Source organism: Nipponia nippon, unplaced genomic scaffold (genome assembly GCF_047370975.1).
Source record: "Nipponia nippon isolate SJK-2023a ecotype South Korea unplaced genomic scaffold, ASM4737097v1 scaffold_8, whole genome shotgun sequence".
Classification (NCBI taxonomy): Eukaryota; Metazoa; Chordata; class Aves; order Pelecaniformes; family Threskiornithidae; genus Nipponia; species Nipponia nippon.
In genome coordinates, this window is record NW_028262402.1 from 15,888,009 (window position 1) to 16,176,366 (window position 288,358).

At 38.9% G+C, this 288,358-nt stretch overlaps 1 protein-coding gene across 3 annotated transcripts; it reads left to right on the top strand.

Annotated features, from left to right (window-relative positions):
• Window positions 1–3,387: 3,387 nt before the first annotated feature.
• EFNA5 (ephrin A5) lies at window positions 3,388–215,533 on the top strand. Of its 3 annotated transcripts, XM_087742524.1 has the most exons (6): window positions 3,388–3,508; window positions 4,007–5,329; window positions 177,032–177,324; window positions 205,104–205,169; window positions 205,558–205,638; window positions 211,350–215,533. In XM_087742524.1, the coding sequence occupies exons 2-6, from the start codon at window positions 5,205–5,207 to the stop codon at window positions 211,469–211,471; spliced, it is 687 nt and encodes a 228-aa protein (XP_087598650.1). In that variant the 5' UTR covers window positions 3,388–3,508; window positions 4,007–5,204; the 3' UTR covers window positions 211,472–215,533. The 3 variants fall into 3 exon arrangements, with proteins under 3 accessions (XP_087598650.1, XP_087598649.1, XP_087598651.1); XM_087742523.1 differs by lacking the exon at window positions 3,388–3,508 and having other exon boundaries at window positions 3,770–5,329; XM_087742525.1 differs by lacking the exons at window positions 3,388–3,508; window positions 205,558–205,638 and having other exon boundaries at window positions 3,770–5,329.
• Window positions 215,534–288,358: the final 72,825 nt, after the last annotated feature.

Below are 288,358 nucleotides of genomic sequence, written 5' to 3' on the forward strand. Positions count from 1 at the left end.
TCATTTTTCAGCAACATATTTATGGGATCAGAGTGTGATTAAAAATATAAGAAAGTGTGATGCTTTCAGGTCCTGAAAAACACATTTCTAGGGATACCACCGATAAACAAAAAAGCTGTATTTTTATACAGTCCTTTTAAGAAAACATCAAAGATAAACTAAACACAGACCAACCAGAGGATTATATATTTTTCTGCCCAGCTACCTTTAACCAAATTCTACTGAAATGTTAACACACGATTTAAAGATACACATTTTCACAAAATTTAGAACAAAAAGTTTTGAAATGCAGCTATATACTTCACTGATTTGGAGTACGCATCGATTTTTCCAGAAAGGTCTTTCCTTAATTCTCTGGGTTTTAGCAAAAGGAAAAAAAACATGGGATTTACTTGTTTAACTCACTTAAAGCCACTTGAGTTAACATCAGGAAAAGCTGGATTGGGCCCTACTAGTTAGTTTTACTTCTGAAGCACTACTCAAATTTATAAAAGATGAAAATCATACACACAAGCTATAGGAAAAATGTAGGGATATCTTTGTTATTTTCTGTGCTTCATGGGTGCTAAAGTATCTTTGAATGGCAAAGCAAATTAGTTAAATTATTTTAACAATACTACCTACCTTTTAATGCCAGAAGTCATTTGTATCTGTTTAAGATACTCAGTACAATGATAGAAATACTACGTGTATTTTTAAGGGAAATCAACAAAGAAAGAAAATCTACAGATTTATCACTTTTCCCTGAGAGAAAGTCTTAAGCTGTGCTTAGTTTAATTATTTTGAGGTATGTCATCAATTAGCGTAGTAACTGCAGCACAGCATATCAATACACTGAAAGTCTGTGCAGCTATCAAGAAAGTACACGCTGTACAGCATATGTTAAGGACTCGTTTGTGCTGTGAAGCTGGAGATCCAGGGGCAGCTACAGAGGCTTGTCAGAGGCAGTTTCAGACACTTACTCTGCATACATACATACAATTTTTTCTAAGCACTGTATTCAAAATAGTTCAACCGATGCTGAATCACTTGTTAACAGTCTACCTTTTTGCCAAATGAAGGCTAATGCCAGAGGCCATTGGTATACAGACACAGTTTACAACTATGATATCAATAATTGTTTAATCATGTAATCACAAAAATGGAGAGTGAACTAGAAGTTGGCATGCTTCTGGGTATTGGGCATTAGACGGGTTCATATGAATTTGTTCTAATGTAACAAAAGCTCACTTTCTGTTCATTAAGGTATTATTTTTTTAGTCACAGAATTAATTTACTACTTATTTTGAGTCCGAAGGATTTATGTCTTTGTATTGTTTATAAACTAATAAGATACAGCCACCTGCAGCTTGCTTGCTAAGTAAAGTAGGGAAAAAAATGTATCTTCTTGCTATAGTTAGTCTTTTTTGGAGTTTTTTTTTCAGTTATTAATAGTTTGACTCCTTTTCACAGCTTTATATGTGTTAAAGAAAAACCCAAGTACCATAGTCCTGCAAGGATATTTTATATAGTAGATTAAGCTCCGATTCTGCTATTAAAAGGTGTTTTAAGTTGTACAAACTGACCCTGCACTCTTTCCCTGTGATGCTTCTCACAAGGCATGAACAAAGAGAAAAAGAAAAATCATTACGCTTTCCTTACAAATGTGGCTGAGGAGATTCTTTGGAAAAAAAGTGTTATTTATTCTGCTTGCTGTAATGGCGGTGATTTCCCCATGTCTGTCTGTGCTGGAGAAAAAAAGGCTAATGAAACATTGGATATGCCCATACCTATTCAAAGAACTCGGTTCAAAGAAAGCAAAAAAATCGAAATGCTGGGGTTTTTTTAAATGAAAAGGAATAAAAAAAGTTTGGTTTTATAGTGCCTGTTATACCTGGAGTATTCGGCTGATGTACTTCGTATCCTACTACGACTAATCTACAGACGTCAACATATTAATCACAAGGCTGAGGGAGACGATAGGGAGACAAAATTTAGACAACTTTTTAGACTTTTGATAATAAATACTTGAAAATTTTACAGATCATTTGGTAAAAAAAAAAAAAAAAAGAAGAAAAAAATCACGGGATTCGAGTGTCTCTTTTTAACTTCAGTCTGTGCTCCCTCGCTTCAATCACTTCCGAGGGGAGGGCAAAGAGCAGAAATCCCACCGTCCTCCGGCACACGGCCGGACAGATCCGGCGGTGCGGCCGGTGCAGATCAACCTGGAACCTCTTCCCACGCTGAGAAAAACTGTACCAAAGGGGAAAAAAAAAAAAAAAAAAAAAAAAAAATGAAGGGGAAGCCGAGCCATCCCGGCCCCGCACGCACCACGCCGCCGGAGCGAAGGACGCGGGCCCGGTCCGCTCTGCCCGGGCGGCGCCGGCCGCCGGCCGCCCCCCGCCTCCTCGCCCTGCGGCGCCGGCCTCCGCCGCTGGGGGGCGTCGGGGCGCTTCCGAACGGCGGCGAGGCGGGCGGCGCGCCCCGGCCCAGCCCCGCGGGCCCCGGTCGGCGGGGGCGCCGCGCAGGCCGCCGTCACCCCGGCAACGCCGGCGGGGCGGGGGCGGTGGGAGCGCCCTCCCGCCGGAGGAGGCCCCGCCCGCCGCCCCGCCCCGCCAGGCCGCGCCCCTCCAGGCCCCGCCCCTCCCGCGGGAGCCGCTCACCTGCCCGCGCCGCGCGGCCTCGCGGTTGGGGGTCGGCGGGCGGAGCCGGTGCTGTTCGGCGGCGAAGCGGCGGCCCCGGCGTGCCTCCAGCCGCCTTCCCCCGCCGGCGGTGGCAGCCGTGCGGGCGGAGGCGGCGCGGCCGCTGCCGGCGCGGTTGCTGCAGCAGGGGGTGAAGGGCGAAGCAGAGCAGAGCGGGGTCTCCTCCCCGGCCGCGGGGCCGCCGCCCGGGTTTCGCTGGCTCACGCAACGCCTGAGCGTGCGGTTGCGGGTTGCCAAGCGATGCGGCCGGTCCCGCCGCGCAGCCGGTGCCACGCATCACCCGGGGCGTGCGAGCCGAGCCCCGCCGCGGGGGAAAGTGGGGAAGGAGTTCTCTTTTGCGGCTGAATTACTCGGCGTAGCGTTTTCCGTGGCAGACGGAAACTCATCCGTACACAGCCCGCGTAAACCCTGTCACAGCGTCCGGCGTGGAAATGGTTACATTTCGCAGTTAGGCTGCACAGGAACCACTCCGACGTCTTAGTAATTCAATTAGTCAGGTTTCCAGAAGGTGGGGTTGGGTATTTTTTTGGCACGAAGGAGGAGAAGCCTGGGACGACGCCTCCATTCTCGTGTTGCAAGCCAATCAGGTCGAGGTGTTAAAAAAAAAAAAAAAAAAAAAAAAAAGGCAATCTGTAAGCAAACAGCAGGCTGTGCCCTGACTGGCTGCGCCGGCAAATCCCCCCCTTTCCCAAGTAAACTGCATGCAAAAATCCCACATGATCAAGCAGCAGCGCCCGTGCTCCGAGCTGGCTGCTTGCACCTCCTCCTCGCCTTCATCCCTCACGAACACCGGCGCCAGATCCCGCCTCGGACACACGCGTGTGCATGTATGTATGCGTGTGTACCTCTATATACCGCGTATAGATCTCTGCGGCTGCCTATCTCACACACGCATGCACAGAGACAACCCGGCACGCCAGGCTCCTAGCTTTTCCAGGCTGCTGATGTCGGATTTACACGCAGTGAAGGGACCGGTCATTGCAAAAGGGGGCGTGACTGTTTAAAGATTTTTTTTTTTTTCCTCCCATAAAGCAATTTTTTTTTTTTCAAAACTGACTTTTGCCCCTCCAATCCTCGTCGCTCTTTACGATCCCTCCCTGCCTGCCGCTGCATTCAAGTTTATTTATTTGCCTGCTGGCGTGGTATATTTTTCCTTGCTGCTCTTGCTGCTGCTTCAGAGGGAAAAGGGGAGCAGCTGTTGGGCAGGACCAAGAAGAACTGGGTTTTTTTTTTTTTTTTCGATCTCCTTATGTAGTCATCTGAGGGGTGGATTCTTTTTCTCTCACCCCCTCCCTGCTCTTTCAAACTGTTTTGTCCTTCCGCAGAAGTTGATGTTCCCGGGACTGGACCCTGCTTTATCAGAGAGAGGCTCCGGGAGGCTGAAGCCGGAGATTTCTGCACCTCGCCGTATCGCTCCCTTCGTCCCCCGAGCAGGAGAGGCCAGCCAAGACCAGCATCATCAGAGGAGTTTGCAGGCTTGATTTTCCACTTCTCCGAGGTTTTGCTTTTTTCCACGCCCTCTCATAAAACAATTCTTTATTTCCATCTCCTTGGTTTCCACGCCGCAATATTTCTTGGATTGGCCGTTCTTTTTTTTTCTGCCTTCCCCCCCCCCCCCTTTTTTTTTTCCGCCTGTGCTGTTGCTCAGTCCTTGGTGCATCCACCGCCCAGGAACAGGAAGGACAAGAAAACCACTCCACAAAGTCTCCTTCAAGACACTCTCGGTGCTGCAGAACAGGCTCCCCAACTCCATCAGCTCAGCAAACAAACTCCTCAGGGCTTTTGCGTTGCCCCCCCTTTTTTTTCTTTTCTTCCTTTTTTTTTTTTTCTCTTTTTTGTTTGTTTTTCATTTGCGGGCGGCGGAGGGCCGGGAAGGAAGACGCAAACTTTGTACTTTGAGATCTGCTGATACTTCTCGCGCCTCTCCCAGCCGGCGGCCTTTAATATACTGCCAGGACCCCCCGTGGGCTTCCAGAGGGAAGATCTCCCTCCCCGCCTCCCCTCTCTTCGCCCCCCTCTCCCGCTCGCTCCCTCCATCCCCGCGTCCCCCGGCCGCCCCCGAGCCGCGGGGCCGCGCCGCCAGCGCCGCCGGGGCCGCTCGCAGGGGGCGGAGGAGCGGCGCCCCTCGCCCGCCGCGCCGGCGGGCCGGTGTATGTCGTGCCGTGGGCTCCGTACGGGACTCCCGGTGAATGAGCACCGCTCGCCGCTTGCCGCCGCCGCCCGCCTCGGCCTCCACCTCCCCCTGCCGGGGTGAGGCTCCCTGAGGGACCGCGGATCGCGCCTCCCTGCCGGCTGCCCGACTGCGGCGGCAGGCGCCCTCCGCTCGCTGCGGCGCGGCACGCCGCGGAGCCCACCCGCCTCTGCGCCTCGCTCTTTATTTATTTACTCCCCACCTCCCGCGCCCCGGCTCGGTCCCGTCTGCCCCCCGCCCCCCCCGCCTCTTGTTTTTTTGTTTGTTTTTTTTTCTTCCCCCTTTCTTAATTTTTTCCGCATCCCGTCTCGCCGCGCCGCCGGCCGGGCGCGATGCCGCACGTGGAGATGCTGCTGCTGGCGGCCGCGGCGCTGTGGGTGTGCGTGCGCGGGCAGGAGCCCGGCGCCAAGGCGGTGGCCGACCGCTACGCCGTCTACTGGAACAGCACCAACCCCAGGTACGCGGGGCGGCCGCGGCCGCGCACCGGGCACCGGCGGGCGGGGGGGAGGCGGGCGGGGAGCGGCGCCCCAGCGCTGGCGGCTCTTGCCCAGCGCCCGCAGAAGCCACCGCGGCTGCAAGATGGGGTGGAAAACTTTCGGAGGGTTAAGGCTACAGGCAGCGACGGTGGGGCGGGTGGTGGTGGTGTTTTTCTCCTCTTCCCCCGCCGCCCCCGCGCTGTACCAGGCTAGCCGCTTCCCCGGGCTCGGCCGCCGCCGGTCCGCGGGCGCTGGGCTGACGCGCCCCCGCTGCGGCGTGGGCGCCCCTCGCAGCGGGGCAAGCCCGCGCCTGCGGCCGAGCCTGCTGCAGGAGTCCGGGTGGGACGAGGGGGCGCAGGTAGCGGCCCCCCGCTTGTGCCTCGGCGGGCTCCTGCGGCAGGCGCGGCGCGGCCCAGAGCCGGCCCCGGGCAGGGAGGCAGGGGTCTCCCTCCCCGGCGGGACGGAGCAGGGTGGCCGGTCCCGGCTTCGCGGCAGCCCCGGGCGGGACCGCTGTCAGGGGCGGCAGCCGCGGCGGAGGGGTGGCTTTCCCCCTGCCCTGCCCTGCCCTGCCCGCCCGGCGGGGGGCTCTCCCGGGCAGGCCAGAGGTAACCGTGAGGCAGCGAGGTAGGTACGCCGTCCCGGGCCGGGGCGATGCCGGTGCCGCCGGGGACAGGACGGCGCAGCGCGGTGTCCCTGTCGGGGCTGAGCGGCGCTGACGGAGCCTCCCCGCGCCCAGGCGCGCCGGAGGGTTTCGGCACCCGGCTTCGTGTGGCGCTCAGCGAGCCGTCTGCTGGAAAGGGAGGTTTCATTTAATTTTTCTGGAGTTTTCCCTCATGTTGCGCATCAGAAAATTGCAGTCCTGCTCCAAATGGTATCCATGTGTTGGAGTAAAAAGGCACCTGGGTATTAAATTTTTTTGCCTTGTTAAAGTGCATGTGAGCAGACTTACTTTTTTTTTTTTTTAAACCTGCCAAGCTGGTCCAAGCAAATTTGGGGACATTTTATCTTAGGTTGTCTCTTTTTTATGCTTCTGATACTGCTGTTTGGTTTGAGATTAGCACATTGATTTTTGTTACAGGTCATGTTTTTTAATAGATCTGTGTTGCCTGCAGAAAACTCTACTCGGTATTCCAGAGTGGCTTCAAAATAGGTGATACAGAAGTTAACAGGCAGAATTTTCAAGTGCCCAGTTCGCTAGTCTGTCCAGGACTTTAATGCTGTTATAAGTATAACATTTAATAATGTTCCTGGTAACAACGCCTCAGCAATATATAGTTGGCACAAAAAGCTTGAGACAAAGAGGATTTATCCGAAGTAACAATCACGCTTGGAAATGATGAACATCTATAATTTTAAATGCCTATCTGTACATTTTCCTCTTTTTACTTTTATTACTTGAAAAAAAATTGCTCAGAGTAAATAAGACAAAAAGTTATGTCGCACATCAACATTCATCCCCAAAAAATCACTTGTCTCTCAAACACAGAGTTTTTTCTGTTGTTAGGCAAAATGAAATCTAACTGCTGGAAAAAAATAAAGTAATAGTTGCAAATCCCACTGGACAGAAGGAGGATTGTTGAAAGAAATAGGTTTGACTAAATGCACGCGTTGCTGGCATAACAGCTAAAATACTTCAAAAATAACCTTGCATTCAAGATTTTTCACTTCTGCTCTCTTGTGTGTGATGAGCTTACACAATACCTGCACATATGTTAAAGATAGTTGAAGGTACAAGCAACCCTTACCTAGTTGGTAGGTATTACACATTGAATGGATTTGTAAGGATTCTAGTAAGTTTAATTGCATTGTATTACTGTTAATGAAATCTTTTGTTAGTCCAACATTAAACATCAGTAGACTGCAAAGAAAACTTAGTTTTATTATTCTTCCAAACACTAGAGGAAGAGCTAATGGCAAGATGTTTCTAAACCTTTCCTTTTAAAAACAAACATTTCTTCTTCTCTTAAAATGTTCACTGCGCTCTCACAATGGAAGTATCTATTTGGACATGTCATGTTTATCTGTGAGTTAAAAATATGAGAAAGTGCAGGGTGCAGATGTATTTCTCCTTTGTTTTACACAGTGTGCCAGTTTTTGTGTGCTTTCCAAGTTACACGATCATTACAGAAAAACAGGCAAACACCTGAATGATAGGTGTAAGAGACTCAAAGAAAAGAAAACACTTCTGTTTTGAATTCGTTTTTTCAGAATCTAAGCTGAAGGCGAAATTCACTTTGGTTATCAAAATTTTTAGAGCTGTTAACAATGTTGCAGGAATAACTTCACAGTGATTTATCTGCTTCCAGAGACAGATTCAGGAGATGGACAATCTGCTTTTTATACATGTAGAAGTAAGTAGGGATGCTTGCTTGCTGATAACCATTTGAAATTAGAAGACAGAATATACTGTCATTCTTTAAACACAAATGCCACCATTGTGCTTTAGCTTACTTCTTTATTGTGTTTATTAAGAATTAACAAGCTGCTGTAGAACTAATTAATTCACTTTAAAAATGAACTGTTGATCATTTTGATGGTGATTAAAGGCACTCTAAGGTTTCATCAGAACTTTGAAGAATTTAATAATGCTTGTACTTCCCTCAGATACGATGGTGTTCAGGTTTTTAGTATGAAACTCCAGCAATTTATTGAAATTCACAGAGATCTCATCCTTATTAAAACACACATTAGTAAATGGATGAGTGGCCCACTTGATAAGTGCTCCTGGTGTGAACAATATTTGGTAAATAAAAAATCCTGAGAGTCTATTAGCAAAATTCATACTACATTTCTTGGTTAGTTGCCAAAGTTCTGCTAGAACAATTAAAAAAATGTTTTGTGATCATTATTGTTATCATGTATGTTTAAAAAAGTTGTATATTCTTACAGAGCCAAAGTCTGTTCTTAGAAATGTTTTAAGTATTCTCGTGCCTTATTTTTCTTATATATTTCATTATTGACATACATGAAGTACCATAAATGCTGTAGTCCAATTCCAGATGAGAATATGTTTAAGTATTAAGATTTCAAAATGTAATAAAATAAGGTTTTTAATCCTTTTTTTGTGGATTGGAAATTAATCCTCAAGTAAGCTTGAAAATATGTTCTAATATTTTTGTTATTTATGTAGGCTTAGAATTAAGTGTACGTAAATTCTAATTATCACGTCAAAGTGCATTAGTCTTTCAGCACTGTTTGCATATGTGTTCTTATATGGGACAGCAAAATACTATTGTCAAAGAACATTATTCTGAATCCAACACTTAAAATAGTTTGGGGAGTTTGTTTTGTAATGGAGCGTATTCATTTAATGCTGATTACTGGTGTCCTTCTAATTAAAATTCAGCCAAAATGTCATGTACCTGGGCCAAATTTTGAAGCAGTCTAGTTGCTTAGTGCTTGCTGCTGCTTTTAATCTTGTCAGAGTTCAAGCTGAACTACTTGTTGTTATTATTGCTGCATTCTTCTGCTTGCAGGATTGTGCTTCAAGATTGTAGTTTCTATTTAGGTATTTCCCTATAAGTTGTTTCAGTGGCAGGTTATGTAGCTTCATAAATTGTTGCTAGTTTCAAGGTGGTTAAGAATACTTGCATTTCAGGTCTAGTTTCTGGTCATATATAGAGGCCAAACCTTGTAGTCTCATGAAAGCAAACATTTTTTTTAGGAATATTATTGAATTGGCTGTATCTTATACAAGAGAATTGTGTATAAAGTTACATCCACAAGAGAACTATTATAAAGACATAGGATGCTGATATATTTTCTGTTTGTGTATTTATGTGGGTAATAAAATCAAGAAATCAGACGGTAATTAGAGAATTTAGATACTGAAAAATCATTTCAGCTTCAACTGGTGAGTTCCCATAATTAAGCTGGATACCACAATTTGATCAATCTTGCTAGAGGGTTTTTTTTAAAGATAGTTACTTGGGAGCAGTGAGCAGAAAAATCAGTGGATACTTCTGAAAATACTATGCATAGATCAGAATTTCACAACCTAGATGTCTAATCTTCGGTGAATTTTGTAGCTGAGTATTTAGGCACTGATTCAGAAAAGCAGCTGACTTCCCTGAAGTGCGTACTGACACACTTAAGTTCTGTTGCAGTTGTATGGATGAATGGATGTGTACTTAAGTGCCTCCCTGAACCAGCCAAATGCATAGACTTAATTTTGAGATGCTCTGACCATGGCTGCTCATGTACGCCTGGCACTTCTCGGGAGTACGCTGGCTGGATGGATGTCTGAGTATCTTACCATCCATTAATATGTGTTTGCAGATTTCACCATGGCATGTTGGTTGTATATGCTGAGGTCATATGGCTGTTTTTTTTGTTTGGTTTCGCTTGTTTGTTTTCCATTTAGAAATAGTTCTGTCTATGTACAGAGATTAGGGAAACCATACAGAAATGGTTGGAATAGGAAGAAGGCAGTTACGTGTGTTAAGAACAGCTAAGAAGTTGGGGACGAAGAAGGGCAAAATCAAGGCATTTGCTTTGTTTTTGGTATTCTGTATAATTTTTATATGTCAAGGGAAGCATAAGAGCTTAAGTACTTGGGATACACAGACACACACACACACACACACATATACATATATATAACTATTTTGAAACAGCCTAGCTTGTATTTTGAGAGCGTTTTATCCAGCAGTTTGCTGTGAGAGCTGAAGAAATCTGACTGATTCCTTGTAATTAAAAGGTCAGTAGTAGAGCCTTCAATTCTTTACACCTACTTTCTGTGCTTTTAATAGTTTCACTAACACCTTGTGTCTCCAAAGGAATATTGGTGTTTATTTTAAAAGAGACATTTTGAAACAGTTTGAAACATTCTATGGAAAAACTACAAAAAGAACAGTAGTTTCACTGGCTTCCACCTTTGTATGAAAGGCACCTTGTTAAGCGGTACATGGTCTTCATTAAATGCTTCTTATTAAATCTTTCCCAAATGAACATAGTGAGGACACTTCACTGCGTTCTTTCTGCTAGCACTATATCCTTTTGGAGAGGGACAGATAAAGATGAGCCTTCCTTTCTCTCCCCTGTTGTTATGATCCCAGCAATCTACCAGCTTCATGCTGGGCTTAGAAAATGAATGAATGCAATTAGTCCTTCAGGAGTCATGGTCTTTGCATTCATATGAAGAGGCATATGTAATAGATATACATTTGTATGCGAATATGTACGCATTTCAATGTATGTGTATGTAGACTTATGTATATGTATGCATATATATGCATATGTATGTATGCACTGAAGTGTGTCATTAGAAGGTGATGTGGTGTAGAGTAAATCACGAATGTTGTGTGAGAAAAAAAATCTCTGAAAATGAAATTTTTAATTGATGAACTCTTAAATGTTTAGAAAACTAACAGCTTTACAAACTAATTCCCAGGTCCCATCTTCTGGCTAAGATCTTTTGTTTTAAAATTAAAAATAATCAATTAAAAATTATTTGTAGAATCTGTGTTTTAGTTCGTGGCCATCTTCCCATTGTGCTGTTTTTTCGCATGCTAGTAGTGCCTGGGTCAGTAGGTGGGCAGGTAGGTAAGCAAGCAATCAGGCACACAAATGTAAAATGAAACAGAGAAGATTACAGGGATATGCTTTGAGAATTCTCTGGGCTTATTAGAATGCCTTGTTACTGCTTCTTCCTAAACCAGTCTGTTGCTGGGCAGAGTACTGCATTGTTGAAATATTAGACTTTAAGAAAGTGCGTGAAGAAGGCTAGCCATTTGGATCATCTTAGAGAAGATGCTAGCAAAGGCACAACCTTTCCTGGAGAGAGCACAAGTAGACAGTAGTTTGTCCATAGCTGTGAGATGTACCTCTCTTGCCTTGGCTCACTGTTTGTTTTTCAATTCCTTTTTTAATGCAATTAGAAGTATTTTGGAACTGGGATTTTCTTCCAATAATCACTTTGCTCTGCTATCCAGTTCTGAGCGTTGTTTTTTAAAAAGTTTCTTTAGTCTCATGATTAATCTTCCAGTGTTTCTGAATGGTGTAATTCACTGTTGAGAATAAAGGGCCCTGTTTTGTTTTAAGTTTTCATTGCACTTGTGCTTAAAATTTAGTCAGTCAGCAGCACACCAACATAATGAAATGGAAACGTTTGGTTTAAAATAAACAGACACGTTATTGAAATTGCTTTCTGGTGGTATTACAGTTATTGTGAGTAAGCCCTACTGTAATGTACTTGAGCATAGCTGAATGGAAGAATAAAATCCTTCATGCATTAGAAGTCTTCCTTGCATTTTTGCATTCTCCCTATTCATTGTAGTCTCTACAAGCTAGATTATAGTTGAGCTCATTTAAAATGGTGGGTATTATTTTATAGTGTGCAAACATGTATAGAGGTCTGAAATCCTCTTTTTTAAGAAACGGAACATAGATTGTTACATTACAAAACCACAAATTCCCACTCCTACACATTTTTAAAAATAATTTGTGTTAAAATCAAGTATTTGAAAATATATAAAGTATGCTGTTCCAGGAGGATTGAGATTGTATTTCTCTCCTGTAGAACGCCAAGGTTTCCAATAAAAGAAAAATACCCCCTGTATACATTTTTTTTTTTTCATCTGGGGAAACATCCTTCATATTTTACTGTTGACAGGTTGATGAAAATACATTGTTAGATCCTAGTTTTATGAAAAAAATGAGTTTGTTTATTTTTGACTACTGCAAAATGTAGAGAAATTGTTTGATGCCCATGTTCTGTTAACTGGTATGCTAGGAGTTTTATGGACATTTTTCTGTTTAAATGCATGACCAGTAAAAATGCTGTCAAAAGAAAAACCAGCTAACGAGAAGATACACAAGAGTCTTGTTAATTAGCAAGATCTGCTTGAATTGCTAATACCAATTTATAGCAAATTCTTCAGGTTTGGCAATTTTTACTTGAAAAGCCTTGAAAATTGCTATTCTTATTCTCACTTGCATTATAATCTAGTGGAAGAATTTACCTATGGTGTGGAAAAAAAGGATCTTAGACTGACAAAACCTGTAAGTACAGTATTAGTTAGTTTTCACTTTGTTAATTTTCTTTTCTGTCATTAAATGAGCTAATGAGGAACGTTCAACAGTAATACCAGCAATAAAAGATTTTACTTAATGTTTATCACTGAGTAACTTTATATTTTTTGCTTGTTTTCATTGGACTCTTGAAGAACCATCTTATTTGCTAGGCACCATTTTTAGTTTTTGATGACAGTAATGAAATGGTGCTGGAGTGCAGAGAAGGAGTGATTTGCTTGTGAATCATCTGGTGAGGTGAAAAACTGGAGTAGGCGATATGTTCGCTTTGACTCTCATCACCCTCTGTTAAAATATCTTTTTGTTCCATTCTTAAAGATAAAATTTGGCCTTGTGACATTTAAAAGGATGCGTATTTTGACAGAATGTATTTTGTGCTGCAATTAATGTTTGCTGTGTAGCCTTGACATTCTTTGTTCATTAAAATAATATCATTTTTTCCTCCCTGAAATTATTTTGGTTTTTTGCTTGGGAGTGGATGCTGGCCAGTGGTGGGCATATTCACATTGTGTGAGTTGTTCATCAGTAGTAGTTGAGCAATGTGGTCTCTCCCCAGTGGACAGCAATGAAGCACTACCTTTTTGCTTTTGTGGACTTCAAAGTAGTATTTTTCATATTCATAGTACAGTTCAGAACTTCCTTCTCTCTAGAGACATTCAAATCACATTATCTTATCACATAGGGAATTGCTAATAAATATATATATATATTTATTATAATACTGGTACTGTACATAGGATTTTTTTCTTTTAATTTTTACTTTACATTTGTTTTAATTTTGTAAATAAATTTGAGTATCTTATCTCAGTCTGTGCCTTTGAAACTGGAGCTGAATACATTCTAAATCTTCTTGTCACAACTACACAAAAAATACCAAATCTCTCGATTTCTAATATTTTGTTGTTTTGGTAGTGCTATATAAATAAAATATAGATGTATTTTTTGTGAGGAGACAGAAGAAAGTAAGTATTTTACTTTACTTACTGGTAGATTTGATGATGATCTTTGTAGCAGTTATCAGTCTGCAATGCTAGTTCATCAGCGTTAGGTACGGACTGGTAGCAGCTTTAATGATGTTGGGTCCCCTGGAATTGTTAAAACTTGTTGCAAAGAAATTTGCTAATTAATGTTGTTGATGAGAAGGAAAACCAGCTGCCTTTTTTTTTTTTTTTTTTTTTTTGCTTTAGTTGATGTCTGATCAGATTTTAAAAAGTAGTGATGTATTCTTACAGGCAGGGCGTTTGGTGTGCAGAAGTTAACAAAGTAGGAGCTATCAATCCTGCTCTCTTTCCTATTGTTTCCAGAAAAGAAAGAAATAAAGAGAGACTCTGGAATTTGAAAGTATTGACCTTCTGACATGCACACACAGCATGGTCATTGCACTGGCACATAAAGTGCCTTAAGCCACCATAATGGCAAACTGCATTTTTGAAGTTACTGATATGAGAGCCAGCTGGATGGGGGATGGACAGCCAACATTGATTCTGCAGCTATTTGCAAGTTACCACTTTAGAGCCAGACAGTTTCACTTTTATATTCCCAAACTTACCACTTAGGAATAATGTTGCTTTGTTCAGCTTAGCCAGGGATTTGTGACTGCTACATAGACTTAGAACCGTTTGGTCCAGAATTGTGTGGTCATTCTTCATAGAGATCTGCTTCACAGAGTAATTTCATTCATCTGGTGGTGGGGGAGGGATGAGAAACAGTGAAGGGACATTCAGATATAGCATTCTTCAAGGCAAGTGTGCATCCACATTAGCTAGTTGCTTTTTTAAAGCTTTTTAAAGATAAAGGCAGAGATTTGGATCAAGTAGTTATAAGCCAGTTCAGACCCTTGTCTTCAGACTACATGTGATCTCCTGGATAGGCTCTCCATGCATTGTCTGGAAAAGACCTAATATTTTATGTACTGCAACAGCTCTTCCCCCTGCCTCCCGCCCCCACCTCCCCACCCGCCTTTTTTTTATTATTATTATTTGTTTACAGTTATTGCTCCAATACACTTATACATCTTTTTGCAGTTCTCTTGGGGCTTAGTTTATTAAAAATTAGTGATCCATCACTAAGCGGGGTACAGTACAAATACTGGTGCTCCCAAAAGGGAGTTTTTGTGCCAAACCAGGAGAAATAATAGGGATACAAAAGCTGCCAAAAAGCGTGTCTCCCAATTGCTAACTAATCAGGCGAAAAAGCACCTCAGCAACTACAGTTGAATGTGGGACAGTTTATTGTAAATATTGAACAAGGATATGTTAAGGGGGCATAGTATCTTTTTGTTTGTAGCTATGTATAATTAAAAAAACAAAAGTCAACTATGTGCCAGAGTTGATGGGGATTTCTTTTACGTTGATGGTATTGTCAGCGGATAGACCTCTTTCAAAAAACCTCATGCTACTTTTGAACAAAAAAAAATCACTGTTTTGTCTATTTATTTTTTCTGTCTGTTCTTAATGTGGTGGTTATTAATATAGTATCTATAGACAATAAGCAAAGCTTTAGAAAAGTTATTTTAAAAAACTCTTATCTTCAGTAATCTGGGTTACAAGGTATGGGAGAAAAAGAACCATTGCTGTGAATATCTGGTATCCAAAGCTGCCAATCACTTTTGGCACAGCTCCCATCATGGTCGCTGTGCTCATAATTAAATGCCTGTCATTAGTGTATTTTTCCATAACATTTACAATGGAAAAGGCAAGGGGTCCTTGCAGAGCTATGGCTGTCAGGGGAACAATAAAAACTAATTACACACTCTGCTGTCACCATTGTCAGCTCTGCTTTTGGGGGGAAAGAACATGGAAAGTGTGTGCCTAATAATTATATATATAAAATTATATGTATACAATACCCAATTGGGGAAACTCAGTCATAGCGAAGTGACATTTACTTGGGAGTTTATTATTCCTGCATTCAAAAGATCTTAATTCTAGGCTTGTATTTTTCCCTTCACTTACACCTAAGTTGCATATACTTTTCCCTTTGCATTTCAGTCACTTTTGCCTCTCTGTCTTTCTTTCTGTCTTGCACACTTTCTGGTGAACTGAGCTTTCCAATAAAATCGCTGGGATCAAAGACGGTATTTGCCTGAATTTATTAAGTGGGTGCGAATCATCTTATCCTTTGTATGCTTTTGCTTGTGTCCTGCATAGTAAACTGGATTAAAAAAAAAGCTGAATGAAAGCAGCTAGTTTGCATGTTCACCTTTTTTCTGTTTTCAGCCTGTGGTGTGTAGGTCATCTTAATGAAATCACGTTAATATTTTGGAGTACAGCAGTAGCAGCTTTGGTGAAATGTGTGCCAGTTTATCAATGCACAGTGTTTATCAGTGCACAAATATTTCCAAATGTAAGCATAAGTGCATAATTGCAGAGTGAATTATCTTGAATGCTGTCCTTAAAGACATTGAAAGAGTGAAGTTGTGCCTTCACACTAATATTTACTAATTTTTTTTCTAGCCTGTAAAGTAAATAATTTATTTAAGCAGGTTTTTTAGCCCACTGATTTAAAAAATAATAGATCCTCAGAACCAGACTCTTGAACATATGTAGATACCTAGAGTTGCAGACAGGAGCCATGTGGGATTTTTGAGACTGCTTGGTGCCTAACTGTCTTAGATTTTATTTCTGCTTTTTTACACGCATAAGTTCTTAGACGCCTTTCAAAAAATGATCCCTAAAGCTGATTAAGGAAAGTAGTTTAAATATATATCCTAGTTTTTAAAAGTTGCTGAAGTCACTAGGAGCTGATGGGTACGAATGAGGTCTGTCTATTTATTTAAATTGTATGCCTCAACAGATACTACAGGATCTAATATTGGTCTTTTTTTTTTTTTTTAATACACCACCTTTTGATGCTTTTTTATTGCAGTACTTTCGGAAGTGTTCAGATCCAAGCCTATTGAAGTAAAAAGATTCTCCCATTGCTTTGGATGGGAGTTGATTTTAGGCCCTGTATTGATGATTTTATGATGTAGTTCATGAATAAGAGTTTCAGTAGTTAGGCTTGTCAGTTTTTGTGAGGCCACTCAATCTGCATGAGTCAGCAGCATGGGACTATATGTCCTTGTGGGTATTTGTCTGATTGGGTCCAAATAAGTTCTAGATGGAGTTTTTTTGAACTGTTTTTGCAGAGTTGGGACCTCCATCTTTTGGGGGCTGAAGTGGGTAAAAGTGAACCCGGTGGAATGAGTAGTTGCTTTGCCATCAGCAGTTTCAAAAATGAGAATTGGTTTATCATACATGATTTGCAAATGGGCATTAGTGAAACTCTGAGGTGTTGGATGCCTTATACAGTGGAGGACAATTTGGTATGTGCCAAAAAAAATAATTAATTTAAGATCATGAAGGTAAATTTAATCAATTATAGTAGTACACCACTGGGATACAGGTTATGTATTTTCCAAAGCATTATATGCAATATACTGCTCTCTTCTAGATAAGATGTTCCTTTTAGACCAGATGGGTCTTGTGAATGCCCACATATGACAGAATTGTTTCCTCACTGAAATAATTAAAACAGTGTATTCAGGAAAGAAGTCTCTGTTTTCTAGAAAATAGAACAATAGTCTTCTACAAAACAGAAGTCCCTATTTTGCTGGAGAATGCTACTTCTCCTTGCAAATGTCAACTCTTTAATATATAAATCATATAATTTATTACCTGTTTACCAAAATGGTAAGCAGGGATTCTTGTCCTGTGGCATGTCACTGTATTTTGAGGCTGCTGGGAGAATGAGAAAGCAATTTTTCTTGAAGCAGTTTTATTTAATGGAGTACCAAGTATTACATTTTTCTGGATTTCCAGTGGACTTGCTGATGTCTAGTGGCTATGAGATAGAACGTAATGAGAGGAAGACACATCTTTCAGGAAATGTGGCACATGTTTAGTTTGAGAAGACAGATGTTGATGAAATACACTTCTTAAAATTGAGTCTTGTAAAAAAAAATCAAGTTCTAATCTTAAACTGTATCCATCGTGCATACATTTGAAATTTGGTCACGTTTTGTAGTCTCTGTGTTGGTAGATCCAGTTGTAAGACACTGGGTCCAGTTTAATGTTACTTGTATATAGTGAGCTGCCTGCAAGGTTCCCAGAAATCTTTGAAAATTTTCAGTGAAGTTGATTTTTTTAAATATAGTTCAAAAATGTCCTGTGAATGTTTAGTAGCTTTTTACGTTGAGTTCACAAATGTTGTACAGGAATGCATACACAATTTTATTGAAGAAGTTATGTCTTAAACAGTCCTCAGACAAAAAATACTAGGAACGCTTCCTGCAGAGAACGTGATCATTTTCTAACACACTTAATAGCATAATCCTCACTTAAAAACCAGAAATATATATATCAGTTTCTCAAAAGTTGTATTGTAGATAGGAACTTCACTAGCAGAAGTTTTGTACATTTGTTGAGGGTTTTGAGAGTATAAAGATATTCTTCATTAAAATAAAAACAAAATATAAAGAGTGTTGTTATTTGCAGTATCTTTAATCAAAGTGGTATGAAATTTCTCATTAAGGTTAGGATTCACAGTATCATAACAAGTGACAGTGTGGGTGAAGAAGGAAAATTAATTGGAGAGGTACATCATACTTGTTTCTCTTTATATCATGGCTATTCACTGCATTCAAATTCCAAGCAAACCCTTTTACTATATCTCAATTATATAAAACTCACTTGCGAAGACCACTTTATGAAGAGAATCTCCATATTCATTTTGTCTAGTCCGAAGAACGGTAGTTAGCTTTAAAAAAAAAAAAAAGTTTTTTTTAGTGATTTATAGTGTCACTTTAATATTACTTTTTTAGACCCTGTCTCTGACTGAACTACATTTTATAGCTTACTGTAAAAAGAAATCTCCGTTCTCCATTTTTCATACTAGCTGTCTTGATTTAGTGCTGATATAATGGCCTTCTTCAGAACAAAGCATTTGGAAGAGTTTCATAAGCACTTTATTTTAGGTGCAGGGTTGGGTGCTAATATATTATTACTGATGAAAGCAATTTTGCCTTTGTAACTTCTGTGAGTAAATCAGACCATTGCAGTGCCCAATTAGGATTTCCGTACTGTTGTTTTCTTATGTATGACAGAGGAGTGATTGCATGTTCTTTGTGTTTGTGTGGTTATTTTCTTCATAAAACTAGTACAATGGATGCCTACAAGACTTAATTTTTAGATTAGAGTTAGTATCAGGTAGGTTTAATCCAATCTTTTTGAATTATCTGTTTTCTTTCATATTCAGCCCTACCCTTAAGACAAAATGTCCCGTGCTTTCCACACTGTAATGAAAATGTCAGAGACAAAGCCAGTCTTGGTAATGTCTTAGTCCCAAAAGTATGGTGATGTACCGAGGTGAAAAAGTTCTTTGGTTTTCAGCTAAATATGCTATACATTAGTACTGTTACCTGTGATTCCTGTTAGGGATAGTATTCTTAATGGTTTTGGTCTGAGAAACATTCCCACCTTTGAGAAGGAAAAGAAATAATATTTTTTTTTTAGGATAAATTCATAGGTTTTGGAGAGAACCTTTCCTGCACTCTCTACTTACCTTGGTGCACATCACTGCAGTAATGTTCTTTTTTAAACAACATATCAGAAGCAAGAATAGTGTTTATACAAATATGGCTTGTCAGTTGAGAAATTATCTGATTAATACAGAATATCCTGATTTATGATAACACAGGATTACTAATTACCTTTTTCTGCCGTATTCCATAATAAGTGATCGGGAATAGACTGTAAGTAGCATTCTGTAATATTTATCTAATGAACAGAGGGTAGAAGAAATAGTGTGTTAACATACTCTGACCAGATGCTGTACTATATTTGCATGAAATTCCCATTGAGTTTACTGAATCATTGGGGATGTTATTTTATTTTTTAAGTTGCAGTAATAGAAGAGAATGAAGTATTAACTGTTCAGTCGACGGTACTTCGCTGTGCCTCATTCTCTTTTATTCCTCTCCAGATTTCAAAAACATTATTAGTAATGCCAAGCTATTTTAAAAAATAGAACATGATTAAATCTCTCTAAAAAGATTTACTGTGTGTTTTCATTTACCATTTCTGCAAAGCCTGTTTTACTTTTTATTTCGGTTGTTGTTTACTGAAATTTTTTTCCTCTTCAAAACTCTGGTTCCATCGTAGCTACTGTTTCAGGCATGGTTACATATTTTTTTTGTTTATATTAAAGCTTATTTATCCATATATTGATTAAAATTCTCACCCTGCATATGGGGTTAGGAGAAGGTAATGTAAAAGATGGGTAAGAGAAATTTGTTACAAGCTGATTTTGGTCTAAGGGAGCCTGTACTTATTTCCTTAGGACTGGGAAGTCTCATAACTTTATTCTTCTGATCTCTGTTTTGGAAACAAGTATTTCTCAGTTACTCAGGAGTCTTACCTCTGTTGCAGATGTGGTTGTGTCTTTGTTTAATTTTACTCGTTCTTTCTACTTATCTTTTGGTGCTTATAAGCTTGCCTGCATTCCCTTAAAGTGAGAGGAGTGGAATGGAAAATGATTGGGAGTCCCGTCTGATGTTTTCAAATTTTAAAAATCAAACAAGTGCCATGACAATAATGCAACATTCTCAAATAAAGCAACTCAAACAATCAAAACTCCATTCATCTGAAAATTGAACATGCAAGGTGGAAAAGTGCATCTGTTCTGCTGTTGCATGCCCTTTAACCCCAGGGCTGACATAAAATGTGTTTGTCAAAAGATCTTGACACATCTGAAGCTAAAGCTGTAATTTTTCCTGTTTTAACAGTGGCTTGTCAGACTCTTTGACTCAAAACTTTCAGTGGAGTCTGACATGAGAAAGCATGTTCAGACTGGACTCCAACCACTCTAAACAAAAAATCATACAGCTGCCTTGCAGTTTGAACAGGTAAATGATGATTGTCAATCCAGTTGTATTTCACGGTCAAAAACATGGTTTTGGGAGGGATTTTTTTTGTATAATGTGGATGGTTATGGGGAGTAAGGGAAAAAGCTGAAGAAGAAGGGGGGGAGATTCTACAAATGACAAACTCAATTTTCCACCAGGACACTTCTTTTGATTTTGTTGGTTTTACTGCAATCCTGCAAGCTTCTGGAAATAGATGAATACTTCTACAGAAGTGTGATTGCAATGCAAAAAGAAAAAAAATCCTAATATTTTAATTAGAAAAATGTTTATTTAAAAATGCTTAATTGTACTTCCATTACGTGTGAAGTCATCCCTTTTTTGGGGAAAGTAATTACATCTTGCTGATGTAATGACTTAGGTCCTTAACATGAAAAATGTCAATTCTTAATCCTTTTTCTATCTTTGTTCTCTCGATAAGCTGAAAGTGTGTTTTTTACCTACGGTTTTTAAACATCAGAAGATTGTATCTGTGCAAAAAGGTGCATTGCTGTAATCTATGGTCATGCTATAATCTGTGGTCATGCTGCGACCTAGGTGTTGCAAAGAGAACAAGAGCTTTAGGTAGCTGATGAGGTGGGTTTCTTTGCATACTTTGTTTGATTGGGTCACTTTAAATGGATTTGCATATAGTAGCTGTCTGATGTGTGATTTTCATACTTTTCTAGTCAGCTTTAGGGGAAAAATTACTTTTCTAATTATAAGTGGCTGATTACTCTTCAAACGCAAGTTGTGGTCTTGTTCAGTGTCCTCTATACCTTTCCTGTCTCCCTTCCCTTTCCCTTTTTGTTCTGTGACTGTGAGTATTTCCAAGAAAAAGTATTTTTGGTTGTAATCTGTTTATCTCCTTAGTTTTACCTCGTTAGAATAAAATCAAGTAAGGTGTCGGGGTTCACAACTAGTGTGTTCTGCTTGGAAGGAGCCATGAAGCAGTGGCTTCAAACTGCAGTAAATATTGACTGGGTCTCTGAGCTGAGCCTTGCTCAGAGCTCACTCTGAAGACTTGAAAGGCCCCTATTGTTCCTTCTCAGTCAGTGCTCCATAGCCAAGGCTAAAGTATGCATGTGTTAGGAGAAGAAAGGCAGTGGGGAAAATTAAACAGTGAACACAGTTGAAGGCGTAACTGCTCAGTGCAGAGGAAAGGGAAGCCTCCATCAAAAAAGGGGCAAGGACACGCTGTGGGTTGCATAAAGCTTTGAAGAAGTGGAGTGTCCAACACCATTCACCCTTTCTGTGTTAGGTGCTAGATGAACATAGCCTTATCATCATTTAGGTAGGACATGGAGAAGGGGTACCAACTTTTTCCTTCAGGGGATGGTTCCTGCCAAAGATTCTGCAATCCTTTGTGGAGAGCTAGGCAGTGAAGGTGGATTCTTGGGCAACTCTCTCTCCCTCACTGTTTGAGGCTCTACTCAGAGCAGCAATGGATGAAGTATTTTAGCGAGTTTAACCACTGCTGTTCTGTTCCATGTAGCTGTTGTCTTGGCTGTGCGGAAGGAAGGCAAGATGCAGAGGATATAGTTTAATTAGGCCACCACTTTTTATTGATTCATTTGGGAGCACAGCTTGGCAATAAAACACAGACTGCAGATTGTTGTGCTTTCCTTGGCCAGCCCATCCTCATTGGAGAAGCTTCTGCCAGCCAGTGCCGGGCAGGTGATGGACCCTTGCTGTAAAGCGGGATGGGGAACTGTCATCTCATCTGTTCGTATCCTCCTGTTCCCTTTCTATTTTCCTTGGGAGTGTTTTTTCCTAAGTTCCTTTCAAATTCTTGTTTGCCAGGATATTTCACCTCTTTATAGGATGAGTACTTGCGTTGACTGGGTGGGTAATACAGCCTACTACATTACATTCACCTGAACCGAATCCCTGTATGCATATAGTTCCCTGACTTGCTGTGATGAAAGTGAAATTCATCTCACCAGGCTTCCTAGCTCCCTCCCTCCTTCCTGCCGAAAAAAAGCCTTCAAAGAAAAATATGATTAGCATTGTACCTGCTGCCAGTCTTAAAAAAAAAAAAAAATAGTCTTTCCTGCTGACTCATTTTTGCTTTTAGATAGGTGCTCCTTGAATGTGATGAAAGAGGTGTCTCACACATTTCACAATGGTCAGCTGTCCTCCTCCCTTTCGATTTTGTCTCAGTTATGTTCTCCATTCCCTCCTGTCCTTCAGTCTAGATGATGTAATGAAACTTCAAAGGACCCATGACCTCCTTTTTTTCCTACTTGTAAGACAAAGCCTTTCTCTCTGAATTTAAGATTACGGAAATGACAGTGTATCTATCTCATTATTGTAAAGCATATTGGGATATTTTGATTATGAAAGGAGCTGTATAAAAGCAAATTCTGTTTACTCTCCTCAGACGGGAATAGGATTGTCTTATTACTGCACTGGTCCTTTATCTAGGAAGCAGAAGTGCTTGACACCGCACTAATAATGGTGAGTTTGCACTGTGCTTTGCACCCTCTAGCAGCACTACAGCAGGAAGAAACCGAGTCTTCAAGGGTGGGGTGGGAGAAGTCGAAACAAGGATGGGAATTACCTGAAATATGAATATACTGTTGATAGGAAACTTCAAGTACCATGCCTTAAACTAGCAAAAGCATTGTTTTTCAAGCTTATAGAGAACAGTACAATTTCAAAGCCAGAAAAAGCAACTTTTGATAAGTTGGTAACACATTATTATAAATTACTGTGGAGCAATGTGATTTAATGTTAGTTAACCACGATTTGCATTTCACTAGAGATCACCTGATTTGGTGAGTAGAATACTTAAGAATATAAAATCTGTTAGGTTGAAGTAGATTCCACACACTCACAACATTTTTTTCTTTTTTTTCCCCTAATGAGAAGAATACTCTATATATATTGTATGCTGATTGCCAGATCCCGTTGAAGGTCTTGTATCTGTTCTGAAGACAGAAATGTATAGTTAAGGCATTTGTAGTTGTGATACAGAAGAGAAGGTTTACGATTGTTTTTCCTGCAGTGAATCTGTTTTCCTTTGAACTAGTATTTTAAACACATAACAGATTTACATCTTGCTGGTTTTCCAGTTTTAACCAGTACTTATGTTTTCTTCTGTCTTGGATTTTAAACCAACAGCTGGAAAATATATTTTACTGAAAACCACTGCATCACAAACATCAACTTGAAAAAGTTAAACATCATTAGAAAGAATTTTTGTGTATGCCTCGAATGCAAAGCAACTTTCAATAAAGCCAGTATAAGGAAACAAGTAACCAGACTCTTTTCTAGGCTTCTTTCCCTTCTTTCCCTTCTTTCCCTTCTTTCCCTTCTTTCCCTTCTTTCCCTTCTTTCCCTTCTTTCCCTTCTTTCCCTTCTTTCCCTTCTTTCCCTTCTTTCCCTTCTTTCCCTTCTTTCCATTTCCCATTTGTGTGTATGCCTCCCTTCATCTTTCCTCACCTAACACAATGAGTTTAATGTTATGATTCATATTTTACAGACAGGTAAATTCAGACTTACTGCTTCTGCAACAATCTGAAAACTTCTTTGTAACATGAGTGTCCTGGTTTAGCCCCAGTTGGCAGCAAGCACCACACAGCCACTCACTCACCCTACCCCGCTGTGGGATGGGGGAGAGAATCTGAAGAGCAAAAGTAAGAGAATTCATGGGTTGAGATAAGAACAGTTTAATAATTGGGAAAAAATATTAAAAAAAATTGTAATAAAAAGGAAAACAACAAGACAGAGAGAAACAAAACCCAGGAAAAACAAGTGATGCAACCGCTCACCACCCACTACCGAAGCCCAGCCAGTCCCCGAGCAGCAGTCACTGCCCCCTGGCCAACTCCTCCAGTTTATATACTGAGCATGACGTCCTCTGGTATGGAATAGCCCTTTGGCCAGTCTGGGTCAGCTGTCCTGGCTGTGCCCCCTCCCAGCTTCTTGTGCACCAGGCAGAGCATGGGAAGCTGAAAAGTCCTTGAGTAGTGTAAGCACTACCTAACAACAAGTAAAACATAAGTGTGTTATCAACATTATTCTCATCCTAAATCCAAAACACAGCACTATGCCAGCTACTAGGAAGAAAATTAACTCTATCCCAGCCAAAACCAGGACAATGAGCCATAAGATTTTTATTTTAACCTTAAAGCATGTGTATATGAGATAGCATAAAATGCCTGCGTTTTGGAAGGGTTTATTATTCAGACTGGAAAACAACATATTGTTGTACAAATTATCCCTCTTCTACTTTTAAAATTTAGTGTAGCGTTGTTTCTTTGTACTTGCCAAATCAACTGTTCTAAATGACACTCATTTGTGAATTGACTGGCTTTTATTAAAAAAGAATGACCAATCAAAATTGTAATGTATTTATGTGCTCGTTTTCTTCAGTCTCATGCTAAAAAACCACAAAAATTGTGTTCCTTCACTGATGTAGCTAATCTTTCAACTGTAACCATGAGGTTTTTTAGAAAGCTTTTAAGTCTTGGTAGAAATATCGTCTTTTTTTGTCTCTGTAACGCTACGTTTGCCTGACAAGCTCCATAATGCAGCTTTATTTTGTACGCTAACATTCTAACAGCTGTTTTCCCATTTTAGCAGAAGTCAGTATGAAAAACTGGTCGTTGTTGCTACTTACCACTGCGCACTGAGTTGCATCTGTTTTCTTCAAACTTTTTTGATTCTTTTATTCTGTAAGCTTTTATCTGAATTTCAAATGAGTATGATAACTGTGCTGTATTAATGCAAAATACTCTCATTCATATGTGGTCATGTCCAGTGTTTCTCTTAGAAGTTCTACATTTATCTTTCCTGTTTTATAATAACAAAATTTTATGATGGACAAATATTAGCACAAAATCGAATGGGTTTATTGCAATCTTTTTATTTTATTTTTTTAAATCTAATTCTACCAATGATTTCTTAAAAGAACTTAAAGATTTAAAATGTTGTAAGGGCTGGGAGGAGTTGAATTTCTCCAACACTCTTCTCAAGAAGAGTGTTTCATTTTACAGTAGGACTCTGCAGAGAACAAAACAAAATCATACGAAGACCTGTTAGGCATGTCTCCATGAAGACTGAAGCAATGGATGTGGGGGCAGGCAGCAACATTGCCTACTGCACTGCTAACCATTTACACCTTTTACATTGAAAAAGACCTGCTTGAGAACAAAGGGAAGAAAAACTCATCATCCGTGCAGGTACTGATTTTCAGTTCAGCTTCACCGTCAGTTTCCCAGTTTGATTGGTACAGCCCGTTTCCTATGGCAGTGTGGCCTTCCGATGAATTAATTGAAATCACAAAACATGATAAAGAGCTATTCTCCTAGAGCAAGGGGTTTGGGCCCAGCCAGTCCCTTGCTTTAGGTAGATTAATCAGGGATGTACACAAACCCCTAACTGAACACAGTGCATGTGTCTTTGCCTCTGTGTTTCGATTCAGAAAGAAATGGACTTTTATATTCTTTTATATTTGTCTGTTAACCAGATTCTGCATTGACTTGTTCATTTGTGACTAATGAGAAATGTAAAATTGAGGTTTAGCAGAACTAGGCTTAACTTGGCTTGGATTCATCATGTCTAGCACTCTGCCTTAATGGAGAGCAAAGAAAATTATACAGACTCATATATGTACATTTATGCATGGCAGTTACTCTTTTGGGTCACATTTTTGAAAAAATGTCCTGAAATTCTGGTGTAATATCTGTAAAAATACTCTGAACAAGTCATATAAGTGCCTGTCTGATCAGGCATGTCTCCAAAGTACAGGGACATTGTAGTGTTTTTGAAAAGTAAGAAATTGTGGACGGCTGGTTTTACATTAATTAACATACTGTGATATTGGTTTTGTTTGTATTAATTAACATATTGTGATATTTGTGCTTAAAATAGTTAAAAGAAACTTATAATTTATAATAGGCTCTGTTGTGAATAGTCAGGAAACAGGTAGAAGTGATTTGATTTTTCAGCCTGATCTTTTACTTGAGCATTCAACCTCTGACATACTGGAAAAAAAATATTTATTTTCAGAAATGGATTTTGCAAATGTGATACCTCAAAATACAAAATTCATAATTTTCAGCTAGAGAACAGATGTATCATTTTATCCTTAAGGCCTTAGATGATAGAATCATAGAATCATTAAGGTTGGAAAAGACCCTTAAGAGCATCAAGTCCAACTGTTATGATGAATTACGCTCATTCATAGTATTTAAAAAAACCAAATACATGTAATGGCTTTCAACTTTATTAATGCAGAATTTTTAAGTTCTAGCCTCTAGAATATTTTTTGAAACCCTGTTTAAGTTAGCAGTTTCTGAAGATGTGCAAATTGCACATTCAAGTTCAGTTTTGAGTGCATTCTTGTACTAAAATATAGCAATTGACCAGCTCATATTCTTCATTTTCCACAGCCTGTTTTCCAGATAGGTGTTCAATAATGCCTTTTCAACAGCTTGTCTAAATAATTAGTGAAATGAGAGAAAGCTTTCACTTACTTGGTGAATTATAGAACACACACGCAAAAATCCCTGCACTTCGGAAGGGTTAAAGCTTTTCATGAAGGTTAATAGAAAATAAAGAAGTGTAGCAATGTGGTGTTTGTTTGAAGAATTTGGGCCAAGGTGTCTATTTATCTCTAATGGAGGATGACAACGAAGGATTTAAGAAGTCGTCCCACTTATTGTCTCCAACACAAAAACCTTCCGCCTGCATCTTTCAACTTACTTCACCACTTCTGAAGAAGCAATGGGCAAACTGCTGAATTTTTATTAATCAGCTTAACCTAATGAGATGAAAAGGCCTTTTCAGAATTACGGGGGGAGAGATATGCACGTACAGAGAAAACTGTTTTTGCATGCTTCCATGCCTAGAAATTTTCTTAGTAACAGCTGGGAAAAGGCAGACCTCAGTTCTGCTTCTGGTTCCCTCACCTGCCTTCCTCATTTCACTTTCCTACCTAATTTTAAATCTTCTGTAAGCATACGTTCATGAGGTGTTCCCCCCGTTCCTCACCCCTTCAGGAGCAAGCAACAAGAAGACTTAATGCGGGTTTGGGATGGAGATGCTTTTGGGAATGGAGGCAAGAAAGCCTAAGCTGATAAAACGTGACTCTTCCGATGGGGGCCCTGTTTGGATAACTTGCCTCTTTTAAATTCTTCTTTTCCCTTCCACTCCCTCCCCCTCAGCTCACTCTCCTTTTCTCTCTCTTGTCAAGCCCACTTCATAAACGGTAGCAGCTGGAGATCTTTTTAGTGGCATTCAGGGATTACTGCCCTTCAGGATTTTAATAAGCCCCACTGCCTGAAATGCCTGTGAGGGTGCTCTCTGAGACAATTACCATTCAGGGCTGGGATTGAGGGCCCTTCATGGCCCAGATGGCCAAGGGGCTGCGCACTGGCAGATAGCATTCTCCAAACAACAGATCACTGGAGCAAAGAGAGAGTGTTTCTTTTTTTGTTGTTTTTTGTTGGTGAGGATGAGGAGTAGGGAGCGGGAGAAAAGGAAGCGAATAAGGGGGTTCTATCACTTTGCAGCTAATCAAAGCTAAGTTTGCTCATCCTCCTATACATAACTGGATTTGAACTGTGACCTCTTAAGAATCACAATTTGAGGTTACGTATCCCTATTCACTGTAAGGCAGCTGCACTTTGTAATTTAAAAACACAATACCCTTGATTATGAGGAGTATTTCTTAGCTGCCCCCACAGGAAGAAATAACCTGCAAAGGGCTAGAATGAGATCTCTTCTTACTTTAGTACTGGGAACAGAGGACAAAAATTGCAGGCAGAGGTAATTGGTAACTGTGGATGTCTGGGACAGCCTGGAAAGTGTGGAAAATACAGCTGATTAATGGAGGGCAAACGTTTAGCCAGAAGGAACTGCTCATTTAGGTTTGCTTTTACCTGCAGTATGGCATGGCTTCTAGATGAAGCACATGGAAATGAAGTGGTGGACTTCTGAAAAGACTTTTTCCTTGGATGAAATTTTAGCCACTGAAATAAGGGAAGTGCAGGGTTTAGGAGAGAAAGTTTGGAGTTGTTTTTGGAAGGAGCACTCCTTAGTGACTTAAGTGCTCGCAAAGCTAATTTCAGTACAGCCAGAGCTTTTTGGTCTTGCAGTCCTGTGCGAAAAGTGGGAAATGTGGCTTATTAGCTGAACAGCTGTTCTCTGTCTGGATGGACAGACATTAATTTTTTAATCCTGGGACCCCCTGATGGCAGAAAAACCAATTTGTGCCTCTTCAAATTAAAGTTAATATTTGTGAAACAGATCTCAGTTGCTGCCCATTTGCTTTTGACTTCTACAATGAATACTTCATTCTTTAAATCGTATTTAATAAGAAAATAAAATGCATCATGTCATAAAAGAGAGAAATTTCCTTAAATAAAAAGCATACAGCTGGACTGTCTTATGGCTGAATAGTTTCAATGAATGGGACTAATTCTGTAGTTATTGATCTTGAGGTTTCTTCTCCCATACCCCAGTAAGCTGTAGCAAGTTAATTTGTGGAATGGCTGAAACTCCAATTCAAACTTCAGAAAAAGTATTTGATTGCTCTCTGAGAAAAATAATAGATATGAATTGGTGGTAGAATTTTGCGTGCTGATAATGTGTATGTGAACGGGTTTGCTTCCTAAATGGTTGATTCCAAAGAATTGCACCAAATTGAAGTAGAATGATAATTTCTTACTCTAGAATGTGTGGCAATGGCTAGGGCACAGAGATAGGTCCTCCTGTTTGTTTTAACACTACCGAACTCTTCCTCCTTTGAATATTCAGACTTCTTAAGTAGAGTAGCTGTGTTGAGGGATACCTCTGTGGTTAAGAAATCATTTGTAACAGAAATAGTAATACAGGAAGACAGTTCACCTGAAGATGATGTTTCATTAGTCCCTTTCAAACTGATAAGCATGATTGCTTGGTTATGCTCCCATTATGAAACTGAACGATCAGCTTTGTTTCTCTCCTGTGGTCCCATGAGACCCTTTTTCCCTCTGCACTTAAGTGTTACTAGGATAACAAAATTAAAAATAAATAAAACATTCATAAATCAGAGAGGACTTGACTTTAGTAATGGATGCAGGTTGCTGACATGTTAACAACTCTGGTATCAATGGCCAAGTGAGCCAGACAGTGCAACGCCTGCAGCAGTTTCTAAGTGTTACAGGTATTGAAACAAATTCTGCTTGCCATACTTTGATAAGCAGAGTCATTGAAATAATTGGGATAATCATTAAAGTGCACAAGGTGAGTAAAATTTGTGAGTCTTAAGAAATAATACCATTTTACGTATTATCTTTTGAGTTCTCAAATTCAATTTGCATGAGAGACAGCAGTATAAATTAGAACAATTTATTTAACATTGAAACTTGAGTCTTCTGTTCAGTTTGAATTGATAAGACTGGAAAACTTCAGCTAGAGATTACTTGTGTATATATAAACAGTGCTTCAAACAGTCTGGTACGTGGCCTGGTACTTCTGAGAACATCCAGCGTATGTCTGCTGCATTTCAGCTGTGGGTTGCAGGATGTGTAGTTTCATGCTGGAACATCTAGGCTTTTATTTTGATAATAGATACATGTGTGATGTTACATACAATAGCAGTTGTGCTCTTCAGGGACATCAGTGTGATTCATGGATTGTCCTAGAATTGGGTAAATACAAGACTGGACTAACAGTGTCACGACGAATCAGGCTAAAACTTTAGCTAGGATGTGCAGAACTATTTAGAATAATGGTACAGTGTTTCTATGTGTCAGTGTAACATTAAAGTTGCTTTACGGGCTCTTGGTTTTGATTATCATTTTGGATCTTTTAAAGATATTTTCAGTTTCTGATATGTGTGATTTATGTCAGGAATGGTGCATTTTCAGAAGGACTGCTGGTCTGTATGTTAGTGCAGTGTGCATCCCCTCACCTCTAAGCATTGCTGCAATGTCAAAATATTGATCAAAATAAATATTTAAGCTCCTATGTATTTCCTATATAAGACTTATAATTCCTTAGACTATGTTCAACATCTGGGTTCCTTCTCGATGTTCAAGGTTTTAGCAATTTTTTTTTGTCTCTTATTTTTTCCCCATACTAGGATAGGTCTAATTTTTAATACCATTAAGAGAAGAATTTCTGATTCACTGTCTTCTATCAGGATTCTTTGTTAATAGCAAAGACTGCTAGAGATAGATAGAAACACAGGACTTGAAAAACAGGTACCATATTTGAAGGCTTATTTGTAACATATAAAAGCATATAGCACTAGAATATTTTTATTCCCTTTCCTCCATCTTCCAGCATGACGTGTCTGATTTTAGCCTTTTCACATTTTTTTATTTCAGTGTCAGCAGACAGTGTATGCGCGGTAATTTACCTGACAGTGCCTACTGCTGCCAGGTCTAGAAGCCTGATGGAGTCACGGAACAGCATTATAGTGCTTGTCATTCTAAATGTCATGGGCATTTAGTTAAGGGCTCCTACAGTCTGAATGGATTCTCTCCAGTTTTTGTTTTAAAAAAGGTACAACCCTTAATTAAAATTTATGCATTTTTCCTAGTTAATAATGTATGCCATTAAATCATTATTGGATCCTAGTATCATAAAGGCAGGTGTGTAAAAAATTGTTTTCCTTTCATTTATCAACAATGTTGACCATCCTTTTGTGTGTTTTGTATTCCTGAATAGTTGCAGAAATCACTGTGGAAATACTTCTAATAAGCTTAGATCAGCTGGATAAAATAAAACCAGTTAAAAGGTGGTTGGTAAGCCATTATCATCATCTGGAGGTACTATTTATAAACTTAACCACAAATTTTGAATCTCCTTCCAGTGGAAGTAACAGTTTAACATTCAAATATAAATTATTTTATTAACATGTATTTCCTTCAACTACTGTTAACTACAGAATCACATTCTGTAAGTGATAAAATATTAAGCAATTTCACTTCAGAACTACTAAAATTTTGGACTTCCGTCTCCTGTCTTTAATGAAGATTGGTTTTAGATTTCTGTTAACAGAGAAGGGTATTGCTATCTAAATGTCTCCATGAGCACGTTCAGACCATGCCATTTGAAGTGCTGTCCCACAACACAATCTGATATGCTGTAAATGGCCAATATTTTTAGGTGTCCTTCAGTGAAATCAGATGATAGTGTTAGTCTCAGTATGTGGGAAAATTAAGGCAATCCTAAAAATATAGTGAAATTTAGCAGTTAATAGGAATCTTTTTCGAAGTAGTCTATAGATACCGTTTCCCATTTGTATGTTAGGGTAGATTTGTTAAATTAGCAGCGTTTTTTCTGTTTTATGAATTAAACCCATTTCCTCATGAAAAAAATGAGGAAAATAATTTTTAATGATATGTACAAAGCTAGAGGGGGAAAAATGTTTCAAAGAATTCATCAGAGTAAAAGTACTCTGGTAACCATTTGGGCCTTGATATTAGGTCTGGTTTTATGCATCAGTGAACAAAAGGCAGTTAATTGGTGTTTATTCACTCCAAGTGTCCCAAACAGTAAACAGGAATAAAAGTGTTCAGAAGTGTCTGCACGTCATTTCCTCACAACTTGCCATGACTCCCTGGTGCTTCTGGTTTTGTTGGATTATTAGTCTGTGAAGGAAGAGATAAAGCATTTCCTTGTATTGAATTTGAGCACGCTCTGTGCTTTGGGCTGAATGAAATATTAAAGGCTGTTCGCGATCTCACAGATGAGTAGGGCAGGCAAACTTTCGCACGCACATGGAAGAGGGGGAGGTGGACTGAGGTAGAGGCATCCATAGAGTCCTGAATTTAGGAGATTTGTTCATGGTTGCTGGTAGTATTTCCCTCCTATGTACAAGGACACTCCACCCACGTTTTGAATTACTACTTTTAATTATTTTTGTATGTATCTCTGGACCATATGTACTTGTTAATCCTTCCATTGACTGTGGCTACTTAAACTATTTCATAAGCACAGTAAACATCACTAATTGTGATGAACTCTCCCAATCTAGCATTCCTGAAACCATGGAACCTGCAAGACGTGCTCCTGCAAATGAGAGGGTGTGGATGTACTGCTCTCGTTTTCATCAATAGAACAGATTAATTACAGTTGGAAGGGAGAGTAATAAATGATAGAGTGCACTTGGGAAAGTAAATTACCTTGCAATACTGTGGGGTGGTTAAAATGTAAAGGGGTGAGCATATAACCCATCTTTTTTTCTCATTTCTTGTAAATATGTATACTTTGTATACACGCTTACGTAATAGCATATTGTCATTACATATATAGCGAGATGATCAGAGGAGGATTTCTATAGTGTTGACTAATGTTCTTAATACTGTATAATACTACGCAAATGGTAATTGTCCTATAGAGAGATGTTGTCCATGGCAATCCTTCTTGATTAAAATTGCCTTACACGTTGGCTCACTGCTGAGACCTTTCATCCCATGGATGGCTGGTTTTACAAGTTTGGCCTTATCTGTCAGCCTGCCTGTGTGGAACTGAACTGAAATGTATCTATATTACTTAATGAGAAACTTTGTCTTAAGTGTAGGGAAGTCTCCCACTATGAGGCTGTCAGCTACCTAAGCCCTAAAATCCATGATAATTACCGTGTCTATAAAATGCCCCTCATTATGGCACGTAAAATGCTTGGCTGCAAAGAACTGCTGTGTGAAGATGGTGTGCTGCATACCAGTCAGCATAAAATAAAACTCCTGGGTAAAAAAAAAATAAATAAGACATTATACTTGGTTTCATTTGCACATTTTTTGATGAAGGAGATTTCCAAGCTTTCTGGCAGTGGTACAGCAACAATTTCGTGCATGCAGTCTTCACCACAGAGGAACTTAGTCGCACTTCTACAGTCTAGTGTGCCTTTCTAGTCTGTTACAAATAACTGTGCTGGCCCTGGGAGAAAATGGTGCACAAGGAGTTAAGCAAGGCTATTTGCCATCGATCAATACTGGAAAAAATATGCAGTAAGAACCTAGTAACCTTCCAAAGAAGTTGCTTTGAAATATTCATACAACAATAAAGGTGCAAATCCTTGTCTTTATTTGAAGGGAACTTAGCAAAGATGCATCTAACAGAAGGAAATATGAAAACACTTTTCCTGAATTACCAATCGTTAGCTCAAAGCAAATAATGAAATTGTTTCAGAAAATAACTGCATGATTATTTATTGACTTTGGCCACATTGATTTGCTAAATCATATGGATGCTATTAAGGTTTGCTGTTTTAAGCAACAACACCCACTGCCCCCCTTCACCCTTTTCTTTCAATTGACATGGTCAAATCCCAAAGCAGTTTTGAAACCACAATTTGAAAGACTGTGTATTTCAGTTATATATGTAATGGTTTCATATTTCTTAATTCTGTCCCCTTGGCCATCCCCACCCTTTGTATTTTGGAGTTTTTCTGTGTAGCATGACCCTCAGTTCAGATGTGAAACTATGAACTGTGTTATTGTATGTGCGCTTTTGATTCAAAACTCATTTAACTGGAGTGTGGACTATGTTTTTCAAGTGGAAACATTCCAGGTATCCTGCATTACAATGTCAAATTATTAGTGGATTTTCAAAGCAAACAAAAAATGTAATTTAAAGCCATCTCTCTCAACTGCAGGGTTTTTTTAACAGTTCCCTGGTTGTTTTAAAATAGCATATGTTAGAGCTGTGATGGCTGGTGACAGAAATGCTGAATCATGCAAAGGATGTTATAGAAAACTCAGAGCATACTTAAACTGATCCAGATATTACAAACTTGTTCCTCAGCCATTTTTATCTGAGGAGGGCCCCATTTTGACCTTTTCCTATGCATTTTGAAGGAGGTATCAGGTGCTTGATCTTCGGCTGTTTGTGAGGTAGCTCTGAGTCACATACTAGTAGCAAAACTAAACTCTCTGGAATAGAAGTTGTAAAATTTGGTATCAGTCTCTAAGTGGCAGCACCAATGTACTGAATGGCCTTGCAGAGGAAAAGGGACTTTCCATAGTTAATAGTACAAAATCAATTTTTCTAATAGACTGTTCCTTAAAGAGGCAGGTTTCTCTTCCACTCTTAAGTAGCCTAAGGTTGTTTTATAGCTGCCTTTATTAACTTTAGTGTTGCCCCCGCCTGAAAACCCATTTTTAACCTTTCCTTTGAATGAGTTAGAGGTGAGGGAGTCTATGTACCAGAGATGTAAACAGTTTGCCAACTTCTCTGGACCATAGACTTTGAAACTCGCATCTTCTCACCTGTGTGACTCTCAGTGATTCTCTTTTCTAATTAAGAAACTCTTTTTTAACCCTCTCTGTTGTTAGACCAGCAGCAGCATTGCAGCAGGCCCTCCTCATCATCTGAACAGGGGAAATGTCAGAACATTAAAAGGCTGAGCCTTCCCCTATGAGTGCATCGCATGCGCCAGCCACGTATCACTGCTAAAAGAAACATGGCACACAGGTGTTTAAATTATTTACACTCATAATCGGCCTTTATGTTACATTGCTGAGCCAAGCTTCTGTTATTCTAGTGCATAATTGATGGTGCTCAGTAGTGGAAAAGTTAGAAAAGCAGAAGTAATGCGATGCGAAAGTTGAGCAAGGCAGCTCCAGCTGGCTGAGCCTGCCTGGGCTGAGCCGCCCGTACGGCCGCCTGGAGAAGGCAGGGTAATGGGCCAGGGCCAGGCATCGTGTCAGGCGCTTAATTTGCCATTTGCGGGGGAAAGAATTTCTTCAGCTGAGCTGTGTGACGAGCGAGGACTTGAAGGCTTTAGTAGTTTGTCACAAACCACTTCCATAAAGCTTTCAGACGAATTAGAAGTCTATATTCTCAGAAAGGAGTAGTTTACTGCGAATCCTGCATGATTTTGGATGGTGTGATGACAGGTATCAGTGGATGGCAAAAGGGTCGTAATGCCCTAGTCATTCTAGTACAGAGAATTGCATAACCAGGAGTGTTTTATAAAGGCTACAGACCATCAGAAATTCTGACCATTTTATCATACACAGGAATCTCTCACACACAAAAATAATCCAAAGACTGCCCTGTTTTGGAATGACTTTTGTAACATTCTGGCTGTCTTGGATGCAAATTAGTACAATACAGAATACACCCAATTATTTGAAAATATGAATTACATTATTTCCAGAAGCTTCTGCTAATTTATAAAGCAACTTAATATCTCATTTCTGACATAAATATGGAAATATTTTGCAAAGAATGTATGTGATTTACAAATATGAGCTCATTTTAAAGGTTCATTTCTGCCCTTCTCTCCATTTGTTGGGCTTTTTTTTATTTTAAGTCAGCAGTTTTATTTTTCTGTGTCTCCAGCATGCTACATGTGTGTCTTGTATGGTAATGCACCTCACACCATGATATGATGGAGGAATGATTGCTTCTCCAGTATGAGAAGAAATAACCTTTTTATTAAACAATAGTGATCATTGTTCTGGGCTTTGGCCTGTATCTAATAAAGTCTATAAAAGTTTAGTACTAAATTATTTTGGAACTGTAGCAATTCCTTTGTTGCTAGTTTTTCTAGGTGAATGTCCCAGTCATCAAAACACCCAGCATTTTTTGGTTGTCATCATCAGGATAAAAAAGGATATTTCACTACAGAAACAAGGAAGATGGTCAGAGTAACAAAATAAGTTAGTCAGGAAGTTATTATGGTTTGTATTATTGCTCTCTAGGTACACTGAAATTTTTTTGTAGCGGTATTTGTCTTTGAGGCAACCAGTGTTTAGCCACGTGGTTTAGTTGCAAGTAGACCTCTTGTGTAACTGGCAATGAATAGTGCTAATGAGCAGGACTTTCTCCGTTCTTGTGAAAACAAAGGCTGCAGCTTGTGTAAACACTACTGGTGTAGCTGAAATGGACATACTGTGACAAGGGATGCATGGCTGAAATAATGAAACATTTGTGCACCTCAGTTTTATTTTGATAGAAATCAATGCACTTCTAATAGTTGGAGCCCTTAACAAAAAAACAGTGTTTCAATGCACTTGAACTGATTATATATTTTTATACTAAGTAACACACTTTCTGATGTGCATGTTGTACATGACCACGCACTATTTAACTAAACGTCTGCTTATATTGCCTTCATACACAGAGGTAGTGCTAATGCTGGTATTTGCATGCTAAATGCTCGCTCTGTGACAATTCTTCAGGTGATAAAGTGGCTAATAATTTTTATTATTATTTCTAAGCAGAGAAAATGAATGTTTCATCCCCATTCATTGTTAAGAATAGTGGAGAGATCCCAAATCATTTCATCCCTGTGCTTTAATAAGCTTGTCTTATTAATATTTCCTATATTAATTCTGCCAAAAAGACCCAAACAAACAAAGAGCAAGAAAAGAAAAAAAAGAAATGAAGGAAATCTTGCAGAGATTATTATGACAATAAAAATGACAAAACATGTACAAAATTATATTTCATATAGAAAACACAGCCTTGTAACATTTAATGAAGGAACACAAATCCTTACAGCTTCTTTGATGATGGTGCTATAAAATACCCTAATAAGCTATAAAGAAGGGAACCTGTGTCCTGTTGAAAATAATGACTATAGCAAAGTTCCGTGCCACAACATTAGGGAGGCAAAAACAGAGAGAAAAGTAATTAGACACTGAGGAAGAAAAATCCTCAAGCAATCTTTTTGCCTGGCACTGCATTAAATAAGAGCTGTAAGGATATGATATGAAGAAGCACTTTTTTTTCAATTAGAAAACATTTTGAAGAATTTGATTTTGTCAAAGTTATTTGCACACTGGAAATTACTTTTGTGTTCCAGAATAAGGAAATCAGTGTTTTCAGATAGGTACATACCATTTATATATTTATATCTATTTGTATAGATACATGATCATGTGTTGGTGTGTATATAATTGCTGTACAAACTCACGTTTTTGTAGACTCTTTCCGTACCACAAGTATATGAATATTAGTGTCTAAATCAAAACTCCAACCTACCTTTGGCTTTGGAAGAGAAGGAGGAAGAAAACACTTTGTGGCATGATTTGGAGTCTGTTCTTCATTGGCTTCCATCTTCTAATTTGTTATTCAAAACATCTGCTTTAAACAAAAAGATTTGTAGTCCTCTAGGTGAGTGAAGGATTTAGCACTGGCAGAAATTCCTATCTCAGCTGCAGAGGTGTAATGGCAATAGTGACAGGCTGAGATTTAAAGGTTGCGTCAGGGAAGTTCTCACATGCCAGCACTTTAAAAATCCAGATGTGTAGTCTGCTTTGATAACTCAAAGTGCAGTTACCTTTTCTTGTGTATTATACAGCTTAGTGAGTCAACAAATAGAAGTAGTTGCAATTTAAGAAGTCGGTATTCCATCAAAAGTTCTTAAAATGGGATATATCAATCTATGAAACATTTCATGTACGGGCTGCTAATATATGTGGGTTTCTTAATGCATCGTTTATGTCCCAGGGCTTCAGCACTCCAAGGTTTTGTGTCTTGTTTTTGAGTTGCCTTCTGAGACACTTTTTGTAAGATAGCTATATTTACATTATTTGTAATATAAATTTGTATATATGTATATAGGTAATGTATATTTGTAAGATAGGTATATATTTAGTGGCTATAAATATGTAAAGATATGAAATTAAAGAGTCTCCTTTCTACTTCTCCAGAAATAAAGATGGGCTCTCTTTTCTCAAATCTGTCCAGCCGTGTACCTTGTTCCTTCTTGGACTGTAAGGGGAAGGCTCTGATCTTTTAATACTTTGTTGTAATTGTTAAATAGCACTAAGTTATAGTGAATCTGTCTTGTAGAACTACATTTCTTATTGATCTAAAATTAAACTGTTAATCAAGTTTACTACTTACTAAATAGTATTCAGTATTTATGAGTGGAGTTAACACTGGGGAACGCTGTGAAATCTGCCATTTTTGGTTTGGTTGGAGAGGTGTGCTTTGGGGTGGCTGGTGAGAGTCTGGCCTGGGACATGGTGGTAGATGGCTAATGAGCTTTCTGTCAAAAGGATGACAGTTAAATCTCAGATCACAGGACCATCCAGGCTGGAAGAGACCTCAGGGGGTCTCTAGTGCTGCCAGGTGCCCCTGAAGCCATCCCTGCTCCCCATGGACAGGCCCAACTCCCCTTCACAGGGCCTGTGCTGCAGCCATGATGGTCTCTGTGGCCTCCAGCTCAACTCACTCCAGTCTATCCAGAGCAATAGTACATGAGAGAATTACACATAACGTACATAAAACACAAGACCTTACAGTGCTGTGCCCAGAGTGGTCTGTGCAGGGTGTCCAAACCACTCATCTATCTCACTGAATCAGGAGGGGCCGAGGGTGTACTTCTATGATGGTATCTACACCTCCCGACTGCCATTTCCACTGCTCAGGCTCACTCGAGCATCAAATCTTTTTGTGAGCACAGGGCTTGCCCTCTGCACGCTATCACTGCAGAGGGAGTGCACTGCTGGCACCCAAGAAAGAAATTAACCCGGCATTGCCAGTCTTGCAATTAGTCAGCTCACCATGCAGGAGGTGGAGGCTTCTCAAAAATGTTTTGCTCTCCTTAAGTAAATTTAAACATCTTTTTTTACTTTAATCCTTAGGCTTGTTTCAGTTCTCTTTTATGAATTTTTCACATACTACCTCCCATGCTGCTTTATGTAATCCACTCTCAGGTGTAAATCTCAAAACATCTTGATATCAAAAGTTGCTCTTGTTTTGTTTTTTTGTGTGTGTGTGTCTGTGCTTTTTTTTTTTTTGTGTGCTTCCTAGGTCAAAAAAAATTAAAATTCAGACAGGTATTTCCAAAGGCGGGCTAAATTGCAAAAGCTGTCAGTTGCCTTCTTGGCTGCTTTTAAAATTATACTAGTTATCTCAGAAACTTGTGTCTAAGATGTGCATTTGAATAGGTACCTTCTGTCACATGTAGTTTTCCTCTCTTCCTTTCTTGGTCCTTGTGTTTTTTCTTTTTGTGTCCAACAATATAGTTCTGTGCTTGATTTTGTAGCGAGAGGTGTTTTTACTGGGAGGACGCACTTATTAAAGTGTATAGACTGTTTCTAGGGAATTGCATATCTGGATGGTCTGGATAGCTCCGTGGCATTTACCTGAATTCTTACTGGCCTTATTTATGACTTGTGCTCGTGGAGAGAACATAAATGGCTGGGGAGAAAAACATGCAGGGAATACTATCCTGCAGATAAAGGGAGGTGGTATATTTCTGTATTTAGCTTATCTTTCTCCACTGGAGAAAGAAGAATTAGTGCATCCTTCAGGGACATAAAAGATTTTTCTGCCAGAGAAATTTATAGCATGGACTAAGTAATTTTTGTATCTGCCAAGTGCTTTTTTTTATGTTTTTGGAAGTAATAAGGCAGGATTACAAACTATAAATTATTATAGTGGTAGCTGCTCACAAGCTTGCCCACCCATTCATGCTGCATGGTACTTCATGGAAAGTTATGTTTAATTTCACTTAATGAGTACTTAAGACTGAGTCCTCTCAAATGCTTTGATGGGCTGTTAAATTTACAAATGTCCTGCAGCTATAAATTACCAATAAAGATTAGCAGAAAGAGTACATTGCCATATATTTCACATGATTTACTTAATGTCACAGTCTTTTCTTCTTTTTTTTCCCCAAACTGGAGGCCCACAAATGGTGCGGCAGGATATGCCCCACCATCTGTGACAATTCTTACTTCTTCATTAAGGTTTAACTACTTCTTGGTCTTTTGATTTTTTTTTTTCTGTTTGTTTTTGTCATAAGATATGAGCAGAAGGGTGTGTGTACATTTATTAACTCAGGGACAACAAATGGGAATATGGTAATTGCTGTAGTTAATAATATGACATAATAATTAAATTGGATAGAAATAACTTTTCACCTACAAAAGGAAGTCAGAAAATATTTTTTATTCTCAAATATTATGGAATGTTGCTTCTAACAACAGAACATACTAACCAAAGTTAATTAAAAGCTTAGTCATGAAAATGATCTGTGTCATCAAGTAGCCATTATTTTTTTACTTCACTGATACTTTTTTAAGTGAAAAAGGATTATTTTCACTAGTCTATAGATTTTGGAGTTGGGGCCCAAAATAATTTGCTTTATATATATAACTGAAGAGCAAATGCAGTTTGTACCTTTCTGAAGCAGATTTTTTTTAATCTGTGAAGGGGAAAGCTTGGGCAGCAGATGAAATAATTCCATTTCTTTTCTCTTGATTATTTTCCAAATTTGTATAAAATAGCTGTCAAGCTCTAGAATGAATTGTTCTTCTTATATTCTTGCATTTCAGTTGAGTTTTAGATAAAGAAATCTGGCTGCTTTGATTACTTTTTATCTTGAACATGTCATGTTGTCCTCCCTTCATCCCCTAAAAATAATCTTTCATTGCACTTGCTTTAATAAATGTAAAAGCTGTGGGTAATAGATTACAACTAAAAATGATACTGATTGATAACTGTGTATGAACACCTCACTTAAGGAGTAATAAATGTGCTTTCCTAACAGTATTTTAAATAAGATACTTTTTCAAAAATTTTATTGATTATTTTTCTGTAAATATATATCTGAAAACGAGTGATAGCTTTGTAGTTTTGCATGACTGAGATCTTGTGGAGGGGGAAGATTGTTGTGGTTAAGTGCTTTTGAGGAGAGCTCAGTGTGCCTATGAGGACTTCTTGAAAATATTCCTAACTGTCCCTTTTGTAGGACAGTAGGAATTTGTGAGAATATGTTATATGTTATAAAATGTGAGAGCTGGAGAGTTGTTAACATAATTTTCTTTTTCTTTTAATTGGGTTAATATTAAAATTGTGGTGCTATTTCTAGGTGTAAGTTAAATTGTTGCTCATGATCCTATCTGTACTTCCTGTGAAGATAATAAAAGTTACAGACAGAATGTAAACTCCTACAAAGAAATCATACAGGAGATAATGTTTCACTGGTCATAGATTATGTGACAAAATTATTAGTGGGGTCTTACGACAGGAATTGGGTTGTTAAAGTACAGTAGTTACCTTTACATGTATTCATAATTAAATTAAAGAGTTTGCTGATTGTTTTCCTCAGAAACATTTTTAAAACCATTTTATATTATACACTAAACAAGAACATAGACTCCCTTATTATTCTTTTCTCAAGAAAATAATGTTTATTGTCTTCAGGAGAGTTCAAGAGAAAAAAGGCAAAAAAGCAAAACAACTTCCTAAAAAAACGCTGGTTTGAAAGATAGCCCATATATGGTACATCCTCCTTCATTTGAACTAGATGTTTGCAGTGCCGTTTCTGATTTAAAGGACTGTTCTGGAAAGATGGTATATAATTTTTCAGAGCAGTTGTGTGGCAGTTTTTACACTTCATATGGGAAATGCAGCAAAATGCTGCAGTTTTCCTTTTAAGTACTGGTTTTTTTTATTAGGTGGTAGGTAGTGGCAAATCCTTTTTTGTATCCAATTTCATCCAAAGTTTTGACATTGAGATGTGAGCTGTGTTTCAGATATATTTCAAAGTTTACTCAGTCTGAGATTTGCTTCTTTTGGTTCCTTGGACAGTTGGCCTGAGACAAATAGGTGTTGCTATTGCTGACATAGAAAAGCAGTTGGGGAGCAGGACTATATGGCAAGTTGTATGATACCTGTCTTTGGAAACTGAAAAGGACACTTAGCATGTACCGAGGAAACCTCAGAAAGGACAATATTTAAAAGTATTTGTAGGTCAATATATTAGGATTGCTGGCAAGTTAGTAAGGTCGTTGAACTGTGAGCACCTCCAGATGTTCTGATGAATAGCTTGCTGAGTAAACTATTGCAAGTCACTTGAACTTCGCTCTGCCGGGAATCTCAACTGTAAAAACTGACATTAAAAGCAGGGCTTTATACAGTTCTTGAGAGCTGCTGCCAAATAATGATTTTAAAATCCTGTATTTGTGTTCTGGTGTCAGTAAAAGGGTGGGAAATAGATGGTAAAGGAGATGAGTGAAACCTGAGGCCTGTTAAGGCTAATCTGAGCATGGTAGATTTTTCTAAAGGCAGGTAATTCTTTGGAGGCTGTTAATACAAACCAGGTGGAGTAATATCTGAATATTATGAAATCTGCATGCTAGACACTGGAATTTGGTTCTTCATTTAGTTAAGTAAAACAACAAAAAAAAGACCATTTTTTGACCTTTTGTTTTGGGGGAAGAGAACCTAAGGAGAGAGCTAACTGTATTTTCTCCTTAGAGACGCCATTTTCTGAAGTTCATTTTTGACAGCTATACTTTGCAGTGATCAGTCATTTCTGAAAGGGGGTGGTTGAAGATTAACTAAGATATCATTAACGTCATTAACATACAGTTTTATATTTTAGATCATTAGCAGTAGATTTTTACTTGAAACCAAACAATTTCTGCCTTGTGGATAGTTTAACTTTTCTAAAAAGTATCTGAAAGTCTCCCCACATTTTTTGTTTCTGGTCATGGCTAATTCAACAATGTTGTTAATAGGAGGTATCCACATAAGGGGAGACACACCTGTATTGATTGCACCTTATGGAAAGAAAGAATTTAAATGTTGGGTGTTGTAAGTCACAAGTGCAGTGTTTAAGGTCCAAGATTGTGTCTATTGAGGTATGTTTTTAGTATCTTCTTTAGAAGTATGAGAGGACAGGTAGCAGTTTGCCACACTTACGCAGTTTGCCAAAGATCTAATCTTTTTGAATTCATTGCTTTTGAGTTATTATTTCTAATCACATGCTTGATTGACTCCAGCTAAATGACTCTGACTGAAAAGGCAGGGAGCTAAATCTAAAACTGTAAGTATGTATTTTAACTGAAAATAGGGATCATCATGGAATGTGTTCTCAATCAGCACTTGACATTCATCTGAATATATAGCTTAAAAGGAAAAAAAAAGGGTAAGCCCTATTCTATCCTTGGGCAGAAGGAGTGTGTGAAAAACTGTGATTGAGCTCTGAGGATGAAAATGGAATCCCTGGAGGGTACATAGAAATAATAAAACTGAGGCCCCTGTTGGTGTTAGCATGCTAAGTGCAGTTAATATTGCAAATGTACTATAAGAGGAAAATCAAGTGACCCTTTGAAATCCTTTCTGAGATTGCCAGGTCATTTCGAAGTTTCAGAAAGATACCTATAAATAAGCTAATGAAAGAACTAATTTTTAAAATAAAATGGGGCTATATGCAAATGTTGTCAATGTTTGGAAGACGCACACTACAGTCTTGCCAAACTGTTTCTCAGACAAGAAGATCTTAGACAGATGACTGGTCTTGGTTTTTCCATAATGAGAGAAGATCCTGAGGAGGAGCTTTTCAGTTTGTCCTAAATTGAAAGGAGTTAGATATCATGACACTGGAATAGTCAAAATGTAAATTATTTTATTTTTACAAAAAACATGCAAAAGAGAGCTTTTTGGATTTTTTTTTGTTATTTTTTTTAAATAAGGGAAGAGTAATTGTACTTGCAGATTCTCTTTTTACAGGTATTGGAATTGGATTTTTTCCCTATCCGTCAGACATTTGACTTCGTAGTTTTTGTTTTATCTCATAATGCAGATGGAGACTGAGGTTTTTAAGATACTGATGGAGGTCCTTCTAGATTCAGCAATTTCTTGTTCTATTATTTTACGATTTAATAGTGAACAAAATGGTATTTGTCCCTGCAAACTTGTGTGCTGTGGATTATCCAACATGACAGAAGGAAATTGGCTTTTATAAAACATGGGAATGTATTTGAAATTGGTAACCACAATTAAGAACAGAATTGGCAAAGTGAATCATTTACAAGGCCTAAAAATGAATTTTTTTTTTGTTTTCTTTTTAAGGGAGAAAATTGGCAGCAAGTGTGGATAATAAATTATGAGATGTGTTATTTCGCAATTTTTAAGTCCAACTCATGATCTCATTGAAGTCAGTGGAAAAAACTGCCATTGCCTTAAATAAAATCAGGAGGAGGATTTTCTGAGAACAAAAATTGATTTAACCTCTAATAATTCCAGGCATGTTTTCTTTTTTTTTTTTTTTTAAGGCAAGTCACACATGCTCAATTTTTGCTTTGGCGATTATTGTTTCTGTGAGTTCTAATAATTTAAATGAGAGGTGATTTATAAGGAGATATCAAATGTTTTGAGTTGGTCGGAGTATTTGGTTTTCTTACAGGTAGAGGATACTGATGGAACGTTCAGCCATAACAAAATTGTTTTACATTTGCAGATGAGAGTAAGATTTGCATTTGCTGGATGTTATAAATGAAAGTAAAGTATGGATCATGTTACTGCATGAGGTAGACAATCCCATACACCAGGAAGGGTATTTTTGTGAAGTTTGTCAGATAGTGACCATGGACAGGTGCTTGAGTGGCTATAGGTTCCCCTGGGATCAGAAGGTTATACAAACTGCCCCTAGGATTTAAACAGGGCAGTTGTTTCATGTCAGTTTAATTATCCTTATGTTTTGTGAGGCAGTCACTCAAGTGGTCTGGAAATATTAGGAAATTGGAGGCTTTCACAGCTTTGAGGGCAAAGTTCTGATTGGGTTTGTTGGGTATTCATTCACTTTGTGATAGTCTTAATGCAAGTGATGGGCTGTTAGAACCACAAGGCATGCTTAGTGCCAGTACAAGATTTAATCGAGACACTATCATTCAGTGGGAAATGCCTTTCAGTCCAATTTTATTTATATGAATTTACTCTGCAACTCAGTAATCTCTGCTTGGAGTCATTACTTTGATTTTAACTTAGCAATTTAACTCCTGAAGTGCTTCAAGTAAAAATATCCTTGAAGGAGTAATAAGTTTAAATAGCTCTGAATCAGCTGAAAATAGTTTTTTAATTTAGTTCAGGCTGGGAGCGCAAACTGGCAGGAAAACAAGTAGATGGAGGAGGAAAAAAGAGATTAAGCATAAATAGTCAAACTGTGCCATACAGTTAAAGAATTTAGAGATGGGGCAAAAAGGTTAAATATACCCATTCCTAGCATCCTGGCATTAATAAATATCTAGTGACAATAAATAAAAAGTAATCACCCAAATAATATTTACTTTAATGCATGGGTTTTTTGTTTGTTTGGCTTTGATTATTTTGATGGCATTACTAATACAGGAGATATAAAAATGTAACTACCGCTTCCTAAATTAACAATTTAGTTACTAAATGAGGAGAAAACATCTTAACATAAATAAAAGAAAAATCTCTAGTCATTTCAGCCAACCCCATTGCTTTTATAAAGCACTTGAGATTTTATTTTCATTAGCACTGAGAGGCACTTTGAAATGAGTAACTAGCAAATAAACAAACTGAGATAATTCAAGTTTATATTGTTGAGTTAATAAAACTAATAAAATCTCTACATTTCCCAAGGTTTTCCATTATTACTATTTAATTTTTTTTATTGCAGAAGAGAATTGTTAGAGTTACATAGTCTTATGTATCATGGAAATTTTCTTTACTAGTTTTATGTTCTTTTATGACTTGATGAAGAAAATGAGGCTTGTTTTGCAGCTTGTGAACAAGGAAAATGCGTCTTTTTAGTGGTTTCATCTGGGTGATTGTTTGGTTCCTCATTGTCTTTTGCCTGATGGTGTGTGCTTGAAGGCTCACTTCTTCAGCAGCTTTCCCTCTAAGAGGATTCTAGCAGCGTAGTGTAGATTTTACAGGATAGTAAATAGAAAGTTTCTGAGGAACTTCTTTCCTTTAGCAGTTACTCTGTTGTATTAATACCACAAGCAATACAAACACCAGGAGTTGCAGTTCCATGTAATGTGCCCCAGTCAGTTCTGTACAGTGTTGTGCTTTGCTGTACTGTTGGCAGCTTTTCTCCTGTGTAGCTGCAGAAATTTTTAGATTTTTATTCTTGTAGTCCTTGCTTCTCTGCCCCCATCGTCTTTCCCCTATACTGGAGTTGTGATGGCTCTACCCTCTCCCCTCCCCTCCCCTCCCCTCCCCTCCCCTCCCCTCCCTTCCCTGCTTCGCCCTTCCCTTCCCTTCCCTTCCCTTCCCTTCCCTTCCCTTCCCTTCCCTTCCCTTCCCTTCCCTTCCCTTCCCTTCCCTTCCCTTCCCTTCCCTTCCCTTCCCTTCCCTTCCCTTCCCTTCCCTTCCCTTCCCTTCCCTTCCCTTCCCTTCCCTTCCCTTCCCTTCCCTTCCCTTCCCTTCCCTTCCCTTCCCTTCCCTTCCCTTCCCTTCCCTTCCCTTCCCTTCCCTTCCCTTCCTTCCCTTCCCTTCCCTTCCCTTCCCTTCCCTTCCCTTCCCTTCCCTTCCCTTCCCTTCCCTTCCCTTCCCTTCCCTTCCCTTCCCTTCCCTTCCCTTCCCTTCCTTCCCTTCCCTTCCCTTCCCTTCCCTTCCCTTCCCTTCCCTTCCCTTCCCTTCCCTTCCCTTCCCTTCCCTTCCCTTCCCTTCCCTTCCCTTCCCTTCCCTTCCCTTCCCTTCCCTTCCCTTCCCTTCCCTTCCCTTCCCTTCCCTTCCCCTTCTCTCTCTGCCCCTCCCCTTTTTTCTTTTCCTTTTTTCTTTTCCTCATTCTCGTTTCTGACTTTCTCTTCTCCTTTTTACCTTTCTTTCTTTTTTCCTTTTTCTTTCTCTCTCCTTTTTTCTTTCTCTTTCTTTTTTCCTTTTTTTTCCTTTCTCTTCTCATTCCCACCCTCCTTCTCTTCTCCTTTTTTACCTTTCTCTTTTCCCATTTCTTTTTCCTTTTTTCTTTTCCCTTTTCTTTTCATGCAGACTTGAAGTGCACTGAGGAAGGGGAAAGGTCTTATGTCAATTAGAAATATGGAACCCTGATTTAAAAGTACGTTGATCATTTATCTAAGTTTAAAAGAGCATTTATCTTACCATATGCCTTTCTTGTGCTTATTTGGATCACTGCCCTGTAATATGCACTTCCTAGTAACAAGAAACCTTCTCCTAATCTCAACAAACAGTCTGGGAATAGAGCAAATAATTTGGAAAGGTGATCTAAGGATTGTTCAGTAAGGTGTGATACTGAAGATATATAATCCTTTCATTTTATGAGAGGATATTTTGCATTATGCCAGGCGGCTTTTTCTCCCCTTTTTTTTTAGTTATACTGTAATTTGCATTCATTATCTCACACGTTATTAACTATGTGACACTTAAATCTCAGTAAATATCAAATGAGAAGACAACATGAATGTGCGCAGAGTGAAAATGCATACGAAATAGCCTAGCGAAGTTTAAATAATCTAAAAATATGAATACACAACAAAATATTTGAGTGTTTTTTTAATTAGGTCATGAATTTTCTTTAGTTTTTAAAATAAATGTACATCTACCTTATTTACTTTCCTGACTTCATGGTTAATAACACAGTTTTATGATCTGTATGTTATACACATAAATATATGTGTAGACATATGTCTGAGCGTGTGTGTTTGCATCTCTTCTGATCTGTGTGTATATGTATATATTCTTTCAAAAAAAACAAATTAACACAATTGTTTTTTCTAACATGGCAACGACATTGCACTTAAATAAATGTCATTTGTATATAAATGACATATAATTATACAAATATATATATAATATAAATATACAAATATAAGTATACAAATTATTTGTAAAACACGATAATTAATTTTCACTGCTTATATGGCTTATATGGCAGCATTTCAGAGGGAGAAAGTGGAAGAGCTGAAACCGCACTCTGTTTAATATTCCTTATTTTGATTTTCCTCCACTTTTAATTGTAGCCAAAATCCAGAGAGAACATTTTGTGCAGAAGAGGGAGAATGGCACTTCTTGAATGAGCAGATGTTTTGGTTTTTTCCACTTTGTCTTGATGGTAGGGAGGTGGTATCCTGAACAAAGGCTTGGCTTGGGATGAGTGAGCCATCGAGTGGAGATAATTTCATTTCAGTGTAGAACTGAAGAAGAGGCGCTTTTTTCCACCCACCTTTTTTGGGTGCAGGTCAATTCCAATGTTTGCTGTTTCACCCCACACTGGGTTGAGTCTGATTTATAGCTCACACCACATCGTCGGTCCCCCCTCCTTCCCCCCCCCCCCCCTTTTTTTTTTGCTTTGTTTGAATGTCACATAAGTCAGTAAGGAGTTAATTTCCAATGAATACTAGACAGGAGCTCCTCCGCGGTGTTTCGTGCAAGGTTTCGTTTCGTGTCTGTCACTGCCCCTCTTTCATGCTTCTGTGGGTATGGAAATGATTGGGGACAGAGTAGGGAGCGGGCGCCGGGCTCGGTGCTGCAGCCCTGTGACTGCCCGGTGCATCACCCACTGCCCGCGCCTCCCTCATGGTTCTCTGCTGTTTGTGGCACGCAATGCTCTGGGGAGCGCGGCAGAGGCAGCGCTAGCCCAAATCCACCCTTCCAGAAATTTCTCTCCAAAGCCAAGCCCTCCTCCCTCCCGGGGAGGGGGAACACCCCTGGGTGACAGTGTTGAGGTCACTGTAAAAGTGCCAGCCGACACAGTGATAATACATGGCTGATGGCAGCGGTCGGTCACGTAATTGTGTTTCATTGCGGTTGGTTTTTAATAGTCTTAGACTTCATGCCCGCAACCTGTGTGCTGCATTGAAAATGGCAGCTAGCCTTTTTTGTCAAACTCTCACTAACGGCGTAGCTCTCAACAGCCGTGCATGTTTTTATCCTCTGTCCAACTCTCAGCAAAGTAAACCTCAAAACACTGGGAAAGAAGCACCCATGAAGCAATGAGGAAAGGGAGTGGTTCAGCATTTTTTTTCTGATAAGATGTAAAAGGTAACAGCTCAGCAGTTTAAGGGGTTGTTTTGCTTTCTACCTAGATTTGTTAGTGTGACTTCGTTACAAAGACTGCCTTTGAATAGCGAAGCCAGTTCATGCATTTGGTACACTGTTTAGGCTTTCAAAGCCTCATTTATTGGAAAATATGGAAATACCAATGATGCAGTGTTTACTAGCCTGTCTGAAAGGGGTATTGTAACCTCTGAACCTAAAAGAAAAAAATAGATCATACTTTCTAAAACTATTGTGCTCAGCAGAAATTCTCTGTATATTATATTGTCTTTGTATGTTCAGAAATGGGAAAATCTAATAGCAGTATTGTAATGAAACAAAAAAAACCCTCTGAAAGTCTTTACAGTTGGCACAAAGTGCTATAATTTTTTTCCCCAAGCGAAAATCGGTCTAAGCATGTTGTTTCCCTCTATAAAAAATTACAGTGCTGTGTGGTGTTTCGTACCCTTATCAATCTGTCTATTTAAGCCTAGAAATAAAAGACAGAGTATAATTTAAACCTGTGTTTTGAACAGAAGGTTTTTTTTTTTTCTTTTATGTTGCCATCCTTTTGGGCATTACCTGTCCTTTACTCTAACTGTCCTTATTGGTCACATTAATTTTTTTTATTTGTTATTTTGCTCTTATTCATGGTTTTTCACTTTATTTTTCTTTTGGCAATAATAAATTGGACTTGTTATTGTAATATTCCAATGTTCAACTTGGTCATCTTTTTTTAATTAGCTGTTGACTGTGGAAATAACAGAAAAGTAGAATACAGGCTAGTTTCACATGCAAATATTTTGTTTTCTAGAAAGTTACGTGCAAAAGGAATAAATAAAAAAAAATCATGTTTTAAAAAAGAATGTTTCTTGTGATTGTTCTCCATTAGCTGTGGTTGACTCTATGCTGACAAAAAGTTGTTTTGCCAGTGATTCAGCATGATGCTGAATCTTCCAGCCACACTTTTTGTTGGAACTATTTGAAGTGGTAACTACAAAAATTGTTATTATTACTGTTATTTTTTCTGAACATTTCAGGCTGGCATCTCGGCTGCTTGCCAGTTTCGGCTTCATTCCACTCAGGAATTTTTCGCTTCATTCCTACTTGAACCTGCCACTCCTTCAGCTCATGTTTGCAACAACAGAGATGGACAGATCAAAGGAGTCAGAGCCCCAGAAAGAGGGAAGTAGGGCAATCCTCATTGGCACAAAAGGCAATTAATTTTAATTGTTAGGATTATTATTTCTTTAATCTATAGGAGAGCTTTAGTAATGGAAATTGTGTGTAAGTGAGTAAGTATTCTCAACAATCAATCATGACAGTTTAAGAATACTAGTTTTTTGTATGCAGACTTGGAGCCCTATCCCAATCGAAAACAATATGAGCAAGGCTGCTGGCATCCACCCGGTGAAGAGGAGGACTCGGGCTAGTAGGGGCCATGCTGAACACCATGAGCTGTTGTCACAGGGCTGAGTCCACAGAAACTACCAAAGAGCTGCCTCTCTTACAGACTCAGGCTTGTCTCTAATGTGTGTACCAAGTGCTTGAAGAACCTGCTGTGGAGGAATAAGGTTTTAGACAAAACTGTTTTAATAACTGTTTTAGACTAACACCAAACAAAGAAAGGTGCTTGGTTTTGTAATGATTTGTCCCAGATGCTATTGTGCATAGCTCTGTGGTCTGCATTTTCACTGTAGTGAATGTTTTGGTCAAAGCCAAAACCAGAAACAAACGCATGGTAAGGAGGAAGAGCTGCATCCTTTGGAAGAAGATGGGGATCCTTGCCTTTAATTAGCAGGCCTTCTTTTCTCTCCTCTCCAGTAAGTGACATGATCAGTTTTCTCTTCTCTCCTCTCCAGTAAGTGACATGATCAGTTTCCTTTTTAAACTGTGCCTTTGTTGTTTGAGTAGTGCTAAAAGTAGTCCAGTCGTTGCCCTTCTTCTGTCACTCTGCATTCCAAGGTGGACTGCAGTTGTGCTGCTTCTCTTTACTGCCACGCTGTGGAAAAAGAAGCCTGGCTTGGACACTGTACTGTGTTTTCCACAGCATGGCAGTAAAGCAAAACATTGCAGCTTTATTTCACTCACAAGCAGGGTTGGCTCCCCGTCCCCCCCCCCCCTTTTTTTTTCCTTCCCACTCATGATAAGCAGCCAGTAGATGCATCCTTACAGTTTTTGTCTGGGGTAGAGATTAATGTGCTGCTCTCCTCCTGTAGTGTCGCACTGTGTTGACTGATAACATCACTATGGAAAGAAATGGATTTTAAATAAAGTAACATGCTTCTGAATTAAACATGTAGATGTGAATTTAACTGGCAGCACTATATTTGGGAGTCAGTCTGGGTAAGAGTGGTGTTGAGAGTCACATTTCAGAGCCTGGGAGTCAAAGGCATCACGTGGCAAGGGGTGCGTGCTGAGGGAGGAGAGCCTGGTGCTGTGCAGCGTGTGGGATGGCTTGGCTGTGGGTCGGAAATCTCCCTCGTGAGGAGAAGTCTCTTCAGGAGGGAGGGAGTGTGCTCAGACATGGTCTGCATGGAGCGAGCCATTTTTGATGCTTGAGCCTTGGGCTCTTGCCACATGAGCTTTTGGTAGCAGCCGGACAGATTTACTGAATGACACTTAGGTAATAAAAAACTGAGTGTTAGCTGTTTAATTTTAAGTGTCTGATACACTGCATCTGTACTGTAGATGTAACTCATCAGACAATGAGCAGTGTTTGCCAACCACAGTGGCAAACGCGTCAGATACTTCATTCAGTGAAGAAAGGTACTGCTAATGTCTGCTTTGGCTGCTCTGCTGCTCTTTCCTGCGCCATTTTTGGAATTATTTGTTTAGGAGTTTTTGTCTTATTCCTGCCTATCTTCTATTTTGTCTTCCTCCATTTCTCCCTTCCCTTCCAACCAGCGAAGAATCTGAGGAATACAGGAGTACAGGACTCTCAGTCCTGACAGTCCTGCCAGTCAGTCTGCTTTGGTCCTTTTCAGGAGGGCAAGCAATACAGGAAATGTTCAGTAAGTAAAGCCGGCTCTAGGTTACTGCCATTTAAAAGCCATTCATATGCACATGAAAAATTTTTGTTTCTCTCACTCCCTTGCAACTTCTTTCAGTGACACTAGCTCGTATTTCTTTCTTTCTGATGAATCTCATGCAGACCGGGAATAATTGTTGCCTTTAATGTAACAACAAATGGGCATAGCTGTCTAGAAAAATTCAAATTTGCTTTGTCACAAGACAAGGTCCTTTCAGGTTTCAGCCTCTATAGCCTCAGCTGCCTGTGAACATCGGGGAGAATAAATAAATATGACAACAATGCTAAGATAACTATGGGGTTTTTGTTGTTTTGTTTTGTTGTGTGAGGGTTTTTTGTATTTTTTTCTCTTTTTGTTTTTTTCCTCGAGAGTGATAGGGGTAGCTCAGTGGCTTAGCTTGCACCCTTGTTTTTTGGACTCTGTCAGTCGAGTCTTAATTAAATGTGTGGCAGCGTGCTTTGTTGAACATTGTACCTTATGATGGTGAATGGGTTCATATAAATACATGTACTAAAAAGACCTGAGAGGGCATGGTATTTTCCTGTATGAGTCCCTTTTCCTAGAGGTTATGAGGTGTCACCTTAGCGTGGTAGTTCAGGAAACACATTTAGATCTTTTAGCATTACTCCTGCATCATAAAAATAACGGTAGGAATGGTAGTTACTGCAAGAAGAACCCATAATTTGGTGTGGAAAACAGTCTTTTCTGTTATTTGTGATCTTAGCAAGGAGAAACACCTTTCCTGCCTAAAGTCATTAAGGGTGTTATGGTGGGATCATGAGTTAGTTAACATTCTCAAGAAATCAGAAGCTAGGTGAATAAAATGCAGTCATTAGCTCTGGGTATGTTTTCTGTTGTTTATTGCAAAGGATGTGAAAGCAAAACATTCAGAAAAAAAATCTTTCTAACCTTTCTTTTTCACCCTTCATAAACTAGATGGTTTTTGTCTTCTGTTTTTTTCACTTTAAAATTTTCTTTTTGAGGACTGAACTGAAAGCCATGATAATTTGCTTTAAAAGAAATGAGAATATATTTAATCACAGACAGTAACAACCAGAGGAGCAGCCTCTGAGTGGGGTCCCAGGTAGCTTGCTGTTGTGTACATTGGATTTAGAATGTTTTGCCAGTATCACTGAAGGACAAAACCTCATCTCTTTTTTTTGTTCATATGACTTCTGGACATGCTCACAGCAAACGGAGAGCCTACTTGTAGGTGACTGCTAGACTGCAGAAAGGCATATTGTTATAGTATTGTCTTTGTTAGCATCACCTGTTGAGGCCCTTAATGCAATAATACATTGGCAAACTAGGACCAAAGCACATAATTACACAAAAATGTGGACTGTGAAAGGCACATGCCTGCTGCTAAGCTGTCTCTGATTCATTCACCCAGCAGGGAAAGTCAAACCATTTGAACAGTTAAAGGAAAATCATTCTTGATTGCATCTGTCAGCTTTGGCCAGGCACTAGTGTTTTGTTTTTCTGTGATTGCACTTAAAACTTTTTATGCTCTTTTGCCTCTAAATATGTTGATCACCCATGGAGTCAGATCAGCTTTTCTGATGTATTCCTTAAGAGGAACAGAAAGAGTAAAGGGGACTTCTTTGGCTCTTGTATAATTCAGTTTCTGTGCAATTCTGATTTGCCTGGAAGTTTGAAATCCAGATATTCGCCATTTCACTTCTGGCTTCATAGGTGGAATAAGCATGGAGGGAGAAACAAGAGGCAGAGGAAAGGTGCACAATAAAAATGGGAAGAGGCAGAACTATCTTTGGAGGAACTGGGGATTGTCAGCTGTTCAGTGGCTTGGAACAAGCAGCCTGTGCTGTGTCCCATTCATTTGTTCCTTCTGTCTCGTCTTCTGTTATCTGTGACTTTGGTGTTCATCCCACCCTAAAATGACCTGAGCTGATATGACATGAAGGTGAAGGCTGTGGTAAGGAATGGGGGGCTGATATCCCCAGGAGTACTGATTTAGCTATTAGTTAATGATAGCTATTGAACTTGTTCTCCTTGGGTGCATTATGTGGAGTATTACAGTAGTAAGTGGGGAGGTCGTCATGAGAAAATGTGAAAGGGAAGAATTCCTTCAGGGGATGAAATTTCATTTTTTATCTTTTTTATTTTTGGTACCATGTATGCATTACTTATTGTATGTTAAAGTTAAAACTCAAACTACTGAGATTTTTTTTTTTTTTTGAACAAGCAACGCCTTTTGTACATGGCGATGTGCCTTGTTAACAGTTGGTGTTTTGGTATTTAGAGGGGGAGGTGGATGAGGAAGTACAAGGGAAGTTTGATGCAGCAACAGGACTGCCATTCACAAAGCCCAAGTGGAGCATTAGGTCTCCAGTTCCAGACTGCAGCTCACTTAATAATTAAAAATGATGTTCTAAAATTGCAGTTTTACAGCATGTTATGATACTTGGATAAGAAAAAAAGTGAGTTTTTTCTTAAATAAGTGGCTTTACTAGTTGTTTTTATTTCTGTGACCAGGTTGCCTCTCTCATACAGATTACATTCTCATGCCTTCTATATGGAGAAGAGTGGTCAGTGTTGCATGCTTGCTCACTTGCTCTTGCTTGTGCATACACACATACACATGCTTACTTTCTCTCATAATACCTATAAGGGGATTAAGGAAGGGAAAGAGAAGAATATAAACAGCAAAACCACATCCTGACAGCTGCCTCCAGTTAGTCCTGTTTTTCCCCCAGACTTTTAAATCTTACAGTGGCTCCTAATTTGTCCCACATGAGTCTTCTCCCAGTGGGGCTGTTTTCCGTTTCCTTTTTGCTTTCATTTGATCCAAAGTAAACAGTTAACAAAGAATAAACCAATTCAGGCAGCTGTCAATGGACCATCAGCCTTCAGGTGTCTTGGACAGGAAGAGGAGGGCATATTATTTTGAAGGTAAGAAGGGAAAATGGGACTGAAACCTGATGCCTGTGTGGACCAGAAAAGTATTTCCAGGTCAAGTCTGCTTAAGACAATGTGTTCACAGTTCGTCCAGGAGATAAATTTTGTGATGGCTGATTTTGTTTTGTTAATATGTGTACAAACCTCTATGTGTAAAAAGCCTTTTAGATTAAAAATGCATGGGGTGCATGACTCAAGGGAAAAAATCACAACACTTTACTAGTAATTCATGAGATCTCCCTTTTCACAGGGACCTGTTGGAGTATGCAAACATTGCAGCTGCCCAATATAGTGATGCTGCATTTGTTTGCCAATTTTTAAGGTAAGGTTTCCGACAAAGTCTGAATGTATCTTTCCTTTTATGGAAAGGAGTGTCTAGGAGCAGGGGAGATAACCCACCTTTCTCTTAGAGATGTATAGAGCATGTCAGAGCAGCTTTCTCCTGTCCAGTTAGGTTAATCTCTTCTAAGTACAAATTGCTTATCATGCCTGTAAAACTCCACAAAGTCATTTATCATGTCACTTGAAAACTTCTCTAGTCTGTTTAGGAAGGATCTAAAGGATTCCCATGGCATTTCCTTCAAAAAAAACTCCAATCCAAAACAAGAATTGATGCCAAAATAATACATTTTGTATTGAGGTCTCCAAAATAAATGGCATTGCAGCTAGTTGTCTGCAGGTCATTATTGGCTTTGCCTTACAGTATTAGAGTAAAACCTCTCTTGCCAGCTATCTAGGTCTGTTTGTGAAAAACTATCACTATATTATTGAAGTTCTGCTTTCACTGAAATTTGGAGGTATGTCTACATAGACTCTCTTCCTGTCATTTTCCAGCTTTGGTGGCTGGATGGGGGGGGCGGGACACGGGAGACGGACATGTAGATAAGTTGAGTGGAGAAGGGGAAGGAAGACTAGTTAGGATTTTTTCCATCTTGTCTACAGTTTGTATGAGAACAATTTTCAGAAAGATGATTCCTGCTGTAATGATATGTGGTGCATTTGTGTAATGCAGCTCCCGGGGCTTAGTGCAATGTTCTGCAGGTTCTCCCATTTCTCAAAAAAATTGATCCATTAGAAGAAAGTGAGCTGTGTTTCTTAATTTTACTTTCATCATTTTCTGTTATGTTGAAATAAGTAATACCGAAGTCATTCTCTAATGACAAAGAATAATGCAGTTGGCTTTGAATACCTAATCTTTCCCAAGCAAATAGCCCTGTTGGCTTCATCTGAACTTCAGGGAGAAGTGGGATCCAAGGGAGACTCAGGCTTCTGAAGGGTAAAATAAGCTCTAGTCCTTGCAGTAGTCCCGTAGAAAAGCAACGTAGTGAGGGCTAGCTGGGGTTTGGATGTGTTTGCCAGGAAAAGTGAGATCTGCTGAAAGTGAGGAGAGAAATGTAGGCAGAAATAGACCCTGAGATCAGTCAGGCCTTATGAGAGGGAACAAGCAGGTTAGAGGGAGCTTGGGGTCCGGACACCTCTGGGAAGACTTTTGGAGGGGGTGTTGGAGCTTGGCCACAGCCAAGGTTGTGAACAGGTAGACGGAGCCAAGCTTAAATGAACACTGAATTTCAGAGAAAGCAAGCAGTAGAGCCTGTAGGTGGCATAAGGTCCCTCATATGTGTTTTTTTCATGAAATTGCAGGGCTGCCTAGTGAAATGTCAGAGAAACATAGAGGTCTGTGCATGTGATGACTGCTGCTGGGATGTCAGTGGGAGGCTGAGTCTAGGGGCAAGTACAGGTGTCTTCTGGGGTGGGGGCAGGTGAGGTATTGAACTATAGTTCAGTATAGACAGTAAGTGTGCTATCTGTATGCTGCTCACTGTTAACAGTACCAATTTTTAATTTTACTCTACTTTTTAAACAAGGAATTTGGGCTTTTTCTATTTGGAGTCACTGGTAAAGCTAACGCATTTCATCATAGCATTTGCTGTGAGTACTTCTGTTACCCTATTGCCATGACATCTATCTGTCTAAATTTTTATCTAAGAACCTCAAACTCCTCCCTGCCCTCCCAGTATTTTGCAACTGTCTCAGTGTTGTTTTGGTAAAGTACAACAGTAGGGTTACTTTTTTAACTCTTCCCAAAATTATGTAAATGAAAGAGCAGTCCTTGTGCCGTTTCATACGAGGGAATAGTGTGTACATACACACATTCTGATTGTTCTTATTTTTAAAATTCTGTTGAGGCATGAACTCAGTCCACACCTTATCAGAAACACAGCAATCTCCAGTTTTCTGCTGCTTTAGCAGCTGTAAAAATGGAGTATATATATGTCTCCTTATCCCACAGAAAATTTCTTGTTTAACACTTATTGAAATGGATCTTATTATGCCTGATGTGTATCTCGTGGACCAGCAACAAGGGAGCTTTAGGTCCAGAGTTGCTCTCCCTGAGGTTTTGGTTTCATTTTATCACTTTCACTTATCCGAAGTGCTGGACTGTTTTTCATTTCTGCCATTTTATTGTCAAAATTGAGTGTCTGTGTATGCTCTGATTTGTTTTTGTGCTTTGGACAGAGGATATGGTATATTGTTTCAGTGAGCCTATTAGCACATACACCAAGAAAAGCTCAGTTCTGGGGGAAAAAAAAAAAAACAGAACAGAAAACAGGAGTTAGAAAAAAGTTCCAATAATCAGATGGCTAAGTTGAAGAAGTATTTCTGTTGGAGGTTTATGTCTAAGTGAACAAGTTATGTTGTGAACTATACGTTAATTTCCTTAGTTACAGTTTTTGCTGAAGAGCTAAAGAAAATGTGAGTCAGAGGAAGGGGGGGAGAACTGGCGAGGTGACAGGGAAGGAGGAGAGGTGGCCTCTGCAGGAGTTGGGAACTGGAGTAGAAACGAGGCAGACATGAAGGAGTACATTGTGCCAGAGAGAGAAAGCAGCACACACACCACATGCGCACAAAATGTGTGTATGCAAATGTGTATATTTATGCTACTGTGAAGGGGTGGTGTATATTTATGCTACTATGACAGGGGTAGGTGTTGATGAAATAAGTATCAACGATGCACAGTTTATGGGATTTGTATCACTGGCACCACTATTTGCCCAACTGGATGTAGTAACACATGCTTGTCTCCTACAAAACATTCCTTTCATCTCCAGCTAATGCTGTTTAATGGACCTGGATAAGGACTGTGTAAACAGAAGCAGAAGCTGCGTGGTTTGTGTGTGTGTGTGTGTGTGTATGTATTTAGCTTCACTGTTTTTAGTCTTTCTCTCTCTCACTTGGTGAAACAGCAATTAAAAAAATGTCACCTGGAATGGAAGAAGGGCCTTGTGTGGCTGTCATCTCTCACCTGTATTTACATGCTTTTACTTGAGCTGCATCATTACCTTCTCCTGAGTTGCCTTAGAAGTAAACCCAGCACTGCTGGAATAAGAGGAATAAATCAGCTGTATCTCTGCATATTTGCTGATTTCTGTGCTAAAGCGTGGGAAAAGAGAAGAGAATCAGGTACAGATACTGCCAGCTGATTTTTGAGATGAATGTGAGGCACCTAGTTGGGAATGAGATCTTTTGCTCTGTTAAAATTTTTTTCCCTCTTGAACTATCTTAACATTTTTACAAATAAAACATAGTCTGCGTTCCATTGTTGACATGGCAGAAGCTTAATAAGAAAACAGAATATTTGCTGAGACCTTTGCTTTGGATTTGTTCTTTAGATTTTTCTAAGATGGTATTTATGCCCCACTCCCTGTCTACTCGCCCATCCCAGTCCTCCCCAGAAAGAACAAAAATGGCCCTCCTCTCCAGGTTCTTAAAAAGCCTCCTCCTGCCTCCTACTCTGTTTTGTACCCTTAAGCTGTATGAGGGGAAGTCAGTCCAATGATGAAGATACGTGTCTACTGCCTTGCCATATATGTTAGAAGGACAGAGTAATGCAAGTTCTTCAGAGATTTTCATGAAGTTGAAGTGAAGGTAACTGAAAGAGCTTGAAAGAAATACAATTTTCTGCATGGTCTTTCTGTGTATGCTGAAGCTCAGGATGCAGTCAGACCACAGCAGTCATGTACAGTGAAAGAACTGCCACTGTTCGCTGTTATTCTTGTTTCTTGTCTATTCAGTGTCTTCAGCTGCAAGTAATAAATCTTGGCCTCCTGTGTGAGGTGTATCTGTTTCTCAACGAGTCCCTGGTCTAGTTAGTTGTTTCTGTATTTATTAAATGACACAGAGGACCTCCCTTTGCAAAGAGTTGTTGCTTTTCCCACTCCTTATGAAGATGAATTAATAATTTTTCTCTCTTAATTAGGTTCCATCTGCTGTTCCTGTCTTGAATTCTAAAGGTTATAGTTATTACCATATTCATAAAATCGCCCAACTGTGTAAGAGAACTTTAACAACAATTTTAAAGCCAAGTTCTTCTGTTACGCCTCATTCAGTGTACGTTTTGCCATCAGTGATAGGGAAGCTGATCATGTGGGGCAAGTCCTGCAAATGCTTTTCTGTTGTCTTATAGCAGAAACCTGCCACCCTGCTAAGAGAAGTATGTCTGTTTTTCAGTAAAACTCATACAAACTAGAGCTTCCAAACACAAAATGCCCAAACATCCATCGCTCTTGGATGAAAATCTTTTTCATATTCTGGCTTCCTCAAAATCCATAGTGGTCAGTATCTTGTTGCTTGTTATTATAAATTGAATGCCTAAGAATGTATATTGGCATTTACTTGGGAGTTGATTTGGCATGAACAGGCAGTCTTGGCTTTCAGTCTCAAGAAATCTGAAAAGAAAGCCTGATAGACCAAGATGAAGACCATGTGAGGGTCAAGTGATGATTTAGTTTTCCATAAGGGGCAAAGGGCACCAGGGATCTGATCTCAATGTGCGTGTCACTTCAGGTACAAGACCTGCAGCTACAAGATCACCACATTGCAGGGTTTGGCACAAGGTTAAATGTTCCTTCTCTCTCACCCTACATGTACACACCTTTTCTTACCCTGGTCTGCTTTTCCCTCCAGGGTTCTCACTTAGTCCGTAGCAAGTACCTAAAGGTAAAGCTTACTTTCATCTGCTTCCCAGCCATCCATTCCTTCTGATTGAGGCTTACACTGGTTATCTTTTAAATGGTAGTATGTTTACAAGAAGAAAGAAAATAAAGACATCTCTGGATTGCTTGCTTGACATAACCCCTTTCTTTAAGGAATACCTGGTTCTTCCACTGATAGCTAAATAGTATGGTCACTGTCTGAAATCAGCTTTTAGAAACTGATTCCTCATCTTGCCTTGTGGGTGGTTCCTTACCTCATCCAGTGGGTGGTTGTTTTTGTTTCTGCCCTGGCTTCTCTTTCCCCTTGCAGTCTGCAGTCCTGTGCAATACACTGTGTGCCTAGGTCGATGAGAATGAACATGCAACATGACAGATGATCTTCGGCATAAGTATCAGGCAATTCCTGCAAATGAGAGGTTTGGGGGTCTGAGAGTTGAGATCTAACAATTCTTCTCTGGTCAATTTTGATAGCTTACTTCCACTGCAACCTGCTTCACCCCTTCAGTCAAAATTACTGCCTGTTCAGTGTGATGTATTCACTTAACCCTCTGCCAGAGGTTACCAGCTTTGCACCTCAGTGCTAAAAGGCAACATGTACCTCTTCCCCATTCACGGGTCAGTGCACTAGTCTGAACTGCTGAGGAGAGCAAGTGCACTGAAAACTGTGGGTGAAGATGGCTGAGAGGTCGCTCAGTGATGGAGAGGCGGGTGGGCAGCTGGTATTCAGCTGTCCCAGCATGGTTTGCCAGAGACATCTGTCAGTGCCCTCAGTCCTTTGTTAAAAAGATGGTAATTTTTTGCCTGCCTGCAGTGGTGAATTACAGTGCTCAACCCCTGCCTGTGTTCTTGTTTGGATCTGTTTCAGAGGTTTTGTCTTCATGTTATTTGAGAATGGCCAGGGAGCTCTGGAGCGAAGTGGGTTAAATGTTTGTTAATCCCTGTTAATACTCTTTTTGCACTTGAAAATGATGCACACTTGATTCCTCTCTACCTTACATCTCAGTTGGTTCCCTACCACACTGCCTGCCATGTTCTTGACAGAGACAGGCAGAGATATACTCGTCATTGCTGTCTGTGGACTGAAAACCAGTATGAACTGTGTACACGTGGTGTGCAGACTGAGTCAGTTTGTATACTAGAAGTGACAGTCCATTCAAGTATTGAGGTACTGGAGAAATAATCTTAGCTGAGTTGCCATTTAATTAACTCTTGATGTAGCTGGAAAAGCATGCACAACTGCGTAATTTACATACTGACACCTATTTCAGAAAGCAGCACTATATTATGGGAGCTAAAAATGAGACCACATTTAATTTCAGCTTTAGGTGATAGGGGTTTTCTTGAGTCTGTTGCTAATGGTAAAGGAGCTGTGGGCATCTCCTCAGTAGATTTGTGTAGCATAAATTGTACTCACACTTGCAAAGACAGCCCTGGGACATGGATATTTGACACTAAGCTATCAATTTTCTTTATCTAACAGGCATTTGAATGTATTTCTTCAAGCACTTCAAGAATCCCATCCTTCTCAGTGTTGCCCTTAGAGTTTAAGGTTTCGGAGAAGAAATGCATCCCAGGAGAAGGGTGAAATTCTGTTTGCATTTGTGAAACTCAAATATATATTTAGGGATTGGTAACAATCTGCAGTTTGTGTCTGATTATTTTTTTAAGCTTGATGAAATATGTGGTTATTGCCAAATATATTTTTTCCCTAAGGCCTTTTGTGGGTGGGTAGTATGAGTCTTTCCTTCTGTCCTCAGGTGACAGAGTATATTTGGATCCCATTCACAGATTAATCAAAAGTGTCTGTTGCTGACCTCTTGGCAAGTTCCTGCATTCGTCCCTATCTCCATTATCTCTTGCTCTCTTTAAGGACCTCTTGGAATTGCAGTAATTTTAGGAAATATCTCTTGGGAGGCAGGGAATAAGTAGGAAGTACCTCAGCCTCCCTACGTCACCTTAATTGCAGTTATTTTCAGGATTGGATTTTGCTGTGTGTCTTCCACCTCTCGTTTGTGGTTGTTATTCCAGAATTTGGTGAGGAGCTGTTTTAGCTTTGCCCATTTTACTGAACTGAACAAGTCTGCCTGGACAGGGTTTCAGTGCATGTGTATGTACGCAGCTGATGGCTTTTTATTTCTTTTTGAATTCATGATGCTGCTGTAGCAACTACAGATTTTTTTTTGCATAGAATTATCAGCTCCATAGCTTAGGAGGCTGAAAAGCTTTTGAACTTGTAAAAGAACATATATATTTTTTTAATTTGGATACCTTTTGTTTGGAATTGAAAATGACAACAATTTAGATCTTATTTGAAATGTAACATACAAGAAAGCGTAGATTAACACTCCCTCTTGTGTGGCTGGTGTCTTTCCTTTTTTGTGTAAGATGAATGCATGGAAAGCAAACCAGTAACACTTCTTATTTCTGGCTTGGCTCATAGGTCTAGAAAATTAGGAATTAGCAACTGGGAAAGACTAACATAATTTTTGGCTTCCTTACCGGAGGAGTTCTGGTGGGGATGACCCCCAACAAAAGTGACTGGTGGCATTCAGAATGAAATCCTGCTCTCTTGGGATTGATTAGTAGCAGTTGCTAAAGCAATGAATAAACAAGGAGTTAAAGGCTGGTCATTTTCAAATATTTCAGAATGATAATGAGGAAACAGCAGCAAAGGACTTACCTCCTTGCCCAACAAAAGGAAGAAGTGCCCCTCCTTCCTTCTGCTGGAGTTCTTGTAAAGGGAAGGTGTGTTTGTGTTGCACTGAAGTGTGCTTAGATAAAATTATCATGTATTCTCTGCCATAAAATATGCTAGCAGGTTTAGGCACTGTGTATAGCTTAAGGCTCATGTGAGACTGCACAAATTGCCAATTGTAGGAGAAAATAAAAATTTTTCCCTTTCTCCCCCAAATTAAGGGGAATTCTGATCCAGAGCCAGTCAATAAAACGCTGCCTGCACCATAAAAGCCAGAATGGTGTATGTATTTGTGCTTTGCCATAGAAGCAAAGCACCTGCTCCACAAAAGCGATCAGTGAAATTACTAGACGTAATTGATGTTTGTGCAAAACAGGGAGCGTTTGTTTTTTTCTTTCTTATGGTTAATGTTCAGTGTGATAATGCAAATGAGTTCGCTATACCCCTCCCTACTCTGTCCAGTCACATGTACTTTTTATCTTTTTCCTTTGTCTTGCGGGTACTAGCAGTTGCTAAATGGCTTTTATGGAGGATAATATATTTAGGAAGCAATTTCCATTTGAGATTTTTACTGCTACCTCTCCCTCTCTGTGACCTAGGGAGTGGAAGGCTGATATAATACAGTTATCTTTCCAAGCTGAGTCACTTTAAAGCATGTGCTTGTAATATATGGTTTTTAATAATCTCTCCTGCTACAGAGCAGAAACTGGTCTCTGAATGAGGACAACCAGATGAAACTTGCTTCCGTGTAAACATGGCTTGGTCAGAATCAGCCAATTTCAAGGCGGATTAGTGTCAGAGCAGTGAAAACAGGATAAGGAAAGTATGAATATGGGGAGAACTTGAACGTCACTTGTAAAAAACAAAAAATCTGCATAGGATTGTTTCCCTTCCTCAGTCCCCACAACTCCAAAATCTTCTCCTGTCTCATGAACCTTTTGTGCTTTAAGGACAGGGCAACACAACAGGACAAAAACCTGAAGGGAGAGCTGGTCTCCTGCCCAGGCAAGCAGAGCTAACACTGGCTGCTCTGTTGTCCTGATCTGCAAGACTGCAGGTCCAAATCAACAGTTTTCTGTTTCTGGTGCTTCTCCCGGGTGCTACCTCTGCTGTCCTGTTTTTGACCAACCTGGTGTTTATGTTTTAAGTGTGTTGGTGTCCAGACTGTGGAAGATATATTTTAAAGAAAAAAGGCCTTGTAGGGTAACATATTCTGAGAGATTTGTACCACCTGCACTGGCAGAGAGTCCTTAAGCTTGGGATATCTCAGCACCTGCAGAGACCTTTTTTTCTCAGGAGTCCATCTGGTAAATAACCTTTCACTGGTAATGCTGTGTTTGGGCTGTGGGTGCACCTTTTTGGCTTTTGGGAGAGGTCCCAGGAGCTGCTGCTCAACTTGCAGCAGGGAGTTATATAAAAACTTTTATGTATTGCAAATTTACCTTTGAGAACCTGGCTGAGCAGCCTGGAGCTCGTGTCATCGCTGACTTTTGTCTTATCCTTTAAACCTCTATTATGATAGCCCAGGACATGCTGTGTGGTTAAATGGGTTTCTGCTGCAGGTGCAATGCGCGATGCTGGTTTAACAGGGCCTTTTTATTCTGTCAAGTATATAGTGTATCTGAATATTTTCCTCCTCCAAATTATCTTTATCCATGAAAACAGTAAAAAGTGCAATTTACCTTGGAGATCTTATTTTATGGGGTTTACAAACAGCTTACTCATTCTTAGTGCTTCTCTGAGATGTGAATTTTTTTAAATGGCCTGCTAAAATTATCTGAGAATGAAGCAATAAAAAGCTGAGGGTTTGCACATCTGAAATGATGAAGAAAAAGAAACCCACAGAAATTTCATTGTGATTTCCATGTTGGGAGTGATAGCTGGGGTTTTGCCTTCAGGAACAAAAGATTAGCAAGAGGCAAAGCTTTTTGTAGGAGTTTTGAAGTAATGATGTGGTTGTCCCAACTTGCAGCAGCTCAATGAAAAGCATAAAATATATTGCTGGATCAGCTTGCTCCTAAACTATGTAATTTAGGACAGCATAAATGTGTTTCATATTAAGTGGAATCTTACATTAATTTATTACCTGACTAATGTCATCCTTCCTACCTAAAGTGGTGTGTTTCCAGATTCCATTTCCTACTGATTGTTAGTACATAGTTTCTCCAGGGCTGTATTGTGGAGGGAGTTTCTCTTGGGATGAAACATTTCTGGAAGAAGGCTTCTTTTTGCTGAGGAGCTGCATGTTGATTGGCAACATTTTCTAAGCAGGTTCAGCCAACAGCATCCACATATTTGAATCTGCAGAGATTTCTGTGGAAGATAAATTCTTTTTAACAGTTGCTTCCAGTCCCCTCAGCTTTAATTTTGCCCCTCTCTGCAAATGTGGTATCATCCCCAAAAGTTTCTTTTTTTACCTCCTCTTATAAAAATGTGTGCAAACCAAGAAATGAGGCATTTCTGCCATAATATTTTGGATAAGCTTCCAGCTTTACTAACCCTATTTTATTTTAATCTTCTGTCACACATTGTAGATCTTGGCAAGCGGAAAAGTTGTGGTTCAGCTGTTGTTTCTATTTTATTTTCTAAAGATGTGATATGTTTACCCAAATAATGAAAAGCTGTGAAAAGAGCATGATAAACTCTTTTCTGCACCTCTTTTCCTCCACTGAAGTATTTTAGGGGTATACAAAATATTAAATAATTACCCTGCACCTCAGGAAGTACCCAGCTACTTTCTTATGATGGAGTAGATATAGCATGGGGACTGCTGTTCCACTTTGAAACCATAAAAGGAATTCTGACTGTATGTTATTTAAGCAGTTTGTCCAAAAAGCCAAAATTCTCCTTGTCTGTTGTTTAAAATGATTGGATGGCTGTTTATGAGCTTTGTTTTGTTTTGTGTCTCTCATACTTTTTCAATACAGCAAACTGTGGCTGTAAAGTAATTCTCTGTTGTAATATGGAAGCAAACAAGTAGTGATTTTACAGGAATTATTTTTTTTCAGAGCAGAATCTCTCAAGCAGTTAAGCTTGTTGTTGTTTTAGAATCGAGTGCATGCACCATAGGCAATAAAATTTCCAATTCAGTGGTGAACAGTCTCTTTGAACTGAGCTGGGGAGCAAGCTGTCTAATTTAAGTCCTGAGCATGACTGTTGGTAAAGGTAGGAAAACATTGTGCTGGAAGGGTTATTTTCAAGTTGCCTGATATCACTGAGGTCTCTGAAAGGAGCTCAGAGGAGCCTAGTTCTGTTCTAGCTATTCTAGTGTTACGCAAAATTGGTAACAACAGCCTGCTTTCTTCTGTTGCTAATTTTGGTCTGTACTTATGCACCTGGCATTACTGCAATTGCTTTGTAAGTTTTATAAACTTGCAAGGAAGGAGTCATTAAGCATCTGTTTGTAACTATGGAAGAAATGCTGTCGATGCTTTCACAGAGAATTCATTTTTTTTTACTTTGGGTGTGCACAGATTAGTTTGGATAATAAGAGCAGCAGTATTGGCTCTGTCTTGCGCAGAATCAGGTCTTTGATTCTGGTAATAACAATATTGAAGGCTTCTAAGAAAGTTTAGAAGAATGTTGCAAATATAAATCAATATCTTTCCTTGGTGTGCTAGCCTAGCTTTTGGCAGTTGGCAACTTAGAATAAGGAAAAAAAAAAACTGAAATGGAGATTCAGTTAAAATATTGGTTAAGAATGAGATTTGGAAGCATTCTGACTTCTTGTGATTTTGAACAGACACTGGGTTTTTTCTCTGTGTGGGAATACTTCTATGAATATTTCTGATGGCCCCAAATTGCACAGAATCATTATTTTAGTTGCCCATAGGTTGTAAGGAGTTAAAAAACAGAAAGAAAACCCACTAGGGCTGTATTGAAAAATTTGCCCAGTCTTCCTGTGTGCTTTGCTATGTCTGTGCAGAGTCTTCTGCAAATTATTTCATGTATCTCATTTTCTTTAGGAGTGGGGATATAAATTGTTCACCTCACCAGAGTGTGTTTTGATCTCGGAAAAAATGCTATGGTATTTGAAAATACCTTGATCCCAAAGCCAATTAGTAGACAGATTATGATATTTTGGTGGCAATAACATTTCTGAAACTAAACGTTTTCACATCATTCAAAAAGTAAAGAAAAAGTAGTAGAAGCAGATCAAATATTTAAAATGTTATTTTAATGAATGTCATTGTGAAATTAAAACAGCCGGGGATTAGAACTTCAGTACAAACTTGACTGAGAGATGAATGCACTTGAAAAGTATTTATATGAGTAATTTTTTATTTTTTTTTTTTATTTTTAAGTCCATGGACCTTCAGTAGTAAGCAGTACTCTGGCTGCTGTGTGGCTGTCAGAAGCTGTTGCAGGCATGCCTGTGTTGCTAAATATGCTTTCTTGCAGCTTTGAGAATGTGATCACACAGCTGACTAATACATTGTTTTTATGACAGGACTGAGATATTGCTTCACTCCTTTTCCAGAGCAGTAAGATCAGTCTTTATGTTCCATACAGTCAATGATACACTTTATGAAAGATTTATTAACAAAGACTTTAAGAGTGACCATTCTGTGTTGTGTAATTGGTAAGGCATTCTTTTCCTCACAAGTTACAGTTTCTATAAGCAGGGAAGAGTAAAAACAACCATCATATAAAATTATTGAACAAAACAGCAACGGAATTACAACTTAATACAGTCTTACATGCGATGGAAGAGATCACAAACTACGTCTTTTAAAACAGATAGGTAGAGTGCAGCTGGTGCTCCAGTGGCTTCTTGGGGCTTTCTGTTGCTCCTTTTCAATTTCCCCTCATCCCGAGTTTCCAGTTTTAGTCTGGTGAGGATTTGAAGGACTTTTGCAGCTCACTGCAGGGATCTTTCAAAGATATGCATGGGAGCAGCTGAGCCATTTGAGCACAGAGAAAGCTTGAAAATAAGCTGACCTTGAACAAAACATTTTGCTTTGGTTATCGTTGAGGGTAGGAGGGCTGCCTGTTACTTTCTGCCAGACAGCTCACCCATTGAAGTGAGAACCTTAGCTTCCCCTCAGATTAGCTGCAAAGCTGGCGTACTAAGCACTCAGCTCCAGTGTGTGTACAGGTTTGTGCTTACTAGTGCAAAATCAATTTGCTTGCCTCTTCCCAATTTGAAGATTTTCTTTTCCCTGACCAAAGTCTCACAAAATGTTTAGCACGGATTTCTGCTAAGCAGGATGCAGTAGTGCAGTCCATTTTTTCTTTAAAAACAAAGTGTTTGTATGTACAAAAAGAACAACACTTTTCTAATCAAAGGCATACCTAAAATCTGCAGTTAGAAAAGGGTGTCCCCACCCTCCACTCCAGCCAAATCCCAATTGAAAAGCATAGTCTGCAAGTTTGAAATGGGGCCCTTAGGTTGTTTTAAGCTCCAGCATGCTGAGATTTTTCTCAGCTTTTGGATGGTAAACAAGATCTGTGATTTCCATCAATGATATAATTTAACTTTTGGCAAGGTATATGGCTTTGTTCAGAAAGGAGAGATGAGCTCTGTGGCTGAAGCTACTGAGGGACACATTTTACATTTAAAGATCACCCAACTAATCTCTTCTTTTTAGGTCTCTACAAAAGCAGCTTTTTATGGAGCTCAGCAATTTAAAATAAAATCATCTTTGCCTTTCCAAAACTTGGCAAAACACTGTGCCCAGATTTCTTCTAAGTACAGAGAGGCCAAGCTGATCTCTCTTCATATTTTGTAATGATATTCTTTCTTGTTCTGTGTTGGACAAGTGGATTTTGGATGCAGTCCATATGGAACGTTAGGTGCATCATAGAAACATCCCACTGTTGTGAAGAGCTGCTCTAATTTCCAAGTGATACTAGACAAATTGCAACTCTGGTTCTGTCAACATTATCTCTTGGGGGTTTAGCAGATAGGGGTCACCATCCTTGAGACAAAGGCAGATGTGCTTTTTCGCTGTACTGAAAACACTGCTGTATAAGTAGCATCTATGTAAAAATACACAAACAAACCCTTTGCCAGAATCCAAGGGGGGTACTGTTCATGTATTTGTGATTCATTTGTTTAAGAAAACAATAACCAAATATGAATGATGGCTTCAGATGAACTCTGAAGGACACAAGAAATGAGAATCCTGTTTGCTGCTTTGAAAGTGAGGATCTTGGCTTAGGTTTTGTGACCTGAAAAGAAGTGCTGGCAATGGAAGGTGAAAACCTGTTTGATTGGCCTGTGGTCTTTTTGATCTGTGAACACAATTTAGCATACCATCTGGGGAAAATGTCTTCTACTGGCACAGAGAGGAAGTAGACAAACCAAGAACAGTGTCCAAATGTACTTTAATTTCTGTTGCTCTTGAATCTGTTCAGTCTCATTTTGATTAAGGGACTAGAATGGTACATCTGCAAGGTACAATGCACAGCTATCCCAGCCACTGGATACTAGATTTCAAGGATATATTTAATCATATCCCTTTTACAATCTATTACCAGGGCCTTAAAGTTGCCACCCCCCACCTTGCCCTCAGCTTCCCCCCTCCAAAAAACAACAGCAACTTCTTTTAGATACTTGTAAAGCTGCTTTTTTTTAAAAGGAGCACTACAAGCTAGCAAAGAAAATTTGAGATTTGTTACTGTTAATATTATTTATATTTTAGTTAGTCATTACTGATAATGTGTGCACTGCTGTCTAGATTGCATAGGAATCGTATTTGAATTTTGCATCAAAGTATGTATTAATTAATTGGATAAACTGAGTTATCAGGGTTCCTCTGTTAGACTACCATTGTTTTTTGTAGAACTTTAGTTTGGTTTTTTGTTTATTTTTTTTGACAAACAAATCTATAGCTCTCCCTCTTGAGAAAGAACCTTCTAATTTAATCCTGAAAGAGACTGGCTTTTTGGAACTGGAAGGCAAAATATATCCAAGGCATTTCCAGCTGTCCCACTCAAATCTAGTGCTCCCTCAAAAGCAGTCAAATACCAGATCTTTTCTCCCTATAAAATTCCTTACAGACGTGGAGTAATTTAGACTGTCCTTTTCGTCTGTTTTTGCACTTCTCTACCGAGTATGCCTGGAACACATGAAATAAACAATCATGAATTAGAGAATAGAGTAGAAATGCAGTACAATGTAGCTAAAGAGAAAACAAAACTGGATGTATAGAAACTGAGGGGTATATGAGAAAGAAAAGGGGAAGAGCGTAAAGCACACTTAAGCAGACATGGAGCCGAGTCTTCATGAGGATCTGAAGGAATTTTTCTTTTCAAAGGGCACCCAAAAATACTGGGCAGATGATACATTGTCGAAAGCAGAAAAAGAAGCTGCCAACATAAGTAAGTTGAACATTAAAAGGCAGTTAGATCAGTATGGCTTTCTTCCATCCTCTACTGTGCCGAATTAACCTTCTGCTAAATTTTCCTTATTTGTTAAACAAATTAAATCCTCTCTCAGCATTTGAGAAATATCAGAAACTTCATGGTTTGTTTTCGCCTAAAGCTAAGCAAGCTGAAGGGATTGCTCCCCTAGTTGCTTTTTGCCACTTCGGTGCTCTTACAGAAGGTACTGCTGCCACAGAGTGTTTGGAATAAATGCTCATGCTGTGGTTATAATAGTCCAAATTTAAAACAAAATCCTACCAGTAAAGGTGTACAAACCTGCCCTGACTTACTGGGCCCATACGGGGCTGCATTGCAGAAGCAGCAGAGGTGGCATGGGTGGGGTGGGAGTAGCAGAGGGGCTGTCACTTGGAGCAGCAGCATGGGCAAAGCGGGCAAAGAGTTTGAGAGAGTCTGTTTCGGAATCTTCACGAAACCGATTTACCCCTCTTACGTGATGTGGAGCAGTCCTCTGCTACTGAGGAGGTGGAGAGAGGAGTTTGGGAGGATTTATTGTCCCCACATACTGGATGGGATCAATGTAGCCCGAAACTGGGCAAGGGTGGGACTGAAAAGAAATGTCATTTAAGAGTGTGTCAAACCCCTCCGTTTTTCTAATTTGATAGCCACAGAAGATTCCAGAATTGGTGCAAAATGGTAAAATACCTCGCCTGGGAAAAAACATCTTGTCTTTTGTAAGAGACCACTTCATGGCAAATATTTTTACATCCCTGAGCCCTGCTACTAATTCTAGTATTTGACCATTCCCCAAATTATTTTACAAACAAAACTGCAGATTTTATTCCTTCCAAAGGGAAGTTTATAAAATGATCACTTGATATATTATCCAAATTTTTTCTCTCTTTTTTTTTCTTTTTTCTTTTTGGACACTCAAGGAAAACCTGGCATTATGATGTAATCCTCTTAGCTCACTTCCTTGAATAACATTCTAAAGTTATATGATTGCTGGACTGTTCTAGCATGTGAGTCTGAGTGACACAATTGTTATGTGGAAAGTACTATAAATTTATCTTTACCAGTTTATATGTTTGAGAATGAAAGATGATCATGTGTAAAATGACTTACCAAAGGCAGAGGGGGAAGAGGAGGTTAGTTAAGGAAACAATGTCATGGTAATAGTTGCTCTGTTTCTCCACATCTTGGACTGAGCCAAAATGTTGATCGCTTTAAAATCTGTTCTGCACTTGTTAAGCTCACATTTGGAGATGATCCTTTAATGGCTGAGGTCCGGTGAGCGTTGAACACTTGAATTTACTGTGAGTCTTCAGAGATGAGTCAATTTATACGGCACAGCATACGTGGTGTTGAAGGCATGTGCTGGAGGGGGTGGTGGCCCTGGGGGAATATTTCTTGCAGGGGAAAGGTTACTATGGTGATGCCAGTAAAGCAAGAAATGAGGTAATACTTTGTGATGGTTGGAGGGAGAAGTGAACAACTCTCACAGATGACTTTTTTGATACCTTGGGCACTGAAGAATATGCTTTGATTTTTTTTTTAATGTTTAATCTGATTAATCGGTTACGAATTTCTGTCTGCAAGAGTTACGTTTCACACAGTATATTTTCACCTTATGGTCCACTTTGATTAATCATCCATGTCTTCCCCTGGATGAGAAGCAATGAAAGACTCCAGTTTCCCTCTTTGCTGTATTTCAGGGATTAATGGGAAATAGTGTCATGCTTTGTCAAGGGACAATTTTTCATATTAACGTTTGCAAAGCAGAGACAGTGCCCTGTGCTGTGGCTCTTTACCATATTAAACAGGAATGTCCTTCAAAGTCTGTGTCAATGATGGGTATAAATCAAAGTGAGAAAAACGGTACATACTGAATTTAACATAACTGCGTTTTTTAATATGTAAGTAGGCTTAACTTTTTCCCTGTCTTAAGCCCATCAAGATCAAACTCAAGCAGGCGTTCACATCCACAACTGAAACTTGCCAACCTTTTCCTTTAGTCCAAACTCTCCCCACTGCTTTTGTCAATATATCTTTTAAAGGCAAGCATTAAACTTAGGTTTGCCTTAGTCTTTCTTTTCTTTATTCTTTTTTTTTATTCTTCTTCACAGCTTCAGACCCGAAAACTTCTTTTAATAGACATTAGTTAAGGCCTGGAATTAAGTAGACATTTGTGAAGGAGACTTGAAGTTTGGAACAGAATTGTCCTTTATAGTTTTTCCATGGAGGAAAAAAAATCTTCTTATGAGAATAAAGACTTTAGCCTAATCTCTTGCCATCTGGAAAATGTAGAAGCCAGAGGTTGTTGGCACTAGGTCACATCCCTTATGTAAACTGTCAAATTCTTTTCATATTAATGGCATATCAAGTTAAACCCATGAGGTTTGTCATTGGCCAGAGCTAATTTATTGATTTTTTTTTTTTTTAAATCTTGATTCTGTCCTATTAGTACCTGATAGCGTTGACTGATTTTTGATAAATGTTGGTCATCTCGGTTTAGTACAGAATTTTCTCGTCTTTCCCAGTTCCTCAGTTCTCTAGTATGTGATGATGTTTTTTAGAGCCCTTTATGTGAAATCCCCATGAAGGGGAGAATTTTCTCAAGTGACTTTTGCAGCTAATTAGCTTGAAATGAATCTGGAGACAACTGTTAGGTGCAGTGAGATGGCCTGACACATGCCACCATATATAATTCTAGCGCTTCAGATTTCTGGATGTGTGCCAGGATCCGGTGTGGTAGTTATCTGTGGACGGCTCCTCCATAGCCTTAAGCACAATCAATCAAATTAAGGGATTTTTCTTCCCTTCCCCCGAAGGATTTAGCATGGTGTTTGTTGTTGCTTTTTGTTTGTTTATTTGTTTGTTTTACAAGCAGGCAGGCTGGGGGGAGTAGGGCTGCCATCACATCACACTCCCCTTCTTTGTGCTCACAACATGCGCATAAAAGTGACAGCTTGCCTCTGCCGATTACCACAGGAAGACAAAGAGTGTGGGGATGGGGCAGACACAAAGAAAGAATGTTTATAATCATTAATTTTTTAGTCTGGGAAGGTAACTCTCTGGAAATTGGCCCTTAAGCTCTTAGCTATATTGACAGCTTTATTCAAAGAAGGAACACTTGCCAACAGCTGCTGTTACCAAAGTTGATAGGTATTGATTTTTTTTTTCTTTTCCGAAATTTTTCACAGCTTCCCTCCCATCCCCAAATAAAAGAGAAACCATGAACTCTGTTTTAGACCTTTTGATAGGCTAAAACATTGCACCAGTGAAACCCTCGAAGACTTGTTATTGTAGAAAACAGACTTTAATGTTGCATGCTGAGAGTAATGGCCAATAGAAGGAAACCATAATGTTTTATTGCCAGACACTTTGTACCCAGAATATTTTGCCAGAAAGTGAGATGTGTTTGTGAGAGAACAGCATACTTACTTTCGCTAGTACTTTCTTCTTCCGTTTCCCCCTTTCCACGTGATTAGTGTCTTACTTAAAGTAGAACAGTAAAACAGGGCCAGACAAACTAAAGGTGGTTATGGCTGCTGATTCGTTTTAGCCTTTATGTCTCTGCGCATTCGTAGATCCCGCCTTCTCTTTGGAATATTTGGAGGAGAGAGATGGGAGCAGGCACAGGGCAGAGGTCCCCAGGGCAGCCAGCCCATCCTCACCCCGAGGCAGGTTGTTCTCCCACAGGTGATGAACAGGAGTTGTTGGTTTTTGTTTTTTTTTTTTTTCCCTGGGATAACACATCTGAAGTAGGGTAGTTAAGCAAGGAGAAGCTTTCAGGGGTGGCAGCAGCAGCCCTCGCAGTAAGTTGCCTGGTGCTTGTTTCCAGCAGCGGCGTTGCGGTCAGAACAGGCAGAGCCAAGTGGAACATATTGACAGATTTTCTTAAGTAAGCGTTTCCAATTGATGATGGTGGGAATGTGCTGGCAGACAAGCTCACTGCCTGTGTTACACAGGATTTTCTGGTAAAACCCTGAGGTACTACAGGGGCATTGATAAAAGGGGCCCCACTCTGGTGGTACAGAAAACTGTTGCAACAAAATACCTTTGTCAAACCCCAGTCACAAAACAATGTGAAAAGGGAGGGTTGAATTAAGTGTGAAGGTGGGATGAAGAATAGGAGCGTGATGGACGGGACAGAAAGAGATACAAAACGCTTACACTCAGTTGCTATACAGAGCTCTTAGTTTGTATCACAATAACTCTGAATAATGTGCCCTAGTGTTGACTAGCAGGATGTAAAATTGTTTTATGACTGCGTCTCATAAATATTTGCTTATAAAACTTAAGCATTTGCATGACTTCCTAGTTTTCAGTGAAGGAAATGTGTGTTTCTCTCAGTGCTATGGCTCTGCTGCTAGGGTGCAGAGCCATAGGGCTGCCAGCCGCTTGCTGGTGCCAGCTTGGGTTGCGTTGGCTTTGAAGGGAACTGGGGCTGGAAAAGTATTGTGGCTTAACGTTTGTTATTTTACTGAGCCATTTTCTTTTCTTTTATCCCTTGGTAAGATCTTGCAGTGGCACAGTTGGTCAGGATACAGCCAATCAGGTTAAGGATTATTCTGGCAAGGGAGAGTGCCCATGTTGAGGAAGACAGCGGGAGGTGCCCTGGGCAATTAAAGACAGATGTGGGAAGGGTACCAGATCAACAGAGAGGGGAGGAGTTCACACAATCAATTTAAATTTCTCTCCTTTTACTAAATTAGTCAGCACTGAAGCAATTCCAGATTTTTTCCCCATATTTACCACCCCTTAACCCCCCCGCCCCCCCCCCCCCGCAATCCAGTGACACTGTTTTGCTCTTGACAGAAGCCAGTGAATTGTGCATTCTTTGTAATATTTAGTACCCTGTGTCTGTTCAAAATGCATTTCAGTAGGCAGGTTCTCTATCGTACTGCTCTCACAGAGATTTTGCTGGGCTGTAGGGAAATTGCTGTATATGAATAATAAACATCATCTTTAGGGAACAACCGTTACTTTTCAGACAGTAATATTCCCAAGTTATGTTATGTAGTTGCTAAAATATGTCAAGCCTTTCATTTCTCTGGAGTAAGGGAAGCTTGTTTCTCTGCTGTGTATTCCTCCACATACAAGGGTGTATGTAAACTCCCTTGTCAGTCTGAGAACCATTCACTGCCCTTGCATTTGAAACATCCCATTGAATTTTTTTCTTGTAGCCTGGAGGGGAACGTGGATTATTAGTTGTGGTACCATTTTATTCAGAAAGCAAAGTGCTGACATAGATTTATTTGCTGTTACATTTTAATTGGCAGATGTAGATTTCTCCCATTGCAGTTCATAAGGTGAGTGGCATAATTTAGTATCATCTCCCCAAAATGTAAGTAACACTTAAAAGAATAAAATAAAATAAAAAAGTCAAAACAGAGATCCCTTTTACTGGCTTTAGGTGTGTTATGCTGTACCCAGACAGCAAGCCATCTGCACAGTGAAAAGTTCACTGGTTGTGCGCTTCGAGCTGGTAACCACAATGTGTTGCTTTATCACTGAGTGCCTTGGCTTGAATGACCGACCCAGTGGGTTCCCATGAACTATCTCCCATGTCGGATTATGCGCATCCCTGATGCTGGAGCGCTTCCCGTTCTAACTGAGGCAAACCAAAAGAACAGAAGCCACACAGCAGGTTGCACAGCTTTTGATGAAGCTTTTTGCACAGACCACTTTCTCTTTAACTGGGAATGATCCCCAATAACAGCTGCTACCAGTTCTACTATTAGTCACTCAGTTTCACTTACAGACAAATCTAATCCAAGAAGGAAACGCTAACAAAATGTACATACTGGCGGTGCAGTTGAAATTACATGCTGCAGACAATTAGTTACTCTTGCAGTGTTTCTTTTTGTCAGTTTTTGTGATATCGTTGTTGCAAATTTCTTTTGCTTTAATTTTTAATTGTTTCCCTTTGGAAATAGTCTTGTGAACACTATTAAGTCTGGGTAAGGTTCACACCTGTTGCTCCCTAATGTGCTGACAATTAATGAAAATGTGTATACTGTATGTAAAGTCACCTGTTAAAATTCCCTAATACACGAGGTTTTATTGTTCACAAATTAATGTCATGAATCCATTTGGACACCGACCAGGAACTTGTAATTGCTCACACATAAGTAAAAGCTTTCCCTGTGTTTTAATTAGTTGATGTAAGGGATTAAGATGATTATGTGGAAGGCAGTGCAGTTTCTCTCTTAATAAATCAGGCAGTGTGGGTGCCAAATCAGGCCTTGATCCCATTTGGGCAGAGTGCTTTGATAAAGGCACCAATCAGACCGCTAAGGCTTCCTGTGGCAGCAGCAGTGTATATCATTTGGGTTTGCTGATACTGTTGATGTGCAACGTGGGATATTAATCAGGACTAATTATACGCATTGGCTATGAAACAAATTCAAGGCCAGTGCAGGGCATGCTTCTGTATGTAATTACTGACTTTAAGGTACTGGGTTAATTGATAGAAATTAAAAAGACCTTCCATTTACTGACATTGTATTTCAGAATACCAGCTCACTACACTGGCTCCTTCTTTGCAGTTTGGTCCAGTTAGTTTTAAACACGTGCCAATATATGGTTAAATAGACATCCATTACACTTGGGCTATTTTTTGCTTTCCCGTTCTGTACCTTTTCATTTTCTCTTAAACCCTACCAGAGAGGCAGCAAACAATGAAGTACTTCAAATAATGATGGGCAGCATGCTCTGAGACTGCTATGTAGAATGTCATTAGCTTATGTTAGACATTCATAAAAATGGCAAAACCCTGTTTTGTGGAAAACACTGAGGGCTGCTTTTTTGATGCAGATTAGAATGTGTGCATGTTTACCATGTGTATCTGATAATGCACTTCATGTGTTTTGTTAGGCCAGCAAATATGTATATATAGGAGATAAAATCTCAGTCTAGTGCATTCTCATATCTATGTATAAATTTTGAGTCAGTGCATCTTTCTGATGTATGGTACAAGTAAGCTTATTCAGGAGGGCTGAGAGGTGATCTTCAACACTTGCCTGTACAGAAGGGAAACTGGAATAAAGGAAGTTTGAGTATTCTTCGATGGAGATGATTGCAGATGCTTTTGAGTTTTTACTTAGTCCATCAAAGGTACGCTAAGATTGATTACAGAATTGGATAGGACTGTCATTGAGGGCTTTAGCCAGAATAATATACCGAGAGAAGGGAATTCAACAAATATTCCTCTTGCTATCTATTAACTTTACACTTCTGCAACTGTAATGGTAAATGAAAGAAGGAGCTCTGAGTATCTGAGCTAAAGCAGCTATTTCTATTCAAGTTTCATGTCCCTGCTTCCTTAGTGCATATTGTTTGCTGGGTGAACTAAAGAAAAGGTAAGAATCAGGTTTTGCTTTTTTAATGGGTTTTGTTGTCGTCTGTGCAGCTATGAGAAAAATACTCTTCTGTCTCTATCAGGTCTGTTTTAATAATAATTGGTGCTAATGGTAATAGCACTATCTTCTTTTCACAGAAATATTTGATTGCGATTCACTCAGCGCCATCCATAACAAGCAGGAAGCTTGCTACTGTCAAAGCCTTTTTTCTTTAAGTCTGAACTTCTGTGGCATAAATTGCTTGTAGATGGGGTGTGAGCCAGTCCATTCCCATTGTCTGTGCAGAACTAGCCACGTGAATGCCACAAATTAATCACATCTAGCGCGAGAATAGAAAGCTCTCACCCACTAACACGTTTGTGAAAGCAGCTTTGAATCCGAGGGAAAGAACCTCTCAAACGAACATGAAAAATGTTGGGCTTTTGAAGGCCGGGGAATTGTGCAGCCTGACCGGACCTGCCTGCTACCATGTGGGGGGAGTGAGGGATGGGAAGAGGACCAGCCTGGGAGGTTTTCTGCTAAATGATCTGCTTTCACTGGCTGATGCTGGGGTCGTAAATGAGCTGCTGGCTGCGGCCGGGTTGGCGCTCAGAGCGCAGTGCCAGCTGTCTGCCTTGCTGGGGAACAATAGCAGTACCCTTTGGCGTGTGAGAAAGGGACATTCAGGCATAATGTTTTATTAGACTTTGGGATAACCTTTCCTTTTGCAAACCTCAGGATTCTTAGATAGGAATTATACAGTGTCATTTATAATTAACCTTTTTTCTCCATAGCCATTTGTGCATAAGAATTCCTTAAAAGGTATCCATGAATGGCCAGCATTACACATTCTGGTCTTGTCTGTCTTTTTATCTTTCATGTTTGCTATCTGAAAACTGAGGTGATTTTGAATCATTCTCTTCTTATAATTTAGGAGAGGGAAAGAAAACCGCAAACACCCAACAACCAAGTCAGGAGTACAGGCAAGAATAATTACTATATTTCTTTGGGGCACGCTTGTAATGCTGAGCCTGAAGAGAAGGGTATTGATGTCCTTTCCCTCCCTTCTCCTCAAGTCCCTTGGACATAAAGAGATGATAGATGGAGGACTTTTGAGCCTCTTTGTTTCACAGGATTCTTGGAGTACAAATTCTTTGGAACAGAAACAGTTTCTATTTAGGTGCATGCATGAAAGCAGACACATACCAGCCACTGTCAGAACATACACGTAATTATTATATTTATAGTTTATGATAACAGGGCTGAACATGAACTGAAATGGTAGCTAAAGGACAACTTTTTAAATGGTGTGTTAAAAGTGCGGTGTTTGCCTCATTAAAAAACTGCAATTGAATGCTGTTTTCCCTAGTCTTTTGTTTAAACATTTACCCTGAGATGCTAAAAAATCTTGTCTAACAGAAAAAGTGTACTTTTGGCAAACACAAACTTCACTGTGGAAGGCCAGAAATCGTATTAGCAAAGAAAATAAAAGATACCGTGACATTTACATAAAGATTATAATAAATACAAAGCATCAAGCGTGCATACTTTTTCTGTTTTTTTCTGATCACCTGAACATCCTAGCTAAATTGAAAGTCATTTCTAGTGTTCAGCCCGAGTTCTTGGGCTGCAGGCTTTGTATTATTTTCTTTCTTAAATCTTCATATGGCTTGTTTTCTGCAGCATGCGTATTTTCCTTCTTTCCTTTTCTGTGCGTAGAAAGCACACAGAACCTGCAGCGGGGGGGGGGGGGGGGGGGGGCCAATGTTTCCATGCAGCATCATTTAGTCCCATTGTGGAGTTTCTTTGTGGCTTTGCCTTGGAGCTGCTTTCACACCACTGCTGCCCTTCAGATCTGCTGCAGTATGTGTACTTTTCCAACCTCAAGCCTCAAGTCACACCGAAGGTCACATTACAGCTTACTCCAGAGAGTAAAACCCGGAGTAAAGGGTATACAGTTTCTCAAAGAGATGACCCTTCTGCACTTGGCCTCTGGGAAGCTCTGGTATAATGATAGAGCTTAACAGCTTGTGCAAGCACTAGTGGCTTGGGGTTAGCCCTGTTAAACAAATGGCTGGCTCACATTACTCGCTGTCCCTATCATATTCATAACTTGATATTCAAGAAGCACCCTTTAGGAAGTTTTGAAAAGGAGGCAATAGGTAGAAGAATTGCAGAGACTTGGTGGTTCATTACTCACAGATGTTATTTCGAAATTTGTCTGTGTATCCTTTTTTCATCTCTGTCTGAAAATAGCTTGTGGAAACTCCCGTATAACGAAGTGAGCAGCACTGTTGTCTGAAATGCTGAAAATGCTAGGAAAGCGTGCCTTGCAGGTACTCCAGAACTAACTGAAAGACATAGATTTCTGAAGGCAGGTGAGCCCTGACACACCATCTTTGTAGGTACAGAATTTTTACCCCAAATTCAAATGCAGTATCATTTTAAGGAGGAATATGTGAGTCAAAGTGGGGAAAGGCCAGTTTTGCCACTGACTGAAATGGAGTTAGCAGTACAATAACAACTACTATTAGATACTCCTGTCAGCAGAATAAGTTCTGTGCTGAATGCATCTTCAGGGCTGTTGACAGCTGATGCTTGCTTTCTATTCATAAATGATTTTGGACCACTCATACTATCACAAGCTCTTATTAGTCTCCTTATCACTTCTTGTTGAAAAACCATAGTATTCAGAAAACCATGTGGAAACCCTGATGGTGCTCTAAAGGCATGAAATACTATCTATTTTGATCACTGATGAACTGTACCTGTTCCCTAAGTAGACTAATAAACAAATCTGGAAACTGGTACCAGTTCCATTTGCAGCAATCTGAAGAAATCCTTGACAAGTCAAAAATGTTCCTGACATGTCAGGGCAGTATCCAGTGTCTGGACTTTTAGGAGCACGTGGTAAAGTAGCTCTGTAGTAAAATGTTCACTATAAAGTGGTGGTGTTACTGACAAAGGCTATCTTCTCTTCCCCCATCTTCTCCCTTCTCATTACCTCTTCCTTTGTGTCAGCAGAAACATATGCTTGCAGCAGTGTGGACCTATGCCAGTTCAAAGGGACTGTGAATCTGTCTCGTAAGTCAAGCTGTCTCTGCAGTAAAGGTGTAAATATCTACGGAAATAGTCCAGCATGGTCTCAAAAGCAGGAAAAGAAGAATGTTTGTTATTTCAAAACCCCCTTGTCTAAACTTCAGAATTTGGCTCACTTACTCTGAAAGATTTGATCAGGTTTTTGTGTGGTTGTTGCTTGTTTGTTTTTTTGGGGGTCGTTTTTTTTTTTTTGTTTTGTTTTGTTGTTTTTTTTTAAGTATGGTTAGAAAAAATCTATCAGATATGTAATCACTGCACAGCTGTCAGAGGACAAAGTAATTTTTTATAGCCTGAGGGGTGATTTATTGCTGTGTTTGGGGTTTTTTTTAGTGTAGTTAAAACCTAAATGCCCTTTTAAAACTACTTGCATTTGCACGTGTATTTATTTAGATGTTATATTTTGGTTAACTGTCAATGATTCTAGCCTTTACAACAGTATGTTTGCCTCTTGTAGATTACCTAGATCCTGAGGCAGTACAGATCTTCACAGGTGTGCTCTCAAACTCAGTGGAATGCTGTTCAGCAGTAAGACTTCTCCATGCTGCTGTATTAAAGCAGGCCTGTATGATAGGGACTTACACTGTATGTGAGCTGACTACCTGATTCTCTCCTGTTGCCCATTATGCAAATATTTCTTATGTCAGTGCTGTATTATGAATAGATAGATTTGTACTGTAATTCATTTCATAATGTGAAAAAAAATCTTTTTTAAAAAAAAAGTTAAGTGCAAGGAACTTAAAACTCAGTGGTAGGAATCTAAGGAATTTTAAGTGAATTTTATATAGCATCTTTCAGATTTTTTTGTATCTCACAGTACTTCACAGTAATTGGTTAGTGGCTAGAACCAATCTGAATACATTATATCAAAAGCTAGTCTACTTATCTTGTCAATTTCAAAATGTATGTTGAGGTAAGCTATATATATGTGCATTTCAGTTTAAAGCATTCTGGATTTTTCTATTTTGAAGTTGCAAATCTAAATAAGTTTCTTTTATAAAGGATAATGGGCTTTCCAGATGTATCAGCAACTATCTTTGCTGTTTATGTTTGAGTTATAATGCCACTGACATTCTCTCTCAGTAATTCCACTCATTATACTGCAGAGATCACTATGGAAGCCTCCCTCTTCAGCGAGGCAGAGAGCTGTTTTTAAAAAACTTCTTTTCAATAATTTATTTCCCCTGCTTTCAGAGAAAATATTCTTTCTATTCTTTATGTTATTTAACTCAATGTACGCGCTGATGAAATCCTTGAGAGACAGTCTCTCTGCATTTAGTCACAGATGGATCAGCAGCGCCACAGATTATTACTAGGTTTTGCACTAAGGAGTTGAAGAATTCACTGTGTATGTGTTTTCTGAAAAGGACAGATGGCACTGGAACCATGTTTCTACCTTTGTTTTTAAATATCCTGTAAGCGATGGTTGTATAGGAAAATAAGTACTTAGTTACATTTGGTTTCATAAATCTTTGGGAAGATTGCACATTGATTCTCCTTATTGAAACTCCATGGAGCAGAACCCCCACACAGCTACACTCGACCTTCTCATATCCTCTAAATCCCCTATTTTTTCCCCTTTTGAAAATAATGTTACTATATTATTTAATTGCTTTCATAAAAGAAGGGAGTTGTTGGGGGGCGGTGTTCACTGGCTAATATCGTGGCTTCCCAGATTCAAAATGACTGTCACACATGGTATTTGTATGCTAGGTTTCTGAATATTTGATAGACTACTGTATTAGCTGGCGAACTCTTCGAGATCTTTTTTATCTTTGTAGATAAGACCTACTCTGTATGGCATATAGCATGGGTGGACAGCTAGATGGCTTTGAGTTTTCTTTCTGTATCTGTTATCTAAAATGCTCAGTATTAATATTAATGCTGTGCTTGTGTTTCTTCAAGAAACATGCAAATGCAAAACTTGAAGCTGAGCAGTCAGTAGAAATAAGGGGTAGTTATAAGCAATTTGTCATCCTAGTCCAAGAGTTTTGGGATTTGGGGGTTTTTTTGAGCATTCTGCCATCATTCCCCAAAATATTTTCTTGTGGGATTGATGTCTGCTCCTTGCCCTCAGCTTGGATTCCTATAAGGTTCCTCACTGCTACAGGCAGAACACTTTTCAAAAAGAAGTTACAGAGCTGCTTTCTATTGTTCTTGAGGTATATCCTCTGCCAAAGTAGCGTGTACTGCAAGGTCTGCTTTAGATGACTGTCATCCCTTTTGGTATGTAAAGAGTGCAAGTGGATATGAAGATTTTACCCTAGCAATCCAAGGCATATGCCCCACACAGCAGAAATGATGCAGCTATTGTTTTCTGAGTCCTGCTGGAGGCAGAGGAATATTCATATAGGAATAATCAGGATATAAAAGAATATGGTGCTTTTTTTTTTCTTCTTTCCTTAAAAAAAAGGAAGGTGAGGGAATGCGTTAACTTGATTAGCATCAAGGGCATGCATGATCTTCATCTCTGCAGGTTACAGAATGAGGACAAGCTTTTCTAACCATTCGTTTTAGCTGGCATCTAGTAACATTTTGTCTGCAATATAAAGACCAGGGTATCTTCACTTCTCAGCTGTCAAGAGAAAAATATGTAATATCTATACATGTTCATATTTCACATCCACTCCACAGCAGTACTCCGTACACACCAGTTCCTCGGCAGGCAAAAACTATAGCTCAGTTTCCTTACGGTTTATATAATACTTAGCAACCGAAATATGTTAAGATGACTGAGCCTGATAAAATGAGCTAGAAAGCCTTTAAGCTGTTGATACTCACTTTAAATACAATGTCATAATAATGCTCCAAGCGGCACCTTTGTTTTTGTGGCAAGGATGTCAACTGGTAAACTGCCGCAGCTCTGCAGGCTGAAGTTCAGTTTATTGTGGGTCGGAAAGACAAAGCAATAAGTCACAATAAAAACAGCTAGAAAGCTAAGAGAGAATAGACCCTCACTCCTTGGACCACACAGATCTGCTTGCTGAATGTCCTGCCAGACGACGGGGGAGGATAGCTGTCTGAAGGTTTTGCAGGTTTTATTGGAGCAGGGTAATGGAATTGACTGTCTGGCAGACAATCTGATTTGGGAATTCCAGCCAGCCATGCACCCATGTGTTGACTAATACGTCAGTGGCTTGCTAAGCCTTGTCTTTACCTAATATGTTTTTGTTTAACAACTTGGGGCCTTGCAGGAGAGCCCTGTTTACATTGTAGTCTCTCCCTGTTTTATTCTTTTTCCCCTGCCTCAGAGCTCTGCTGGGTTCAGAAGCTTGCAGTGTGAAGGCTCTCGGCAGGAGATGTGCCTGCATTTCTGGTGTGTTTGCGGTACAGTTGTTTGATGGTGTTACTGAGTAAGGAGGTCTGAACTGTTGACATCATACAAGTTAATTACCTATCTAGAAAGCGGAGGCAATATTATGACCAGTATCACCACTTTGAGACTTCGTAATTACTAAGGCAATATAATTGCTTGATTTGTGTTACTGAACCACATAGCTGTTGGCATTCATTTCTATAAAGCAGGAATTCTTTTAAAGCCTTTTAAAAGGAGATTTCTTACTATCCAAATTTGGAACTTTCATTAGGTTTCTTGGTATGACATACTATGAATATGCATATATAGTCCAGTATTTTTCCAAATCTGCTTTTGTGGCTAAACTTTGGCATTTATAAGCAGCTGCACAGTTTTTGATAGTGTTTTTTGTGCTTCGATATGCCGGTACTTTGATATCTCAATATTTGTTCGCATGCCTAAGCCTGATGATTTTAGTAATATGTGTCACTGGTTCATTACAGACAGAAAACTCTGAGAGCAGATACTTACGCTTGCACAATTTAAGGCCTGGTCAAGTCCCAGTCGGAGTGCAGACATTTAATTGCTTGTGTGTTTGCTCTCTTTCTAAATTAGTTCTCTGCTGCATAGGAAGTAACTTTTTATGTCCTATCAAAAAAATTAAAATAGTGTTCCCTCCCAGTAAGATTTTTTTCTTTTATGTGAAATGGCTGATGTTTTTCCTACCAAAGAGCAAGGTAGCCAACAGAGGGAGCACAAATTCTGTCATGTTCCCGATCTTGCATGCTGGTGATAGCCTGACTGGTAGGACAGCCAGGACCCAGGGCTCATAACAGATGTGGCACAGAGACCAGTGTCAAAATACTGCATCAGTGCAATGATATTTGAGTACATACAGTGTGTTGTTATTTTTAATAGGTAAAATCTATCTTGATTTTTTCTGTTTCCTTTTTGGATGACTCATCCTTAGGACACAAAGTATTACTGAGGAAATGACACTTGAAAAAAACATTCATGAAAGTAGAAACAGCACACATATTTGGTTCTGAGTTTTGTTGCTGTCTTTAGATGGATCTGAATGAATACAATACTGCAAATGTAATGCGTGCATTATTTATTAAATATTTCTTTTCAAGAGTCGTGAGGGCGGGGACAAAAGGGTAGCATGTGTGCATAATTTGAATACATGATTAAGGACTATAATCTCCTTTAATTTATCTACCCAGAAAAGTTGGGAAAAAATCAGACTCTGTGACCTTTCCATTAAACGGACTTAGGAACAAATACCTACCATACATAGATGCTGTCTCTGATCACTATGGTTTGTTGTTCCTATGACGTTCTGAAGTTAGAAAGTAGTATATTAGTGTAGCTATTATCATAGTTATTATTGCTATATTATTTATTAAATCAATTTTGCTTGAGAGTATAAGGTTTTCCTTTTGACTTTATATTCAGTTGCATGCAGCGTTTATGCACTTGAGTTTTAAATTATTATTTTGACAGTCTGCTTCACATTTCCTCATTTTAGCCTAATCATGCAAATGTCTAAGCACGTGTATGACTGAACTCGTATGAGTCGTTTCTCTGAAGTCAGTCAATAGGACTGCTTGTGTGGGCAAAGGTTTGGGCATGCGTAACGTAAGCAGCAGAACTGCAGTATGCTTTACAGAAACAAGGAAGACAGGTTTATTAACTTTAATTTAAAATGTGCATTTCCCCATTGATGTTTTTTTAACCTCTAAATTTACAGGATGTTGCCATGAGCTTGTAATACAGAGCTGGAACAGAGGCTTGCCAAACTCATCTCTCATGTATTTAGAGAGACTGCTAAGTATAGAAACGGCTGAATTGGGCTGGTTTCAAACTGGGGAAATCCACAGATGTAAAAGTCTTTGTAGCTTGCTAGCAATGCTCTGAGACACCCAGCCACCCAGCGAGTGCTAGTGTTAAACCTTTGAGAATGGAGTCTGTTTTCTTGGCAGGGAATTTATTAAATCAAACACTGACCTTTTAAAAGCCAGTAAAGGCAAGTGTTTCCTCTATCTGGATATACAAACAAAATCTCCAGCATTACAGTCTTGCAAGCGCACTGCACAACCTGCTGCCTTACCCTTTTGTGAAAGAGGCGCCACACAGTGACGACACAAATAGTGTTGAAATCCTGTAATGGTCTCCTGAAGACTTTCCTGTCCCAAGTGTGTTATTAATTTGTACTGAAGGAGCAACTTTTGGCTACACAATAAAAAGAGGAAAACATTGCTAGTAACAATAAGAGTTCCTGTTAGTTGTAGTGAAAAGTGGCGGCAGTATTGTCTGGCAGGAACTTGAGGCTCTGCATGTGTGAGCAGCACAGTTTAAGCTGTAGTTTTATAGATCAGTTTGGTGTGTTTATTCTGAAGGGTAGTGGGCATGGGTCTTAGTCTTGTCCTGAAAGAACATGGTGATCTATTTTCCATTTTTTCAAACTGATGCAATGTATTAGCTGCCTTAATTGTGGAAGAAATGTTGGTTTCTTGCATCCTGAACAGCTGTGAAAATTCTGTCACTGAAACAGGGGTATTGAACTGCACAGTGGTTTTTACATTGCCCAGTAGAAGAGATGAAAGCAGAATTCCTGGGCTGCAAAGCAGGCAAGAACTGTGCTGTAAGCTATGGAGCAGAGATGCAGGTATTTTTACCTTAGGGTTTTTGCCATTGCAATGTTTTCCTTTAGCTTGTTTATTTGGAAGACAAAGAGGAAGAAGCTCTTTGTGTTGCTGCAGCATGTAGAAAATAAATACATTCTGTACTTCTAACTGATTTGGTTTCTTAAGGTCAAATTTTACTCCTCTGACTTGCATGAGCAATGATGCTAAACTCGGGGAAACCACAGTGCTTAAATTTGACACTTAGAAATTTCTTGAAGTACTTTCTCATATCTACAGGCTTTGGAAAACAATGGAAATAATTAGTAACGAGTGCTACGGAAGTATAATGGACCATGGATAATGTAGACTGCAAGCGTAGCTAAGATTTAGAAACAAGTGGCAGCTTTACCTTTAAGTTAAGTTTATAAGGAGGGCATTTTATATTTCATCCTCTTTCAACACTTGGATCATTTATCCCCTGAGCAATATGAGACTGTAATGTGAAAAGGTTCTGGCCCTTCTTCCCCATTCATATTAGTGATTAACAGAGTGAGTAATGACTTCAGGCGCCTTTGTGGCACAGTGATCACGGGAACAGAATCTCACCATAGTGAAATGTGGTAACAAATGTAGTGAAGTAGGAGAAAGGCAAAATAATGTCTGCTTTGCTTTTTGTTTGTATTTTAAGCACAGCCAAAGCCCAGATAATATCTCTGTCCTTTTGCTGTTCTTCACTAAAACAAATAGTGATTCCTTAAATCTGTCCTTTAAAGAAAAACCCTTGAACTTCCCTGTTTTATAAAAGAAAGAAAGACAGTTTAAGATCATCCAGGGATTCTCAAACCTTTTTATTATTGAGTTGTTCTGTGAAAGTCCTATTTTCCCTCCACAGTCAGTGTTTAAATTTTGAGAAATTTATTTGTGTGCAAGAAATTCTCTGAGGAAAATCCATATTAACCTCATGCTAGGGAAAAACCAAACCTGAAAACATTTTATTTGAGGACTAAGAATAGGCAGGAGGTTGGGGTAGGAAGAAAAACAAGAGTAAAAATGCCATCTTGGCAAAGCATCATCTGTGTAATGGAAATTCCAGTTGTAATCGTAATTGGAGAGAACTCTGTAACTATGCAGCACTACACACATCTGTTTTAATAACTTTGACTTAACCTATTTCAGTAAGTCATGTTCAAATTGCTGTGGAAGAGCACTGAACTATGTGGTTGGCACTGATCAATGCTAAAATACACAGGCAAACTGTGAAGAATTTCATGGTTTCCTTGTGTGCTGAGCTATCTTTTTAAATGCGTCTAACTGCTCTGCCATCTAAACCCCACTTCTCAGTTAGGATTTTGGAACTCAGTTATGTAAAATTGTATGCCCAACTTGCAGTCCTGGCTTCAGGAAAAACTGGTTTCTATTTGCGTGCCTGTGTAGATTGTGTGTACAGCCAAGTTTGTTAGAAGTTAACAGTTGGCGTGTTTCTAGAAGTCCCTCTGAAGTGGGCTGACGGGTTTAGATGAAACTGCAAGAGACATTCTTGAATTCTACCTTTTATCCACAGACTACATTTATCCCAAATACTGAAACAAAAGGTTCAGCTCGCTGCACAGCTTTCCTGCCTGTCTTTTAAATCATGCACTTGAATGAGGGAAGTAGCAGAGCAGTTTATTCATGCCTTGACTTCTTTGCAGAAGACTATTAGCAACACTTACGACTATTTCAAAAGTAATGGTAGCTCCCATGCATTGGTACCTGTCTGCATGGATGAAGACTACCAACTTACTTCCTATAGTTGCTAAGGTATGTCAGCTGATGGGGAGACCTTATGTGTTTTGTCACTGTGCTTAAGGAACTGCTTGAAGTAATTTTGTGTTGCTTCTAACACTTCGGTATGAATTCTGAGCTGTTACAGCAGCTAAGAAGTTTGATTTTTCCATAGTCCCATGTTCTAAGAAATGTCAAGGCTGAAAAAAAAAAATTATTATACCTTTATGGGAAGAATGTACTTACACCATTCCTGGACATTACCACTGTTAAGTCCTTCTGCCCAAGAAGAACCTCTGAAAGAAGACCTCATTCGTTTTATTTATTTCTTCTTTTTCATATATATTTACAAGCACGTGCAGCAGACAAGTATAACACAGGATTAATAGCCCTGGAGATGATGCCTTGCTTGTATGTGTGGTGGCTCTCTGCCTGGCTTGTGAAGTGCACACTGCTGCAGCATGCTGCATCGCTCACTCACTGGTCCATGGTCTGCAGTTGCTGTTGCAGGATGTCATCCCAGGCCCTCTGTACAGCACAGGGTGCGGGAATTACAAGTTACTCAGCCAGTGTAGGAAGCTCAGCCTGCAGGTTCATTCTGATTTCTGTTGCTTGGCAAAGTTGTCTTATAAATATGCCAATTAAAGCCACTGCTTGATTGGTTTTTTTCTGTGCCTGGTTGATTGGTTTCTTTCTGTGCCATGTGTTCAGTTTCCTGCCAGTAGGAATAAGATTGAAATCACTGATGAATTTCATATAGGTCAGTAGCATATATTTCTAGCCATATTTCATTTGGTTAGCTGCAACTAGGGCTGTACTGAGATCAGGTGCCCAGGGATTACTCTGTCTCTGAGCCCTCCTGCACCCCATTAACTGTGTTCTTACTCCATATGTTCCACCTCTTCTCAGGAACAAAGTGGATTTGTCTCACTGTCAAAGAAAATCTTGGCAAGATATGCTTGGATTGCTCTGATTGCAAGTATCATTGAATGCAGGAAGCTAAAGGCAGTAATTATATTTCACAGAACTGCCTTGGTGGTAGCTAACACAGCTTCCCTTCTCCAGCTCGAAGCCTCCCTTTGGGACCTTCCTTCTCCTTTAGAAAACTGCTAACACTGGTGGCAAGACTCATGGTTTTCCCTGGAGGTCATGCCATTACTGTTTAGTAACTGTATTGCTTCAGTGAAGACACAAAAAGAAGTACAGTTCTTGATTCTGGTGACACAAAATTTGCATGTCCTGCCCTTCTGTGCTGGGTGTGTGTGTTTGAGAAGCATACCATGGGAGGCACTTCTAACCACAGCAGAAACTTGCTCATCCAGCATGAACCAAGAGGTGCTAGCAGGATTTTATCCTCTGTGAAGCAGAGACACTGGATCAAGGCAGATCTTTGCCTGCCCCCCCCCCCCCCACCGCCGACTGCCTGCCAGCTACGCAGCATCACCAGACTGCTGAGCCGCAGTGTCTCTGCTATCATTGAATCATAGAATGGTTTGGGTTGGACAAAGGCAGGGCAACCTGTTCCAGTGCTTCACCACTCTCATAGTAAAAAATTTCTTCCTTATATCTAGTCTGAATCTACCCTCTTTTAGTTTAAAACCATTACCCCTTGTCCTATCACTGCAGGCCCTGCTAAAAAGTCTGTTTCCATTTTATAAGCCCCCTTGAAGTATTGAAAGGCCGCAATAAGGTCTCCCCAGAGCCTTCTCTTCTCCAGGCTAAACAACACCAACTCTCTCAGCCTTTCATCATAGCAGAGGTGTTCCATCCCTGTGATCATTTTTGTGGCCCTCTTCTGGACCTGCTCCAACAGGTCCATGTCTTTGCTGAGGACTCCAGAGCTGGACACGGTACACCAGATGGGGTCTCACCAGAGCAGAGTAGAGGGGCAGAATCACCTCCCTCAACCTGCTGGCCACACTTCTTTGGATGCAGCCCAGGATATGGTTGGCTTCTGAGCTGCGAGCGCACATTGTTGGCTTATGCCCAGCTTTTCATCCACCAGTACCTCCAAGTCCTTCTCCTTCTCTGCTCTTAATCCTTTCATCCCTCAGGCTGTATTCATACCAGGGGTTGCCCTGACCCAGGTGCAGGACCTTGTACTTGGCCTTGTTGAACCTCATGGGGTTCACATGGGCCCACTTCTTGAGCTTGTCCAGGTCCCTCTGAATAGCATCCCAAGCCCACCTCTAAGCCTTTCTATCTGAATCCCCGTTAGAATTGGAAGGGTGCATACATTTAGTGGACAGTGCAGTCCATCTCCTGGGACACAGCTAATTGGATCTTATTAGATATTGCTGTTAAATTAATGAAAACTTGCATATGTGATAATTGCTTTCTGTTATCCATGATCTGTGACTAAATATTATTATGGTGTGGAATATGCATGGCGTAGGCACTAGATGGTAGGATAGAAGTCATCCAGCTCCTCTAGGAGACCTAAAGATTACCTTGCACTTGCAAACTAATGAATCCTTGTTGGCATTACAAGCAGTTCATAACTCGTAAGTCAGGGTTTACGTGAAGCTGCCTTTGTTAAAGAGTCTTTTGTGTATCTCGGGGGGTGAAGGGTGACCATTTGTGTTATTTTCAATGTGTTACAATTTTCAGACAGAGAAATGGCATGCAGTATTTCCCATGCTCTATGTTTGCAATAAGAGAACAAGACTAGAGGAATAATACAAAGAGCTGCTTTTTCTCACAGTTTGATTAAAACAACCCTGCTTATATCTGCTAGGTTGTCAGCTCAGGCTGGTCTCCAACTCTTTTCCTGCCTCATTTTTCCATCCATCATTCCTGAGAGCACAGAAGGAGGAATAGATATAGTGTTCTGTGCTTGCTTAGGCCTTGGCAAATAACAATTCATCAACATCCTAGCTTTAAAAAAGACCATTCTTTGGCTTGGAAGAACATTACAATTTACCCAGTGTCCCGTGGTGTCAGGCAAATCACATGACTGGATCTAAAACAAAGAGAATCGTGCAATATATTCTTGGAGTTATTAATAAAAACATCTTCTGTGTTGAAGGGAAAGTGCATGAAAGCCTTTGTTGGGTGACCTTGATATTTCGTGGATATTTCTTGGAAAAAAATGTTCAAAGTAATATTCCCCTCGCACACACCCCCAAAGCAAGAACAAAAAAATTAAACCCCACAAAATGTTGCTAGAGGGTTTTCTTTCTATAGAGGCTCTTTTATTATTGTTGTTTCAGAGCTGTTGTTACACTGGGGAAGAGTAATACAATCAAACCAATTGGCTGTTGGAGATCTTTTTTAATGCACTGCTTTGGACACAGTACATATGCTCTGCAAATAAATACAGAATTAGTGTTCCTGTTGGAAGCACTTAGTGAGAATGAGTGATTTGTCTGCCTTATGAAAGGTGCAGATATTTCTTCTGTTAGCTGTTTATCAGACTGCTGTTTTTCTGCTTATGGATTCCGAGATGAGATTCATCATTTGTCAGCTTGTGAGCAGATGTTCTGGAGACAACCAAATTGATCACAAGGATGAACTGAACAGCAGTACCAGTGTTGGAGGGCAGCCTTTACAAACTGTATCTCTCTCCTGTTCTGGCCCCTTCATCCTCTTATTTTCAGTCATTAACTGTCCTCCAGAAAGTTACAGGAGGAAAGAAAAACCTTGTTCATGTGTGTGTGCAAGTTTGTTTTTATTTGGGGAGACTATCTCCATCCAGTACAAGACAAAAAGAAGGCAAAGACTGATTTTGTACTGAAATGTCTGCTGCAAACCAATCTATAATGCCACCAGGGAAGGCAACATTTAGTATTGCTGGTCATTTTTAACAGAATAAAATCCCTAGCAAGCAAAATGCAGAATTATAACTCTTTAGGAAATACTGCGTGCTGTTTTATCAAGCTGTTGCTGTGATGATTTACTTTAATTGTTGTTTGTCTTGCATGCATATCGATGTTTCAGCAAAGTTGATGGGAAGTGGGAGATAACATGTTACTTGTCAAAATTGACTTTCAGAAGTTTGATGTGCTCTTAGCAGATACAGAAAAGAACTGCTGGAGCTGTGTTGTTTACACAGCCATTAAGGACCTTTCTTGCCAAAAAAACCCTCCTTTTGCACTTGTGTGCTGTTGAAAATTGTCGGCTGGTGCCAGAGGATTGAAGAGCTGAACACATGCTGCTGAAGAGCTACATGTGGCTTTCAAACCACAGGTTTCTGACCCTAGCCTTAAGTAATTAACAACAGCCTCTGGAATGATGCAGTACTCAGTAAGAATTGCTGAGAAAAAATACCTGTCCTTCCTCAAAAAAATGGAAAGGTTTGGAAGCAGACATTCTTTTTTATTTAGAGCTGAGAGCAGATATGGAGTTCTTTGTAACCTTTGTAAATGGATTGGGGCTAGGGGGAGAGGGGTTATTGTGAAATGCCCTGGTCAGAATGGTGGATGAGGGAGTACATTGTGTTCAGTGCTCTACAAACAAGACTGCTACAAGAAATGTGCTTAGAAAAAGTTGAATATTTTTTCGTTAGAAACTGGAAATCCCGTACATAGGTAGGTATTTAATACAGGTCTGAATGTTTTCTGCAGCATGTTTTTTTTTATTTCATAATGGTTTTCTTCATTTATGCCAAAAAAAGGAAGATGAACTGCTTAACCTCTGATACCAGTAATGTTTCATGTTCTGCTGAAGATACACAAACATTAGGCTTTTGATACAGCAGCTGGTGGAGTAAATATATACGGCTAGCAGCTGAGATCACAAAATGCATGCACTGTTTGGTGTGCCAAGGGCTGATGTCTTGACAGACAGGTAATGTTTGTGAAAGACGTGTTTTTGATGCGTTAAGAAATATGAGAGGTTCAGTGCATAGTTTTTATTTCCTCATTTAGTTGGGAGTGAAGAAAGCGTTTAGATGACAGGGAAGAACACATGTTCCAAGCCTGTCGTTGAGTTCGGTGCTGCTGCATGCTGTCATCTGCATTTGTTAGCACTGTATTGAAGTGCATTCATTGCAAATAGTAAATATCATAGGTGGGCTTGTGTGAAGCCACAGTTTGAAAATTAAGAGGAGATTATCACTTTTTAGGTGTGACTTTTAAGAATTGTGTCTGTCCACAGGAAAACGGGGTCCTTCAGAAGGTTTATTCGTGCTGTCTTGAAATGTAGTCTGGTTTTCAGAAGGTTAAACAGAATTACTTTTGAAGTTCACAAAAATCCAATATTTCCTTTTTTCCAAGCACTTGTTGTGCCTACTTTAAAACTTGGATTTCTGCAAGCAATCACAAGAGTCTCTAAGGAGCAGACTTTTTCACGTGGCAAGGGAGGTGGATGTGGTTTGGTACCCACACAGGTCACAGAGGATGAAGCTCATCTGAGGTCTGACCAGCAGCGGGGGCTCTGGGAGACTGCTGTGGATGCTGGATTTCAGGAGCTGTGTACTGCTTATTGCTATGCTCTTTAGAGGTAGAAAGGCCTCTTGTATATACAAGCACTGTGTTTTTCTCCCTTGCCTGCCCTTCTAACTCAACAAATACCAGATTCAGGCTGCATTGGCTGAACTGTGCCGACTGGCCATGACTTAGCACTCTCCATTTCTCCATGGACCTTTCCCTCTGTTCCCTGAATTGTTTTAGTTGCCTAGCACAGAGGTTTCATTCAGAGGTTTCTTTTAGTGCTAGCTGCCTTTCCTTAAACAACTGAATATTGAATTCAGTGTCTTACATTCAATTTTAAATATCAGGCCCAGCTCTGTCTCTGACTCGTATGTATCAATAGCAATCCCTTCAAAAAATGTTTCTAAATTCTAATATTTTAATGTTTTCATTACAGTGCCAAACTTCAGATATTTTTCTCAGATTCCTTTTTTATGACTGGTGCTTGGCATTCTCAGGAGCTGAGGGTCCTCAGAATATCTTATGGCCTCTTTTTCAGTGTCTTAAGTTGGGCACTCCAGACTGACGCACAGAATTAATGGACACTTTGGAAATACAGCTTTTAATCTCTGTGCCCTAGTTTCCTCTTGTAAAATGCAGGTTTATAATACTTGACTGCATCAGATGGGAATATGGGGTTGTGAGGATTAATTAGTTAATTTTTAAAAGCCGTTTACACGTGTGAAGTGCCATATAAATGCTGATAGGAGTTCTTGCTGTTGCTGTTTTTTTTCCCTCTGCCTCCTACCTTTCGTTAGTTTGACCTGGTTAAAGAGAAAAGAAATTAGTCATCCAACCAAATTCTCTCTGTGTTCCTTCCTATATGTCTTAGCTATCTTACACCTTTTTTACTGTTCTTCTTCATCTTACTATGTAAGGACTTTTCATGGAAGATTAATAGTCATAGCCAAGTGCTCGGGGTTATCTGAAGGATTCTTGGGTCCCTCTCTTTCAAAGTAAAAATGCTACTTTGATTAGAAATCTTATTGTTGAGTGGTTTATTATTTTATTGATTTCCTTTACAAAGTAGAATTAGTTGCAGTGGCATCTTCTTGGACAGAAACTGGTACAGTTTATTGTATGGTAATAAGCTGCTATATCCCCAGGGTCTAATTCTTAGCTAGTGCTTGGAATGAACTGGGCACCGGAAGAATATGATTTATTGAGTGAAGTAAACTTTTTAAAAAGAGTTTCTGTGTGGTTTTAGGCAAATGGCTTAACCTAGACTTCTCACAAATGATTACTAACTGTATGTTCCTCATTTTCTGGGTGACTTGAGTTGAAACTATGTGATCTGATCTGCAAAAGTGCTGAACTCTCACAGGTGCAATTGTAGTCAATGGGAACTGTGCTTTGAACATGAGTGACAAGTGCTAAACACCCTGAACCACTGCAAATCGCGGGGCCCAACTTGTTGGTCACTCTTGGCATTAACCTTTTTCTGCCTCAATTCCATCTCTGTACGGTACTGTTAATAATACCCTTCAGCTGACAGAAGTGTTAAAGTGTAAGGTTTGTCAATATTTGCAACCTAAGTAAATACTGGAGTAAGAGGCAATGAGAAGCTTCTGACATTTTTTGTTGCAAGACTTTTTTAAATAGGGGGGAAAAACCTCAGTTCTGTTAATTGAAATGTTTTCTACTGAAAAAAATTAACTGTTCCTTGAATAGAGTCTTCTCACTCTGACTGAATGAGGCAGACGTCCACAAAAACCAAATAGTACTATGATCACGTAGTTACGGACTCTATTGCAGTAGATGCAAACCGAGACCAATGTAAAATGCCAACTTTTCAGCATTTCCTAACTTTGAAAAGCTTGACTTTGCAACCTGACAAATGTTTCTAACACTCTTCTGAAGTGTGCAAGTGCATCTTTTTTCACAACAAATCAAGCTGTTGGGGATCATTGAGAATGCTGGAATTTGTAATTCACTCCATAGTTTTCTGCTGTTTGAGCTAACTGAATAAATGGTAATAGCAGCAGGTTGTCATCTTTACATAGTAGCACTGTGCAGGGAGGGATTTGCTGATGAGATTTGATATCTTCTGACAGCAACGTAGTGGTGGGAGTTGGGAATCTCCATGCCCGGCTCTATAGGGAAGCATTTTCTAACGGGCGCAGATTCTGCTGTCCTTCCTTCTGCCTTCTCATCTGTACTGTCCTTTGTCAGTCTTTTTTCCTGTTTAAAATGCCCAACAGAAATGTTCCAGTTGTGGAAAGTTGGGCAAAATAAGAACTATAAATGGGAAATACTGGATTATCTTCATAGGTGTTGCCTCCAGTGTTACTTTCAATGTAAATGTCTTCGCTGAAAGATCTGATGTATTTCTCAGTTGCAGTAGTTAGTTGTATATGTTATTGTTCAGTCCTGGTACCAGGATTGTAGTAATAATAAGGGACAAATGAATAAAGAAATGAACAGAAATCCAAGATGTCATGCTCCCATCTGCAGAGTAGTAGCTGACCTCCCATTATGGAAGCAGATGTATTGGCCATGTTATTTAGCTTGCTGTTTTGGGGCTTGAAATACCGAGAAGACTATGCTCAAATTTATATGGTCCTAAATTTGAAAAAGAAGGCAGAATCCATAGCAATTAATACACCTGAAGGCCATGTACATTTTCCAAACAAAATCCTTAACATGGCTGTTTAAAGTCTCATTCTGCCCCCTCCCCACCACCATTTAGATGCAAAGATAAGGTGCAGAATAGCACTATAATTTTTTTTAATAGAAAGTGGACACATTAAAATAATTCACAGGGTTGCTGATGCTACTTGCAAGGGATTCAAGATTAGGAGCGATTGGGTTTTTTCCTGTCTTCTATTTTTATATGTGCAAGTTAGTTTTGTACTCATGAAAGTGAGAGACGGAGAACACCTGTGTTGAAGAGACACCTTTGCCAGTGCACGCTGATTCTGGTCTTCAGAGCCCCAGCTATTTTAATCTTGGACCTCTCCTGAGAAGAAACTGCCAGATGTCAGTTTGCTTTAAGCTTTTTTATTTTTTTCTTTTTTTTTTATTTGCCGTGAGGTACACCAATGAAGAATTAAATTTGCCCATTAATATCCCTTCTAATTTTCTTAAGCCTCAGTCCCTCCAGTGTTTATGCATGAACTTGACTGACTTGGTTTTCCGAATGAGTTCTGCTGAAGCTTCTTACATGAATAAACTCACAAACCTTTGTGTTTGTGGGATCTCAGTGAGGGAGAAAGAGTGAAGGGAGCAGGGAAGACAACTTGAATTCAGCACTTCAGTCCTGAACATTGACAGTGAAGAATGCTGTCTTGCCCCTCTTAGGGGGAAATGTTACATACTTGAATTGGATCAAAAAAGAAATCCATTAATGACATGAAATTGAGAAATGGATATCTTAGGTATTTTCTAAGATGCTGCACTGAGTTTCTGAGTCTTGCTGCATTAATGTGTCAAGTGTTTTTTAATCACGCTGTCTGGTAATTGCAAGAACACAGGCTTGGATTCTGTTTCCTTGGTCAAGCACACATAAAGGCTGTTTGCTACTAGCAGAGAAGGCATGTTGTTTTCTATCTGCCTGTGTGGTGTAGGCTTTTTACATACATTTGAGTTTAGCATTCCTGTCTTTGCTGGACCAGGTCCTGGAATCTGCATCTTCCTTTTTTTTCCTGCTCCTTTGGACGTGGAGATTCTTGGACCTCTGCACAGCAAGCTCGTGATGTGCCTAAAGGAATACATAAAAAAGAATTTTTTACATTCAGTTCTCTTTGTCAGTACCATGATATTATTTTGTCAAAGTATTTTTTACTTACTTCCTGAGGCCCTTTGTCATTGCTTCTCACAAGTCTCTTCCAGTCATAGCACAAAAACATAGACAAAACTGCTCTTTAGAAGAAAATGGTGAAGGAAATGGAAGAATTAAGATATAAAATACACCCTCCTACTGTGTTTCTTCCTTCTTCTTTCATCCTTTCAGTGATGAGTTGTAGTCCAGGGTCTCTGACTAATATCTAGTTGAAGGCCATAACCTGTGAAGATACTGACAAAATAGTGGAAGACGAGGATTGTTAACAAAAGTGGAGAGTTTAATGTTGAGTATGGTGAAGTGACATTAACTCGTAGTCGTCATTACTGGACATTACTTACACCAGTCTTCACATGCCCAATATTGTACTGAGATTTGTGTAATGAAAACCTAAAAAATAGCCCTCAGACATAGCCTTGAACTGGGACATAAAACATTTTTTTCTTCAAACTTAGAAGGTAGTAATAGTAAATGAATGAAGCTTGAAGAAGATCCTGAATCTCTCAAGTCTTCTGTTTGAAGGTGTGGCTTGAAAGGGTTTATCATCCTCATATGTTTACAACACCTGTGAATTCAGAGGTTGTAATTGAAAAGAGTAGTTCATTAATAGTGTGTGATTGTAGTTCTGCTTATATCTACATGCATAGGAATTGTATTTCAGCATAGGCAACATTTCATAGTATAAGAAGTGGCTAGAATTTTTTTTTTTTCTTTGAAATTCCCTTGTTTCTGTTGTTTCATTTCAGTCTGTCAGGCCATCTGTCTCAGTGCACAGAATTTCTTAGCCTTCCTAAAATAGTCTGGAACAAATAGTCACGGCCATAAGAGAGCTAATGAGTCTTTTAGTGTGAAATGCCGTGTAATAGCTGTGACTGGTACCTGCTCTAAGTGTACTAAGCGACTAAAGCTACAGACTAATTTTTTTTTAAAGGTTATTTTGAACACTCATGGCATGAAGCTGTTCAAATAGCAAAACAGCAGTAGCATAGCCATTGCCTGTAGTAATATATCTGTACTCAGTATGGGCTTGTCTAATTATTTAGAGTATAAATGGTCCAAATCTTTTCAAGATCTTTATAAAGCCCAGGAGGATTTTTCTTAAATCCCTTTTGTGAATGGGAGTAGTTTCTTTGCAAGACAGTGATCGTGAATTAAGAACACTCCCAGGAAACTGAACTGATGTTCATTGCTGCCTCTTGCAGCTCTGCCATTAGCTCTTGAAAGATGGGCGTAATCCCTTGTGCATGCAGGGCAAACTATAGTCCGTTGCATTTTCTCTGTAAAAGCTTCATCTCCCCTAAAAACATAAATTAAATTAGCATGTGTTGTGCCCTTAAACAGTCCAGACATGTAAAACATAGTTATCTTGCTGAGAAAATGATCACGACAACATTCAAAGAGCACAGTGTCTCCCAGCAATCTCCCAAGGACATCTCAATGTGGCATGACCTTTTCAGGATAAATGGGATTTTAAATTCAGCCTTTTCATTAGTGTCCTCTCTGTGTATTACGTCTTGCAAGTTGGAGTGAGCTTTGAAGCCATGAATGTTATGACAGTGGCTGTTGTTTCTGTGCATTGTTAATTGTAATAGCAGGAAATGTGCAAGCCATATCAAAACAAGTGAGAAGAGGGCAGAGAAGGGAGAAGCCTGAAGGGAGAAAACTTCAAAGTGAATGTAAACAAAAAAGCTGCAAAAACTGCAATTACCTTATAGAGGAGTAAAACTGTACAGACAAACCGAGTTGTGTCCCCCCCATAAGAGAGTAATATGGAAGCACTTTGAGCCAAACTTTCTTCATTCCTGAAACACGTTTTTCTCTGAAGGGAGTATTTATTTCTCTCTGAAGAGGTGAAGAAGAACAAGCCATTGATCTCAGTAAGATGCAGAGCAATATTTTGAATGCTGAAGAGATGCAGTATACATATCTGAAATAGTGTGTTGCTCACAGAGTTGTACTGCATATATATGGTACCAGGCATGTTTTTGTAGTTAAATGAGCAAACCTGGAATCATAAAATAAGTAGTTGAAATAGATCACTAAGCCTTTCTGCTGGCCATGTTTTTGGGAAAAGGGGAGTTACTTCACTGATTCAAATGAAGCAGACCAGAGGATCAAAACAGACCAAAAGAGCAAAGCATGGTGATACAGAAATGATACCAATACAGACAGAAATAATGCTATTATTTTGATTAAGAAAAAGAGGTGCTTAAGGAAAAGCAGGTTTTTATAAATGGACTAAAAATACCTGAAAGCATTTTACATCAACTACACTAAATACTGAAATTGTAGCTCAAATGTGACATGCATTTGCAAATAACATAGTTGTAGTTCTGTTAAGCTTTTGTTAATTTCTCATCTGTGTTTTGATTTCTGTGGGCTCAATGAGAATGCAGATAATGAAAGTTAGGGTACGGCGTTCTTCGAAGGCTAAAAAGAAGTTGTAAGAAGAGATGACTGGGATTTTAGGAATGATCTTTAAGCAATATCATCAGTTTTAAAAAACATTCTCATTTGTATTTTTAAGTCCAGTTATAACATGCTCAATCACTTTTTTTCCCCCTTTCTGTTCTCTGAGTGAGTTACGCTCACAAGGCGAGAGACAGGGAGGCAGAATATGAAGGGTGCAGCAGATGTCCCTGTGGGTAGCCTTGGACAAACAAAATCTCTAGCTATAGGAAAAAGATGAGGTATTTGGGATGGTTTGGGATCTTTTGGTTTTATTCTAATGTTTAGGTTGAGTATTTGCAAGGGTGGTTGTGAAGGGGGAGAAAAAGTGCATATTCTTGCTTTTTAATGTGAGCAAGCTTCGTCTGAAATTGACTGAAACAGTATGTAAAAGATTGTCTACATAATGTCACTTGGAGCATTAACTTTGCAAGGTTTAAGTAACATTATTAAATGGTTAAATAACATCACAGCAATGCAGTATTAAAAAAAGGAAAGAATCAGAAAGAAAAGAAAATGGGAGTCAGGACTTTGTTTTACTTTTAATTCTGGTACTGTTAGTCCATTTTTATATGGAGAGCTCACAGTTAACTAGAGATTAATAACACTAAAAAAATAATGTATGGATAAATTTTAAGGTCTTTTTTCACTGTTCAACTCAGATGAGATGAACACCTTTTCTAATGTCTTCTCAGTTATAAAGGTCTGAGTTTTGAGAGAAACTGGGGGGGAGGGGAAGGTGTTCTAAGCAACACTATGTTGCATGGTGCTGTTTTAGCCTTTCTTTGGTTAAAGTTGCAATTTTATTTCTTGATGTCCATGATTGATTTATCCAGATTCTCCTTATTAACACTGGTTCCCAGTAGTCAACTATGGTTTTGCCCTGTGGCATCCATTAGTTAGATTTGATATCAACCCTCCCATTTTGCTCTCCTCCTGTGTTCCTGCCTTTTCCTGCCAAATTAACAAAATTTTATACGCTTACTGAGAAATTCTTATTCACTGTCCCTTTTATGTGCAACGTCTTCGCTGTATGCCTTAGTTGTTGACTGTGTAAAAATTTAAAGCTTATGGCCTTATCAGAGGGTTTTGGCAGCAACACTGAGAGAGAAATCATCAAGTAGATTAGGGTATGAAACAATACCAGACAGAGATGCTGGTGGAATTGCATGAACCGGAAAGCAGAAGTTGCTCAGATTTGAGGCAAAAGAAAAATACATGCCCTGTAGTTCTCTTGGAATACTTATGCTGGTGGCTGAAGCTGTGAACATCTTCCTAAATTTAAAATGAACCTATGTCTGCTATTGGTATCAGCATTTGCAATCCAGCTGCGTTTATAAAAGTCATTAACAGCTGCTGTGTTTAGTCCTGAATATGCAGTGTTTTCCTTCACCCACACTATGCTATTCCCTTAGCTATGCATATGCCTCTTTCCAGTGCAGAAGAGTTAGGTCCTAGGCTATGTTCTTGATGTAGCAGAGAGCACATTACATCTTGCCACTTACGTTTGTTAAACTATATTTATGGTGAAAGTCAGGGTCTTGATATGCTCACTGTCCCCCATTTTAATTGGTTTTATCTGCTTCTATCATAACAGTCTTATCTCTGCAGACAGTTGCATGGATAATATTTGGAGATCAGAATTCAAGCCCAGCCACCCAGTGTCATCCAGCAATTAAGTGTTATTTGATAGTTCTCTCTGTGGCTCAGGTGCAGAGGAGCTCTCGTCTCTGGTTGACAGTCTTTATAGCATCATAAAACATTTATCAGGGGAAATCTGGGTATGGAAGGCCTTCCGAATGGAAATGGGTTGAAAAGCCTGGGCAAAGTGCAGTTCGAGCTCTAGTGGCGGTTCCAATCATTGACTGTTGGCTAATGACTATGCAGTTCAGGTCTGGAAGATGTTTAATTATTTCTGTTATTGCGTTCGGTGAAGGAATAAAAAAGCTGCTGTCTCCGTGACATGGGTGCTTATGTGTACTATGAGGGAGAACATTAAATGTTTCAGTATTGCTTTTCTCATGGCTAATTTAATCTTTCTTATGAGAACTATGTAAAAAACATACTATGTGTATGGGAATACTCAATGACTGCAGTCTAACTGCATAAATCCAATTAATTGCAGTTACATCTCCCCAGGTGATTCACTGGTTGATTAGGTAGTTGCTCTGTTATTTTGTTGGGGTTTTGGCTTTTTTTTCCTACTGTATGTTGAGAGAAACAAAAACATTTCATAAAGAAGCTGTGAAAGGAACATGACATTTGACATAAGTAGAGTCTGCAGTGACTGTAGCAATTCTTTAGCTCCCTTTTGATACTAAGGCTGTTTCTCAGTTCTCCCTGCCCGTTGTATGAAAAGATACAAAGAAATTCAGTATTTCTGTTTTTGAGGTAGATATGCTAAGGGTTCTGTGCCTTAGGTGTTTTAATTGCTCATTGTGCCTTGTAGGTGGATTAACTATTGTAGAGCCTGATTAATTTCCTTCTTTTTATCTAGTGCAGATGAGGGCAGAGACAAATTGGATTGCTAAGTGGAGCACTGATCAATAGAGAGTGCTGTCCATTTGCGTAATGGACATCTCTGTCATATCAGCTGTTAAAGAATTCAGTTGAGATGGGTCCCCATAGATCTACAAACCGTAAACCATCCAATACAAGAACTGTTACTCTACGTGCCTAATATATAGAGGTGAATCTCAGGAGCTCTGTCTTTGAGATGGTAGAAGCTCTCATTTGCTAAATTTATCAGGTTTTTGTTTTTTATTTTAAATCATCCTTTGCTTGGAGACAGTACTTTTTTTTGAAAGAAAAGATATATTCACATACACGTCATGAAGATCATCATGCTTGTTTTGTTTAATAGAAGCCCTAGCTCTCCAGTTCCCCCATAACCAAAGAAAGTAATAGTTTTCTTTAAGACGACTGATAAATAGCTTTATCCTCTCAGAGCAGTTGTGAATAACGAGTACAATAGATTCTAGTGATTGTTCAGGAGTCCCCTTGTGTCTGAAGGTGGCTACATTCCTAACAAGTTTTGCCAGTTGGGCTTTCATCATTGCCTTTGTGATGTACATAAGCCAATGACATTGAGATTGGCTCTAGAATGAATCTTAACTGATTATCATCACATAAATCCTTCCCTGTCCATGAATGGCCAGATTTTCTGGAACTGTACTCTCCATGGTCCCTTTGGACTGCACAAGCTCCAGGCAGAAGGCTGAATAACACAGTTCTTCTGGCCTGACACTCCTCGTCTCTGGGAGATCTTCTAAAAGCCCATGCTCCAGTATGGTTAGGTCAGCTCATGAAGATCTTGCAGGAGAAAGACTTGCCTGGCAGAGAACTGAAGACTTTTGAGGTGAGAAAACATCTCTGTATCTCTCCATCTTGTGTCACTTTTTCAGAGTTTTGTATGATGGGATCCTCTCATTGTCTGCTCCTTTTTACGTGCTTTTTAGTCTTTCACATGTGCTTCTACTTTTTCAAGCTAGTGGGAGCTCTCATGCTTAGTAGGACCTCTCCTATCATTTGTTTTCCTTAACTCCCGTTCTCCTTCAGAATGCAATACTACTTTTGGTCTTGATCCTTTCCTCTATGTCCTCTGTGTTTCCATTCAACATGCTACTACTTCTGTTCTCTGTCATTGTTCATTTCTCAGGTCAATATATTCCATCAATGGCTTTCCTGTAATTTCTCTCCCACAACAGGGAAGGCAAGAACCAGGAATATTCTTCTTTCCAGATCTTACCAAGCAGAGCAAATGGAAGAATTCCCTCCTACTTCAGAAATTAGGACAGCAGGATGTCATTTGTTTTTTCTAAATTTGGTGCCAAATCTACAACAGTCCAAAAGATCTGCCAAGAAAGGGTCTTGTAGCATGTAAGAAAAAAAAAGTTTTGAGAAACTCTGAAATCAAAGGGGGCTAAAATATGTAGGTAACAGTTTAAATATACCTATATTAATAAAGGGAATAATTTTAGCATTTAATTTCAGTGGGAGTGGATTTGGATTAATGTTACTACATGCTGTCATGCCATTTCGGAGAGGCTTCTTGTTGCGTGTGGTAACTGTTTTCTGTGCTGATTATTCTCTCAAGTTCACATCTTTCTCTGAAGTAAGCTCTGAGGCCAAAACGGTGAGGTTTTGTTAGGAGGTTATTACTTAGATACTGGGGTACACCTTATTTTTAGGATGTTGTTTAATCTTCACATTATGAATGGAGAAGGAAGTGGAATAAAATGGGCTGTGTAACAATGAAGAACCAAAACTGCACTTTAGCTAGAACTTTTGTTGTATCTTCTTTTCCTTTACTCACTTCTTTTATTTCCTATTTCTTTTCATCTATCATCTTTTGCAGTTATCATCCCATATCTGTCTGATACAGCCACAGTTAGCCCCAGACTACTGTGTTCATATATAAGAAACTGTTTCAGAAATGACCCCAGAGACATAGATGACACTCTTACAATGTTGCAAACATGATGTTGGTACAAATTTGGGAAAAAGGGAGGGAAAATGATCAAGGAAAAGGACTGAGACGTTCCTACTCCTTTTTGAAGCTAGAGGCTAAACTTCTGTGTTTCTCTAATTGAATTCAATGGGATAAAGTTTTAGTTTGAGTCAGAGAAAAAATTAATTTGTTTTATTTTTATCAAGTTTTTTCCTATCTCTATCTATTTTTCCCTTTCTCTAATTTTTCTGCATCAACTGATTCAATTAGAAACTTTTTGTTTGAGGACATTTCTGTTGCTGGTCATTAGCTGGAAAATCCAGGTTAGAGGGATCAACTGAAGCAAAGGTAGGTTAGTAGTCCAAGTACACAGGGTATGGTTAGTGGAAAATAATTCTACTATACTGATTATTTGTGTATTTCATCACTTTAAAGCATACTTTATCTGAATGAATTAACTTCATGAGTACATAAAAAATGCTTACCTGTAGGTTAGTAATTATGTGGTACCCTTGAACCTTAAGCAGTTTAAATAGTTCGGTGTCAATGTAATGCCAAAAAGATGTGGTTAGTATTTTTGTGTTTAATGTAATACATTGTTCTCATTTCCTGCATGATTTCTGATACATCTTGAAGTATTTTTGATCCAGTACATTTGCTGTACATTTTGTTCTGTTTTGCTGTGTACTTTTTCACTGATATGCTGTAAAGCCTCCGGATTGTTGTTTACAGATTAGCTGGTGTGTGTCAGTGTATGAGGAGTTGAACATCGTACGTGGTTTTCTGTGTTCTGCACTGAGGAGCTGAGCCTAAGAGAGCTTTCATGAGCTTTACACTTGCATCTCTGTCGAAATCCTTCCATCTTCTGCCTTACAATTTATGAAGTGCACAGAATGTAATTTTTATTTCTTCCACTTTAATGCTTTCTAGTTAAAATTAGTTATTCTCAAATAGTCTACAGTAACTGCTACCTGCTAAATCCATTCTCAAATGTAAACATTGTTGTGAAGAGTAGATTTTCACTGGGCAGTGAGATGCAGGTCATTAATTTTGAGCACTGCTGTTTGACTGTTAATGAGGTCATGACCCAAATGGCAAGAGTGATTTTACTTATCAAATGTCCTACGTATCCCAACAGTCTGCTCACTTTCAGCCAGGGGTCTTCACCAGTAATTGTCCCATGTAGCGTTCACACTCGGTTGCTTTGTCTTTTAAGCTTACCTTCTAAATAGCAGAGAATTCCATATGCTTCTCTCTAGAATCATTTATCTTCAGCAGGACCCATAAAACAAAACTGTCCCCATACTCCATTAACCTCCATGTCCTGAGCCTAATTGATATACATACTTGTTTTGTCTAAGGACTACCTGTTTGCCAACAGTATATTTCTTAGCTTGAGGAGTGTCACTCCCCCTTGTTACTCAACTTATACAGATGTTCTCTTCCCTTGCTCAGATGGTTGACATTTATTTATGGCTGACATGCTGAAAAAAAAAGAAAAAAAAAAAGGAAAATGATGATATGAATAAAATAGATTTTTGAGACCTTACATAACTCTGGGAGATCTTGCCTCTGGTGTGCCCTTAAAGTCCAGGGATTATGCCAAAGTACACTCTGAAAAGACAACCTTCTTGTGTTTTTTTCTCTTGGCTGACTGTGTTTTCTGTCCCTTTGCTGCAGCATGCAGTTCTGTACGCTTGATATGGATGGTGCATATTACACTCTCATTTTTAAAACTGTTTACACTCAAAAGAGAACAGAAGGATGGTGGTGTGGGTCCTGTGGCTAGAATAGTGTTGAAAGTAATTTGTTTTGCTTTGTATTCTGTAGCAGACTTCCTACATAACCTTGGATAAGCCACTTACTTCTTCTGTTCCCCAGTTCTCTGTCTGGTAAAATAGAAGTGATTTTAATTGCTTTTTTCCTCCACCAATAGGGTGGGACAGCTTGTAGATGCTTGTGGTAATTGAATGCTAAGTATGGCACTGGAGCTATCCAGATAGCCAGATGATCTTAAATACTGAAATCCTGGAGAGACAGCCCCAGCAAAACAGCATCCATTTCCCACAACAGTAAGCAGTATTCTGCAGTTCTGAAACAGAGCTTTTGAATTTTGAATTATGAAATGTCTTGATTTAAAACAAAAAACAATCTAACACCCAACCCACCCCCACACACATACTTCTCCCCCCAAAACAGGTATCTCGTTCTTGGCTAGTAAAATCAGAACACTTCCTCTTGTATAAAAAAGGAGAAAGTAAGTTTTAGGCTAAACTTGTCTTGGAGATAGAGCCCCTGCCATGATTTTATAATGAAAAGAAGAATGGTGCTAAAGACACACTAGAATCCTTACATTGATTTTCCTCATTTAAAGCATGATATCCAGTAAAAACTGCCTTTTCTTATGGTTAAGCATGTGGATTCAGTGGAGTATAAAAGAAGAGTAATAAAAGGGAGATATTTGTGTATGTGGATTTGGCCTGTTTTTCAGCTGAACTACAGTATATTTTTCAGCTGAGTGCATTACTGTTTTCCAGTTAATATACACCTACTTCTGCAGTACCACTCTTATAAATACATCTGATAGAATTTGCACATTAAAAAAAGGCTTCAGCATGCAAATAGATTGTAATCTGGAAAATAAAGAAGCATACAAATAATAAATCCAGGTATATAACAAGGATTTCACATGTCAACAGTATATATGTATATTTAAACTATTGTGTGTAATACTGTCTTGTGTGCTTTTTAAGCATACAGGAAAAGTGTTTCTTACAATAATAACATTTACGGCAAATATTAAACTTTTTTTTATATTATCATGGGAACTATTACTGATCCCTGTATATATTACAGAATTTATTTTCTAAAAGATAATTAACAAGTTTAAATGGAACCCCGCTTGTATTATTAGGGACTATTTATATAGGTGCAAACAAATTATGGCAGAAGAGGAAATAAAAATATGACTAATAAAAGCATAAAATCTCCATATTGGGAATTCAGACTTATGTTTTCATTGTGAATTTCCAAAGGAATCTTAAATACAAGTATTTAAAAATTCAATTTAGATTTATATGCCTGCATTCCAGCTTTCCTTAGCTCAGCTGCAAAATAAAACCGTTATTATAGTTTTATTACAGCTAAGCATTTTGGAGGCAAGCTTTCCTAGCATTTGTGTGATGTTCTTCTGCAAGTGCACTTAGAACAGGCTGCAGATAAATTCACTTAATGATGACTGCAGTGCAAAATGAAAAAAAGAAAGTTTTTTGTTTACCTTGCAGAGCACACTTGCTCCATGCAGTGCATGGTGTGAAAATTATGACGTCAGTATTTTTGCCTTGCCACACCGATCAATACATTCTGTAATTTATGGAATGCTGCAGTTACCTATTTTTCTGTTTATCTATAGTTTCCCATAGCAAGGAAGGACTCTGTTTAAAATTCAGGACTTGCCTGTGAGAGACCTTGTGTTATCTTTTTTCAAAGCAGTCTTCCTGTAGTGATGATTTGACATTATACTGCGTGACAGGAGCAGCTTTGGGTCAGCCCAAAGCCCTTATTTGCTTATAAGAATATTTTCCAAAATAGAATAAAGTAGCTCTGATCATGATCCTTGAGAATATACACCTTTCACAGGTTAATAAATACTTTAAGAAATCCTGTTTTGATTCCAGTATTTTTATTCCATTCATGCTTTCCCCATGTAGTTCTGTTCTTCTGAGAAATAATGATGTTCCATTTACCTTAGTTGGCCTTCCAGTTGTCATTTTTAGTCTTAAAAGAAAACAATTTAAAGGACTGTCCACACATATTTAGCATAATATGTGCTGTTTTGTGAAATCAAATTTTGATAGAGGAGGAATAAGAAAATTCTGGGAAACATGACCCAAAAAATCATTCTGAAGGTGTCATCAGTCTCAACATTGGGTACATTTTAGGGAACTTAATCCCACTAGTGACTGTGAAGGCTAGACTGTTCCAATAACATGGGAGGTCACTCACTGGACTAGAAGATGTTTGCTGTTGTTAGAAAGATGATACTTATGCTGATGGAGGTGAGCAGGGTTTCCTTCAGAATGTGACAAGCGTTAGACTATCTGTTGTGTGCAGGACATACTTAATGATTAATGACTTTTCCAAGTGTTGTTCTTAGGAGTTCCAGTTCAACATATGTGACCTACCAGTTGTATGTGCTAACTTTCAGGGTTTAGCTTCTATGTCACGTTCTACTGGTTTTTTATCTTCTGAGTGCATAGCAGAACACTGTGGAAAAAATAAAAGCAATAGGAAATCTTTGAAAATAGGTATGATATAGCTGAGAGCAGTGTTGCACACAGGGAGGTGACAAAAGCTCCAATGCTCTGAGAGCACAGCTAGCCACAGGAGGACAGAAATGTCCAGAGAATTTTAGACTTGCTATTTGTATGGAAAAGGATCATAAACTCAGCAAAAATGGATCCGAGACTTTTAGATGTCTTCAAGTCTGTCAAAACAGAGAGCCTGGCTATTGCCACCTGTGCCCCGAGCATCAAGTGTGGATTAAATATTGATTTCACCAGTACTTACTGAGCTCATGGAAATTTCAGCCTCTCTGGGTTTTTTTTTGGGGGTAGGAGAGTTGGATTTTTTGAGTGGTTTTTTTAATACAAACTTTTTTAATATAACTTCCTTTTCTTAACTTCATGAAGCTTGTTTTAGGCAGGACTAAGGCATAAGCACAGCAGATGTATTCTGAGGGTCTCAGGTTCTGGCATCCTATGTTTACATTTGCCCCTCATGACTGTGAAAAAAGGTTTGCCTGAGTATTAGTCTCAGTGCAGTGGTGTTTGTTGAAGTCTGTAGTTGAGAGTTGTGAACTGACCTGTTCATCTCAGTGATGATACAACTAAACTGTAAGACCTGCTGTGCAAAGGGAGAAGATGCCACCATTAAAGAGGCAAGCCTGTCAATTCAAAAGATTTTTTTCTCCAGTCTCTGCAAGGCACACTATGAACCTTTGCCTTTTAAGATGAGAAGGAGGCTCCCAAGCACTGCATTTGCTGCTTTCAGGAAGAGTAGGATGCTAGTGATACTTCAGGGGGCCAGAAGGAGTTCCTTGATTCACTGTGAAGCAAAAGCACTCCTGTGCCTTTCCGCTGCTCCTGCTGGGAGGCAAGGAGTCCAGGCTGCGCTGGCTTTACAGCCTCGATCACATCCTTCAGCCCTCCAGAAAGTTTGCTGTACTGAGAAATTTCATCAGAGTTCACATTTAAAATACACGTTACCAATTTGTGTCACAGTTCAGAGTCTGTTAATATTCACAGTGAAAACCTATTATATAGCAGCACAGGCTTGATTGCTTTCATGTCTGAGCTCTTACAAACTAAAATTCTAGGACAGCCCTAAATATCACATTCTAATGAGATGTTTCCAGACTAGAAGCATATAATAGCTTTTTAAAATGCACTCTTTAGCATAAAAAATGGTCTGTCTGTTACTTTTAGACTAACGGTTATGGGCCTAATTCACCTGCTCTATAAACATATGAGTTCTTACAACATGAACAATCTGAGTTTGACTGAAGACAATGAGTCAAATTCTCAGACATGTTACTAAATCTGTGCATTAGAATACTGTAATTGAGGTGATAAACAGTAATGTACCTTTCTTAGATAGGTATCACCCTACGGATTGTAAATGCTGAACAAGTAAACAGATTTATTAAAAATATCATTAGGAAAAAATGCAACGCCTCAAGATCTGATTTGAGTAATGGTAGCAAAATTAATTCCTGAAGCAGATTCACTGATATTTTAGTCCACAGTGTTTGGTTTATTTTTGAGAGATAAATGTTATTGGTATGGAACAGTATTTTGTTCTGGTGAAGATGGCTAGGAATATTTTTGCGATTAGTCTGTATATATCAACCATTTCATTCTAGAGAGAATGTTTTTTATGTTTCTTGCAAGATGTAGAAATGGATGTACAGAAGGGGGCACCTGCTGGATGCATTTATCAAAATACTGATGCTAAGGGCAATTGTACATTACTTGCGTACTCTACTAGCGACTAACATCTAGACCCTGGAATTTCTTTCTGATAATGATCTGTATGCTAGAAAAAATGTTTGCATTTTTTGGAAAGTTTTTTAGGCTGTGCTGGGTGTTAGATTATGCATATGAGTATTTTCATCAAATAATAATTAATGTTGATCATAGAGGGAAGTGATCAGCAATGTAGTTCTATAAACCCTTTCCAGATGCAACATGCTCAATACTCAAACAGTCCAGTTGTGTCTGTAAGTGCAGATGTCAAAATAGAGAATATAAAATGTGATTGACCAGAACTTTTTCAGGAATCAACAGGTGTACAGAAGGAAATAGATTAATGCATTAAACCCTACATAGCATATATGGAAGATAGGTTAGATGTGCTGTTCCAGCTGCAGCTCGTTGAGGTTAAAGAGGTTATTGCTTCTAATTGTGCTGCTGACATTACTGCATGTGTGGCTACACTCCAACCTGGTTCTGTCTATTTTTTAAAATGCTACTAAGTGTATAAACTAACCCAGGTGATACTGAGGAATTAAGGGATGGCTACAAGTTGGTTTATGCTAGAAGGCTGGAAGAGAAGGTCTCCTGTGGCAGAGAGCTTTAAGTGGCGACTGCATGAAATGTCTTCTTTATCTGTCTCAGCTTCAACTTCTCATCGTTCACATGGTTTATTCACCACAACAATATTACTGAAACAATTATGCAGCTCCAATTTAGTCATATGAAAGAAGACCATATACAGGTAGGACTAAAGTTATTGGCTGTCATAGTACTTCTTAAAGTCAACCCTTTTAATGATGTTTTTCAGATAAGAAATGTATAGAACTCTGGTGATTTAGCAACACAGTTCCAGTTCTTCTGCTTGCATATGCTTTCTTTTCCTTTTACAAAATTAAAGAAGACTTCCAGTGTTTCTCCAAACATTGTTTGGAGAGCGAAACAAACTTTTCTATATATCTTATTGGTAGCATGTTTAAAAATTAAGACCAGTGGGTATCCGTCATATGCAGCAAAACTATATGAGTTCAGGGCACTAGAAATACACGATTTGGGAACTTTTAAATTGGTTATTACTTTCTTTAGTTGTTCTTCACTTGAGAATCCCTAAAACTCTCTCAAAGGTATGATCAAGTAAATATAAAGGAATATATGGAATATAAAGATATAGATGCTGTCAGTCTTGCTGTCAGTGTGTTTCTGTATGCTGGTTGGGTTTGTAAATTGTGTTCATAAGATTTTATGTGCTATTTTAACTAGAGAAAATGTACAGATGCTGTAGCTCATTATTGAACCAGACTGCATCATTATGTTAAGAGTACGTTAAGCTGGACAAAACCCAATTTGATTACATAGTCCCTTACCAAATAAAAAAATGTTACAGTGTTTTAAGAATTAGATTTATTTAGTTTCCATGTTATGGTAGAATACATGAAAGAGTACTTTAAAGCTCAATTAAAATGCTTATTTTTTGTAGATAGGTAGGTACTGGTTTTAGTGATACTGATATGTGTAAGAACAACAGCAGTGTCTTTCAGAAATTGGTCCTGCTTCTGCCTTCTACACCTGTCCGGTTCTGTTCTCCAGAAACTGGACAGTTCTTGACTTCAAGGTGTTTGCATCAATCTCTGCAATCACAACTCTTTATTAATCAACAGCCATGCAAGCAGAAATAAAAAAGCCTCAAATTACATAGAAAGTGAAGTTTCTTACAATTGTGGCATAAAAGAAGAGAAAATCTTAAAAATATTTTTAGTGCTTATGATCTGCTTGCAGGGAGGAAGGTTGTTACACTGGCAATGCACTGAAGGACAGATTAGGAAGTCTACTAAGAAAGCATGGAGAATAAACTAAAAATGTTATGTTTTTATTTCACATAAATATGGTAATAAATAAAAGTGCTGTTGTAAGAGAAGAAAGGGATGGAAAGAAATTCCAAAACACAAACTTCTGTTGATAACCTGCATAAATACCTAATTTATTTTTAAAATCTGTAGGCAGAGCATATTGTAAGAATAACGACAGGGCATTAGAATCAACATAAAGGGTGGGGGGGTTTTGTTTCTATTTTTAGAAAATTCCAAAGGTATTCATGGCCTGGAGTCTTTATTGAGCCCTTTATGATTTCTGTGTATGGATCTATGTTTCAAATTTTAAGTCTTCATATAAATACTAAATGCTTGAGAGAAGGAAGGTAAAGCCATGTTTATCTCTTCAGTTTGTTTATTTTTTTCTTAGTTATGGTGCTTTTGAGGTTCTTTAATTCTGAGCATGCATAGACTCTGCAGAGTGACTTAGTAATTTTGAGTTGTTGGTGTGTAAAACATTAGGGCTTTTAAATTGCAGAGGAAACTTGTGTAATTTGTTTTATAATGGACAATTCAGCATTTTGGAACTAATCCTTTATCATCTTTGCTCATGTGAATGTCCTCTTTGTCTTCAGGCCCCACATGATAGAAATCACAGATGCAGTCAAGACCTCTGTGCCCTTGCCGAATGAAATCTCAGGCTATTTCTGTAGCTTTTAAAATATTTTTAAATTATTCCAATACATTTTTTGTAACTTTCTAATTTCTACATTTACTGAAAAACACGTAATTTATAAATTGCTATCTAAAGAATATGTAAATACATTCAGGAAATCCTTTTTCTATAATAAGCTTTTGGTCATTCCCCCTTCCTTTTATTTCTAATAACTACAATGAACATCTGTATTCCTCTTCACAGCCAATTTTTAAAAGCATTCCTAAGCTGGTGACCTGTAGGGCGTCCTGAACTCTGTAAGTGACTTATGCCTTTGAAAGCCTATGGCAGGACTGCAGAAATAGGCGCTGTATAAATATTCTAAAACCACTGTCCTCATTCCTTGTTTCTGCCCACTCCAAGCCTGGGAATGTGTTCTTAAAAAAATTAATTTAAAAATAATTTAAATAAAACTACAGTTGCCAAAATGGTGTAGAAAGCTGTAGCTTTAAATCACTGTGCATTGAAATTACTCTGTTATAATAAGAAGGGTTAAAGAACATAGTGGGGGAAGGGGGGAAGCAGGGAGATCCATTTAGTTAATTTTGTCTGTAATCCCTAAACAGTTCATGCTACCTGTATGGATTGTCTTTTGCCAGCCAGATGTAAAAGCAGCTCTGTCCCTCCTCATCTGCATACAGGCTAAGTAGCAAGTCTCATTTGTTATTACAAAGGGATTTATTTCAACGAAGAAATGAAGCAGCGGGTTGGCAGATAAGGGCACTTAAGCCCTTTGAGCATTACAGCAAGCTTGTAGAATATGGGCACCGAGCATGATAAGCTTTGCCTTCTTTGTTAGCAATAGAGCCTCGCTGAGAAAGTACGACGTGGCCTGGCCTGTGGTCTCCTTTCATGCTTCTCTGGAATCATCGATCCTTACAGAAAGTCTGGTCTGCAGGTGCACTACTGAGATTTCCTTCTGCTTACCTTTGAAAACAAGGACATGCTGCTACATGGTGTATGTTTTACATTCACACATATACATGCGAGCACTTGCGCTTTTTTTTTTTTGTTGCATCTTGGTTTGGGACTTGGACAAGATTTTGTCATTGCAGAGCTCTCTATGTGGCAGGCAGATTTAAGTGACTGATCAAAACATCTGATGGCTTGATCCTTATGAAAAAGGGGAAGTCATGCAACTGCCTTTTGACTCTTCATCGTAGTCTCAGAAACGTAGTAGCTGAGCTGACGTAAGTCACTTCCTCTATCTTGCCAAAACCAGACGTGCTGCAATTGGCCCGGGCAAGGAGCCTTTCCCTGTCACTCACTTGGTTATGGCAGACTGAGCATGGTTCCAAAAATTTAAATTTCAAGCACCAAGAAAAATTTTTAAAAAATCAAGCTTTACTGCTTTTGCACCCACCCTGCATAGAAAGTAACTTTTTATTTCCAATTGTGGAAAGAGAAAACCCACGAAGTTGCATTTGTGAAGGGGTGACCTTGCTTTAGCATTTTGTGTTTGCAAAATGGATGGCATCTGCTGAGGGGATGTGCTTGGGTAATGGCAGTACAGGAGCTAATTTTAAGCATGTTGGTACGTAAGTTAGCCAAAGGGACTAAGAAAAGGAAGGACTGTCAGAGTTTTACAAAAAGATGTTCAATGGAAGTGCATCACACACGTTTAGAGCTATTTCAAAGCTAATTTAGACATTTAACACATTCCTTAAAATATATCCTATTGTGTTAAGAGTATTTGTTCAGTTTGAAAATGATGACAGGCTGTTTGTCAGTTGCTGTTATTTTTAGATTCTCAGACCAACATCTGTTAAGTGGTCTGAGCAGATTACTATAATGGATTATGTGGCTTTGCAGTCTTTATTTTTCAGAAGCGCACTGATAAGTCATCTTCATAGATGATATGTTTGTATTCTACTTCAGCCAGTCCACCTGCTTTAAATACCTGATAAAATACATATGAAAATGTTAGTAAGTGTAGAAATAGGATAAAACAATATCTGAATACACTTTGTACATTAGGGCAGGAGTCATTTGGTAATGTCAGTAGAATGTGAAACATTAATATCTAATTCAGTTTGACTGCCTCATTTGTCCTTTAATGCATCTTTGTTTATTTAATTTTAAACAGGTATGCTTATGTATACATACATTTTATAAATATTTTTGTTATGTCTGCCAGCCACACTGCTACCAGAATTAAACAATGTGGTAGCCATGGGGAAGCTTCAGATAATGGACACAGCCATGTAGCTTTTAGTTACATGAAAGAAATTTTACATAATTTTAGAGGTTTTCATGGTTTCTCATGAGCTTACCATAATTGGATTTGTGATAACTGAAAATAAAAAAAAAAAATATCAAAAATGGGTTCTCTACATTGGGGGGGGGGGGGGGGGGGAAGGGCCCTTATCTGTAAACTCTCCAGGGATTAGAAAGTGGTGTTTTTCCCATGCCATAGAAATTTCTAGCCGTGAAGGGTTACAAGAAATCAGACCTTTAAATCTGTCACTTTTGCAGGACAAAATCATGATGGGCTCAACAGTAGGGTAATTTGGAATGGATTTTTTTTTTCATATTTGGAAATGAAGACAAGCTTCTCTGGTAGTTCGAAGCTACTCAAAGACTTTAAATTTAGGGAAAGATACAATGGCTGGGATTAATGGGCAGGCCAGAAATGAAGTACTCAGAAATGAATGGTGAATCCAATTTACTACATGGACATGACCACCATGTATGTGTGCATGTGAATAAATAAACAACCAACAGAAGTGTAATGGAAATAAAAAATAGACTAGAAAATGCAATTTGCACAAATGGGTGAAGGTCCTTTTTTTTATAAACTTGCTCCAAAGTGGCTGTATCATTTGTTGCTGCAATATGGGAAGGATTTTGGAGAGGGTTTGTTTTTTTTTTTTTTTACCTCATTTCTTCTGCACTGTGTCAATATGTTTAGGTAAGTTTTCCTTCTAGACTACCATTTTCTAACTGGTTTACCAGTTAAATATAGTTAAATATTTTGAAGTGTGTGCTATGCTGTGGGCCAGAAACTTTGGAGGAGGGAAAACCAAGGCCCTACCTACAAACTTTAAAGCACTGTGTTGGACTGTGTAAATAGCCTGCGGCAGCTGATGGTTACTCATGCTATGGAGCTGCAATAGAAGTGAATTTTCAGAAGATGTATCATGAAGACCCCACCCATCCTTTATCACTGTCAAACTAGATTAGATTGGATGAAATTAGGTAGAAAAAAATGTGCTTTAAAACCCTTCAAAACAAACAGACTCAGGTGGCGACCTTGGTGGGAGTGCTTATGGTAGCACAGCAGAACAGGTCTACAACAGTTACCGTGGTGTAGAGCACGCTGACGAAACAGGTCTTTGTACCCTCTTGAGGGTCTTGTCATTTGAGCTGTTATCTTGAACCTGGGAAGTGGGGCTGGTAATACCTCATGTGGTCTGCATCTGTGAAAGCGGTCTGTAACAGAGCTGTCTATATCAAGAACTGAGGAACAATCTCTTGGTTTATTCCATTTATAGTAGTGACAAGCCAGCTGTGGTATTTGCAAACTATATCAACTAACCCATACAGAGAGGGATAACCCAGAGTACATTACAAGAGAGTAGTTATTGTTGTAATACAGTGACACTGTGATTTATGAAACATCCAGCAAACATGCCACTGAAGAAGTCTGTTCTTTGTATGTGTCTTTTGTGCTTGCTTGTGTTGTCCTAGTGACATCCTGTCCTTCTACCTCCTGACATACTCCTGTGTCCTGTTGGAAATGACTGGAAGGCCTCTCTTTCTTTCCAAGTAGGAAAAACCAAGCTATGAATGAGAAATTGGGAGAGAGCGGGAAATTGAGTCATTGTGCTTTGTCACAGTTGCACTCATTTTATCACACCTGCAACAAGCTGAGCAGTACTTACAGTTCAAAGGAGAAAACCAGTCCTTACTCTGGTATCATTTAGTTTCAGTTCCAGAGCTGCTGAAATACTAAAATGCTTCTCAAATGTGTGTGTGACCTTTTTTGTTTGTTCGTTTTTTGCTTTCAAAGAAAATACCCAAATGAATCTGTTTAAGCAAGACTCCATTTTTCTTTAACCCCATGCATTCTTAGCAAGTCTGTGAAATAACTGTGGCACTTATTTAGGATCTTAATTTCACTTTTAAGAGGTACTCCCATATTTTATTCTTTTTTTGTGTTACATGCTTTTCCAAGAATGCCTGTGTTTTGCCAAAGAATAATTACCTGGCCAAGCTTTCTAACAGTATCTTTTTAAAAAAATATATAAAAAAGAACAGACTTTGCTGGCTCTGGCATCAAGTTTCCTGTAGTGTCGAACGTATTATTTTTTCCATGGAACTTTGTTTCTGCACTTATCTCTGTCTTGTTTCCATATCGCACTTGAACTGCACACTAGGCTTTCACAACAATAGGTGAAATGAAATAGATGAAGAGCCCAGCCCTACCCACTGGGCTTAGTTGCACAACAGCAGTGTTCCCATTGTCTCCAGTACCGGACCAAGCCCCAGATCCTTTCTGGACAGAAAAGGCCAGCTGTTGGTGAGTGGGAAAAAGATGAGGGCCCAGCAGATCTTTGAAAGACAACTGTGCCAAGGCTCCGTGATTTTTACTAGATTTTTTTTTCAATCTGTCACAATAGCACTTGAAAAAGTGCATGAGAAAAGAAATTAATGGTAGTTCTTTGTGCAGTAATGGTACCCTATATGTAAATGGTGATGCCAACTTCCTTTGTAAAATACTATTGCGTATTACTAGTGAAAACTGCTAAGATCGAAGTATTGTTCTTACTACAAGTGTGGTGCCTAAGGTGACTTCAGTAAAATAAAATAATACTGATTCTTTTTTTTCTTGCCACCTACTGTTGTTGAAAGTTTAATCACATTTATATTATTATTCCTCTAGCCTATGCACAGATTCAGTAAAGCTTGAAAAGCATAGTCAATATTATTGGTCAATAGTTCTGTTAGTTGAAGGTATACGTTTAAACCCTGAATAGGGCTGTTTTTCCTTTGCTAAACAGACACAGCTGTCTTTCTTTAAAATGGTAGCTGAAATTAGATGCAACTTGAGGTGTAACTTATTGGGTTACACCATGCCTTCAAAACAGCAAGGAAAAGTTAAAACAGCTGCAGAAGCACACAAGCACATACACAGGAGGACAAATCCATGGAGTCACATCATAAACCACCATTACAAGCACTCCTGTGGAAGCAGTTTGCTGCCTTTAACCATACATAGAACAAACACACGAACTCCACAAGACCTGGTTTAGAAAGTCAGAAAAAGAGAGAGTCATCATCTGCTTCGCTGGTGGTGGTTCTCTTTCATGCTGCCCAAGTGAAGACCAGGGACTGAATGGGGAGTCACTGAGAGCTGCTGGCCGTCTGGTGATGAGCTGTGTGGTGGTTGTGTGAGGTTGCAGTGAACGCTCAGGCTGGGATCCATTTGGAAGGAGCCTTGTCTGGCTTGAGGCCGTGGTTTCCTGTCTCTGTCACACCTTATGAAACCACAGTCATAGCACTTAGGTTATGGTAGGATGTAGAAACTCAAGCCTGTGTGCCCTGGCTAAAATTGCCGTTCTACACAACTTCTCTGTTCTAGTAACACGTACAGCAAATTCCCTCGTGGGAGCCGAGGCACGTGTGTGTGGCAGTAAGGTGCATGCTAAGAAGTAGCAACAAAGGTAGCTTTATGAAAATGCCTTGGAGTGGGGAAATATCTTTATTTGCATGATATACTATACCCTCCTGCTTTCTAATTGGTACTAATTGGTGGAGAATGTAATTTGCAGTCTTTCAGCCACCCTTAGTTCACGGGGTTTGCTTGCTACGTTGTTCAGCCTACTGGCTGCCCTTTGCTTGTTAGGCATGGTCAGTACTCAGAGCTTGCCTCTCAAGCCATGTGTATGCATTAGCAGCCCTCCTACAGGCACCAAAGGCTTGTCAATCACTGTGACCTCTAGAGCCCTTTAACAAGCCCAGCAAACAAGGCATTGAGGTCTGCAGTGGTTTTTTTTATTTTTCAGTCAGGCTTTTGGAGTAGGTTTCTCTAATTATTTGAAAGTGTATGCAAACACTGAAGGAGAATTAGGAGCATCAAGTGGGGCCTCTGCTTTTATGAGGAGACTCTTTCTTTTCTAAATAGATGTCAAACATATTCTTTACTCTGTAGACAGTTAACCTTTCATCTCTCCTGTAGCAGAAATTCCACTCTGAGGTATGCTAATTTGCTATTTACAGCATTTTAAAGTAGAGGGAAAATGTCATTTGCAGTGCCTTCATTAAAAAGTCCTTTATCCAGATTGTACACATTTTTTGCATTCTGGTTAGTTACATTTTATTAAATAAAAACACCCATCTAGTCCTTTTCTCCTGAAAAAAAAAAAAACCAACCCAAACAAAAAAACCACCAAAAAAACCCTGAAGATGAATCCTAGCCATAGATGACTGTTTCCCAGGTATGAATTCAGCACAAAGTATCCCCCTGACTTCATTTACTAAGAGGTAAGATGCAAAAGTCCCCTCCCATCTCCAGTCTTCCTTCTCTCCTTACTCCAGACTGTAACTATACAAAGCCTTCTTCCACAGCTCTGTTACTGTTATTAAATAAATGTCTTTTCTGAAAGGCAGGGTGTTAGAAGGGGTAAAACGGGGAAGCAGGAGGCACAACAGGGCAAGGCTTGTGTGAAGAAGTGAAGCTTCTGTGGCCTTTCTTTCCAAAGCAACCTTCCCTCTTTTCCCTATTTGGTTGGTCTGTGTGATACAGTAAGATGTCTGAGCCAGCTCTGGCTGCAGAAAGGAAGAGATACATGTCCACCTGAACTGGTCTGCTCAAACATACTGCACTGTTTGAGCTAGTGCAACTCTCTCTGTATGATACTTTGCCACCAGTAGTACCGGTGTGACATTGTCAGCTGCAGAGGAGACAGAAAACTCATTCACTGCAGCATGTTAGCAGTGCTGGATTTCTTACCGCATCAAGAATGCCTATGCTGCGTTCTTCTCATTTTAGTTTTAGTTGACTTGAAAAATGAAGGTGAAAGGAGAGTGAAAAAGGACTCTCTGGTCCTTGTCAAAATTGGGCAAATATTCTGTGCTGTTCATCAAATTAACTAGTGTGTTACCTGTGGCTGCCTCCAGCACAGGTATTTTTGCGTGTGTGTACAAGCTTACAGCTGCTGTAGGAAGGGGAGAGCTGTTTGAAGAACTTCTGTGCACTTCAGGGTTACAGGCTGTGGTCAGGCAGATGGTGGGGACGACACTTGCACCAAACTGGGGAGGTGGACCCTTCAAACTATGCTGTTGGTTGCGTAGGAGATGTGCCTGTAGAAAAACAGTAGCCCTTGCTGCATCTTTGAGGTCCTTCGTCGAAAGACATAGCAGGATTCGTTTATTTTTTATGCTCTTCCCCTGACATTTTCCATACTCCTTATAAAGAGACTTCTGTTCAGGGGCAGCTGTGAGCTATTTCAGGTTGTTAGTGCTCAGGATTTTATGTCGAGGGAGAAAAGATACCAGCTCCCCAAACCACTGGGTAATTTGAATAACTCTTCCTCTCAGTCTCCTCCCACAGTAGAGTTATTTTATTCCTAGTACTTCCTTCTTTCATCTTTTTTTGCTCTATAGTAAGTAATGTACACATTTTTCTACCAGCTTCTGTTGGAAAGCTAAGCCAGATTTGTGTTTTGAAAGTGTGCTTTTGTGGGAATCATTTCATTTTGTCAGAATAGAGCCTTTTAGGACGTGTTTTTTTTAAAAAACATATATAATTTTAATAAATACTTACTCATGGATTTTGTGATGTTCCTAGCTGAGGTATTTTTTTCGTTTACCACAGATAGTTAAGGAAGGCAGTAGCAGCCATATGAGGGGAAAATTAATAAAAAGTCAAATTTTTAAGCCCAAGTAGTGAAAAAAAATGTTCTGACCATTAAAAAGCAATCACTTGGAAAACATCAGGTTCAATAAACAGGTTTGAAGAATTTGTAGGGTATGTACTTTTTTTGTTTCATTTTTTTGAGCAAGGCGTTTGTTTTCCTGACAAGGCAAGAGAATCTCTCGTTTGGGTTATTTCTGTAAGCGCTGAAGGCACTCACGTTCTTGGGCAAATTAATTTAGCCCTTCACATGTGAACAGTCATTCCTCAGTACCTTTGCTTTGTACGCAGCTAAGTGAAAAATTAAAGCTTTGTAAATGAATTCAGTTTGGGGTGCTGGTATGGTGTTTCGTCTGCTTACCCTGGGAATAGGAAGGATGAAAGGGGGAGGAGAAATAATTATGGGCGAAACAGTAACCTTTTCTTCTTCTCCCAGACGTTCTCATAGGCAAAGAAAAACACACAAATGACTCCTTGCCTATCACGTACTTGAACATTTTGTTAAGATGGATCTTTGTGGATTCCTAGGAGGAGACTCCAATTTGTATTTAGTCTGAAGTGCTCGGCGGCGGGGGGGGGGGGGGGCGCTGAGGGGAGAGCATGCCAGAAGCCCAGTGCAATGGTCCTCCTTTGTTTGGGTCTGGAAGACTGGCTCTGTTAAGGTCTCAACGGGGATGTTTCCAAACAAGTTTCAGGGAAAGCAGAAGGATTTTTATTTTCTTTAATGATGTGGCAAAGCAGACAGCTTAAACCAGGAAATTAGGAACAGAGAGGCCAGTGAATGCGATGGTCACAGAAAAAAAACTTTTTTTTGGCTTCTGTGTTGTTTTTTTGGTTGGTTTGCTCCATGCAACATGAGACGTGTTATTTTTTCCTCCCTGCTTGGTACTGGCAGTTGTTTTTTATGTTTGCTGCAGATGTTCAGGAAACTAATTCCAGGGCTTGCACCTGTGTGACACTGACCTAGGTCTACCTTGCCACATCCTGCTTTTATTCTGATGCACAGATCAATTTGCAGTTTATTCCTCATCCCTCTCTCTTTTGTCCACAAAACCATCCGTCAGCCCACTCCTCCCTCCCCACACATCCTAGGTGGGGGAAGGACTGCTCGCTTCTTTTGTCTCAAGGCTCCTTCGGCAGAGGAATGGAGGCCAAATTTCTGTCAGGTCAAGGTGCCATCTATTAAGACAGTGTTCACATTTTCATTATGAGACCCTATTTGAGGGATTTATAACTTGGCTGCACAAACTTGCTGCAGGCTGAACTTGTCATACATAGTTTCATCTGGGGAAGTAGTTACTGGTCTTTCCTAGATTCTCAGCCAAAACCCGTGCATAGGCTCTGCTTCTCCCCCCACCAAGAGGTGGAGACAGTGGCATTGCCAGAGAGCATTTTCAGGTTTGTTTTGTTTTAGTTTTTAGGCATCTAGGGGGTCTTAGATGTGCTAATACTTTTAGCTAAGATTGTGTTTTGGCAGGTTCTCACAGACTTTCTGAAGCCTGAAGTCAGGCTGCTCCTGCCAGCTTCCTCCTTCTGTTTTTATATTGCTTATAACGTGAGCCTAAATTACCTTTATTTTACATTGACGTCAGGATAATAAAGAACAAAAAGTAAATCCTCTGCTTGAGGCTTGCTGCATGAAGCTGGAAGTGTGCTGAAGCAAGATGGCTGCTGCACAGTGCTCTTGTGGCTGGGAGGCTTCAAAGGCTCCACAGAAGCAAGGTGGTGCAGAGGGAAGGTCTCCCACGGTGGAAAGCTGCAGGGAGGACATCTTCTTCTGCCCCGCAGCCTCCCCTTGCCTGCTCTGCAAAGCACTGCTGACCTGGCCAGGGCCAGAGGTGCCCTCTAAGGCCCCTCAGAGGCACCTCATACACTGCACTTTTATGAAGCAGCCTGGGTTTGTGGCACACAAAAGATAAGGGGCCAAGGTGGGGCACCGAGGTGAGACAGGAAAGAGTGATAGAAAGAATCACCTCTGCTGTGCTCCTGCATGCCTTTTTGTGGATCCAGTTACGTGTGAGACCTCAGGGAATGGAAGCAAGGAGAGAGTGGCATTGCTAAAAAATTCTTCACTGATCCCACAACTAAAGAAACAAAGATTGGGGTCTCACTAGGCAATTCCTTATCTTCCTAAATACCAGCTATCACAGACTTAAGAATGGGTGAAGGGAAACATCTGCACCCTTAACACTGGAAATGTCCTTTTGAACTTGCCAGAGGCTGCTTGTGTTGCTGGCAGATCCACCTACCAGGAATTTAATGACACGCTGGTTTCTATCAGCAGCAGCATAGCACAGCACCTCAATTTAAGGAGTCTCCTTACCCAAGGCTACAAAGCCAAGCCATATTTCCAGAGAAGAGGCCTGCTTCTTTAGTAGCTTTCTCAAATAGAAGGCTTTTGAATAAGTCACTTTGTGCGACTTTTCTGGCTTCTATATATTGGCACACGTTTTAGTCAAACAGTAAAAACTATTGCTAATGGTTACATAGGCTTGCTAACCTTAGAGATTTACAAAGTTAAAGGAGATAAAATTATTGGATGCCAACTTTAGTAAATATTACAAAGGACACTTTAATTTCCTTTTTTGACTTAGGAACAGAAAAATGGCACAAGTTACAGAAAAATTCACCCAGGACTCATTTATGAAACAGCTTTATCATCTAGATTTTATAATCAGATAGATGGATGGTAGGTTTTGCATTTACAAATTACACATTCCTTAGGTGGATTTTGTACATGATCTGCAATTTACACACAATACGTCTCATGCTGCTTTACGCAGTCTTGAAGTTATTACTTTGTTACCTTTTTTTCCAAGTAGGTGGTAAGACTTATAGCTCGGTCTTTTTACTCCGCTCCATTAAATTTATATGATAATGCTGGTGCTACGGAGGCAGACATCAGCTTGCAGAATCTTCTCCAAGTTCACCAGTTCTCTTCATACAAAATGAATTTTGCTCTAAGAACATTAATACTAGTTACAAAGTGCATGTGATAAATGTAGGAAAATTTATACAGTAATGAATATAGTTCCAAATCTGAAACAGGTATGTCTCAGGGAAGATGTACTTCTCAGCCTTATTTCCAATTATTCTGGAATATATATGTTCTATTTTGAAAAGCATTACTGTAGCATTTCTACAGTATCTCTTTTGTGGTTCCTTTTCATTCACTTGGGCTGTCTTTGTCACTGGCTATTAGCATTGTGGTAACTCTTAATAATTTTAGTGAAATGAGTAGAAGAATTTTTGCTTTTATGCAGAGTCTTGTATTGCCCAAAGCTGCAATTGTATTTGGCCATGTGTTTGTTGTACATAATGGACAACTAGTCTGCACCTCTTGAATGGTTCAAGTGTGGCTTCCAATCCAGGGTAGCCCACCTTTAGCCCTTGGTGAAGCTATAGGGGTGACTGGAGATGGTAGTTGTTGCCCATCTGGGGACTACTCCTGGAAGCATCCCGCCATAGTTTACTAGGAGGTATCGGGTGTGCCTCTGGTATTCATGAAGGACCACAGGCTGTGTGAGGGATTTGGCATGCAGCTCACCTTTTCTGTCCCAGTACTTAAGCGTTTGCCAGAGTTTCCATTATAAATTGATAAACATTTATTATCAGCTAAATCACAGCACTTAGATCTTGACTTTTTTAAAGAATAAATACCTATAGCAAGTTGTTTTTTTTTTTAAAAAAAAACTTATGAGATAAAAAGGAGACTTACCCTAGGTATCTCTTCTGATTTGATTTTAAAAATATTTCTGACATTGACAAATATTTAGATCAAAGCCAGTATCTGTTATATAACTAAATGGAAGAAGAATGTAGCTGTGATCTTGGCAAGAACTAAAAATCATCTTTGTAGGTTGCTATAGTTGTAGTAATTTGCACTGCAGGTACGTGTACCAACTAGATGTAGTACACTGTAATTACGCAGGAGAGTTTCTGGTCCATCAGGGCAGTAAGCTCTGAGCTAAAGTTTTACATGGCAGAAATGGTAACTGTGAAAGAGCTCTTGATGGCAAGCATTCAGTGCTAAAAAGGGGTTAAGCGGTTAAGCAAGTGTCTGCACAAATGGTGATGGAACTTCAAGGCTGATATTGTGATGTGCCACCCTGCCCCAAAAGTTCTTTTCTTAGCCACAGCTCCATGGTGTGAGGGGTTTTGGCAGATTGGCTGGTTTTATGTCTAGTTTCTTACTCCTTGGCTGACTGCTGAGATCTCCCTGTAGTTGAGCATTTGTCATTCTCAGTTGTGCTGACAGCTTGCATGCTATGAAATGGATTAAGGGATTGATCAAGATCAAAAAATAACTCTGCTATGGGCCACCTGTTGTTATTCTAACCAAATCACTTCACTTACCAGGGTCCACCTCATAGCCCCAAAAGCAGTTGTTTTGGTACAATTAGGGGGCAGTACACTGCCCTGAGACAGAAGTTTAGGGACTCCTTTAGTTAAACAACAGTGCTGAAAACCTTGTGTTTGTGAAGAACTATAGCCTCAGGAGGCTGTTTTCATCAATTGTGTAAATGGCCTAAATTTTACGAGGTAAACAAAGGTACTTAATTATTTCCAAGCCAGTTTGAAGAAATTAGCTTTTATTGTGCTTTCACTGTTAAGTCAGATTTTGCCATCTGAAGGCGAGGGGATCACAGAAAAATGGAGCAATGCTGCTTTTCATATGTGTAGTTTCTAACTGCAGAGCAGCACTGGCATATTTTCTTCAGCAATGACAACCATGACTTTGGTATTCCATGGTTTTTGTCACCTGGACAATTTGCCCTTCAAGTGATCAAATTAATATATAAGATGATGGACAGTTGTGCTACAAATGAAATTTGCCCAATCACTGACACGCAAATGCACCTTATTTTGCATGCAATTACTGTATGAAATCCATTGGCGGGGTTAGAGCCACAGTTATACTAGTGCAGCCGTCTTGCATGCTAGGTATTATTTTACATGCGTATGCCAGTCTGTAGAAGCGAACTGATTTTCCTCTGGTACAATTTGCTAAAGGATTCTCTTGAGGCAGATGAGGCTGTTATTTTTATTAAATCTTTTTATATGCAGTGTAACTACAAGAAGTTAGCATATTTAAAATCTTATTTTTGTCATTGGAGTCAGCAGATAGATCTTAACATCTCTAGTAATAAGATGTGTTGTCCAATAAGGTGATGTTGTATAAACTGTTGTTTAAAAAGAAAACATATGTTTTCTGCACAGTGAATGTAAATTCAAATACTAAATCTCAATACAGAACTTGCATTTCAAATTAATCTTTTTTTTTCCTTTGCTTCTGCTTGGAATTGCTATTAGTAAATTGTAACAGGGCATGATTCCAAACTTAAATGTTGCATTCAACAGAACAGCAAATAACTGCAAGGTAATGATGCTTTCAAGGCATATACACATCCAATCCTATGTTATAACATAGTTTTCGGTCTTGGTAAAGGCTTTTTCAATTTTAATAGTAGTTTTTATTTTCTTAATGGAGTAAAAAGTCAACATATTGAAATACTCACGAGTTGAAGGTGATGAAAGTGTAGATTTTGCATTAAAACATTTTTAGCAGAGTATATCCTGAGGGGAAAAGAGGACTGTAGGAGTTAAATGGCTTAATTAGGATGCAGCTAAAAATTCTCTCAAAATAAGCATCTATTGTATAAGCTGAGACAATAAGCAGCATGAGTATGAATATGCAACTTCAGAGCTGCTTTTCGCTGACAAGTTTAGATCATCGTTTTGGGACATACTTGTGTTAACACTCTGTACCACCCAAGTTCCCAATTCAGTTCAGATTCAGCAAAAGCCTGTAATTGTGTTTGTTTGGGGTAAATTTAGCAAGCTGCTCCTGATTACACCTTAGCCTGGGACCATCTGTTGATGGTGAGTCTCTCTATGGAGTCGTTCCTGCAGGCAATGAATGGGAAAAGGAGTGGAGCACCAATGCTGTTAGTAAGCAGATGCGTGCTATCAGTGAACGTCCTTCCCGCCTTTCAAGCTGCCAGCTCTCAGTATTGATGGAGTGTGGTATGCCTGCAAGCCATTGCAGCCGAAGGCAAGGAGAAGTGCTCTCTCAGGGCCCATTCATCAAGTATTTCTGCTGGGGTTTGATGGAAAGGAGTTCTGAAGGCACGGTTTTGTATGTGAACAGAAGAAAAGGCCTGATTCTTCTGTGCCGTTCCCCAACTTGTGCACGACCATGTGTCTGCTTTCCAGCAGCGGGCTGTCAAAAGACTCCCATCACAAATAACAGGATACAGCTGCTATTCAATAACAAAATGAGTAAACCCCGAAGTGTCAGGGTTAGGTTATTTTAATTCCATTTCCACTACTGAGGTTCCTGCAAGTTAATTTACTTCGGATGAAAAAGATGCCAGATGAAAGATGGCCCCCATTTTAGGGGATCATGTTTAGGAAATCCGTCCTTGACATGCTGGAGAATTTGTAACTGCTTGTTGCTGATGATAGCACTGTTAAAGGTGCTGTGAGTAAGTCAGTCCGTTGCTGGTGTAGGGTTTTTTGTTTTGTTTTGGAGATTTTTTTCCCTTCAGTCCACTGTGAGCAGCAGCATTCTTTTGCAGGGAGATTCAGAAAACAGGTTGTATAAGATACCATGAGTTGCTTCATCCTGTGTCTTGAAACAATTGGAGGAGAGAGGTAGACAGGCAGTGTGATGGACTGGATAATGAGTTGTCTGTTAAACTCTGGGAAGCCTGGACAAGATCAGTGAAGTGAAATGACTGGTTTACAGTTTGATTCTAAGTGGTGTATAGCTCACTTCAGACAACTAGTAGTGTGCCGCTTATTAGAGTTAGCAGCTTCATTTAAATCTCCATTCTGAGTCAGCAAGGGTGGATAGAGAATTTACCAGTCCAGATAGTGTTAATCCTGCTCAGATAACAGGGTATGCTGTGGAGGCTCCACTTGATCTACAGTTTCTGTTGATGAACCATACAATCTGGGCACTCCCATTAGCTCTCAGCTTCTGTGAGCCAGGAAAGGCAGGGCAAAGATACAAGAAAGAAACTGTACATCCATCAAAATCTTCCTGTATTGTACCCACTGCGTACATTTAAAATCCCTGTTTCCTGGTTCAAGGCAAAGGAAAGTAGTGAGAGTCACTAAATCTTATGCTGCTGCCAGAAGTTCCTGGAATCCTGAATTAACAATTTAATGAACGTGTATTTGATTTAGTTTTATGACAAAATATTATGACTGCATATTTAATATGAAACGGGTGGCTAAGGAGTTAAGATTGCTGATCTGTATTCAGTATCACCTGTCAGTAGTTCAGTATTGAGTATTTTCTCTTTTTGAACTGGAATAAGAAGTGAAAGTACTTGGAGTTTCTGAATAGCCTGAGATGGTTCTGTTTACAATGCTGGAATTTAACAAATGCAAGATTTAGTCTTCAGTGATATTGCACTAGTCCAGTAAATGAGCACAATTTCTGACACAGCGCCACGGTACAAGGTGTAATTCCATGCAGAAACTGCAGAAGCATATAGAGTGCACAAAAGAAGTGAGACAAGAGTTAAATGTGTGGGTTGGAGCTGATTTTTCAATAGCTTTTTCATTTTTTCTAAATGAAGTCAAATCTTATATTTAGTTGTGGTAGCCAGTGATTCCAAAAACAAATGTCAAACTTCAACTATTTCTACAAATTATAGGCATTATTTGTGTAACAGTACCCTTTGGAATCATAAACTGGATTCATTTGTGGTGAGCGTACTGCATTGAACTGAGGGCTGGCAGTGTGCAGGAGAGGCACAAGACAAGGGGGGGAAATGGAGATACAAAGCAGCATGTTATCCAGGGTCATAGATCATGTTACTGATCAAACTGGGATTTGGAGATAGATCACTGTGCTGAATCTACTGGCCAATGCCTTTTCTATCAGGTTGTACCTCAGGCAAATGGAGAAATAATCAAAAACTCCGTAATAGAGCTTTTTGTCTTACTCACTTTGGGTACTAGACTTTGACTGTACAACTGCTCACTGAGTCCAGAATAAGGCATTTGTAGGTGTGACTATTAGGTGGGATCATATTTCCCCACTAATCCCACTCTGCTTTCATTGATGTCAACATAAAAAATCCCTCTGATTTTTTGATAGAGCTGGTCTTGAGCTCTTTGTAGATTTAACTGTGGCATTTCAGGTCAGTTCTAGCTAATGAACCTCATGAAATGGTGCTCAGTAGCTTCCTTGAGGGCTTCCATAGGCAATAGCCTAAATCATAAAACCATCTGAATAAATTTGTGCACCAGGCCATGCTTGAAAAGTCTCTTAGCTGCATCAAAAGGAATTGTTTTTTTCCAGGTCATGGCAGCTGGCTATTCATGAGAGAGTTTCAGTAGCACTCTGTTCTTCTGCTGCATCTCGTTTGGTGATGCATGAGGAACAGTTCAATCTTCATTTCTGATACAGTAGTGTCAAGGTTACATGGTGCAGCATGGCCCTTACCTTGACATATTTAAAGATCATGGTTGTTACAGAGGAGCGCTTCTCAAATTCTTGACTTTTTTTTTCCAACACAGTGTAAAACAGTAAACAAACAATGCATGTGTCATTGACCTAAAGCATGGGTGAAGGTCTAGCATATTTGAGTTCAGCTTTTATGCCTGGCAGTATGATACAAAAGAGAAAAGAGGGATACTTTTAGAAATGTAACTAGACAACAATAGCACAAACCTATTGGTTTTGGATGTTTCTTAAGGTGTTCTGTTGAATCAAATGGCAACATACAATAGAACATAACGGCACTTGGTCAGGTAGGAAAATACAGTTTAATGACATCCTGCTATTTTCTTCATAATGGAAACATGATAGAAGTGCGAGCATGCATTCTGTACCAAGTTATAAATTATAATCTTTTTTTCCCCCCCTCTATTCACCTATGTGGCCTTTTTTCAAAGAACCCAACCAAAACAAAGCTCAAAAAGCAGACTACTTGTTTATGATGAGCTGTTACAATCAGGAGGAGATAATGTCAACATCTGCTGATGGGACCTTGCAGTCTGTGTCAGGCTGCAAAAGTATGGCAATTGGATTAAGAAAAAAAAAATGCTCTAGTCAATAGACTGTCACAGATCCAAGTCACAGCTGCCTTGGAGCTATTGATCAGCGCGATTTCACCAGGCAAATTATCTCTACCAGAATGGCTGTAGAGCACCACAGAACTGAATCGCCGACCTGTTTTTTTATTTAGCTTTCTCCAGATACTCTGTGTGGTTTACCTGCTTTGTGATCTGTGTGTCATTCCGTGCTTGGAAGATTGATCCATCTGTGTTGGTAATACTTCCACCTTAGGGCATTCATATCTTTTCTCCTGTGTTGAAGTAAAGGATTACCATAAAATGGCTTACACTGACAGGGAACAAGTGAGTGTGGAAGAAATAAACTCCCTGTTATGGCAGCTTTAATTAAAAACAGAAAAAATATTTTATTCTGATGTAGTCATTAGTTGATACCTCTATATTTAGCATACATCTGGGCTAAAACTTTTGCCAGGCATTTGCTTCAAATGTTAGGGTTTATGGGCTTTTTCGTCATTGTCTGTGCCTGTTAGTTTCCAAAGATGATGATCACAGCTTCAGGGTGAAAATATGTCAGGATTTTTATGCCACAAAAGACATAAAGCAAGGGTGATGTAAACATGTGGAGAAAATGCCTCTGAATAAGAGAAGTACAAACAAGTACTGATAGAAAATAAGCAAAGAGGATTACGTTTGCTTGCTAAATTTAAACTGCTGGTTGCAGATATACTATATCTTTTTAATATGAATTAACCTGAGTATCGCTGAGTGCTCCTTAATGACATCCTCCTATACCCTGTAAGTGAATAGTAGATCATGGGGTGAGAAACAAAGTTCTTCAACACTAACAGCATGTGATTTTTGTCGTGGGATTTAGAGGAGGACTGGCTGTATACTATTTCAGGTCAGCAGGTATTCTGAAGGATAACCTGTATGATTATTTATTTAAAGTAGATCCAGGCATTGAACTATTACTGAAGAGCCTGCAGGCAGAAGTCATAACCTGGAGAAAATGTTACAAAACTAGAATGGCTGTTGTAATTTTTTTTGTGGAGCAACTGGCAAGCCTGAACATCAGGTCTGTTATGCATGATTTTTACAGCGGTAACATAATTCATATATGCCAGCAGAAAAAAATGGAAAGGTTTTTCTACTCCAAACAGAGCACCCTGAAGAACAGAGGGGCAAAGAATACACCGTTAGAAAGGTGCCATATTTCTATTGTAATTGTCACTGTTTCTAGGTCTGCTCTGTGACAGTGAAACTGGAAATGATATTTTAGTCCCCATGCTGTCTTTTTGGCATATATTTGGAAATATCTTCCATTGGAAAGTCTACTTTACCTTATAACACTTGATCGTGGCACTCTAGCTGAGTAGACGTAGACTTAAGAAAAAAATCATTGTAACACTCCTTATCTTGAGAAGGTTTCTCACTGGGAGCACTCAGAAGTGGACACGAGTAATCTTTGCAGTATAAAGCCTTTTTGAATGTAACTTCCCACCCCACCCCACCCCCCCCCAAAAAAAAAAAAAAAAAGCACAGCTGCTGAATCTCTTAGACTGCAGTAACTGTGTCCTATGGGTGGCTATGTTAGAACAGCTATTGCACTTTAAATTCATAGCCTGTCATATTTGGGAATAATTTTTCCATGTAGACAAGACCCAAGGAAGACAGAAGCAGCTGCTCAGTTTATCCATGCGATTAGGAAGATATTTCTTCGATTGCAGAATTCTTCATGCAGGACAGACACTTCACAAGTATTGATCCAGGTGCAGACCAGAGAAGAACTCATAAGCTCCAAATGTAATCATCCGAAACAGAGCTTTTTATGAACCAAAGGGTTCTTATTTTTCCCCCTAGATCCCTCCCTCATTTAACAAGCTGGGATAGGTAAGATGTACCCAATTATAGAGAAATCCAGTGAGAATTTTATCTGAAGATTATGGAGTAGGCTTCAGGAGCTCTTTTTTGTACCAGTGGAAGAGTCTTCTATGTTGTGGAAACTTGCTTTGGATTGCTTAAAAAAAAAAAATCTAAAATCAGTACTATATCCTGCTAAATATTAACAGTTTTATAGTTGGTCTATTTTGCATTTCTTGGAGGCTCTAAAGTAGCTGATAGATAATTTTAACAAAAGAAGTGTTCTGGAGGATTCAGGGTAGTGGTGAGATAAGCCCCTCTTATTTAGAATGCATATCAGTTTGACATACAGGATTTAGAAAAAGATCAATTGAGATTGCTAGAGTTTGTGAAAGAAATTTTACTGATATAAACGCCCCTGAATTTAGGCCATTCAAGAAAACTTAGCTGACTTTGCAGGAGGAGGACTCACACTTTCCATTCTGTTGGCTCAGCTGTGACTACAGGGTTTTGGCACACCAGTGCACATTCTTACTACAGAATAAAACAGATTAATTTCATTGCTCTTTTAGTTCATGTTGTTCTGGAAGCAGTGTAAACTCTACCAGAAAAACAAACCCCGAAATATTCATGCACTTCTATTCTGAAGCCATTTGTACAGGAATTTCTTGCAATATAGTTGTAGTTCTGTGATTATTCTGGTGTGGTAGTACGATTTGATTTCCTCAGATAGATAAATGTGAATGTAATAATCTTTCTGAATAAATAACTACTTTTATATTAGTAGGCTGTCTTGCCAGAGAGGTGCTTGTTTAGAGGTTGTCTTTGGGTGCTTACCTCTGAGTTGGTGCAAAGCAAATTTGGGCTTTTGGGGGAACTACTGTGCATCAGAAGGTTTTAATAAATCTATGAAGGAATGAAGCAGTGGTTGAAGTCAGAGAAAATTATGCCCTTGCAAATGTGGTGTGGGTTTTCTTGGGAGGTTTTTGTTTCTTTTTTTTTTTTAAATTTTATTATTATTACTTCTTTAGTCCAACACTGATTTCCAGCCTCATCTGTGATTGATATTCAGAGTGGATTGATTTAGCAGGGAGACAGAGGAGATTTAGTAGAGAGACAAAGAGGTGTGGAAGCTGGGATCCAATTACTTAACACATTCTGCTGCTGCGCCCTTTCATTTTTCTTATCAGTCATTCACTTAAGATAAGAATTCTGTAGATAAAGTTGATCTTTAAGGAGAAGAAAGGGGGAAGAAACAGAAGTTTTATTGGCCTTTAACAGCTTATTCTAAAGAGCATTTTACTGTAAACGTTTAAAAAAAACCCCAAACTATTCTGTCCATGGTCACGAGTGAGGGCAAATACAGACTGAAATGTGTTTGCCTTTCCTTGGTCTCTGGCCCTATCCTTTCTTTACTCCTTGTCACCATGGTTGTCTTCATTTCTAACAGTCCAATGAAGAGCTACTTAAGGTTAACCCTTTTTTCTGCTCAGAGCAAGACATTAGGACCTGCCCTGCTCTTGCTCTCATTTGTATTCACTTCATTTTGTTCACAATTCTGCTTTAAGATCAGAGCCTTGTTTTGGGAGAAGAGCATATGAAAGAATCATTAAGCAAAGCCAAGAGGTTCCTGTTTTGGACCTGCAATTATGATGATACTTAAGTAGTTGAGGAGAAATTGCAATGCTACATAAAGATTAATTATGATTCTCTGCACATTGATGGCTTCAAAGAAGAGTACTTACCTAGCTTTTTTTGTTGTTGTTGTTGGAAAATAATGATTATAGTGATCATGTAATCTTCCTTTTTCACGCAATGCGATGATGCTTGTGGTAGTGTAGGGGTACTTGGGATGATGAGTGGTGGAAGGATGTAATTAACAAGCAGTTAGGTAATTTATTAATTTACCACATAGAGAACTCTGTACCTCTCTTGGAGAGTTGAGATATTTTTTTTTCTTTTGCAGGGCTGTTGGAGTAGTTAGGTTCTAGAAAGACAATACAGATTCATAAGTGTAAGCCAGCCAGCTGGCCCTTTTCACCCACCGTTTCGCATGTGGTGGCTGCTTCTTTGCCATTTTTCACCTCTCTTGTTGCCTCTTTGCATAGTTTTATAAGTTGTGCTTATTTAAGAAGTGCAGCTGCAGTTAGAAAGAAAAGCACATCTTTGGTATTGCAGTCCACTTAAGTGCATCTGCTCTCCCAACCTTTAGTTTTGCAAACACAGGCAGGACTAGAGAAGAGCTGAATTATTTTCTGTCGTTTGTCAAAGGTAACAAAGTTTTAAAATTTATTTCACAGACAGTTTCTTCTGTAAAAAGCACCTGTGCATTGACAGTAAAAACGTACAAGTGTTTCTATGGCTAAATTTTCATGCACCCAGCTATTTCTTGCTACTGATGATGGCTGAGGTATAAAGATCACCTCTTCCCTTCTAAATGCAGGACTGGCTTCTGGAAGAAATACCTGTTCAATATGCATGCTGCTCAGATTTTCTCTGAAAGACATTGAAACACATACAAAAAGACAAAATTGGAATTTTTCAAAGCTACCTTAAAGCTGACTCACATACTAAGCCAAAATATTTTTTCTCTATCATTAGAATGTCTTTGAGTGAGATGGTCCAGATAATTGGAAAGGTAACTTGGAAATGAAAATGGGTTGTGAGTGTTCTAACTTATTCTAAGCAGAATGTCCTTATTGGGTACTTTCAAAAGACAAAATTCTTTGTCAGCTGTCTGTCATATGTATGAGATACGGTTCGGATTCCATCATATGAAATAGAGAGAGACAGAACATTGGAGTCAAGCTGAATCCTTCCAATTCATGTTGTGACATAAAGAAGGTGAAAGATTAGAATATTCCATTAAATCAAAAGGATCTATAATAACAAGGACGCAGCATGTTCATCAAATACTGATACTTTTGTTTTTTCATTTTTGAGTGTTCTCAAACAAGAAGGGGAAAAACTAGACAAAAGTCTGTAGTTGATACAGTCTACATATTACAAAATAAATTTGCAGAATTTACTACTTCAAAATTTTTCTGATCAAATACGTATACGCTGAATTAGCAGCTCACAGGGTGCCTGCTGTCATAAAACAGTTCACAATATCCTAGTTTGATTCACAAAATTTTTTTTTTTTTTTTGTTACGGTAAAAAGAGAGGGTTTAGTACAAGAAAACACTAAAAGTGCATCCATATCTAAATACATATTGGATTATTATGAATTACACCTCATAGGTTGTTAAGGTAGAAATATTATTTCTGATCATTGTTGTCATTGTCCAAAGCCACAGAGAGCAGCTAGTAGGAACATAATTGTTCTTGTGACTTACTCACTGGCAAAATACGGAATTATGCCATATTGCTACTACACTAGGCTCATTAAATTTATGCTGTCATGCATTTCAAGTAAAGAAAATGTCTATTTATTCTCTGTTTCCATTAATATAGTTCTTAAATATTTTTAAGACTGTTCTTATTCACATGCATACAAATGTGAGGGTGTTTGACTTGTAATTGCTTAGTGGTTTTTTTAGATAGACCTTCTTTACATCTCTTAACATTTTTAGCTTATGTTCCCTTTATTCCTGAGGCTTACAGTATTTTTTTAGCTACAGTAATTACTACATGAGCTGGTAAAAGTAATCAGGTTCATGCATTAAATCCTACATTAGCCACCACTGGTCTTATGACCTAGCAGTTTTCTTTTTCCAAGGTAGGAAGAGTACCCACCATCACTTATTTGGAATAGTTTGAAAAATCTCGGAGCATCAACTCAGCCAGAAACACAATTCAGAACAGCAACTTCAGTCTAATTTATTATCTTTTGGGCTCTCAGCTTTGAAGGGAATTTGTACACATCTGAATAAAGTCCTGCACTTTTTCTTTATGTTTTCAGCAGAGGGACTTTATGGAAGACAGTATGCTACTGAAAATGCAAGTGAGATGGATTTGATAATGTTTTTAAAGATCAAAATACAGCTTTGAGAAGTGAGCCTTACTGTAGGAGTGCTGTTCTTCTATTGGTAAAAAGCAAATAGTTTTCAAATACAAAGTGAAATGCTGAAATGAGGCTGTGTAAGTAGATAACAAACAGCAGCAGCCAGGAAGTTCGAGTGTTCAAATTAAATAAGTTTATTTTAAAACATCTTGCAACACTTTTTACTTCCATAATCCTTTGGGGAAAGTGTGTGGTATCTATTTTTTCTTGTAGGTGAAACTGTAATAAGCTAAAGACTGTTATGAGTGTGAGACTTTTATTAGTGTTCAACAAGCACCTTTGACTAATAGTTGTGAACCAGCTTGATTAGTAATTAACAATCTGATGCCCATAAACACAGAGTGCAAACCCCAGTGGTGTTGCTTTGTGATAAAACTGCAGCAGGAGAGGACAAGTAACAGTTCCTTACAGTCTTTCTCAATTATTTCTCAATTACCTTTTTTATTTTTTTAATAATGTACCTGAGGAGCTGCATTCAGTTGCCTGTGCCACTAGTGACTAGGGATTTACTGATGTGTGCATGAAACTTGAGTTGTGCAAGAAACCATTCAGAGCTGAAATTGGTGGCAGGAGTCTCTCCTGCTGATGTGCAGAGTGCAACAGTCCTGCAGTGCTGGGGGGTGATTTTCTCCAGTGAATGGCAAGCAGAGCTTGTAGTATTCACCCTTTCAGGCAGAGGTGTGTGTATGTATGAGTGTGAAGAGAGACTGAGAATTCCTTTGGGAAAGAGCAGCTATAACACAACATCTGTAACACAGAGCTGTGTAAAGGATTTCTTAGGGAAAAAACTGTTGGGTTTTTTTTTCAAGTGTAATCAAGGCTGAAATCCTTCCTATTGGTAATTGTGCTCTACATCATTCAATTTATGTTGTATTTCCTAACTTTGTGTGTTGGATAAGAGTAGGTACAATAGCTGTGGGTGGACGCATCTTTTATAATAACAACTCTCTTTGGAATGTAATTTTTGGGCTTAATCTGTATTTGTAGGTCTCTATTAGCAATTCTTACTGGAGTCAGTCTTGAAGCAGACTACTGACAGTCAAGTGAGGAGGTGTTAGCAGTGGCTAGTGCTGGGCTGGGAGAGTTCCAGGGGTAGTGCATGCACTATGATTTAAACTATGATAGCAGGTGCAGTCAGAGCAAGCAGTCATCAGGTACAAAGCACAATTTGTGCTTTGTAAGAAAAAAAAGACACCCAAAAACCAGAAGGTAGAAAAAAAACTCCGAGAAAAAGTAGTGGGACATCGCACACATGGAATCTAACCAGGCCTTGGCTAGTGATTAAAAAAAAAATAAATAAATAAAATCATAGACCAGAGCCAGATACTGATTGAGTGGTATGTTTGGTCGATCACAAACTAGGTAGATTGAGGGGTAGCTTTTAGCAGGAACAGTATTTGATGAATTTCTGTCACATGGCCATTTAATGAGAAGTCTTGTTTGTAGACTTTAACTGATGAGAAGGAAGAACACGTGAGCTCTTCTAGATATGCATAGATATTTTCTAGCTGTGGTAAATCATGTAGCTATTTACTCTTAAACAAAAAAAAAAAGCCCTTATCAGAAATATGACAGGATGAAGACAAAAAATAAAACAAAACATGACATATAAGAATATTTCATCCACTTGAATACATTTAATATGATGCTTTGTAATATTTTGTCAATGATGGTAATAAATTCAGAATCAGAAAAAAACAAGCTAAAAGACTCATCTGTGAAGATGAGCCTACAGAGACTTGACTTTTCTGCTGTAGAATGAATTTTCCTGCTGACGGGAAAAAAAAATTCTTGCCAAACTGGTCTTATCCAGTCTTAGCTGATGCAGTTAATTCTCTTAAGAAGTATTGCAAACATCAAAACTTTGCCTGTTTCATCAGCTCCCATGAGTCACACTGTTTTTTCTAGGAAGAAAACTCTTCTCTTTCCTTGTGAATTAACAGTTAAAACGTTCTAGAGGATGTTGGAATACATTGATGGATTATATTAAGAGTAATAACAGGTCTGCTTCATATATTGCTAAGTATTAGACATAAGTTGAAAAAATACATGCTTTTTGCTCTAAATGAGAGAAAGGAAGTGGGAACAGTCAGACATCTTTCATCCCTCTCCAATCCTCATTAAATTATTCCAAAACTAAACCATAAAATTAAGAAGCTTGCAAAATCTTCCTGTGAATAAAGGGTTAAAGATTTATATGCTTATGCAGCTTTGTCATTTCTCATCTTTCATTTCTCTCTGCCTGTTTACTGGTACCAGTCTGTGTTGAATAGAAAAGCCTGCATATATTTAACATTAGACAGTTCTGGGATCGCACGTATTATTAAGGAGAAAATTTTTAAGCTAAACTTCAACCCATAAAGTTTTAATCCAGCAGTTTAGGATGTAAATTGAAGGTTAATATAAGTTAATATAGCATTAATATTTTTCACGCTTTTCACTCATTTACAAAGTTTGTTCCTGTAACCTTTCAGGCATTCAGAAATAATGCAAGCTGTCTGCAGACACTGCTAAATCCCCGAGTAGCTGAGAGATTTCGGGTATGTTCAGTTAAGCAGCCTGCGTAGCTGCTAGCTCCCAGAGGAGTTACACGCATTAACCTTGGGGGAGAAGGGAGAAGTCCCTTGAGCACAAAAGGATGGAGCTCTCGCTGGTGTTCTTGCACTCGTGGAGCCTCAGCGGTGTCACCTCTCCATACTAATTAAGAGCTACTGGGAATCTGACAGCTAAGGACAGCATGAACTTTAATGTGGATAAGCATGAGGGGACAGCAGACAGTTCTAAAGCAAGCAAAGAATCAGAAAGGAAAATAATGTTGACCGCATGGACTTCAACAATCTGCATGAAATAAGTGTCCAAGTAGAGGACTTGGTCACTGTTCACAAATGAAGCTTCCTTGTGAGAGAGCAATATCAAGGAAAAGGTTTAGACACTTACCAACTGAACACTGACATCTGATGTCTTAGAGATAAAAGCTGTTAAAAAGTACAGAACAATATTTTCTTCTGTCTCACCCTGTAGCTGGAGTATTGGTTTCCTGCTTCCAGTATGGTTTGTGCATTTTACAGCAAGCAGCCTTTGTATCAAACCAGAAATAATACCAAAGGCAGGAATTATACATTACTGGTAGAACATGCCACTAAACTGCTGGATAAACAGCATGTACTACAATCTCCTTTTCCATACTTGAAAAAGACAGTGGCTATGACTGTGTGTTGCAAAAAGTCCAATCCTGGCTGTATGTGTTGGGCATAAAAGACAATCCTCCCATGACCCTGGTTGGAGTCACTTAAAAAGCTGCCATCCCCAGCTGTCTATTAATGCGCTTGAGCATATGCTTTGGCTTGAAAATCTAACTAGCTCTCTGAGAAAATCTAACCTTTCAGTGTGGGTTTACTTAACCAGCCTTCAACACTGGTTGAAGTTAGCCTGGCTGCTTTGGTGCGGACGCAGCTCGGTATGCACCTGGCTGTTTCTTGCTGATTATGCTTATCACATGGTAATGACGAGGCAGAATGACCAGGTGGGGACAGTAATGTTTTGGTCTCTTGCAGGTTTCGTACTGTGTCCCTACTGGGTCAAGCCTTTCAAAGGACTTGCTCATGTTTTTGGACTCCAGTGTGAAATAGGGACAGTGGTAGTCAGCTGCTGTGATGGAGCCAGCTCCAGACGCACTCACAGTCCTGGACATCACCAAAGGCACTTTTAAAGGAATTAAGAAATAGACGTGCTTCCAGTCTCCTGAATAGGGGTTATTTGGTTTGTTTGTTTGTTTATTTATATGTTTTCTTCTAATTCAAGCCAATCATTGCTGAGGAAGGTAAAAAGATGAACCTGTTTCAGATTTAAAGGTTTGCTTTGTTTATTTTTAACTAGTTATTATTAGCTTTTCCAGTACTTTTTAAAACAAGTTGAACAAAGATTGTAAGCTCTTCCATTACCAGGACCCATGAGCTAGAAGAGCAGTCTTTTTATTTTCAGAGGAAGGTAAACACAGTTCCTTTCTGAGGGATAGCTAAAAATGAGAAATCAAATGAACTGGATAAGATAAAAAAAAAGAAGAAGAAAACATATAGCATAATCTTGAAGATCTTTGAAAAACAAATGAATCAGTGCTGTTTATATTGTTCTCCCTGAGAAGAAAAAAAGTAAGGGAGGGTAGGGTAGTTTGATGTCTAAATGAAGTAATCTCCAGGAAAAAATAAGATTATATTTGTTAAACTGTAGAAGAAGAAAATCAGAAGATAATATGGCTTTGTTCGCAGTATTACGTAAAGAAGATTAAAGACGGCAAACAAGCTGCTTAAACACTGTAAACTAATTAGTTCGACGAATTGTTTTCCCGAGGTTCATGAGATATGAAACATTGGCAGCAGTGCGTGAAATACACTCTGCCTCAGTGCTCTTTTCAATTTATTTTTCTGTTAGTGTCATATGTGTATATAAAAAAAGAGCAGCCAAAAAGAAAGAGGTTACAGAGGGAGACCAAAGCCTGTCAGATGATTGAAGCTGACATTTTGTCATCTTAAGCCCGATACAGGAGGGCCCCCTTCTAATACCCGTGTATAAATACCAGCTTCATTGTCTGCTATCACAGGCTACACTGCCCAAGTGATGTCATGATGAGGCCCAAAGGGATTCTTCTTGTTGCCCTGTGCCCATCTCCATGCTAAGCTATGCACAAGCAAGCTGACAAGTTGCTAATTAGCTTACCCAGCTTCGGGGTGATGGGGGAGGCAGGCAAATGGGGACACTGCACAGGCTTTGACTGTGTGCTTTGCGGGAGGTTGGCTGGACAGGGGAGTAGCAATGACAGGTGTTAGGCATGGTAAGTGTTTCAGCAGCTTTGGATTTTTTTTCTTTAGCTGTCAGTTGACACATGAATTAGGTAACAGGCCAAATCGTGCAAATGTTCCAGATACTTTCTAGAACACACATTTGTCTACGTACTGAAGTGGCTTTCCTTTAAGAAGCCAGTAATTTTAATAGATGTAATTATTTATCATTATAATTTGATAAATATAACTTGATAAATTACATTTAGTTTGATAAATTATTCTTTTTGTTCTGCACCATACCTAAACACTTGATTAGATGTGTCCAGTATTGTCATGTTTGTAAGAAGATATTCCTATTTCTTGATATTGGACAGAATACCCAGGATTTTGCCACTCTACAGAAATATAACAATATAGATTCCTCATTTTTTTACTTTTTTTTTTTTTAATATATATAGCAGTACATGAGATATGACTATATGGAACCCTACATAAACTTTCATATCAGATGAGAACATCAGAGAGTAGTGCTTGGGGGTGCCCGCACAAGTATAAGAATAGTTTTGCTTAGAGAAAATGAGGAGGGAGAAATCCCATTATGACTTCAGGTTGTATTTTTAATAGTACTGAAATACTGAGGATAAGTGAACATTTTAATTTAGACAATAGCCCAAGGGGTTTTAAGTAATATCTGAGGGGCACTGAATATATAGCTGAGATAACATAATAAGGACATAGTGGATACATCATTCAGCTGAGGCTTCATCAGTTGCTTTCTGGAGGTGAGGGGAGGAGAAAATTTCATTTTTCCTCTGGGTTTCATAATGATTTTTGCGTTCCATGGGACACACGTGACATTCTGTTGTATAAACCAGTGCAGAACTTGGGAGTTGTTGATATTTACACTATTACTTATGAAAAGAAGTCTGTCTGTCTAGCTTGTTGTTTTGTTACGTTTTTAATGAATACAAATCTTTTTGCAAATGTTATGTCTTAGATGGTAATCATCTGCTGTGTTTGAGGTTGAATTTCTTAAGTATGCTACTATGGAATACACGTTTGTAGCTCAAAAAACAAAGCAATGGGTTTGGAAAGGGGAAAAAGGAATCATGGAGAGGAAGGGAGGAGGGAAAGACACTCCGAAAATCAATTACTGTGTCATGTCCTACTTTCTACAGCTCCCTGGTAATGCCCTGTCTGGCAGCAGGGGTGCCTAGCCAGTTCTGCAGTGGCATCTTCAGCAAAAAAGCACCTCACTTGAACACAAATCATTATTTGGCCAAAGTAACAAAGGGCAGCGGTACATTTACAGACCTCTTACTCCTACTCACTCTTTCATTTTTCAGCTGTTGAGGTCCGTATGTTAGTTCCTAAAAAGTAAAACCAGCCTAGGAGTCTTGGTAGCATGGGTTCTGCTCAATTACAGCTTTTAAATAGGCAAATCAGATTCTAATTAGCACCACAGTCAGAACAAAGTGCTATTTTTATTACCCACTACAATGCATTTGCTTACATAGGTACCCTGCAGTTACAGATGCGTTATTCATTGTTTGTTTTTGTTGGTCACAAAGGTAGCATTTGGTACTTAAGATTTCTGAAGTTACCAACCTAAACAATGCTGTAAAATCATTGTTCACAAAAACATGAACAAGCAGCGCTTGTCAATTTTATGTCAGGCCCAATGAACTAAAAATCTGCCTAGTGAGGAGTGTGATTGCCTCCTTGTAAAGGTGAAAATATAGCCCTGTCTTTCCCCTGGCAAGGTGATAGAAAAGATGTTTTTGTATTCTGCAGTAAAGCTGAAATTTAGAAGTGAAAGCTCTTGATCTTAATCCAATATTTTCTTCAAAATCTGGAGCTACTATATGGCCTGATGCCATGACTGATTTTGTTATGTACTTCTCCTAAGAAACACATTTTGTGTTACTTTCATTAGGATGTAGTGTTTAATATTGCTTGGTAATACTCCCTTGGAAGAACATATGGTACATAGTATTCTATCATGTCAATAAGAAACAAACCTTAGTTTCTTAAAAGGAGTATATTTCAGTTTAAAATGGTATCTGATGAAGAATGAGCTAATCTGTTGAGGAATAGAAGGGAATAAAACTTCAGACTTTTTTTCAGAAATAATTAGATACTTAGGGACCTTTATGGGTTCCAGAAGTAAACCTGTGTGACCCTGTCCTATTTATTAAGACTGATGAACTCTTGTTAGTGTGTTTACCAATTCCCTCTTGTATTACTACTGTTTTACAAGCTGTCTAGAAGTTTGCAACTTTCATGCTATGTATTTTTTTACATCTGACTTTCATGACTTTTTCCATAAAATTTATTGGTTGTGGGAGTCTTAGAAATTCTAAACTACTTAATGGTTCTGGCTGCACCCATTATATAGCCTCCTTTTATCCCTCCCCCCTCCTCCCCCACCCCACCCCCCAACATCTGTGTAGATATCTTCTGAAATTTACAAAACCTTTGTGACTAATCCCGTAGGCTGACCTACACACTACCAGTGTTTGTTGCTGCTAATTATTCTGGGTAAACCTGTGGGAATCAGGCCCTTTCTTAATGAGTTTGGGAAAGCAACTAAAAATTTCGTTCACTCTCAAGAAGATTACTTACCTCATCTTTGTGACTTCAGCCTAGGGTAAAACTTGTGTTCTGCATGGAGGTGGTGTCCACAAAACTGCTAGTTTAATTTTGTTCTTTGTTAATTTAGAGTGAGGAAGAGGGAAAGAGGAGGGACTGTGTTTGGCACTGCAGTGTAACAAAAACAGCTGTGCAATGTGGCAGAAGTGGGTTATTAGAGATGACATAATGTGTAGTATTTCTATCATAGCATTATCTATCTGTCAGGACTTTTGGCAGTCAGTTTTTTCTGAGTTTGAAATCCTTCTCATGTATTTTCAGCAAGTATCAGTTAAAATGTCCAGAAATCCCTCTGCAACCAATCAGTTTTGCTTCCTCTAAATATCTGCCTTTAATTGATGGCTTGTTAAACTGAGTTAGGAAGCCATGAGGAGCTCAGCCTACACTGTGTGGACACAGCCATAAGAGAGTATGGATTTGGAAAGGTTTAGGCAGAATGGCTACATCTAGATAATTTTTTAGTAATTAGAGATCTGTGTAATTGAACACCTGACAAATGTTTAATTTTTCTTTTGGTCAGGAATGCATCCTGTACCTGCATATTTTGAAGATGTTATGTGTGCCTATTTCCTATTGACTGTTAAAGAAGAAACACATTAACAAGAGTTCTTCTTTTGTAATTGCACAGACACTTGGTTTTGAAAGCAGCTGAAACAGCCAGCAGTCTCTGGTGGTGTGAAAGAAAAGAGATTTTCCTTCCATAGGGAACGCTTTTTTTGCTGAAAGGAGATAAAAAAAAAACAAACCCAAAACATCTGAAAAATCTGTTCTTACTTTTGCATATCTTTGCTTTAAGTAGCCTGTGTATCAGCAAGTGTCTTGTTAGGTACCTTGTTAAGTCACACACTGATATCATTGTTGGATTAAGTATTTGTACAGGTATATGATGCAGACATTTCAGATCAGAAAAAGTGATCTGGAAAAAGAAATCTTTATTCCATTTCAGCACAGGCTATTGGATTTCTTCCAAGATGTACCTTACATGCAATAGACTATTAAAGGAGTGTGCGAATACTAAAGTCCTTCTTGACTTCCTGGCAGGGATTTTAGGGCCACACACTCCAAATTTGAATAAACTGGTGAGATTTTACCCATACAAAACTGCTGATGGCATTTTTGGATGAAAATGAAACACTGAAACCCATAATCTTCGCATTCTGCTCAACTACTCTGCAGTTTTGCGTTGCTGCAGGCTGTGCTACAGAATTCAGTAACATTCACACTTGGAGTTATCAGTAACCAAAGCAGATAAATCTTTGCAGTCTTGAGTTATTAGCTCTCAAGCTTTTCCAGGCATTAATGTGGTTACTTCCAGCTGTTATTTCATGCAGCTCTGTATATTGCTCTTAAGTGCTGAGAGCTTTTCTTTTATTAAAAAAAAAAAAGGTCTTTTTTAAAAGTGTATGCGTGTCAAAATCTGATAATTAGTTGTTTAAGTACCATGACTATAAATTGTTCCTTGGCAATGTGGTAATACAAACCTTTTGGAATTTCCAAGTGGTTGAGCAGAAGAAATCAGCATTGAAAGAAAAGAAGAGCAGTGTGAGAAGTAAGTACAAATGGACTAAAGAAGAGCTGGGACTTCTTGAGCTTTGAAACAGAAGACTCTCTGAAGTGGGACTGCTGGACATGAGAGGAGGGAGGAGGACTACAGTCAGGAAACAGGCATTCCTCTGGAAGTTTGGGGGTGATCATCTTTTCACAAAAGTCCTGAGGGAAATTAGTATTTCTAAAAATTACCTTCAACAAACATAGCTTTGATGGTTTGAGATCTTGCTGCCCACAGCTGGCCATCATACCTTGCTGCCAACCCTTCTGCAGCAGTGGAGGTGGCAGAGTCTCAGGGCACAGGCCTCTTCTGGTTTACCTCATTAGGCAGCCCATAAAATCTGCTTGTGCTAAGATTATGGACAGGCATGCCCAAAGTGTGGACCTACTGATTCATGGGCAGGTGTTTCCCTATGCCACCACTGTCATGGTAACAGGCAGCTTGTGAGGGCTGAGGTGTGCTGGGGCGACAGTCACATAAACAGCTCCAACTGTTTGCTTGGGGAGTATGTGCTGAGGGCCCAAGGGTCAGCAACGTAGCAAATTAAAATTAAGTGCAGAACAAGTGCTTCAGAAAATGCCTGCCAAAAATTGTTTACAGATTTATATTTCTAGCATGTGATTTGCTCATGCAATTCTTTATGCTGACTTTAAGGACTCCACATCCTGTTTTTCTTTAATCATGAACAAAAGTGATTCTTCTTTTTTTCACATTGTTTCTTTTCTCTGAGAAGTTTTGATGTGCCCAGGCATGGACGCACTCTGTGTGTTTGAAAAGAGGAGGGATCAGCCTAAAAGTCTGCAGCTATCCTGTACTAATTTATTGAAAGCTCTTGGTTTCTAATGGGGATGTAGGGGGGCAGAGTTGTAGGAATGCAAAGTTCTCTGAGTTGTATTTGTGCATGTGCACAACTCTGCCAAGTTCTCTTCCAGCCATAAACTTATTTTACTATTTGAATTTCTTGAATTCTGTTTGGTGTATAATATTCAATCATTCAGCCCCAAATTGTAGCACATAATCTTGGACAGACTGAAAGATCTGTGCTTTGGGAATGGGACACATAAAAATTCTAGTTCCATCTGTAACAGAGATTTTTCCCAAAGTACATCTCATTTTGGGAGGGAGGAGGGAATTCACAGTTAAAAGGATTTTCTTGCCATAAACTGCAGCAGCAGGAACTGTGATTAAACAAATTAACATTTTTAGCTTGTCCTAAGGTCCTTAGCAAAAATATAAGGTGAAGGCAACATAGTTTGCTTTTCAGAGGAACATGTGGAGCAGCCTACACCATAATGTCTGAACAGATGAATGGTGTTTTGCATGTCATTGGAGACTTCTCACTGTAAAGATTCCAGTAAGTCAGTTTGCCAGTGTTACAGTTAAGGCTTTTCATCAGTCTTGTGTTTGCGTTACTAAGGTAGTTTTATTTCAGAAGTGCATATAGCTCAGCTATACTGATCAGGTTCATGTAACCGATCTGTTATCTGTTTGTGATTCTACCCTCTTTACCTCCCACATGAGTTGTACCTTTCTTGTGCAAATAGCTGCTGCTACTGCCTCTGCTTGATCTCTATACTACAGATGTTTTTAATTAACTCTACTGTGACAGGCCAGGAGGATATAGTTACAGAGGTTGACAGGTCCCAGAGTCCTTGGAGGCACTGTTCTGTCACCTGATGCATTCCTTGTGCTAACATCTTTTTGGCAAGCTTTCCTAATTATTACAGCCAACCAGTACTTCTGTGTTTAATATGGAGAGTGTGAAGTGATAGCATCTACAAGTCAGCAAAGAATGCAGGCTTCTGAGGACTGAAGGGTTAGAGGCATTGGTGCTGCCATTATGCCTGATTACAGTTTCTTCTACTTTCTGCTCTGCTTTGCACCAAAAATGCACTGAGGCTTTCTTTGCTGTTTAAAGTCACAAATAAGATTCCACACACCCCCAGTAATTTATCAGAGCTTAAAAACCCACAGGAAGGACTGTGATATTCTTGCTTTCTTGGAAGATTTAGATTGTAAAGATCATTGGCAGCCAAGCATTGTCATGCAAGTTACTATGGGCCAACTTCTTTGTATTGCAGATCTTAAGTGGTGACTGTGCTATGTGATGCACTTGCACCTGTCCCCACATAAAGTTTTTCCTCAGACTGGGTCAGAGAACAATCAATTGGAGACTACTTGCATACACATGAGGAATCTCTTGTGCTAAATGACCATGAGTGTTCTTGGTTCTGAGTGAACTTTACATTTAGAGGCACCTGGAAGAGGTGAACAGTGTTCATGAAGATGATACTGCACCTGTACCTGGAGATAGACGGATATCTTGAAAATGTCTTTTGCTTACTGCTTGGTATTATCAAATAGAAGTGAAGGTGCCTGCACACTTCAGTAATGAAAGATAGGAGATACCTTTCCAATAAAGAAAGACTGATTCTTTCTTAGACTAGGAAATGAGAGCAGCCCGTCTAATGAATTTAAGATTGGGAATCTCATTCTCTTAGATGTATCACTTGAGAATAAGACTAATTATTTCCTATTGCTCTTCATGGAATACAATTATAATTGCCCTACTGTAACAATGTTCAAATTAACACTTAATTGTTAATGTCCTCCTAATTTGAGGAAATATCACCTCTTCATATTTCATCACCAGAGAATGTTCTTACATTGGAAGAGCATTTGGAATCACCGAGTAAGGAAGGACTACATATGACATATCTTTAGCTGGGAAGGTATAATTTAGATATATATCTTTATTTTCTTGAAATTTGTTTCTGTTGTCTTGTGGGTAGTCAAACTTCTTTTAGAGGCTAAATTGCACTGACAAAATTGTTTATTTTACAGAAACAGGAACTCCTGCATAGTATAAATACTATCATGGTGTTCACTGACAGAGAAGGGCAGTGGCTTGCTTTATCTCATTCTGTCTTGTGCTGAAAGAGACATTAGTAAGGATGGAAAAATTACACAGGGGCAAGGTCAGGCTGACAGTGGTGGTCTGCAGTTTTCCCCTTCCACATGATGCAATTTGTTCCTTTGTACCAGACTCAAGTTCTTCATGAATACAACCCTTAGGCATGGATTTGACTGTCTGCTGAGCACCAACATTTAGATATTCAGATGTACTATAGAAACACAGGGAATGGTCTCAATGTTTCTTTATCAAAACAAGCAAAATACTTGCCTTGAAAGCACTGAAGGATTGTTACGTTCAGTCATTAAAGCAGTTCAAAGTAGTAAGATCATCTCATCAACCTTAGCAGTGGCCACATGGTTTGAGTGCCATTTTGCCTGGTGAGACTGAGCAAAGAGAAAAAAAAGTGTGAAAGTCAGTAAGTATAAGTAGGGGTACACCAAAGCAACACACATTTAACACAGTCCACTTCCTAAATACAGTGGAGAGAATATTCATGAAGATGACAGTGGAGCAGCACATTGCTCATGTTTTTGTGCCAGTCTGTGGACTGTGCATTGCTGTTGTTTGGACCAACTAGGGTGGAAGATTTGTGCCAAACTAGCATCAAGTACAAATGGGTGACAGCTTACCAGGTGTTTTGCTCTTTTATTTGCTGTTTCAAAAGAAAATACAGTTTGAGTCTTTCTCTCTAGCACAACAGAGGGCTGTAGGAGGCTGGAAAAGTAAGTGGAAAGAAAGATTGTTAGGAGATTTCTTGACTGGAAAAACTCCTTCCTTTCTCTTCAAATTGCCTTACCTACTGGCTGGAGAGATTCCCTGAAGAGGCTACCCTTCTGTTGTGCTGCTTCTTCAGACCTCCTTCACTAGGAGGTTCTCCCATAATTGTCTGAGATGGGAAAACTGCAAAAGGAGCAGAGCTTTCCAGGACATGGGAGAACAGGAAAGAAATGGAAAACAGAGGAGAGGGGAAAACCATCCTTGTCTTACTTGCTTCTATTCGCTTCTATTCCTTGCATTGTCAACTGGAGATTAGCAGACATTGTACTGTGAGGATGTTAACTTCATATTTAAAAAAAAGTGTTTGTACACGAGCTGTCTAGAGCCAATGCTCCGTAATGCTATGCATACTAGTGTTCAGTTATATTTCAGCAATTCTCTTTAGGTCCATTTTCACTAAATCACTAAAGCACATTGCAGCTGTGTTCTCTTTTATTGGAACACAAATGGTTAATCTTCAGTCATGTGGATTTTAGTGTTCCTGGATCTGTCAGAGCTGGTGATTCAAAGTTGATTCCTAAAAACAAAATACATGTCTGTGTAAAAGGGAGGAGGAAGAGAGGTTTTATTGTAGGACCCCAGGGAACTCCTTGTATTGTAGAAGTGTGATAGCTGAATACTGGAGTATTTCAAAAACACCTTTGGAAAGTGAGCCCACTCCTCTAAATAATGTTGATTGGCACAATTATGATTCAGGAATGTCTGTGAAAGGAATGCTTCTAGCATGAGCTGATATCTTATGAACTAGTTTGCTGACAAGTGAGAAACTATGAAATTAATTTTCTTCTGCTCTCATAATAATAAAATCATTAGTTTGTTTTCTCGTAAACATCTTCTCCGCCCCTGTTTTCTTGAAAGTACATGCTAAAAATATTGTCATTTAAAGCAAATTTTTTCTTCTCTGCCTAAGGAAGATGTTTAAAATGAAATCTTCTTTTTTCTTTTTTCTTTTTTTTTATTATTATATGTGTCTTGCCTGTTTAAATCTGTGTTATAATCCCAATTTATTTGGTGATAAACTGGTTTTCAACTTTCAGGCTTTGGGAGAAAAAACATTTTCAAGAGTTCTTCTATTTAAATAAATAAATAAATAAGCATCTGTGTTTTAATGTTCCTTTAAATATCATTCAAGACAGATTTTATGTAGATATATTTGTTCCATCTAATATATTCTAGCTGTGCACCTGACATGCATATTAGTTTTCTGTTTCAAGGCAAACACAACTGGAATTCTGCAGAGACCAAAAGAGAAATAGTGAAACACATCCTTCTCATCAAAAAAGCCAGGCAAGGCAAATAATCCCATATCAACAACCTAGCAAACCTGTTTCTTACAAAATGCATGTAAAAGAAGCTGAGAAGTAGATGCTAACCACATGAGATATGAAATGAGAATTTAAGTAACAGGCGCCATACATTTTTCTAGCTTCAGTCCCTTAGTAATAGGTGCTTTTCTACTCCAGTATGTACAGTCTGGAAAAAATCTGTTGCTGTAAAACAAGTGTTTATTTCTTTTCCTCCTAATTCTGTATGATTTGTGCTGTACTGTTGCATCTGCTGGAACACTCTCTTCAAACATCCATGCAAATTATAATTTGTGCTGGCTTCATGATTGTGCAGGTGATTGTCACAGCAAGTGCTGGATGAATATGCTCTGTGTGTCTGTGTGTGTGCATGATGAGCGCAATATATCCTAACCAACATAAAAGAGGAGTAATCCCCACTAAGAAATATTCAACAATAAAGGTCAGTATGTGCACATTTTGGCTTTACATATTTGAATTAACAGATCTAAGTCTGATGTTGAGTTTTACTTTAGCGGGGCTTAGGCTTGTTCACAGCCCCTGACAAGGTATGTCTGAACTCTTGAACAACAATAGGGAGTCTGACGTGAGATTTTCTACCATAGCATGTATACGTATACATATGGTTCCTCATTCACTTGCTCTCAACTTCTTTTTCTGGGCCCCGGTTATGGTTTCATAAGTGTTACTATAGTCGCAAGATACACAGTGTGATCTGTGCAACTTTCTCCAGTGGATGGTGTAGGAGGCAAGGGGTGTAAAGAGCATGGCTATGCATTCCCTGCCCGGGAATCTGGGAGGACTGTTTTGCCATGACCTTGGTCTGTTTTTTCTCTACATTCTTTGTTGTCCCCAAGCTGTGAGGCTGATGTGTTTGGACAAACTCATTTTGTTAAGTGGAAATCCCCTTAGAAAAGTAGGAATAGAAATTGATGGGAACTCTACATGATTAAGTGTTCAGTGAATTTTTTCTGCAACCCACGATGAATTTACTTAGGAGCAAAGTCTAGTAAGTATTTTGATTATCTGCTTCATATGCTTTCAGCTGGAGTGGTCAGAATTTTTTCTATAGTTACTATAATACAATAGTTAACAGTCTGGCTTAGCCAACATGTTAAGCCATGTTTGCAAAAATCCATTATTTTCCTTTGCCAGAGGTTTTGTTTTCAGTTTTAAATAGCTATTGTAAGAGAACCTTAAATATGTTGTGTTTTGCTCTCTCTTTTTTGAAGAGGAGAAAGAAGCTGAAGAAGTTTTCAAGGGAATAGAAAGAGGGATAGAGGAAAGTGCCAGTTCATTTCTGTGTAATTCTTAAGCCAATGAAAGACTATGCTAGCCTATAGAAGCAATGCAATCAGTAGAAGAGCTGTATTTTTTAAAACCAACAAGCTTAGCAGTATTGCTGTCTTTAGGGGGCACACATAGTCACCTGCTTCTCCTGTGAAAATACCAGCCTGGTGGAAAGCAAAAATGTGTATTATAAACTGGTCACTGAAGAAAGCACGGATTGGTTATGTTTGGGTCACAGATACAAACCTTTTGGTGCTGTTTTGCCTGCAGCTCCATGGATTGACACCAAGGACAAAACAAGAGACTTTTACATTCCCAACAGATATCATCCTGCGGAGTGGGGGTGGGGGGCACAGGCCGCCATGAAATGCCATCCCATCCCTCTTAAACAAAAGAGCTTGGAATTAAAAGCAGTAAACTGTTCTCCAGATGTTTATCTCCTCCTCGGTTTACATTCCTTCTTTTGTGTGTGAGACAATTACCTCCCATGTACAGTATTTGATTTAATCCCAGGTTCTGCTGAAGCAAGTAATAATTGAGAAATTGAGGAAGGAAGTTTATTTCAGCTGAAGTTTGTTTCAGTTTGGTTGAGGAGATGCAACCTGCAGCAACTTTCTTTCCGGATTTAGGACAGCTGAGAGTGTGGTGGAAGCCTGAGTTGTATCGGCTCACTCTAATACCTCGGTCAAGAAGTGGAATTATGTGCCAGGCAAGGAATGGAAAGCTACAACATTTTAGGGGTGAAGCCAGGGCCAAAATACTTCATGGTAACTTGCTCCAGTGCAAGAGTGCCTCTTATATGTCTCTCAGCGAAATTGCATGTAATAAATTTCCTACTGATGCTGTATCAGCAAGTAATTGCTTTTACTGTATCTTAAAAGCTTTTCATACCTGAGGTTCTTCAGTGCTCTTTAAATTTTATGTATTGCTTTAAGTAACTTTCCTTCACACTCAAACCCCCTCCTGCTTCCAGCCTTGCTGAAAGTGGACACTGCATAAGAAAATTACTGCTGTGCTTAGAAGAGGTTTGCCAGCTAAACACTTCATTCCCAGATATATAGCTCAATAACTGCATCCTTATACCTTTAAAACAGATCATGAGTCATGCACAATTGTAGGATTTTCAGATGGAAGTCTCTCACTCCCTTTCCTCTCCATATTCCTTCCCTCCCCTTCCTCAAAAGGAAAGAGAAAATGGAATGTGGGGAGGTTTGTGGATTTATTTAAGGCTATGTAAAACATAGTATTCAGCTGTTGTGTGGGGAAACATATCCAGCTATATCATTCACAGATCAATTCTATCAGGAGTTTTCTCAACTGTGTACTCTAGATCTAGTCATTCCATTGGTTACAGTTCCATTTTATATCAGTATTACATTCCTCCACTGTCTGCAGTGTTAAGCCCAAGTGATTTTATTTCTGAATGCTTTTTTAGAAAACATATTTTTAGCTTAATCTATTTCCTTGCTACATGGTGATTTAAGAGGTATTCGATCCATTTCTCTAATTTTTGGCTGGACAGAGGCTTTTGGGATTGTTCAGAGAAAGGTCATACAATTAACAGCAACAATAAGTCTCAAAGATACAGAAAGAGGATCACTCCTTAAGGGAAGCAATTCAATGTGAATACTTCCTTGTATTTGTTAAAAAAACCTACTTTTTTTGTAGGCACAGTGTTAGTGTCCAGCTGTTTTGAATGAACTTCTTGGGTTATATTGGTTTTCTGTTTTCCTTTTCTTCAAGCTGCCTTAGTGGAAAGAGAAAAGTTTCTCCATTTTGTAAAGTGACCAGAGGCTATTCTAAACATGCAAGAAAAGAAAGCTTTAAAAGCACACATGAGACTTGTCAGAAAATCACAAGTAAAATCCTAGCCACCCAGGTGCTGATTTTTTTTTTTTATTATTTTTTTTATCTGCAGCCAAAAAGCAGAGGTTTTGTGGAATCTTATTTAAGATAGTGGTAGAATTCCCAGTGGCATTAATGGAAACAGGTTCAGACCTTCTGTATTAAATTGTTGTCTCTTATGCAGCATTGTGGGTGGCTTGCTTGCAACAAAGTTTGCAATTGAATTTACAGTACTAACACCAACTGGGCAGTGGAGCAGATGTTTTATTTTCTGTTTATTTGCTACATTCTTCAATGCAAGCCTTGGTGCTTTGGCCAAAAGCTTATTACAGGCATCTAAAAGGCTTGTGTCTTAGTCTGTCAAATAGCTGCATGCTGTTAAGATCTTCAGCATGAAGTACAGTTATTGTAGTTTCATTGATCACCTGATATACCCAACACATATCAAGGCAAACCTAAAAAAGAACATTTTGAAAAGTTGCAGGAAATAATTGATCAAGGGGTTACAGTATGTAGGACATGCTGGAATTTGCGTAGCCTGAAGTAGAAAATTCTTTCTTCCTTTCAAGCCTTTTTGCAAACCTCTAAAAGTATTTGGTGAGGAATTCAGAACTCAGTTTAACTTTCTTTTGAGTCTACAGTCTTGCAGGAGCCATTGCATAAGTTACAGATGGTTATTTAAAGGTATTGCCTGTATTAGATAATTGACTTTTTTACAAATCAGCTTGACTAAATCAGTTAATCAGCTTATTGCTGGATTTGTTTAATGTCTATTGTGCTTTAAATTGATTGTTGCTGTGGTGCTCTGAATAAGAAGGCAGCCTCGATTCCATCCTCACGTACTACACTTTTCAGTGGTACTACACTTTCCAGTAAGTGATGGCTAATACAATGGGATGATGAGCGAATGGTCAGTGTGGATTGCCCAGATGCAGGCATGGCTACCTAGCTGAGCAGGAAGTAGCTGGCATGGTCCTGGGATGTCCCCTCCTTTCTGGGAGGCTCCAGCTGGTACAGAGGGTGAATGGGGGAAGCTGCTGTCGTGGTGTTGAAGTTGGGTGTGTCACAGTCAAGCCAGTTACCCGGTGCAATACTGTGAGCTGTGCATGGCAATGGGAGAGCTGTGCTGGGCTGCAGGGTAGGGAGGCTGGTCAGGAGCTGTGCTACCCTGGGCCGTTCTCACCCCATTGGGTTGAGGGTTTCCTTCTGGAATGAAGAGGGAGAGAGGCTAGGCAGTACTTCCAAGCATGAGCTACCATGGGGACAGTATTTCTGGGGCAGAAAGCTAGCAAAAAGACAGTTGTCCTGCATTCAGGTCTATCTAATGTGTTTAAGACCTAAGAGATTGATATAATGTCTGCTGAGTGCCTCTGGAGCCAGTGTAGGGCTGACAAAGCCGTGCTAATGCGTAGCTAGTAAGACTTTATGAACCCAAGTGAATATATTGAAGTATAATATCCTGTGTGGTACGTTACCCAGGCTTTTCTATTACCCATAGTATTTGCTTGCCTCTTACCTTAGGTAATTCAGAGATGACAGTAGTCACCCAATTATACTGAACAGCTTGAATGGTTAGTCAGAGGAAAATACTGTCTATGAATATGTAAAAGGACTACATCCTTGACTGGGAATAAATTGGTGTCCAGTGTGCATAGCCTGTGAATTGGTCAGAAGAAAATAATGTTGCTTACCGTTCTCATTTTGAGTAATGACCTTGTCTGAGTTTAGAAATAGCTGTGAAGGATCTAGATAACAGGAAATTAAAGACTGGAGATATTCAGATGGAGCTGCTGCTTTTTCTGGAGTGTTTCACACCAATGAACAAGCTCTTTCAACAGAACTTGAATTTAGCTGGTTATAAAGATTACCCGGGCAAGATGGTCTCAGTTTTTCATTTGAAGTTATCAGAGTTAATTGTAAGGGGAATATGATTCAGAGTAACTTTAAATACCATTTTTCCAGCAAACAATTTATTAAAAATGCAAAGGAAAGTTATATCAAGAGTGTATGTTATTTTTTATATTTTTCCTTTGGTGAATTATATGTCACTCAGTCAACTTTTCCAAAAATCACTTTCGCTGATATGCTTTCTGTGTGACAGACTGCTACTGAACCTCATTATTCATACAATATGTCTGTGTGATGTTACCAAATCAATTTGTGCTCTATCCATTTTGCACTTATGGATAGTTCATGCTCTCTTATGAGCAGAAATAGTCAGTTGGCAATAGTAGAAGACAGAGCAAAAAATAGATGGAGTCCACAACCTCTTTCTTTGGGGCAGTAGGTCCTTCTTTCATCCACTTTCAGATTTTCCCTTGTCTCATCAATAGGTACAAAGCAGATCCTAAGTCAAAATGCAGATACACTCTCAGTTCTTTATAAATCAATCCTTTTACATTGTAACAGGCAGAAAGTTAAATGAGGGTAGGGAAAGGTCTCTATCTTGTCTGACTGGCAGAAAAGGGCCATGCCTAGCTGTAATTGCTTATTGGATGTAATTCTGTTCAAAGGCATTGACTTGGCAGGCCAGTCTTGCCAGAGCCCAGGCTAGTGTAAAACAAAGCCCAGGGTATTTCTTGTGTTGCTGAGATGCAGTTCATAGCATGAATGACTCAGCAACATGTTGTTACAAGCTTAGTAAATAATGAGAAAAAGAAATCTAGGTGTCACTTGCTGGTGTATTGCATGTGTTTAGGAATTGGGGAATGCTTGCTCAGTGATAATTTCATACTCTCACTGTCCAGTTCTCTTCCCTGATTTATGTTGGAAACATTTTTTCACGAGTTGGAAGTAAGATGGCAACCTTATCAATCAGAAAAGGAAGTCAGAATGACTTCTGTAGTTACGTTAAGTGCTATTGGATGCAGTGCAGTTACTGTTCCTCTCTGCCTTGTCCCTTCTTTGCTTTCCTTGTGAAGTACACAGGCGCAGTCATTGACCATTGGCAGCTGACAGTATTAGTTTATCCACTGAGTGCAAATACCAGTATAGTCCTTCACTGCCAGTTGTCACCCACCTCTCTGATGCTTGGAGCTAATGCATTCCTTCTCTGGAGTGGGCCTCACTGTCCCTCATTAAAAAGACAAAAAGTTTTTTCTATTTTTTCCCCTCACTGCCTGATGAAACTTGCTCTCTGAAACTTAGTTTGATTTCATTTCTAATTCGCAGCTGTGCTAAATGCACTGGGAATTAAATTACAAAGCCGACGTTACCTCATGTTCTGCAAACTAGCTCCCTGAGGCATTTCATCACTGTGCACACTTGAGACTTTACAGTGGTGCAGCAAGGCTGTAAAGTGCCTAAACAAAACATTATGCAGTTATTAAAAACAAAATAAAACAAGAGTAAAAAAATAGGTTAAAAGGGAGAGAGACTCTTCCAGCCAGGTTTCTAGGCAGAACTGCCAAGTGCCACATATCCCTGGTGACGTGCATTTGGCAAGCATGTCCTGGAGTCCTGATGCAGTCTGCAGGGAGGCAGCGAGGATTCCCCTGCAATTCATCCTGCCCACCAAGCAGTGCTACTCTCCCCACTGGATCCTAGCCATCGTGCTAAAGCCAGGGCCAGAGGTGCAGAGGGAGTAGAAGCAGGACATGTGCTGCTGCCCTCTGGAGGGGTCCATAGCCATGTCGCAGGAAGGCAGCTGAATGGGAGGTTAGCCACAGGCATCACTTCTGGGGTGAAACACAATGCAGAAGCAGGCATGGAGAAAGAGGAGGAGGAGGAGGTTGCTTTGGACTCCTTTTGACCACTGAGCCCTTGCCCAGCTGAAACTGATCTCTGTCACAGCAGGTTCTAGTCCTCTATTAACATAATGTTATGCTCCAGCTGCTCTTTGCTCCTTTTATGTATTATGGCCATCCACTAATACGGATCCTGAATTTTTTTTTGTTATTTCTCATATTAAATTCTCACCCACATTATTCACTTGTATGAAGGGATTTCTGTCTGTTGTGAAAGGAGCTGACTTCTGTTTTGTTTGGCTCCTGAAGTGTCAGGCTTTACTGAGAGAGGAAGAAAATCAAATTGTGTGTTTCATTGAGTTCTATTTTTCAGCTGTTTTCCTTTGCATGAAAATAATCATTAAAAAATCAGATTCAGGTGGACTAAAGCTATTCATAAATTCATGTTCAATTCATTGAGTGGTTTTAGGGGAAACAGTTGCAAAAGGTGAAACAGTCATTTCAGCATTTAAAAAGAAAATTTAATTTCTAAAAAGTGTTAATTAAGTTATAAGAGTTAAGTTTTTCCCATGTTCCAAAACCAAAAGTTACTTGCACAGCAGTAATGCTTACATATTTATTCATCCTACACATCACAACTAGTTCCTTCCAGCTGATTCCTGTGGTGACTGCTTCATCAAGGAAATAGTCTTGTGTAATCCCCCATATCTTCTGACTGTATGAAGAGATTTGGGTGAAGTTCAGGTGGCAGAAGCTACTCCTGGTGTTGGCAGGTCTCCTGCCTGTGCAGCTGCTCAAAATTTATTGCAGAAAACAGAACTGGGTGTTGAAATTGCAGGAATAGCAGATAAATCTGAAAGTTGGAGGTACTGCTCATCTCATTTTCCTAATTAGATATTTATGTGGCCTTATAGTATCCAGATGACTCAGTCATCAGTGGTTATTTTCCCACAGCAGTGAAATACTGCTGTTTTTACCTACCTGAGGTAGGACAGCATACAGGAAATTTGTTATTAGACCAACATTGGACCACATTGCTCAGGTCCCTAATCTACTAATCCGTGTCTTGTTTTCTCTCACGGGGGCTATCTACACACGTTTTTGTTGCAGGCCATAATGGACAAGAATGAGTAATATTAAGGAAATAATGTGGATAGTCATAGTAGAATCTGAATTTATGTGTTTATTAATGCAGCATGCTCTTCCAGTGTCTCAAAATGCCTTGAAGAGCTCCTCCTTCTTATGTTAAAATTGTGCAGAAATTCACTTCTTTGAAGGAGAAAACAAGGTAACAGGGAGCACCTGCAATAACAATCTCATTGTGGTGCTGTGATGGCTCTGTGCTCATCAGCTGATGGGTCTCAAGTAATATGTAGTCAGGTGCTAAGTGGCTAGGAGGTGCAGTCTTCTGTGCATTCAAGTTCCTGATAAGAAGTCTGTAGGTGTGGGGAGAGGCTTCTTTGCACTTTGTCAGCTGGTAAGTTAGAGGGGCAGAGCCTTAAAAGCTGTCTTCTGTCACTTACCTTTTCTGCTGGAACTCTGTTTAAGTCAAATGAGCTCTGCTCTGGAGAATGCCATCTGGATGGAAAATAACACAGACTTGAGTTGTCAAAGCCTTGGACCAAAACAGAGAGGAGTGTGGAACTATTGGCTCTATCCTGAGATTGCGACACAGTATCTTAGAGCCTCTAGCTGCTAGTGAAATAGTAGGACTCTACACAGGTATACTGCTGACTGAGTGTCAATGAAAATGTTTGATGTTGGCCTGCAAAAAACTTCAGAGCAGGCTGGAGACAAAAATGAGAGCAGTTTTGTAGATGCTGGATGTAACCCTACTGGCCCAATCCAAGCCATCTCTGCAGAACATTTATTGGTGATGTAAATCTAAGGCTTACTGACAGGGGGGATTTACAGTGCAAAAACCTTATTTCCTGAAGTTATAATAAGTCAGCAACAAAGGCAACTCTTCTGCATTGCCCCTCGTGTAAGGCTGCTTTTGGGTGATCAGTGGTTTGGTTAAGCTCATAGGAACATTTGTTTACACTGAGATTTTTTTACTATTTGTTCCAAGAGGATGTTTAAATTTTCTGCAGTCTTAAAGGGTACTGAAAGGTCTGGGATGTGTCTTTTAGCTGAAGCAGACATTGATCGCATGCTGCTACTGTTACGAACCTTGAAAGTAGTGCAACTTCATGCTCTACTTGTTCCGAGAAACGCTTCCCGGCTACATGGCATTTCTGAGAGCAGCTGGGTCTCCTGCTGTCTGTAGTGTTGCTGTGTACTCTACTACAGTATACTGCTTTTGGGAGTGAGGGAAGCCGTTAGCCCAGGGACCAATTTTCTGAGTTGAGGAGAGGGCTACAAACACTTCTGCAGAAGAGGTCCACCAGCATCTCTGTGCAGGCTGGGAACCCGGTGATAGACAGAGAAGCAAGATCCTGAGCAGGCTCAGATTCTGGCAGTGGCCAGGCTTTGTAGGAGCATAGACAGTGCCCTTGACTACTGCTATCAATCGTGTCAATGTAAACCAGCAGGCATCAACAAAGTTAATAAATGAAAAAAGCAGTGCAATCGAAAGTTGATTTGATTAACTATTGGTTCTAATTAGTGTTGTTGAGTGCCTTACTGGATTTCTTATCAGAAGAGTAGTTGGAGCAATATATATATTTACCACAGTAAGGTATAGGAGGTGTATGTGTATATATGCATTAAAAATGGACTGAAAATCCTGTTAGCAAAACAAAATGATGCAGGTGAAATCTACACACTGAAGATTCAAAACTGGAGGTTCTGCCTCAGTAAGTCAGTGTGGTCATCTATTATGCGAGCTGGGATGCTGATGTTAACTGAACCAAAATGTTGGTTTTACAGTTCATTACCAGTCTTGGTGAAACAAGCAGCTCACACTGAGCTATCTGAAAAAGTTTCTGTTTCTAGAATACTCTAAGCCCCAGCTACAATGTTGAGGAGAGACAGCTGATCTTTTATCAGTCAACATCTGTTTGAATAGAGGGAGTTGAGGTTGGGGAAAAAAAAATCTTTTCTCTTTCAGTACTTGCACAGCATTCTGAGAGCAGGGGACAGTTATTGTTTCAAGAAAATTTCTGTTTGGCAAAGACATATAGTCTGCTGACACATAGAGGATCTATAAACTAGGTCTGTAGTAAGCTCTTTCACACGTTTACTCATTCCTTCTTTGGTTAAATGATTTCCAGCAACACACTTGGCAGCTGTAAATGTAAGGGTCCTGCACATCTCTCCTCGGACAAGACCTGTTAGCAGTGTCTGGGCGCAGATACGCACAGTTAGCTGATTCTTGCTTATCCTGACAAGAAGAATGTAAAAAATGTGCCAGCTTTCAAGGGTCAGAGGCTAAAATATGGATGTGTTTATTGCATGTTTTGGTTGTCCCTTTAATAGACAGTTTGACACATTCTTTTGGTGAACTTTCTGGAAGACAAATAGCTCAAAATGGACACAGGAGAAATCACTCCTGTCAGGATTCCCATACATGTAATTACCTTCAGGTGTCAAGTGTACTTAGTGACTGTTGATTTTAATTTTTTTTGCTGTTCCGACATTTATACCTTGTTGTCGGTGAGGTATTTAATTTTATTAATGTGGACATTCTTAAAGGGAGGACATGAAAGATCAGTTGTTTCAGACTTCGCTTTCCCTTGTGAATGGCTGGTATCACACTGTAGATAATTCCTTTGAAGGCAGGCTTTTGGTCTGCTTTTTCAGTCAGCCGTGTGGAAGAATGCCTAGATCTCCTTGCATAACTTAAGCACTGAAAGCTGCTCTTAAGCCTTTCCTTCTATGTGCATGATAGCTAGATAATTATGAAAAACTGTTTTGAGCTCCTTTGTTCCTTTGCTTTTAAGCTTTTTGTGTGTGATATGCTTAACAGTTCGGGAAGTTATTAAATCAGCTAATCTACCATGGTGCAAAAACGGTGGCAAGATGTGCTTCTTAAAATTACTAGCCTGGGAATGTAATTGTCAATACATATTACTCTTCATTCAAATGAATAGTCACATTTTTACAGCAGCAAGCACCTAATGGAAAGATGAAATTATGGTAGTCACAAACCAAAAGTCTCAGAATACAGAAGAGAGCAGTACCGAGAAAACATAGTGTGAAATGTATTTTGAATATGTCTGGCTTGAAGTTTTCCTAGTGACTAGGAATGTAAATCATGTACTAAAAAAACTAGGAGAGATGATGTAGTCAATTACAGAAAGGAAAATGGATGTGGATGTACATATTTAGATAAAATCAGTCAAAACACTGCTAAAAAAGAATTCACATTAATTTGTGTCGCATACAGCCAGCTCTTAATTTAATTTAACATTAGATAACCTTTTGCTGATCCAGGGACTGCTGGAATTTCACAGCTCTTGTTTTTCAATCACAAAATGTGACTGGTTCTCCATATCCAAGAAAAAATGGAGATCAGCATTTTTTTAGTCTATATGTATGTAATCTCAAAATGACAGAAGGAGAATGTTCAGCTAATTATGAAGGGAATTATTGGCTTTGTTCATATAGGAACCCCTTTAATATTTGGTAGAGTGGTTTAATGATGTGATCTGGCATTCATTCTGCAGTGCATCATCATCAAACAAACAAAAAAAAAGCCCTCAGTTGGCTTTTTTGCCTAAGGGCTACTGAGACCTGATTATTCTTCTAATCAGAACCATCACAATCAAGGGAGACAATTAGCTAGGTTAGGTCTCTGCTGATTTCTCCTGTGGCACTAAGCATCAGATGGCCTTGAGCACTCTTGAATCCTATCAACAAGTGTTTGAGTAATACCTGTTTTGCTCCACCTGTTGTCATTAAGACCCTCTTCCATTGAAGGGCTTGGTTGTGTGCATGCTTATTTATATTACACTGATATGGGAAGGCATCAGCTGTCCTTCAAAAGAGAAAGCTTACTAGCCTAGGCAATAAATACTGAGTTTAAGTTTCTAGTGTGTGGTATAAAATTGTAGACATTATTTTCATATACCATGCATATGTTTGTGAGTGTGTATCTAACTCTGTATTTTTATCAGTAACATTTATTTTCATACGTAGAGTAAACACATATATTTAAACAGTCAGCTATGTAATCGAGTACAACTTGGGCATGTCATGTGGTGAACCTTTGTGTTTTCAAATGGCAATGTGCTCCTTGTGCCAGCAGCCTGCTTCAGTCATTAATTCTGGTTTTCCCCTATTATTTTTGCATGCAGCCAATGCTGTTCTGCTTAGCTGAGGTTTATCTACCAAAGTTATCTACTTGATATCTAGATGAACTAAATTTTATAGTTAGTAGGCCTGATTTTGTCCTGTTCATCCCGTGTATTTACGTGCTGAAACTAGGGAGTTACTGCCTGTTTTGCCATACTGCAACAGAAGGTGAAACTTGATCCAGTAGCTCTTGTGGGGTGGACATTTTTGTCTACAGTGTGTAACTGAAGTAAATTGCAAGCTGTCACATTAACTTAATCGTCCTCTTTCTCTGCTATATTCTTAAAAACCCGTAATGACTGAATAATGCTTTTGTTCCTTCAGCTTCTAGTCTCCTTTTTATAGAGCATGGTTTACTATTGTTAAAAAAATGAAACAAGCATGATGTATTTAAAATAGAAAAGGCATGTTTAGCTTATACCTAACATAGGCAAAAGAAAAAGTAGAGTGCAGAATGTGACCGAATTGGTAGTTCCCCTCAACAGCCGTGACTCTCTGCAGCTTCTTGGTACTATTAATCTAAATTTCATAGTATTTCTCTAGTATAAAAATTAGTATGGAGTGATGAAAAAATTTTAAGATTTTTTTCAGAATATGGATGCCTGCAGTTATTATTGAACATAAGAATTGCTTCTTGAAACAATCTGGGAGTTTTACACCAAATTTAATCCATTCTTAAAAGTAATTATTAATGTCAAGGTGATTCTTTTTCTGTATTTGTTAATGGAAGAACTCAGCTTGCTAAATGGCTGTTTTTTCGCTATGTGATCTTGCTGCCACTGCAACTGAACAAAATTTTGGGAACAGGAGCTGTTTTTTTGTAGTGTTAGACAGCAGTATGGAGATTCTTGAGTTTTGTCTGCTTTGAAGAATTTAAATAACAATGTTCAGCAGGAAGAAAAGTCTAATTTTAAGGTTATAGAAATGACTGAAACAATATTTAGCCAATCAACCCCAACATATTAAGAAGTTTTCTCTGTTGTGCTGCACTGGAAAATGATCTCTGTGTTTCAGGTTAAGAAGTTTAAAATAATTGATTTTGAAAGGAAGAACAGGTTTCAATTAGCCTTAATGCAAGTTTACTCATTTTGTAATGCATTAACGAGAGGCAGATATTCCGTACGCCGCCATGTGTTAGGAGCACACACATTTGAAGAGACTGTGTGTTTCTATGCAACACACAGATACATAACTGATAATAAACAGTAGAGCCGATTTAGTCTCTTGCTGTCTGGGTATTTAATCAAGAGCATCATCTCAGCACATAAAAGAGAGAAAATTATGCGGGTGAAGTGAATTAAGCTTTAATGTTTGAACACATAGGAATTACATGCTGCCACCTACATTCCGATTACTGGTAAGATCAATGGTAGCATATTGATAAAGTCTCAGGTCGTTTTTTATCTTGCTTAGCATGGGGATAGTGGTGGTGATGTCATGACCTTCTAATGGACCAAAGAACCATATTTAAAATGTTAATCCTGGTAAGAATTTTTTCTTTTGTGCTATAAAAGGTGCCCGCTCATTAAAGTAAAAGGTTTTTAACCCTTTCCCTCTGGATTACGAGTCAAGTATTGACCGCTAAGATATCTGTGGTTCAGTTTCCCAGAGACAGAATAATTAAATGAAAGTCATAAGAGTAATTACTGTAATAATATTGGTAGTGAATGATTCTCAGTATGAAGTTATTCGTTATCATGTTTCATATCATAAAATGCTGTGTGCACACATTCTTCTTTAGCTGAGGTAGTTTTCCTCTGACATCAGCATAATAATAATTTTACACCACTGTGTAGTCCATGCAGATTCACTGCTTTGTTGAATGCTTCTGCACAGTTAGACCTTTATTCAGGAAACCATTTAACCATTTACCTAAATCCTTCGGCTTAGTGTGTGCTTAATTCTAAAGCATCAGCTTAATTGCTGTTTTGAACAGAGCTGCTTATAGAACAGAGGACCTTAGTAGTCACATATTTGTAACCTTTTGGGAACTTTGGAGCTACTATGTCAGGATGTATTTTTTACATCAGTCATAGCTATGATTTAAATAAAGAATAAATACTCGGACCATTCTGTAATCTAACAAAAGATCTCGTAACACATATATAAGTGCATTTAAATGCCTGAGTTAAAACATGACAAGGTGTGAGTAAGTGGGAAAATGCACTAAAAAGCTGAAGATGCTTGCTCATTAACAGAAGTAGTTCATAAACAACGGCAAAATAACTGATGAAATGGAAAAAAAACAGTTAAACAGCTTGATTCAGCAACTCAGCAAAAACAGTCTAACACCTTAGCAAAAGACAGTAGTTTTCTGTCAGCTTATTTCTGTCTGTAATCCAAGGAACTCTCAATGGTTTTTAAAGGATTTGGAAGGTTCAGGCTACTTTGTTTCTTTGATGTAAAAGCTAAAGTAGAGAGATACATTACTATTCTTAAGCTAGTGTCTTAATAAATCAAAACTTATTGATAATATATTTAAAACCATGATTTCTATTTCATTTGACATATTTAACATACAAAATAATTAAGATATTTTTCACTTCATTGATGAAGGGAAAAGTTAGGGAAACAAAGCAAATGACCTCCAGCTGTTCAGCATGTTGTCTGCAAGTTTGGTGAACACCAAAGCCTTAAATTGCCTTATGCTCCTGGGAGCTTGGAAGGCATAATTTAGGAGATTTTTCATTTGAGGGAAGGAAGTGGAGGTCTCTACAGATGTTTCTTGCCATGTGGTAGGAAAAAGCAGGTGTAAACCAGGTTTGATTACATTTGCTTCACTGTAAAAATTCTTGCAACGCATCTTTGGGAATAGATAACCTCTCAACAGCCTTAGAGAGCAAGCTTCAGCAGTAGAAGCGTGTTTCTAAAGAAATGACCATCTGATTATGAAGTGTGCATCCCTAAAAGCACAGGACAAGCTGAGCAACATAAAAGTCTAAGATATCTGTACAGTGCAATAAAAGACTTTTCAGTTGCATTATTTTTGTTATGAGTCAGAACGTACAAAATGAAAGGACAAATCTTGAGGTCTGCATTCTGTTTCAGTCCATTCTTAGCTAACCTTGTATTGCAGACAGTTGAAGACTAGGCAACCTTCATTTGTCTAGGCTTTTTTATGTGGCAGCCTCCTTGGAGAGCTGGTGAGATGCATTTAAACAGATTTTAATGTATTCTTTTATATAAGTGTTTATCTTGATTAAGATTATGAACTGGGATAATGGAAATCAAGATTTACTTTTTCTCCAATGAGTAAATTTGTCTCCAAAAAAGAATCTTATCTCTGAGGGGCTGACGAGGTGCACTCTCACCTTTGCGACCTGTAACAGTCAGAGGCAAAAATGTTCAATTGATAAACATTTGAGGACTACTGCATTTGGTTAGACATATGTTATCAGCTGTGTCATTTCTTATCACTCTTCTTCTAAACAATGCAGCGTCATAGATTACAAATTACTTTCTTAGCTATGAAATTCATGGTACCAATTGTGTCTCTGCTAGAAATTGTCAGGTGTCAGGCTTAGAAATGCAGAGGAGCAGGTATGTTTCCATTTGGCAACCAAGCTGTACAACTCAGTGTCCACAGGCTGTAGTACACCAAATTCCACAGGTTTCCAGGCATTCAAAAATTGATCAAGTGATGAAGAAATATCCATCATTCTCTGTTAAGCACAAAGAGCCTGAACCTCTAGCTATGCAAAAGATTGGTGGCCATTGTGAGAATATGCTGGGGAGGGATGACTATGAAGGTATTTAGTGTAGTCTAGACATCTTCCATTGGCCAGTGTTGGGAGTATTTTGTTGGCCTTGAAGGCAATTTGCTGTGGCCCAGGATGACTGCTCTTGTTGCTTTCAACAAGATAGTAGATGCTCTGTAACTGGGATTTTGCCCACACGATTGATCTAAGTTGTATGTGCTGCCTCTTTAGCTTCAGATTATGTGTTTACACCCCAACTATGTGCTTAAGCTATGAACACTTCATTGTTGAGTTTTAGGGTTTGTTTTGTTTCTTTATTGCTAAACTAGTACTTAAGTAAGAATGAAAGGAAGAAACAGTTTGTATGCTCAGTAACTCATTTTAACATATAAGGAATGATGCAAAGGCATCCCAGTAGACAAAAATGGTTCTTCCCAGACCTGTGCAGTCCCTTCCTCATGCCTGTCTTCTGGTGTCTTCATTATAAGTAGGAAGAAGGGAGGGCAGGGGAAGAAACCTTTGGTTTAATTTGTCTGTGATATTCTCTACTTCTTATCTTAAACCTTAGTGTCTGTACTTTTAAAAATAGTTACTGTTTTATTCAGACAAGATGATCGTTCAGTTGTGAATGAAGTGATTTCACTACAGGTTGAAGATTAGAATTCATTTAAAATTAATTTGGAAACACTTTTAGGAAAATGCAATAGGGAAATTAAGAGAATAGCTTCAGTTTTAGCTCTGAAATTTCTGATTGATTTCAGAGCAATGTGGGTTTTTTTTTACCCATTTTTCTCCTGAATGAATATTTTACACATGCATATAAAAGTAAATGAGAAGGTTTTGCACCTTTTATCAATTCAAGCTGTATTTATACATATTGAAAACCTCTTCCTGTCACTCTTGAAATAAGAATTCCAAAACCCCATAATAGGAACCACATTATAGGAGGTTCATTATTTGAAAAGGTGCCGGGGGGGGGAGCTAATAGTATAAAAGCTGCATTGAATTCCGCCATTTGTTCATCTCATTCAGTTTAAAAAAATTGTTGCCCATCAGATTGTAATCTTTGTAATGTCTTAGGTGTTTTACAGACTAATTGGCAGTTCATAGTGCAAAGCTTTTCAGATCATGTTTATAAACAGAGAAACCTATTTGGATCAGGACCTATCTCATTCATATGGTATACAAAGCTTAAGATAAATTTCTCTAGGTGAAAAAACATTTTAAGTCCTATTGTTCAGAGAAAATGTGTATCAAGATTAAACCTGATGGAAAATTTTATAGTCTATATGCTATAAGTCTTTAGAATAAATTACAGGAATAAAAAGAAAAAATTTCTACCATTAATAATAGCTGTGCTACTTGGTGCTTCTGCAGTCTGTAATCTAAAACTCGGGTGGTTCTTCTTTTGCTAGTTTGCCTAGCATAAGAGAGAGACTAATATGGAAAGGTAACAGGAACAAGGTTAAATTATTAGATTTCTCCATAGAACTTTCTCTAAAATGCCGTTTCTGTGTCAGGAAGGGAAATATTTTTCCTATGGGTCTCTTAAATAAACACAAGGCAATTGTGTAGCAAGAAATAAATGCAGTGATTGAAGCCTGCTTTCCTGATAGCAAATTATCTGCAAATATATTTATGCACTTGTTAGCTATTCTAACTTCGTTTTTACATGAACAAGTTCTATTAGCTTTTGAGAATGTGTTTGAATATATAGGTTATTCATGTTAATAGCAAGTCATGGTTTGATACTGAAATTTCTTGTTACGTTTGTGTGGGTCTGTTTGTGTGGGTCTGTGATTGTTTTGGTTTGGTTTTTTTTGGTTTTTTTTTTTTTCTCAGGCTATTTTATATTGCATCTGGATTCATTCCTTTTAGTTGCAGGATGTGGACTATTACCATAGCTTATTAAAAAATACACAGTTTATTGAACATAAAAATACTGTGAAACAGCTTGAGGATTAGTTTCATTTTATACACTTAATATTGGGAAACTAAGGAGTAGATTTTACCAGTTACAGGTTATTATGGTGTCTGAGTCTTCAAATTATAATTTGATCACAAAATATTTTAAATTGTTTGTTGGCAGATTGAGAGATTAATAATAAACATCTATAGCTTAATGTCAGAGAAGAGCATTTCTAATGCAACAGCAAGTGTAGGTGGATATGCAACAGATAGGCACTTTTATCAAAATGTATGTTTCTTCTAAAATACTGCCCATATCTCTGCTTTTAATATATTAGTGGGAAAATAAATTCGCGAAGCTGGCTTGTGTTACGTACACTTCCTCGTGGAAACAGACTGCAGTTTATCTCTCTTATTCAGTGTGCAGGTCAACATGCTTGTTGGGCAAATGTTCTTTTCTTTCATTTTGTGAGTGTGAGAAGCAAGACCTTTCTGCAGATAGGGCATTGTTCTCCATATCTATTAACAGATGTCAGCACATGCCTCGGGCAGGGTTAGCAAATACCAGTCACAGAATCACATTCCATCAAAGCTGATAGACTGTGTCTTCTGGGTTAGACACAGGGTCAACACATGTTGTTAGAGTCCAGTTCGGACTCTTTAGTAATATTCTTACCTGTGGGAGTTTTTTATTATTATTTTGGTTTGGTTTTTAAGAATTTAAACTCTGAATAGGTTATTTTCTCCCCAATGCGTCTGATAGCAGGTTATTTTCTCCCCAATGCGTCTGATAGCAAAGTGTGTGTTAGTACAGCAGAGATCAGGTACGACTTTCTTGCTTTTTTAAGAAAGGTAGATAAGCTAATGAATCAGCAAACAGCAGTTTTTCTGGTGTAGGCCAGAGGTAGCTGAGGTAGGTTTTGTATTTTCAAGCAAAAGCATGGAATAAAAGATGAAGCTGACATCGTCTGGTGTTAGTGTCTAAAGTAGACAAGTTGAGAGTCATGGGTGGATGGTATTGATGACCACGTTTGAAAATATGTGAGTAGTAATCACCAGATCTCCTCATTCCACCTCAGATAAAGTGGGATAAATGTTGCCAGTGAACTCCAGAGTAGTACTAACGTGAACACAACTAATGAGCTTGTGTCCGTAAATCAACTTATCAAAGAGACTGGCTTCAGTCCAGACATTTTGGATTCACAGTGTGGATAGAGGCTCCACACACAAGTCTTAGGCTGCCTTTAGTATCTGGCTGGGTGTGGTACCTTTCAGATTATGTTACTAGGGTCTTCAATGCTGAAGTTTGTCCTGTCAGTCTAAGTGATGCCTTTGACAGAATAGTAACTCTTCCTTTACCTTCCCCTCCCTCCTTCTCTCTTCATCCATCTCTGCAAGTTAAATCCCCACAGCAATGGAAAATCAATAGCCAGGTAGAGTCTGTAGTCATGGGGATTAAAGCTATCAGAGCTGGGATAGCTGAGAATGAAAGCCTGACCTCTTTAGGAGCAATGCTGTGGCATGTTGTACCCTTTTGTCACCCTTATCATCCACAGCATGACTGTCACTGAAGCCCCCAAGATGCAATGAGTGCTTCGCTTTAGAAGTTGCAGCAAAAGAGAAATTCTGAGAGATCAGGTGAAAGTCACGTGTGCCAGCTTTGAAAAATTTTACAAATGCAGAGTCTGAGGAAACAGTTTTAATAAACAGAATGAAAAATGTCCAGATCATTGATTAGGAGGTGCAGAATGATGGGAACTTAAGTGGGTGAGGGTGTTGCAGTACTTGAGAATCTCTGGAGTACTCAGATTTATAGGCAGAAAATAAATGTTGATTTGTTTATTCCCTCCCTCCCTCATATCTACTCAGCGAAGAGCAATTAGTTTCTGCTTTTTAATGTTTGCATTATCATTGAACATATATCTTTCTGCAGTGCCAGCTATAAAAAGTCAATACAGGACCCAGCTGTACAAATAAACACAGTTATGAGTGTAAGGGGGAAATTATTAACAGTAAGCGAAGTAAACACATTTTTGCAGAATTTATTTTTTAAAGAGCTTTTAAAACATAAAAATAAATAAAAGATGTGTCTATACTTAAAATTCAATGTCATTGTTAAATGTTACAATACAACTGAAATTTTTGTTCAGCAATAGAATCAGAAAAAAGGGTATTGCAGGTCTCAGGTTAATAGAATTAACACAACATATGTCATTCAAAGAACTCCTACGTTTTAAATGGGATATATCCCTTTCCCGTTCAAACATACTCTTTTCCTCCTGTGTTTAGCAGTCTTTTTTGCCATGATTCTGCTAATAGAAGCCTCTTCCTTCTGAATGTAGACTTTGTTTACAAAGGATGTATTTTCAGTCAAGGCACATTAGGACGTTTTCAACAATCAGGTTTTATTTAAAAAAAAAAAAAAAAAAGTGGAGTGTTGTGGTTTTTCTTTCTCCCAGAAAGTTACAAGACTTTTACCAGACTGGTTTTGAGGAGGTTTCTTGGTTCTGGAAGTTAAGAGAATTAAAAGGTTGTAAGTGGTCATCTGCAGGATAGCTGTAAACTTCGATAGCATGGGAAAAGTGAAGTTCGAGAAAGTGAAGCTGGAGCAGTTATTTTACCAGTGTTGTAAACCTTGGCCTGTCCTATCTAAGGACAGTTTCCAGATCAGTTGCTTATGCAGGGGTAAGTGCTTCTGACATTTCAAAAGGTCTAGTTTTTGTATCAGCACAGAATAAAAATGATTACCATGAATTTGGTATTTTTTGGTGAATTTCTTCTGTTCTGGCCAAACATTCTTTGACTCTTCGAGCTACTCAGTGCTTAATGAGTTCTTTTCTTTAAAAATCTAAATGCTAGCTCAAACTGATTTGTTTCATGTTTCTTCCCATGTTCTAGTCCCTATACTAGATCACTTGTTTGTCTCATTTAAATAGGCAGTATGAAGTACCAGATACAACCGTAAATGGTCAGAGTCCTGTTATTTAACAGGATAAAACCCCAGCCCTCCAAATAGAAAGGCACAATGTCTCTCTTGTACCGTTGGCTGATAAGAAGGGGTAAAGGTATGAGATTCTCCAGGGAGACCAGCCACGTAGAACTGATGCTTTTTCTCATGAAGTCCAGCTTTATGCAGCTCTGTTCTTTCTGATTTTCATTTGTTTGGGGTTTTTGCTTTTGGACCCATCCAAGTAGTGTGAAAAATCTGCCAGATGAGAGGGACATAGAAGGAATAAAAGGGGAAGGTAGATCTCAGACGGATGCATGTGAAGTGAAACGCAGGGAGATAATTCAGCTCTTTCAAGAACTGGCATAGGCTATTGCAGCCGATTGTGAAACACTAATTTGAAGTCTGATGAAGTCTTTCAAGTGCAGGAGCCTGATTCTCCTCAGCTGTGTAATTGTGATGGAAGGGAGCCAGCCAAAGGCCGAAACCTGGGTGCAACCTTTTGGGAGGCTTGTTCCGGCAGAGTGGGTGGGAGAGTAAAATGAAGGTTACAAATAATAAGTTTCTCTGCCTGATTGATAATGAACTAGTAATAAGTGGCCTTATTATAGTAATAAGTTTCCCACGGAAGCCCAACGATTGCAGAGAAGCTTTAGCTGAGTGTGTGTGACCACATCTTATTTTGATCAGCTGTAGCACAGCAAAGCTGTGTAATTATCATAATCTAACAATTAGCCTGGCATCCTTTCCCAGTGTTTAATTACTCCAATAAATGGTAATTGAATAGAGGACTTAATGACAAGAGAATAAGTTTCTTTCTGCATTGTGTACTTAACTCGCAGTCTTTTCTAGGCATAATTTTTGAATACTGTTTTTCTGAACAGCAGCCTTGATTAGTTGTTTCTCTTTTTTCTTTTGTCAGTCAGTATTTTGCTTCCTACATAGTGTTTTCTCATGGTGTTTTGAACTTGTCATAACTTGTGAAACTGTAACCTAAGGACTAAAAGGTCATAGACAGCTCCTTTATATTACATGGGGTTTTGTTTGCTTGCTCAGGGTAGCAATATCCTGCTAGAGATATAAAATGTCACTGGCTTGCTACTGTTAGGAAACCCACTTCTCGTAGCATCTGGAAAATGTTGAATTTTCTTTTGGTTTGAATAGAGCTAAAATTAAAATAGCTCTTTGATTACTTCATTGTTTGTGCATCAGAATCATTGTTGATGTCAGCAGAGCTATGGGAACAGAGTTTATTAAATGTTGTGACAAAACCAGTAAAAAGAGCAGAAAAGCATTAAAGAGGTTATTTTTGCGTCGCACAGAAATAACATCTTTGAAATTATCTGCAGTAAAATGGTACTTAATCCCACAACCCCTCAGATAATTAACAACCACAAGATTTCTCCCATCACACATAACAGCTTTAAGTTGCTTGAAATGAGGGGGCTTGGACTGTCTAAAAGAATAACAAGGCACAAGTTACCCTGCTGTGTTCCAGTCACAGCACGTGAGTAGACCTTGGGATGGTCTAATACACTACACTTGCCACCTAAACAGAGGTAAAAGCTGTAAGCAAACTCAGTAGTGTGGAATGGTAAATAACTGACATAATCGTATCCTAAGAACAATTAAAATTTTGTCCTCTTTTTTAAAGAATGTTAACGTTTTCCAGAAAATGTTTGGGGTTTCTGTATTATTGCATATACAAGTACCTACTTTATACTCATCTCTCTATTATTAATAGTTTAAGCAAATAGTTTCATAACTAGCTAACAGAAATAAACCTAATTTTCAACCTATTTCTCTGATTTTCCAGTTGACACTTTTCCTGTGTCTCGCGCATTTGTAAGAGATGTTTCTATTTTCTAATAACATTTAATCTACTGGTGGTTCAGCCTTTCTTGGGATACTTATGGGAACTTCACACCTGGCTACTTTTTTCACAGTACTTGCAGGAATGGACTTCTCTCTAAGACCTCTCTGTCTCCCTTAAATTTAGTTAAAACTGGCTTAGTGGCCGTGCAAGTAAAAAGGAGGAGCTCAGTGACCAGCAGTTATGGGGTCACATGTGCTGCCAACAGAAGGCTTTTTTCCTTAGGAAACAGAACAAATAATTTTTTGCTGTGCCGTTTCTGAAGAGCTATGGGTAATTATGATTTGTATTTACCCCAAGAATAAATCAATTCAGTAAATTTTGTTGATGTTGCTTTGCATTTCAGATTATCATTTGACAGCAAGGCAACTGGTATAAGGCATTCAGTAGTGGCAGTGTCCTCTGTGCATTGGTATTGCAGGCTCCAGGCAGCAGAATTGGGGCCATTTGCATCTGATCCCTTCTGATGCCAGACCAAAGACCAGAATTTCATAATGCATTGTTAGGGCAGTTTTTTGAAGTCCACAATGAAGCCTTGCTGCACACGTTTGATGGAACAGACTCCAAATAAAGCAAGGCTGACATAATAAAAGGAAAATTTTCCAGTACACTTATCTTGAAGTAGAGCATCTGGTGTGTCAGTTTTACAGGAAGTGTGATAGAATATAACTAGTAAGATTTGTATGGGAAGCAACAAGCAGAAGCTATTGCAATTTTTTATCTATCTAAATGATAATGGGCAATTAGTGTTATTTGTGCTGTTCTTAAACTGGATTTTTATAGTGTTTATTCCAAGAAAGAAAAGAAGAATGAAACAAAAAACAAACAACCAAACCTGTTGTTGCATTCTAAATATCTGTTTAAATAAATTGTCACTTGTTTCAGTGACCAGCAAAGTTATTAAATTGAAGACAAGCCACATATGCTTCAGAACTTAAAGTTACGAAGAAAAGCATGCACACAGACTGTGTACTTTCACTTGTGTTAATGGATAAACAGAATACAGAAGGCATTAATTACTTTAAAAATGTTTTGCTAGTCTTGTGTTTCTGTGGTTAAAATTACCATGAAGTTCTTTCTCTGCATCCTGAATACCTGGGAATTTAATCAGTGGCACTTAAGCACAGAAACATTCATATGACTGTCTTTGCTGGAAGCAGTATGCAAGTTTTGTGTAGCAAGCTGACGTTTGTTGGTTATGGAAATGTTTAGGTTTAGAAGCTACTTAACTATCTATCTCTGTCTTCAAAATGGCTTTTACAGCCCTACTGCCTAATAGCTAGCTTTGTAGTATGCAGGTTTCCAAGACACTGTTTGAATGCCACCTGACACAAAACAAAGGTTAATTATGTTTGAAGAATAGCTGTGTTTTACTGTGTGTAAGCCAGAGTGCACAGAGACAAATGACATTATTTGCAAGAAGGTTTATAGATCCTGTCAGAGTTTTGAAGAAGCCTTTTTGGTTGGTTTCTACCACAACACAATGTTCTGTTTTGCAAAATCTAGATAGGACTGGTTTCTTTCTTGTAGTGGGATTTATATAAAGATCCTGATTACTGTGTGGTTCCAGAAGGGCATGGGAGTCCAGGTGAGGATCTGCCAGAACAGGATGAAGACCTAACTCGGAAAAGGAAAAGTACATCAGCAGCATTACTAGAGAGTGTAGGAAAGCAAGCTTTGTATTCTGACCAGGACTGGAAAAAGGGACAAACTTATTAAACCTTAAATGCAGTCAACAGAACATCTGCTATTCCTGTCATCTCTACAAATATATCTGTTAACAGATTCCACCTTCCCTTTACATGTTGTGTTCCTCGACATATGTAGATGGCTAACATTGATAAATACTTTCATTTGAAGTGGAACTTTTTTTTCACTCTAATATGTGACATTACATTACTAATAAGAGGTTTTCCGCTTGTAAATGTTAAGTGTTTTCCTCTCGGATGTGGTTTAAAATTCTTGGAAATGTGTTTCCGAAGTGTTTCCTTTAATAGCTTTGAGGAGTCTGAGCTGATGAATTTTTTTTGAGTTACTCATGGCCATCCCTTGCCTTTCTGTTCAGGTCAGTGGCCTTTGTGTTTCCTCTTAGAGAAGGTAAATACAACACACTGCCTTATAGCTGGAGAAAAGAGAATGGTCTCAGTTCATTCGAAGAGGCACGCTGGAGATGTTGTAGTCTCTTTTGGAAAAATAAAATCAGTTCTACATATCTGCAGTACACATGCTGAGGTTTTGATTACTGACTTCTTTAAGATACTACAATAGGGGAAATAAATACCTGCTTTCTGTTCCTTAGTTGGCTAATAACCTCTTTTCAGTATTACCGTTACAATATGGTGTGAAGAGACTTCGCTCAGAGCTGCTTGATAAAATACCTTGGTACATGTTTTCCCTGGAGCAGGTTCACTGCTGTGCCAGCAATATTGGCTAAAGGCCAGTTTAGATCGCTTAAAATCTGCACCATCTTCTTCCGTTTTTAAACGCATGGCTATGGCGAATGACTGTGGAATGAAAATACTGAGAGCACAGGGGAGTGAGGAGGGAAGGACACTGGGATAAAAAGGACTTGGTTGTGTGCTTCACCCTCAGACCTGCTTTGCAGGCAGCGCTTGCTTCTGACTTACCATGTGTTTGACAGGCAAGGGTGTGCTGGGGCAAATGAAGATATTAAACTGCTTCAGCACTTAGGGAAGCAGAAATAAGAATGAATCTACTAAAATACCAGTGATTAAAGAGGACGGTTGTGTTGTGGTTTCGTTTGTTTAACAAGAATACAGTAGGCAACTTTGCCAAAAGGGAGTCAGGTGAGCTCTTTGTGTGCAGTATTGGGTAGAACAGCTCACTGGTGCAGATTACAAGTTTGATTTCATTGCTAATGTGGATTTAAGGTGTGATCACAGCTTTAGTTGTCTGTATCATCTCCATTATCATAGACTGTGTGGTTGGATTCTTCCCTTCAAATTCAGCTATTTACAGTACAGACTCTGGGAAATGTCTGTTTAGACTCTCCTTTTGGTTAAAGGAGAGAAATAGCTGCTTCTGGAGTGTGATCCGTCTCATTCCAGTGTAACTTGGGCCTAAACAGGCCACATGAATTGGACTCAAGAAGTTCCTATTTGTCTCCATTGATGTAAAGAGAATGTAGAGAAGGAGTTCACATAAGGTTATTTGTGTTGTAAACAAGTCTAATATTAAGGAGACCACTCTGATCCTGAATGTCTACAGTTACATAAGTGTACTTCTGAAAGCATATAGTTTCTGTAACAAAACATAATTGGGCATTAATGTGAAGGCACAGGTTGATATGAGAGGTAATCTTGAGAATCCCTTGAGAAAACTGCATTGTCTGTCACCTGCATGGTTTAAAAAAAAGCGTACACACACAAACACACACACATACACATATATAAATACATACTCATTTTTACTTACTAAAACTGTAATTTAAAAAGAAAAATAGAGATCTCATTGCCAGAATGTGGCTTTCCTATTCATAACATTTGTAAGATACTGTTTTTCATTACCTGTAAGAAAAGGCATACTGTTAACTGATACGGAGAACAGAAACCAATTTGAAAACAATACATTTTTGTAAATGTGTTAAGACAGTATCTGTTCAGGTGACAGGTTTTGAAAGCACTGGAGTACAAAAAGATATTTTTAACTAATGATATAGATAAATGTAAATTCTCCTGGAAGAACTGTGGTTCAGAGAGGCTTTTCCGTGTTACAGAATGGAACTGTGAGGCTGTGCACTGGCTGAAATTATACAGATACATCATGCTTTGATGCGTGTTCAGTTTTTCCCCTTTAAAAAGCTATTTTATTGAAGTTAAATTATTGTAGGGATATGAAAAGGTGTAGTTTGCTCTGAATTTATCCTTGGAGGGCCAGCAGATCATTGCTTTTTCTCTGAAATTAGATAGAAGGATCCAGATGGCAGATTTCAAGCCCATCAGGTGTTTAAAATATGCCCCTCAGCTAAAAAGAAGTATTATAGTTAAATCTGTCATGGCCTTTTTATTGCTCTGTGGTACACTTGACAAGTGCAGCCGTGAAAAGAGAGAAGCTACAAGTAGCCCAGTCAGCCTGAAATGGAGTAGGTCAGTGGTTGGTTTCTTTGGCTGCCCTAGGGAGTTTGATAGACGTACAGACCTGGTTTATGGAATCATTAAATCCATCACGATATAAGCTCCCATGGAGGCAGTGAATTTGTTCCCATAGTTTCTTCCAGATACTATGGTAGGCATTAGAGAAATAATGTAAGTGAAACATGGAGGGCGGAAAAAAAGACACCCTCCCCACCCCCAACAAAACAAGAATCTCACATCTCTAAGGAGTCCTCAGTAATAATAATAGTAATAATAAAGTGCATCTGGGCTGGTGCCTTGCGCTACCTTTCTCCGCTGGCACTCGTTCAGAACTGTCACATTAGGCTGAGTGCTGATAATTTGTATCCCAGAATCCTTTTATCTGAACAGAGCAATGTCTCCACTGCGTGCTTTTGGCAAAGGAGATGCACTGCTTTGCAAATATCTTTAAAAAGCAATACAGGCTTTTCTTTGCATCTTGACAAACTGCTGCTAATCATGAAGAAAGAGTAAACCTGTTTGTGTTCTTGTAGTAACTATAAGTACTTACAGTCAAATTGGCTTTCAGCAGAGGGGTGATTAGGGTTCAGAGAAGAGAATATGTTTGGGTTATTTATTTGCATGCATATGTAGATGTTTATATAGACACTGATTCGGGGAGGCTGATACAGTTTTGGCTTATTTGCTGCTTCTTGCTTCTTTCTCCAATTAAAAAAAAAAAAAACAAACAAACCCACAACCAAATAAAGCAGGCACTTTGTTTGTTCATTCAGTAAACCATAGGGAAAGATTGCTTATAACTTGGTGTCCGTTAGCAACAGAAGAGAGCAAAACCTTTATCCAGAAGGTCATATGATCATAGTCCTGCATAAGCAGTCTCTGATAGCTCTGGTGAATTGTAAGGGTTATTTTTGAGACTGAATGTGCATGGTTGGAGTGAAATGAAGTGCCATTAGTGATGTCCCTTTTATGAGAATGTTACCCTGCAACAAGGTCATCATGAGTTAACTGTGCTTATGTCTGAACTCTTCCTGTGATTTCAGATTCCAGCGGGGCGACTACCACATTGATGTCTGCATCAATGACTACCTGGATGTGTTCTGCCCTCACTATGAAGACTCAGTGCCGGAAGATAAGACCGAACGCTATGTTCTGTACATGGTGAACTTTGATGGCTACAGCTCCTGCGATCACACCTCCAAAGGATTCAAGAGGTGGGAGTGTAATCGACCGCATTCCCCGAATGGACCATTGAAGTTCTCAGAAAAGTTCCAGCTCTTCACACCCTTCTCACTAGGATTTGAGTTCAGGCCAGGCCGGGAATATTTCTACATCTGTGAGTATACAGAGATTTATCACTGTTGCACAGCAGGTGCAAGAAACCCAGCTAATTTTTCACCTATGCTCTGTGGAAATACAGAGGGCCAAATGGTATATAATGCAGATGTCTTACAGTGAATGCAGGCTTAACTATCCCCAGATATATTAGCTAGGAATCAAGTGAGTGAAAATGAGATTAAATCACAGGTTCTTTTCTCACATGAAATAGCATGTCAGCCTGTTCACTGAACTGTGACTGACTTTTAAAGCAGAATGCACTATTCTGTTTATTCCAGCACTCTGAGGTCGAGGAGGAGGGGGCAAGAAGGGTAGGATGGAAGCTGTCCCCAAATAGGAGGAAAAATAATTAATCCTTTGCATGTGAAATTCCTGGATTTTCTTATTTGCTCAGATTAAATACTCTTGTCTCTGTAATATTTATCACCGAAGGAAGGTAAGGTCTGTGTAGTTTGTAAGTGGTATGGCTGCTGCTGTCAGTAGTCCATCAGTATTTAAAGTTGTAATTTCTTAGGGTAAATACTCCTAGTGTCAAGCCAAGTGGCTCCTTTTTTCTTCCTTCTTTTTTTTTTTTTTTCACCCTTTTTCTTGGACAAGCTGTTTCCGTCAGCATGGGCGATGTGGGGTGCCGTGGGAGCAGGCAGCAAGCAGGGGAATGTGAATGGGCTCACACACCTTCACACCTGCTCCCCGAAGCAATGGGGAGCACCCTCCCAGAGCTCTGCGCTCTCCTCCGTGGAAGCCTGCATAGGGGCTACTCAAGGCACTCAGAGGAGATGCAGGATAACATTTGGGGCTAAGGAAGTAAAAACATCAGGAGGTTAAAAACCAGTGGGTTAAGTAAACTGATTCCCTGACCTCACTGTGTAGTTAATACTGTTTCAGATGTCTCATTTGTTTAATCCTCCAACAAAGATCTTATTCCATCAATTTGTTTTGTACCTGAATCTTCCACTCCTAACAAGTTTTGACTGCTCCAGCAATATTTTTTTTTCTGTTTTTAGTGCTAGAGGGTTGAAAGCTTTAGACGTACTGTAGATCCCAATAAATATTGTCTCTGTATGTGTAGCTGGCCTTCCTACTATGAAACAGTCATTCCACCTCATTTCACCAGAGAAACTGAGTATGTATGATCCCTATTTTTCAGCCTCATTTATTCAGCATTGAGATTTTTCTTTTCCCTTTCTAAACCCACATTCCTAGTGGATAGTGGAAATACATTCCTAGTGGATAGTGGAAATACATTCCTAGTGGATAGTGGAAATACATTCCTAGTGGATAGTGGAAATACATTCCTAGTGGATAGTTTTCCTTTCACTTCTTCCAGCAAATAAAAACCTCTAATGAGTGGTGGTTCAGCATCAGAAGAACAGTGCCTTGTTCTTGTGCTGAAGCACAGTAATAATACTAAAAATAATTTTAAAAAGCCAACTGTAATGTTACTTAAAACTGTTTTTTAATATAGTAATGAGAAATCATGTAAAGATATCAGAGTTAAGTGGATAATGTTCTAAGATAAATAAATCAACTGTGTAGGCCCAGTCCTACTCCTGTCACTCACAAAAGCTTCCCATTAACTTCAGCAGGAGTTTTGTGTCATTCAAAACTCTGATATCAGGCTCCCTCACAGGATTTTTGGTGGGGTTTTTGGGGGTTTTGTTTTTTTGGTTTTGTTTGGTTTTTTTAAATTCAGTTCCTGAGCATCATCAGTTAAACAAGCAGGAATACTTAAGCTAAGGAATCCTTCACTCTGCTGAGGACAGTAACAAGGTTGGCATTGCAGCAGTTGCAGGGAAGTTAACAGTTAAATGCAGACCTTCTCAGGGGAGAGTTTCAATCCTGGAATGTTTTTCTCTTAGCTTGTGCTGAAGAAACAAGATGGTGAAACGTTGTTCCTTGTTTCCTCATCAAAATTGTAAATAGTCCAGGCTATGGAGACCGCCTTTGTTACCATTCTGTATCTGCATGTTAAAGAAATTACTGCTTTGCCAGGGAAGGTTTCCTTTCGTCAGCAGATCTGAAACCTCTGCCCTCCCTGCAGGAGAGGAGGAAGGCTGACTACGTAGCATCAGTCTGGTATATTATATTTAAGGGTCACAAAACGTGTCATGTAGTCTAGACCTCTGGAAGGACAGAAATATTAAGTGGTTGGTTAGGTATTTAGCTTAATTACTCTCTGGTGCTTTTTCAAAAATCTTTGCAGTTTACCTTTTAAGGATGTGACTTGCTTCTCTTGCTTCCATTATTTTCAGAAAATGCAATAATTTGAGAACAATAATTTTCTCTTTTTCGGAACTGTTGCTTTTGAAAATGCCACTTTTCTTTGTTATGCCATTGCCTTCATATGTTGCTCAGATGAACTGGAATCTCCCTCCTTTGCTTGTTCATTCTAGGAAAATACAAGAAAAAAACCCCACTATTTTTCTGATGTCAAATTTACATTGAAGAAGTGAATTCAGCATTACAGACATGCAATCAACAAGTACTGATTGAGTTTACTTTTGACAGAAGAAAAGGTTATTAAATATTTACAGAGAAATTAACTTTATTTGGTTAGGGAGTGTGCAGTGGGGGCTGGAGAAAGTAAATAATAGATCATGACCTGAAGTCTCAATTTTTACTTAGTTCTTAGCAGGTGCTCACCTCAGCTTAGTGGATGTTAGCCTGAAAACAGACAAAATAGTATTACGACTGAAACAGAAGAAGATTAAATATAGAGAAAGCAGAAACTAAATACTTAGTGGTATGACAGTGATTTTATTGTCCTTCAGAAGGGAACATAACTTTGGGTGTGCAGGTTAAGATGGGGTGCTGTGCAAGAGGAGATGAACACAAAAGCAAGGAAGGGGAAAAACCCAAGATCCTAAAATGTATAATGTTATTTAAATATACAATTCAAAATGAGGGTATCATTTTCATTGCTTTAACTTAATTATGGGTGTTTTATTTTTATTAATGTGCTAAGTATTGAATAAAATACCAGTAACGATTTGGCAAATACACATCAGAGCTGTTGAAATAAAAAAAATTAAGACCCAGCTGGCACCAGACTGGTACAGGTTACTGCAGAATCCTGACTGCAGTTTCTGAACCAAGCTCCTGTGTCGATGTAAGCTAGACCACATTGCGCTTTTCTTGAAAGCAATGTATCATTGGTGTAGTGTCAGAAGTTGTACTAATATTAAGCTGTAGCATTTGCTTTTCTCTGAGCAATCAGTCCAGTTATTCCATCAAAGAATTCAGTATTTGACATGATTTATCCTTAAGAAATCTATGCTGTTTTCATCATCTTATATAAAATCTTGGAGGATGTATTGTTTATTTAGTCATTTGATCACTGTGAATATTGTCATTTATATACGCTTACACCCTTTTCCTAGAAAGACAAGGTAGGTTTGCTTTTCTTCACAGTCCTCTCAGTGCTCTCCTCTTCTCTGCAAGATCTTGAGGGTTTTTGTGAGCAGTTAGCAGGCTTTACATATAATGTATCTAAACATAAGTTGTTCTTTCTCCGTTCTTATTGAGAAAAGAGCTCCTTTTATCTTTTAAAAATCCTGTTGTCTTACCTGTGGTTTATTTGTGTAGCCTTTTTTGTTACTGTGTCTTTCTAATTTTATCTCATGCATGTGTTTTTCTGATTTTATTTCAAAATCCTTATGCTGTTTCTTTGTATCATCTTTAATGTTGTATCATTATCACTGTATCTTTGTTGTCAACATGTATTTGCATGAAGCTTCTGATTGTCAATTCAGGAAGCTTTTGTTGTAACCATATTGCTCCTGACCACACCAGGATAGTATGCTTTTACAATTTGAATTTAATTATGGTTACAAATAATATTTTTTTAATTGTTCTTAAAATGTGATTAAATTAAGAAACTGAGTTTGTAAAGCTGTATTTAGAGTTGTACATACGCTTCTTCTTAATTACATCCAGCTCTCCTGTACTCCTTTTCCTCATAAAATAGATTCTCATGTAACCTGCTATTACCTGTTCCCTTGATTTTCTTAATGTTTGCCTTTGTTCCCCATCATCCTTGTTTCTCAGCACAAATTCCTTCTTTTCCTGAAATTTCTGACTCTTAGCTCCTGAGTGCTTTTATTCAAATGACATTCAACCCTGATGATCTTAGCTGCTGCTTCTATAGGACAACTTGTGATTTTCATAATTTCGAATATAAAATTGTCTCTTTTCTGTTAGCTTGTTCCATCTCTGTGAATGGAAGTTGTCCTCACCATGTTCCAAAAACTGTGGAACTGTTTGAATCCTGCTGTCATTTTTCTCTAACAGCTGCCAGGTAGTTGGACCATCTCTCTGCAACCATCTGCACACCTCTGTAGGCTTCTCTGATTCAAAAGATCTTAAGCAAAAAACAGTAGTAGAAAAAAGTGTTTATAATACCTCTACTTCTTTTTGTCTTACTTTTGCCTATTAATTAGGTAGTTAGCTTGTCTTATTAATAAGGTCTCTAGTTGAACTCTTGTTGAGCTGGTAGCAGTCTCTGGTGACAGTGAAGCTGAACTTACCCTGTCTTCTCCCTTCTGCCATGTTTTGTGACTCTGTGTTTAAGTGTTCAGTGTTTGTGCTATTATTTGTCTTTATTCTCTCCTACAATCCTCTAGCAGTTTCTCTGTCCTGTGCAATTTCATGTTTCATAATTTTTGGGAGAGTTGCTGACTTTTTGTCTTGGTGGTGGTGGTGGTGGTAGTCGTAAGGATTTTTTGTTATTAATAAGGACTTATTGACAAAGTTTAGAAGTCTAACTTACAAGGAGGAACTGTACATATCCCTATAAAAATCAGCAGTTAGCATAGGAAGGGCATTGTCCCCTTTTTTTGGAAATGAACACAGACCTAACAAAAGCTTTCCATGACTAAGAACCTGGAATAGCTTCCCAGGTTGCCAGCTTGGCTATTATTTTTTTAGGATTGGTTTCGGTATAGCAAGAATTAAGAAAGGGTACTTCGTAGAGGCAAGGTTGAATAGCCTGTGATCCTATATGGGAAAAAACTACTGAGAAATCTTTACATTGTAGTTTATTAACAGTTACTTGGTATTTTTCATGAGCTCAAAGAAAGGTATTAAACAGCTGCATAGTGCTCATTGCTCTTGCTCAAGCACCAGCTTAATAGTAGTGTAGATCAATGTTTTGTATGAACAGGCACATCTCACTGTAAGATGATTATTTGATGTAGGGATCTCCGCATGTTTGCCGGAAGTTTAGTTTGATGTAATGGGAGCACAAAACAGAAAGACTGTGAACTGTAATCTTGACCTATCAGAAAAGGTAAATGTGAGTCCCCCCAAAAAACACTTCTCTCTCTTTTTTTCATCCTGTTACAGACCTGGACATCCTGCTTTTTCCGAACCAGTTGGTGTTGTCAGCACAGCAGTTTACACCTCTGACTGTAGGTCTGCTGGTAGGAGGTGCTGTCTGAGGGCATAAGTATAGTATATCTCAGGATCTGAGTCTGACTTATTTGAGGAAATTCCTGCTGGAAAAGGAGATAATGTAAAGAAACCAGTGTGAGTACTCAGTCGCATCCTGGAGAGTATTAGAATCAATTAAGGGTTACTGTAGACAGTTTAGCTAATGGTTAGGTGGTTGTTGTTTTGGGGTTTTTTTTTGAGGACGTCAGCTGTTACTTTTGTTATTGTATCCCCGCTGGGGTAGCATAGTAATATTTAACTAGTAATACTCTAGAAACATTTCCCGCCGCCCCCCCCCCCCCCCCCGCCTTCATCCAACACTTAGAATATATGGTTTCTCTGTAAGCAGTCATACTGGTAAAGACAAATCTCTTAGCCAGCAAACTGACCTTGGCATAAATGGCAAATTATACCATCTTGGAAATGCCAAGAAAGGACAGTGGACATTTTATCTATGCATTTACCAATGTAAATGTAAAGACACTGTCAGCCTGATTTTAAAGTTGCCTTTATGTAAAGGAGAATTGCTCCTTGATGTTCACCAATGCACCTAATGCTGATTCTTCTTCAGAACATCCTTACAGTTGTGGGGAACAAATTGGTTTCCATTTTAATGGCAATATTCTGTATTTCTGGGAGTTTCTGTTCTTCCATTTGTAGTTACAATAAAGACTGGACATCTCTTGCAATCACCCATTGTGTACCTTGTGTATCTGCTTGTTCAGGCAGTTGGTCATTTTGTACACTTCTAATGCTGCTTGTCTCACAAAGTCCTTGGCTAAATCTCTATTTAGCTTCTTGACCAATACCCACAGTAGCTTTTTCTGTAGGAGAAAGTAAGACTATCCATACATGAAAACAGATTATTTCGCTTTTTCCACTGAACACAGTCTGCAATTGTATGAGAAGATCTTCCAGCAAAACCCTTATTTGGGTGTTTTTTTTCCCCTCATATCAATAACTTATATGCTGTAAAAGGCCTGGTTTGGATATTTTCCCCCCTTGAATCTGTCAATACTGGGACTCAAAGATTTGGCTTGGTGCAAAGTTTGGACTTTAGCTTTAGAGAGTTGTGTGAGCTGTAGAGAAATGAGTAGAGCAGATTGATGGTAAGTCTTGTCGTGCCATACTCAGCTTATACTGGGGGCAGTGGAGTCACGGTATTTACTCCATAGGCTAAACTTTTATTAAACATTTTTTCTACTAGTGGAAATGGTTGACTTAAGTAGCAGATATTTTGCTTTGAAAGTGCAGACTGGATTTGTCTTTCAGCAAGTGAAAAAAGTCTGTCTGTCTTCAATTTGACAGGTGTTAGTTAATGCAGGTACTGCTGGTGTTTGTGTTTTCTCGTTGCTTTTTGAAGACATGAGGTCAGAAGATCCTTTTTGGAACTCTCTCCAGACATCCTGGTTTGCACCAAAAGCTAAAAAAATAAAATGAAGGTTAACTAAAGAATGTTATTAAAGGATGCTGAGAGAATTACAAACATTTTTAGTGTGTTAATTGCACTTTTCTTTTGGGGAAACATTGTTTATTGCCAGGTCCCCCATTAACTTCCAATCAAGATCTGATCAGCATAAACACTGACGCTGCTTTGACAGCAATGGGCTCAGACATGCCACTCTACTAAGAATCCTGCTTTGATAGCTGGTTTACCAGAATGACTCAAGATGTTCTGAATGAAATCAAAGCAATTGAAAGCGTCTGATGAATGTATACTTTAAAAAATTTTTTGTGTGATAACATTAGACAAACAAGGAAGGTGAGCTTTAAAAGGGAATTCATGCTTACCCTAGTGTGTAGATTAAAGGACTAGTTTCTGTTAGAAAGCATCAGAAGAATTAAGTGCTGGTCCTGCTAAAAAGAAAGCAGAAACAATCACCAATGTCTAATAGATTTTGACGTTGGTAGTGTTCTTAGAATCCTCAAAGGGAGCATTAAAAGCTGTTGAATAATTTGGGACTCGGGAGAAATCCATGTAAGAAAATGAACAGAGAACCCACGGAAGTGCTGGTCTCTATTGTTTGAGTTTTTCAAAGGGAATGAATGTCTTTCAGGTAACAAGTTGAAAGAAGATGATTTGAATTCATGTGCTTCAAAAATTCAAGTGCTATTAAGATCCTGATAGCAGCAGAAATATAAAAGAGGGGAGGATATACTATATATCTGCCACTTTGAAAGCTGTCTCCTAAGCATATTGTATAAGGTCTTCACCTCTGTAGGAAGACCAGTGACTTGTGTTGCTTTCTACTGAAGTACTGATTTTGGACATTGGAAGAAACAGGGAGTGCCCACAGACAGAAAGGATGAGGGATAGGTTTTTCCTTCCTCTGTCTTTTTTTCATTCTGATCTCACATGCTCGATGAAGGCCTGTTCATTTTGTAGGAAAATGAAGCATGTATTGAATGTTGTTATATGATCATCAAATCACAAACATTCAAAAGATAGATCGGTTAAACCTTGAATAAAAGACCTCCGAGGAGCATTAGGAACTAGATAAGGCCATATGTGACACACCTACCTTAAGGGAAATGGTGACTAGATGTTCCATACTGGTGGCTATGGATTACTCTAATTTTTAACATTTGTGATTCTTGTAAAAATCCCATTGCAACTTTCTTAAAAGTATTTAAATTCCAGTGTTCTGCTGGAAGTACAGTTGAATGAATTGCTCACAGCCCTTTAAATCCTGATGGACCATTCATCATTCTTTGCTTTAAATCAGTTTTGATGTTCAACAGCTACAACTTAACATCTCAGAGGTGGCTGCACTTCACTGGTGGGGGAGGATCTTTGCAGTGGTACTTTACTGGGTTGTTATGAGATTAATAAGGGGAAGCAAGTAGATTCCTTGGATGAAAGAACTCATAGAAGTGGAGAGTATTATTAATAATTATCTGAGGACTTATAACTCTGTAACAGTGTTCTAATTTTATTTCTGAGCTAACTGAAACCTGTTTAATGAGCTGTTGTATTGGAAGTATGCGTTTTGTAACATGGAGCAGATGCCAACAGAAACGGAAATAACATAGCAGTGACAGTTGCAATAACAGTGTTGTACTTCATTGCTTCCATGTCATCAGCATGTTAGTCTCCCTGTTCCTCAGACTAACTCACCAAGGCAGCACTTTCTCTGCTGATACTGTCTATGTGTCATGATACAAACCGAGTATATATGCATGCCTGCAACCAATAGACCGAAACCAAACTCCCTCAATGAAAAAAATACTTCCACATGCTGAGCAACTGGTTGATGATCTTGTTCCTTAAGTTAATATTCAACATTCAACTCCATATTTTCATAAATGCTTGGATTAAAAGAAGTAAATTTGTTTCTAAGCTACCTAACCCTCTGATATTAGAGGAGGCTGTAAAATAAGAGAATGTCACGGAATTCTCAATAACTTTTTTCTTTTTATTCCCCAGTAATGTGTACTATGCAGACAAGGTGGCTAAGACTCTGGGCTCAAAATGGCACATGCAGTTAATACTCCTATCTCCAAGATCTTTGGCAAGTCAATATAAATCACGTAGAATAAGCTTTTTCACAGAGTATTCAGAAATGCGTAGGAAGTGCTTTATTCTGAAAAATAACAGAAAAATCTTTTCAGACTTCCAAATGTTTCCACTTTCCCTCAGGAAAGCAGTAGGTCATCCTCAGGTCTACATTATTGGCCAAATGAGATTTTTACTGCCTCTAAAATCTCCCTGGCTTCCCTTTTATATCATAGATATTTAATATTTAAAGCATCAAGTGGTCTAGCCAGCTAGATACAGCATTGCTTTAGGGAATTAAGAATGGCTTTAAGGTGTATCAGAATCGCACTCGTGCCATACCTCTGTGCACAAAAGTAACCAGGCTCCTGATGATGGATATAGGGAATAATGTTGCTGTTGCTGTTCTTCTGGGGGTAAAACGATCTTAATTATTTGAAGGATAATCAGAATGGCAGTATATTAATCAATTCAAAGAGCCCTGACAATTCAGTCGTTGTGGTGTTCAAAATGTGTTCAGGGAAAAATACACCAGAACAGCTTAACATACATTATGTCTTAAGAGTTGTAGGTGGGGATATTGTGAAGATATGAGCTTCGATTTCTTCTCACGTGTTTTTTGACACATCAACTTTTAGTAATACTGGGTCATCTTCCTGTATCCTGATGCCTGTACCGTTAAAAATTGTATGCGGACCACTTCTCTCTAATATTTTAGGGTTTTGCAGAAGATGTTCAGCTGTGAGGCATTGAAGAATGCACTGTCCTACAGCATAGAGCCCTGTATTGGGACTGAAGTCAGGATCCCTAGCAGCAGCTGCAACAAGTCTTGCTGTCCGTACACATGTGAATGTATTTCTGCCCAAAAAATCTTGAGCAGAAATAAAGTAACCTTAGGTTGAAAAAGATGTGGTGTCATTCTTCAGCATTCTGGGAACTGATTAAGAATGCATCCTCTCCTCTTGAAGAGGGCTTAGTATTAACAACTCACTGCTTCTGGCTGGTGATGCACAGAAAAGTCAGGAACTTCTTTTTCGCGAGGGGAATGGAGTTATGTGTGCAGTTCCCATTCGTGCTTCATGGAGGTGGGATCTGACTTCCTTAGGTCCTTCCTGTAAACAGTATCAAGAAACAGAAGGAGGAATGGCATAGTCAAAACTCCATAGGTACATCAGCAAGGTAGAAAATGTGTTTCTTTCTCAGCAAAAGGTACAGAAGCAAAGCATAGGTTTGTTCAGAAATAAAGGTATGTTCCAGCGAGGATGATGACAATGTTGTGTAGTTCAGATGTGAGCAACGGACATGAGTAGGTTATTGTTTAGCAATTTCTTTTCTCAAATTTTCTTATATTTTAGAAGACTTTTAAAATTATTTTGTCAGCAGCTGAATATAAGCAGGCAAATTATAATCTACTGGAGTTTCAAATTAATAATCATGTGTAAGAATACATTTAAAGTATGTCCATAACAAGACAAATATATTAGTTGTTGAACCAGTTGTCTGAAGCCTTGAAATATGGATATTATTTATTTTTCACCACTGATAGTGCTGTATCTCTTACTTGGCTCTCTCTGGAGTAATCGGTGAGATCACAAGACTGCCTCTGAGGAATGAAGCATCTCCTTGACAGCTGTTCGGTGGTGTGCTGTGAAGCGCCCACATTCCAGCCCACACACTTTGCTGCAGTACTGAGTTTTGAACTTAAATTGTGAGGAGTTGAGCTGTGTCCCATTCTAGCACTAAAAAGTGCTGCTGACTAGGTAGCAGAAGCAACAGCCACCTCACAGCCTCACAGTTTGTTGTAACCAGCTCCCACATCTGTACAAAATGTGCCGCTTCCAACTTACAATAGGAGGGTGTTAGGTAGCTTTCACTGCTGACCCTTTCCCCCCTGCCCGAGCAGAGCAATCAGCCAGTATGGTTAGAAATTATTGCCAGAGACAGGATTCCTCATCTCTAGTGCTGCACCTTTGGTAGTTTTGTTTAGAAACATACACCAGTGCAACAGTATTTTTTGTTCGTAGTCCCACTTGAAATACTCAGTGGCAGCTCAAGTGAAACTGTGTAAATTAGTCACTGTCACGTTTAGGCATTAAAAGTGGAATTAGTAATTTATATTAATCACAAATGTTTCTCCAGGTTTTATTAACAAGCAGATTGGCTGCCAAAATGCTTTTTGGAGGACATTTTTTTCTCCCAACCGCCACAGAGAACAAAACAGTTATTATGGGCATTTAGATAAAGATTAACGGTTTCAGCAATTCATTTGAGGAAAACTGTATTTTACTATACATTCCACTTCAGCACGGGCTGTCACTGCCAGCATGATTTGTCGCCTCCTTGATAAAATTATACAGTGGAGACACAAGATGGTGTAATTCATTTTAAGAACAGAAACAGGTTAATCAACAAAGCAGAATGAGGTTAAAAAACAAACCAGACCCACACTTCTTAATTTTTTGGCAAGTCCAAATTTCCAATAGAAGTGAGATATCTGTCTAACTGCTGTTTTCACACATTATGGTTCATTTTGTCTCCATGCTTTCTTCTTTCTTTGCCCGCATCATGCTTTTTTTTTTCCTCAAGATGGCTTCATGTGCCCTATTTAGGTCTCCAGGAAAAAGTAGTACAGGTGACTGCTTCATATTCTGTGCATCTGCAAGTAGTTCTGTGGAATACTGCAGGAGCGGTCCATGAACTTGGTACAGGATGTGAAGAAATTACTAGAATGATAAGAAAGAGGTCAAAATGAATATTGCAGGATTTAACAGCAATACAGGGCAGACTGCCAACATGACCTTCACACTTTCACGTGTTTTGGACAGACAAAATCAATTTCCTAGCGTACTACTTTTTGAGCTTATCATGATCCAAGGAATTAAAGAATAGACATGCTGCATTTTGTTGCGTTACGGCTACCTCCCTTTTTTCTTCCCCTTTCGTGTTTTAGGATGGTATAAAATGAAGGAAATCAAAACACAAGTGAAAAATCAGCTGTTTGCTACAAAGGAGACAAACAAGGGTTGAATGAGAAAAAAACTCATTACAGAGAGATTAGAAAATTAATTGATTGGTGGCTCTGACAGTTCCCATTGGATGTCTAAGGATCCTGTGAAAAGAAAGTATAGTCTCAAACATAACATTTCTTCCTATTATTTCTTTCTCTTGTGTAGAGACTCCTCTGAAGCATCATTACGTTCCAATTATTTTCAGTGAAATATTTCACAAGAAAAGGGCATGATAAAATCAGTAGAGGTAGTGTTATTCCCCTGAGAAACTTACTATGGCTAATATTCAAACTGTAATAGGGAAGTCTTCTGTTCACCATCAAACTTAGATTTCTGCAGGGGTGATTCTGTTTCATGGAGGTTTTGGAACTCCTGTGATACAGAAATATTCCATTTAAGTGGAATCTTTATCTAGGCTTTAGGGGACTGATCTGAAATGCACCTGAACAGACAATTTTTTAAAAAAGAGAAAAAAAAAAAAAACAACACCTAAACCCAGGGTAGATACAATACATGTAATTTATTCTATGTAAATTCCACATATGCATCTCCAATCCTGTTCTTCCTTGATCCCAGTCCAACAGTAGGTAAAATAAATAGATTGCATATTACAGGCCATATGTCAGAAGTGCTTAGCATTCCCAATTAGAGTCATAATTTTAGAAGTACTTAGCTGTCACTTAGTTATCCAAATAGTTGGCCAGATTTCTAAAATGCTTTGTACATGAAGCACTGAGTTCTTCTGAAAATGTGATCTCTATTACAGACTGTAAACATCTTGAAAGCTTGTCAGTAGGTTCTTTTGAATCGTATGTTTGTATTTTACCAGGGTTTTTTGTTTGGTTGGGTTTTTTTAAGTGCAAATACAATATTCTTATCAACTCGAGCCCCATTTCTGCTCTCCCATAATCAAGGACTAAGATAGTCTGGTATTGTTAGCTGTTCCTTCCTTTTAAAACAAAGTGCAACTGTTAGCTTAGAGACACATAAAAGAGTCATTGTAGTGTTGATATGGATGGAAACTGACTTTAAAATGCATGGTTTCTTTTACATTTAACTAGTGTTTTAAACAGCTGTCTTTCAAGAGCAACTGTGTGTCTCTAGACAGGTAATGCTTTAATCAGATGGAAACGCCTAGATGGAGAGACCAATAACAGCAGGAGCTGGAGCATTGGACTGTCTTGGCCTTTTGCTCTGCTGCCACCAGAGTCCTGCCATGCTCCTCAGAGGTGGTGGGAACAGGGCTTGTACCCTCTACTGGTATGAAGGTGCTCCACTACTCAACAATGGGATTTCCTGTAGGGCTTTTCTCATAAATTATGTTTCAGACTCTTGGTGTTAAGCTGATTTTTTTTTTTTTTTTTTTTTTTTGTGAGTCCGTAGGTGGGTATTTTATCAGCAGTCACATCTCAGGTGGGAAAATTTTAAAGAAAAATCATAAAAAACCCCACCTTTGCTGTGAGCCACTAATGACTCTGATCTGTGGATATAGCCATATGAACCTCCTTCTCCCCCAAGCAAGTGCACATGATTTCTATAACTGGAGCTGATGGAAACTTGTCTTTACAAACACCATCACTTTCCATTGGAGGTGGCTCCCACATGTCACTACTGAGGCTTGGGCTGAAAAGCAGAGATAATGAAGGAGTTTTCCAGCGCTTGGTGTATCTGTGGCACTTGCTCTCCCTCCTGTGCTGCATAGTGCACTGGCCGTTCGTTGGCAAGTTCATATTTCACACTGCAGGGAATTTAAAAGATTGAACAGACAGGAGGAGAGTTTTGTTTGCAGTAGCCTGTGTATCCCTCGACTCTGATTTGGCATAAAACATCTGCTTCATGATCTGTTTCAAGGCCAGTTCGCTTCCGCCAACAAAGGTTACAACTTCAGGCAAGCTGTGCCTTCACTGGCAGGGGGAGATTTGCCTGAAGACTTGATTTAGTCAGAATCAAAGCATCCTGCCACAGAAATCCTTTTTTCAATTACTTCTGAAAAAGCAGCCAGACGGTAAATGTATTAACATATTAAATAGTGAGTAAAGGAGGCCGATGACTTCTGTTGTATGGGTTTTTGTGAGAAGTTGATATAAACTGTATCTGCGTGTATGTGTATATGTGTGGCTAGGAATAAACATTTGTTATTGTTCTGACAGTAAGAGAAGTGACATACTCTACACGTACCTGCTTAACTCTGCTGCAAATGAGTGGAGTTAGTAAGTAAATCTATTGGTTTCAGCTACAGTTTGTGCATATTTTCAATTTGCAAAGTTAATTGGTGTAATATTGATGTAGTTTCTGTTAAAGTCTTAGGAAAGAGGCCTTACAAGATGCAATATTTGGAGATAAATTGATACATTAAATCTTTTTTGTATTCATGGTGGGGACCTAATTTCAGGGGGTTTTGTCTCCTACCAAAAAAGTCAATTTTTGAAAGACTGATACAGACTTCTTTGCAGAAGTGTCATCTTGATCCACACTTACATATGTACGAGTAAAATCCATGTTTCTTCTTGCAATAACATAGTTAGATTCAACCTTTATTAGACTGAGTAGCATATTATCATCTATGTACTTCACTGCCATTGATGAACAGACTTTGCAACATATATCTATTTTTCCTCCTCAGAAAAAATCCTTTCTCTAGCTTAAAAAAAATAGTAATTGAATATTTGCATATCTCCAAGGAGCCATGTGGGTTAAACTCTGCATTCATCTTCCGCAGTTCTTAGGCTGCTTTTGGTTTAAGAGTAAGAGCTATTGCTTTTATGAAGTGCCTTTTTCTATAAAGTCAAAACCTCACAGCAGTGCACAGAAAGCCAGTGCTGTAAAGGAGCTAAGTAGAGTCTTTAATAGGGAGAACTAGGTTGTAAGTGTTTTTGTTCCTATGGAGCAGATAGATTTGGTTCCATCTGTTCCATATTCATAACAAAGGAGCTCACTTGCAGGAGGACTGACTTCCCTGGAGTAGTATGGTAATGATCTTTTCACCACAGATTGAAAGGATCTGAAAATGGTCACTTCAGCTCAGCAGAAAGCAGCTAGCACTGATAGCACTTCAGAGCTGCTATTTTTCTGCAGCTCTGTTTCAAGATGCATGTTTTTTCTGAATAAAACAAAACAAAACACAACCAGAAACCTTCACACACACACACCCCCCCCCCAATGTCAGTCCTCCTGAGGACTTCAGGATGTTTTCTCAAACAAAAATGGAATGACATGTTACAAGTACAGGGTCAATTTTTCTTTATTTGATCTTGGTATTAAAGGTAGAAGTGAAAAATTATTTACTGGCAGTCTGGGTTCTGTCTCCTGAACTTTTCTCATGATCTCTACTTTCTCAGCGAGAAGATTCTGTGAACGAGAAATCTGAAGTCCACAAAACGTGTGCGAAAGCTCCTTGCTGGGTTTCGTAATTAGGATGCTCCAGTGCCAGCTTTGATTACACACCTCGTGGGCTTTCAAAAAAAAGAAAATCCAGCTTGATCCAAGAAAAAAAAATATTCTTGTCTCTGCAGGATATTTCACAAGGGGAGAACAGAAAATTGCAGGAGTATACCACAAGCACTCTTACTTGGCTAAAGAACAAATTATTCAGTGACCCCTAAAAGGTGAACTGAGAGTTTACAGAGATCTTAGAAATTAACTAGGAAAACAGAATGAGAAGAATCCTTCCATGTCATTGGTTCTGGCTATGCAGTCTCCGAAAGAGGCCATAAGACAAACCCAGATTTACCATTGTCCTGGCTGGAACTCCTGCTGGGATGTGCTGGACCCCATGTGTCTCCACACTCGAGGACGGCTAGTGCCTGAGGCAGCTGTGAGAGCAGGACGGTTGAGCAGCAGGCATGCATAGCCTGCCTTAGCTGGTACTGCATCATCCATGTAGGCATACTCAGGGTTTTTTTGGCCTTCCAGCCAACAATACCATATCGTATAATCATAGATGTGTATGAAAGCATCTGCTACCCATGTTGATTAAGACTCAGGATCAAACAGTACACATGTATTTGCAGATCTGAAGCTTCCCCCCGCCCCAGAGTGAGAGATTTGATCTCAGACTGGGGTTTTTTTGGTTGTTCAGTTGGGAGTATTTTTGAGCACCGCATGTTTTGCTGCAATAACTCAAGAAGAAAATACATGCATTTCAAGTGACTTTTTCCCTAACTAAGGTAAATAAGAGTGTATATGAGCTTATTTGGAGAAACTGGGTGCACTGACCCCTCTTTTAAACACGAGAGGAAAAAAGCAGCTGATGCACACTGTCATGTAGCTCTGCACAGCTACCAGAACAATGTCCGGTGCAGATGTTCAGTGATGTGGACTAGCCAGGAGCTGAGATATAAATGTAAGTAGATCTTCATGATTACAGAATGTGGGATAGGGATTGTGCACTTCACTGGCAGGGTTGCTCTAGTATGAACAGGCTTGAGGTCTCCACCCACTGATGAGTGGAGACATCACATTATGTGAGAGGCACTTAAATTGAGCAGTGATGGATACTGTGTGGCTGAGAGAAGTTAATTTAGCACAGTTTCTGTCCATCCCTTTTGAAGTGAAATATGTGTCAGCAAGGAGGTTTAAAGTAAGTGCATTTGTGTTATCCCATATTATTTTCCATATGTATGATCTTAGGCACACACATGGGAAGCACCATTAGAAGGTGCTCACAACTTGGTTATGCAAGTTCCTTGACTGGTTAACATGTAAAGAATAGAGGAGCAAGCTTACAGTGGGGAGGTGCTTGCTTAGATCAGAAAGTAGTGGGTGGAAAATAGAAATGAGAATTTCCCAGTCTGCTTGGGACGATTGTTAGTGTGAAACAGGCACTTTTCTGGAAGTCAGGTGGAGAAATGCTTCAGTTCTGAGAGAACAATTGTTACAGCACCGAGGAAGAGAAAAGCTCAAGAAGTACCTGTGTGTTTCAACAGTCTGATGCAATATTCATTGCTTTTAAGAAGTGGTTTCCAAACCACCAGGGCTTTTGAGTCCCAGTTATGGAAAAGTGTACACATATATATCTAAGTTTGACTTCATCTGGGAGTGATCACTGGAAATAGGGCTAAACATCCTGTGGTACACATTAATCTAAAAAATAAAAGCGCAGAAGGAAATAATTTGTGGCAGAGTAAAATGAAAGGTTAGCTATCCCATGGGTGTTTTAGACTTTCCCACAGTCATAGTTCTGACAGTCTACAGTCCTCTTCTGGCATAGGTGAGACATGTCAAATTCCTGACAAGGCAGCAATTCTTGATGAGGCTGTGGCTATTCTCACATAGGTTGGCTTTTTTGAAACACTGATTTCAAAGCATGAGTGCGACCTGTGGCACTGAACACACAAGCTAGACAACTGAAAGAAAGAAGCAGGGATCTAGAAGTTTAAATAAAACTGCTATCACTGATACACTGGGCAAATTTTGGTTAAAGAGAAAACTTCAGCTTGATGTGTTCCAGAATTTTTCAGGGTAAAGGTGACAAATTGAAGGATTAAGGAAGTCCTTCTAAGGACTGGAGAAAAATTTCTGGCTTGTATGGTGGAGTGATTGAAGGTTCAATAGTCCCTTTGCAGGACTTGAGCAAACTGGGAATTCACATGATAAAGATGTACTGTTATTAATACGGTGCTGGCATCTGTTATTGTGTTTGTACTGTACTCAGTAGACCCTGTCATAGTAGGTGCAATGAAACAGAAGGCCTCTGCCCTGCGAATCTTTACTTGTCAGAATCAGAGCTTGAGTTACAGTGGACTATTGGTTTTACAGACTTTACCTTTTCTATTTCATATCTGGTTTCCATCCTGCAGAAATTTGGATTTATCTGTGTACGAGCTGACTGTGTGTGTAAAGGCATTTTTTGTAAAGGCTGTGCCAAGGTGTGATTAGAACTTTGCCAAGAGAAAAAGCCCTTCAGAAATCTTTATAGCAATGGTATTCTCTCTAAGTAGTGCATTTGCAAACTTTTGGACATGCACGTGCACGCAAACACATTCAAACTTACATTATTCTCACTGTTTGTCTTAATTTTAAATAACAACAAAATACAACCGCAGTCTGTGCTTTTTTCTAAATTTCTCCTGGTCCTAAGACAACTTCTTGAAGATCTCTTCCTGCCTTTACATCTTCTCCCTCCTCCACAAGACATAAACAAAATATTTTTTTGCTTTGCTTAGGTGAGTCAGCAGAAGTAACTTTCCATATCTATGTATGTGTCACACTCCTAGCACAATACAACATTTGTCATTACTTCTGTATTTTTATAAACTGACAGAATTTACAAGCATAGTATAGGAAGCTAAAAATGTTTCTAAATATTTTAAAGATAGTGCCAAGCCCATGAAGATGGAGCGGAATGGAATGCTTCTCTCTGCTTTAATTGTAGTGTCAGCAGTGGTAAAGCTAGACACAGATAATATGAAGTCCATTAAAGTACATGAGGTTTAGTAACATGATACAATACCCACACATTCCGTGTGGGTGAACATGTTGCTTTAAAGATCAAAAAGAGAAGGTCAATTACTAACAAGACTATAATGTCTCTTCAAAGGATTTACTTGTGTCTAGTTCTTAGAGATGGAAATTAGCAAAATGGATAGCCTGTTTGAAGAAAAACATTTTATTTCTAGTGATACCAAGGGAATATCAAAGTACAAAAGTGCTTATGAAAAGTACGAGGAGGATATGTTTTTCTCTGAGTGCTCTATTTGATAGTATTAACTTGTTTTATTAGCAATTTACTCTAATACAGTCTTAATGTTGTAGAATAACTATATTTGGTTTTGTTAATACCACTGAAAACAGTAATGAGATCTAAGGTTTTTATTTCATTCTAGTTAATAAGTGTTGGTTTGTTGCAATAGAAAAGTATGACATCAGTCATTTATATTGTGCTAGTGCCGAAATGTTAGCCCTTATTTTTATGGTATGTTATGCAGTTTGCATTTATGAAAGAGAAACCTTCTTATATGAGAGAAAGACCTGCAACTATTTCATGTGTGAGAAACTATATGATCTATTCCTCATCTGTATCTCCTTATATTTCACAGGAGCTTACATGCCACTAGAAGTCCATTCCCAAGTAGGGTATGCCTTTCATTTATTTCCAGCTGAGCTTTGTTTTTTAACGAGAAACACCACAGAGGCAAGACTGATTCTCTGGGAAGCTCAGGCTGCAGTTAGATGACAGCTTTGCCCTGGTTCATAAGCAAACATAACTGTTCTTGCTTTTATGAAAAAAAAGTATCTTAGCAAAGGACAGCTGAGCTTGTCTCTCCTATTGGTTCAGGGCTTGGTTCAGAGGAACAGCTGTGGCAGGGTTGGATTTTTCTGCAGCTGAAATGTCTGCTTTGTTGTTCTCCGGAAGGCGTGAAGGGTACAGGCTGCCCTGCACTGAGGTGATCTTGTGTTTTCCTGAACTCAGCTGGACTCGGCAACTTGGGAGGACAGATGATAACGGTATGACTATAATAAACCTTTGGATTGGATCCAAAATGATGCTGTCTGCCTCATATGAGTCCTCAGCTGCTGCTCACCTCTGGAGGTGCCCAGTGCTTTGACATTCTGCATTAAAAAAGTCTGACTGCAATACACCAGCCAGGGCAACAGTAGAGAAGGTTTGTCATTAGATCACCCTCTAGAGCAGATAAGGGACCTTCCTGAGAGAGATACAGGGCTAGACCATGCTAAGAGGAAATACTGGACAAATGGCTTAATTAAACTGGAAGTCCAGTGTAAGAACAGAATTGTTAGATCTCTTACCATACAGGATTTGATTTTGATTTGTATGACTTTGATATGAAACATACTTTCAATCCATGCAGCCTTCAACTAGATATATAAACTGCAATAGATTAGAAGCTGCAAGAAAAATTATGTTCTTCCTGGCCAAGAAGTTACAATGGGACAGTTAAGTCAGCATTAAGTGCTAATAGCAGTAACTATGTATCACTTTCTTCCAAGAACTCTCACTGAAATAGCATTTGTCTGGCAAGTCATTTCCATTTAGTAGGCTATTTTTAGGGGATCTGAGAAATACAGTCACTTGTGGGACAGGCCAGAATAATCCAGTGTTTTTATACAGTGCAAAGCCAGTTCAAATTAGGTATAAGACATTAGACAATAAAAGTAGTGTTTTACAATCTGTTTGTTGTTGTGCACACAGCTTTTATCAAGTCTTTTTCTCCATTGCTGTGCACTTCATGATTTATATTTTGCATGAAGTGCAGAATATAAGTCTGTGTATGTGTGTAGGCCTGTTTGTACACACATACAGAGATGAGTACAGAAATAACGATATGATTGTTTTTACCTTCACTTCATACAGATGTAGTTGAGCATGCAGGAGTAAAGCAAAATACACATTTGTTATTAGGTGCCCTTTTAATACTGTGGGTTTTAAAACCTCATTTGCAAATACTAGTATCCATAGTACTTTTGCCTGTATTAAGCCATAGGCAGTATTAGCTGTGACCTTGCATCTGTTTGTTGGTTTGTTTGTTTATTTATTTTCCTTGTTAGGTAATTTTTCTTAGTTTTCAAGTGTTATTGGCAGCCCTAGATCAGGTGGTTTTCCAGATGAGATTCTCTCACTGTCTGTTGGCTTGAGATTTCTGAGTCTTTAACTTGCTCAGTGATTTTTTTTGGCGCTCTCATCTTGATGATGACTAAATACAGAGAGATGGTAGACTCAGCAATAGCAAAGGTACAAGTAAGTTTAGTTACGATTTACTAAGGAAGCGTGCTTAATTACTAGGTCTGAAGAATGAGTAAGTCATGGACATTGAGTATTTTAATTTTCTTAGAATTGAGTCATGTTTATGCTACCAGAATAAAACTTTTGCTGGTATGTTGGAATGAAAGAGCAGACATGAAAAGACTCTATTTTAAATTAAACACAAGTATTGGTGAAAGCTGGGATTTCCATAGGACCAGTATTTATTTATTTTTAATTTTGATTTTAACACTTACAAGGAGAAAATGATTAGTAAATCCTTTCAGGTAGCTTCTTTTTTGATTAATAATTTTGAACACCCCTTTGTTGTCCTTAGCTATGGGTCTTACTTCATGTATGCACACAAAGGATAGTTTTATTGATTCAGTTGTACCGTTTATGCAAATTTGTAACTTTTTTCAATCTAAACTGTGAGAAGAATATTAATAACTAATTCTGCATTTACCTGGCTAATTTGCATACATTTGTGTTGTATGGTAAATCACATGAAAACCTACAGGGGAAAGGCGCAGCTCTTCTAACGACTAATAGGCTATTTTTTCTTTTGACTTGCACAAATTGAGAAATATTGCCTGTGGCAAACATAATGGAAAACTGCATTTTTAATGCTCTCACACATACTCATTTCTTTACAAAGAAAGAAGCAGATGACTGTTCTTAAAAATAAAACTTTCTAAAGCTCTGTGGCTTACACAGGATATTGGATGCTAAAACACTTCAGGTTGGTGGAATTATGATTTGCAGGTTGTATAAGGTTACCTGGATATTGGATTTGACTAATGGGAGTAGTATTGTGCCTGAAAGGGTTAGAGGCAAATCACAGCTATAAATATTTTCTCCTGAAGAGATTGTCTGTAACTTACAGGACTAAGAGAATGGAAGGACTGTGTAAACATGAATTTCTGATTTACAACACACAGCATCCTGTGTATGGAGTTGCTGCAGGTTCTGTCTTTGTGGTGTTTCTCCAGGTGATGACAGAAGTTACACGTGCAACCCTTTTGACTGGGCAGTAAGTGTTAGGTGTTTGCTTCAGCTATATGCATGTGGCATCTCGATTTAGTGTGCTGGGGAGAAGTTCAAAATTCTCTATGGGCTTCCTAGTCTGAATCAATACTTCTGTTCAGTGCTTGTGGTTGGGAAGCACTTACCAGTGCCAGAATTTGTGTAATAGAGAGAGGGTGCTGGTAGTAGTCTGGTAGTAGTATATCTGTAATGAACTGAGGTGAGATCTTGGTGTGATTTCTCAGATCTTCTCTACAAGGGGGCCCTGTTTGTTAGACATCTTAGCAGAGAGCAGAAGAAAACATTCATCACAGTTTTCAAAGAAATAGTGAGAACAGACTTGTCTCCACAGTGTTTCATGAACACTGCTTTATAATCCTTCAGAGAATACTCCAAGTGAACTGGCAATAGAAACCTGAAATACAAAATAGTAAGAGAATTATCATCTGCAGGGTATCCACAGCATGTTATATCCGGGCCGTGAGGAGATGCGGTGGGGGGTGTTGGGTTTCTGCATAAGGGAAGGATGCTCCTTTACCAGTGTCCCCCATTCTAAAACAAAGGTGCTGTCTGAGTGACTTAGATAAATGGAGCGCTATTTGTACACTGAACGGTTCCAGTTTTGCTGGCTAATAGGGCCCATAGTGGATTGTGCCTTGAATATTAAATGTATTTGTAGTGCTAAATGAGGATTTGAATTGCATTTATGATTTCTGGTTTTTTTCTATATCAGGACTTGTGTTTTAGGAAAAGGTGCAATGTGCTAATTAGAAAGCTAAGAATGAGTGAGGAGGCAAGCAGAGGAAACCACTGATTACATGTGAATATCAGTAAATAGGATGGTTGAGACATTTTTTATATGCTGCATTCTAATAACTTGCTCTTGGTTAGAAACTGAGCCTCAGATAGTTGCCAGCCAAACTGCTACCTGTCTCGGGAAAGGAAATACTTAATTACAGCTTTTGTCACTTGACTAGCACGTCCTGATAAACAAGTCACTTTTGAAATTTTAATACCTTTTCTTTTTTGTACATTTACTTTTTGATTAGCTGACTTTGTAGTTTGATTGGGCCATATCTTGATGACTCCTTTAAGGAGTTTTTGAGATTTAACATAGTAAATTCAACTGCAAAACTGTTGTGGGAAAAAAAAACCAACACTGTTTTCTGTGTATGTTTCTTTTTGTTCTCTGTCTGTGGCTTCCTGCAGTCATTGAATAACTCTGCTAAGCCTTATCAGGCTGAGGAAGGACCTAACCTGTTATTTATATCTAATATATTAATAATGTACCATGTGTTTTCTAGCAGAGAACTGCTTAGGAGTGGGATGAAGGGAGCTGGATTTTTTTTTCAATATTTAAATATAGCTAGCAAATACTGAAATATTTATGGTTTGGCTCTAGATGAGGAGAGAATAATTTTCTTCACTCTCTTTCATTTCCTTACAGGGTATAAAAAGGGTAGCCAGAAGTGGTTCAGAGAAGAGAAATTTTCTCAACTAATTTGTCTTTATGGGACGTTTTTGGATCCAGCTTGAATCTAGTCCTATGTGCAGTAGTTCATTGCATGTTTTTTTTTTTTCTAGTTCAACCAATGGAGATGGAATTTTCATCTCAAGAATACAGAGATCATGATTTGAATTTCTTCTGAATCCTGGAATTTTCCTATTAAAAACAAAAATGAAGAGACCAAACCAGTTATTTTTATAATCATTGAGGTGTTTTCATGTGTCTTGTGATTTCAGAGATGTGATTCTTATGATTTCAGAGATTTTAGTGTGGTCTTCTGTCTAACCCCAAGTCTGTGTGTAACCATGAAGTCTAAAACATGCTCTTTAAAAGAGGGATGCAGGAGGTTCTCATGAAGTTGCCGGTAAAGGTGAGGTAGGGCAGGGGAGGAGTGGAGTATCATAGGAATTGTAATGAAATATAGGAACTATCAACACTGCAGAGTTCCTCTTCTGTTTTTCATTGTGATTCTTCCTGACACAAACTAAACCAGTCAGACCTTTTCTATTCTAATATCATTAATGGAAAAAAGAGGATATAACCTCTTTTGCTCATTATAAGGGATCTTTTTTCCAAAGGTTTCTTTTTGCTGTGCAGCAAGGTTTCAACTGCCTTCATTTTTCCTTGGGAGTTTTGGCTTTTGAAATGGAAACTGTTGCCTGGGACAGGTTCCATTAGCATCAGAGGCTTCCTGTTCTCAGAACTGGCCTCTATTTTATAGCTAATATCACCTTTAAAATGGGTGAATAGAAAAGCCTTATACCAAAGCCTTAGGGGCTAGCCTGGTTTTGTGCAGAAAGGAGAATGAAATTTCTCTTTGTACCACCTAGAAAGGACATCTTTTCTTATACTATAGCTAATTTCAGTGAAATCTAGCAAGAACAGCAATAGTTTACCTGGGAAGCAACTTTAACAGATCCCAGCTGTCAAAGAGCAGTTCTTTTTCTCCTTTCCAGAGCTCAGCAATGTTGCTCTCTTGCAAGTGTGCAATAGAGCATCAGGGAGTTTGCCAGACTCCACTGCATTGGAAATCCACCTTTCCTGGAAAGTAAAACACCTTAAAACCACTGAACTTTCTTCTGCTAATGCATTGGTCTTTCCTATCCTTAGGTCCTGATGTCAAGACTTGAATTTTTCCAGCTGCAGTCAGTTTGATAGAAGATTTCAGGTTCAAACTGATCCCAGAATTTTTCATGTAAGCCTCAGCTTTTGTTAGGTCCTAGCTACAGTATTACTGCTGCTCCAGAAAAAGCATATTTAGTATTTATTCTTAGTAAATGTTAATATGTGCCGTTTATCCTTTTTGCTGTGTTGCTGTGGTCATTTGGTGTTTCTTTGGAGCTGTTAGTCAAATGCTGTCAACCATGTCACCCTGATTTGGAGTTTTGTCCTCTTCAGCAAGAGTTTGCCATTAAAGCTACTTTCATGTAGAAGAATAAGACTCCAAATTTCAACTTGAGTTCAAACTTTGAGTCATTAACTTACAAAAAAACCAGATTTAATGAGGACTCTTGGCTTTCCATAGTAGAGGGCAAGTGTGATGTGCCTATCATTCAGAGAAAAAAACATCTGGAGCTCGTTACTGAAAGAGGGGAAAAAAACTCCCAGCTGTTGCCATCATATCATGGACATCTTAATCCAACAGGCAGGCTTTTCATGGGATACTGGTGAAAATATTGCAGAATAAAGAAGACAGAGAAGAGAACGGAATACTAACAAACTTACTGCAATGTGTGTGAGAGGAGGACAGATGATATGAGCCAACCTGACTCTTCCCTGTGGGTGAAGAGAAGTGTCTGGTCTTAAGGTAAAAAATGCAACTGGTCTGTGTTTTTTCTTTTTAAGATGAAAAGAAGAAGGGAGAAGGAGGGAGGAGAAGAAAGGAAGAAAGGAAGAAATTATTGCAGTCATCCAGCTTGGCAAACAGTTCTTAATTTCTCAGGAAGGCCAAAGAGGTTGCAGTGTATCCCTTCATCACCTTGGTCTTGGTTGTTGAGGCAGATGTGAAAGCAGAAAAATATGTCACTTGATTATTTTTTTTATTCATTATTATTCCTTCTGAAGGAGTAAAACTGATTAAAGAGGAATCTTTCTGGGTTTAATGCAAACATTGACAGTGCATAATTTCCCTGGAAAGGAAAAAAAGCACTTTTTCATACTTACCATTAAAACTGCATCAGTTTCTGGGATGATGATTTAAATGCAACTGCTATGGTTGCAATAGGACTGCAGTTCATGGTATAGTCTATAGTTGCAAGGCCATGTGAGGACTGGTGGAAAAAGATTTAAGCAGGGAACGGATTTTAATATTTTTCTTCCAAAGAAAATGGCCAATCACTAGCTGTTGTTTGCTCTTAAGTGTGTGCAAATATTATGTACACATACAAATTTTATACATAAAAAGCATTAATTTTCTGTTTTTCCAGATAGAATATTGTTAGCTGCTAGCTATACTAGCTAGTCAGTGGTATCCCAGTTAGTCACTGACTAAACAGAGTATTCTAATAAAGAGCAGTGAGCAAAACATGCCTATTTTATGGACACAAACAACACCTTGTAAGATCAAAGCTAAAACTTCCCTTTAAATAAATGTGTGTCATGGTGCACTTCTGAAATAATTTCTTAGCAGGAAAAATCTGTTAGTGATAAAATTACTGCAGGGACTCTATTTTGGCCAATGTTGGAAATGTTATTTCCACCTTTATGCTGGTGATGTGGTAATGACTACAGGATTCTTATCTTCTGAGAAATCTACAACTGCCTGTTCAGTCTGAGCAAAGCATTTAGCCAGTTCTTATATTCAATGAGGGCCACAAAAAGGACACAATTTCCTGAATATAACCACAGAGTGCAAATATTGTGCCCTAAATAACACACCAGTTACTGTAAATGTCAGTAGAGGAAGTTTTTCTGATTTTGATTCATTCAGAACCTGTAGCAAAGCCAGCTGTTAACACTTCTTAACTGCTTGTCATTGTGAAAGGGGGAGCATCATTTCTACACTTTTGTCTTTTGATTAAAAGAGGGAAACAATTTTTCAGGCACTTCCCAACAGGTGCAGAACCACAGCATTAGCTCTATTGGACTCTCTACTTTGCTCCATTTCTGTGTTTGTACTGAATTTGTTAGTTCTTCTTCGTAAGTTCTTCTAGGAAAAAAGCTAATGCCTGCCTTGGAAACACATCATTAAAAACTAAGGGAATTTATTTCAAGTTAGTTGAGGAGCCCTTCAAGTGTGAACTTAGTATGAAGACAAAGAACATGCATTCATATGTCTGTGTATAAATCATTTTAGTTATTTGTCACAAACAGGAACAGAATTAATAAAAATGGATGAAACAGTGACAAACAAAACAAGCTAACATCTTACCAGTCCAGTCATCTTTTATAAATCAAGACAGCTTCCAATAGTTGCCATTTTCTGCAAAAGGCAAGGTGTTCTGTCCTAATACATAGCTTTTTGAAAGATGGGGGCTTTTGAATGATGCAATGAAATAAAAATTACTTTGCAATGCTTCAGGCAATATTTTTCAGCTATAGCTTTTGAGAGTTCTTGCAAAGGTGGAAAAAAACGTGTATGCGAATGGTCTTTCACGAGTGAATATCTGCATGCCAAAGTCAAGTTGCTTGGTTGCCAGTGCGCATGTTGAACTGCAGACCAATGTACAATTTCAAAATTGCAGACATTGATGAAAGTTACCAATGTGTTTAGATTGGCAGACAATACACTAGGGAGTCCAGTCTGTCATGACAGGCAGACATGTTTCCCTATGATCATGTATTTTGAAGCAAGCACAGTTCTAGAAAGGAAGTTTTCACAGCAGCACTTGTTCCTGGGAAATAAGTAGGTGCTGACGCTAGTCTTATGTGTATGATCGTTTGCATTAGTGCTAGACATGTTGTTTCCACTTATTCTTTTTCTTCTAATACACTAAGTACTCTTAAAATGAAATACTTTGAATGGGAAGTTATGAGGGAGGGCAGAAAGAAGGAATAAGCTAGTTTGGGTTTGTTAGTTATATAACAGGGGGAATCATGTTTTGACTGAAGCAAAATAAATATTTTCTCAACAAAGGCAGATGTAGTGGAGCATATGGAGGCTGACTTTGCTGTAGAATTTAGTGGTGTGTATTTCTACTTTTATGGGCGTATATACATAGTTCTGTTTTTAGCATTGTCACCTTTAGTGTTGTTTTGTTTTTTCATCCCTTTTTTGGTTGCTGAAGCCTATGGCTTAGTGTTTCAAGACTAGCGGTTCTCTAAGTGTAGTTTTTCAGAGTAGACACCTGCATTACAGCAGAAACCATATTAAACAACCTCTTGAGAAAAAGGTGTGGAAAGGTGAAGGGAGATAATGAAATGTTGAAAATACCATGTGTTTCACTTCTTCCATGTAAAATAATCGAAAAAGGGATCAGAATAAAATCTGCAGTTCTTTCCCTGCTTTTGCATAATCAAGCTACTTTGTGCACTGGAAGTCCTTAAATGCAGAGGCTGAAATGTGTCCAGCCCTTCAAAAGATAAAGGATATTTTATTTTAGCACAGAAGATTACTTGCATTTTCACTCTCTTACTCTTCCACTTGTCTTTCCTTCTTCCCCATTTACAGCTTCTGCGATCCCAGATAATGGAAGGAGATCCTGTCTAAAGCTTAAGGTCTTTGTGCGACCAGCAAGTAAGTTCTTCAGATTAAGCTTTCCAGGGTGGCTTTGTAGTGCATGCTTTAGTGCGTGGTCTAGTAAACAGCAGTAAATCTTTTTTTACTGTTAAATCTTGTGTATCAGTTCTGTACAGCAACATTTGTGTTATGATTTTCGTCATATTTTCTTATCATTTTTCATAAAGCTTTGTTTTAATTACATGGCAGTTGCTAACTTGTTGTTTCTTAAACTGTTGTACGAATGGAAGACTATATTGGTATTTGGACAAGTGCCACAGGCTTTAAAATATAAATATGCTTAATTATATGTAGTAAATGGAGAGAAAAAAGAGAAAAAAGGAAAGTGGGGAGTTTAAGGGTGTCTCACTAACATATTTGGCTGTTATCTCTATTTTTGTTATAGACAGCTGTATGAAAACTATAGGTGTTCATGATCGTGTTTTCGATGTTAACGACAAAGTAGAAAATTCATTAGAACCAGCAGGTTAGTATGCTTAGAGAATGTCTTTTAACCAATGCGTGTATCCCTCTGGTGCTTCAGTACCTTTTTTCCTCTTCTGTCTGCATGATTTGCATGGTACAACTGCTCTGCTTTTGCACATTTCTAGCAGTGCTAATATCGCTTATGGTATATTTCCTGTATCCTTGTTTAATGCAGGGGAGGAAAAACATTGCTTTATTTGTTTTTTGGGTGACGTGGTTTAATAAAATATGGTGTGTGCCAGTGTAAATTTTTCAGCAGTATCCTGAAGTCACTGGCCTATTGAAGCCAAACACGCAGCATGTTGGCAAAACACTCTATTTACTATCCGGGCCCAAAGTTTTAGAAATAAAGTCAATGGGCATGGTTCATTTATTATATGATTTCAAAAGACTTTCAGAAGAACAGAACCACTGCATGTTTAATGCTGGTGCATGGCACAGGCATGCAACTGGCAGAATTAGTGTTTAAGTAAGAAATTAGTCCTTTAAAATTATATACATTTGTATGTATATTTGGTTAGGCAAAGTATCATTTTTACATATGTGTGCACACACACACACACTGTGACACATATAAATTCCTATCCTGTTTTTACTGAAGCAAACTTAAGTTTTGGGGGTGGGGTGTGTGTCTGTATTTTTTTGCAAAAGACTGCCTTAAGAATAAGAATAATGCTTGCTATGATAAAACCCCTCATCTGCCCAGGGCAAAGTTACATTAACCTCCACCATCAATCAAGCTGATGTGTCTCTGTGTGGAAAGTGCATGTGTATTGTTTGTATGGCTCAGGTTTATGACAGACAGAAGCATTTTTAATTCTAGGGGTGTGAGTAATCCCACCAGCTTCAGTGGGATGGCTTATGACATTAAAATTAGGTGGGTATGTAGGAAGAGTATTTGCAATAGTAGTAGTATCCATTTGTTTTATATGTACCTACACACTGCTCACATGTTGCTGTATTCAAGCCTCAATAATGAAAATACACAGCTAAATAAACAAATTATACCAGAAAAAAAATTACACGCATACCATTTAGTACATACCCTGAAGAACAGATTACCAAGATCTTTTTTTTTTTTTCTTTTCTCTTATGCTGTTTGAAAGAGACTTCCCTTTTGGTATGAAGCAACATACTATTTTTTTGCTCTTTGTTATTTGCAGTTCCTTTAACTAAAAGTCATTATTTATACAGAAGTATAAATAAGGCTTTCACAAGTTATCCAGTTTGAATGATTTACCTATGGATACACAATAGATTTTATTATTTTTCTTCAAGACAATTTTCAGAACTCTCCTAAAAATTTTGGTTTGGAGAATCGAAGATGTTCTCTAAATGAATCTAAATACAAGGAGAGTGCATTTACATTAGGCAAATTTGTACATTTATTAACATCATTCTTTTACAGAAGGCATTAGGATGATCTTTCCCTATGTCTAGGTAACTTGTGAATCTAGGAACTCAATGCACTTTTTTACATTTTGTGATTTGGTGAACATGGTCTAATTAATGTGTATTTCTCCTGTTACTAGTTTGCAAAAGAAATCATCCAAGTAAAAAATGCCTAATTTTAGTGAACTTGCTCAGCATTTTTTTTCAGCAGTGCTGCTCACTTCCCATTGAATGGCTATACCTAACTAGCACCATCACAAAAGCATATCATTAGAAAGCAGCAGGGAAACCAGGGAACCAAAATCATACAAACAGCATAGTGCACTCTGAGAAGAAATACTGTTTGTGTTACCAGGAGGAAATAATAGCTTTAATGAGAAGGTTTGGTACCAAAAAGTTCTGACTCCCAACATCAGTGTATATTTGCATTATTATTTGGACCAGTCACCATTAGATAATCAGTCATTCCCAGATCTGCCAACTGCTGTCACACTTTTCTGTTATTAGGCTGTTAGACTTGCCGCTGCCTTGGTGGATCTTGTTGCATGTGATCTGTGTCGTGTACTAATTTACCTGCCTCTGATGTGCATTTTCTGCTTCTATGCTCTCCCCTAGTCTGCCACTGTCTTTTTCCACAGTAGACAGAAGAATTGGGAGGCAGGAGGGTCATGTTCAGCAGATTACTTACTGTTACCTTTCTTTTAAAAATCACCGTTTGTGTGGGTTTTGAGCCCTTGTAATTTCACTGGTTTTGTCAGGAATTTGTAGGAAACTGGTCTACAGAGATCACTCCTGTTTCAGAAGTGATGAAAGTAGTTGGCCCTATTCCTGTCCTCCCCTTCTCTTCCTCCTTATTAATAAAAATAAAAAGACTCCAAACAAAAATTGCAGCTGTGAATATCTGGAAAAATTATACCTGAAGCATATGATGTAAAGCTATGTGATCTGGAAAATTCATGGCTGTCAAAATAATTTTTCCTAATTACTGCTGGCATTCCCAGTCTTTAGCAGTGACCTTCCAGATTTTACTCAGGAATTTTGTCTTCATCACTTGCCTTCAATATTTATAATAAAGCAAAACCTTTTCCCCAAACATTAAATATTGTTCAGTGTTATAACTCTGCACCTCCAAGGAAAATCATATTTGTAAAGTGATTTTGAGAACCACAGGTGAATTGTGTGGTCTAATATACAAGTGCAGAAACCTTGGGACTGCATTGACAGAAAACTCAGATGATTTCTTGAAAGGAACCTCTTAATGTTACATGAAAATTAATTCTTCTGTGAAGAATGGCTTTATAAAAATGGCATCATAGAAGATCTCCATATTTTTCATTTAAGAGAAGTAATCTTTTTAGTTTAGAGCTTTTTCGTTGAGTGTTTCTAGCAGTAGCCAGTCCTGGCAGTATCTGATAGTCAAACAGAATGAGAATTTATTACTGCTGTACACTAGTTCTGCCCTATTGTGTTTTAGTGCTGACTCATGGATGTAATTAGGACAAAACTGTTGACATTCAATGTTGCAAATTCAGACTTATTTGCAATTCTATTGGTGATGCAAGAGGTAGAAGGTAATGCACATCATTCTCCTCTGTAGTTTAAGTTCATCAGCAGTGAGTAAATGTTTCCAAATTGGGAAGAGCTAGCTCTAAATATATGAAAGGAGGTAGGGCTGACAGTTAGAACAGGGGTATTTTTTCCCTGTACCTGCTTAAAGCATGATTTAATTGAGAAGCTGCTGTTGTGAAGTACTGTATTCTCATTGCAGTGTCACCAAAGTACAAGAGTGTAAATCAGAAGTGAGATGTGGAACAGCTTTTGGTACTGACAGCCACGGGAACTGGCACTTTTCAGTAGCCAGTATTCACTGAAATTTTTAGATTCCTTTGAAGTAATTCTGGAGGAAAAATATGAGGGCCTCGTTCAGGGCCAAAGCACCTGGAAGGGTCTCCCTGCCATACAGGGTGAGGAGCTGTAACCGAAGTCATTCCAGCCAGTCTTTCCCACTGACATCAGTGGGACTTTCATCTGATGGTGTCCCTGTCTTACAAACGAACATATTTACAGCTGACCAGTGCTTGCTTTTCATACATTTGCCTTGGGCAGCACTGAAGACCTGTTGATAAGCCTGACACAATTGTAGCATCAATTAGTGCTGGAAAAAAACATGATAAATTGCTAATCCAGTTCACTGTGCATCTTGCTGTGTAACCGAACCAGGGCTGAAGAGCCTATTAACCTAAATTATGCTAAGTGTTCTACCTGCTTTTGTGCTAGGTGTCAAGGGTATGAAGGGGAGAGAGCTTGTTTCTAGCTAAAGCTAAGTAAGGTGAAATGCTCCATGCCAAAGCGGCACGGTGATCCCGGTGTCCTGACTCCCGCTTCCCTTAGTGCCTTTAATTGGAATTGTACAGCTCTCACGCAGTGTATTCCTGGCAGTGCAATTTGTTGAGATGGGAGCTATAAGACAGATACATCATAGATGTGTCAACATCTCTCATGAAATGGGGGAGCTTATTACACTAAAAGAAGTGAAATACTATTGATTTTCCTGGAAACTTAGGCACTCTGAAATAACTTATGAATACAATTTGAGGCCACTTCACACTTCCTAAAAAGGTTTAGCTTATTTCATTCGTTTAATACTAATAAAATTCAAACCCAGAGCTGACTTTTTATGGCAAGCCTCAGACAGATTACTTTTAAACAATAGCCAAATTAGATAGCTGTGAATATGAAGGGCTTTGCAGAGAAAAATACCACACGTGTAACAACACTGAAGTTGAATTTGACTTTACCTATCTATTTTTATATTACAAGGTGTGGCTTTAAGGCTGATCTTTAGTTTACAAAAACTAAACAGAGCTTTATTTGGTATCATAAATTTAGTATTTGCTACTGTGTTCGCCGCCGCCGCTAATGTATAAGCATGTTTTCCCAGCTCAACTAGTTCTTTTTTTTCATTAGTTTTAGCAGCATGTATGTAAATCTATATTTTGTGTACCATAAAAGGTAGTCTCTTACCTATGAGGTTTTCCAGATTAAGTATGTATTCTATAAAATTAGAGATTGTCATGTGTTAGACTTTAAAATTCTGTTTCAAGAAAGGGAGACTGGTCTTTATGACCAGCCTGAACATGAGCCAGCAGTGTGCTCAGGTGGCCAAGAAGGCCAGTGACATCCTGGCTTCTTATCAGGAATAGTGTGGCCAGCGGGACCAGGGAGGTGATAGTGCCCCTGTACTTGGCACTGGTGAGGCTGCACCTCGAGTACTGTGTTCAGTTTTGGGTCCCTCACTACAAGAAGGACATCGAGGTGCTGGAGCACATCCAAAGAAGGACAACGAAGCTGGTGAAGGGTCTAGAGCACAAGTCTTACCAGGAATGGCTGAGGGAGCTGGGGTTGTTTAGCCTGGAGAAGAAGAGGCTGAGAGGAGACCTTATTGCTCTCTACCACTACCTGAAAGGAGGTTGTAGCGAGGTGTGCGTCGGTCTCTTCTCCCCAGTAACAAGCGATAGGATGAGAGGAAACGTCCTCAAGCTGCACCAGGGGAAGTTTAGGTTGGATATTAGGAAATACTTCTTCCCCAAAAGGGTAGTCAGGCATTGGACTAGGCTGCCCAGGGAAGTGGTTGAGTCTCCATCCCTAGAGGTATTTAAAAGGCGGGTAGACGTGGTGCTTGAGGCCATGGTTTAATGGTGGACTTGGCAGTGCTAGGTTAACGGTTGGACTCGATGATCTTAAGGGTCTTTTCCAACCTTAACGATTCTATGATTCTATGGTTTATCCCCTGTGCATCCCAGATGCAGTATACTTCAGTGGAAATTTTATGTGTGGAAGTGGAATATATGCTTGGGCTTACAGGCTGTCATTTCAAATTCAGGAGTCAAAATCTGTAACTCAGTAAGGGGATTAACTGTGAAATTAATTCTGAGCACGCGCAACTCTTCTTCAAGCCCTTTAGAAAATCAGGTGTTTTTATTTAGCTGCCTCCCTATTGACATTGCTATCTAATGAGCCATCCAAAGCTAGAGTTACAGTGTTTTATTAGAAGAGGATCCTTCATTCCTCAATCTGCTGAAATCAGACTTACCTTCTGCTCCTCTGGTCTTCAGTAGGAGTTTTGCCAGTAAGAAATGCAAGACTTGGCCCCAAGTTGGTTACATAATGAGGTATTACACGCTTGTGAAAGTCAATGACAGCACAAGGTTCATTGCCCTATTTCATAAAGGCACTGAAATCTACTTACAGTTGTCGGCTCAGTGAGAGTTTATTAAGGATGCAAAATCTCATTGGAATGTATGCTTTCTGTTTGAACAGATGATACCGTACATGAGTCAGCCGAGCCATCCCGTGGTGAGAATGCGGCACAGACACCAAGGATACCCAGCCGGCTTTTGGCAACTCTATTGTTCCTCCTGGCAATGCTTTTGATATTATAGCACAGTATGCTTCGGCAACCTGTCGCAGAAAATATCAGGGTCTTGGAACATCAAAGATCCACCTAACTGCTCATCCCAGGAAAGGGACTTTATTGTTTTTGCAGATGTCAAATTGTTATTTTTCCCTTTTCCCTTTTCTTCTCCCTTTTAGCCTGAACTCAGCAAAAATTTGAAGGGGATAACTAGCTTCAGCACCCATCCCTACCTACCCTGTGACTTTCTTAACCCCTCCATATAAATAAAAGGACTCCAAAAGAAAATGCCAAACTATAATAGTGACACTAGTGATTCTTATTTTCCTCTGCATTCTCCTTTAAGAAATCACCTCTGTTAGCTCACTGTGTCATCTGTATGTGGAAAAGGAAGAATAGTGGCAGATGCAGTCAGTGAAGGATAAGGAAAGTGAGTGAAAGCCTGGGAGAGTTTTTCTCTCTGATACAATATTTATGCGTTCTCATTCAGCACTGTAAGATGATCATGCAAGGCATCGTGTCACCATGTCAGGACTGGAGGGGAAATATTAAGAATAGATATAATGTAACACTATTTCCTCCAGGAGTTTCTAAATGAACAGGCTTCTGAAAGGGTAAGACGAAGTTTCTTATAGGACTGTCTTGAAATGTCTTTGACAGTAAAATTTGTGCTCATGAGTAGAAACGCTGTCTTTGGTGAGAGGAAGAAGTTAGTATTTAGGAATGTTAGCACACAGCAGGCAAGGTCAGATTTAGGAAACTTCACTGGGGGTGTGAGTGCCTCTGTTATTTCGTTTTAAGGGGATAATGCACACCGGATTATTTTATTTTAAAACAAATCACCGTGGTGCTACAATTTTTTTCTTGAAATGCAGAGGCACTTTTGAGAATAAAGTGACCTTCCCCAGCGCTGACTTAGTAGCTGATAGCCTTGGATGCTGCTCTGGGTCTTAATACATGCTAAGAGAGGACATCAGTGGCCAGAGGAAACATGTTTGGGACACAGGATCTCCAGTGTGCTCTTGATTTGTCTCTCCTGCAAGTTCCTCAATCATGGGAATAAACCACATGTAGAAGAAGCCAGGACAGTCTGGTAGCATTGTTTGGTGGGGGGAAAGAAAAGAAGTGTGGAATATGAATTCGAGTGTTGATTTTTTATCTTTTCCCCTTCCAGCACAGTTAGAAGAGTAGAGGAAACATGTTTATCAGCTGGAGATAAACTAGATGGGCTCCCAAAGACTTAACAAAATATTTTTTTAAAAATCCACTAGAATAGAAAATACATTATTTAGATATACTTTATGCTGAGAGTGAGTATATATGCTTGTCCTATTTAAACATGTGAGAGAAGTGGTAACCCTTGATGCAATTAGGAAATGGGACTGTCTTGTTCGATGGAATTAGGAGTGACCCTGTTTAAGGAATCTGAGCCTTGGCTAATGTAGAACTTTAAAAAGTCATTTGCCAGGAAGTGCAAGCCTTGGGTATTATTTGGCTAGGCTGCCATGAAATTTGAACTGCTAAACATAATCAGGGAAATATCAAACCAAGACTGAAACAGAGCTTTTCTAAGAAAAATTGTGGTAATATTATGTTAAATGTGAAACAAAACATGGAGCATATTCAAGCAAAACAAGGGTTTTTTATATTAATTCTGAAGAAAAAGTCTGCCGTAACAAAATTGAGTGATCCCATTAATGGACAGCACTTTGTGGGCTTTTTTTAAATGAAGAAAATCTTTCCAGGAGTTGATTGAGCCCACTATTCAAAAAAGAAGGAGAGGGAGGTTTATGCATGCTAAACTATGATCTGGGCTTGCCTGATATTATACAACACGGTCATTAATGCGGGGCCTGTACTTACAGGAGGAAAGTAGGAAATTTCCTCTAGTGCGAAGTGCACACAATAAAGATACACAGTCTCAACAGTGAGGGAAGTCATCATTTCATTACAGGCTATCTGATACTTTTCTCTCTTTAATGTGGATGTGCTTGGTACACACACTAATTCTTCCTGTAGGCAGGAATTAAAAAGCTTTGAATGAGGTGAGCTTAGTCAAAATGCACCTTATCAAATGGACTATTAACCAGAGTACAGATAATACTGCACAATAGGTAACCATATTGAAATGATTCGTATCAATCACAGGCAGTCATATCAGTAGCACCAATTTAATGTACAAATGGTGACTTCATTTTTCATCCTTTGTCTCTGAATGATGTCAGAGTTCAAGATGTACGTTTATCCACAGCAAAGGATTTTCACTAGTGTTACTCCTGGTGAAATTCGCCCTTCATTTTATCACAGAGTCCTGCTGGGTAGATGAGGAACAACATGAGTTATGCAGCTGCAACGTGGGTCCCTGCTCTGCCTGGCGTGGCTGGGAGCTTACCAGACACTGTCAGTTTGATACCTGGTGGCATCAGGCAATCCCGGTCATACCAAGTACATAAATGCTGGTGGGCTTTATGTTGCGTTACAAATCTCTGGATATTTTAAATGCAGATGTTGGTGCCAATCAAGGAGATTTTTTTTTTTTCCTTTCCCTGTTATCTGCCCCAGCTCAAGTCTGAGGGACTGATTTTCTCTCAGCCTAGGTGGCTTACTTACCCCCATGACCTGCACTCCTGGCTGCCAAGGGCATTGCAATGTGAAGCAGGGAAAATAGGGATCAGTCAGTTTAGTGGATACTGTGTATCCTTTAATAGACAAGGTAACATTTCGTGTTAGTTTAGAATATTGTTTTGTACTGTACTTACTTGGATGGCGAAGGAAAGACAAGTTAAAGCTATGTTCTTTAAATTCTGTATTATTAGCAACCTCTGTTGTATATAGTGTTTGATAATAAAGTATTAATTTGATTCTTATGTCTTTTGTAAGTGAGAACAATAGACTTTCAGGATATTAAAATCACACGTTGATTACAAGACAGAGCTTTGAAGCATCAAGTGTGATCATGGCTGAGAACTGAGAGACAAGTGGCCATGACACTGCAGCATACAGGACTCATCTTTGAAAATTGTTCATCTATTGCAAGACTTCACAATGTCAAGACCTGGAACAACATGACTTTTGATGATCAATGTTTTGTCCTCAGTGTTTAAAGGTCTGATGTTGGAGCCCTGGGGTTTCTGTGTTAGTTTTTGTTCTTTTGTATCATGTTTGTTTCTAAAAAGGCTTTGGGGATATAACAACTCTTCTGTTATTTTGTTTGTTTGTTTCTTTTTTCCTTTTCCCCCCCCCCCTCCTGTTTTCTTTCTGGTTTTGTTTCCATAAACAGTTTTTTCCAGAAAGGATCTTGCCAGTGTCATGTGCGATAAGTGTATGTACTTGGTTCCGAAAGAACTAGAAACAAATTTGGGAGGTACTGAGAGTAGATGAGTAGATTGTTTCCTTTCGTATATAATTGTGGAAGGAAAATGGTTGTATTTGTACCTGTTGATTCCAACCCCTAACCCTCAAAACTGAACTTAATCCATTGCCTTGTGAGAGCAAGGGTTCAGTCACTTTCAGAGGCTTAGAGTGTTAACTCTTCCCCTCCTTTCATTACGCTTGGATTTTGTAATCGCTAGTTTTAATGTACAACCCTCCACACTTCTCTTCCCTTTTCCTGCCTTTCCTCCTCTCTCACCCTCCTCCTTTTTTAATTTGGAGCTGTGAATGGGCAGATCTGTTTCTGATCTGGCATCACCGAGTTTTTCCCATGCATTCGCCCTCGAGCTTCTCGGATGTGAGACAAATCTCCCTGCAATAGGCTTGCTGCCATTGTCTGTACAGTTTAATAGATGCTGGCATGTTGGAGGTTACCCATGAGTCTGCGAAATCCGCTTTCCATGCTTACTCTTGACACCCCATTGAAGACACTCATTGTGTATGCATCTGGGTATGAAAGTCCAGCTCAGTGTGGTCCTGTGCTTGTACTGCCCTGCTTTGCAGTTTCTTTGCACTTATTCATTGAGTGCTGTTTTTGAAATGCTTACATTATATGAACTTAAAAGAAAATGTTAAAAAAAACAACAAAACCCACCCAAAATCTCTGCCCCATAAGATCTGTATTTGTATATACACGTGTCCGTACAATTATACTTAAATAAAATTAAAGATTTTCATCATTTTAATTGGTTCTCTTAGGCTACATTTTTGTTCAATGATTTACGTCTTTATTTTGGGAGTTGTTTGTAGCTACCTTATGTATTAGCAGGCAATGGAAAGCAACGAGGAGTATGAGTGGGAAAGCGTGAAGAATGCAGTGGGCACAACAACTGACTATCTAGACCTGTAACTACCAACATCCTTGCTGATCTAAAGCCTGGCTGCTCTGCTCTTCACTTTTTTTTTTTTTTTCTGTGTTCATAGCTCTTCCAAATACTTAGGAGAGTAAGAAACCAAGTGCTGGAGCATTACATGTTTTCCATCATCACTTTTGCCCTGTTCTGGGCCTCCTGAGCAGTCTTCCTTACTCCCCTGGGTAACAGGTGGTTTTATGGTGTAGCTCTTGCTTCTTGAGGAATAGAGCCAGGCCCAGAGGTGTGCAAACACAGCAGTTGCACCCAGTGCCCCTCTACCCAAGATGCCCCTCAGACTGACAAAGAGATGGCGTTGGAAGTGGCTTTGAGATCTCAGCCATGTTTTTCTTTACAAAAGGGAAGAAAAGGGCTGAGAGCAGTGGGAGCCGCATGGATGGGAGAATTTGAGCAAGGGTGCCTCCTGAAGGGAAGAGAAAGAATGGGGAAGCAAGCAACTGGCTGGCTGTTTCTCTTTGTCCTCCTTTCCACCCCTGCCCCCAGAGGCTGATGTAGTGCATCCGAAAATGCACAGGACTGGATTAGGGTTGACTTGTGTTTAGGTCTGAAATGGTTGTCTTTGGCAGTGCCTGCTCACTAATCATATGATAGGTTTAACCTGAGAATTTAGGTCATAGAAGGTGGGGGGCACATACCAAAACCCGTAATACATGTACCATGCATTCAAAACTCAGCTCTAATTACACCATGTTAGCATTAAAGTCACTGAAAGCTTTTTATTACGTTTAATTAGTTGACAGGGCAGCAAGTACTAATTATAACTTACTCTAATCTTTAAAAATGAGAAGCAACAGCTTGGTGAGAGGAGAAGTATGTGTATTTGATACAAAGAATTGATGCACAAACTTTTTTCCTCTGAGCTGTGATGTTACAACCAGGGCAGGGTTATAAGTGACACATGTTCAGTATGTCTTAACATAATAGCTATGTCCAGAAAATATCCTGTAGTCTGACACACTTAATAGCCTTTGCTCAGAAGACAGTCTGCTTTTGCTGAGAATGGTATTTGATTTCATTTTTCTGCATTAGCCTGCACAATAGGCCTTTGTGCTCCCTCATCTTTCCTTCTGCAGAATAATTCCGTTCACAGAGTACCTCTGAGGGCATTCTTAGGAACATTCAGGCATGCATCATACCACTATGATATGGTTGTGTGCCAAAGTGGTTTTATTCTATCAAAACAAAGCTTTTATTTATATAGGTTAGAGATGTGGTAACCAACTAGGATGGTTAAATATTTTACAGGCTGTAACAGCACAGGATTGAAAAGTGCCTCCTTCCTTATAACTCTTAATTTTGTTAGCATTTGCCCTTACTAGGAAGTTTAGTTTAAAACATGATTTAACTTTGTATTATGGGTGTATGCCTAAGAAGTCAGATCAAGACTCAGTCTTCATTGTAAAGACTGCAGTACAGACAGCTTTTGTACGAGACAGCTGTTTATTTTTGTTTGCTTTCAGCACCATTTTGATTTGCTGCTATGAAGCAAAGCAAGCTGAAGTATCAGCAATTTAAATTTTTTGTTGAAATTTTCTCCTAGACCACATAGAAGCTTTTAAAATGAAGTATTTGTTAGATGCAAAAATATCCATTAAAGAAAATCCAAAATGGAAGTGATATTGCAAAAAATGTTGAAGAGCTATGCAGGTTTTTGTTGGTTCACTCCCCCTCGATAAATCTGTTAGCTGACTGATATTGTCAGTCATATTTAATTCAGAAGAATTCAAACCACAAGGTAACTCTTGCAGTCCCTAGCATATCTTGAAACACTCATTTTTCCTATCATGGTTCTTCAAGCAAGTTCTCATGTCATTTGGTTACACAAGGAGGAATATAAATACAAGAAACCGCAGGGCGGCAGCAAGCTAGATGTCTGCTTGGAAGGAAAGAAGAAGAATTTCCTGTTTTGCCTAGAACTTTAAGAAAGCATACACTGCATTCAAGATCAAGAGTATAGAGTGATTTCTAGATGCTTATCCACCTTGTAATGTATCTCTGAAGTAAAGGAAGGAAGGAAGGCACCTCTTTCTGTATATGCAATCTTAAGCACTTTCTTACACACAGCTGTCTTTCAGTTCTTATGTTCAAAACATGCTCTAAGTGCTATTTTATGGGACAAACTTGCCCACTTAGCAATATATATTTTCCAGGACTAATTTTAACATTTAAACGTGTTTCTTTATCCACAGACAAAACTGCTGTTGGCAAAACTGAAGTTTTTGTCTGAATGGTATTTGTAAAAGGGAAGGTCAAGTAAATGGATAGGATACTGTAGGTATAAGCATCCATCTGTTCCTTCTACTGCTGAGAACCAATTGTGCCTTTTGTTCTCATGTACTGTACCTTGCAGTATCTTAACTAAAGATGCAGCTAATCACTGACCTCCTAGTCCAAGAAGTCTAGGAAGCTTTTTTTTTTTTTTCTCTCCTCACTGTCACTTTCCCTATTGCAAAACAAAGGAATTAGAAGTCTAGAAACTGAATGCAACAAAAGCAAAGCATCTTTAGGCCTAAAGTCACAACCCTGATGTGCTACCGAAGTTCCGATACTTTTATACTTGGATATTGGGAATAAATGGAATGCTACATATTGGAAATGGCAAGCTGTGATCCTGCAGCAACTGTCCTTGCCTGAGAAGGGTCAGAAGAATCAGGCCCTTGGCTGGGTGTGAATGCTTCAGCGGAAACTTGGCATGCTGTGCATTGCATAGCACTGTGTGTATCCCAATGCTTCTGTTTGCTACAGTGGGGATGGAGAAGGGGTGGGGAAAAAAGAAAATGCTCATTCAATCACAGATGGCTAAGCAGCAGTGGGAAGCATACAGCAGACTTTGAGCCAAGAAATGGCTACTGGTATAAACTGTCCATGAGTAAAAGTCTTGCTTATTTATTGAAACTCATAAAAACATTAAATAGAAAACATGCAAGGTGCCAGATTGTGTTCTCTAGAAGTGGTTCTTTGGTCAAGCACTATGCCCATGGAAGTTGGGGAAAGATTTACTATTCAATCAGGCCAACATTGATCACTTTTGAAAACAGACTAGCACTTAAAAACATACACCTCACCTTGCCATTCTAAACCAGAAAAAATGAAATCTTGCACTCTGCAAGGCTCCTCAAGATTGTATCTGGAGCTGTTGCATGTGGAGCTGGCAGCTCAGGATTTTTGAGGAATCAGGCCCTTGTGGCAGGTCTCCCCACATTGCTGAGCACTCTGTGTAGCAAATACTTCAATGGTAGTTTTTAAACTTGGGTTTGGGAGTAACTTTTTGTTGTTGTTGTTTTATCTTTGCCATCAAAAACATCCTGAAGCTGAATCAGGAGTGCAGAGCACAGATAAACTGGCTTTCAGGGGGCAGGATACAGCTGCATCTTGATTTAGGATGACTGCAAAGAGAAGGATGGCTGGTCTGCCTTAAAAAGGGTTGAACAAGAGCATGGATCATGCACGATGTTAAAGGTTAGACATTAAATGTGAGGCAGAGCCAGATGAACCCATGCAGCGATGCTTATCAGGCTTTGTACATTAGTTTTACAATATCCTGGTTCTTGCACATGCTTGCATTACAAAAGGCCTTGTGTTCCCCTTGACACAGAAGCCAAAACAAGTGTGCATATCATCCTTGCTAGTGAATACGTGCCTGTTTTGTTGTTGTTTATTTAATTAGTTAGTCTGCATTTATTTGCAGGTAAAAAGAAAGGAAAACCCATGCACGCTTCCTGTGCTCTGGTCTCATTAGCTAGATTTCCTCAAAACTCTTGTACTCCAGAGAAGTTTTGCCAAGTGGCTAAATGAAATGCACACAGTATGAATATTTATGCTGTTTTAATGATGGGATTTTTGCATCAATGAATAATAATGGTTTTAACAGGAACAGATAACGAGATTGGCACAAAACAGTGAAGTGGTTAATATAGCAACCTCTCAATGCGGGGACTCCATTGAGAGCAGCAAGCAGTGCATGCTTCCCTCCCCTTCCTCTTCCTCTAGCACCAAAATTAGTGTGATGGGACATGCAGATCTTCCAGATAGCTTTGCAGAAAGCAGGTGGTTTATCTATGCTTTGTGCTACAGGCACCTCTTACATGCTTCGTTTGAGGAAGCTCAAGGGTTTTGACTAAAAAAGGACTTTCAACTTTTGAACACTATGTTTATTTCAGATACTCTCCAGCAGTGTTTGCATTTGAATCTGAACTGCCACTTTGCTTTGTCTGTTCAGGAGCAACTGACTGACGAGTGTTTACAAGACATTGGGGTTTGGAGGCTGTAAGTCAAAGCAGCAGGGGTTGGTTTGGATCCTGGGTAATTGCTATCCATTCTATATTTTTTCCACTTGGAGATACCAAATACCATTTGCCTGAATTTTGACCAAACAGGTTTTTGACAGTTTTTTTGCCAAACCTGTCCTTCAAGGCTCATGTTCAGGCCTGTGCCCCACTGCTCATTGCAAGGTTGCCTGCCACAGTTCACTACACATCTGATGAAGATCAGGCCTCAAACTGGGCCACTGACAGCAGCCTTGCTCTCAAAGCAGGAGCTAAAAGGTGCTTCAAGTAGGAGCTGGGCTGGAAAAGCTGCCTAGGGCTAGGCACTGAGGTCTATATGAGTCAGAGAGACAGATGATATCCCATGCATTTGAGGCAAAATAAAGGAATTTAGTATAGTAAAACTGCTTTTCTTTTTTTTAAAAAAAGGAAATAAAACTTGAAACAAAACAATAACTTGAAAGAAGTCACAGCTGAGTGCTTTTAAAAAGATTTTTTTAATTTGCATGGATGGACAGAGAAATGAAAGAAGACTTTTGATCTTCAGTGCAGACTAACAAGTCAACATAGATCTTATGTTACTATCTTGCCATTTTCTCCATATGGAAGTTTATTTGGTGTTATATCTAATGCTGTCAAAGAGAAGAAAAATTCTTTCAGATTTTAAACAACTGTTCAAACTATTTTTAAAACTTTCATTAAGGGGGAATAAGCTCACTATGAAACAGGTAGATCATTTTCTCCGTGTGTTTATACATTACACACAACCAGTATCATGGAGCAAGTTATCCCTGACAGTATTCTCTGGATGTCTCATCACTGTTCTTTTCAACTGTTTGCTCTTGTTGCATCCTTTCAGTGAAAACTTGTCCCAGAAGCCACCATGAAAGCTCTTTATTTACTTTGTTTCAAACATAATTAAAACAAGAAAATTACAAAGGAGTAAATTAAAGATCGCAGCCACTACCCTAGTTTCAGCTCTCTCAGGCAACAGAAAACTGTTTCAAATGTGTGGTTTAATACACTGAAGAATAATAAAACTCTTCTATTTTGAGACATAATACAGCTTGCTAGCTGCTTGTTCTTCAGTAGGCTGACTACATTACAAGAACTCTGCATTTCCCTCTTCCTCTCCTGAATAAATTGTGAAGTCTGAAGAAGTTGCTGTGGAAGATACCAGAATGAAAACATACACCTCTGCCATGTGAAGCACCTGTTGTATCTGCAGGAGCAGGGGCAGATGTAACCCAGGACAAGTCCTCAGAATATATATCCCAGACACTAAATCTGGGATTGAGGAATTGGAAACATGATGTTTTCGGAAATGGAAAAAGAAAATACATGCAGTCTTGCAATGCAGCTGGGGGGCGGGGGGAGGAAACAAAGCAAAAGAATGTCCTAATTGGGCGTTGTACAGAGAAATTTAAAAAGAAAGCCATTCTTGTGGTAGAGTGGCAGGGCGTGGAGACTCCCAAGAAGAATCTTCTGAAGGAGGGAGAAAACACACAGTGACTCACTGGGCAAGCAGTGTCCATTTGGAAAAATTAAAAAGAAATATTAACACGCTAGATTTGGGAACTGTTTACATCAACACAATATACAGCTTATTGCATACACAGAATGAGTGATACCAAGCCTGGAAACCACCATGTCTCATCTAACCTCAGAGTATCCACTGTTGAAAAGGGCAAGTGAGAAACAATGCAAGTGTTTGAAATCTAGCAATAAACACAGAGGAACTTTATGAATTGGACACCTGGTGCTGTGCTGTGATCCCTAGCTTTTAATTTCTGGTCTGTCTCCAACTAAATTAGACGAGAAGGTAGCATATCTAATAGCAATTCTGTCTGTAGGGCATGCTGGAAAGAACAGAATTTATACACCATATTATCACACAAAGTGTGTCTTGTAGACAGTCCTTCTAGTCCAACTACTAACAAATATACTTACACACTACTGTGCTGTATGTGTTCAGCTGTGCAATTTGCCTGTCTATTTGTTTTCAGGGAATTGTTACCTCCACCATTAGGAATTAAAACTGAAACCTAGGGGCAGAAGTTGAATCTTTTGAAACACAGTTGTTGAATGGACTGGGAGCAAGAATGCGGAGGAACCTACAGTAGAATTAAGGAAATACATTGGCTCTTCCTTGTGAGCCAGTGTACTCTCTCCTTTTTGCCCAACACCAGCAGCCAGTCATTTCTTAGTAAATAAACTTGAAAGCATTCCCTTCATTACCTAGTACTGTATGATAGGTGGCCAGGAGAGATGCTGTGACAAACTTGTTTGGGCAGAGTGCTAGATGTGGATACATATGTGTGGTTGAAAAGCCTTTGCATGGGCAAAAACTCATATGATGTACTATTTTTAATAGAGGAAGGTGACCATGACTATGACAAACTACATATTCATGGGCAAGAATGCTCCAGGCCCCAAGGAACATTGTAAACAGATTGTCAGCCTGTGCTGAGCTTGGCTATTGATCATGGTAAACAGAGCTCCATTTTGCCCAAAAGTGTTAACTGCAATAGGCTGTGGGTCCATTGACGACATGCTGGCAGGGTGAGGGTAGAGGCAACAGGCAGTCTGGGGACTGATGAATTTCCAGTTAGTCCCAACCTGAGGTTTTCTCCTATTAACCCCTTCTGGCCTTCCACAAAGAAACAGGGAGACAGGAAAGCCCCCTAAGACAAACATATTTTAGCTTTAAGACCAGCAGTTGCCATTGCTCCCTGGCTGGTTCCCAAAAGTTTTTTAATAAATAATTTTTCAGCTCTCTCCCCTCCCCCAACCCAGCCCTGTTTCTTTGAAAGTCTTTATATAGAGTAATTACCTTGGCCAGACTTTTGTGAGGGTGCAGGGAAGGATGGAGCATTTTGTCTGGTGGATAGATATTCCCTAATCAGGAAGTTCTCCTTCTAAGACATATGTTACATGGAGTAGAGGACAGACACAGCTAGAAAAGGACAGTGACAAGTAGTGTGGTCTCTTTAAATAGCTCCTAGGCACTGTCTCTTGCCAGTCCAAAGATCTGGGTTTCTTTTCTTAACCAGAATTCATTGACCTCTCACTAAATTTGTTTACCCAGTGTGATTTCCATCAGATGGATAGCGACCTTGTTTTCTTTTTCAAACCTTTTCTTTAAATGTTGTTTCAAACTTAATTCTGTGCTGTCACATCACATGCAGCTTTTGCCAGCCCCATCTGCTGAGAAACACAGCTGGGAGGCTAAAACCACTTGTGATGCCTCACACTCAAGAAACACTCATCTTAAAACAAATCTCTCTAAAATATTCTGCCAAATGGCATCTTTGTAAATCTGTCTAACATCACAGAAAGGAGCAGACACCAGGAGCTCTGTGTGCAGAAGGAGAAGCAATGACTAGCTACCCACCTGAAGCAAATAAGAAATGTTAATTAGAAAAATTCTGTAACTCCGAGTGCTTTACAAATCTGCCCACTTCTATTTTTACATGGCAATATACATTTTTTTTCAATGGCTGTTAAAACTAAAAACTTGGAGTAATAGGAATGGTTTGAAGGGGCAGAAAATGAGCTAAGAGTTTGAACAACACTGTATAATTCTTCACTCTGTAGGCAGTCAGACTGGGCTATTTTAAAATTAGCTGTAATTTGCATAACATATTTTACTGTTATAATTTACTGTCTGTATTTATAGCCATGTCATAACAATCTAGGGTTTTCTTTTTATTTTTCCCTTTGGCTGGAGTTTATGATGTGTATGAAAACTGAGTTTAAGTCATGTGCTGTTTGTTCCAAAAGCACAAGCCAGATGAAGAGACATCGGGTTGTTGCAAGTTTAGAGCACTGTTTGATATGGTAATTCCAGCCTCCAAGAATTAGCCTCACCAACTCTTGTTTTTCGCCTCTTAACTAAACAAAACAAAGCTTTTGGAGTGACTGATAGTTTAAGATAGCCAACTATGTGAATACACTCCAGTTCTAAATTAAGGCTGGCCAGAAATCTGTTCAGACAACATGACACTTTTGTTTTTACATATTCATCCAGAAACAAAGAAGTCACTGAATGCCAATGTCCTGCAGAAATAGTCAGCTACAAGGCCTGAAAATTAGTACATGAACATACTGCTGCAACAGAACAAACAGAAGAAAAGGTCATTTCACTGCATTTTATATTTTTGGGGGATTTAAGCCCTCACAGCACAGATAGGTCTTTGCTTGCCAGTAGAGTTACTACTTAGCAACAGTTTTGAAGCTTACATCAGCAAAGATGGCTGGACAGGAATTGCCAGAACAAAATTCTCAGAAGCCATGTGTGAAGGCTTCAAACTGCAAAAGCTGTATTGAGGAGACATCTCAGCCTGTCAGGTCATGAAGCATAAGCATATGTTGGTGAGACAGATTAAAATAATTTTTGATTGGTTTGATGTGTGTGAAACTTTCACTGTTCCATGTGTTCAGCATAAGCTGAGCTTTTATTATATGTTTCAAACAAATATATGTAGTAACATCTCCATAGCTCGCTGTTCTTCAGCATTCTTCTGCCTACCTACAAAACGTGTTAAAAGAGAAGCTGTGAAAGTGTTTCTGAGAAGTTTTTGGTATGTCTCTTCTCCATTTTTCTGAGAAGTAAAGTTGAGAAAATTTTAGTGACACAAGTGTGAAGCTGGCAGGTTGATCTGCCCAACGGCAAGAGTACACATCAGGGTTGCTTCCTACAGAGAGAAACATTGAGGAGGTGGCAAGTCTTTTACACTGTGTCTGATAAACATGGACCTTGGGTCTCTCATCCTCCTTTGTTCACTGTCACCTTCATCATTCAAGGGACAGATAGAGAATATGAAATAAAAGCAGACAGAACAAAAAACTGAGATAAAAATGTAGGATGTACCTATTTTGTCAGGTTTGAATTTCAGTATCTGACCATTTAACATTGATCCCTTGGATATATTCCTGTGGTATGATACTGGCTGGGCTCTGTGCCATCTGGCTGACTGGGATAAGGGCAACAGCACAGTTGTGCTAGGGTAGCAAAAAAAGATCACCTGAGCAAACCTTCATGATGTCTTGGGAGCCAAGTGTGTTGGACAGGCTGCTGTGTTAACACAAACATACTAGTGCCTAAAACTCTCCTGTTCACGGTTATCTTCGATGTTTTTTAATGACATCATATTTCTACAAGGACATGCTCTTTGTTCTCTATAGTCTGCTGTTCTTGAAATAAGCCAGTATTGTTCTTGCATAAAAGCCTTTGGAAACCAGATGAACCAGGTTGCTTGCAGGTCATCTTCCTCCTGTGTTAGCTGGTCATTTACATGTACTAAGGTATATACATTTTTGTGCAAGTAGTCAAACAGAGGAGATGTTAGCCACCTTTAAGTCCTGTTTCAGTACTATTTTCTCAGCTAATGAAGTATGTGGGGAGAGACATTAAGTAATTTCTAATGTGCAACTCAAATATTGGGCCAATATCCTTCCTTCCCTTCTGGCTGAAACCCAAACAAATAAAAGAAACAAAACAAAACAAGCTCTAGACCCTTACATACCAAGAGATAATTGGGCAAAATAAAGAAAAAAATATGCAGCACCCTGCCAAATTTGACGAAGCCCAGCTGGGGATTAGCCAACAGAATACAGTGCAGCAGGCACCAGACCTTTCTAAGAACCTAGTGTCTCCTATGATGTCTTTATCTTCTGCAAAACTTCCTTGGGGTGATATTACCAGCTGTGATGGGTTGACCTTGGCTGGATACCAGGTGCCCACCACACCACTCTATCATTCCCCCACCTAAACTGAACAGGGGGAGAAAAATACGATGAAAGGCTCATGGGTCAAGATAAGCACAGGGAGATCACTCACCAGTTACCGTCATGGGCAAAACAGACTCAACTCAGGAAAATTAATTTAATTTATTGCCAATCAGATCAGAATAGCATCATGAGAAATAAAACCAGATCTTAAAATACCTTCCCCTAACCCCTCCCTTCTTCCCAGGCTCAACTTTACTACTGATTTCTCTACTTCCTCCCCTCAAGCCACAGAGGGGGACTGGGAATGGGGGTTCATGTCAATTCATCACATGTTGTCTCTGCTGCTCCTTCCTCCTCACACTCTTCCCCTGCTCCAGCATGGTGTCCCTCCCATGGGAGAGAGTCCTCCACAAACTTCTCCAAGGTGAGTCCTTCCCATGGCCTGCAGTTCTTCACAAACTGCTCCAGCGTGGGTCCTTTCCACGGGGTGCAGTCCTTCAGGAACAGACTACTCCAGCATGGGTCCCCCATGGGTTCACAAGTCCTGCCAGCAAACCTGCTCCAGTGTGGGCTACTCTCTCCACAGGGTCACAGGTCCTGCCAGGAGCCTGCTCCAGTAAGGGCTCTCCATGGGGTCACAATCTCCTTCAGGCACATCCACCTGCTCCAGTGTGGGGTCCTCCATGGGCTGCAGGTGGATATCTGCTCCACTGTGGACCTCCACAGGCTGCAGGGGGACAGCCTGCCTCACGATGGTCTTCACCATGGGCTGTAGGGGAATCTCTCCTCCGGCGCCTGGAGCACCTCCTGCCCCTTCTTCTTCACTGACCTCGGTGTCTGCAGAGTTGTTCCTCTCACATAGTCTCACTCCTTTCTGTAGTACGGCTATTTCAGGGCATACTGTGACAGGGTATTGAGAACTGTTCACTGTCCACAGATTCAGCCTAAAGCTCCTAAAAGGTGTGCCTCTCTGACCCTTGGGAATATCACGTTACTGATGATAAAAATAACAATTTGAATGTCTAAGGAACTGGCTAAGCCAAACTGCTGAAAACAGCCTAGTTCTTTCTTGCCATCTGCTCTCATATGATTGTGTAATTTTTTATTGTGCCCATAGCGAACGCTGAATGCGTTCTTGTTATGTTCTAAAACCACCACCATGGCACCAACTGCGATATCTTTTATGTGCCTTGAAACCGCTTAAGGTTTCTAGTCAACACTGGGCTAAGTGCTAGTTCCAAAATCGCAGGTTAAAGGTAGGATTTTTTAAAAGTTTGGAGTTTGGGTGAAATCAGCTTTTTATTTTTATTGCTGTAAGGAGTAGGTGTAAGGGAAGGAAAAGTACTTTCTTGTTCAGCTCTTTGTTTTAGAAGCCTGCCCTGCAGTGTATGTACCCGCCCAGTGTCAACTGGTGTAAAAAATTCAAATATGAAAGGTAATCTAAGAGCTACAGCCTGGTGGAAATCTATGTGCCAATGGAGTTCCCTCAATTTGCCTTGAAAAATATAGGTATTTTTTCTTCTATTTCTGTGTCTTGTGCTGGCGTTATAACAGTGTTGTGGTGTTGTGGAAAGACAGCTATCGACGATCAAATTCCTCACATGTACCAAAAAGACATGAGAATTTCTGTTTTATCTCTGAGGGACAATGATATTCAGGGTGACTTCTAGCCATTAGTGTATCAGGTAATTCAGGATGAAACCCTCCCACTGCAACTGTGTTCATGGGCTTGTAAAATGCAGTTCAGCTTTTGCGGGTGGAGCCCTCTGTGAAATACAGTGCCTGGGGCACTAAATTGTTAACACTGATCAGTTTTAGAGATTCTAATTTTGATTTGATCTCGTGACTTCTGAACAGCCAAGCAATGCACAACAGGTGACATTAAGCCCAATGTGACCACTTCATCACTGTTTTGGTCAGCAAACATACTGACTGGGTGGGATATTCAGAAACTGGGAGTGGTTGGGAGTAGAAAAATACAATGTGTCAATTCTGCATTGTTATGTGGGACACTATAAAAGATCTAAGGAGGCCATGTTTAAAAATAGAATAATAAAATTAGTACAGTGCTGTCTGCCCTGCGGGGCTGACATGACCTGACTTGATGAAGCTGCACATACAGAATGGCTTTTATTTTTAGGGCACTCTATCTGGGATAACAATGACTCTGCTGATAGTGAAGCAGTGGGTATAGTTTGTCTTGATGGCTGGCACTTATCCTTGAAAAGAACAGAATAGCGTATTTAAACTGTCAGACCTTAATTGTTTCATTAGATGGTGGTACCTTTTGCACAAAAGGAGCAAGGGAACTGCTGAAAGAAAGAATGATGAACAGCAATTCTAGAAGGGCACAAAGGTGCTGCAGGAGTTACTTCTCTTTCTTTGTTTCTTCCCAGTTCATCTCTGACAAAAGGAGAAGTTTCATTTTTTAACATAATGACTGTTATTAAAATCAGCTTGAAGAATTTCCTGAGCACTGTGGTGTATATCTCCCATATTTTTAGATATAAATGAAACTAAAAAAAATGTTCGTGCCTCTGAATTTGGCTTTTGTGTCTCCAACATCCAATTTATTGATGATAATGATGACTTGCATTTCTAAATGTGTCTTTTATCCTGTAGGATCCCAAAGTGTTTTTAGAGACGTGATATATGTGCATGAATCACTTCACCTACTGTGTGAAGTTTAGCCACCACTGGGGTGTCAACTGTTTGTGCAAAGCAACAGAAGAAAAGAGCTTGAGCTAGAAAGTAAAGAACATTAATCATATTCAAATGAAATTATTACATAGCACCCACACATCTGAGAGCCCTAATAACACAGGCACTAATTGGGTGGTGGCACCAATGCTGACCATCAAAACTCTGAATTTACACACTGTCTGAAAGGACAGTTTAAGAGTATACTCAGGCTGCAAGAAGACTGTACATATTTTCCCCTCCATTGCTAGAAAGTATCCCGAAACAGAGAGATTTGATGGGAATCTTCCCCTCTGTAAAATGGAGAAATACAGCTAACTTCCCACTTACACAGACACAGGGATTCAGAACCTCTCCAGCAAAGAGGTGGTTATATTTCATCACGAAATCTGATCCCAAAGGTAGGTGTTTTTTCTCAGTCATATTATTCTCCCCACAGAGTTTTTTTTCCTCAGATACAAAGGGTGGAAGGTGATTAATGTCTTCTCAATTCCTGTGCTTGCTACTCTGGAGAAACTGAAGGGAAGAATTTTCACAAATGTCCTCTTTTATCCCCTGGAGGGAGGATGGCAGTAGTTTGGCTGCTTTTCCTGTGTGGGCTGTGCTTCTCTGCCTTTTAAGATGAGTTAGCTGATTTATTTTGCATTCCATTTTTTTAATTAGTTCTCTTTAAGTAGGGAGGTATCTTTTCAGTCCAGTTTCACTCTGAGTTAAGTCTTAGTATGTGCAAACATATCCACAGCTGAGTTATGCAAGACTGAGAGTTCCTGGGTCTGATTCTCATCTATACTGAAGGCTTGAATACATTGTTCTGGCAGTGTAAATTGGTTAAGACCATCCCTAGCACTCATCCTACACATGCCAGAGTTCTGGAAAAGGCCTGGCTATAGATAAAAGTTTACCGCTCGGATACTTGGAGAATAATTTTAAAATCAGTTGTGTTGCTTCTGGGCATATGGTGTGTTTCCAGCCTGGTTTCAGTACTGGGTCTCCAAAAAGACAGTTAGGGGAAGAAAAGCTTCTTCTGCATCTGCTTTGCAGAGTGAGTAGAAGAGCAGGGTGCAGGAGAGGTGGATGGATCCTGCAGCTTTCTACCAAATGGAGCTTGTCACAGACTCAAACTCAGGGAATCTATTGAACTCAGTTCAGTTGGTCACAACTTAAAATGACAAGAGGACAGAACAGAGCAGGGAGAGGAGGAATATCCTAGAGAAGGTTGGTCAAATGACTTGAGAATGCTTTTGGAAGCCACCTCTGGGAGTGCTGTGCCTGAAAAACAGGAATTTTCAGAAAGCCGCTGCAGAGAGCAAAGCAAATAAAAAGGGGAAGACGGCTGCAGAGAGAGAAACTGTGTTCACATACTATAGGAAAAGAAGGTGAGTTGCAAGAAGAGTTCCTAGATTAGTAATGCAAGATACTGGGCAGAGTTAGCTTTCTGTAGTAAGCTTGCTACATACAAAAGCTGATGTTAGTATTTTATGGCTCCCTCCACCCAGAGGTCCAAGCCACTAATTTTTGCTTTGAAGCTGAGTTGCAGTTTCTGCCAGGTGATTCACAATGATTCATTGTGTTGCCTAGACCAGATGCTCACTTGCTAATTTAAAATCTTCACAGTCGTTTAGATCTTCATTTTTAATGCTTAAAGTTTTCCACCTCGTTAAGATTTTAAGTTTCTGTCTAAATAGGTGTGAGCATTATTTGGTAGTCAGATTACTCTTAGTTAACAAAATGGTTCATGTTGTGCCATGATTAGGAAATTAAGTTGTTACATATCCTATATAGTTAGTGTGTGAATCAATCTATAGGCAGACCAAAGCGGTTCATAGGCTTACAGGTGCAAAACCATTGAAGTTCACAAACTGGAAAAGGTTGAGAAACACGGTGAGAACTTGATCTATATCAGATTATGCTTTTTGTTCTTGTGTTTTCTCATTCCCCAGTGGCACACGGTTTGTTCTGTTTACTTCAGTAATTTTCAACACTTAGGATTTTCAGGTTGAAAATTATTCATTTGGTCTTGAACACACTCTACTTCTATTCCGTGCTCTGAATTCTTAAGAGTTAATTTCATATGTTTCTGACTAGGTTCTTGTACATTAGCTTCTACTGTCTTTGCATCTTTTTCTTCAGATATGTAGCATGGGATTAATATCCAGATTAAAATATGTGAATGTAGGTATCTGCAGTAGCTCTTCTACAGCAGACCTAATGTAGGTGCCTACTTTAAACTGTGTGTGTGGTTTTCTAGACTCTGCTGACTAGATTGTCATTGACTATAATGGGATTTTGAACAGCAAGGCTTCTGCTTACATTTAGCTGTGTACTTTTTGTCTTGGAGCCAAACTGCACTCTTAGGTGAATGAAGTTGAAAATTTGGAGGTTGATTGTGTTGTGTAAGCATAGGTATTTAGACACCCTAAAGTACCTAAGACATCTGCCTCAAGTGGTAGATACCACACATGAAGAGACCTGCAGCCTTCTGGAGAGACAGATGGAGGCCAAGTGGGATACACATCTGACGTGGCACCAGACGTCTAAGTGACGGTAACTGCGTGAGGCCCTTGGAGACCATTCAAATAGCCTCACTCAGTTGACAGTCCTGGAGCTAAATGCCCTTGGTCTTCACATTTATGCCCGTTATTTTTAACTCATCTAAAAGTTGAAATAAGGGCATTATTATTTTTAAAAACTTTATTCTAAGATTAAAAGCAATCAGTATGGCAAAGCATTTTGTTGAGGACATTGCACAGACCATACTTCTTGAAGTGAAAGCAGTACACTTGGATGTTGGCAATTCCTGTACAGAGCATAGCTCACAGCTGAATCACCCAATGGAACCTGTCAAAATTTGAAGGCAAAAACCTGTAAACGGATAGCTAATGAGCAATCAGCCTTGAGCCTTACTTACAGACACAAACCCTAGAAAGCATTTATTATCAGGCAAAGTGGAATCACAGAAACATGTGAACTGGCTACGGCAGGTAAGGTTTTCTTCCTTGGGTGTTTTTATATTAGTAATGGATTTCTTGGTGTTATCCGTCTATCTATCTTAGTCACATATTATAAAACATACGTGCATGAGAGTAAATGGGTTTTGGTCACTCTCCACCAAAGCCACTTGTCAAGGCACATGGCACCATCCACATGATGCATGACTCCTTCTTCCTTACATCTGAGTTGCACCTGCCTTTCTGTAAACCACACCAGCTTGATCCTTGCCAGTTTAAACAAAGTTATTAACTTTATGACCAACATGCCTAACAAGATACAGCCATTGTGAGAGACACAGAATACCCTCTGCATGGTGGGTTAAAGCTTTCAGAGAGTTTGAGGTTGGCAGCCTGCCCTGGGAGAGGGTACCCCTTTTGGAGCTGCTCCATTGGGATTTCTCCCCTTGTGAAATTATTCTGCAGTCATCTTCAGTATTCTCTTCTCTTTCTCTAGATAAGTGATGAGCTCCTAATTTACAGCTCCTCATATGCTGCTCTTAACCCACTGTCCTTATCCCCATTCACTTCCTCACTTCCAATTTATCATAACCTTTCTTTCCTATATAGTCCATTCATCTTTTTCTCACTGTAAGTACTTCAACATGGATGTGCTGCAGCAAAAAAAAAAAATCCTACAGCAATTCTGCATGTTCCAAGGCCTCAGCATGTTAATTTTTCTTTTTCTCTAAGTTCTTTACATCCGATCTCCACCTCGCCTGTTTGTAAAGCATCACCTCTTGGGCTTGATAGAAACTAAATTTGACTCAGCATTTCGTAACCTTGACAGATACTCATTGTTTAATGTGTACTTAGTGTTGTCTTTTCTTTGACAGCTTCATTCGACTTTGAAAGCAATTTTCAAAACAACAGGAGGACATAAAATTCAAAGTTAATCATGAGGACTGGTAAGACCTCAGTACTTTAAATATATGAAGACATATCCATTAAGTTGGAGAGTAAAAACTGGCAAATATGCAGGAAAACATTTTGACTGACAGTTACAGGAGTACAGTGATTTTTAAAAACAACACATACTGTTGAACTTAAACCTGGTAAAGTTATTTACATTGTGGAGATGATCTGATACCTAAACAACTGTTAATATATACAGAAGAGAATCGCTCTTCAGTTTTTCTTTGCTTCTTTAATGTCAGTTGAAAACAAAGCAAAAAAAAATAATTTGAGAACTTCTTCGAGTTTCTAAAAAATTTGGATTAGATAGCATGTTGTAATACATTTTTTTTCTTGTAGTTGCTTACGATAAGTCTGTGTATATGCATACTACATACATACTTTTCTAATCACAGAGTGCACCGCCGTCATAAAATATTAAATTGCAGATGGTTAGAGGTGAATGAAACAAGGACTGTTGCTTAACTGTACATATAAATTACTATGTTCAATGTACTTTTAAAAGTCCTGTCATACAATTGCTGATCTGATAAATTTTATGAAGGTTGAGTTGAACTAGAACTCCCAAGGGAATTTAGAAGCAAACAACTAGACAATGTATTTTAGGATGCTAGAGGTGTTAGAAGTCTATGTGATTCTTTGTCAATGCATTTACTTGATCCTCTAAATTGTTCTCTTCTTTCTGCCTCTATGAGGTAACTGCTGACTAGTAGAAGTAGACTTTCTGTAAAAGAAAATAGAAAGAAAATGTCATGTTTCCTCTAGGGCTGGGCCACTGGGAAATGACAGGCAAGGGACACAGTTTATGGCATACAGGGAAACACAAGACAGTGAGAGACTGGATTTTTGGGTCATTTATATGCCCCATCTCTGCCTTACCTGGCAGTGAATGCTTGGCTTTTTTCAGCCACTGCGGCATCACTGACTCCATTGAAGCATCCAGCAAGACTCCAAGACTACATAAATGAAGTTAATGGCTGTGTCTTTTCATATTAGCTTAAGATGGACTTGCCAGAGTTAAGAGCCAGCATCCATTTTTTTCTCTATTTATTTGGTCAGTTTTCTATAGTTGTTAATTTAATATCTTCTGCAGGCAAGCTACCCATGGTTTACTGAACACTGGTTTCAGAAGAATAAAAAGTTTAAAATAGCTTTGTGGTGGAATATTTGCAAACAAAGAGACTTCTCAGCCAGTATATATTATGCACTGCTCTTTATGTTTTAGTCCAGATTTCATACCACCTCTCTTGTCAAATCACACTAGTCTGAAAATAACTGGATGGTATCAAGATTCATTGCCTTCTCAAACTGTAAGGGTTTGGCTGGAGGACTGAAACCACAACATGCCAAACTGAAACCCTTCCCTAGGTCTTGAGCAACTAAAATTCATAGTTACCTGAGTGGATTTTGTCTTGAAAGCCACATAAAGATCTCGAGATTTGGCTCTGAATCAACACAGAGAATTACAGGTGTGGCTAATGAAGTTCCTGGCTGTGTAAGTTTAATTAATTTGTGACATCCACTTACTTGTGTCTCCCAATGATTCAAACTGGAAGAGAATAACCTGCTCTCAATAATAAATGCTGCAAATATAAGTTAATTTCCTGTAAGATCTATTTGCAATTGTGAAGAGAAATACTAACTTGAGAATTTGAATGCAGCTAGCAGCAAAACTGTTGAAACACACCTACAAAATAAAGACTGAGGAAGTAAACTGCAATAACAAAAGGAATGTTACTGTGAAGTAACATTTATGTTAATGCCAATAGTAGTGCTTCCTCAAGGAGCAAACTCAATAGCAAAATTTTCTTTTCTTCTCTATTAATAAATTTTTTCTAGCACTGTCTTCTTAGCAGTGGTAAATGAAAATTCAAAAATTTGCTCAAAAGACTTCTTCTCTGTGTGTGCTGCCATCCTGCAGTAAGATATTAATCAGCCTATCCAGGAAGTTAGGCCATGGTAATGGTCAGCTATGGGACAGCCCCTCATGAACTTATCACATGGATGTCATATACGTCTCCACAACAGGTTACATGAGCTTCAGATTTTTTTTCCTTGGTTCTTAAAATTAAAGAAATCAGGCTGAAATAAATTAAAACCCCCCAACAGACAGTCCAAGCTAAAACATCTAACTAACCCATGCCAGAGACTTTTATGAACTTGTATTCTTTGTGTTCAATGAAATACTTGTTGAATATAACAGACAAGGAAAACTCAGTATTATCTCTTTGGAAGGAAAGGTAAGGACATAGCTCCAAAGGGTGCTATTTGATCAGCTTCTTCCATACAATGTTGCTGAGGTGCACTTTTACTGTATTATTATTAAACATAAAATTGTCTTAAAATGCAAATAAGAAAAAAACCACTGTGTGTAGAGCACAAACAGAATTCTACACAAAAAAAAAAGCTGCCCAAATTTGATCTGTCCCAGGTTTAAAGCAAGGACCTGGGGAGAGCATTTAGCTGACAGTATGGTTCCAATTTCCAGAATCATCTAATGTCCAGCCTCAGGTAGACTCTGTTTTTCTTCCCTGCATATTCACTCATGCACCCTGAAATTCTTTAGTATTCAGGTACCATCGCTACTTGTGAAAGCTTCTTGTGGTTGAATGTTTAAGTGCCCTAAGAGCTGAAAGGTATTTAAATGTTATAATGATTCCTTATAATTAGATTTACTCTTTTTAATCAAGGATGCAAAACAGTATTTCTAGCTCTCAATGATGCTTCTGGTTGAGACAGCAAATGGGTAAAAACAACTGAGTCTGCTTTTACACATTAGAAACTTTGCATCTAGCTTGAATAGTTCTTATTATTCCCTAAAGTTCTTCTTGGTGAACAATTATTTTTAGGGATGATTACATACCTACCTACATACATACATATATATATACTTATATATGAACACCTCCTACCAAAAATTTCAGCTAAGAAGGATGTCAGCCTAGCAGCAATGTGGCTGTGTACAATGAAAAGAATGATTTTTGAACAGGCAAAGAGAGTGAGGAGAATACTGGCAAGGAGAATAGGACAATGCTTTTGAGAAACTTGGAGCTGCTTCTAGCCATTGCATTTGCAAGATTCAACACCTGTCACAGGGAAGCCAACAAAAGCAGGATGTTAGAATGCAAAATTCTTGTTTCTTTTAGAGCTGTTATGAACTCAGTAAAGATCGCTTTTCTAAAACATTCGTTTTAGCTAAAATGAATTTGTCAGTTTCAGAAACCGGTTTCCAGCTCCAGATGAAAAATAATCTTGTTATGATTTATGTATTTAATATTTCACACTGAAAATGTAAAACTACAGCAGTTATTTTATAGTGACTGAGATCAGGAAATATAGGAGTAATTTATTATATTTATTATTTTGCTTCATAAAACTATAAATCAACATTATTGAAAATTAAATGCATGTTAGACTGTAAGGGACTTTTGAGGTATAACAATGTTTTACATATGACTTTTGAAGATACAGTGTTAATCTGAATTATTCATGGGAACCTTGGATTTTCCTTTGACTTAATCAAATTAATAGAAGAATTTCATTTCTAAAACCTATTAATGCTCTGCAGGAGGAAAGCAACAGTAATTAATTTATCTTTAGTGAGGTTTTTTGGTTTTGTTTTGTATAGGACTGTAAACAAAAACAAGGAAAAATGCAGTAATCCTAGGGGTTTTATACTTTTCTTTGTAGTAGAACCTGATCATAGGGCTACTGTTTAGGATCTGTCACTGGTCCTTTTATAAGCTCTATAGTTCAGGTACTATTTCAGCTGTAAAAATTGATCTGGACAGAAACTGCAACAGAGGTCTCAACCAAGAGCAATTTTAAAAAATCAATTATTAAAAAAACACATTCATTTACAAATGTCAATATCCATTTACTAGAGTAGCTTGGTTGTTTCAATTGTTCCATTGTTCTTTTTTTTCTTTTTTTTAATTGTGGGAATGTTTTACTGTCTTAGTAAAGAAGCGAAGTGAGTTACAAAACCAGCTCATCGTGTGCTGCCCCAGGTATAGGTACAATATTTCCAATGTGTTTTCAAATCTGGCGTGTAACACTCAGGCCATTCCAGTGATAAGTTTCTTACACTTGCACACTCAGGCATGTTATTTTTTCTTCCCTACACTGAAGTCAGATCAAATTTGCACCTCTCTAAAATGGTCCTTTAAAAGGCTCTGCAGATGCAGCTTTGCTGCAGCACATATTTGTCTCTATCATACGTTATCCTGCCAGAGAATGGCATATCCAGGAGTACAACAAATGGCATTTTGAGGCCATTTTAATTTTCAAAAGATGGTAGTCTACATTTGGGTATTCTATGTCTTTAAAATGACTAATGCAATGAGAAGGATCACATGTATGATTAGAGGCAAGATTTCTAAAAATATGTGTCTATGTCAAACTTCAAAGTTGACACTTTGGCTCCAGGACCCATCTTTACCTAAATATGAGAGGTGTTAGGGATTTAAATACTGAAAAAAAAACACACTACTTATTTAAATCCTTGAATACGGATTTAAGATGAAATCCTGGGACTGTGGAAGTCAATGGGAATTTGTTGCAGATTCAGATAGAGCTAAGATTTTAGCCTTAGTTCTTAAGAACCAGAATTTAAAGGTACTTAGAAGCTAAACAAGCAGACAGATAGGTAGTAGGATTTTCAGTAACACCCAGCTGCTTATATCCATGTGATATCAAGGGGAACCGAATACCCGTGTGAATTTGAAAAATCTCACCCCACCTCTATCTACACTGTCAAAAATCTAAATATTGTGAATATTTTTACCCAGGTACAGGTCTCATTCAAAACGTGATTATGGGAATTTAAATTTTAACCTCTAATTTTTTTTTTAATTTTGGTTGTGTAGGACTTCACAACATGCCATCACAAGAAGGGCTTCTCCTATTCCCCATGTGCCCTTCCTGGTGAGAAGACAAGCAGAGGTGGGATAGACTGTCCAAGAGAGAAGCCTGTAAGATTTCTTCTCCATGCTGGACAGAAGGGATGCTGCCAGAGGATGTACGTATGCTCAGAAGAGACGCTCAAGCCCTTCAACACAGTGGAAGACATTGCCTGCGAGTGACAGCTGCTCTGGGTGAGCTATCATCTGTAAGCAACCTTCACTCTGAGCAAAGATTTGTGCAGGCTGGTGGAGCAGAAAGCCCTGGGGTAAACAGGCATATATGCTGACGTGCTGCTTTACCCATAGTTGTGGAGCCACAGCAGGCTGGACGAGTGGTCTAAGTCTGCAGCTGGAGCCTCCAATGGGCATGGAGAATTGGCGCTGAGCGTGTGTGCTGGGAACTGTGCCTTTGCTCTCACGCTGTATTCAGAATTTGAGCTATTTTTTATTAGAGCGTGGGGGAAATCCCTTCTGGATCATGGTTAGAACACAGTTTAACAGGATTTTTCTGTGATTTCGGCTTTCTGTTTAAGGCAGGTTTGGGCACATGGTACTGTTACTGGGATTTTACAGGCAAATGCCATTTAATAGTCTCTTTTCCTGTTTGCTGTTTTGTCCCTTCCCTTCAGACGGCAGCAGCACCTATCTGTGTGGGGTGGTTATGCCTAAAACCATTCCTTGCACCCCCAAAAGCTACATAAGAGAGTCCAGAAAAGAACAATGTACCCCACCCTTAGAGCCTGCTCTGCAGTTTTTCGGTTTCAAAACTACAGTGTGAACTTTAGTTTTGCAACTGCATAGAGAAGACTGGACTGAGCAAGAAATGGATTCTCCATATGCCTTCCTGTACTCTAATTGACTTCAGTAGAAGAGAAATTGTTCCTCAGAGATGATTTGTCAGCTGTCCTTCATCACATCATCAGTTGCACTCAAATGTAAGGTCCCTTTTGGCACATACTCTGTATTGCAATCTCTTAGCTGATAATGAAACTCGCATTTCTGAAGAATTTCCACTAGTTGCAGCACATTTTGTAGTTTTAAGGGACTTATTTCAACTTATGATCTTGGCATGGCTGCTGGAAAACATAAGGAAATGGATGATTAGCTACAGTCTTCCCAGTAATTAGAAGCGCTGATGAACACTGCCTCAAATTGTAGTGAGTACTGGAAGAAGAGTAATGTATTGAAAGCTTGACTGTTGCTTTCAATGCAAATCAGAAAAATAATAAGCTTTCCAGGCTAGCCATTACTTTTCTTTTTATATAAATCTTGTTTCTAATACTTAAAAGCGTTTTTATATTTCTGTGCAAAAATGAAATCATAACAATATATTTAGAGCAAGCTGTGTAATCCATTACTACAACTCTCTCATGGAGTCTTGAAATAGGAATGCTGACAAGCAGAAGTTAGTCTACGTTTGCTGGGATGTGGGCAAAACTGAGTGCTGGAAAGGTGCAATGTGTAAAGGTCAGTCTCTGCTAGAAGAACACGTGGTCCTGGAGTCCACTGGTGGACAACCAGCTGGCTTTGACTCTTTTGATTTTCTCCTTCCAGATATAGATGGTGCCTTGCATGCTGACTCGAGTAGAGTCGTAGTAGTCCAGGCTGAGGGACAACTCTTGCATTTCCTCTCATGCCTACCTCCTCTGTCAGCACAAGTGAAGCAGGCAAGAGCCTGTGCCTTTACTGAGCTTATCTTGCCTCTTCTGGCAATATGCTGCCAAAACAACTTGTTTTGCCTGCACTTTTGCTTTGTTTCATTCTCCACTATTTAGTGTCATCTTAGCTGTGCTGTGTCTCAACTCTGGTTTGTGATGCAGTAAGTAGCAATGCTACTGCTGTTTTTCCTTTTTGCAGTTCACTAGGCTCCTGAGCATTAACCATACTACTAAGTCTGTCATTTGATTCAGACACTGAAATATTTGGGTATGGAGGGGAGGGGAATGAGAGGGGAAATTGCCAAGTCTGATAGGGCCTGGTAAAGGTACAGGACCAAGGAACCACTTGATATCCCCCAAAGATGGCAAATTCAGCACAGAAAAAGAAACATTTTTGTCTCTCTTACAGAGTTAGCTCTCATTACCACAGGATGTTGTTGAGACCCCGAATTCAGAGACAATTTGGAATTAAACAGCTAATTTGATATGGATATAAAATACAATGCAAAAGCCAGGGACTTTCTATTAACAGCAAATCTTACATTTCAGAGTTTATCTCTGAGTATCCAGATTAGAATACAATCTTGATTGCCAGGGGGAGGTGAAGAACATACTCTGTCATGGGGGAGATAATTTGACAGCTGCTTACCTCTGAAGCTTCTGATGTTGACGACTGCTGGAGACAGAATACTGGGGTAGATGGATCATATTTCTATTTTTTGTGTGAGAGTTCCTCAATTTTTCTGGTATGATACATGAAAATTTGATTATCTAAACACAGCTGTATCCAAATAGTTAAATCTTCAACATAAAAGAAACATGTACTTTCATGCAGTGCTTTAAACAACTTTTTTTTTTCCTTTTTCTTCCCCCAAATACAATGAAATAAGTAAAACCATTTGGTTAACGATTACAATTAGTCATTGTTACGCTGAAATAATTATGTGTTAGTCTCATGCCCTGAAGTAAGATCGTGGGTGGAGTCCCTTCTGTCTACTGTAATAATAGTATTATCATAATAGTAATGCCACAGAATATTTTCCTATCAATGAGTTGTAGACAAATTTCTGTGTGTTCCAGAACTGATTCTTTACCTTTTTTCTCAAAACCAGGTAATTGGATGACGCTTGTGAATGGCTTCCAGAATTAGTCAGCATTTTTGAAGTGAGAGTATTTCACAATTTCATTCTGTAGGGGGAAAAAAAAAAACCCAAAGCAAAAAAAAAAAAGAATGCTAAATTCCTGTAAAGTGCTTGATGAAACAACAAAGTGAGGTAACTCCTAATTGCCTCTCTCAGCTAGTCCAAGCATGCTTTGGTATTACAGCATGCAGATTGCATTAAGCATGGTTCCAAGATTTCAGACTACATGGAGGGAGTCTCAGGCTCTTTGTGTGTACATATGCTTTACAAACAAATGTTGAGTAGCTTTGTTGTGGTTTGATGCCCCTGTATAACAAGGAAAATATTTTCAAGTACACATTGAAATAGAGTGACTAGCTGTAAAAGCTACCAGTGGCTTATCATTTTGCCCACAGAGTAGTTTTCTTAACCACAGCTAGTTTGTTTTTAATGTAGGTGAAGGAACAACAGCGTTTGCATGGCTGTGCTGCCTTAAGGCTCACAGAAGAAATTCAGAGCAGGCTATGGAAGCTGGGATTGTGCTATGGGCCTTGTTCACTTGTGCTCCTGAAAGATTGCTTGTGAGGAGAGTCCTAGTGACTGTGTTCTGCAACCATATGGCTGATCTCCTCCCTATACACATTTTCCCTACTGAATATTGACCTGCACCAGCTACCCAAATATGCATTGCAAATGAATGGAGAATATCATTCCTACTCCTAGCCTTTACCCCACATTATGGAGTTCAGATGAGACAGAGAACTTCCTAATGACTTTCTGCACCAGCTTATTTTAACTCTTCAAATATCTAAAGGAGAAAATGCATGTGCATTTCTCAAAAAGCAGGCTATGCTTTTTGACTGAAACTCTAGAATAAACTACCAGTCACGGAAATGGCACTGAGGGAGCAATATGAGGCAGGCAAATCTAACTGTAGCCTAGGTGAGAGGTGAGATATGTAGGGACTGAGGAAGTCCCCTAGCCAATAACCTTATGTGTGGGTTACCCGTGCTTCCATGTGTTTGTTCTTCATTATTTGTATTACATGCCATAGTCCCATGGCTGTGGGATAATGAAATCTTTGTATTGGATTGACTGGTGCAAGGGAAGCATGAGAGATCATTTAAAAATGCTCTTAACCAGACCTTCATGACAGAAAGGCAAAAACTCCTACTGCTCCCTCACAGTCTGCCTGTCAGCATAACATTAGGAGGAGAGCTTTTCACCAGGATGTGTCTGGTGCACACCAGTGCCTCTTACCACACATTAGGCAGATTTTGCTGAATTTGGCCTGCTTCATCAATGTAACCACCTACCTGGTTTAGTATGAACCAGATAAATACAGTTATAGCAGGTTTGAAACATTTCTCTCCCCCTCAGAGGATAAGGAAAATGCTAGAGCATGGAAAAATTTATCTTAAGCCGTGACAGCCAATGGTCTATCACTAACTAGTACCAAGAAGAAAAATGTGATAGATCAGGTATCATGTAAAGTACTGGAGAATGACTTATTCTTTTCTTTCAAACTAATGTGACTCTCTCCATTTAATTTCCTACTCACGTGGTGCTGAACTTTTGGGCCTGATCTTCAGTTTCCTCCAATCACAGTCAGCCCATGGTGATTTAAGCCAGAGCATCTGGTCTTCTTGGTCTATATCATTTAGCCAGCAAACAACCGATACTGAATCATCTTCCTTAAGAAATCAATGGATTTAGAAAAAGCCAGGATAGAGTGGACTGGCAGCTCTTAGAAAAGTGTTTCTTAGGCAGGGATGATTCGCTAACTGATACACCTCCAGTGAAGAAAGGTGCAGTGTTATTGATTAAAGTCCAAGTATAATATACTTGACTGGAGCTTTTGTAAATTTCACTGCTCTTTTGCTTCGCTTTAACCTTAGGAGGATATACACAAAATACTATTTTTAGGGACACTGTTCCTTAAGGGAGCAAAGAGAAACTCATCTTCTTTGACCTGATCCTATATTTCCAGAGGGGTATACTTTTATCTGAGTTGCCAGATTAAATTACTGACAATCCATTATAATATTACTAAGTAAATAAACAAATGCCTCAAGTAAAAATCTTGATTATGTTTATTGCCTTCTGAGCTCAGTAAACCAGGTTTATTTCTATCAGGTACAGAAATATTTGGTCAATAAGTAAACACTTCTAAATAACCCTTTAAGAACAAGTAACATCTCTAATTATTTATTTTTCAAAGCCAGGCTGTTTTACTTACTTCCGGAGTTGGTGCCAAGAAAGACAGGCAGATCAGGAGAATGGGTGCCTGTCATTAGCGGTAGTGAAGAGGCTGCCAGAACTGAATCACCTTTGTCAAACCTGTACGTGTTCATGTAGGGCAAGGTACTGGCTTTTTGTTTGAAAACATATGTTGAGAAATGTGCAGGAAATATATTCTTCCTTTTTCTTTGTTCTCTTCAATTTCTTTTTTTTTTTTTTTTACAAATTTGAGCTTTACAGGATGGCTGCAGCCTGTAAGACTCAGTGCTGCTGCTGCAGGAGGAGGAGGAGGGAGGAGTCCTTCTGTTTTTCTTTCATTTAGATTCGTTGCATGTTTACCAAGGTGAAAGGATTAGTGCCCTGGAGATCATTTGCTTTCATAAGCTTTAAACTAGAGTAGAAAAAGTTTCATGTCTTGATTCTCTTCCAACAGCTCACTCTCTCTCAGCAAGGCATATTGGAGCAAGCTGAGACATATTGATTGCCAGCAGATTCTTCCAGCAAAATTGCCTTGTCTGAATCAGTTAAACTGGGTGGGAAGAGATAACTTCTGCCAGTTTTCTCCCATCATCTCTCCTAGAATGTGGTGAAACACCCAGGGCATTCCTCAGGGTTTTATAATCAAGACAAAATGCTCCAGATTTCTCTATCCAAATAATGTCAAAATTCTAGCCCAAATGTAGCCATACTTCACATAGCTTGTAGCCTTTTTGTGTTTTATACAGACTTGCTGTGCAATATTGATTCTCTTTATGTTTCATGGAGGAAAAAAAGTTTAAAACCAGACAGGAAATAGGAACTTTTGGTTTCATATTGTCCCTATTTAAACCTAGTGTGAAGGATAAGTAATGATGTCTAAATCTTTGCTCTCCTGAAATACTCTTCTGGTAGGATGTCTGTATGACTGATAGCAATGAAAAAGAAAAACAAAACCCAAATCATAAAAACTATCTGACTCACACAAAGTTAATTCTATCCAGAACACACTGAACCCCTCAGCAGCAAACTTAAAACTAACTAAATTTAACCAGATTGCTTTCTCTGACTAACATTTTCAGAAAATTACCAGAATGTTTTTCATGATAATCATTTTAAAGCAACAGTCAGTAATGAAGATTTATTTACTGATTTGGAACAAAAGAGATATTTAAGCGACAATAAGAGGAATCTCCTGCTTTACTAGGGAATAATCCAATTTCCAGTTCCCAAATGGGTTAACTACCAGTTTGAAGGTCAGATATTTTGCCTAAGCAAGGTTACTTGGTCACTGCTGAGGAAATCAAAGCTGTCTTTCTGCTTTTGGTGCTGGGGAAATCAGAGCCATCTTTCTGCTTTTGGCACTGTATAACAGGTCAAGTTCTTATTGAAGGCAAAATTAAGATTCCTTGCAACCAGCTTGTCCATTGCATTTTAAATGCTCAATGATAAAACTAATTTGGTTTTTCCTCCACTGTGGCAGAGAGAAAACGCCAACACAAGGGATCTGGAGCAAGGAACAACCTTAGAAAAGCAAATCAGTGCAGAGAGCTGTTCATTAGGCAGTTTGGTCTTGGCGGCAGGGAGACAGGAGTTTCCAAGTCCTGATTACAGTTTCACCACTGACTTGCTGAGTGCCCTGAGCATGTCATTGCCTCTCTGCTGCTCTTTGTGTCTCTCTAGAATAGCAATAACAATGCCTAACTGTCCCTCAGTAATGTTAAGCAGATTAATTAAATGCTGTGTTAATGTGTTGCCATGACTCAATCTGAGCAGCTCTTTCCTATATCAACAGTCCCAGTTCACTACCTGATTCAAACCTGGAGTAGTGCACTGAAAAATCATGGATTTCTATGATCTCTTATAAACCACCTGTTAGCTTCTCACAGGGTTGGAGGATACCTGTCTCCTGCTTTCTAGAGTAAAAGAAAGACAGTATTGTAGAAATTAATGAAAATTATTTTTCTACTTCTATAATAATGCCGAATTACCTTTTCTTATGAGGAAATTCATGAGCCAAAGATCGCTCAAAGCCAGAATTTGAATGGTGTCCTTTTTCCTGTTTTGTTCCTTATTTGCTGTCTTTTTAATGCACTCTTGTTTAAATGTGATCGTGGGAGAGTGTCCACAGCTTACCAGATCAAACAGTATTGACTTTTTGTCTAGTATGTAGTTTAGCTTCTTTGTTACTGCAGAAAACCCCAAATTAGCCTAGTGTAGAAAGATTGTTCCAAAAGTCCATGTAAATTTCATTTCTGCTGAGTAAGACTAATGTAGCTGAGCTAGGACAAAGCACATTACTGTAGATACAATATGGTTTTATTTACAATTACTCACTGTGAAGAACACGCCCCCCCCTTCCCCCAATTGTAACTAGATTTTCGTGTATCAGTGCTGCATCCTGAATAGAGAGATACAATAGGGATTACATTATTGTTTTATGTATAAGAAAAAATACCACAGTCAGCAGATATTTAAACTCGGGAAGATGTTTTCTCTACAGAGAAGTTAGATGCTGCAAATACTTATTTATTTTCGCTAAGAAGATGTTAAATGGAAACTTGACGCTGACAATTATTTGCATCATGGTGCAAACTGTGCTAGACTCATTAGTGGTTTAAATGTCATTACCTATTACTAAGGTGGCAATGACTCTCCAGGTGATGAAATTTCAGGATAGTGAATTATCCAAGTTATTCAGCAAATACTGAAACATTGTCCCGTATTTAAACCTCCATATTTTTTCTTTCAATGACTGTGAAGGTAGTCTTTACTCTGTAAATCAATATGCTGCGGTTTTATTGGTTCCACAGTCAGGAGACTGAAACAAAAGGTGTGAAGTTACCCCATTCATCTTAATGGGGTGTTAATGACTTCAAAGGCTGGTTGTGACCATTTAAATGCGAATGCTATTAATCAACAGGATAAAACACAAACACCCAGCTTGAGTCACGGAAATGTAATTGCATAGGGCAGAAGGCTCCAGTTTTGGTTGCTGAATGAAGATGCATGTTTAGAAATAGAAAAGGGGGGGCTGGAAATCCCTACTTCTATGCTTTGACAAAATTAAAGGGGAAAAAAACCCTAGCTAATGCTTCACTGCGGTTCTAGAAACGTATTGCTGCCACAATCACAAATTAGGTAGTCTGCAGGAAATGAGTAACTCTCAGCAGTGCTGTCATTTTGATTATTGCTACAAGACAGCAAGTTACAAAATTAAATTTCTTTCCAAAGAGTTCTCTTGTGTACTTTGATCGCAAAGTTAATTTTAATAGCCACCTCCCCTCCAGCCCCCCTTTTGGGATTGGTAGGGAAGATTTTACTAGCCATTATTTGTGTGGTAATTTCTTTAATGCTGTATAGGCTCAGTTACTCCAACCTGTCCTACACTTGCAACATCATACGATTTGAGGAAGGGGAGGAATGGTGCTGATATTTTGTCTTTGTGAATTTGGTTACGCAGGGTTACTTACTTTTCAAGAGCAGCAATATTTGGAAGATTTTGAGGAGGACAGCAGAAGTCAGCAACTATGCTGTCACAGTTGCTTAATGCACTTACTGTGACTATTCCATTTTATTTTGTGCTCCTCCCACCTGATGCTACTTCTTGGGCTGTCTCTGCTGGAAAAGGGCCCGTTCCTCTGTGATCTGCCGGCACAGGGAGTAGGGAACTGTCTGGTCATTTTGAGCTCCACAGTTGTGCTACTAGTGAAAGCAACTATACATTTCATCCTTCTTTCTTCTGCGTTTTCCTCCTTTTCTGTGTAAGCTTGGTTGAATCATGTAACTATTTCAACTCCACTTTTCTCTAAACATAACACGTCTGTCACAGTTTCAATATTCTGCAGTGTCACAGCCTTTTTAAAGGAACAGAATTACAATTTATATAAACTGTGGGTGGTGAGGGATGTATTCTGCCTGCAATTTAGGGAGAAGAGCAAGAAAAAGCAGAATCACTTATCCTGCACGGATGATAAGGGAGGGTTGTCACATGAAGTGATGCTAGTAGAATGGGGTAGATCGACACCTGCTTTATGCTCCTCACACAGGTGTTTTGGAAGAGACAGAATCTACTGCACTTCAGTGCCAGGAGTCTTCTGCAGCAACAGCTCCTACCTTTCCTTTTTTTTTTTTTTTTTCATGGACAGGACCTACTGTGGGAATTCTCCCTGCCTGAGCTCCTCACTTTGCAAGGTACCTGCCCAGGCTGTCCTTACCACAGGTGCTGAGAGCCTCTGTTCCTCTCTGTGACTGCTTGTGCACCTTGTTTAGTGGGTGCCCTCTCAGTCCCACTCTGTCCCTCTGCCCTGGCTTTTCCTCAATCTCTGGATGAGGTTTCCAGCATCAGTTTTTCCAAGACACTTCCGTTCTGACATGCTTCTTTTTTGCTTACTAATGTACCATTTCTGAACAAACACTTGGTATTATTTTTGGTCTGGAGCCAGCTGTATTGCATGAGAGATTTGCCTGAGGACTGTGGTGTTATCTTCCTCTTGCCAGGTGATACAGCCTGCAGCCTCTCCCTCATGATTGGGACTGGACTGCATTCTCTGTTTTAAAGGGAACTACATTCTTTTCAACTAATATATCTATGTAATAGGTCTTTTGAGAGAATGACATTATGACAGTCTTTCTCTCTGTGTTTATGCCTGGTATGAGGACCTGAAAGGGCTATTAGCAAACACCTATCTTAAATAATTACTGAAACAAAATGCCATTTCTGTCATGATTTCCTATTTTTGGAAAGTGAAATTCTGTTACAAGACATATAATTTCTATACAGATTACTTTTTGTGTCCTATTGTACCCTGTTCTATATACTGTCTCCTAGCAGCTCCTCAGAGACTCCCCTGGCCCAGGGCTGGAGACAGGGCTGGCTAGACGAGCTGTTGTACAGCTCTGGAGTTTAAACACTTTGCAGTGGTGATACAGATAAATTAACTAAATACAGCTTCTTTTCATTCAATTCCTTTACAGAAGAGTCCTCCACAGTTGCTTGAAGCAGGGTTCTCAGCATCTCAGTCTTCATGGCTATGAGGTGTACATACCACATAGACAAAGGCAGCCAGAGAGAGGAGAAGCCACACCAGTAGCTGTTACGCTGGGGACAGTTAGACGTCAGGTAGATTTGACTGACATAATCATGTGTGTTAGGTACATGTAAAGCCATCCTCTTGCATCTCCTTGACCACCTCTGGATTCAGCCAACAAGGAGCCACTCTGAAGTCACTAACTTTTGGCTTCACAAGAAAATCTTGTTTGTTCTAATGCTGGCTAAGTAAGGAGGAAGACAGCATTCTAGACATGACTTCTGGTTGATTTGTTTTGAGGATAAGGCACTATTGTTTTATTTGTGTCTCTTTCAGAAACCAGGTCCTGTGCCAGAATTTTTTTTTTTAAATTATCACATCTTCTTTTGAGAACCCTTCCCAGTTACTGTACACTTTCTTCCAGCAGCAATCAATAGGATTCTTCAAAAGAGAGAAGCAGGAAGTATACCCCATGCAATCTGTTTCAAATTCTCCTGTAATGATCTTTGAATCAGAGAAAGCTTCCATATCTTTTAATATCTTTTATTGCTTCATTGGCTGCTTGTAAAAATTTGCATCTTGTTTAAAACCCAGAAAACTAACCTTTCTGAGAGAGGAATGCTACATTACCCTCAATGATACCATACGTTTCTTCAAAATAGTTATATAAGTATTTATTAGGGAAAGTTCTCACTCTTCTGAAGAAGTTTTGCAACTACCTGCTTTCCAAAACATTCTTCGTTTTTTACTTCATTTTGGATGTAGTTGCTCTGAAAGGTTTCCACCACTGTCGATATTTCTCTCCATCAGTGTGGAAGTCTAAAATCTATCGATATGCTTTTTTTCTTTTCTGTAAACTAAATCTCAGTTTCAATCTTATCAAATATTATACTAATCTATCCGTTTTCCATTAATGCTTCCTACATTGTTATATTGATCTACATGAAACTGGCAGTCAGTCCTCCCTTTTCCTTTCATTAAACGATCTGCCAAGTCCATTAGATGTTTCTGTGGGGCCTATTGGACATAAGCAGCATGGCCGTCAATCCATACCAGGGTAGCTGGAGGACAGATACTATAAATTCAAGTTCAGGGGTTATGTGTAAGCAATTTTTTATGACTGACTTTAGGAAGTAAGAGAGGTTATAAGAAAACAATCTATTTTGTAAAACAGCAGCAGCAACTACAACCAAAGAAAAAAAGGGGGCTGAGTGAACTCAGAAATGACCCATATAAATAAACCCCTGCAGAGCTTTAATGGAAAGGGAAAATAATCCATGGCTCAGTCCCAGAATCCATCTAGGTTCTGGATTCCTGCTTTTGGGGTCTTTGGCAGAGCAGCTTTCCTGGGATTTTCCTCAGCTTTAACTCGCAATAAGGTCTGCCAAACTTAAACAGAAGTCTTCCATTGCAGAAAAGTTTTAAAAGAAGAATAATATGACATTAAGAGCATTCACGTTGCCAGATATCATCAGGCTGGTAAGGCTGACAGGATGTACTCTCATAAGGCTCTACTTCCAGCCTAGCACCACACACTCATCTGTCTTCTCTGTCTCCCTCCCTCACATCTCCATAGGGGTATTGAAGGAATGAAGTGGGAATATGGTCACCTGTTCTACCTGAGCTGATCCCTGCTGGTGATCTGGGACAGGAGAGTGCTGTGACATTCCAGGGAGGTTAATCAGCCCAGCCTCAAAGCCTTTGAACTAAAGCTCCTCTACACATTAGTTCTGAATTTAGCCTTATGGTACTGTCAGGTAGCCTTAAGGTAAAGGACAGTCAAGCTGGTACAAGCTCTTGTTGAATTATACCAGATGGAATTTATTATTATTATTATTTTTTTGGCATTGCTGACATTGGCTTTGCATGCCTTAAAAACATCAAAGCTGACAAATGGGCAAGAAACAGCAATGCCGACAGCACCACAGAAAGGAACAGGAAAAGGCCAAACTAAAGAACTCATGAAGGAACTGGTACCAGCAAGCAAGTCAGCAAAACCCATTGTATCTTTCAGGTTTCCTGGTTCAGCGTTGTCCTGGAGAGCTTTCTGCCGCTTGCCAGGCTGGGAGTAAGGCAATTCAATGATCCTCTACTTTACTGTTCCCTCCTGTCCAGGGTACAGTTCCTTGTTATGGCCTCGCTGCTGGGCTGTAAGCAGCTGTTGGTGAAAGCAATGGAGGCATTCCACTGTGGGTTGGAAAGGACATGTTTTCAAATCAAAACATGGAAAGAATTTTTAAATAAGTTGATCCATTATTTTGAAATGACATATTAGGAGTTCAAGTATAAGAAGAGCATGTAGAAATGCAGCTGAGTGTTCTATTGCGGGCCCAAACAGCAGGAAGAAATAAATGCTTGGAGTAAAGTGGTAAAATAAATAAGGAAGGCATAAATTGGAAATACAGTTCCCCAAGTGGAATTTCTTCTGTTATTTTACAAGAAAGTGATAGAACAGTTGTTAATTTCCATGTCAGTCAGAAGGATGATGAAAAGTTGTAGCAAAGGTTGAACCATGACTCACTTTAGTGACTCCCTTTAGTCTTGTGAGATTTACCATAAATAGAGCTAAGACCATCAATAAGTAATATAAAAGAAAATCTATATGTCATGCACATTTATTAGAGCAGATAAAATGAAACAGGAAGTTGAAATTAAAGATGTCCACCAAAGTGCACAACGATAAATGTCAGACCAGGGGCCTGCTTGGTAGAAGCAGCTGAGAGCTAATAATCTGGGTTTTGTATGATCAAGGGAGATAAAAATGCCTCTAATATTCAAGATATCAGTATTTAAGATGGATGCTGGCAATATTTTAAGGAATGAATATAGTTACAGTTGTTGGAGGCTAGAGAGCTGTAAGTAGTTGGGCCACAAAAAGTCCTGACTTTAAGGGAAAGAAGACAATCTGTGTAGAAATCATCAGCCACCTCTGAGCTAAAAGTTAACCTTCTTTCAACATGCATATGAAAAGTCCTGGTTTTATATGCTGTGACTTCATTTTGCCTCACCATGTCTGACTCAGGGGGTTGACAGATAAGCCCTGGTGGCTGGTGTGTGCATGACTGCCGCTTCCCTCTGCTGCTACTACTCCTGCCCCTGTGGGAGAGGCAGCAGGAGTGTATGTGTGCCAAACTTCTCAGCTGGCACTTCTTGGAGACTGGTATGTTAGTCTAAACCGCCTTCAACTTCAGTTTAAGTTGATATGCTGAGTTGTAAGCCACAGCTGCTAAGACTCTGGATCATACCTACTTCTGGGTACTTCAGCAGAGGAGCATGACAAACAGCTGGAGAAGGGTAATACATAAATCCACTTCCTATGGCAAGACTTGCCTGTTAGTTCCCTCAGATGTGAAATGGAAAAAAAAAGATTCATACCTAACTTTTTCCTGTTTGTCCATAGAGAAATCATCAATTAACTAAAAGCTGGTGAACAAAGGGTGCCTAGACTGAAGAGAAGGTAGAAATTAAATAATAATACTCCAATGAGATAAGCATACTCACTGGCAGTCACTAGGTTTCTTCTTCTTCCTCAATTCTATAACCCCATTTTCAGATTTTAGCTGAAAGAAATTACAAAATTCATGAACTAATGTATTTAATAAATTTATTATGAAATCATAAATATGTTGGATCAAACTCAAGGTCTCATTATTAATCTTCAAGACGACTGTTGAACACAACGCAAGAGATCCCTGAGAGGACCTCTGTCTTTGTATTGATGATATCCTTTGACAACCATGTTCCTTCAGAAACTATGAGCTTGTCAGCCTCAAGGGTGAAGCTCGTGGGAGCTGGAGATAGGGCTTCCTTGATACCAAGGCAAGCAGTTTGGATCTCATTATTGGAGGAAATAAGAAAGACCACAAATCTCACTGCCTTCAGAACAAAGTCTAAGGCTCACTTTTTCAACTTCACTTTTCCAAAGCTGCTGCTAAAAATACCCAGAAAGAAGAGACAAAGGCAAAAGAAGAAAGAAAAAAGAAGGAATAGCAAGGGAGAGAAAACAACCTGATTGTGTCCCCAGCTGCCTGTGGGAAGTAGGAAGAGGATTATGTATCTATTGTGGTTTACTGTGAATTTAGTGATAGTTTGTTGTAAGCTGTTTTAACAGTTGGCATGGACAATTTTATAAGAATCTAAATAGGAAATTGTATCTAGATCCATAGTGATTTTTCTCTTGCTTTCAGTTCCAATGCTAAACACCCTCATCACCCACGTAATCGAAAGAGTGATTGGTAATAGCAGATTAGCTACTTCAGAAATTACAATTTATAGCTTTATCAATGGAGACTGAGGGCACCTTTTGTTGTTGGATACTTCATAATTTTTCACTTACTGACACATTTCTGTATTATTGTCCCAATAACAGTGGCATAGGCATGATAAGCTATGAGATGAATTCCTGAGCACTGTTGGCCTTATCATCCTGTCTCATTGTAGTCCTTTTTTAATTATTCCAAAACATTGGCTTAGGTTGCTGGTTTAGAGATATCTTTCAGCTTTCATCTCTCAAACTGAGAAGTTTGTTGAGCTATTGATTATACCTGACTCAATATCCACTGGACTTAGTTATAAAGCATCTGTAGAGGCTTGGCACATACCTGCATTTCACAGTGGAGCCTGATCCAGTCACACCTGAGATAATATGATTAAACTAGGACTGCATTCAGAAACAGTGTAGACCCCCACCAGTGCAACATTGCACTAATGGTAATTAAATCTGCTGAGCAGTAGAACTGATGGGTTTGGACATGATACCATGTGGTTTGTACAGAATCACAAGCGGGTGTCTCTGGTAGGCCCTGTGCTCTGCTTCTGCAGATATCTGCTGACATCTTCAAAAATATAGGTGTCCTTCTGGCCAGCCCAACAGGTTGCTGAACTCCTTTACATATGACTTTCTACTTGTTAGCGTGTGGTCATGAGAAACGTTCATGTTTCGGGTCCTTATCTTTGCTTGCTCAGTGATCACCTCTCCTCATGGCATTTCGTCCTGTCAGGAAGAGATGATTCAGCTTTCAGACCTCTGTGAATCCCATTCACCTGGATTAGACTCAAAGACCCTCTGCTTTCTCAGCGGTGGAGATTCTCAAGGCAAGAAGATAGCTATAAAATGATGGCACAATTTAAAAATTGATCTACCCCACCATGGGGACAAGCTTTGATTCTTTCTGGACGTAGGCTCTTTCTGGAACAAATACGTACCTAAAACTAGTTGGGCCAGATTTCACTTTAGACACATATGCAGGCTCCCTTGATTTCATAAATTTGAATATGGCTCTTAGATGTTGTTGGCTATATGTGAATACAGAATAATGGTTATAGGTAATAGTTATTTGCTTCTTTGTTTCTTTTTCAGTAGGAATTTCCTTCTTCATCTTTTTATTATTATGAATACAGTGAGTTGCCCCAGCTGGAAAGCAGCTTTGCAGAAAAGGGTTTGGAGGTTCTGCTGCACGCCAAGTTGAACATGAGCCAACAGCATTCCCTTGCAGCAAAGAAGGATAATGGTATTCTGGGCTGCGTTAAGCATTGCCAGCAGGTCAATGGAGATGATCCTTCCTCTCTGCTCAGCCCTGGTGAGGCCACACCTGGACTGAAATGTGTCCAGTTCTGGACTCCCCAGTTCAAGAGAGACATGGACATACTCAAGAGAGTCCAATGAAAGACCACGAAGGTGATTAAGGGACTGGAGCACCTCTCTTATGAGGAAAGGCTGAGAGAGCTGGGACTGTTTGGCCTGGAGAAGAGAAAGCTCAGTGGAGATCTCATCAACGTATATAAATACCTGAAGGGAGGGTCCAGAGAAGACAGAGCTAGACTCTTTTCAGTGGTGCCCAGTGACAGGACCAGAGCAATGGGAACACACTGAAACATAGGAGGTTCCTCCTGAACATCAGGAAACACTTTTTCCCTGTGAGGGTGACTGAGCACTGGCACAGGTTGCCCAGAGAGGTTATGAAGCCTACCTTTTTGGAGATATTCAATAGCTGTCTGGATGTGGTCCTGGGCAACTGGGGTCTAGCTTGCCCTGCTTGAGCAGGGAGTGTGGACTGGATGACCTCCAGAGGTTCCTTCCAAACTCAACCACTGTGATTCTTTGATTCTCTGTTTTATATGAATGTCACATTAAAATCAGTCAATGAACTTATCAATGGCTCATAGGTGCCTAAAAAAAAACCTTTCAAGGACTGTCTGAGTGGCTAAAAATGGTGTGACTGGTCTTGGAAGAGCAAGGTGTTTGCAAGCTTTTGACAGCTTTTGCTGTCATTAACCTACTTTCTTTCTCTGAACATAACTAACTAGTATTTCTGCATTTGTAGCATTATTCCTCTAAATGGCTAGTTGCTTCTGCCAAGAATCAAGCCTTTGATGTAAAAATCTATAGCCTTTGGAAATATGGCTTTGGTTCTGATATGAACTGCAACTGTAAGATGCAGGTATATGTATGATGAAACTGCAGTATCTTGCCATAACCTGATTTCATTTGATATTTCTATAAGCTGCTTACGGGCATGTCTCTTATTTGCAACCAAGCTTAGGAAAGATATTAATTTTACTGTGGTGAATTTCAGGAAGTTTATCTTGATTTTTTTAAATGCTGCAGTCCCAGAATTGTTTACCTGGTGTTTAAAAAGAGATAATTTCATAGTCTTGGTGAATGTTGTATCTGTCTTCATCCTAACCAGAACCCTTTAATTCCTTGTGAACTGACCTGTCGTATTTCCTCTTATGAGTCAGCCATTTAGCAGAGCAGAAAGATGTTGTTGTGGGTCTATCATTACATCTGACTCAGAAAAATGGGTAGGTCTGACAGAGATGGGACAGATATGTGCACAGGTTCTTTTGGCAACAGCTACCTAACAAGCAGGGAAGTGATCAGTTAGCTTTTTTTTCCAAACACAGAACTTAGCTGCCACCTCGTGCTGAGGTGGAAGCTCCGGTAGCCCAGTAGGGAAACTAAATTTTAATAACAAAATATTATAGTCTAAATGAGTTACAAATTTTGGAGTTACCAGAAACATGACACTGACAGTAAACTTGATCTTAATGTTTATCTGATTCAACACAAAGACTGTGATCTTTAAGTAAGAATGTGTTTCTTCTGTCGAGTCACAACAAACATGTTTCTTATCTTAACAAGGACCAATAAATAAATTCTTTCTATGTTATTAGGTATTCTGTGTATATAGAAATTCTCTTCTGAGGGTAATAACAATGCTAATACTGCATTAATAAAGATAAAGACATAAAACACAATGCTGCAATAAATATGTCTTGCTAGATGCAGAGACACTACTCTAGTTGAAAATTGTCTCAAAGCACCTTAATGATTTCTATTGCTACAGCTGCAGAACTAGGAAAAGCACATTGCTAAGGGGACCTCTATTAATGAGATTTATAAGAACACTAATAGATAAATCTAAAGCTATCAATGGTAACGCAAATTAATACAACTCCAACTCTTCACAATTCAGGATTATAAATATTCATAATTTTCCTGTATTCTCACAGGTATAAGTATTTCTGAACATATATACATATATATTTAATACTTCTGTCCCTATGCAAAGATAAAATAGGTCCAAATATATGTCTGTCCTATACCACTTAAGGAGATATCACATCAGCTCAGTGTGCAAAGATTAAGTTATGTCACTCCAGTTAATGATAAAGCAGACTTTATACTTTATACATATAAATAAAGTATACTTATACCCCAAAGTGGTATTTATGTTATTAAAACCTTTTTTTCACTTGGTGCGTACAGCATTACTATCTTCCTTGTTGCCTGCTTTTCTTTTTCCTGTTCTTAAACAGATGAAAATGAAAAAGGAGTTCAATATTAAAGGCATTGGAAATCAAAACAGTATTAGAAAGACAAAATATTTAACGGTTTCATGTGGTTATATGGTAAATTAATGTAAAGTGTATGATGATAATATCAATGTATATAGTATTATGTTCATAATATGTTGTAGTGTTACACAAATTGAAAGTTATCTAGTTTATAAATATCAGTTCAATATCTACAGTATTAAAATCAGCTTCATTGACCTATATTTAAACTTACTATCTGCTCAAACTAAAGTAAGTGCTCACTTAATATCTATTTCAGACCACTGTACCTGACGACCTGGGTTTTTTTTTAAACAGCACTAGCTGAAGGGCTAATTTTAACCCTCTTTTCTCTCTGTGGAAGAACTTATGTATGAGGAAAATAGGTGGGAATTTCCATTTTCAGGAAAGTGTAGTCTCGGTCTAGTTCTGATCTCACTCAAGCTGTTAGTAAGTAACTTTTCTTCCAAACGTGTTTTTAGTGTTTTTCTCCTGTTATCAATTTCAGACTTTCTCAGAATTATGTTCTTACTTTGCAACAGGTGTCTGGCTGATAATTTCACTGCAGAGGGCTTTTTCTTTTGCTTTCTTTCATTACTTTTTTTCCAGAAAAATTCATTTTTCATCTGCCATTTAGTCTTCTACTTTGTGCACTCTGAGTTTCTCTGCTTTTGGCAAGGTCAGCACTCAAAATGTCTTCTCTCTGAACTCCTAATTCTCCTAAACATTGCAAAAGGTGGTAGTTTGGCTCTCAGGATCAGCAGATTTGCCCTGAGAATGCTTAGCAAGATAATGCAGTAGGATATACCTGACTACTTCTTTGTAACTTCATTGAAATGAGAAGCAAGGAATATATTCCACTGCAAAATGACAAGGTTTTTATGGGTGTTTTTTTGAGCTTTTTAGCCCACAAATAGCTTTAAATCGCAGCTTCTCCTAACCTCTGCAGAAAAACTTGATGCCTAGATGGAGAATGAAAGATATTGTGAGGACTGTCAGCCGATATGTGATATCCCCAGACCACCACCCATGCACATCACACATCTGCTGTAGTCTGAGTAAGCTCAACAGTACACAAATGAACACAGAAACAATTTCAATCATTTTCTTTGACTATCTTTAACTATTTCTGCTAGGGTCCTTTAAGCAGCACACACCAGCAACACTAAATCAGGAAAGAGCAAAGGGGAAACCAGTAATGAGATACGGCAAGAAAACCCACAATCAGCACCAGCTGTTGCCCAATTAAACTCAACAGTTCACAGGTGTTCACAAGAGGATACAGAGTTTTCCCTATGCCAAGGTACCTTTCTAAATAACCCTTATGAGTACAATACAAAATGCGTTTTCTTTTATTGGCCACTTTACACATTTTTAAAGCTTTAAAATTTTTATATGTCACTAGTAACAATTTTATAAACTAAACATCTATCTTTCCATTTTTGACACCTTAATCAAAACCAAAAAATGTCAGAGTTAATAGCTGAAGTGTATGCTCTATCACTCTTCTTGGCTTTTCTCAGCTACGTTCTCTTTTCTACTCTCCTTATTTAATACCTTTCTAAGCAGGCTTTATGACTATTGCTTTGTATTTATAAGCCTAAGTCCTAAAAGCTTACAATCCAGTTGGACATCAGGGTTTTGAATGTGACTTGAATTGGTATGTTTACCTATGTCCAGATACAGCCTGATTTTTGAAACAGCAAATTCATGAATAGTACAATCCTGTCAGGCCTCTGCAGGTGGGCACTAGTGATGATTTAGCAAGTATGTATTGATGCTGCTTTGTGATATGCTTGTTTTGTGATTACACAGAGGACCTTGGTCTTCAGGGCTGGCATTTTAATAGCATCTTAGATCACAAAAAACTACAGCAAGAATCAGAGAGAAAACTGATAGTTCTGCTCCTTCTATTCATTCCTTTTCAGCAAAACCTTCCAAGTCTTGCAATTTCTTTATGGATAGACACTGATTTGAGGGTCATAATATAAAATTATGCACTTCAAAACTAAGAGATTTGCACTTGATCCACATGGTTGTGTATTTACAATTGTGTATCCTTAAACCAAAACAAATTTAAACATTATTATTTGCTTTTGTTTGTAATCCAAAATTACCTTGCAAAGTTCCTTGGCAATTTCAGCATTTTGGCTGTCAACTAGCTGTTTAGGCCATGGCTGGGAGGTTGGAAGGCCCAGGGGAGCCTTATCTTTGCAGTGTAAATGAGATGCATATGATGGTGCTCTAAAGGTTAAACTTGAGCTACAATGCAACAGAGACCTGTTCTCAGATTTAACTTACAGGGAAACATTTATGATGTTCTCTGCCTCCAATTTATTTTAATAACACTTAATAATACTAGTTTGCTCTTACCGAAGTAATGCCTTTCATGCAAGGATCTCAAAAACACTTTCTGCATAGGAATTAATTTTCACCACACCCTAATGAGAAAGAGAAGCAATATTTTACCTGTTTGCAATTTCTTTTTATTAAACTTACCTTTAGTCTAATATTAAGAGCTTCAAGAGATGGTGAGAGTTTGTAGTTTTATATTCTAAGTTTCACTAGCTCTGAACTGGGTGTAGTCCTCATGTGCTTTTGTCTGGAAATTAAGATGGGTCTTTTCTAGAAATAACCAGAGAAAAACTTTCAGGCAACATTTACAGAATGGAAAAACCAATAATGAAATACATGATAAAATAGAACAGAATCATTTTAGGCTTAGATTCTAAAAATTCTTTTTTTTTTTTTTTTTTTTTACACTTTCAGAATAAATGCTTTTTTGAAGTCTTTCCATGCTGAGCTTCAGAAGGTTAGCTTAGTGGTATCTCAGTTTTTAGTCACCCTTTTCAGTGAAAATATTCATGTAATTCAAAACATTTCAAAAATACAGTACTGGGTATTTAAAATCGTGGTGGGACACATGCAGAACACAGAGCAGTAACAGTAGGCTAAGAAAAATGCAGCCTATTTGCAAAGGTGAAAGAACAACCTTCACAATTTAGGGGAAAATTATTGTGGCTTCTTGTAATTTTTTTCTTCTTTTTTCTCTCTCATTTTTTGCCTCTAGTCACAGCAGGATAGCATCTGTTCTCAAATAAGAGACAGAAATTTGGCCTATAATACATGTATACAAAATCCATTCACGTAGGGGCTGGTATTCCCAAGTGAAATACTTTCCTTGAACAGAAAGTCAGAGTGCTTACTGTCAACGTGAGGTACACCCCTGTGTGGGGTTTTGAGGTAAAAGGGAAATTCCTGAAACAATCGCTATGCAGCCCCTCAGAGGGATTATTGTACCCTATTGCTTGAGTAATATTGGTTACTGCTTCTCTGCATTGTCAGGAAGAAATCAGGACTCAGCAGACCTGAAATTTTTTTATTGTATCCCTGCTTATGAGTGAACTTCAGCTCTTGTCTATTGTCTACTTCATCATTCTACCCTGAGCTATTTTATAGCTGTTACACATTGTAACTGGGCTTTTTAATTTCTCTAGCTGAATCATAGGTTTCATTAATCCATGCTGGTTATTCTCTGCATTAAAGGAGATTAAGGAAGACCCTATTGCCAAGAAAGGAGGGGTTCAGTGTTGAAATAAAGAAACAAAGTGTTGAGGCTTGTTGTTTATCCAAGCTAAATAAAATTTCCCACATCTCTGGATGTTAGTGCACTGATGATTTGTGCTATTACAATAAAGTAATTCATTATACACACATATAAGACACAAACAGGGCCAGCAGGTAGTGTGATAATCCCCTCTCTGCTCTCCTGCTAATGAAAGAGGAGGCTGTTGAACAAGGTAGATGGTTTCAAATTTGGTGAGAATCTAGACCAGGGAGCCTAGAAAAGTCATGCAGAGGAAAAAGGCTGTGGGTAGGAGAACATCAGACCCAGCAACAGAAGCCCCAAATTGTGCTACAGTCTCATCTGGGCTGTTCATTATACAGTGTTTCTCCATTTTGCTGGTTCTTCCTTTCCATGAGCTTGAGCATTAATTGTTTCTGTTGTTTCACGTTGATAATTTTTTTGTTTTGTGTTTTTTTTCTTGCCCTTGAATGTGAATAAAACCCTGCAATGGCAAGTGAAAGGCTTTGCTCACTTCCCTGTGATTTCTGCTTTTAATGTGAATATGCACTGGCACAGGATAAAGTTTATGCCAGTGAAGAGACCCTGACCAATGCTGAAATCCCATCTAAGCTTCCTCTTCAGGTACTCTACAAGGGAGAGAATTACTCCTGCTAGTCCTGTGATGAATATACTTAAAATGTGCATAAGAGGATGCACAGCTGACATAATTTTCCCCAAAATAAGCAAGAACAAAGGTTTTACATTAAAATCAGCTGTGTCCTAAAAGATGTTCTCCTGCTTCATTAAGTGTCAGGTTTTATTCAGGCCTCATTGGGAGAAATTCTTTATAGCCTGTGGTACATGAAAATGGATGATCACAACTAATGATCCCTCCTGGCCTTAAAAAATCTATGCATTTACATTAATACAGTAGGGTTGGATACACCTGAACAGATCCTTTAACATGATCCATGTCCCAAGGAGCCTCAGTTACTGCTAAGTGCTTTCTTGGGCTTTTGGGGTTTACTCTTTCTTCCTTGTAACTGTTTCTTAGAAGTCTGAAAAAAATAATTTCATTCCCTGCTGTTTATTTCCTTATTGGTTTGGCAGGCATTCAGGCTTTTCTTACATTTATTTGCATACAAGTATGCAGAGCTACAAGCACCCACACAAACAACATGTCACTTAAAATGGTAGAATGAGATTACCACAACTAATACAGTTGCTGTTTCTTAATACAATTGTAGATGCAAGGACTGCTAAACTGAAGTGCCAAATGCAAGAATTACGTGTCATTTGCAGCCAGAATCAGATTTTCCTTTTGTTCCTTTTCCTCATAGGGGACATATGGATGGTGATCAAATTAGTCTCCCTGACACGGCTAAGTGTCAGTCAGTCATGGGGATTTTGCCCTCTCCTTCCTGCCAGGTTAGGAGCACAGTGATTGTCCAGGTGCCACCCCCTGGCATGTAGCTGGAGGCATGGAAATCTTCTAAACTGGATGGGTGTTTGATGCAAAATTGGCGCAAGGCTTTTGGTCTGTTTTGTGCTCAGCTGCAGGATCTTGCATTTGCCCATTGCTCTTTGTGAGCTTCAAATAGTAGTAGGTAGAATTTCACTCTGTGCATTCAAAATGGCATGAAAGTGTGGGGTTTTTTTCCTTTTTACATTCCAGTCCTTTGGTTCTCACTGTGGCAGTGCAATCATTTGCTTTAATATGAGCTATGCTTCTATGTGAACTACAGATCTGGGCCCTTAGTTGTGGAAGATCTGTGCTTTCCTGCAGGCAAGTATTTCATTCAGTTGTATTGCTTTCCAGTCTTTCCTTTTTGTTTTGTTTGTGTGTGTGTTTACTGTGAAAATATAAAACACCAAAAAGCACCACTAAAAAGCATATTGTATAATGCAGGGCATAAAGAGCAAAGTTTATTCCCCTCACCCCTCTTTGCCTGTATTTGGAAGGAATGTTGCCATTTCCAATTCAGAAATCAGATCATGGACTGACTCTTCATAGCTGCATATAAAGGCAGAGGTGCCATGCTCTTCTGAACACTATAATAAATCTCTCCTCTCTGTTTACAGTTCTTAAGTGACTGATTTTTAGATGCTTTTAGAGTGTATCCAATGGCCATGACTATCCTCAAGTCCTAGTCCATTCTGTTTCCTTGATGCTCATGGCATAATTGAATGACTCATTTAGATATGAATCAGATGCTATTAGCTTGTTCTTCTAATGGAACCCCTTCCACATGAAAGGTTAAGCTGTGGAATTTTTCTATGGTTGAAGATTTCATGATTATTACAAAGAGCATAATGGTGTCCTTGATGCTTCTTTTCATCTTACTGTTAAAAGGAATCAGACACATTTGTAAATTAACTATAATTCATGGAACTTTATGTAACTCTTTCTTAGGTTTTATAGCTTGCATTGAGGAACAAAAGTTATATATTTATTATAACATATATGTATATGCATGTTTAAAAAGAATTCTGTGAGACAGCAGCAAAACTCAACATATGGAGCTGTATTTCTCAACATCTTGTGTAGAATTTCCTGCAGTCAAGACTTCAGCATCAATGGGAATCTTCCCAGCAAGCCTCAAGTAGAGTGAGGTGGGAAAGTGCCTCTGGACTCCAGTGAAGGTCTCTCCACATTGGAAGATCAGGACTAGAGACAGATGTATGCAAGAAAGCACCCAGCTGTGATTTACAGCACGCTTCTCCCCAATTGGCACTGAATTGTTCTCATGTCATACTTTCGGTTTGATCTGCCTCTGTTTAAAAAATGAAACACATTTTTTTGGAAAAGTAACTTGATGCTGGCATTGTTTGCTACATCTCATATAATTTCTTAAAGTATATTTTGTTTTGTTTTTAATTTGGTACATTAGCAGCAGAAATAACAAAGGCAAAACCCTAGATCTTTATTTAGACTACAGCAGCTTCCAGGAAGCACTTATAGACATGACTGTAATGCAAATAAAATCGTAAAGATAATGTTATGGGAATGCATGCTTGCTGCTTTCTGAGCACTGCCAAAAGATGCCAGCTAAAAGTCTCCAACCACTGTTGCCTGAGCAAGTTTATTTTTATTATAAACCACTTACAGTGACTAACTAACAGAAGTGCACCTCAGTAAGACATTTACCTGGACTGTATCATGCTCCTAGTTGCTTATGAATGACACAGCTTCACACCAGCAGAAAAGTTAGATAAGAACTCCAGATCTCTGAAATGTTTGTAAAAGTAGGAAAACTAAACTCACGTGGTTTATTATTTTACTACAGATTCTGGTCAGATTTGAACCAAGGTTCACATATAGGTTCATGACTTCTTCAAGTGAAATTTCAATGGTTTGGGGTTCTGCATTGAAACCGGAGATGGTCATGAGGTGCAGGTACATCTGAAAAATTATTTTTCTGTGTGTTCTTAATCCATGCTTCATTTTTTTTCCTATCATACAACCAGGGATTAGCTGCAAATGTGAGATTTTAAACATTAATTTGCCACAGGGAGAAGATACTTATCTATGTGAGTCAAGATGATTAAAAGTCCACCTTAAGTCCACACTGGTGGCTGGTGACTTACAAAGGTATATTTGAATTTCTTTTTATGTGTACTTTTGCTGTAAGTTATGAACTAAAAGTTGGTATCTCCTATAAGAAAAAATACTGATTTAAGAAAGAATAAAAATGAAGTAAAAATTGCCAATTTTATTTTCAGATGAAGGTATTCAAAATTCTGGTGACTCTTCAAAGTCTTAAAAACATAATTTCATATAACAGATTAGGTGTGTCATAGCTCACACATTGATGAATGCTTCCTGTCTGTCAAGTATGTTCTACCTTTTAGTTTCTCCTTTTCTGTTGTTTTTTCTATTGGGTGAATAACTCCCTAAAAATTTTGCAGTGTCCCTTATTCATTTATCTCTGAATGAAAGGATTAATGTGTCAGCACTACTTAAGTAAGTGCAAGGAAGACTGGCCTGTATTACTGCTTTTTTTCTTTACACTGTGACAGAGGATTGTAATGCCTTCAATGTATTTGAACATGTATGTATTCTTAATTAATGCTTGTAACCGAATGACTTCTCTGTGAAGAAAAGACAGTAAAGATTCAAGCATGATTTTTTAATCACTGAGTTATTCTATTTGTACCAAATCTTTACATTGTGCTGTAAGTGTAAAATGCTGGTGCACTTGTGCCCTTTTAATTGTGCCTCTGCCACACAGTGCAGGTGGACTGGAGTGCTGGCCTGGGTTGGTCAACCAAGTGTCCAGCACATTATAGCTCACAGTATGCTGGATGTCTGCCTTTCATGTTTTATTTCGCCTCCAAAGCATAAGAAGACCAAATACCAGAACCGCTCTGATATGTCAACATAGCGTAGTGCAGTGCCCCACAATAGCATCCCGAATGAACTCACTGGGTGTCTGGAGGCTGCTGCCTCTTGTTAGTGCAGTGCCCTGACTTGGCATGTAGAGCCTGCCCCTGGGAGCAGCTTGTTAGCCCCTGCAAACCCCAGCTAATGCAGCTGGCCCACTGCCAGCTTCCAGCTAGCATCCTTAGAGCTAACATGAGTAACCTTGCCTGGCACTGCAATTTGTTACATAGACATACCCCAACTGAGAACCCATAATGCACTTGTGATCTAGCTCTCTATTAGAAAGTGAAATCTCTTGTTCTGCATAGTACCATTTTTGGAAACGTCTGAGACACAATTATATCTGTGATTGCCTGTTTTTTTCATGTGTTTATTTTCAGAAAATCTCAGCAGTCCCAGTTAGCTGTGACTCTCCACCCTATTGTAAATTATAAACCCAAGTAAAGCGGATACAAAAACCATGGAGAACCAACGCCTACTCTGTACTTCACATGTGAATATTTATGATTATTTATGTTTTATGCCACAGAATATGACTGTGCTTTTTAAAATGGAGGGATTTGACCTTTTGGTTATGTTGCTGGCATGAAATATGGCTTATTTTAAAAAAAAAAAAATTGTAAATAACTGGAGACACAGCTGCTGACTTTGCCAGAAAAATGCTATGCTAATATGTCCCCACAAAAGCTGTTTTTCCTGACTCAGAGTGTGAAAAGAGCAGGGAAGGTGAGGCAAGGGTATGAGGAAAGGGAAAAACAAGAGAAGAAGAGATATTTGAGCTTAATATCTATAGGATTACAAGTTTTTAAAGAATCTGCATTTATTATACACATAGAGCTTGTGTTGTGGTTAAGGACGCAAATGAAAATGTCCAGCAGACCACCTGATACTGACTGGGTCAGGAACAGACCTGAGATATCCTTGGCCTGTGGGGAGAAAGAACAGCATGAGTGTACATTCAGGACCTGTACCCTGTCTGTTTCTTTGGGTGGCAGGAGGAGATTCAGAGGTAAGAAGTGAGAGAGGAGTCAATCAAAGAAAAATGATTTGTGACAACCCCACCAAAAGACAAAAGAAATTCCTGTAGACACATGGAGCTGCTGTTTTTACTTGCTGGTTGAGTGAATGTTTAAATGTAATACTGCAATCTGAGGAAAAGTGTTAATAGCTTTACACAAGTGAAAGGCTCACTGGAGAGTGGGGCACAGAAGATGAGGAGCTGTGGATGGCTGAGCTGCAACCAGAACAAGAGGCACCCGAGGCAAGGAAGGGGAGAATGTGGGTCCTTGTCACTGAAAGCATAACCTTATTCATCTTTCCTCGTGCTCTCAGGTGCTTTATCCTTCCTCTTTACCTGTCAAATTGGATCATGCATGGGCCAGGAACGAAGAAATTGGTTTTGCAGTGGCTAGAAGATACCTTAAGAACAGATACTGGCAGCATGATGCCACTCCCTGCCCCCAAATCTTACAAGGGACCATCTAAGCAGTGAAAAAGAACTTTCAAATTATCTAGTAGAAGTTTTGGATGCATTGAAAGCCTGATAGAATTAAAGTCATACAAGTAGAATGTATTACTTTCAAAAATGAAAAAAAAAGTCATGCTAACAAACACCTGAGCATTCAAATTAAAAATGAACTGGCTACATGACTTTGCAGAAATAATTTTGGTAAATATATTGAAAAAAATTTTCTGCATAGTACAAATAAATTTTGGTAAAAAGTAGAAAATTTGTCAGTCTTAGAGAGCTTCAGTTGGAATAGGTAATCTAACTAGCAGAATTTGAGAAAACTTCTGGTTTATCTTAGCACAATCACCCTTTGTCTGCTGGCATAATTTCACTGCTATATCAAACAAGCCTGTTGTGTTTTTTGAATTTTGGGAAAACAAGCTCAGTTTTACTTTACTGGAGAAGACACTTCTTGATGTTGCTTTTCAATAAGGTCTGAGAGCAACATCACTGTGAAGAGGCTGGTAATCTGTGATCCCACTATCTCAGACAACTCTGAGGTCCTTCAGCCTTCCTATGTTCTTTGAGTGCATGGCAACCTTACCCATATGTCCTCTAATATTTTATAATCAATATATCATTCCCTGTAAGAAGCTTATCTAGCTACTTCATAAATAAATTCACCCCAACTAGCAAAGACAAGAACATATAAATAAATTCTAACAACATCTCTATGGACACAATAGTCAAGATCTCACTCATTCCAGGAAGTGTATTTTATAACTGCAGTTTTTGTGGCTTTCCTGCCTGTCTGAAAAAGAAAGAGGCAGTCTTGCTATAGCAGTAGCTTAGATCAGTGCAGATATCCTAACGCAGATGTGGTTATGCCAGGGTAAGAAAGATTTTATAACTTAAGAAAAGCACAACAAAATCTCACAGAAATTGCATTACTACTTGTGGGGTGGAAATAGATAAGTGTGAGGAGAATCACAAAATCCTCATTTGTACCTGGAGAAGGAAGGTAAGAAGTGAGCTGTACTAGTGAATTGAAAAAGTAGGAGCCCAAGGGGAAAAAAAGAGCTTAAAAAGAGAGAAAAACTCTCTGTTAAAAAGACAGAAAACTCAAGCAGCTTCCAAAAATTTCCCACAGGCCCCTCATTGACCAACCCAACAGTTCCTACTGCTCTGTCTCCTTTCCCCACAGGAAATCACCTGCTCTGCTACTACTGCAAGATTGTATTTCCTCTCTACCTTGGGGGAAGCAGCTGCCTTGGGATGGCTCTGCTTAGAGGAACTGAGGAATAACTATTAAGCACAAGGGATTCAATTAAATCTAAGTAAGTATGTGTTCCAAATGCTGGGAGGCACTAATGGACAATCAAATTAGGTACTGCTCAGTTTTTGGAAATTTTGAAAAATCTGCAGGTGGTGGTTTGCACCCAATGCAGCATATAGAGACTATTCAAAAGTTTTCATCAAAATTTGCGACACTTTGTTGGACAGTTTGTTAGTTTAAATATTTGTAGAAAGTAAGCATCAAAATGCAGTACAAACATGACCAAGGATGTTTAGCTTACTTTCACTTAGGTATTTTTGTATTTTTTTTGCAGTGTTCCCTCAATTTTGGTAATGGCAGACACAAGTGCCTGGATTTATGAATGTAAATGCAAGAACAAGAAATGTTCCCGTAAGCAAAAATATGTGCAGGCTTTTGTAGGTCTGAAGAGTTTATGGGGTGTAACTCCACCACCCCATAATGACAAACTATTTAGACTATTCTGTGGAGAATATGGATTACAGCTGTATTCTTTCCCTTACTCTCTAAGTATCTTGATGTTGAGAGCTGCAGATGCAAAATGTAACAAAATGATGGAAATGTAAGGATTGAAACTATGGTTTTCCCAACCAGTGAATCAATTCAACTTTTATTCCTAGAGGACATTATAGCAGCTGTTGTCTGAAATAGTAGTGGTTGGTCACCTTATTACACTGATCTAGATCCTTTTGGGTTTTTTCCTAGGGTTTCCAGATAAAGTCTTGCAAACTGAAAAATGAGGGTATTCAATGTACAGCCAACTTTATATTTTTTAAGTCAACAACATGTCTCATTGGCTAAAACTACTCTGAAAACAAAACCAACCCCAAGGAAGAAAGAAATGAACTATTTTGGTTTCCTTACCTATGCATTACTGTATCTGATTTGAGACCCAAACGAGAAGATCTTTTGGCCAAGTCACTGAACAGTACCTGCATTCTGTACCTTCAAAGATATATTGGTAATAACATGACTTATTTTTCTTGTATGTTGGATTACAAAAGGCTTGAGTCTGCCAATTGCCACCTTCATATTACCCACAACTTCGTCGTTACTGTTCAGAAGCAGACACAGGGCTGTTTATCTTCACATAAATTCTGTTTTTATTGGTTGGATTATAGTAAAATCATACGATGCTGATCTGGCAATGAAGGCAACGAACTCTGAGCACTGCAGCTGGCAGTGCACAAAGTTGATAGGGAGAGATGCCAAGAATAGAATATTTTACTGTTTAAGGTCAACCTCTTCATTTCAGAGCTGCAGGAAAAATAACGTTTGGCATTTTTTAAAAATTTTATTAGATTTAAAAAGTTGATTTGTCCGTGTCTGTTTTGTTGACATTATTGGGAAACTATTGGCAGCAAAGTGTAAAGGATCATTAACATGACTTGGCAAAGGCAGATCTGGGAAACAGTAAGGAAACGCAGGCAGCAGAGCTTGCCTTGTGGGTGTTGGTTTACAAAAATCTCAAATGTTATATGAAATCAGTATACTTGCATTTAAAATGGCCACTGCACGTCATCCTGTAGCTAGCCCTGTAGATAATCCTTTAATTCTTTGGCACTTTATTGCTTTTGCTGTGCCAAGGTTCTTACTGATAGTTTTTGTGGGCATCACTAATTACAGACTCCTCATTCTCATCTTTTGATTTACTCCTACCCATGGCTCTGGCTGACATTGGTTACGTAGGAATTGAGTCACTCTGCTGGGTGTGCTCAGTGGACAACTTTTCAGGCACGTCAGCACATAGCTGTCAGCTGCTGTTTCTCCAAGTACTAAATACAGTATCACAATATGATCTACACTGTTCTTTCTGAGAACAAGGACTGCATATGCTTGTGGAAGAGAAGGCAGAAAGAGGAGAGCCAGCCAAAGAACGCTTAATATTAAATTACAGTTTTAATTATTAATTTCATTTTATTTAACATAAAAAATGTTTAGAAATATTACATTTAGTGTACTGGTACTTTAAAAGATGCCTAAAGATGGAGCTCATTGCCATTGGTCTCATGTCACAAAACTTTGTCAATAAACTACAAGAAGACACTCACCCATCATAAAAAAAAAAAAAAAAGAGGAAATAACATATGGATTTTTTAATCATTTATCAGAAACGTGTGTGTTTCCTCCTAACTTGGAAATGGATCTTGTAGTGAAGTAACAGGATGTTTGTACTATTGTTTTTTTGTAAAATCAAGCAGTTGTACCACTCAGCTTCAAATAAGACACAACCATGCTAACAAAGAACCTATGTAAACATCCTTAAGGAAAGCTCTTCCTGTATTTCCCATTTAAGACAGGTGGAGAGGGGTGAAAACAGGTCAGAGAAGTTATTTGTTTGTTTTAAAACCTAATGCATTCTGATCTGATGCACTAAAAGGGCCTTAAAACTGAGTTCATGTATGGCATTTTTTAATGTGAAAAGTCTAGACATAAAATAAAGCTGGATTATAGTAAAAATATATATACAGCTAGCTGTGGATTTATGAAATGGTGAAGTACAAAGACTCATGACAGACATATAGTTTACTTTAGCGGCACTAGATTTGCACTTAATCTGCTTTCCACATATGTTTAAATAAATCTTCAATTATCTGTAAAAATCTGCTTTTATAAACCTCATAATTTATCAGGAATTAAAAGAGCAATGTTTTGACAACACAGCTGTTTTAAGTGCAACTCATTATTTGTACATCATTAATCCAAATTGATTAGCACCCAAGTTTTATAACCCTGGTAAATGTATCCTAGCTGTTTACATTTTGGGCAAATTATATTTCTTTTACTATGTATGTTGAAGTTCAGGGCTGTTTTATGTCAAGTATGCATGTTTTGGAAACTGCTTTTGTCTGTATCTTGTGAGAGTCAAGGTTTCATAGCTTTTCAGAACAATTACATTTAAGTGCAAATCAATCAGCATGTTGTGGCTGATCTCTGAAACCAAAAAGAAAGCTCCTGCAAAATGAAGTGGCTCTTTATCCAAGAATTACAGGTCTCTAGGAGACAGGGGGGTGATACACATTATTTACTCAACAAGCTTACTAAATAACATGATAAAATAAAGCATTTAAAAAAGATAGTGGAAAAAAAGTCCTTCTAGATAATTGTCATTTTCTTTGAAGCCAGCATTTGAGAGGAGATTGTGAACTTCTCACATTGTTTTTTAAAGAGTTCTCTTTAATTTAATTTAATTTAATTTAATTTAATTTCATTTCATTTCATTTCATTTCATTTCATTTCATTTCATTTCATTTCATTTGTTACAGGAACTTGAAACTAACAGGTAGAAAGGGACTTTTCCAACTGCAAGCTCTCTCCAGTTACCATTTTCATAAATTCCTTAGCAAAGAGACTTTCTCCAGAAGGATTAACAAGATAAAGTTTTTAAGGATTACTTATGATTTCAGCATTTTAAATTTTTAAGTTTCAGCTTAAGACTCCTGAAAAACTTGTCCAAATTAATATTTCAACAATCGTGGAATGTTATTTAGTATCTTAAGTTGAACATAAAGAACCTGAAGAACTAAAGCTCAGTAGTTATTTTTGCCCATACAACTCACTTGTAATATATATTTGTGTGGCTTTTATCCCCTCTTACTTTTATTCTGCAAGGAAATAAGTGTAGCAGATGCACTGTTTTATCACATGAGGTGTAAGTGTAAAATACGTTAAGAAAATTGTGTCAATTAATCCTCAGTCTCAGCTGACAGATGGTTTCTGCACTGTTTCACCTTTCAGCAATTTTGCTGTGAATCCAAATAGATAATGCAGTTTGAGACAACAATTTTGTTGGATATTAGGAAGATAGAGTTACTTCTATTACACTTGAAAGTTTTGTAGTTTCCAATGCAAAAGCAGACACTTAAGCAATATTCCATATAACTTCTGGTTACCAAACCCCCTGAAATCTACTGTTTTCCAAATTGGCAATATCATCCACAAAGGTTGATATAGCAGGCATCCAATTTATAGTATCTATTTTCCCTGGGTATTCATTTAGTTGCCCTGTTCTTTCCTAATGTTTCCTACAGAGCTCTCTGTGGTTTTCAATATCCTGCTGGCACTGTTTCTTCATATATGGCACACAAAATTTTAGATACTAAACCATTTCCAAAAGATCAAATCAACTTGTCTAACATATCATACCTGCTAGTGTTTTTAGTATGAGTGATGTGTCTGTGTTTCGTGATCTTAGAAATATTTGTAAGTATGTTCTTTGGCTCTGAGCAACCCAAAGACTGTATTCAGGTCGCAATACGATGACTAGATTGAAGAAAATGAAGAGTGCTGCCCTATCTGCTGTCATCTTTACAGTTTCTATTGTGATATGGAGAAATGAAAACATATTCCCATTTATTATGAGTTATAATGCAGTACAAGCAAGGCTCAAGGCTCTCCTTTCTTCCTGCTAGTGAAGTCTATCACTGCCTGAAATGTGCTGTATGTAGGGTACCCTCTCTCGATGGATATCCTTGGTAGCCAGGAAATTAGTGTATCACAACCAAGTTGAACTAACAGGGGGCAAGAGCAGAGGTACCTGGAGGATGGTATTCTGTCATTGGCTGGCGTAGAAGAGGCAGGTGCAGAGCGTAGGTTCAGTTGCTAGCCCATCTGAACTTTGTCTCCCCCATCTCAATTGCATGAATTTTAGTTTGCATTTTAGAGTACTTTCTAGATTGAACATTAACGACACTGATATTCTAACTTAGCAGACTTGCAATATGCAGGGCAAAGTATTACATTCTGTAAATATGCTCCTTGTTCTCAAAAATCCCGTTGTTTCACTGATATAGCTGTAACATTTATTTAGAACATTTTAAATTGTGGTAGCATTTATATAAAAAAGACAAAACCCACCTGACTAAGTGTCTAAATCAAAGTCCAAATTGACCCAGATATTTTGGTATAGCCTTTTGTGAGGTATTGTAGTAAAATATAGGCTATTCTGGTAATTGTATTGTGTTTATAAGAGTGTGGGGAGAAAGAGTTTGTGAATATTTGATTATGCAAAAGGAAACATTAAATTAATTGAAAGATAGCTCCCACTCAGTTGTGTTATCTCTTGTATTGGTCACACTAACACAACTTTATTAAAAATAAAAATAACTCTCTAGCTCAAGAGCTTTATGCAAGAAAGGAAAATATCAAACATTAAAACAGAAAAAAGATGCAAATTAAGGACTCAAAGGTAGTGAAAGAAAAGTTGTTGAACAAGTGATGAAGAAAAGGCAAATAAAATTGTCTTAATCTTTGAAATAAAAAAGATGGAGGGGAAGCTAACAAGCAAAGAGAGGAAAAAAAATAAATAGTAAGCCAAAAGCAGCTTGATAGTTACAATGATGCACAGCACAATTAAGAAAATGGCTCTCTCCCCCGCCATAATCTAATCTTTAAGCTCTTGCTCACCAGGATAGATTCACTGAAAAGCTGCACTATCATGGAAGTGACTACAGTATGAAGCTTTTAGAAAAAATACTGTGGAGGCTTCTAGAACAAAGAATATTCTGAAAAATTTCAACTTTATATTTACAGTAAGCAGAAACATAAAAATTGTCAAATTAATCATCTATTCCTTCTGGTCACTTGGTTCTGATAGCAGCCAGCGCCATGCTGTAGAGTAAGGTATCAGACCTGGTATGCATTGCTATGAAATAAATGGAAACTTCTGCTGAGGATAGGCTAGCTGACCTTCACTCTAACCGTCAGACTACATTTAAATATAATGAACTTAACTTCCACTCATTTGGCAAAGGAAGTTACGAATGTCACAGAAAAAAATAATGCAAATGAAAAGATCTGTGCCTTAAGACATGCCTATGGGAAACTGGGCTAGACAGTGATTTTTCCCAAATGATATTTGACAGTGTGGGAGATCCCGTCATTTATCACTAAGCCCTGAATGGCAGGTCCTTCTGGTCAAGCCAAAGCAGGGCCCCTCCTACAAGGTCCCTCCTATAAGGCCCAGGTGGCAGAGAAAAGGACGGCTCTTGGCAAGCTTGGCCACTGTGTTCTGCAATGCACTCCCTCCAGTCCCTGTAGTACTATGCAGAGATCTTTATAATGATCTCTTCACTGTTTCAAGTGAAGTAATTGGGTTTTCAGCATCTGCCACACAAGCCAGACTAGAGGCATACATAATTGGTATGCCCTTTCTAATGCAAACATGTAATGTAAAACAAGATTTGTCAGTTATGCCTGGTGGAGATCATCAACCATTTTCCACTAATAATGAAAATTAGTCAGGAGAACAATGATAGAAATAGTCACTTTATCAGAAGTATAAGGCCAGTCTGAAGGGGAAACAGGATCAGTAGTGTAGGAGAAATTGAACAGATCTTAAAAATAAAAAGGCATAAATTCTGCTAGTTTTATTACCATATCTTTTAACACTCATGTGAGTGATTGCAACCAGTAAGGTCACTGAATTCTCACATCTGTTCTTAAAACATTCAAAATGTGTTTTGAAGAAGGTTTCTATTATCTGTTTCTTTGTACTCTCCCGAATCTGCTGGATGGTACCTACTTGCCCTCTTCTGTAAGCTGTTTGGGGTGGGGACTCTGTTTTGCTCTGTGTTTGTGCAGAAAGTAGAACACTAAAATTTCTCATTCACTGCCAGGATCCCTATCTACTCTAGCAAAAAAATCCTGTATAATTCTTCATATTATTTTTTATGGTTTATATTAGCTTACTGTAGAAATCCTGTACCTCAGGTATAGGATGCTATGGATCTTGTTTGCTTAGCTCTACTGTCTGAAAAACAAAAGAAAAAAAGAAAAAAAGTTTGCCACAGAGAACCTGGGGCAACTGGTGAATATGTATTTGAGGTATGTGAATGTGAGAATTATCATCACTGCTCCATCATTTCCCCAAGTCTGTATGACCTTGGTATGCATGTAGGGCAAACCTGACATCTCCGTTCTTTGTACCTTTCTAGTATTACTGGCACTTGATAAAATATTAAAATATGTTAAAACTTTTTAGTCCCTTGGAGATTGTTGTAGTTTCTCAAGACAACTAAATACATATCTCCATGCCCTTACTGGTAGGAATTTCCAAAAAACTAGATACAGCAGAGAATCCAAAATGTGACATCGTCCCAGGAAACATTTTGACAAACAAGAATAACATACCTGTTTTTAGGTAAAATAGTGACACAGCCCACGTCCCTGCATCACCTAGTGATTCCCATTCACTTTGATGAGTGAAGGAATTTCACCACAAATACTACAGTAACAAAACAGCAAGAATATATTAGACTTCTCTCACATTTGTGAAAATTATTACGTGATGGGGCAAATTAGGAAAGATGGATTGGTCCAATTTTTTGTTTCCTAAATGATGAAATTAATGAATTAAGAGCTGCAGGAGTTCACGGTGGCTGAAAGAATGGGTTTTTAAAGGCTGGGAAGGTGCATATGATTTCTGTAGCTTAGCTAAACCTGCTGCTTCATAGGTAGATGTGTAGGAATTCTGCTTTTCTTTTGCATGGGACTGAATTTGACCTTGATAGATGTTGCAGTGAATCGCCTTGCTGGACCTACTCCTTTTCCAGCAGTTTTTTTCCCAGAAGGTATCTCAAGAGTGTTTTAAAATTCAGGCATTAACATTCCTCAGAACCAATGAGAGAGGTGCTGCACCTTCTCCTCTAATGTAATAGGACCCAGGTATATATTTCAGAAGGGGAAAAAAATCTTATTATTTCTGCTACTCATAGCAGTGAATATGTAATTAAAACTGCACAAAATTACCTTTGTAATGTTCCCAGTTGTATTTTATTAGAAGGCCCTTAAGGATTTGAGGAACAAAGCACTTTAATGCATTCCTTAGCCCTTAAAATGGGCTAACAGCTATTCGATATATTTCAGCCCAGTCCTTCTCTTTTTGTGTGAAATCTCTTGTCTGAAACCAAAAGCAGGAGCAACACCTCCTCCATATTCCCATGTACCACTTTATCATTGTGGTGGTGATGATGATTTCCTGGTGTTTCACTGAGTGTGATGCAAATGAGACTATACCCAAGATCACTCTGTCCTAATGTCTTAATCCATACCTTTTATTCAGCCCAAGCAGTGAATATCGTGAATCTTTTGAGAAAGAAGGCCATCTTCTGCATGATTAAGCAATAGATAGATGACCAGTGTATGCCAGAAAACTAAACTATGACTTTCAGCTGTATGGCAAACCTGATGCCTTAAGATTGCGCACGCATCCTTGATCACACAGCACATAACAAAGCAGCAGAAACCATTAAATTTTTTTGCTATTTCACAAAAATTTTTTTGGGATTAATCTCACAGCAAGCAAATATGGGAACTGCAAAACTATTTGAAGTTCACTAGCCCTTCCTCAGGAAAGGAGTTTCTCAATACTGTGTTTTCATTTGAAATTATTGCTCCATATTCATGTTCTACATTATCACTTAAACACAAGCTTTGTTTTTCATTAGTGTAATGAGACCATGTGTGCTCTGAGGACTAGTTATGTTGTGTGTACTTTCAATCTGCACAACCTGTCTGTGGTGGGTCAGGACAAGCCTCTACACCTTGGAATAGTTAGCTGGCAAAGCAGTGACAGCAGATGTCTTTTCTGGTCTTGCTCACTTTGGTGCTTGGGGGTGTAACGCTTTAGCTATCTTTTTCATTGTTGGATTTCTGAAACATCTCTCACCCTCTATCTGCAAATCTCTGGCACCCTATCAACAGGGGCATTATGTTTTATTTTACTTCTTAAGACCAAAACAGAAGTGAACTCTATGGTAACTAGATTTCCAAAGTCCCTTCCACTCTTGCAGTAACAGCAATCTCATTTTTGTTGCTGACATGTTGATTATTTGCAAAAGGTGCAGAAACATACTAATGTTTTCTTTATGTTATTTCACAGATCAGAAATTTTATTTTAGTTTTATTGCCTTGCAAGAGAATTTATATTAAACCCATTAAAACATTTATAGGAAGTTTACTTTCACTTTTTTCTTTTTACTTTTTCTTGCATGAGGTTTATTTGTACTTAGTAGCTGTGTACTGCTCATTAATTTGTAGGTTGACCCTGTGAGTTTTGGAAGCTCTAATCTTTGATTTGGTTTGCATAAACCCAAGCTGTATGAATCACAGAGCTGCACAATTTATATTGGCTTCTTTTGTTTCTAAAAGTATGCAGGAAGTATTGCATTTCAGATGGTTTTCATTTACTAACCCTGACTAAAGTAATTCAGTTTATTTCTGTGTCAGACCTCAAGTAGCTATGTATATTTTAGTGATATTCATATTACCTCTAAGTAAGAATATCATGTGAACAGCTCTAGTAACCTAATATTTTGAAATATATTTTATACCTGGTTGCATGTTTCTGTGCTCCCTCATATGTCCTAAAATACATACACAGTAGATTAGAGATTTCTTCTGCTAAAACAGACGCTGAAAAACACTCCCTTAGAGATTCAGGCATATACCATATATTTCATATAATACTGGGCTACTGAATTTACTTTAGACTAGGGTAGGGTTCTTTTTGTAGTTCTTCATTGGATATTTTAAAAACAATATATCTTCTACCAGCTGGGTTGTTTTACTAGCAGTGGATCTTAGAAGTTTGGGACCGCACTGGGAAAACACAGTGATAATGCAAGGCTGGAGGGGTTTTGTGGGTACCAATTAAATAACAATGGAATTAAATGTAAATTCCAGTTCATGAAATAGGACAAATGAAAATCAGTTATCAAGAGCTTAGTTACTATGATGTAGATGTTCAGATTCATTAGTGATTCTATGAAGAGATCAGCCATTCGTCGCTCAACAAGGATTTTACATTGTATCTTCGGGTTTCACAGGTTTTTCTCTGAGGTTTTATACATGTCAGAAATCAGAGGAAAAGTGAACCTGTTCTTTCCTTTTATGTACTGTTGCTGGACGTTGTTTTGTTGTTTGATGAATATACATTTTGCTTATCTTTGAAAATGTCACTGTGTACATTAATGCCATTTCAGAAGTGGTAACTTGCATTTAAATTTTCCCTTTCACACTTATGAGTAATTTGCTCATGTAAGTAACTGAGGAAATTAATAGAATTGATTTAATTTATGTATGACCTGTGGCAGATGCTAGGCCACGTTATGCAGTCCACTGTAAGACACCCTGAGAATACTTTGAAATTGCTTATTTGATGTGTGGTCTTCTTTTGAAAAAAAGACTGTCAAACAGACAAAAATGAATGACAGTTTTATGATGTGGTAAAAACAGTTTCTCCACTTTGATTTCAATACATTTGTAGACCAGCATACATGACCAGTAGGATTGTGACATTGGAGTTCACTCAGACAATCTGAAATACAATTTATTGGAGTTCTTGAGTATACTGTAATCTGTATGGTTTCAGAAAAAAAATCTATATTTGTATTGATATGACTTTATAACTTTATTATATCAGTATTGATGTAACACTGTAGCAGTGGTCTGTAGAATTTTCCAACTACTGACACGCAGCCTGATTAGATTTGCATATTGTCTGAAGCTTGGTAGATACAGATCAGTATTATATAGAAAGACAATTACATATCTGTCTGAACTAATGCGTGAGAGTAAATAAGTGTGTTCTATGCTCTTTATAATCTGTCAAAGTAAATATCTAAACAAAACAAGTGTGGTTTACTGAGTTGTTATATGCCAGCATGTTCTATGTACCTATGTAAAGGAAAAATCTCCTAATTTTTTCCCCTCCTAGTGAATGTTGGTTTTGATTAAACATTCTAGCAAAATATGGTAAAATATCCTTAAAATAGCATGCAACTCTTTTTCTGGGCTGGTGCAGAGAGGATTATGACTGTGTACATAGAGTTTAATATTAGTTGACCTTAGTGGGAATCTGGTAGTTGGAAAATGTCTTTGGAGTATAACACTTTTTTAAAGCTTTGCTTTAAGTGGACATGGAAGTAAATGTAAGTGAACATGAGAACTCCCATTTGCCATGAATTAAAGCAGAGGAAAGATTAGGAAAAAATGTTGGCAGTTGACAAGGATGTACAGTTTAGTTTCTACTGGTCTGAGTGTTCATCATCCCTCTAAGTCTGTATATTATTCTGAATAATATAAGGAAAAAGGTGAGACAAAGAGTGAAAGAAGTCATAAAGAATAGAAGAAGAGGAAAGGTATAAAAAGACTGCATTGTATATGAAAAATATTTAAAGTTCCATTCTTTTTCCAAGAATGAATATGGTTTGAGGGGCCCAAATCTTTCTATTCCTTGTGTATCTTATGTACTGCAATGCAGTCAGAGGTGCTCTGTGCTTTCACTAGTCACAGCATCCTCAGGCTTGTTCAGTGACTGTTCACATCTATAATTTAGGCTGAGGACTGGTTTGCCCTCTGTGATTTTATGGGGAAGGGCAAAAAAGTTGTGTGAAGACATAAAACCACCTGTTGTAGCCAAGGCACTGTTCTGGCATGGTCACAGGTGGGTTACTGAGATGTAGGGAAACATTTCCTTTGTTTTGTTGTTGGGCAGGGTCCTATTTCACATCCTTCCTTTGTTACTGTGGCTTCCCCACAGCTATGCCTCAGTTAAACCTGTCTCTCATTACATCTCTTTGTCAAAAAAGGCAACCAAGGATCAGCAGTGAGGTGAAGAGAAACATGAAACTTTCTCTGGATCTCTGCACCATTTCCTCTGCTTGACTGACACTCTGCTCCCTATATGTAGCCTTTGACCTACAAACTTGGAAGAGTTTCCTATCCCTTGAAATATATGAAAGAATTCCATAAGGTGTTGTGTTTTATTTTGTTTTGTTTTGTTTTGTTTTGTTTTGTTTTGTTTTGTTTTGTTTTCATCCTTGTTGATGGCTATTTTGATAGACTCTTCTCTGTGAACTTTGTTGGGCAAAATTCATTTTCTAACAGGTTGTCACAAATGTTTTATGTCAACAACCAACAAAGTGGTTCTTCGTAAAACAGCACAAATGAATGCATATGCTTGATGTTCTTTCTGTATGAGTCATTCATAAAAGCCTGGGCAATAATTAAAATAGGAATGGATGGATAGTAGTAGATATAAAATGTGAAGAACAAGTTTAAGAGGAAGATGGCTTGTTGAACTGCCAGGTAAACTGGAATAAAACGAACCCTACCCATGTAACTGGGAAATGAAACAAGAAACAAGATTCTTTTTCAAAGGCCTACGGTGGTAGCACATTTATTGTTAATTAAATATTTCAGCCTCAACGTCAAAGGATCTGCTTTCATGAAACCGGAACAGACATGTGTCATTGTTTCTGCCTTTTAAGAAGACAGCTTTGTTAAGTTTAGGTGCACACAATTCACAACGGGAACTCATGGTATCTAGAAAACACAAGGCAAGTCAACCAGATCTTGATTTCTAAATTGAGTAATATATCTTTATTATTAGGTCCTATGTATGATGTTTGATGAGATCATAACTCCCTGCATGTTTAAATCATGTGTGGGCTTGTAACCACATACAGGCTTTGGCAGTTGATGAATAACATAGAACTGTATACTTAATGTGGGGCAAGTCTGAGAAGATTCAGTTTTGATATAATTTAAAATTCACATATTGAAAGTCATTTAGGGTAAGATTAAACTGGGACATTGTCACACAGCTGGGCAAATAATTATGTATGATTAAATTGATTGACAAAACCTCTTTTGTTTGCTGATTGCTCCAGTGCAGCTTATATTTTTCGCATTTGTTCATAGAGTAAAATATTAGAATATATTTTGTTGGAAGGGGTGTCAAAAAATCATCTAGTTCAACCTCCTGCTCAAGTCAGGGCCCGCTATACCTAGCTGCCTTGGGCTTTGCTGAGTCAAGTTTGAATGTCTCCTAGGGCTAAGATTTTACTGCCTCTTTGGGCCCCTGCTTCAGTGTTTGATTAGCCTCACTGTGATTAGCTTTAATTAACCTCACATCTAATATCTAATCAGAATTTCCTTTTTTGCAGCTTGTGACTGTTGCCTCCCATCCTTCCAATGTGCATGTCCAAGATGTGCCTGACTCCTTTCTTCTCTATCTCCTCCCATTGGGTGGTTACACAGACCAATAAGGTCCCCTTTAGACTTTTCCTCTCTAAGCTAAAAAGCCCAGTTCTCTCAGCTTCTCTTCCTACAGCAGGTAATCCAGCTGCATAAACATTTTTGTGGCCCTCCACTGGACTAGTTCCTGTAAGTCAATGTACTTCTCGTGCTGGGGAGTACAGAACTATGCAGAGCACCCCATCCATGCCAAATACAGGGGAAAGATTGAATCTTTCCACCCACTGGTTACATTCTTGCTAACACAACACAGTATGTGGCCCGTATTGATATTGTCTGTAGAATAATTTGCACAACCAATATTAGTTTATTCTCCTTAGTTGTGGCTGCTTCCCCTATCTTTTTGTCACAAAGGAGCTAAAATAAAAATGCAGATTGATGTTTATATAAAAATTCCTACTGTGTAGTGGAGAAAGTGGCTGAGGTGGCTTTCACCTCAGCCATTGTGCTGTAGATACAAGGGGCACAGCCAAAATCCATCCATTAAAAGTATTTTGCCATATACACTCTTTCTACCAGAAGGACTGCTGCCATGGTGTTACTCTAAACTGTCTTTCTGGCTAGGTACTCAGCATTCATTTTCTTGTTACAGCAGAATAAATGGTATTTCTCTTGGAAACACCTTTTCTTAATCACTACTGGCCAACGTACTCTTTCATTGTTTTGTGCAGACTGTGGCTGCCCATACTGGGAAGAGAGGAAATAGGAATAAAATTCTTAACATTTTAGTAGCTGAAGTGTCTCTTCCCAGAAGACAGTTCAGTCACATAAGCGCTTTTGCTTCAGTACTTCTTCATCCCACATTCCTGCCCTGAAGAGCAGAAAAAAATAATCAGCTCTATAAAGAGCTATTTCCAATTAGAGCATTGCATGGCTGTTTTTACATAGAGAATCAGATTACCTTAGAAAGTTTCCCACCTACTTTCAGTCTGTTTGATTTGTCTTTGCCTTTATTTTATTTTCTTTCCTTAACTCACTGCCTTAAATGGCTTTTACCACACTGGCTGCAAGTTTTTTGCAAAGCCCTTCACAAACTGTTGGACTAAACCCGAAGTTGTCCTATTCCAGCCCAACCCTGGCTGATGCATGCTGGACAGAAAATGTCTGTTGATTAAAATCTTACTTAAGAGTCACAAAATTTTGAATTATTTTGTTTTAAAGGACACATGCATCTTCACACCAGAAAAATATAAGGAAAAAAACCCTCACCTCATTCAAAATGAATTAGAGTTGGCAGGCTTCTGTGTCTAGCGTCAACTTATGGTATTCAGTGCTAAAACGTAGCCCCTTGAAATCGTTATAATAAATTAAAGCCACTGTCAGAGGCTGAACACATCAAACTAGAGAAAAAATATTGTCAACCCTTAAATTTTGTGTTGTGAAAAAAATTTCATTCTTCAGGAAGTTGACAGTAAAAAGAGACAAAACCAATGTTTTAGGATGTTTTGCGAAAGACCATGTGTGAAAGCATGCGAGTGTCTTGCTTTTAGTTGTGAGTTATAGTTGCTCCGTCTTGAGGAGTGAGAAATGGTATATTTTTTGAGGCTCTGAAGACATGCAAGCTATACATTGCTCCTTTTTTGAATGACAGTGTGGTCAAACTCTTCAGCCAGTAACATGTTTTTGTGGTTTTTATTTTTTCAGTTGTCTTTTATGTATGATATAAAATTGCTATTAATTTAAAAACTGCCACTCACAGGTTGTGGGAAAGGAAGACCAACTGCGACAAGCACTCAACAACAGCTGAAATTGGTATCCTGAGACAGGTGATAATTTGGTACAGCTAATTATCATTTTTCCCATATGAAATAATGTCAGAAACATAATAAATTGTTTTTGCTTTGATAAGGCATATTTTAAAACCTGCAGTCAATGATGACTTTGTCATATAACCCTGCTGCTTGTTTAAAAGAAAGAAAAGGACCAAACAAAAAACACCAAAGACAGTGACTCCATGCATTTTCTTAGTCATGATTCATTCTTGACCTAGCCCTGACCTTGTCACTGATATTTAGAATTAGTCCCTTGTAGTAATGATAAAGATCGGAGTTTGCTAAGCTTTCCAAATGATATAATTTAAACAGCTTGTTCTTGAGTTTGAAGGGAAGAGTGGGTATACGCACATTTTTTTAACAGCTCCTCCATGTATATTGGGTCTAATGGTATCTGGTTTTGTATGGGTTTGTGTTTAATCTGTTTCTGAGTGTTATTGCTGCTTACCTCCCTCCCATATTGCCGAGGATATCTGGTGTCATGTGAGTACATTTTCTGGACAACGAGGCTTCAGGGGGAGAGAATGGCTCAGTCCCTGTCTCTTTATCCCTTGGGACCCTGGAATATGAGTCCCTTATTCTTCTCCACTAAGGTGCTCAGTTCCATATGACTTCAGGGCCTTCGTTATCTTTCCACTTTTTACTGCTCAGATGAGTTTGGATGAGTTTGGATGCTGAAGTTAGTGGGTGGCAGACAGATATCATGCATACAAACACCTAAAGAAATAATGCTAAAAAAGTTGTAATTTTATGACTGTGTGTTATGAACTTCATTTTTTGGTCCTTTGTTTCTTCTCTAGTATGTCCAGAATCCACAGAAAGCTGATCCTAACATCCTAGATTACCTGTTCAACTATTCTGACTTAAATTTGCACTCCATTTCACTAGAAATATTAACCTGTGGAAAATTATGCATGTATTTTAGTTTTTAAAGGAACAAACCTCCTGGTAGAAAGTTTTGTATAATTGATGCAGTCCTTAAGCCCTGAGTTCTCTCTGCTTTCTGCAAATTAATGGAATTACTTGCTTAAAAGTTGTAGGTCCATTGACTTGTTTTTCTCCTTTTAAATTTCTATCATCAGCCTTGCTATAAATCATTCTGGATGATTGATCAGTTTAGACTTTTGTGTCTTTGAGCTGTGCTATTTCAGGGCTCTATATTTCTCTATATTACTATATTACTAATAATAATGACTAAATTACAGGCTCTATATTACTATAGCTAAATAATAAATGTTCATATCATTCTATACGAACAAACAAGTTACAAGGTCTGTAACTTACCACTGTCAATAATAAAAAAAAAAAATAAAAGAGTTTTGCATTTCTGGCTTAACATAAGCTAAACATCTGGGGTTATGTTGTATTATGAGTAGTGGCAGAATATTCATTTGTGTGCAAAAATGTATTTAATCGATGCTTGTCACAATTGTCATAAGCTTTATACAGTCCTTCTACTGTAGGATTGTTTCTGAATTCACCTCTGGTAACATACCAGCAATAAAAAGTGTTTTGAGGCGTGTCTGTAACAGGTGTTACACAGTAAGGTAATGCAAGAATTATATCAAAACAATTATTTTCTTCTCTAAAGTAATCTTTTCACGAACACACATCCTTTGACACAGTTTAAGCTTGATATTGCATAGTTCCACATTTTCTATAGTTTGTAGGCTAGTGTCAATTTCTGTATCTTTTTCCCCACTTGACATTTACTAACTTGTGATTTTATGCTGTCTTGGAAACTGACCTATTTTTATACATAGTTTTTTTGACACTCAAGAAATCACACAAATTTAACTACTTCACAAGCTTATTACTCAATTAATTATTTTCACTTTGTGTTACAAAATGCCTCTTGCCTTATTCATTTTTGATCTCCTGGGAATAAGAACAAGTATACTTTAGGTGGTAGACGTCCAGGCCAGAAAGTCATGACTTCATGACACTGGCAATGTAGCACATTTTTACAAGAGTAAGATTGTATTCTGGAGCCTTGTATTTTTAACCTAGTTTCTAAAGTCTTTCAATCCTCTTGCTTCTTTTCAAATGATCAATGTTTTCATGAGATAGGTATCATGTAAAGAACAGCAATAGTCTTATAGAGCTAGAAAGATCTCTGTCTTCACCTGTGCTATTTTGTGAGGTGTATCTCCCAGTCACAAATGTGCCAGTTTTTCCGCCTTTCGAACAACCATACAGTCAACATAAAACATGAAAAGGTTAGGTTTTATGGTATTTGCTGTGTAACAGCAGAGAGCTGGGTTTTTTGTTTGTTGTTTTGTTTTGTTTTGCTTTTTTTAATGTGATTTGAGTCGTCCAAAGGCAAAAGTAAATTAGAAATTCAATCTCTCTGGTTTAAACCAAAATCATAATGCCTTCGTCTGTGCCTTTACTGTTCACATTAGATATATTCAGAATGAAGCTTAGCATCACGGTGGCAACTGAGTTTGCATTGATTGTCAAAATGAGAAGCAATGCCTACACTGACTGCAATATACAGATCCAGGACAATCTATCTTGTGTCTGTCTTTTCTGTGCTTGTGAAACATTATGTACATTTCCTACATACCGCAATTGCTGTGTAATATATGTTGCTGAGCTATTTCTGTCCTTCTCTCTTTCTCATTTGTCCTTCTTTCCACCTGTTTTTCTCTTCCTGAGGGTTTTTCCATTTAAAACAGGAGTTGAAAACACTCATGTCATGAATTGTTGAAAAAGATTTGACACATAAACTGCAAAATTCTATTGGAACACTCTAGCTTCAGTTCAACATTTCATCTATACTGTTTATGAAATTTGGAGCAAGCCCTGCTTGGACGTCCTTCACAGAGAACAGGGAATTAAACACTGTTACTCCTAATAAGCTGAGGCAATTGGGGAATGCTAAAGAGTGGCTGCCAAATAAATCAGTGATGTTTATTTACTATTTTGACATTTGGAAACTTTAGTCATATGCCTAGATTTTTACTTCTACTTCTGTTTTGAGGATGGTGGTGATCATTCCCACATAAGTTGAGTAGCCAAATCACCTTTCTATTTTGCATGTAGATTCAGTTGCCAGTGGCTAACAGTAGTCATGCTACTAGTCAATGCATAATCTTAAAAGAAAATCATCTGAATAAGCACCAATGGAATTAAATTCTTTTCCTGATGTTTTTATTGGTTCTTCCACACTGCTCAACCTTTATAAAATTAATTGATGCCTTGTATCTCTTACATACCTAAAGTACACTTCACGTAAGGGTCTGAGCAGTTCCTTTTCAGAAGTAAATAGATTCTCTGCTTGCCAGACATCTAAACTGAACTTCAGCTTTTCAAAATTCTCTCAAGCCCTTCTCTGTCTTAAAGTAAAAACATCCTCATTAATTCCTCACATAAAAATCCAGAACAGTAGTGTGAGACTTACAGTTTATAGACCTTATCCTATTTTTATCAGAAAAATACGCGACAGCAGAAATATATTGGCCAATTGCAGAAGATACATGAGGCAGGTTGAAGAATGGAAAACTGAACTCTGCTTTCTCTGAAGTGTGCCTGTTGTGCTTTGCTTGGTGAATGGTGGTAATGGTAATACAGCTGTGAATTTATACTCATCCTTCTGCCATGTGAACCCCTTCTGCATATGTGCACATACACCCACACACCAAACCATGCACCCCACTCTCACTCTTTTTGCAATCCCACTTCAGCTATTTCCCTGTTTTTCTATTTTCTTCTTTTCCTAGAAAGATGTGAGAACACTGATACCTACAAACTCTTCCGAAACTGAGTAAGTGACTATGTTTCATTTGGTATTTTCCCATCTCATCCTGGAACCATGCCCCTGTAAGAAGTAAATGTTTCCTGCTAGCACTCTGATGGCAGCTCCTTTTCCCTAATTCTTTCTGCTAATGACAGCTTTCTTTTATGCTTCCTCTCTGTCATCAGGACAGATTTCAGGCCCTTGGGGTCTCATTTTGCATTGTCACTGTGAGTTCACACAGCTGGCCATTGTGGCTCCCATTTCAAAACATGACTTCTGCAACAGGTATGGGTACTATGCTGTCTTCATATCAGGTCCAGATATCAAACTGATGTATTGTTAATTTGTTTCTTTTAAAGTACTGAAGGAAGAAAACAGACTATCACACCTTTTTGAATATGGTAGTTAAAGAAATGCTACATGGAAAAAGGACAAAGAGCTACTTCTATTGGATTTCTTTTTCATAAAGATAGAGGTGAAAATCTCACTTACACAGATGCACTAATTTGCACCAAGTTGCAGGGCTGAATTTTGGTAAATCAGCCCCTATGTGTATAAAGACCATTTGTTGTTTAAGTGCATTACATTCCAATTTTCACTTTTTAAGCAATAACTGTCAATAGTGTCATTTTAAATACTCTCTTTTTGTAGTCCGGTCTGTAGTCTGTAGACTTTAATGGCTATGCTGCAGAACTTTAGTTTTTACTTTAATAGTTATTCCTGATTTCTGGCTGCGGCTATATACTGAACATTAGAAATTATCTGCAGAGAGAATTAGAGGGTGTAAGTGTGATTGTCTGAGTCATGTAAATGCCAAAAGCTTTTTGTGACATTTTTCAGACTTTAAAAATGGAAATATGTTATTTGCACATTGGCTCCTGGTGGAATTTGACACACTGCAGGCATGCCGTGAGTTTAAGTTTGGGCTTTAGGCCATTAGGGGCTGTGTATATGGTGACCGCATGCTTCTAAAAATAAAGGCAATGAACTGCTTTCTGCATGGACATCCCTTGTTGGTGAGCCAAAGAAACTCTATCAGGTCAATGAAAGCTAATAAGATTTATGGGCTTGCTGGAGCCTTCATCCAGAGTTCAACCTTATGGAGCATAATTCAGACTTGATGTAACTTTTGTCTTTTCTCTCAGATGAGTTTCAACCTTGTATTTGCCTATGAAATATTAATATTGTCCAGTCTAGTCAGTGTTTAAATGCAGAAATTTGAGCTGGATTATATTTCAAGTTCATAAAAAGGAGCACCATCCTCTTAAATCTATGATCTGTGAGCTTTTTATTTTTTACTTATTTTGTTACCTATCTTGCTGGAGAGCGTGCATATAAAAGAGATTTTTCCAGCTCTGCTTTTCTCCCTCATCCAGGCCTTCCTCAAAATCCTGATGGAAACCACAGAGGATGACACTTAAGCACCTCTCCCTGGCAATTCTCAGAGAGAAGAAGCCAGGAGGGACTCGATAATACTCACAGTTAAACATCAGACCCAACCCTCCAAAATTTTATACCAACTGTGTACTTCCAGGACCCCAAATTGTCTCTGAACATACAACTGGTGAGGGTGGCCTAAAATTTTATTTCTGTTTGCCTTTACAATTTATCCTCTTCAGAATTACGATGTGATAGGGGCATGAGGATAAGTGATGCATTTCTGGTTCTATAGCCATATTCATTTTCTGATATCTAGAAAGGACAAGCATTGTCTGCTCAAACCTGCCGCCAGAGCTGATGGGTGTGGGTTGTTGATGAGTCATACATATTATGAGCCCAGTGCACATCAGCAACCAATATTAAATGTTCTCAACACACTTCAGGATTAGGATGTGAACATGAGTTTTGCCTAGCAAACACCGCTGCGATTTGGAAACAAACATTATGTGTATTAATAAACTTTTTTTTGGTCTGTTTTTATGTGGCAAAAAGGAGCTAGACTGGTATAATCCCTCAATATGTGGTATTTCATTTTCAGTGGGTGTGGTGGGTTGACCTTGGCTGGATACCAGCTGTCCACCAAGCTGCTCTATCACTTCTCCTCTTCAGCTGGACAGGGGAGAGAAAATACAACGAAGGGCTTGTGGGTCAAGATAAGGACAGGGAGAGATCACTCACCAATTACCATCACAGGCAAAACAGACTTGACTCAGGGAAATGAATTTAATTTACTGCCAATCAAATCAGAGCAGGATAATGAGAAATAAAACTAAACCTTAAAACACCTTCCCCCAACCTCTCCCTTCCTCCCAGGCTCAACTTCACCCCTGGTTTTCTCTACCTCCTCCCCTCAAGCAGCACAGGGGGATGGGCAATAGGAGTTACAATCAGTTCATCACATGTTGTCTCTGCCGATCTTTCCTCCTCACACTCTTCCCCTGCTTCAGTGTGGGGTCCTCCCATGGGAGACAGTCTTCCACAAACTTCTCCAATGTGGGTCCTTCCCATTGCCTGCAGTTCTTCATGAACTGCTCCAGCATGGGTCCTTTCCGCAGGGTGCCACTTTTCAGGAACGACTGCTCCAGTGTGTGTGTCCCTTGGGTTCACAAGTCCTGTCAGTAAACCAGCAAACCCCTCTCTTAATGGGGTCACAGGTCCTGCTAGGAGCCTGCTCCAGCATGAGTTCTCAATGGGGTCACAGTCTCCTTCAGGACACATCCGCCTGCCACAGCGTGGGGTCCTCCACGTGCTGCAGGTGGATATCTGCTCCACTTTGGACCTCCATGGGCTGCAGGGAGACAACCTGCCTCACGATGGTCTTCACCACGGGCTGCAGGGGAATCTCTCCTCTGGCACCTGGAGCTCCTCCTGCCCCTCCTTCTTCACTGACCTTGGTGTCTGCAGAGTTGTTTCACATATTCTCACTCCTTTTCCCCTTCTTAAATATGTTATCACAGAAGTGCTACTATTGTTGCTGTCGGGCTCAGCTTTGGCCAGTGGTGAGTCTGTCTTGGAGCTGGCTGGCAGTAGCTCTATTGGACATGGGGGAAGCTTCTAGCAGCTTCTCACAAAAGCTCCCCCTGTAGCCCCCCCTGCCCCTGTTACCAAAACCTTGCCGTGCAAACCCAATACAGTTGATAAATATTTTTTTTTTTAATCAGGCATATCTTTCTCTTTTTTACTTAATAGACAAAAAAAACTCACAATGCACATATATATAAAGTGTGGGTGAGGAAAGGATTCAGATATAGAAATCGGGTTCTCTACATCTACTAACTGCCCTTATTTCCTGATGCAGTCCCTGCTCTTTAACCATCGGTGGGGAATGGTTTTTACAAGCAATTGGGAAAGCAACCATGACTTCCAACACATTCTGTTGCGTTGCTTTGCTTTCTAAAACTGTTAAGGACTCTCTAGAGAGTACATGCAGCTCACAGTTACTGGTTTCTGCTGAACCCATAGCAAACACAGGGAAATGAACCACCTTCAGAAAACAATTCTTACCTGAAAACTTGATATTAAACAAAAGCGCACTATCAGAAAAGTGTTTCTCTGTCACTCCCCCTTCAAGGACATGTAGCAGCGAAAGCAAAGAGGGCTGCAAACTACTGGCTTCATACAGGCCTTCTGGAGAAAGGGGCATCAACGGAAAGTAGTGATGACAAGGTTTTAATGTGCTTTGTGAAGAAGTTGGCTTCAGAGCATGAGAGTACTTTGTATTCTTGCCAGATGATCTGAGGTCTTTCCATTGCTGGTTCTCAATATCATTTCAGCCACTCACTTGGATTCTATTATCGTACTTCACTATAATTCTAATTATCGCTCATCTCAGTAGCTGGTAGCTTTTCTATTATTAACTAATCATCTATTGGCCCTGTGGGGGTCCCATAGCTTCCAGGCCTTTTTAGTGAGGTTGAATTAGATTATCTGCCCTTATTAAAACTTAGATTTAACCCAAAGTAGGAATGGGAAAATGTCCTCCTAGTGTTCATATACATAAAAATATATCATTACACATTTAGGTTGCCTG

Bases quoted from the DNA above. Each gene is read 5' to 3' on its own strand.
- EFNA5 (XM_087742524.1), top strand. From the start codon at position 5,205: ATGCCGCACGTGGAGATGCTGCTGCTGGCGGCCGCGGCGCTGTGGGTG. The intron at 205,170-205,557 runs GTAAGTTCTTCA...TTTTTGTTATAG, and splicing joins GGTCTTTGTGCGACCAGCAA to ACAGCTGTATGAAAACTATA. The intron at 205,639-211,349 runs GTTAGTATGCTT...CTGTTTGAACAG, and splicing joins AAATTCATTAGAACCAGCAG to ATGATACCGTACATGAGTCA.